The sequence below is a fragment of the Lutjanus erythropterus genome, chromosome 18 (genome assembly GCF_056507025.1).
Source record: "Lutjanus erythropterus isolate fLutEry1 chromosome 18, fLutEry1.hap2, whole genome shotgun sequence".
NCBI classification, from domain to species: Eukaryota; Metazoa; Chordata; class Actinopteri; order Lutjaniformes; family Lutjanidae; genus Lutjanus; species Lutjanus erythropterus.
Genome location: NC_139334.1, coordinates 14,420,481 through 14,663,809, shown reverse-complemented (window position 1 = coordinate 14,663,809; position 243,329 = coordinate 14,420,481). Strand labels below are relative to the sequence as shown.

At 39.4% G+C, this 243,329-nt stretch overlaps 4 protein-coding genes and 1 long non-coding RNA gene across 8 annotated transcripts; 4 read left to right on the top strand and 1 right to left on the bottom strand.

The window, feature by feature from the left end:
- Positions 1–7,071: 7,071 nt before the first annotated feature.
- Positions 7,072–37,504, top strand: impg1b (interphotoreceptor matrix proteoglycan 1b). The gene is made up of 18 exons (XM_084743059.1): positions 7,072–8,165; positions 14,638–14,856; positions 16,741–16,907; positions 17,034–17,062; positions 18,703–18,737; positions 18,868–18,914; positions 19,009–19,158; positions 20,976–21,034; positions 21,347–21,534; positions 21,638–22,057; positions 24,027–24,682; positions 25,097–25,186; positions 31,761–31,980; positions 32,459–32,669; positions 34,228–34,413; positions 34,514–34,697; positions 35,840–35,923; positions 36,868–37,504. Exons 1-18 carry the CDS (start codon positions 8,099–8,101, stop codon positions 36,949–36,951), a joined length of 3,096 nt encoding a protein of 1,031 aa, XP_084599185.1. The 5' UTR covers positions 7,072–8,098; the 3' UTR covers positions 36,952–37,504.
- A 2,396-nt stretch (positions 37,505–39,900) lies between these two features.
- Positions 39,901–95,934, bottom strand: myo6b (myosin VIb). Its single transcript, XM_084741907.1, has 33 exons — positions 95,725–95,934; positions 90,904–91,050; positions 87,471–87,540; positions 87,274–87,347; positions 86,363–86,492; positions 85,338–85,443; positions 84,522–84,577; positions 84,328–84,425; positions 84,062–84,226; positions 83,322–83,402; positions 80,162–80,342; positions 79,591–79,735; positions 77,976–78,133; positions 77,325–77,416; positions 75,671–75,743; positions 72,990–73,117; positions 72,075–72,170; positions 70,352–70,522; positions 67,826–67,864; positions 67,490–67,583; positions 65,990–66,120; positions 64,697–64,774; positions 64,446–64,575; positions 61,632–61,722; positions 59,820–59,970; positions 57,034–57,242; positions 56,835–56,913; positions 52,460–52,620; positions 52,306–52,353; positions 47,275–47,378; positions 45,340–45,474; positions 44,167–44,385; positions 39,901–41,906 (listed from the first exon to the last, which is right to left on the bottom strand). The coding sequence occupies exons 2-33, from the start codon at positions 91,018–91,020 to the stop codon at positions 41,707–41,709; spliced, it is 3,810 nt and encodes a 1,269-aa protein (XP_084598033.1). The 5' UTR covers positions 91,021–91,050; positions 95,725–95,934; the 3' UTR covers positions 39,901–41,706.
- Positions 95,935–98,746: 2,812 nt separating this feature from the next.
- Positions 98,747–103,223, top strand: colec11 (collectin sub-family member 11). Of its 2 annotated transcripts, none has more exons than XM_084742368.1 (7): positions 98,747–98,904; positions 99,532–99,690; positions 99,785–99,856; positions 100,363–100,434; positions 101,272–101,325; positions 101,455–101,550; positions 102,438–103,223. In XM_084742368.1, exons 2-7 carry the CDS (start codon positions 99,561–99,563, stop codon positions 102,827–102,829), a joined length of 816 nt encoding a protein of 271 aa, XP_084598494.1. In that variant the 5' UTR covers positions 98,747–98,904; positions 99,532–99,560; the 3' UTR covers positions 102,830–103,223. The 2 variants fall into 2 exon arrangements, with proteins under 2 accessions (XP_084598494.1, XP_084598493.1); XM_084742367.1 differs by having other exon boundaries at positions 102,420–103,223.
- Positions 103,224–106,255: 3,032 nt separating this feature from the next.
- dcdc2c (doublecortin domain containing 2C) lies at positions 106,256–165,336 on the top strand. 3 transcript variants are annotated; one of them, XR_014772312.1, is made up of 12 exons: positions 106,256–106,666; positions 109,041–109,089; positions 109,414–109,490; positions 109,610–109,741; positions 110,699–110,854; positions 110,953–111,001; positions 116,562–116,694; positions 117,661–117,720; positions 120,189–120,289; positions 121,392–121,520; positions 150,481–150,617; positions 164,193–165,336. XR_014772312.1 is itself a non-coding variant. In XM_084742952.1 (11 exons), exons 1-11 carry the CDS (start codon positions 106,383–106,385, stop codon positions 150,493–150,495), a joined length of 1,185 nt encoding a protein of 394 aa, XP_084599078.1. In that variant the 5' UTR covers positions 106,256–106,382; the 3' UTR covers positions 150,496–150,699. The 3 variants fall into 3 exon arrangements, 2 of the variants coding, with proteins under 2 accessions (XP_084599078.1, XP_084599079.1); XM_084742952.1 differs by lacking the exon at positions 164,193–165,336 and having other exon boundaries at positions 150,481–150,699; XM_084742953.1 differs by lacking the exons at positions 117,661–117,720; positions 164,193–165,336 and having other exon boundaries at positions 106,267–106,666; positions 150,481–150,699.
- Positions 126,138–130,389, top strand: LOC146310796 (uncharacterized). The gene is made up of 2 exons (XR_014772313.1): positions 126,138–129,143; positions 130,247–130,389. It is a non-coding gene; the product is annotated as an uncharacterized LOC146310796 (long non-coding RNA).
- Positions 165,337–243,329: the final 77,993 nt, after the last annotated feature.

Genomic DNA, 243,329 nt, shown 5'->3' with positions numbered 1-243,329 from the left:
TTTGCATAAAATATTTTTAGAGAAAAAAGAACAATAGTTATTCACATATGTTTTAAACTCTGGAAACAAATCTAATCTTTGAATAAACAATGACCTGTTAAAATAATATATGAACAAAACATCTTATTCCTGTTTTATGCTGTTTTCTTCTTTTTACGACCTCACCTTCTCATTCTTGCAGAAAACCGCTAACAGACCTGACAAAACTAGGCCTCAAAACAAAACTATATCTGTCAGTGATTATCCCTGTTTTACACCCTTATGTGTGCAATGTATCCTGCAGGTTACAGACATTCAGTGTCTGATTATCAAAGCTGTGAAAATATAATTCATTATTTTGAAACAGGAGCATATAAAATCATCCTTAAAAAACTATTTTCTCCAAAAACAAAAAAAAAGATAAACATCACAGTTACATCATGGCCACTGTCATGTACATTGCTATTTATATTTTGATACAATGATTGAATGATGATTATATTTTTGAATGTTTACATGAAGTCACATGACCTGTCCTCTCTTCACTTTTTCTCATGATATAAAGTGCAGCCACTTAATGCTCCTCCACCCACAGCCTGTCAAATTCCCCAGGATACAGAAACCATTTAAGGTGTGATAGCAACATGGACCTTTGTCACGTTATTCTCCCACTCTCTCTCTCCCCTTGCTGTCAGCTCTCTATCATAAACTCTCAAAGAAAGAAAAGTAATTCAGAATGCATTTCATATTGCACACACACACACTTATGTGTGCATCATTAACCACCAGATTTCCATAAGCGATCTACTGTATAGTGAGAAGAAAATACTGAAATAGGTTCCTGACATCTTCATCCTTTCAGTGTGAGCTCTCAGACTGCACATAATCCAGCCACAGAATATTTCTAAATTCATTTATTCAACAGAAATAATTGATTTCCACATTTTCCTTAAATATGTCCTTTATCGAGTGTTTAGATTAGAGAATGGGTCATGAGTTTTAGGTAAAAGTAGCTTGGGAAATAAGAGGTTTATTTCTGAATGAGTTATTTGTGTGTCTGCAGAGCTGGAACATACTTTTCCTCCTCACTGATTTCAAACAGTTGTGCTTTTGCCTCCAACAAGGACAGTTGAACACGCTGCCCTCTGTTGGTGTGTTTTGCAAAGTGAGACACACTGGTGCTGCAGTATCATGAATGGGGGTTAATTAAACCCTGAGTGATACAGTTTAATACTGGATATCTGTAGAGTATTACTGACTTTACTGACTCAGTGTCTTGGCGTGAGCGGGGCGGTGCAGGATTTTAGAATTACTGAGGTCATGAATCCCAATCACCCCAAGTCATCCTCACCCCTTAAGTCATTTTCAGTGTTAGGCAGGCTGTAGTGAGCTAAGTGATCAGTTACTTTACATTAAATGAAGCTTCATTACACTGAAGTTTCTCCTCAGCTTCCCTGTAGATGAGCACTTTTTTTTCTTACAACAAACCAACTTCATTTCAAGTTAAAGCTATCTCAGTGATCAATAAAACTATCAGTCATACAGATTGTGCAGATACAGATACGATTATGCACCACAACAATATCTGCACATATGTAGAGTGTACCACACTGCAGCATATTAACGTACAGTAACTAAACTGTGTGTCCTCATCCAATAGTATATTATAGTTATAGTTATGATTTGCAAGTCTCTATTATAGTTTTGGTTTTTATTCTTTGTATTGCAATATGCCAGCCATTCCCAAGCTTAAGAATGCTGCAGTTCAGTTTCAAATCTGAGAATCTGAGTCCGACCCAAATCTTTTATCATAACTCACAACAACACACAAGCCTAATTGTACTAATGACGAGAAGATGCATTGTGGTTTTAATGTGAAATGTCACCAAATACGGTGCAACAATTGTCAATTTGGTCCGAAAAACGAAGAATAACTTAAATAACTTAAAGAATGCTATGCTTTTGTTTTATTAGTTTTGATTACTTTTGAAAAAAATAACCATATGCCAGATATTATAGTAAATATGGTACTTGCAAACTGAAACTTAAAAATGTTTACCTATGTTTAATGACCTCTCATGGACACTTTGGAAATCACTGATCTATGTAGTTATTGTATAAAAACCGGCCAAATAATTCTGACGAGCCAGTTTTATTTTCGTTGTACCTTGTGCCAGTCAATGTGAAAAACTGCAAAAGTAATATTTCAAAGTAATCTAAACTTTTCCTTTCTTTTAAATCAGCCTATTAGTTACAAAAATAAAATAAAATAAATACAAATTACACAACTCTGAGAAAAGGCTGCCCATTGCAAAAGTGCAAGAGAGTGAGGCTAACACAGCTAACATTAGTCAGGCTGTACCTGCTGCTTGCTAGCAGCTACAGGTAAGCACAAACGAAAAGAGCTGAAACTATTCAATATAACGTAATATCTGAGCGTGGTTAGAGTTCACCCTGAAGAGCCAAAGAATGAAACCTCAAGACTGAGAATTGGACTGGGGACCTCTAGGGAACGGTCATGCAGCTGTATTAGTATATTACAGTGATATATGTAGGAAGAGGTCTCTGCTCCATGGCCTGAGAAATGTTAAAAAACCCTGACCTCATGGTTTGTTGTTGACAAGATGCTAGCTGAGGTTTGCAGACCTGAATATGCGCACATCTTTGAAGTTGAGAGCACATGTAAACTCAAGCTCATGGGTCCTTATTCCCCTGCAGCAGAGAGATTGTAAGCATCAGCTAAAGGACTGATATGTGATATCATGACACACACGTTTGTGTATGTTGGTGGTGTCCCTCGGCTGATATAAAACTTAGCAGTTTTATAGCAGCAGAGAGCTTAGCTGCTCTTGAGCTTCAGACATGTCTTGGAAAATGGAGCTAGTGTGATCCCTACAGTACTCAATCAATACAAGAGCCAAGCTACTGAAAAGCTGTTTGATTCAGTGATGCTACCACAACACAACTGAGAAATGTTAAGCAAGTAATGCTATTTGCAGTGATGCCACTGCTAGGGCTGGGCACTATATCAATTTTACATCATATCATGATATGAGACTAAATATGTTTTCCTGGTTTTAAAGACTGCATTAGAGAAAGTGATGTAATTTTCTGAAGCTACTATACTGTTCTAGCTGTTCCATTATTTGCCCACTTAATCAATATCATTATTATGATTCATTTTGTTAATATTTTGTGAAAGCAACAATAGTCATCCCTACAATATTGTCACAATATTGATAGAGGTATTTGGTCAAAAATATTGTGATATTTGAGTTTACCTATATCACCCAGTGATAACACAAGAAACTCATTTTTATCATCTTAGCTGCCTCCACCCTTTGGAGCACACGACATGTCATCAGTCACAACCCACAAGATCAATAATTATTGATACTGGCCCATATGACACCTCACTATTGTGATAGTTAGCTGAAAATTTACGACCCAATGTGAAGGTCTAACAGTTTGATATTTTTTTTTAACTGAAAAAAATGTGAAAAGATGTTTCCTGAAGTGTCATATAGGCACTGGTATCAATAACATCACCTGGTCCTGTATTCATTTAATTTTTGCTGGTGGAACAGTAGTCAAATTTAGGCATATTGAGTCTAAACACAGGCTTACTGGAATAATCCTGTTAAATGCTAAGTATTTAAATCTGAACTCTCCAAGGTCGCTAAAACCAAATTACTAGAAAAAATGAGGACGTGACCTGTGTTTCCTTCATGGCAACAACAGCCCTGAACACGAGGATGTCAATACAACACTAATTTGTCAACAAACCTCTGCCTTTGTTAAGTTTCCTTGAGCAATTCTATTCTTTAATTTCCAGTCTTTTGAGCCCTTGAATGTAGAAAAAAACAGTATAAAAAAATAATAGATTTTGCCAGAACTTTCGTTTAGCATTGACATGTCTGCACAGCTATCAATATGTGTCTACAGGACAGGTTAACGGGTTCAGAGGTGTCACAAGTTCAGTGGCATCTCAAGGTTACTACGAACAGGTCTTCATCACAGATTATAGGAGACTAAGAACATCCTCACATATGAACTCTGGTACCAGGTCATAGAGCTGATGTTGGCACAGGTACTCGGACTTCACACCGGCAACGGCACTTTCGCTGCTGCAGGTCTAGTGGAGTGGATCACACCGATAATCAGCCCAGAGTGGATTTTCCCAAAGAGGAGCGTTACGACAAACATGACTAATATTAGACTGTAGCCCTGAGGCTCAGCTCTCCAGAGGAAGGTTAAAAGCTGAGACCTCACTGGGAATGAATTACACAGGTTTTTATATGTTTTTGTATTGAGTCCACAAAGGCAACGAACAATTACATAAGCAGTAAAATTAAGAAAAAAATTCTTTAAGTTTAAGTTTCAGAACCTATATAGCTGCCACAGAACCTTCTATGTTCTCAGCTAAGAAATAAATAAGTAAATTTTGTTTTTATATTTGTTTAATGTTTGCTTAAACTAGCTGTAGCTGTGACTATGTCCCCAGGTAGGTTTGATATATCACTCCTGTTTTACTTGCCTGCCTCTCTTTGACAATTCCTTTCATGGAAATTATACATTTTAATGGCTCAGTACATTTTATGGCTAAACAATTGCAAAAATGTCAGAAAACAGTCTTGGTGCATTTTGGCTTTGCAAAACAGCTCAGACTGGTGGTGACAAATACTGCAGGTAGTAATCTGGTGGCCTTTTGGTGGCTCTTCTGTTGATTGAGCCAATTTGGCAAATGTTTGAAAAAGCAATGGCAGGCCTTCATGAAGTTTGTTTGGGTTGAATCACTAGCGTCAAAATGGACCATGATCTGTACAAAAGCATTCTGGATCAAAACATTACACAAAGCAGTGACATTTGAAATCACATCATGCACACATACATACTGTAATGGCTGCAGATGATGAATGTACCCACAGAGGTGTCTTTTGCTGTGCCAGACCCTGCCAGTCAGAGACACCCTGGCTCTGTCCCTAATGAAATAACCCCTTCCGACAGATGGCAAGTACCACTTTGCCTCTGTTGCATAATTTAAACTGACCCCCCTAATTGGACAATGATTCAAGTCATCAGCCAGTAGGAGAAGGTCAAGCTTGTCTGAATAAAATCCTGGTTGAGACTGACAAGGATTTGTTTATCCTGGGAAAAATAGCAAAGTGACTCATGAATATACAAACTAAAAAATACATAATTAATCTACAAGACTCCACTACAAGATTAGGCTGCTTTTATGCATAAATGATGCCAAAATTCAACAATATTGTTGCATTAGTGTCAACTTATTTGAGACTTAAACTTGATAATGGCACACAGGGGTGGCTGTCAAATGCATTCTTAATCCTCATCCTGAACCAAAAATCTTTGACTTAAAGCTTGACCGAAACCTGATCTGTAACCCTGATCCTAATCCTGAAGGATTTGGGTCAGGGTCACATACTGGAATGCAGGTTTGATTATACAACATGTGCAAAATGTCCAAGTGTGGACCCAGAAGTCTAAACTTTATTCATACATTTATATTTGACCTTTGACTCTGTTTATTTTTAAAGTCTTGCTTCAGGTCCAGACTGTTCACAACAACGTATACTGTGACAAAAGATTTAGATAGTAAAGCATGATTACCTCTCCATTTCAACTGAATGTCCAAATGAAATGTTTTCTCTTTTGTTTTTGCTGAGTCATTTTGCTTTATGAATGCAAAGTGAGAGGTATTGTGTGGAGCACTTAAACATATCATTTAACCTCCCACCAACTGCAAAGACAGAAGGTACCTTGACCCTGAACTCTGACCACAACCACTGCAGATAGGTAAGCTAAATTTACCCCTAACTAATCAACCCAGTATCATCAAGAAATACTGAATATGACTATGCAAAATGTAACCATATAATCGAATTCAGTGCTTGTATTGGCTGTCTGAATTTTCTTCTACTATTTTCTTTGCTACTTAAAGTGTGCAATGGATCAATTAATTTCCCTTCCTGTCCTGAATCAACAAACGTTAAAGTTCATTTCCAGCAAGTCGACACTTGATTCACTTTGTTTTCAACCAATCTGACAGAATCCAGTGAAGTTGTAGGTAACTTTTCAAACCAGCAAGGCTGGAAACTCACTGTTACCCCTTGTCTAGACCACAAATGCCACGTCAGCATCACACTCACATGACAAACATCTGCCCCGGTAGGTTCTGTATTATCTGCACATCTTGAAAAACATAGACTTAGTCTAAATAAATGCTGCAGGATGTGTTAATGCAGCTGGGAAGAGAGACACATGGAGCTTGTGCAGACAGCTGCATCATTTAAAATGAGACTGATTCTGTTGTGTGGGATGTGAGAATGAAAAACACATTTGCTTTGCTTGCAGTTGAGACAGGGGTTTGTGTTATGAATTATTTTGGGCTTGAAACTCAAAATTTAGGACTTGAGACTTGTTTGTTTTGACTCAGGAATTACCTTTCTTTACTTTGGACTTGAGTGCAAAGACTTAATGTTTACTTGTGACTTGCAAAACAATGACTTGCTTTCATCTCTGGTTTTGGTTCATGCTCACTGCTCTCATCAGCGTTGCTTCCCTTCTCAGTGCCAAACAGCAGGCAAACAAAGTGTCTAGCTGGTGAACGAGAGCCAGATATTTCCCACAAGATTTGGTGAAAACAGAACAAAGAGGATTGTAGATATTTGCCTGAAACACACCTCCAAACTAAAGGTAATGTTGCTTGATGTCTGCTGGACGTGTAATAGGCAATTGTTCTGCCCCCAAATGGGCAAAAAACTGCTTTGAAACTGTTTTGAGCTACAATCATTAGTTCAGAGTTCAGATTACTGTGTCAGAAAACTGCCTGGGTGGATTATGTTGCTCTTGAAGAGGCTTATTTACTGCAGCAAATTGTTAACAACCAACAAGGGCAGCTAATCCTCTTCACAGAAAGAGGTGAGGGTGGAGACTAACAACATGGAGCCTCCCCACCCAGATACACCATAACAAGAGGCACAGGCCATGCAGTATGCCTCCACTGTCTCTGCTCACGTCTTTTACAGTTTTGCAACCACAGCTGCAGAGAGAAGAGACGAAGACAGATCCTGATCCAGTTTTTTTTTTGTGAAGAAATCTGTCAAAGTGAAAATATATTCGGATGGGACAAGAGAAGAAAAGCCTTATTCATGATATGGAATAATATGGAATAAGTGAGCAAGAAAAAGACACTTGAGGAAGTGGAGTTCATTTGTCCTCCATCTCACAGGTAACAGTGTAGACCAACCAAAACACAGAAGAAAGGAAGGGGCAGGGCTGGATGTAGACTCTAGAGGAGAGGCCTGAACTTGCTGTGCAGCCAGAGTAAGAATGAGGCACATTGTTTAACTGGTAGCTGGGGGTACAGTACAGAACAAAACTGCAGTCCTGACCTCACTTGGCACCCAGAATTGCTGGCCTGACAGGCACGGATTTGCTCTGGGCACCCAGGAAGGACGAGTTTGGCAGTCGGACAATGACATGTCGAGGCAGACACACAAAGAGGCTGGGTGTCAGTGATCAAACTTGGTGCGACCGCGGGGAGTAGTTATCTGGTCTAGGCTGGCTGGTAGATCCCCAAGTTCTGTACAGCTGACAGATGAGGGTCCAGAAGGTGGCTAACAGGATGAGGCCAGGCGGCCACGTGGCCCAGCAGGGATTACAAGCAGCAAGAAGAAGGTAAAGAGATTAGACTCAAAACGGAGCCTGCTTTTTTAACCTCATCACTGTTGTGACACTGACAGTGCAGGAGGAAACTCCCCGAGCCAAAATTCCAGCCTCTCATTCCTCTACTTCTCCTCCTCCCTCCCTCGCTTGCTCCCTCTGCTCATCCATCCATGCAGCCACCTTTGTTGTCTACAGGGATCCAACAGCATCCAGGAACTAACTTGCTGCTGAGGAACTGAGCTGGAACACGCACAGGAGGTGACCGCACACCCTCCTAACAAGCTGAAGATTTTGTCAGCACCAATGAGGAGACTTTTGCACACTCTGCTAACGGACTCGAGATAAAGAGATTCTGGATTCAATTGTTGTTTGCAACAGTCTCTTTACAAATGACAACTTCAGGCTTGAAAACCACATAAATTAGCCCATCATGCTTTTGAAGTCAGGACTGTTCCTCACTTTGTGTCTATTTACCCTCCAAGCAAGTCGAATCAAAGGTAAGAATCCTGTTGGGAGGACGGGATTTCCTGCTAACGTACTTTGAGATTGTTCTCTTAGTTATTGCCTTTGTATTATGATTGGAGGAATGGATGCTGTTTGTTTGAGTAGTTGCTGTGTAAGTGCTGGAAACTCATTCTGAGGAGTAAAACTCTTGAAACATTTGTAATGTCGAACAGCTTTATTCTCAGACCAATGCATTTGGCTCCAAGCTCCATTTTTCTCACTGTGTTGCTGGAGTTTTTCCTTTTTGAGCCCTTTTCCATTTTCTCTGTGCGCCTTGGAAATCTGTGTTTTGCCAGAAACCCAAATTCTATTTCTGCACAAAGTTACAACAATCTAACTCTTTAACTCCTGAAAAGGAACCAAAAATTTGCCAAATAAAAGAAAGAGAGGGATGTGGAAGGAAGGCCCACATCACTTAAAGTGTAGTTGATGAAAAATTATCCTTTAGTATAAAGATCTTCCTGCAGGTTTTCTATCAATGAGGTTGGAGACTTTAAGATGTTGTGATCCACCTCAAGGACAACAGGGTTTTCCAGTCCATGGAAAAAGCACAAGTGCTATTTAAATAACTCTTTCTGCAGCACAAGCTCCAAAATGCTAGCACACCCTCAAACACATTCTTTGATTTTTTTTAGAAAAATGTCAAGCAGCCAACGAGCCACTCTGAAGGTCATGAATATTCACTGTGAATTAAACGGACAGACACATATAATGGATGTTCACTGAGAAAGATAGCATCATTTCACCAGTGATAACATTTGCGTCTGCACTGGTTGTCTTGTTCAGTGTGATGTGCCCGGGTGAGCTCATTATCCTGAAGGAAACAAAAGCCATTCTGTTCCCAGTGTCGCAGGACGCTAATCTTTTCTGGCTTGTAATTCTGCTGTGAGGCCTTTCCGCGGCTGCACCGGGCATTAAGGCCCACTCAAACGCTCCCTCCTCTTGCCCGTGCCCTCGTGTCTCTGCATGTGCAAGCTTACAGATTCCCAAAAACCCATTCAGGTGTTGTCTTGGTGGCATAACCGTGAATGAAAATACACATGATTTGGCTAAACCTCAGGCCAACTTCTGACATGGTGAAATGTTTGGAAGTGGAAGGTGTTGGGTGAATGGGTCTGCCTGACCGACATTATGCTGGGGGATATTTGCCCGTAAAGCTCCAGGCTACAGTGTGAATGGCTGCAGATTCTTTGCATGTTCTTGGTGTTGGGCCAAATTGGGATTTAAGGAACACAATATTGCTCATTGTAGAGGTTAATGTTTACGTGTAAGTGATTAACACAGGTTTTTCTTTTCCAGCTCTGACATTTACATCAAGCAAAACATGAATTAATGTTTGTTTTGAACCTTTTTAAAGCTTGAATAAATCAAGTCAGTTCCAGTTCCTAAATAATGACTCATAGCACAGCAGGTGAGCAAATCACTGTCTCAGGTACGCAGCATACAGGGTGGAAGTAACTTATTACATATACTCAAATTACTGTCATTAAGTAGTATTTTTGGATACTTGTACTTTTATGAGTAGATTTTCAAGTCTGTACTTTGTGCAGTAGTAGTAAGTATGCATAACAAAATGTAATCTACTTAGTTACTTTGTGGCTTCTCTGACCACATGGGCCAACAAAAACAATAGATTCATGGTATTTATATTATATTTTGTTTGACAGAGCTATTTGTTGAATAAGGAAAATTAAACTTGGACTTAAAATGAGGACAAAATGACCCCTCTGCCAAAAAAAAGAAAAAATTAAAAAGTATTCATGATTAATTGATTTGTTAGTGTTTTCAACTCTTGGTTAAGGAAAATAAACAAAATTCACATCCCTTGTTTGAAGAGGTGACAGTGACATAAACAGTTACAAGTAACTAATACTGTCAGTAGTTTTTGAGACAAATACTTTGTACTTTTACTTAAGTACATTTATAACACCACTACTGTTACTTGTAATTGAGTAATATTTTAGCAATGTAACAGTACTTACACTTTTCATTACTCTCTCCACCACTGAACATATGGGAGGTGGAGGCAATACCAACAACACATAATGCAATGCAACAACCACCACAGACTATGACCCATAATATTGTTATAGCATTGAATACACGTCTTAACAAACATCACATTATAAGCCTCACAAAGGTCGTTTTTGTGTTTGTTTATTAGCATCCACAGCTACTCCCTCCATCAATTCATTCTATAAGTCCACACAATAACATAGGTCATAGGTCACATATATTGTACTACCACATATATATAATAATACTATATAATACTATTACATTGTACAATGACATATAACTAAGGGTAGACTCTACAACATTGTAACTGCACCATTCAGAGTTCTTCTTTGTTGAGCTTCCTGGCTCAACAAAACATGGAACAAAACAGTGAAAAACTGTTTTCTGTTTCAAATCATTTTCATTCTAAAGCACAGATAAACAGGCCCATACCTCTGCACATCATCTGTATTTGTGTGAATACAGCTGAAGTGATCCTCTACTACGTCTGTGTCTGTCTATGTGTGTAAAACTCTTTCTGTAGCTCTCAGCAGAGGAAAAAGACAGATAATGCAGTGTAATCATTGGCCACTATAATTTGTAGAGTCCCGACCTGAAAACCAGCAGACTATTGGCTGGAGGTTACACAGTACTGCCGAACACGCCAAAGCTGAGAAGCCAAACGGTAAGAAAAGAAAATATATGTAGATATGCAGGATATCTGCAGATACAGACACCACCACACACTTGCAGTTGCTCTTAAGTAATGAATTTATATGTTGCTTTTTTAGGAAAAGGTGATTTTTGAACCAGAAATTGAAAATTCATAAGGTATTAGCAGTAACAAGTTGTGATGCTGTTTGTATTAGTTAAAGAACCTTTCCACTCAACAATGGTTTTTTTTTCTTGTTTAAAAATTTCCCCTCCAAACTGACAACCTTCCGGCCGCCAGCCAACTTACAGCCAGTTCCCAGGCAGTTTCCAGCCACTGGTGATTACCCCCCTCCTCTTGGGGGTGTGCCCAGATTCCACTGTAAAACACGCCCATTCAGTTGCATGGTGTCACCATGAGATGTAAATGTAGGTGAAAGATGCTAACTGCACTTAGCCATATGTCTGCTGGTCACTTCTTTCTTGTGCTCAACAGACCCCAACATGTATGTCTGAATCTCTCCAGTGTTTGCTCTAATCCTGTCTCGATGCACGCTGCTCTTTCACCACTCAACCTGACGCAAGCAGGAGTGGTGGACAGTGCAGTAGGTCAGATCCAAAATTTCTCAATGAGGGAGAAAGAGTAAATGCGCCTCTAGGAGCAGCAGTTCTTTTTCACTTTTTATGCAGGAAAAAACCCTGTTAAAGTTCTAATCATAACAGCTTTAAAATGTGTGTAGAGGGGAACTGACATGTTTTAGGGCTGATGTATCGCATTTACTATACAAATAAGTCTACATACACTTGCAGCTTGCAGGATGCTCTTGCATTATACTTTGGACTCCTCCTGTGTTGTTCTTCTTCTGCTTATGGTCCAGTGTTGATCCACCGTGCTTTACATGACTACGTTTAGTCAGCACCACTGAATATCTGTCATAGAGGTGCGGTATTAATGCATGAAAATTTTCCTCCTTTCTTGTATGTTTTTGCAAAAATCCAACACCTCCAGGTAAAAGCTCTGTGTCTGGTGCCAATGTAACGGTGATTACTTACACTTACTTGCTCTTTTTATTCTTCTGTAACCTTCATTCCGCTCTCTAATTCAGAGGAGGCACAGTTTGTTATTTGGGTCCGATGACCTCGAGTCTGTGTTTTGGGGCTCATAAATCCTGGCTTATTGTCTTAAAAAGTCCTCTGAGGTTTGCCACCTGGCATCACAATGAGTGCCTTTCTTCTAAAATAGCTTTGTTCAATGGGGTGACTGTGTTAGAGAGTGTTGACTGGCACGCTGGCTTATGGTAATGGTGTGGAATTACCTTCCTGTAATGCCTCACCAGGGTGGCTGAGCTTGTTTTCTTTACTAAGGTGATCAGAAAATTAGGGCAGTTCTCATAATGTGTGCAACATCTCAGTGATATAATTTATGGAAATATGCCTGTCTGTGTTACTGAATGTTTTTGTGTTTTTGCTAACCACTTAATTCAGAAATGTATCCACCTGTACCTCATTTTAATCCCCCTTTTTTTGCTGTGCACACATCCCTTTTCAGCTGTAATCCATGAGTGCATTTCTGCGCATTCACACCTGGACGATCCCCAGTACAAACATCATCCTCACGCTGTTGAGCAGCTTCAATGATGCAACATGGCTCATGATGCCCAAAGGCATCTCAGCAACCATTCCTTAGAGAGAGGAGAGTGTTACTCATTCACTCTCTATACACGTCTGTGCACTTTCCCAGCATTCAGTATGATATCCTTCCAGTCACAAATCGGCACCTCAAAGCTCCAGGCTCCACACATTTTTACACTACAGTGAACTTAAAGGTTGAAATAAATATTGCACTTTAAAGGGATACGGAGACCACCTTCCCCCACACCACCAACCAACACACACACACACACACACACACACACACACACACACACACACACACACACACACACAATATATTTTGTTACAGAGGTGGCTCAGTCTGGGGTTGTATATATAGAAATATATAGTAATCAGGGGCAGCTCTGAGGGAGGGGCCAGCAGAGTCTACAATAAATATAAAAGGATCACTTTCTTGCAATGATATGGAGCGGATACCACATTACTGAAACAAATACCAATCAGGGTATTTTATGTTGTTTTTGTGTGTGTGTTATACTGAGGTAATTTTTTTTTTTTTTTTTTTTTTACAGCTCCTGCATGTTACTTTTTTTTTTTTTTTTTTTATCTATCTCTTTTATCTTATGTCAAAAAACAACTGTCTCCAGCTGGGCACCCCAGTAAAATTAGTTTTTAACCACCACTAATGGGAATTCTACAGGCAGCCTATGATCCTCTTGCTATGCCTTGCTACTTGTCACTTTGATTATGAATAAATTGTCGCCAATATAAAGAGTGCATAGGCTACAATATAGTGCAGAACTGAATATTTACAGTATATAATCCAGAAAAATATTATAGATCCAAGATGAAACTGACAGAGGGGCAGGGAAAAGGTGCAAGTATAAATCCATCTACTACTTCAGCGCCACAGACAGTGCTATGGATTTATCGATACACTGCACAGGTGGGGTACTAGTATTTCAGATCCATGATCGGGGCCAATATTGTTTCTTCTAAACTGTCTCAAAATAGACTCTCAGTGATCCTCATGTATAATATGCTTTTCACTGTAAAACCAGATGCTGTTTACTGTATAGGCAGCAGCAGAGCAAGCAGCAGTTAAGTTACAGGGGCAAGGCTGAATAGATGCCATTACTGTAACTTCTTATATCTAAGTATCTGCCTAATTATATACTCCTTAATGGTAGTTGGTGTTGTACTTGTTTTACAGTGTGGGAAAGTAGCAAGAGACAGATTTAAAAATGATCAAAGTTGATGCAGATGAGACGGCATCAGTTTTACAGTGTTGACACTGGGTCACACACTGATGTCCTATAGTACTGTTTCTACGGATAGACCGACCTCTGATGCTCATGTCAAACTGTCTTTCAAACTCCTGACATCACTTTGACAACAAAGGGGTTGCTGGTATTTTCACAGGATGAACAGTGCTGCTTGTGATAATTAATCTGTGTTAAATTGTAAAATTGGTATAGGCTCCTTTAAAGCTCTGATGATGATGTGAAAATACAAACTTAAAGACTGTTTTGTTGCCAGCAAATACTATTTATAATTGTGATTTTGCTTTCATCCATAAGGGCAAAGGCAATGTGTATATCCTCAAGCTGGATTAGCAGGATTTTCACCAGCACCCACTGTATCATTTGCATAACAAGTAATTCAATAGACATTTTTCGTGGAAGCCGTATTGATGAAATAGTAACATAAACACAGGTGTTACCAATAGTATTGTCAAAGTCCTGTTCCATTTAGTGTAGCAGAGTCTTTCCAGTGAACCAACATGCACAATAGCAGCATCCTGACTCCGTTTGACCTGAACTGAATGGAACCTTAATCAGTATCATTGATAATTAAGCTGATTAATATAGCAACGACCAAAGAAACAAAATCTAATTTAGTACAACCCATTCAACTTACTAGTACAGTATGTCAGTAATTACAGAGTAATTACTACAAAGAGCTTTAGCTTCGTGTTGTCACTCATCAGTTGTTAATTAAAACAATCATCCACAGAAACACTTTGTACCGCTGAGTGAGAAATCTAACACTTACATGATAGTCAACAAAATTGCAGCTACTTATCATTAAGTGCTCTCTCCTTTTATATTAACTCAGATTTGGTGTGCTGAATACTGTAAAAATCAGGCCACATTATTATATTTCTTCCTAAACTTGTGACTTCACTGACTGCCCTTGCAGACCTTCATGACAACGGTTTCTCTGGACTCAGGGATGTGAAGTACCGACACTTTCTCGAAGCCTCCAGACCGATCAGACACACCACAAATGTCAGAGCAGAGCAAGACGGCCATCGGACGAAGAGGTCAGCGCCACTCTTCACCACGGGGGTCAAAGTGTGCCCCCAGGAGACGATGAAAGCAGTCATCGGCAGCCATCGAGCATATTACAAACTCAGAGGTAAAATCAAACGTCCACTGTTAGGACTCTGATGTGAACTTATACTTATACTTATACTGCATGATTTTCAACTTTATGCAAAATTATGACTTAACATCTTACAGTGAAAATAATAAGCCTTTCCTAAAACATTGACTGTGACTTAATCAAACAGAGATGTCTTAGCAGCACAAATATCTGTCTGCTTTGATGATTTGTTGCAGAGGGAACTTTTTCCAAAGAGGATAAAAAGGATATTATAATTCTCTAAATCTTACACATACATGCAGCTTAAAGCAATAGTTTGGATTATTTGAGTTGGGGTTGTATGAGGTACTTATCCATAGTCTGAAGCTTGGAGAAGCAGCAGGGGTCCCAGTGTGGGAAACTAAGAAATGTACTGCTGGGTGGGTGACAAAATGCATTATAGCCACCTTAAAAAAGGCCCAGCCCCCCAAAATCAATATCAGTGTAAGTGTACGCTTTATTTAGGATATTTCACCACTTTAACTTGCAATCAGTTAGCCTTTTCCAATTACACACACCAAATATTACTCTCTCCAAATCAACCAGTCTCTGTTGGTAAAATTAGTAATTAAACGTTGCAGATTTTATTCTGTGTTTTAAGATGTTGATTCGGGTTCACCAAAGTCACACAATAACACAAACAAACTGACCGATGAAGGCAGCAGCAGACCAGAAGCTCCCATGTTTTCTGAGGTGAAATTACCGATTACGTCAGTGGAGTCTGATTAACCAAGAGAGAGCGATGTGTGGTGTATACAATGGAGGTTTGCCGCCGGAAAAAGGCTGCCTGACAGCAAGGTAAAGCAGTGAAAACACACTAAATATTATATGTGACACTACTACACACTAATATATGTTTTGCCGCTGACCCTGCCCATTACTCAGCTTCCATGCTGGTAGCATCCTCTCTGCCTCTGTGTACCTTATACAACCCCACTTCAAATAATTAGATCTATCCCTTTAAGTGTTTTGAGCATGGTGAAGATTACATGGTGCCACTGAATTATGCACTGAAGCTGTTTTACTGACTTTAGGGATACACATAGCAAAGCACTTCTATAACATAATGAAGTTATATGCAAATATCCTTTGTCCAAGAGACATGGATCGTGGATGATTGAAGAGGCAAAGATTGCCACCTTGACTGATACAATAGCTTAGTAATTCAAATTTATCCACGAACAGCTGCTGTGGTGTATGATTTTAAAATGAGGCAGATTAATTTGGTGTATTGGAGGTAATCGCATGGCTCCAGAAATGAGTTTGTCAGAGGATAAATTTCCCACAGGCATCACGATATTGGACAATGTGGAGCTTGTTTCCCCCACAGAGGCGGATAAAACATACTGTAGCTTCAGGGAGTCTTTGTGCTCATGATTTTTTAATATTCACAAAAATGTCATGAACATGCAATGAACTAAATATGCAGTTTGACATTTACTGAGACAGGCATTACTACCTTTTTGTGCTGCCCCATCATATCATATTAAATATGTTTTGTAATTTATTGTAGTATGGTGGGATTGTACTGGAAATGTGTTGTAAAATTACATGGAAAGTTTCTCTGAGGGGAATAAGATGGTAATCTAATAATAGCTACATCACAGCAAATTCCCCACATGCAGAGATGTAAGTATTAACAAATCTTTTTATGCTCAGTTATTTGATTTCTCCATTCTGTAATTTCCATCCTGTCTGCCCTTGTTGCAAATATATGAAATGCCTTGTCAAGTCATCCTTCATATATATATTTTCCTAACATAAGAGCAAATGGTATCACACACTTGTGCCTATTTGTGAGTTTTATGTATTTTATTCAAATATTTTCTGAGACGAGTCAAAAGAAAATCTCCACAAAATTATACGATGTCACCTCAGTTTGCCAGGAAGCGATCTGGGAGGCGTTTCGGATCTTCTTGGACAGAGTCCCAAACTCAGAGGAGTACAGAGCCTGGGTTTACACCTGCCAGCATGAAAACCTCTGCATGGACGACCTGGCCCAGAACTTCAGCAGTTCTCAGGAGCATCTGGACCTGGTGGCCAGAGTGAGTCCAGCACCAACGTGCCTGAAATACTTTGACAAGTTCACTCTTTCTTTTGCTTTGACTTTTTTTTTTTGGTCACTCTTCATCATAATACTTTATAGTCGATATGTTGTTTCTTATTTGCAGAGAGTAGCAGAGCAAGGTGAAGGTGAAGGGTATGTTTGCACTTTCTTTTTAAACTTTGTGTTCAGTGTTTGTTTTCTGTATTGGTAATATGCTGTTGTTTCTTTTTAGGATACAATTTTAAAGCAGAGGTTAATAGGAAACATTTAGTCAGTTTTTAACAGTGAAAGTGCTAAATAATTGGCGAATAATTATCAGTGTTTTCATTTCCAGAGGCATGAAAGTGTCAGAGAAGCTACAGTAATAACACCTCTGCTTAAAGTGTTCAAACCAAGCACGCAATAAAAATGAATATTTGGGAAATTATGCAATTAGCAGCGGGTGAAGAAGTACACAGTTTCTTTAATTACAACAGAAATACCATGGTCCAAAAATACTCCATAACAAAGGTCTTGAATTCAAAATGTCATGCTTATTGTAATAAGTACAACATTTCCCTTTGAAATGTAGTGGAGTTGAAGTTTAAAGTACAAGTAAAGCAGCTAACTAGAACGATAAAGGGTTCTTCAGTTTGTCCCCATGGGAGAACCCTTTTTTGATCCTAATGGAACCTTTTATAAAGGTTCAACTTTGAGCCCTTTCAGTTTTACTTAGAACTCAACATAAAGGGTTATATCTGAAACCATCTGTGAAAGGTTTATCCCAGAACCTACAGAGAACCCTTCTAGGGGTAATGGTTCCACCCAGAACCCTCTCTGGGGGTTGTATCCAGAACCTTTCCATCTTGTAAGGGTGCTAACAAGAACCCATCCATGGGGCTCTACCAGGAACCTATTTCAAGGGTTTCATCTAGAACTGAGAGGCCTTTTGTGTTATGGTACAGAACCCTTGATGAACCCTTGATAAAAGAGTTTTTCAACTATTTCAACAATCACTGAAGAACTTCCAAAAAGGGCTCTTAATGGAACCTGAACGCCGCTTCCTAACTGGAAGCAAGCGAGCAAACTGGAGTGGATGGTTAAGTAAGTAAGTTAAGTGTCCAAGTTTTAAGTTTCTATATAATCTGAAGAGAGTTCACTTACTTTTAACTCCCACCAGCCTCCAGTTTTCCTTGAAAAACATGTCCATTTTGAGGATATTGCCATTAAAAAGCTACTGTGGATCATATAAGACGTGTCGCTTCTCAGCTTTAATTAGTCTCCTGTTCCTGTTGCCTGCTTTGATAAGTGGAAATGGGGATACAAGGATGTCAGCATTGATTTTGACCAGAAAAAAATAAGTTGGAGGTGAAGTAAATGCATGACACTTCACTAGAATAGCACCAGAGTGACACGTTGCTCAGACTGTTCACTGACGCGTGGAGCTGGCTGGGACATCCTCATTAGAAAAAACTGAAATGATCTGATGTTCACTCACTTGCTCGTTCACATTGCTTCCAGTTATAGTCTTATAAACTCTTGATGCACTCTTTCTTAAAAAAAAATAGGGCTCTTCAAAAGCAAATGGTTCTGGATAGAACCCTTTTGGAACCCTTATGTACAATAGAAATACTCAAGTAAAGTACGTATGTCAAAATTGTCAAAATTGTACTTAAGCACAATACTTGAGTTAACATACTTAATGTTATATTTCACTACTAATTTTAAATGTGAGGATTTTCACAAATGAAGTGCAGTAAATGTTTATTGTGGTGTAACTAAACTCTGCACATTTTTTTTTCTTTTGTTTCCAGATTTATTGCTGGAACCCCAGATCCAGACAGGGAATGTGAGTTTGACACTGACAACAACAATACTGTTCAGTGAAAACTGCTAAATTATTTTATGGCCTTAGCGGCTATCAATTCATTTTCATAATCACGTCATAAATTAACTTCTGAGTTGCTGTTTTGTCTCAGGCACCTGGACGCCACCGCTGATTCTGCTGCCAACTGACGATGACGTGGTGAGTCGACCCGCAAAGTTTCATAAGTTTCCGAACCATATTTGACTGTTTTGAACAACAATTTAAACCTTTGTTGCTGTCATTTCTTTGCCAGATCCAAGAAGACCCCAACATGATAAAGGAGAACTATGAGGAGTATATTGTTGAGTTCAGCGTGACCATTGTTGACCCGACATACAGCAGGCTGCTCAGTGACCCAGAGGGTCCACAGTACAATGACATCAGACAAGAGCTCACAGAGAAGGTGAGACCTGACTGTGAGTTTACAGACGTACAGCAAATGTTAGCAGTCCTCTGAGCTGTCTGCTTTTACCCTTCTGCAAACACACAAAGACTCTTGACAGAGGAGCTGTGCTTTACAAGCTTTTAAAGGACCAGTCTGTAAGATTTAGGAGGATCTATTGGTACAATATGGCAGAAACGGAATATAACCGCCATGTTTTAATACAGTAACCCAGAACGGACAAACCAAACACTGCCTCTGGATCGTCCTTTGCATTTTTTGAGTTTCACTGCTACTTTTGTTCCTCTATACACTTGGAAAGAGGCGGGAGTAAGTAAGTCTTGGTGATCTGCAAGGTCACTGCCAGATGCAGCTAAATATGTCCTTTAAAAATCTTACTGAAACCCTGAAATTGTACTGGAAAAGAAGCATTTTTTTTTTAATGTGGTCAAAATATTCCAAACAACAGCTGTTTGGTCACCTCAACATCTTCACCCACAAAATAACTTCCTCTGTCTCTGCCTATATTCTACACAAAACCGTTCTTTCGCAGCAGTGAAACGTGATTGCCAGCTTCTATGGCATTATTGTTCAGTGTAAAACTCACCCTGATTGATTTAACAGCTTTAAGGCTGCAACCAAGGGACTTTAGGTAAGACTCCTAAATGATCACAAGCCTGAAATAGTAAGATCTAATCATATAGATTATCCCTGACTAAGAAGGCATTGGCTCGGGCTCTAACCACAGCTCTCAAGGATCACTTGTACTGGTGTAAAACCATTAGTATCATTTCTTTTTTAAGGAACTGAATGGTGGTGTTAAGCGTTTAACACTGCAGCCATTAAGGCGAGTTCCTGCATCTGCATGTAGTTGTCATGGCTGCTACCAATTCTTAAGCTCACGTACATCGTCTTACCTGTTGTCAGTTTGACAGCCACTAATTCTTCCCGGCATTTCAGAGCCCGCTTTCCCCTCCTCTGGCTCTGCTGAGGTCCTCAGTGTCTCCACCTTTAGCACTCACCTGACTTCCACACCTACTTGCACACCTGTTCCCGATCCCTTAATCAGCTGTCTGACATATATCCAAGTCTCTTCTCGTTACTTGAGTCTTTTTCTTATTTCTTTTTACATGGTTGTTCTGCCTTTTTGGACTCTTGCCTGCCTGCATTTCCCCTTCTGCTTAGTTTTCCTGTTGGGATCAACCACATCTTGGCAAACACAGTAATCCTTTTAATATAACCTGTCTGCTTCTAAGTCATGTGTTTAGATCCATAAATGCAACACTGATCCTTTTACAGTCACACGTGCACTGCAGTTAACAACTATTGTCATCATAGAGTAATCTTATTTATTTCTTTGATTAATCCTTTTGTCTGTAATGTTAAAAAACAGTGAACCATACCGCACAATTTTCCACAGTCCAAGGTGATGTCTTAAAATCTCTTGACCAACCAATTTTTCCGAACCCAAAGATATTCACTTTCCCATCATGCATGACGAAGCAAAGTACAAAATTCTCACATTTTACATTCACATTTGATTAGTTGACTAACTGTTTGCTGTAACACAGCAAATGCAAATCAGCTATGCTGTCTTTATTGGCTATTTTGTCACTGTCCAATGAAGATGATCTCAAAGATGTTAACTTTTCTTTAAATAAGAAAGACGGTCCTGTATTACAGTTTGTGAAAGTGCACGTCTTGCCTTACTCAGTGAGTTTATAGAGTTTTATGGGCCTAAGATATCAGAATGTTGTTTTCTAAACCATCAAAAGAGCATTAGTCACTAAATATATTTCACAACTTCTTCATTCTGACTCTTGTTTTTCTTTGTATAGATGCTTCATGTGTTTGAAAAAGTCCCAGGATTCAAAGCAATTCGTGTTCTGGGATTTCGGTGAGTTGATTCAATTTTTTATTTTTGTTTTCTCAAAGGTTTGGCGCTTGAATTGTACTTTGCAATAATGACTGATTTTGACAAAACAACACAGTAAATACGAAAAAAGACCCCCCACATGTATTTCTTATGCTTTTCCCCCGAACTGGCTTTTATTGAAGCGTTTTATTGCTCAACTCTCAAGAGAAAGTATAACATCCCCCAAAATATCCTCTTCTGGGACATGACTCAGAAATTGCCTGAGCTGACATCCATTACCAGTAAGGGCTGTCTGTCATGAGGGTTTCTGACATGATTTGCTGTGTCACTCAGCTCAGAGGACGTGTCTGTGCGTTACGCCGTGGTCTTTAATGGCGAGACAGAGCTCAATGATGAACCTGAAGGTCTCGAGGAGGCAGGCGAGGATGTAAACGCTCCTAAACTGAAGCACATCATCAAAAAGGCCTTAAAACAGGAGCCGTCACTACCACTGGACATACAGACGCTCAGCTTTGAGGCTGGTATGCGTGATATCATAACCACGTTTAACTGAATAAAACATTAGGTCAGTGCTCGGAATATGATTTTTAAAGCTGTATGAATGTTTTAACTCTTCTTTTTCAGTCACCACAGTTTATCCAGTTGCGGAGCTCGGCATGAACCCTGTAGAGAGTGATATATCTGAGGACCACTCCACGCAGGCACCCACACAAAGTTTCTTCCCCACTGTGGCGGTGATAGAAAACTCCCTGGAAGCTTCTACAATCAAACCAGAAACACACACCTTTGTGCCTTTAATCCCAAACATTCTCCCAGAAGCCACGTCCGCTGTCACTGATGAAACACCTTTAATGGCCGCAGTGGAGGAGGAATCCACCGAGGGCACCGCTGAGGAGCCCACTGACATTATAACACCGACAGACACTGAACTGGAAACTGTCATAGAGCAGGAAGCAGAGGAGGCAGAGCCAGAGGTGGAGGAGATACCACCAACTGAGCCTGATGATGGAGGTGAGGCCGAACCTGAAGAGCAGGTGACAGAAGGTGAGATTGTTTTTAAAGCAGGATGTTGAAGTTCAATCAGGAGTTTAAGAACTCAAAGCTTTATTGATTAACCAAACATTAGATTGCGGTGTGGAGACGTTTAGTGCTGTTGACAGAAAACGGGAAGAACCTCAGGATCGAACCACAACTTAACCCACACTTTGCCATCATGGTCTGGTTTCCAAGTCTCGACTCTGCTGATGGTGGGAGGATGAGCTCATCGCTGTTATGGACGAAAGACACAAAATACACGAACGTCTGATTGGGGTATACAAAAGAACATATCCCTGATCTACAAAATTAAGAAGGAGAAGTAAACTTGCTTGAGACGATGATCCAAACAATACAACAGCATATTAGGGCCATTTTGTGTGAAAATAAATACATTATGGAGCCAGGGGCAAAGAGTAATATTGTAAGAAAGTAGAAGTCCATGACCAAAAAACCCCACTTTTTTTGGTTGTAAATTTGTGGCTTTAATATCAGAGAATTTACAAGTGTTTTCTTACAAATTTATGGCTCTACAATCTCATTCAATATTTTTTTTCTCATAAATTTGTGGGGGGTTTTTACGCATAAATGTACCACTTTAATCTCAGAGAATACCTTTTATTTTCTTATAGATTTACAACTTTAATCTTGGAAATTCTTGAGTTCTGGAGTTTTTTTTAAAACTTGCAATTTTACTCCCCCCACGGCTCTGAAACTTTCTTTTCAACTGAGGTTGTAAAACACTGAATATAGAAGAGTAATTGAAAAAAAGCAGGAAAAAAATCATGAGTGAGAAAATTTAGTTTAGTTTATTTGCACATTATATATACATACAAAAGACAATAAAATAAAGAAAAATTAAAACATTGTGCAGGAGATGTTGGAAGCCAAAAAGGCTTATGAAGATACTTCCCCTATATAACTAACAATGGACAACTTCAAGGTGTCAAGACTAAGTCATAATATAAAACTGATGTACAGGAATGAAAGTATACAAGGTGTGATGAATTAACAATGAGGTCCAAATAAATACAAAATGAAACAAAAAACTAATAACTAATTGAAATAGAGCATAGAATGAAACAGTAGAAGGAAAACAATTAAGTCTTACTGAGCTTAATTTTCTAATATTACCATTTAAAAGCACTTTATTTGATTAGACTAGTATTAATCCACACTTATTGAGTGGTAAAAAAGTCTGAGTGATAATCTATTTTCCCCATTTTAAAACCTACCTTGAGAGTAACTTTAACTGGGTAATAAATGTTTGTCAGCTTATTTTTCCACTATTGCGAGTGTCACAATAAACTTCACAGACTTTCCAGTGACACCCAAAAGTCACTTTGGGAGTGAGTATCTACACTGTACCATTCAAATAATAATACAGTAACCTTTTTTTTTTTCTTCTACCTACACATTTCGGCACAGAAGATGCTCCTCTCATAGGAAATGGAAATAATTAGACTTGGTGGTTTGGTTTTGCACATGGAGATGCTCCCTGCTGAGGCAATGCATCATATTAAAACCCATTAACAAGCAGGAGCCTGCTGGAGGTCGAGTCATTACAAACTCATGCTGTGCAGCCAAATTTTGTTCAAATCTGCAGAACTTCATTTTAAATTCAAGTGGAGTCTCCAAAGATACCAAATGTCTCAGGCTTGTCAAGCTGACTTTGGGGGAAAATGTGTATAAAATGATGCACATGACCTCCACAGTATTTTAATTTGATTAATTAGTGCTGCCATAAAGAAACATGTAGTCTTGGATGAATATGAATGTCATTAATGTCATTGCAAACATCTTACAGCCTTAAATGAAGAACTGGATGAGTGTAATATAGAGCAATTACATTGTTATGTAACACAGTTGAGTACTGTGCAATGAAAATTCACCTTTAATGTACTTCTATCTTTCTTTCATGCACAAAATAATGTTTACTAGTTATTAAATTTCTTTTCTGATATGTTTTATTTACAAGAACCAGAACCTGCTGATGGGGTTCCTGAGGAACATGCAGTGCAACAGGATGAGGACCTTCCCCTGTCAACTCCAGACTCCCAACCAGTGGAAGAAGTCACTGATACTCCTGCTGAGGTTTACCATGACCCGCCAGAGTCTACAGACCCCGCAGTTAATGAGATATCTGTCATAGAAGCAGCAGTGCCCGTCTCAACTCCATCTTCTCATGAGGATGCCGTCCAAGGCATTGAAGCAGACACAGATGTGGAGCCTTTGCCATCCCCTGCAGAGAGCGGCGACGCCACCGAGGACAGAGATGAGGCCAGTGGAGGGCACAGTGGAGCCACCCCAGGCCCAACAGACCAGCTTCCCGAGAACTCAAACCTTCAAGAGGATGTAGGGTCGAGTCAGAACGGGACGGAGGAAGAAGTGACCGAACCCCTGGAAGAAGACAGCGGTAGTGGATTCCCCTCGGAGTCTGATGAACGTCCATACGAATCCACGGCTGCACCGGCCATGAGACAAGCCAGCACCCCTCTGATGCACATAGTGAATAAGAACAAAGAGTTAGTGGTTTTCTTTAGCTTGAGGGTCACAAACATGATGTTTTCTGATGACCTGTTCAACAAGAGCTCCCCAGAGTATAAATCGCTGGAGAATACCTTTCTTGAGCTGGTAGGTACACAGGCTTTTGTGCTGGATATCATGTTTTTTCATGCTTCACTATCATATCTACTTGGGTAGCCTAAGCTGAAAAGTACAATGGTGCAATATATAAAGGATTTTAGATAATATTTTCGTAAGTTAGTTGTTTAGTTTGGGCTTAATCTAAATTTTATTGTCCTGCACAAGTGAGGATGCATTTTACAGTGAGCCTTATCCTCACTGCTGCTTGTTTAATCCTAAATTTAAGAGTAAATTATAATAATCCTATATATTTTTTTAATATTTTGAAAGTATTTATTTTAAAAAGTGTGATAAAGCTTTAAGCAATCGCCAAACTCTTGATCAAATCTGCAGTATGCTAATGCTTTAATTTCAGAGGCGCCATTGTGTCAGCAGTATAAAGAATTATTCTGTTTCACTCAGACACAGCACTCTGGGTCCAGAAACTCGCCAAACCCTGGAGCTTCCAGTAAATCTGGGCCTAGGAGACAGACAACTTTAGCCTCCATACCGGTATCTTTTTTTTTTTCCATATTGGAACTACATCTCCAATGCCTCAGAGAGAGCATGACCTTTCTATTTCTTAACTAACCTTTCTGAAATGCAGTATCTAACAATCTGAAAGCACCAAACATTTCTAACATTTCTGAGATACTTACTTTAGTTTTCAGCTTTGTGTTCGTTCTTACCTTAGACATTAGATCTTCCTGCTGCAGCTACTCATGTCTGTTGGTCCTGTCTGTGGGTCTGGTTCTAATATTGCTTGTTATTGTGATTTGCCTTAAATTTCTGAATTGTGCTCAAGTTTGGGGTTTTTCAGGAACTGTTTCGATTCTGTTTGACTCTGTTTGATATTTCAGCATGCCATTTTGAAAAAAAAAAAGTGTCTGCAAAGGATTTGTCCAATATCTGGGCTATAAAATGAAAACAGATTTCCGAGTGGAAATTTCTAGGTTTTAAGAACCAACAACAACTTTTTGGGAAATATCCTCATTGACTTTCTTGCGTTGAGTTAATGTGTCTGCAGATGGGAAGCCAAGTGAAAGTTGCCTCTTGTTATTCGTGCAAATGTGACTGGCTGGACCGTTTGTCCAGTAGCAACTGAAGTAAATCACAAACATTTTCAACTTGCATTAAAGTGTCTCCACCTCAGTTTGCACCACCTTGGGTGAATGTGTCTATAGTCAGGTTTCTACTGCAGGAACTTTTCCAAGGGACTAGGAACCTTTGGAGGAACACAATTATTTCCACCACATGGACCAGGGTCTCAATGAAGTTCCAGTGACTTTATCTTATCCCTCAAAATATCCCTGCTCGGGGATAGTACTTTCCATATGTAAAGGAACTTTGGAATTAGGTGGGGTCTAACACTTAGCATGTCTGACTGGTGGAGTACTCACAGCATTTTCTGTCAGCCATCATTTTAAAAAAATCTGCAGCCACAAACCAGTTTGTTTTTGGTTCATTGTGCTTCGACAAATCAACAAGGAGTTGAAAGCAGAAAAAAGCATACAACAGATGGACCTATGACAGATTGACTGACAATGTACATCCAACATTGTTTTTCTATAGTTGCATGCAAAAATGACAACTCTTGCTTTTTCATACGTCAGCAAACTAATTTACCTAATCTTTGCAGGTCTTTAGACAAAAAAGGAAAAAGGAACCTTTTAGTCCCTTTTAGAAAAATACTAAAGGTTCTGGGTACTTCAGGTGGAAACGTCTTATTTACGGGAACCAGCTAACGTGGTTCTGTCCACAGATAACAAAATCTTCTTACCAGCATCTCTAAAGTTCTTTGTGGTCTCTGATAGTATTGATGCTGGTTTCCAAGCAACCTCACAGTGACAACAAGACCCCAGGAAGTGCCAGGCCAAAAAATAGTCCAGCACATGACACCAATAAAATAACCAATGCCATTTTTACGCTTATATTTTTGTATGGATTAAACAAGTGAGAATAACTTGTTTTTTGTGAGCTTTAGAAGTACTGGTAGGTGGATTTTGTTACCTTGAACTGTTTCTCCCTGTCTCCAGTCCTTATGCTAAGCTAATCTAACATGCTATTAGAAGTGGACAGACATGAGTGGTATCAGTCGTCTTATCTAGCTCTTGGCAAGAAGGCAAATGCACATTGTTCCCAAAATGTCAAGCTATTCCTTTAAAGACCATCATTGTAAAAAAAAACAAACATCTGTTGTCATTTCTTTGTACAGACGAGCTCTTTGATGTGATAAACTATAGAAGTGCTGCTTGTTGAAGTTGCTTTATACCATGAAGTAGCATGCTGTTATTATAATTCTTTACTGTTGTGGGACTATAAGTTTGTGTTTAGGTATGCAGTGTACAACCTGATTAGACTAATGAGTTTCTCACCAACAAAACCCACAATTTATTTTTTAACATGGTGTTCATGTGTGTTACACTGTACAGTGCGTTTGTGCGTGTTGGAAGCCTTAAAGATAAACTTGCAGAGTGAATCAATGAATAAAATGAATTGGTGTGGCACAGAACAATGTAATTAGAGGCTTACTAAACCCGATAGGAAAGTCATGCAGCTTTATGCATTTTGTGTTGCTAAAACTGAAATGCTTTGTATGGTAGAGCGCGAGCTAGCCCAGGGTAGTCTGAATCATGAGACCTGGGTCTGTCTTAGTCATTGTAGGAGGTTTGTGGCTTGGTGTAAGAAGCTTTAAGTAATTCTGGTCAGTTCCAGCACCACACACATTGTGCTATTAATGGTTCCAATCTGCTTAGAGCGACATCAGTCAGGTTTGTGTGGACATCTGTATGCATGTTGCAGATCATAGACCTACTATGTGTATTTCCTACTTCAGGCAACAAGAAAATGAAACAAAATTGATCACAGATTGGTCGCTTTAGACCATTTTGTGTGTAAACCAATGCACATACTTGGAATCAATGCTGGGGTGTCTCCTTTTGTCACATTTATTTGTGGCAAGTAGGTCCCATCGCTCTGTTTCTCTCTAAATAGGGGGTTTAAATTTGCATTAGCTGCTGGCAAGGAGGTGAGAACTGTGCCTCTTTAAATCTGCACCTATTAGCGAACATCAAAGCAAGAGGCATCACTTGACATTCCTATTTAGTTTCAAGGCTTACCCCGAGGTTGACGGAGGGGACATATTTTTAGGCTCGCTCAGAGGTGCCCTGCGCTCTGTGTTACGTAAAGGCTTCAGCCTCAAACTGAGGAGGTGCATCGATACAAATTGGATTGTGTATTTGCTGCAATGCCCGAGAGCAGAGGGAATGTGAGCTACTGGGGCAGGATGTGGGCTTTCAGTTTTTGGATAGGGAGCAACAAGCCTTCCGGGTTGATTATGTGTTATATTTTGATAATTGACAATAAATTTAACTTATTTATTATAGTTGCATATTTTTTTATTCTAAAACAATTAAGGTTTAACCGATTGTCATGGCTGATATGAAAATAATTAATGTCTGCAATGGATCAGAGATGAGTATGAAGTAGTAGGGATACTTAAATGCAAAGTAATTGCACAGATACATATTATAGGTAAAAAAAAAACAAAGCTAAAATGAAAGTAACACTCCATCTCCAATCTTTAATGGTTGCCCAAACTGTGGTTTCTTCAGTTCTCCTCATTAATTGATATATTTAGCTTCCTGGCAAATCTAATGTGGTCAGACGTTTGAACTGGTGAGTATTTACCGTCTACTGTCTGTTCCATTAGGAATAGTCGACCTATCTTCCTTTAAATGGGCTATTTAGGTAGAGAAGGGAAAACATATTTGAAACTGGTCCAAGCTGGTTTATAAATCACTGGAAAAAAGCAATAAAGAAACATGAAATACATTCTGCAGCCCATTTAAATGGACATAATGTGTTCTGCTGGATATTGGACCCCATTTGTGAGACTGTACATTTACTGTCCCTCATATATATACATATATATATGAGCCATTAGACCCCAGTGGCTTGCAGTTCCCCCTGATTGCCTTTGCCTCACGCCCTCATTACTCCTGTACCTACTGGTTTGTGAAGCAACCAATAAAATTGGACATGGAGGTTGGAATGACTTTATTTTATTTAACATTTTCACGGCAGCATAATTTTCCTTGTGACTTTTTCTTTTTCTTTTTTTTTTTACATCAGAGAAGGGATGTTTCATCAGGTTTTCAAACTCAAGAACCAGTAGATACATGTGTAACCTCAGAGAAGCATGTGTGATTGTGTCAAAGACTGAAATTATGGTTGTGTTTCTGCCATGCTATTTGTATTTCTTTGCAAAAGTCTGGTGCATATAGGCAAGAATAAATCTACCGTATCTCCATTGTTCCTTAGTCCACAGTACAGACTGCACTGAGGTTTGTTGTGAAAGGACTCGGCTGTGACCTTGTGTGGAAAGCTGCAGATTGGTATCTAATCTACAGTGTACATGTAATACTTGACACTCTGCATTGAGACAAATGGATGACCGAACAGCAAGCTGTGTGTCCAGTTGTTCTGCAGGCTGTTGCCCATTTGTTCGGGGTGTTGGACCCTCTCTTTTCTCTGAGACTATTAGCTATAGGGAACTAGCCCTCAGTAAACTGTCTGCCAATGATAAGTGAAGTAACCCGATCAGAGCAGAGCTCCTTAAGGCCTCTTATCTCCCACTCAGCAGCCAGGCCAGCTAAAGCATCGTAATCTCTCCCTCTCACACTGTGGGCTGTTTGATGTTTGCCTCGTCTGTAGCGAACGTGAAGTGGCTGGAAGGAGAGCGGCTCAGATCGATGAACATTGATGCAGGTCCATTACTTGAGCTGGTTGACTTCCTCTCAGCCTAAATATCACCACCGTCATCAGTCCAAGCCCATAGTCTTAATAGACTGGTTTCTCGGTTATCTGAGCTGCAAGTCTGAGTCTGTGGAAATATTTCTTTAAAACAAAATGTGAAAATTTGTAATACATGAGTTTAACGTGGCTGCATAGATTTATTTTTAGTGCGCATATATTTTTCAAACCAGGTTTCTGTTGGTGCAAAAAAAAAATCAGAACAGGAGGAAAATTACACTTATTATTGACAGCCTTTACATAAAATCTACAAATGTCCATACTGCAGCTTTTTGTCTATTTGAATTACTGAGTTCTATGAATAAATGTATAATTGAATACATTTAATAGATTATTTAAATGTAGTGTTTATTTAACCACATCAAATCATACTGATTCCTCAAGAGAAAGAGGCTGCAGACAGTTGCTGCTGCTCTGCTAAGCTAGGCTAGTTAGCTTTTAGCAGGACTAAATAAACTTTAAAAAGGTGCATACTGCAGCATTCCTGTTCATTTAAATTTGTTGAATTAATAAATATATAATTTAATACATTTAATATCTGGCTTTAAGGGAGTTTCACCACATCAAATCATATAGTCAGAGTCTGCAGAGAAAGCAGAGGGCTAAAAACTTAAACTTTTCTTACTGCAGCTTTCTTGCCCATTTGAATTAATGTGTTTGATGAATAAATGCATAAATTAATACATTTAATATTTGATTTAAGTCTTTAGTGTTTGTTTAATCAAATTATATTAATTCCACTAGAAAAAGAGCCTTGCAGAGAAGCAGTTACTGTTGCTCTGGTAAGCTAGGCTTGTTCTTTTTCAGTAGGATGAGTTTATCTTAATTTGTTTTACTGCAAAATAATAAGGGTTTTTTTCTGTCTTATGTGTCAGTTTCTGTCAGTCACTAAGATGCTGGATCATCAAAATAGATTTTTCAGTTTCAAGAAGACGCAGAGGCAGAAAGTGTTTGCATGTGTAACAAACTCAGTTACTAAAATGTTGAATCATCAACATACGCTGATCGATGACAGGAAACTACATTACTTCTGTTCTTTTCTTCCAGATATTAAACATTTCTATGCCATAATAATTTAAGTATGATAAAACAGGTGGGCTAAAGTCAAAGATTTTGGTTAATTTTTACCAACTACTGTATGTAGTTACTCTGTTTCCACTATGTAGGGTCGTAACCTTAAGCATGACCACTTTATGTGGTGTTTATGACTCCATAATTATTAGATTTTCCCTCTGCCTTATTCATGTGTTATACCAAACTAAATTAGTATAGTGCTGAAGCATCAAAATAATTTTTTCAACGCAGATAAAGGGGAGGGAAAAGTGGCTAAATTAGCTTTTGCTACAGACTAACTCACCAGTTATCCTGAAGCCAGAGTCCAGTTTTGTTTTTACCTCTGGTATTTGTCCCTCAAACTGACACACTCTTTGGCATAATAATTTAAATTTGATAAAACGGTCATCAAGTCAAGGATGGTCTGAATTCAGGTTTAGCTGACTACTGTATTACTGTGTTTTGGCTAAGTAGGGCATTGTGCAGTCAGAGGGATGCAGAGATACTTGACCTAACAATATACTGTAGCATGCATTCACCAAACAGCATATATTATAGATTTCTCTTGGACTTGAGATAGCTTTCATGTCATAGAAGTCCTTTTTAAGTGTCTGATCTTTTCATCATGTGTTCTCTGGCTCTTCAGTAACTTGAATTAGTTCGTTCTGTGTTCTCATACTCATGCTTATAAACCTAACCCTAATTTTGTTCTGGATCTAATTACACAGTCAGTGCAGTAATGGCAGGATTTCATGCTTGCATCAAAATTTAATTATGAACTATTCATAGCATTCACACTGTAAAATGTGACCTGAATAATTCAGATTCAGCCGTGCTACGACAACCTCAGTCCTGTCAATGTGGAAGTAAAACCGCAGGTAGATGTGGTCTTCCTCTCTGGACGACGGCTCTTTACTGACACTTGACACTGACATCATTTCATTAACCTAAACATCCAAGTGGAAATCTTTGTCCTCATAAGATCATGAATGATTCCCTTTTCACCCTGTAAGATGAAATCAATTTTGTTTGAGTGTTGCTTTTCAAGAACAGTATAGTCCATCTTCCTGCAAGTAGTTTTTCTCACTGATCACTAACTGAACAGAAAACTAATCTTTTTAAATGAGAAAATTCAGCATATCTCCTGAACAAATTACGAGAATAGCTGAATAAACTAATTAAATATAAATTAATTTGCTTTCCTCTTCTTTGTCCACAGCTTCTGCCATATCTACAATCCAATCTGACTGGATTTAAGCAGCTGGAAATTCTCAACTTCAGGAACGGCAGCGTTGTGGTAAACAGCAGGATGAAACTGGACAAACCGGTACCTTATAACGTCACAGAAGCTGTTCACTGTGTGCTGGAGGACTTCTGCAGTGCAGCATCTAAACGGCTTGACATTGAGATTGACAGTCGCTCCTTGGAAGTAGAACCAGGTGAAATGTCCTTGCTTCTACAGTGTCTTGCTCTCTTGTTCTGTTTGTGTCGAAAAAAAAACTGCTAAAATTGTGCAAAAACAACAGTAAAACATACCATACTATAGGATTTCAGGATGCAGACAGCCCATGCATAAAAAAATCAATAAATGCCTCTTTCAGTGACATACTCATTCATGCTGCAAGGTCAGAGCGCCTGTCCACAACACACATCCTCACTCAGCTGTCTTTTACAGTCTGTAGGTGACATGCAGTATAAATCTGATGCACTTTTTTGCTTGGCAGAGTTCACGACTGCATGTGACCTCATTAAACACACCCTATTGAAAGCAGACACCTTCACTCACATCAATCAAAATGCCCTTTAATTCCTCCCTTGAATCTGTAGACAGGCGGACGTTGCATTAATGTTAATGAGCTCTTAACCCTCTTCATCGTCTGCTTCTCCTCCTCTCTCCTCCTCCTCTGTTGGTTTCAGCTGACCAAGCAGACCCCTGCAAGTTCCTGGCCTGCAATGAGTTTTCACGCTGCGTGGTTAACAGTTGGACCGATGAGGCCGAGTGTCTGTGTGATCCAGGATACAGCACCGTGGACGGCCTGCCGTGTCAGAGCACCTGCACCGTGCAGCCGGACTACTGCCTGAACGGAGGCCTGTGTGAAATAATCCCGGGGCATGGAGCCACCTGCAGGTACACAAACGCTGACAATGAAAGAAAACAACATGACCTCAGCTTGTTTTAAGATTTAAGCACTTTTTAACTGGAAAAGGTGTGTTTACCACATTACTTTGCATTCACAACTCTAACATATAAGGACTTCCAACTTTTTATTGTGTTACAGTATAGTTGCAAGCACAAGCAGAGACTGTATTAAGAAACTTTCCGTGGTGGTGCATTCAAGGATATTCAAGTTTTGAGAGCTGAATGCTGAAAAACAGTGAATTGTCACACAGAGAAAATTAACAATAGGCAAATAATAATGCAGTGGAATGTATTATGTGTAGTTATTATCGCTATCTAGCAGCCAACTCTTAAATCACGGATGTCTGACATTTCTTTAATACACCAATAAGAATTAAACAGTGAGATCAGTTTATAGCTGCAATGACTCAGCATGTAGCTCTTCTTGGTTTATAGTGCTGGTTCAGTGTTACGAGAGTTTTAAGTTTTGGTTTACAGTTCAACTTGAAGAAACCAATCAAAACTCTAGTGCTCTTGTACAGTGGTTTTCAAAATGGGGTCAAGGGACCAACAGGCCTTTGAGTGGTGTGTAGAGGGTCCCCAGCAAATTAAGGAATATAAGATGTTTAACTTTTATCACATTTTTGGGATGTTAGAACATCAAACTAAGAAAAGGGTTGGCTGTTTTGACTTATTGTAATTTATAGTGATCCTAGTTTGATTGATTTACTAATAAGAGTCTAAAAATAAAAAAAGGAGCAAAGTTTGGGAAACACTGCTCTTGTACTAATCTGCATTCATTGGAATAACTTGAAACTGCATTGTTTCTTTAAACTCCAGATGAAACAACATTTCAAGAGTATCTTGCTTGTCTGTCATGACATATTCTGACTAAAAAAGGACAGGTAGACAGGACCTAACATTGGGAAGAGCTACTTAGCTAGCTAACGAATGAATTTTGGGGCATGTTAATGGTGTGTATGGTTCCCAGGTTGAACAGCAACCTCAAAACTGTGTAAAATGGAATGCAGTTCAAAGCACCAACGTTTCCATTTAAATAAAAATGTTATTATTATGTTGGGGCTGAGTGTATATCAGCTCTGTGTCAACAAGGTTGTTTTTCTGGGCAAATATTGTTAAATAGGTGCACAATATGATTGGGGATGTGATCTAATTAAAAAGCTTTTTTTAAAAAAAGCATTTTTCACTTCATCCCGAATATAGAAAGTCACAATGAATAAACATCTTGAGATCATCTTGCTTCCCTACTTTGATATTCTTGTGTTCAAACAGGAGGTTGAGGGAACAGGTTCAGATATTTAATTAGAAAAGCAGTTTTACTTGAAAGTGTTTATTTTGGAAGCCTGGAATTGTGAAAATAAATCTTTAAAGATATACTTGGTTGTTCATTTCATATTTATGACATCATGAAGTATTTACACTATTTTCCAGAAAATAAAAGTAATAACTCTGACATTTCTTGGCATTTCTTCTGTGCCTGGCCATCACATTGGAAAAAAAACCTTTCTTCTTTCTGACTTAGATATATTTATCTCATGTTTTTCAGATGCCCTGTAGGTAAATACTGGCACTACCACGGAGAACGCTGCAACGAGCTGGTGTCGATGCCAGTGGACCCTTCACTACTCGTAACCTGCCTCGTGGGAAGTCTATGCCTTGTTTGTGCCATTATCGGCATTTTGATTTTCATTAACAAGAAATGTATAAAGACCAGAAAGGCTGTAACTTTGGTGTAAGTATGATGCATTTTACTGCCTGCATTTCGGACCATGTTTGTCACAGGGTGTGTTGTTTTTGCAGTGATTTGTGATGTTTTGTGTTGTGTTTTGTAGGCACACCCTTGCTCCCTATGCCTTTGAGAATACTTTGAGGGAGAACCCTGTATTTGAGAATGACGATGGTGTCTTAACTCAAGTGTCCACATTGCCATACCCTTCAAGTACCTCTTCCTCCCAATCCCAACAGTCTGAACAAGAACATTTTGCCTCAATTGAAAATATTCATCTAAGTATTGAGGTACACTGTGCTGCACAGCACAAAAGACTAAACCAACTAACCTCAAAACAATAATGATATAAACTAATACACTCTAATATATACTCTAATTTTCTTATTTTTCTCCCCTGTACGTTTTCCTTTTGTTTTTTGGTATATATCAACCCGAACGATATTTTGAATTTCCATAATTGTGTGTCTAAGTGAATAATGGAGATGACGATTTTCCATGTAAATCCCTCTGAGTAAGATAATCAGAAACAGCTACTATACTGGCCTGCTCTGCTCCAATCAGACTCCATTGACAAAATAAGTACTTTTACCTCTCTGGTGTACCACTGCTATGACTGACTAGTTTTTCCTTTGTTTTTTATGCTTATTTGTGTTAATGTGTGACCTTTGGTGTTGTAAAGGGTTAAACATGATTGAGGTAGCAGCAGAACAAAGGGGTAAAATGACTGTTTTTGTCAGTGGAGTTTGGTGGCTTTGAACAGAGTGATATCACTGCTGCTTCCCGTTAAACAAAAAGGATCTTACTCTTACTCTTTCCATAATGTTGTCAGACACTTGTGATAAGAATCTGAGCCAAGCAGTGGCAAAACAAGCACTTTTAGTGGACGTACTTTGACAGTGCACAGTTGCTTTGAGGGATTATTTTGCAGCCCAGTTTCACTTCTGCCAACTCCATTGCTGTCCCTCAACACTGGAACAATTTCTATAACTGTTGTCCACATTCATCACTTAGACACAAAACGTGGGAAAATAGGGTCCAGGTTGAAAAATACCAAACCTACCTTTGAAACAAGCGTCAAGGCGTGGCCTTAATGGTAATTAAATATGGATCAAGGTCCTTGGCTGCCTTCAGCCACTGAATCAAACACAGCTCAGAGCTTTTAAGGTACATTCGACCCACATCTTTGAAGAGGCTTTGTGCCAAATCCCAAAAAGTCCAATAGTTTTAACACTAAACTCTGCAGTAACAGCTGTAGGTGTAGTCTCCTGTAGTAGATCTCTCTCTATGGTATATCCTTGTGTGGTTTATTTTGCTTTGTTTTCAGTCACATTGCATCTGCTTATCTAGTTGAAGCGCCTCTGGTTCTATAATATATTAATGAAGCACACTGTAAACACTGAGGCCGTCTGTCTTCTCTCTGTCTCCACAGATCCCCAGACAACTCTACACAACCAGATCAGAAAAGTTAGTCTCAGAAATGGTGGACTTCCATCACTGTATACCGCACAATGAGGTGAGGACCAAAGAGGCATACACTCACCCCCAAATCCCAAAACATCCTACCAGATACCAGAAAAGTTGAGAGAGACAGAGAATAAATGAAGTGTGTGAGCACTGTTAGCAAAAATGTTATTTTAGTTACATTGTACAGTGTATTGACCTTCACACAAGGCCAGATTTTGTGTCAATACAGTTGAAGCAATGCTCAGTCTGCTCTGCCTGTGTGTGTAGATGTGTATATCTCTTTTTGCAGCTCTCACAAACAGAAAGCACATGGGGAAAAAAAATGAGACAGCAATGTAACCGTTGCTACATTTTGATAATAGTCTAGACCTCAAAACTGTTATTGACTGGGAGCTACACACCACAGCCAAACACGCTAAAGCCCAGAAACATCCTCAGTAGAGCAAAATATGAGAAATATATAAATAAATATAAGAAAGTACAGGCTTTAAGGAAAGGAAAATGCTGCATAGTATGCCTTTAAAAGAGAAAGAGACTTTCTGGTTGCTATAATGAAACACTTTAGTCTCCTATTTTAGTAGTAGTATACTTTAGGCATTCAATGTGCATTTTATCCTACTGTATGGTCTCTGTGTTGTTGATATTCAATAACCTACACATCAAATATTTTACAGCTCTATGATGCGTGCAAAGGTAAAACATCTGTGCATGTCACCCTTGCTGATTTCTCACTTACAAACCAAATCACTATTAACTTTTGAGCATTTGAACCATATCTTTAACCTAATCTAAAATACATTTTGGGAAATTTATCAAAATATTAACCTTGAAATGATCAGTGCTTTTGCAGAGAAAAATAGCCCCTTTCTTGATATGGATTGATTTATACAAAGCAAATATCTTGTAGACGTAGTTACAAGGGTATTCTGTCATGTTTTGTATAATTCCAGCTGAAATGAGCTATTTTTTATTCTCCCTCTCGTCTCTTTCCAGACGTGGCGACGACCAAATGAATACAGATCATGCTGTATTTTAAGGGCATCAGATAGCGAGTGTTTTGAGGTAACAGTTCTTTGATGACACCGCGTTCGTCTGAGGAGGAGCAAAGTCTGAAGATGTTGTTTAACTATACATGGGACGCATGGTGGTACAGTAGACCAGTGAAAATGGTGTTAAAAGTGTTGAGATTTATCGTTCATAGTGATTGTGTCTTGTTAGACAGAGAGCTATGGATATTAAGATGGACTTAGGTTGTCTTAAAGTGGAACCTAATATTTATTTTATATATTGAACGGTAGGAACATTTCCTGTATACCCTTGGCAAAGGTTGTTCTTTCCTCACAATGAGGTATTTATTATTTACAAACTGATACACATGGTGGTATCTTAAGTTTAGTCTTTAAAATGTTGTTTATTTTAATGCTATTCTTTAACTATTGTTGTGTCCCAAAAAGAGAATGAATGTATAAGCTGTTGACTTGGGTCATGACATTTTTGTTTATAGAAATATTGTCTGTCCTTCTCAAAACAACTCTTCCCACTAATCAACTGTCTTTTGAGATTTGGACTTTCTGTTTTTTACACATTTTGCATTTAAACGCAAAGAATAAAATGTTTCTTTTGCACTAAAGATGTGGTGTTTGTTTTTCACTGCTGAAATATTGCTTGATAATGATACATTTTTAAAAAATGGTAAATATTTTTGGTAACACTTTATATTAATCAGTTGCTCATTAGCATGTGTTAGAGACATCTCTTTATTAGTCACACTAAAAAAACATACAGGATTTCAATGGAATCAATTAATCATCTGTCATTAACTTAAAGATACCGTATAGGAACAATTAATGTTTGTCACAACACAGAAACTTGAATAATTTACAAAGTGTGACGTGTATAAAATTAGGTCTCAAAAGTATGTAAAATATGTGTGCACTTTTGCTTAGGGTGTGTCTGCTCTACTGTCTCAGTGTCAAACACCACTGTGACCTGAAAACGACTTGAAACCTTTTAGCAGCTTTATGGGACATGTCCAGGAGTGTTTGAGCCACCAGAGCCAGAGGATGGTGACAGGGTGGTAGAGTTTTTTTTATTTTGTTTAGGTCTGTTGGAGCTGAAGTGAGCTGAAGCAAACTGCCGGGCTGATTTGGACTGAGAGAGTCACAAAGGTAAGTTCGTAACTGACCGTTAAGGAGGGTGAGGCGGTGTCATTCGTGTGTCGGTTCATGGAGCTTATATAGGTCTGGGGGACCATGGTTCCGGCAGGTAACCGAGCCATTTTTCAGGTCCGCTCAAAGAATCCTGAGCACAGAAATCCTGAACAACAGTCTAACTTTAGAATTCATTACCACATAGTTCTCAGTGTTTCAGCATGTTTCCAGAAACTTTCTAACATGTATAATGTGTTAAGAGGAAAAGCTCGCTTTTTCCTTTACACAAACTTAGTTTCATTTTTTTTAGAACACTTCAGAGCTTATGAGTTCTTCTCGCTTGAAGTCGTCTGACTTGAAATGATGTGTTGAATGAATGCACTGTAGGGTTTAAACAACTCAATTAAATTAAGTTTCTAAAGAAGCATGTTCAGTATATTAGTATATTACATAGGATGCAAATAAATTAAGTATATGAAGCTGACAGGTGTAAATGCTGGCTAGTGAAGAAGACAAAGTAAACTAACTAAACAACACTAAAAAAATCATACAGGAATTTAGTGGAATCAACTATTTTTTTCTCATGTTAAGTTTTATTTGTTCAAGTTATTTCAATTTGAAATTTCTTGAATTTGTTTTCAGAACTTATAAACACAAGTACTTCTAACTTTTAGTCTTTTGACATGAAAGGATAAGATGAAAGATGAGTGGAGTTCAATCAACTTATTACATTAAGTTTCCAAAGAAATATGATCAGCATATTTGACTTCCAAACATGTATTATTAGAGAGTTAAAGCTCTCCTGAGACCCTTGGAACATTAAGTTTTTTAGTTTTATGTTAACTTTATAAAACTTCCTTTTAAGTTTATTTTTCTAGTGCATTATAAAGACCCTCTGCTTCAGTGATGGGTTAGACCTTGAAACAATGGAAGTCTATTGAGATGCACATGTTCTACTCCCATTCAGCAGGAAAACACATGTCAGCACAAGGAGAAATCTCTTTTATCAAAGAGTCACTTCAGAGGTTTTAAACAGTTTCTTCAAGGCTAAGAACAAATAAACTGCCTAAACTTGTGTAATTGTCAGCCAACAGAACTTTTTGAATAAAATCGTGTTATTAACTCAATAAGCTGACACTGACTCTTTATACAAGCATAACTTTTCTGGTCAGGAGATATTGGCTGGTGGTACAGTAAGTTTGAGAACTACTGGCCTAATGTAGAATATGATCATGCAGAATAAAGAATAAATAAGTGGCTCATAATGACTTATAAAAAGCCAAATTTGCAACTAGTATGCATGCAGCTATTTAATGCTGGCAAAATGTTACCAAAAATACTTATTTCTGTATTAAAGGCTGAAGTCAACCATCTTTGTGTGATGAAAGAACACATCACAGATGCATCAACTTACTATTTATTAGCGTTGGTTACTGATTATTACTGTAAATGCACTCAAATATCTTTATAAAAAAGGGTAGTATGATGCATATATGCGCTGAAGTGGCCCCTCAGTCCAAAGCGCGCTTTCAGTCAAAGCTAAATCAATTATCTGTCGCTGTTTGGTGGTGTTAATTTCCTTCAAAGGCCATCAAAAAGCTAAAATATCTCCACAGGGAACCTTGAGCCAGTTTTAATCTAGCTGGTCAGTTAATGGGAGTGAGCCTCAGCTCAGTGATGACATCAGCAGTACATTAGCCTTTGTTGTTTAATTAATCGACACTCTAATCTCGTTAGCCGCTGTTACCGTTAGCATGTCAGATCCATTTACAGAGCACTGACCACCAGAAGATATCTTACTAACCTTGTGAATTGACTCAACTGATGTCACTTGTCAATAATCTGCAGTAATTTAGCAACAGAAAGTGAAGAGGAGTATGGGGATGCACGTTTATTTTCTATAGTGCAAAGGCCAACATACAACCAGATCCAACATTTGAACATGAATCATTAGTTACAGTCAGCTGCTGATTTGAGCCTAAATAAAAGTATTGCGTGATTGTCCAATGAGATGACTGAAATGTTCCTGGCCTTACCAACTGAGGAGTCAAGTAATCAGCTTTAAAGGGAAAATTCTGCACTTTTCGCGTAGATGTCCAGTCAGTGTTGATGATTAAATGTAGCCAGTTGAAGAACTAAAATTCCTCAGTGCTGCTGTAATGACTGAGAAAGCTGAGTCGTCCTGCTGCAAAATCTGTTGTTTTTCTTGCATCCAGTGATGTCACAGTGATGTCACTGGTGTTAAGGAAGAACTACAGGTTACTGCAGCTTAGATTTCTAGTCTCCAGCCAGGGGGTGTGCTAGAGCAGTATTTTTTTTTTAATCACAGAACGCGATGTTTTGACCAACACAGTAACAGGTATAGGCTAGGGGGTAATATACAGCAACATGAGAGTGGGTTTCAAAAGCTTGTGTGCAATGCATCCTGGTACGTGTAGGCCTTGCAAGTAGGAGAACTCAGCTTTCTTGGTCAGTATAGAACACACTGAGGAATTTACTGCTTCATTTACCATCAACACTGACTAGACATCAACAGGAAAAGTGCCAAATTTCCCCTTTAATAAAATATAATATGAACAAACACACACAATGCACACACAAATTACATTATTGTCTGTAAAACAACCCCAAACCCACAAAACTGCAAACATGAAAACAAACTTCTACATTTCCCTCTTGCATAACAAATAAACAATACAAAAAAAGAAATTCCTTTTTTAAGGATTTTAACATTTAACAGTTGTATATATCGGCAGCAAGAAAATAATGAAATGGATAAAAAGACAAAACTATTACGATACTAACAAACCCAGCATTTCTTTTCATGAATTAGTCTTTGTTAGAAAGTGTGTTTGGAGCAAAAGAACATTCTGCCACTATATGAAGTTATTTTATGTGCAGTCATAAAAAAGTTATGACAATTTATTTGTCATGATATTTTTTTCGTCATGTGTCAAATTTGTAGTAGCTGGAGGACTGAAATATAACAGCTTTTATATTCAACTTAATATGACCTGCAGTACAATCTGACATAAATATGTATATAAATATTCTATTGTTATTATTATTAGAAGTATTACTATATTTCAAAATATAATATTTTATTCTGTTCTTGATTAAAGTCATATTTATTTTAGGTTGCATATATGTAAAAAGCCTTTTATTTTTATCATATCAGGTGTAGGTATGAACAGTGATTAGAGCTTTAATATCCAGAAGACCATAAATGATGACTTGAAAGACAAGACTGTTGCAGAAATATTAAAAGTTTCTTTACATAATTTTCTCTAACAGTCTAATTTATTGTCTGTATTGCAGACCATTAAGGTTTCAGGTTAATTGCTAAAGAGGCTACGCGCCTGTTAAGGCTTTCATGGTGTAGTGCAGTTACATTGCAATTTAAGGCCTCACAGCATTTTCTTTCCATTCAAACACAGACTGAGAAGAAAACTGAGCACAATATTTCACCAATAAGGTGTCACACAGCAAAATTAAGATATAAAAAGTGAAAATAAACAACATACAGGTATTTAAAAAGGAGATGATTCACTGAGTGCCTACAATGAGATTGTGGTTACTTCTTTTCATCCCACAAACCACAGGTACACCGTGCCGTTCTGTTTGTGAGTCTGTGTGTCGGCGTCATGTTTCAGGACCAAACTCTCATCTCGCCGCTCTGGTTTCACTTGAGGAGACTCTGCAGCATGGCGGTGGCGTGCGTGGGGCGGGCCTGCTTGTTCTCAATGGCTTTCTTGAGGTACTGAATCCCATCACATCGTTCCCAGATTTCTTCAAACTGCCGGGGCAGGATCTCTGCACCCCTCTTCCTGGTCAGACCCGTCTCCTCCAGACTCAGCTCGCACATCTCCATGTCGTCCTTCCCTGAGGGGTGGACGAGTAAGAACAGAGGTTTACTGAAAGGACTTGTACTTGTGTATCCAGAGCAGGGGTCTGCAACCTGTGGCTCCGGAGCCGCGTGCAGCTTTTTAGCAGCTCTCTACTGGCTCCCTGTGGCTTTGGAAAAAATTATATACAAGTCAATAACGGTTCTTTTTTTTTTTACATTTTAATTTTTGCATTCTACATTCAACTGTGTAGGCTGTACATCAGTTATGTCAACTAAACTGTGCGCCATAGGCAACATCTACAGCTCGGCGGATTTTCCTCCAAATTTGGCCGATGGCTATAGTCCTGATCTCCAGAGGCTAGCTATGGTTGACAAATCCAAAAAGAGAAAATCCAAGGAAAATAGAAAATGGTTGCAGCTCCAGACAGATTTTTTTTCTTGTATGGCAAAAAAAGGCTCTTCTGTTAGTAAAGGTTGCAGACCTCTGATCTAGAGTAATCCATTTACTGAACACTTACTCATCAAACAACTTTAAATAAAGCATGTAAAGTAGTGCTAAACTGACATGAACTTAAACGTAAGCATTTAGCTGTTTTCCTTTAATTTATATATCTTTATAAATTAACAGATATCTTTGTGTTTTGGACTGTTTATCAGACAAAACAAGTGATTGGAAGACTTCACCCGCAGGCATCATTCTCTCTTATGATTTTTTTATAGATTAAAAGGCAACACATAAATATTGACAAGATGACCAAAGAGATAAAAAGAAAAGACATTTCTGCTACACAAAAATGTGTTTTATGTAATATCACTCCCTCTGATTTTGGCATTTGTCTGGGAAAAAAACCCCACATACTTCAACAATCAAGGTATCAAAAAATTCTTAAAATCAGGTAGCTGCAGAGAGAAAAAAAAACTTTTCTACACAACAGAACAATCAATAACAGATTGAACATCATTATCAATCAGAGTTATCCAGTTCATTCACTCACCTCAAAACTGTACATAAAGAATAGATTACGATAGAGCTCAAACAATCAGCTGATTTTATGTTCATTTATCAACATCATGCAAAAATGCAGAACAATAATTTACTCCAATTTCTCAAATGCGCATGATTCTGTGTTGTAGACTGTAAGCTAGACAAAACAAGTGATGGGAAGACTTCAGCTTGGGTTCTGAAAAGTTGTCCGTGTACTGTGATAGTTTTCAAAAGTACTTTCAGGATGGGGTTTTTAGCACTGAGTGCATCTGTTTGTACAGTCCTTTCTATGTATCATTATTGTTAGATAGTTGGAGGCAAAAAAGATGTGTAATTTTAAGTGGGAACAAGCCAAGAAGGTTGGGAACCACAGGACTAAATTATTAATTGATAATGGACATTTTAATCAATAATAAAAATAATGGTAAGTTGCACGTGTAATATAAAGCCAGGCATAAAGATAAAGAAATGCCCTCTTTGTTATAATCCCCCATTCACAACTGGTATTTAAGTATTATTAATTTTAAAATATCTGGATATGTTAGTGGGATATTTTAATCAAATTATCCAATCGTCCCTTTGTGTTTACACATGGTATTTTTATCATTATCCTCACTGAGATCAGATCTCTGTCCTCTAAAGCAAAACCTGTGCCTGACTTGAGATGGAGGCAGACTTCTTTAAAAGAAGAGTTTTGTGAGATGTCGAGTCAGGGCAAACTTTAGAAACTTTGTGAAAACTTAAAACTTAAAGCTATCTATGACAAATTCTTAATTATTTGCTCCCTCTTGTAAATTCGGCAAGCCTGACACATTAAGTTATTCCTTTCTTTGTATAGAAATAGTGTGTTATTTTGTCTTGGTGTGTTGCAGTACCAGCATGACTAGATAAATTATACAGTGTTAACAGCAGATCAGCTTACTGTACACCGTTCATTTCCCACCTGTACTGCTCTCATTTTTCACACAGTTCTGTTGAATAACAGATCTTATGGCGCTTTCATGCCACAGAAAAGATGTATAATCAGTAATTAGAGGCGTGTCTCTTTCAGCCTTCTTATTTGCTTGCTTTCTAAATTTGAAAAACAACTTATTTTTTATGTTAGCTATGTTTTGTGCAGATGACAGCACGCTGACTGCGATACCACCTCACCAAGATCCAGACACAATGCGAACCAGACTTCCTTCAGATGTGGTCTGGCAGACCTGATCACATGCATTTTTCCAATCCGGTAACGTGTCTGGATACAGATCGCATTTTAATACCAGGTGTAAATGGGGACATAATGACAGCAAAAGCTGCTGACTCACCTGCAACCAACACAATGGGCCGTTTGTCTGGGTGAAGCTCCATCTGTCTGGCTATCCAGGGCCCGTCAAAGTGGGCGTACCACCAGCCCTTCTTTTTATTCTGGGGATCTTTGTACTGGTCGGCGGGCCGGATGAAAGGGATGCGGAAATATCGCTGCTGGCGGTTCATGGCCACTTCCTGATGCTGGGCTGTCATCGGAGGAGCTGGGTTCTGTTCGGCTGCAGTGTGATCATTATGAAAATAGATTTGTATTAAAAGCGGAGATGTTCATCTGCAGAGCAGCATTGTTAGGAGGATTATTCACAACAAAACATCTGTCATTTGGTTTCAAATAAATGTAACCTTATCATACTCATGTTTTTACATGTTTTGCCAAGAGCAGAGAACACACTGAGTGGGACAGAAAACAAAGAATAAAGCTTTCAAAACATACAAGATCAAAGAGGACGCAGGAAGTAAATATCACATGAAAACGCAGCCAGGTAAAGCAGCTTTTAGCCTCTTATGAAATGGCCTCGATAAGACCCCTGCTGCATCAGCATAGGCCAAGAACAGGATCCAAATATAAGACAAACAAAGCACAGCCAGTACGGCTTTCAGGAGCTATCATATCAAAAGAGAAAGGCGAGTAAATATAGTGAAAGTAGAATCCACAGTGAACCTAATGTTCCCTTTCCCCTTCAAATTTAATATTTGTTTTTAAGATGAAAAAGAGGGGAAACGCAGAGCACCGGTGAGCTTTCAAGCAGCTAAATAATATTTGTGTGTGTGTGTGTTTGTGGCAGCGACCATGCTTGGTTGAGTTGAGAATGAACTGAGCAAAGCAGCGAACTGTCATACCAGCAGCTACTGAACCTGACAAGGCATCGCTAGCAGTGATTTTCTAATTAGAACAAATATTTCTGACAGAGGCAGACAGAAGGGGTTGTATTTTTAGGTCCCAGCGTTTTGTTGGTTAATTGAATGTTTGGAAACACAGGGAAGATTATTTAAGTTCATTCCTGCAAATGATAGTGAGAGGCGAGAGTGGAGAAACTAAAGACTTGTTACCTGCAACCTAATGTGCCTGTTGTGATGTGTGCACGTCTGAAATGTTCAGTTTATGTATTTGTGCAGGTGAAGCATTGAATAAAAGTAATTTAGAGCAAGAGGATAATACAATGAATATTAACCATAGTCAGTGATAGATTTTGGAGCCCTCTGATCACTTCCGTCATCATTACGCTTCTTGTTCTTGGACTTCCATGCATGGTAGACCTTCAGACGACGGTGGAACTCCTCTCTGCAGGCTGCCAACAGCTCAATGTCTGTCAAACACAACATGACACCAGTGAGTACTCAATAAATGAAACAAGCAGAATCTGATGGCAGCACAGTGAGACAAACATGGAAAACAAAAGTATTACTTCCATCCTAGGTATTCACTGCCTGTGTTGACTTGTGTCCAGTCCAGTCCAGTTCTGGATGACTGAAATGTGATGTCATGAGCCTAAAATGAACAAGTCCATATGCATCCAAATAAGGTGTATTATATTACATATCTAAAAATGTGTAGTTTTATTAATTTAGGATTGAACTTTCATAAAATTCGGGGACTCATAGGAGACAAATGAAAAAAAGAATGGTCCAAGTCGAAGCATCAGAGGCTGTGATAAACTTTTATTCTAGAGAGAAAAGATATTTCCCAAAATATCTTTTTCACTTTCCTCTTATGAGAAGATTGACTCTCAGCTGGTTGCATGATAGGCTTGCATGCTTTTGATAAAATACCTAATAAATTGTGACCATTATGACTGATATTACAATTCTAATATTACAGGGAATTATATTTTTACATCACTATTCTCCTTTTCATTGAAAATCATTAAAATGATATATTTCTTGCAGGGATCAGTTACAAAACAGTCTAAATGGTATGACTTCAGTTAAGGTTAAGTGGATTATTCATGACACTGTTATGAAAGTATTTGACAGCATAATAACACTTAATGACACCTTCATGATACGACAGGTAATTGTCTTGATTAATTTCAAGTTGTCATGACAAAAACATCTCAAACAATGTCAACTTCGCATTAAAAATGACATAGCTGACATCCATAAAGACTCCTTCATGTTCATGACAGGTGTCATGTCACGGTTATGAAATTGTAATGACACCCCTTCAAATAAAGTGTTACCACAACCTTAAATACCACCCTGATAAAGAAATACATTAAATTGTTTTGTGAATAAAGCTAAATATATTTCAGAGAAGTTATACAACATGTTTAATGTTGAAGAACTTGTACTTCAACTTAAAATGTAAAACAGTATAATGAGGAATTTTGAGGTTCACACTGCATTTACTTGTCTACGATGAAATACAAAGGAAACATTCACAACAGACAGTGCTTTTTAGGGAACATACGGCTATAATCAGACTTCAAACACAGATTTTTTGGTATCACCACCGAAGCAAATGGGTTCCACAAATTAGCCAGATGTCCTTGGAATCCCACAGGGGATATCAGAGTCCCTAACACTGATCAGAGTACTGTATACAGTGGCAATTATAAAGGCATCGACAAGTGTGCCAGCAGAAAGGCATCTGCTTTTCATGCTGACAGAGGAGAGGGTTGGCTGGGAATGACTAGGAAGGGCATCGAGTCTGCCATCCTCCATAATGGTGATAATTTCCTCTCTCCGCCACTAAAACGCATGCTGATGAGCCGTAGCAGCTGTGGGAACATCCTCAGATCGGTCTTTTGACTTTTCAGGCAAGACATCTTGTGTCCACACACTCTACAGCTGCAGTCTCAGCTCTTTAACATTCACTTTGGCTACTCCAAAAATTACAGAGAGAGAAGAAATGACAAAGAGAGCAGAAGAAAAACTTGTATGGAAATGGTGCTGCACGTTTTTTGGGTACCAAACATGCCAACACATGAGCTACTGTTGAATTATTTAATGTGTGGGACTGAAAACTGTAAATACATTTTGCATGAAGGAGAGAAAAGAGCTCTACCGCCTTGATCTGTTTTGTAAAGGTTGGATCAGTGCACACACTCTGTTTAGTTGATAAAGGCTGTATGGTGTTGAACTTGGATGTGTTTGGGATTTCTCACCACAGGAAGTGTTGATGACATCTCGCAGCTCAGCGTACTTCCACTTGCTGAGGTCATACTTTTTCACACCGGCAGCAGCTTTGGTTGCCTGCACCTGAGGACCCCTAAAGTGTGGAACAGATGAACGTGGGTGAAAGAAAAAGAAGGTGAGTGTGCAGACAGGTGAGAGTGAGTGTAGCAAAGTGGAGAGAGTGGGAGTAGCACAGATTTAAGGGCGTGAGATTTCTTGTTTTTCAACACTGAATATGATTTCAAAATCAGGGAGGTGTTAATTTCTAAAAGGATTGCAGAAACAGCTCCTCAGATACAACACAAGGCTGGGTTGCACAAACAAATATTCATTTTTAAAACAAAAATTAAATCATGGTTTAACTTTAAATTATGTTTCAACTATTAAACTATCTCAAAATTAAGTAAGATTAACCCTACACCTAGATCAAACTCGATTCTGTTGCACAAAACTTCAAACTCCAATTTTGACTGTGATCCAGTATTAACTTTGAAATTATATTTGAGGAGGTTTAACTTTTAAAATGGCTGACTTTTTGAGATGGATGTGAGGTAGGTTTCTTGATGAAAGTTAAAGGACAAACTCAATCTATTGAGTTTTATAAGGCATCTCTTCTTTCTTCCACTTTAGTTGATCTGTTAAAATAATCTGCTGCTTGCTGCCAGATAGTCTCCTTTTTCTTTATTCTACTGTTTTTAATTTCCTATTTGACCATAATGCTCCATTCACTCATCAAAGAAGCCCTTCTCAAAGAAGAAATCAGTTTCTCTATAGAGCCATAATGAGTAGGCTAAGTAACTTTTTTAGCTTATTAGCAAACAATGTAGTGCTTTAAAATCTTCTCTTATTTGGCCATATTGCTCCATTAATTTGGCCCAAAAGATTTTCTCAAAGGAGAGAAACTTAGAACTTCTTTGCTGAGCCATCATGAGTAAGCTAACTAACCTTTTAGCTAGCTAGCAAACAGTGCAACATTTTATTTGCAATCCAGTCTAACTTGAACAAAGTCCAGAATGTACACAGTAAATAATTGACAATAAAGTAACATTTGTTGTGTTATTATACTCAATTTCATTATTTTCAACCATAGTGTAAAGTGGAATTTCAGTGGCAGACAAGATGCATAAATATCAAAAGGAAAACAGGATTTATTAAGTATACTGCCCTCAGTGAGAAATGGAAACAGATGCCTCACTTCTTTCAAGCCCTCCTCATTGTCTCAGCCGATTAAATTCACATTAGAGGCCGGTCAGCAGGGGAGCTGAAGAGCAGAGTTTGTCCACATCCTGTTTCAACTCCACTTAAACTGATGCAAAGCTCATCTAATGTTACAACGTGCCAGATGCCATCTTACATCTACTGGCAATTTGAGTGTTGTTATTCCCACACTTATTTTAACAGGAATAAGAGGTGAAGATGAAAAAAATAAGGTGAAATGATGCAGCACTTTAATTTCTGAATCAAACTGATGGCACAGAGTTTCAGCTACTTAAATGACTGCTGCAGCAAGTCTGAGCTCATGTGAGCCGTGTCTCCAGCTTCCCTGCCGAGTCGAGGCCGCTAATTCAATAATACGAAGGATTTAACTCCTCTATTTACAGTCGGCATAGCTGCTAATGTCTCAGAGTTGAGGATTACTGATCCACGAATCATTAGCCAGATTACCATTACCATTTATAATTCATACTGACTGGAAAGATGAAACTGATCATTCCGGCTGAGATGTGTGCCAGTGTGGGATGGTAATGAATCAGGGCAAGTGGAAGTGAAACGAAGGCCAGGGCTTTGCTGAACAGGAAATGGATGGTTGTTTAAAGAGGGAGGAGATCCTGAAGCTACTATGCCAGCAAATGCCAGCCAGTGTGTACACTTCTACTGTACGCATGCTTTCATGTGCTTAAGCTCTGTGGCGTGCACATGTGACACACAAGGCCTTTGGAGCTTCTTTCTTGGCAACAGATCAGCTTTTGGTTTCCAGGGGTCAGCTGACTCACAGGGATGGTACTGCAGGAGACATGGAACGTGGGCCCTGGGCGCAGGAGCCAACACTGACAAGATTACAGGCTATTGGATCAAATGTAATTTTGTGCTTGCTGGACCTGCAGATAAGGCACATGCAGACTGTGAGAGAACTTCTGGCTTTAAACACAGAGTGGGGTTATGGAAATTCAGTCCCACTCGCACAGTGGAGTTCACGTTAGGACAAAGTGGGCAGCTATGATACACTGTGTTTGGGTGAGAATTATCAGGCAGTCAAAAGTTTAAACACTGTTTTTAGTCAATGGGTGTGTCTGCAATCACAGCCTATTCACTACATAGTGCACTATATTTGTGTCTTAATGAATTAAAAACTGTCTATTACAAATGGATTAGTAAATGAATGAACAAGCCAGTTATTTTGAACATGGCTGGTGTACAAGGTACTTTCAGCTACAGGTAACCATGAGGACAGTGGTATGCTTTATCTTCCTGTACGTGACCTGTTAACCGTCCTTGATGAAAGTAGAATGGTTTCACTCAAAAAGTGGTTGAATAACACAAGGACTCTCAAGATATACATGTCTGAGGGGTCAACAGATGATTAAATGGCTAGAAAATATTTATATTAATGAAATGTCAATATTATCGTGTTTCTTTTGTGATTCATTTTTATGAAATACTTCACCTTTTCAGACCTGAAGTCATTTAAAGCAACATTATGGAGTTATATTATCTTAAAATAACAGTTTCAAAGTCATTTTGATGATGATATACTGACTTGTACTAGGGTGAATTGGGCCCCTGTCGTTCCGAGTCAGCACCCTGTACACATGTTCTAGCACTAAGTAACTTTTGTGGGCGGGCCGCAACAAGTGCTTCATGCTTTAAGGCACTAAGTCACAGTACCAACTATGTCACTGATTTTGGTGAAACTGGATCTGGCTAAATCTGATAAATCTGACTTACTGTGTTTTCTGATGGACAGTAATGTTACCACTAACTACTGCTAATGTAGCTAGTTAGTTGAGCCATGCTGCCTGGACTCTGAGCACCTGGTGAGGGTTGCTGTTTACATCACTAGCAAAGGAGCTTTGGACTGCTGGAAGGAGCAAGGCCTCATGACACGGGCGAGGGGGGGTGCTGGAGAAGAGCACTGGTGTTGTGCCACAGCTGCAGCTGGATGAGTGGGCAATGTAACTGGGTTCAGCCTCTAATGATATGGACATCATGGCAGAGGTGAAGAGACAGAAGAGGACATTCAGAGAGAAAGCTAGCAAGAGAAAAAAGACTGAGCGAGATGCTGCCGGACAAGAGTAAATGTTCTGGCTTTTTTCGTGGTGCTGCATTTGCTTGAAGTTGGGGTGTGTTAACAAAGTTGTTGACTTGCTATTATTTTATCATAAGTGATAAATGATGAAATCATAACAAATGCCTGTGCACAGCTCTTCATTACAACACAGGTGTGTAAATAAACTGCACTCTGAAACTGAGGGTGCCAAAAAGTAAAAAATATCAAATCTTATATAATGTTGCTTGAAATGAAACAAACTGAGAAGGAAAAATCATTCTTTGGCTGACAGTGAGGATGAGGGGTCACATGTGGGCATCACAAATCACAATTGTTGGAAACTACGTGGAAAAAGAACTGTTTAAAGTTTTGAACACCGCTCTTCTTTTTCCCTGTGGTAAGTGGTTGTGAACTATGAACCTAATATTGTAATACATTCTCAGGTGACATCATTTGCACACAGTAAAGTATGTCAATACGAGTGCTGAGCACATTATAAAGTCTAGTGAATAAATACAATACAGTTTTGTACCATTGTAAATATTGTAGATTGCATATTTTATCACCTTGGTAAGAAAAAAAATATTATTAGTTGTTGTAAGTGAATAAATATTTGCCAGTAGTTATCTTCCCTAACAGACTCCTGGTGATTAAAAGCAACTGATATTATGACTGAGCTTTAAGCAAGAGATACAGCAGAGTGGGTGAGTTAAGACCTTCAACATTTCTTTAGTAACTATCAGACAGCTAGCCTATAAACTATAGATGTATCCAGAGGACATGAAGTCCTAACAAATTTATAAAAACTGAATGAATTAGTCAGGGAAAGCACACAGATAGTGAAGGTCATGGGTTTGTGCTGTTCATCAACACTGCGAAGGATACAGACAAGCTTTAACAGACACATGCAAAGCCAATTAAGAGACAAAAAGATCACATAGTGCATATTCTGATCCATCTTTCTTATATTGATTCGACATGCCATCTTCATTTCTGAGTAACCAATAATCACACATAATCATCCTCTAAATGGCTAATCTAATGATTCATGCCACGCAGCATATATCTTGATTTGACTGGTGGTTTCTTAAAATTGAGGGATTTTTATGTTGGCTTTGCATTGCTGGTACAATCCTGCATCTATTTTAAGGCATTTAGGACTACGACAGAGATTAAAAGGATAGCTTGGATTTTTTGAATTGGGGTTGTGTAAGATACTTCTTGATAGTCAGTGCATTATCCACAGTAAATGGCGATCAACACGTCCCTAGTTTGTAGAAACAGCAAAATGTATTTTAGCCACTAAAAAAGGTCCACATAAAAAAATTAAAAAATCCATGATTTTCAGTGTATACTATTGACAGCCTTTTACGGTATGGAGCCCAGCAACTCCTGTATTCTGTTAGGGAAAATTACTGTTTTTGCCAATGGAGTTTGGTTAATTTGGAGATAGCAATATTTGGCTTATATAACAATGGGTTCCTATCTGAAAAGGCTGCCTGACAGCACAGTACAGTGGTGAAAATATTCAAACAATAACACTTAAACTGCTTGATTTTTCAAGTTGGCCTTTTTTTTTAGATGGTAGAAGTAAGGTTTGCTGCTGACACTGACTAAAGCAGTACACCGCATGGATAGGTAACTCACACAACCCCACTTTAAAATAATCCAAACTATCCCAGTGAGGGAGTGAGTGATACTGCTGGTGGTACACCTGGAGAGCAGGTAAGATAAACCTGTGCTGATGTCTTACATGGCTCTGGCTGAGGATGCAGAGATAGGAAGACCTGAAAACTCATCACTGAGAGAAAACACAGCAACATGAAAAATGCAGTTACACACGCATGCTGAGGTTAAAATGACCTTATGTTTTAACGTGGGGGTTATTATTCACACATGTACGCTACCTGCGCAGGCCTGCGTCCATCTGTCCCTCTTCATTGATGAGTTCTGCCTCACTCTGTGCAATTCTCATGGCTAACTCTCTGTCTCTCCTCTCCTGTTCCAGTATGGTGGTGCGCTGGGCCTGCTCCTCCCGCTCCAGAGCCAGCTGAATCTCCAACTCCGCCTGTAAACACACACAAACACTTCCTCTTTTAATGTGACTTTATAAAATCAACATAAACCGAGATCCTGTCTAAACACTAATGCTGCCCTGTGTGCCAGATCCTTCATAACAATTAGAGCTCTGCTGTGTGCCCAAGCCTGATTAGACCTGTTTATCTAGGGTGTAGGGCTGCTAATTACTGCTTTACTGGTCATTTGTCTAGACACAACAGGGATTACAACAGACAAACATTCAGTAAGAACATTTTTTAATGGTTTAACCCAGATTCAAACTCCAGGTTTTTCATTTTGCACTTTATAGAACTGAAATATGTGTTAACAGCACAAACTTCAGTATAACTAGCTGACAGGGGGTATATATAAAAAATAAATCAATAAATATACATATCTATCTGAATACATCAATCCCCTATCTTCATATGGAAAGCCACTAATGAAGTCCACAATGGATATTTTTCTCTGAGGAGCGTTAAATATGAATGCCTCTCCAGTTAAGAATATATTATTCATACTGGAGGATGGTCCAATCAGCAGCTGTGATATGTGGCCAGGGTGAAGCATGAGAACTAAAACTCAAAACTGTGATGGCTTCAGTATGAAAGTTGAGCTTCTTTATGCAGTAGCTAATGCAGACACCCGGGTATTATGCCCAAAATAGCTTTATTACACAGACTAACCAGTTCTGAAACAGGTATTTTATGCTAAAACCTAAAATCTTTCTTGGCACTCTCCCAGTGAATTTGAATACTGTATATGCTTACACCCGAATTAGAGGAAGAATGGTGCACATATATGTATCCTCTGTTTACAGTTACCATTTTGTTTTTAAGATTGTAAAATGTACACCTGATTATACAATACTAATGATAAAAATACTGAACAAGAAAAAAGTCAAATCATTAGCTAATAGCTACCTTAAACGCAGTTAAAATACCCCAAAATAACCCAAACTATATGGTTTAAAGTGTATTTGTATACCACCCTAAAAGATTCCAACACCGGGCAGGATGTGCAACAAACATTTAAAAAACAATTTTGTGTATAATTGGGAGACGACTGATGATTATGAGGATAGCGGCCTTTCCTCAGGTTAGTTAATATGATAATATTTCTGCATAGAAACTGCTGATGCTTGAAGCTGGAGTTTGTAGAAAGATTTTCTTTTCGTCCCACTTAACAAAAACAAATTTCTATACATTTTTAGTTAGCTGTGCATTGGACAGAAACACTGAGAACTGGTCTTTAATACTCCTGATGAAGATGGCTAGCTGAGCATTGTCGGTTTTGTCCACGCTTTCAGTAAGCACAGAATTGTGTTTTTATTTCAATTATATATGAGAACATAGTATAAATTGGTCCAAAAAAACAAGGAAAAATAATTAAATATGAAATTATTTTGTGAGCAGGATTTTATTATATTATTTCAGTCATCATATTGTGGGCTGAAGAAAGGGGGAACGGGCTGGAAATGTTTCACTAGCCTGGCCGTTTAGACCTCTACCTTAAACTGTTAAGTTTTACTGTTCACGTTCAAGTCTAAATTTGGATTAGCAATTAAAAAAGCCGTTCTTCAGTGAGGTCGATCGTCATTTTGTTTCTCTTTCTTTTTTTTTGGAAGTTTAACACCAGTATAGACAAAACACAAGTGACACTCAGCTATAGGCTTGATGCTGCTTCTGGCTAATGTGCTGCCAGGAAAATTAAACAGTATGGGACATGACCACATCTTTACAGAGACCTGTTCCACCACCACATCCTGGATCAAGCACTTCATGGGTGGAGGATGTTCTGAGCCGCCAGGATGCAAGACGGGTGGAAGAGGACCCTGTGTTTGCATCATGATGCTTCATGCAAAAATGCAGTCACAGTTGATAGACAATGTTTCCCAGATGTCAAATGTTATATCGGAAAATGCCGACCATATTATCCTCACTATCTTGTGTCTGCTGTTTACATTCAGCTACACACAAATTCAAATCCTATTCTATTCTTAATTGAATTTTCTGTATATGTGTTATATGTTTGTGTAGCATGAAAGGACTGCAACCTTGTTTTTATTGATAAATAAATTACCTTGTTGCACTGAGTCACTGCACCACTGTGAATGGTTTACACAGTGGATGTCTTCAATAGAGAGTTGAAGACTGGCTGGTGTGCCATAAATAAGGGTAGGAAAGACATCCTAATGCATAGGCTGAAGGGAGCAGTACCCAGTGCTAGACTAACCTTTGACACAGCAGAAAATAGCAAAGAACACATTAGATCGAAGTGAGAGCAGACCCTTAGAAAGTTTACTGCTGCAGCTTTCAGCTTTAGAGCTGTGGATAAACAAACTTTGCAAGGAGTCTCCTGAGACATGTGGCTTATGACAGCCTGGTGTCAACTGTCTCGCTGCTAGAAAGAAAAAAATGACAGCATGCAAATGTCCAACTGGCCTCGGGCGAATAAAAAGGACTTTAGATGTGCATAAGGTGTGATGCACGTGTAACAGATGGATGAATGAATGTTTAGGAGAGGTGAAACATGATGGCAAAATTAAGGAGGAACAGGTGCATGTAGAGATAAGGAAACATTAAGAACAGAAAAAGCAATGAAACAAAAAAGGTGACAAATTAAAAGTGAGGGAGTAAAACAGGCAGATAAAGGTGACAGTGTAGACGATAATAAAGCACAGGATAGCGCACAGAGGAATAAAGTAGTTTAGTTAGGAGAAACTTGGCAGGTAGTGGAATCATCAATCAAGACCCTGCAGCAACCCTCTGGGAATCTGACCAATGTCATGACCCAGCTGTTGCCGTGGGAGACCAAAGAGCTAACGAACATTTCACTCAGAGGGGAGAGCAGGCAGCTTCTGTCACTGAGAGGGAACATCAGAACCATAATGGTGGCTTTATATGTTTTTTTTCCTGCCCATGAACTATAAAAAACACATATATAGTGTGTCTTTGGAAGCTGCAGGGTGCATTTGCACTGACTGCACATTTATGGTAAGAAAATTGTTTAAAATTAACCTCAGGAGACACCAAGTTTGTTTTAAGTTAAGCTATTGGTATGTTGGTGCAAGCAGGGACCCTTTTGAATGGTCTTGGTGTGTTCAAAGGCTCATGGAAAATTTACAGTCTGTGTTCACTTACTGTTTGACTTCTAAGATTGATTGATTGTACTGTATAGATGTTTTTCTTGGCAGCCTTTTGGAGGGAGGGTAAACAGAGGTGTCTAGATTATACTAATTAGGGTTCTGTTCCATTCAGATCAAACAAAGTCCGGGTGCAGCTATTGTGCATGTTGGAAAGGCTCTGTTACATCAAATGGAGAAGAACTTAACTTGTATTATTGATACCTGTGTTTACCCTACTACTTCATATCAATATGACTGCTGTGAAAAAGGTCTACTGTAGCTCCCAAAAGCAATTCTTTTCGACAAATGATTCTTAAGTTTCAGATATTTAAAGCCCCACTCAAATATCTTTGTAACTAATGATAAAAATGTATTTTCACTCAGTGAAGATTAAGATTGAGTAAGATTATTTCTTCTTAACCAATTATCCTTTTGATCTATTAAAAGTCAGAAGTCAGTGAAAATGTACATGAATCCAAGGTGGCATCCTCCAAATGTTTTTTTCGACATAAAGTACTGGTCAAAACCTAAACAGATTCAGAGAAAGACTGGACGAATATATTGACTATTAGCAATTGGCTGTGTCCATTGCTGGTTGTTTTATGGCTGATTTTTGTCATTTTATTTTACTAATTTAATGGTTTGCCTGTGAAGAAAGAGAGAAAGCTGCTGCTCAGGGACAGACTCTCATTCAGGTAACCCAGGTGCACACAGAGGCCAGCAATCGCAGAGTGAGGCAGCAGAGAAACAGTGTGTAGAGCCAGAATATGTACAAGAATAAACTGATTGAACTTGATCGAGCTCAGTTTAGGATTAAGTATCACAAACCATCTTGTGTAAATGTGTGTCCAGTCATTTGTGGCAGGGGTGTAGGGGTCAGTTACTTCATTAAGGGGAAACACGAAGCTTAGAAGAGACTGCAGAGAGCCGTGAAAAGCTTAATAGGCATTTTAATGGGTAGACACAACTTCATATGAACTAATAATTAATAGTTGGTAGTTTTCATGGATTTTCCAGGCCATGCTGCTTCACAGCTTTTCAGCAGGAGAGAACAATAGTAAATGGTCAAAGAGGTAACATTTGAAGGTGGTCCAAACCTGTATCACTTTCTCTTCCTCCTCCCTCTTTTTTCTATCCTCCTCCTCCTGCTTCCTCTTCAGCTCCATCTCTGCTTTCCTGAAAAGTTTGAAGATAAGAAATCTTTACTTAGAATGACCGACACTTTATTGTTTCAAACCTCTAACACTGCATTTACTAACATTTCTACAACTGATCTTTCCATCCGCCATCACTTACATTCTTCTTTCCTCCTCCTCCTGTTTGCGCCGCAGCTCTTCCTTCTCCCTCCTCTTTCGCTCTTTCTCCATCTCCTCCTCAATGCGTTTCAGCCTCTCATGCTCTTCCTCCTCCTGTTTCTTCTTCTGCATTGAGGAGAGAAGCTGCTCCGAGCGCTTCACAAGCCCCTGGTACTCTGTGTCAATCTCTTTCCAGGTCATCATTGTGGTCTAGGAGATCAAGAGAAGGAATCAGAATGTCACATTTCTTTGTCCAAAGGTTCCAGAAACTCTAAGCCTCGAAGGGATAGTTCGACTGGATTATTTGAAGTGAAGCTGGATGAGGTACTTCTATAGTAAGTGTGTGGCACTCTGCACACCTCTGGTTTGGAAAAGCAAAAAAGGGCACCAGGATAAAAGCTAAGCAATTAACTTCTGTGGACAGGGTGAGCAGTAAAACATATTTTAGCCACCTAAAATAATGTCTATCTAAAGAAATATCTTTAGGTATCAGTTTAGGTGTACGCTATATTTAGAATATTTCACCACTTTACCTTGCTGTCAAACACCCTTTTCCAGTGGGAGACTGCCCTTGAATAAGCCATATATCCCTCTCTCTGATATAACCAGACTCCTTTGGCAAAAACAAAGTTCTTTAACTTCTAGAAGACAGGGGTTGCTGGTCTACTGCTGTCTTGATCAGCTATTAGTTTGTGTTATTGTGTGACTTTGGTGTTTTAAAAGGTTAGTTCAGGTTCACTGAAGCCACACAATAACGCAAACTAACTAGTCGAGGCAGTGGTAGCCGAGGAATCCCTGTGTTCTCTGAGGTAAAATTGCCAAAGGAGTGTGGCTGCTTTGGAGAGAGTTATATTTGGTTCATATACAGTGTTTCTGCACGATTCAACAGGATATACGTAAGACTTTTTAAGACCATTATGAATGCAATTCAAGATCTTTTTCATAGTCATACTCAAATTGCTAACTGATTTCTTGTTAAAAAATATAAATTCATCTCTTAGTGAACTCATACCTGAGGGTCATTAGTGGTTATTAGTTCAGTGTTTTGTTTTGTAGCTGTTTTGCCATGATAAAATACTTTTTTTCCCCCCACAAACACATTTAAAAGCAAGGCTGAAATTAATGCAACTTTGTAAAAGTAACATCAACTTAATAATCAAACCCATTTCAAAATGGCATTTAAAACATTTTAAGGCCTAATATTCAGATTATTTGATTTTAGACTTTTTAAGGACCCATGGAAACCCTGTATATAATGGTAGTTTCCTGTTAGAGAAGGCTGTCTGAGGGCAAGACAAAGCGTTCAACTTACTATAAACATAGCATGCACGTGAAATGATAATTATTTCTTTAGATGAGCCTTTTTAAGGGGGCTAAAACACATCTTCCCGACGACCCTGTCCAACACAGTTTGTTGCTTTACTTCTACACTGGGATGACTACTGCTTCTCTAAACTGGGGCGTACCGATCTCATTCCATCTATTGTAGGTAATACACTGACTATGAAAAAGTACCTCATACAACCCCACTTCAAAAAACCCAAAGTATCCCTTTAAGCCTCAGTGGCCTTCAAAGGTTTGAGCTGCTTTGAACAGCATCACCACAAGGTGTTTATTAATAATACAAACTGATGAGATTCCCTCAGGATAGATAACATGCTATTCTCAATTTGTTTTAATGAAATGTTGCACTGTGCCAACTTTCTGTCCGGTGAGAGAATGTTTTCAAGAAGTCACACTGAGTGCACTCATACCATGACTCGGCACAGACTCAGCTGTTACAATGGCACCACCATCCCATGTGGCAACAAGGGAACACACTGACTGACACTGCCACAATGCTCAATTCCCAACTATACTTGTCAGACAATCAGCGGGTGGAGAAGAGGTCACCGTATTGTGAGGATTCATTAGACTGAGTCTCGAACGGTGACACAGGGAGGGGAAGATGACAAGGTCTAGTCCCTGACGTATAGAGGTCTGAATGACAGCCATTGACATCTCATGCATTATTCACTCAGAGACGCTATGCCAGGAGCAATTTCTAAGCACTCAGGACGCCATGAGTGTCAACAGTGGGGCTGCTAATAGGCTAACAGACAAACAGGGGAGGCGGAGAGGCTGATGGGGTAGAGTGGAGAGAAAGGGTCAGGAGTAACAGGTGATTCCGTGCTAATCAGGACACCATAAGGGACCCATAAGCACTCTTATTATACCTGTTGATTAACGACAGATGACAACATTTCCAAAAAATCAACACTATCGGGGAAGTCAGTGTCTGGATATCATGTGGATGTGCTTGTGATGATTTGCAGTACCTACAGGGTCCAATAAGACGGGTGCTTATTGCACAGGGAGAGCTGGGATTTCACTAACCAAGTCTGATAATTTAGCGAAACAGCCTCACTAAATTATATTATCGGAGAGGAGAGGGTTTCTCCTTCACCTAGCCCTTCTTTTTATCCTGAGGTGATTGAAAATATTGATTCTGAGAGAAGGAATGAGAAAAGGGCACAGCGCACTTAGGAAAGGGCATAGTGAACAACAGTAAACTGGATGTGCTGGAGAGCTACAGGTGTGAATGCAGAGAACCATATAAATCTGAGGCAGTCATGCTTAAAGCCAGGTATTCTCTGGATAAAACGTGTAAAGAACAACTGCAAAGCGCCTCGTGTACACCCCATTCGCTCACACCGTATTATGATTAACTTAAATTAAACTGTTGACATGAACAGGAATAATCCTTGGGTTATATGAAAGAGATGAACAAAGTCTGGCCTGACTCACCTTTATCTTGGATAACAGAGCATCGATGGCGGCAGCCAGCTCCTTAACCTGTTTGGCCATCTCCTGCTTGCCCTCCTTCAGCCCGTTCACCACCTCGTTGAACCTTTCCATGTGTTTCTTCAGGTTTCGGACCTTCACTATACCATCAATGCTATGAGAGAAGTGATAAAATGCACATAAATAAAGGCCTGTGTGACATGTACTGTGATGACAGAAAAGCGACTAATATAATTTAATGTGTTGCATATCACACTCTTTGTATTCTTCATTATTATTTTTTTGGTTTAAAAATGTTCCGTGTTAGTTTGATTTTTATTTGTTTTTTACTATGTACAGATGCAGGCAGGAAATGTTTGGTTATTTCTTATATTATTAAGTTAAAATTGACTTTGGGCAGTTAGATTTCGGACCCATTTGCCCAACTGCGCGAAAATACATTGAACCATTTGAGATGCTCTTTGAATAGGGATATATGTATACTGAAAAATCACAAAAAACTCTGTGGCACTGTCTTTTGAAAGTCCCTGAAGAAGAACATGTTTAATGAGTATTTCTTTTAAGGTCCAACGTGACCATGGCGTAACAACACAGGCATTTTAACTCTTTTGAAAGAGAGTGCCTTTTTTGTGATTTTGGAGAAAAAAAGGGGAGTTCTAGTTCCCCAGCAGTTCCCCAGCAGTTCCCCAGCAGATTCAGAGTTTTCAGACAGGTGACCCAGGTGTTATGAAATTTTGCTGTTTGATTTTTGTCAGAGGATAATTTGTTCCATTGAGATATGTTCTGTCAACAAATTGAACCTCTGTGACATTGTTATTTTGTGTCTGCATTTCCAGTTGAGCAGTATTATCTGTTTTTTTGCAACAGTGAAGGTGATATTTTTGCAGTGGTCAATGGAATTGTGCTATTCGTGTTTGTGACTGAAAGGTATGAGGTTTCCTGAGAGAAAGAGGAACAGGGAAACTGGAATATTGTGACCCAAAATGCCAAAACCTGCCCATCTTATAAATTCACATGACTATTAACTTGTGGGTCACTGTAGTTAGCAGAGAAGTGTTTATATTTCCAAGAGAGTGTGGTTGCGTTCTAATTTATTAAATTTCCCCTTGATCATCCACCTCCTGAAGTATATATATAAAAATAGGTGGAGGCCGACAGTCCTTTACAGCTCTGTATTATTCTGTATTTGCAAGTCATGCCAACTGTTGAGGGATTTAAATCCCCCTGGCAACTGCATCTTGATCACATATTCTGTTTCATTCAGAAATACATTATACTACACTGCCCTTTCATTGTCACCTTAAAACAAAAAACTTTTAGCCTTGGATTTGATACATTTCAAAGACCCCTTATGTACCCTTTTCAACAAAATGAGATATATTACTGTTAGGCATTTTACTCTTCATATTGTGTATGTGCTGGTATAAAACTTTTCCTCATGCCTCCATACACACACTGCCACTCACAATCAAAATCTGATTCTGAAAAACCATCTGAAAAGCCATCATCTGGATGGCTGCTTTCACCAGAGCTATTTTTCCAAAGGCAACCCTATATGGTGAGACATGTGGTATTTCCCAAAGCAGTACAGTAAGACATCATTTCTCCACAGATGACTTTCGAGATTGATTTGAACTCCTAAATGCACACAGTATGGGAAAACCATCAAAACCCACCAAGCGTGAATCAGTTTAAATAAAAAGCACACCGAGACTACGGGGTAAAAGAAAAAAAATAAGAGAGCAAAGGGCACAGACAAACAGAAACTGTGTGTGAGTCTGTGTGTGTGTTGGGTACAAGAAGCAGGAGACTCACCGTGGTCTATACTTCCTCTTACACAACCACATGCGAACAGTCTTTTGAATCTTAATGCAGGCCAAAGCTCTGTAACTCATCTTGTTCCGAACTGTTGAAAAATGGGGAGAAGTGATTTCAAACAAAGATAAATAATAATACTTCTAGTGCTAGTTGAGGTGTCTGCAGACACATGAGAACAATGTTAGCGCTCCCCCTTGTGAGTTTTGGGAGGGTGGTGATAAAGTCTCATGGTGGTGAAAAAGTCTATTACTATTAAAGTCACTATTGGCTTTTCTAAATGTTATGATAAGATCACATCCTAAATGGCAGCAAATCTAATCGAAAACCTTTATATTATAAGTACCAGTCACATTCTGAAATCTAGCATAGCCCAGTGCATTTTTCTATTTCATTTATTAATAAAAAATCCAACTAAAAACAACATGTTTCTGGTTGAGATAACCATATATATACATATGAATTGTTTTGATATCTGCATTATATATCATCCTCCCATCATCCTTAGTTGGGGTGATGATCACTGTCAGACCCACATCTCTCTCTCCCCTCATTTCCTGTCATCTCTCCACTATGTCTCTAAAATTAAGTTATAAAAATACCACAAAAATACTTAGAAGCACACAGTTTTTTTAAGGTGTTATATTTCGTTTCCTCAGAATTTGGTAATTATGATATATGTTTCATTGCCTATTTGTGAAATATATATACATGAAAATTCAATAAAAATATTGCTTAGAAAAATGCACAAAAGTAAACATCAGTGGAGTCACAGCAGTTCTCAACCTTTATATCATTTACATACTTATTTGTTCTACAGTGCATGAATATGCTCATTTACAAAACCCAAGGGTATTCCATGGAAATAGTTAAACAATGGCCTCTTCAGATTCAAAAATATTATAAAACATTATAGTATAAACTTTATTTTAAAAGATAAATATCAGAAAGGCATGAGAAAAATCTACCTGAAAGGTTGAATAATACTATGAAAATAAAGCTATGTATAAGTTGCAATAATGGATATTATTGATCATGTGTGCACAAAAAAAAGTAGTGCAGAAAATTGTATTTACATTGCATGCTCTCTCTCCCTCTCTCTTCCTCTCTCTCTCACACACACACCCATACACACACACACACAAACTGTGATAATAAGGTAAAGTGTTGAAGGAAATAAATGACCAGGAGCGGGGACATACATTTCCTCAGGTCACTTACGCAGGAGATGCGTGGTCAAGCAGCAGCAGCATTCTGTTATGACTCTAATGTAATTTCATGTGATGCTTTTACACAAATAAGCAGAACTCTGTCTGCACTTTGTTATATGGTGCAAATCAATAAGTTGGCACAGAGTGTAATGGTTCAAGGAGCTGCTTTTAGAGTACTATTCCATACTGCTGGGGGCTGCCACTTTCAATATTCAGAATGAATGAAAAAGTGTGAAATATGATTTAGTGGAGCTTTCAGAGCAGTATAATAAATTGTGAGGCAATGACAAAGCATCTCATAGTCAGCCACTGGAAAGTGAAAAAGCTTAACTAACAAAAATATATTATGCTATTGGCTGTTCTCCAATTACTTTAGTTTTTGATTAATTTGCAGTTTTTGTGTAAGAATTCTCATGTTGGCTGATATTCAAATATGGGGGCATACTGAATACACCAATATGGGGATCGTTTTCAAATATGGTTTTATTATTATTATTTTGTTATTTCAGGACTTGTAAATGATCTGAATGTTAATGTTATTGTGTACTTGTTTTGTTGGGTGCTGTGTGTGATCACTGTCTTGTTATATAATGAAAAGCAATAAACATAATTTAAAGAAAAGGCTAATAAGGGGACAAAAACAAAGTGTAATAACTTGCACTGGGCAGTAATTATATTACAGTTACAGTTTCAAGTAACTCTGAATTACTGAGTTACTTTTTGAAGTAGGCTTATTTAGGATGACATGTACGTGTGGCAGGACACATCATCTGCAAAAGATGAGGGAGAGGGAGAGAGGCACACTTCCCACAGGTAGAAGTCTTGTCAGAAGTTTGTTTGGCTTCTCGAGGGAGAACTTGTAGTTACACAATCTAATTTGGAAGTCATACTTTAAATCCACTACAACTGGCATCTAGACAACTGACAACAAAAGCTTTCCAGGTGTTCACCGGATCAGCAGTTCAATTGTGTTCAACTAGGCTGCCAACAAGGTACTTTTTAGTGGTAATAAGTAAAAAGCATCTTTTTACAGTTCCCACGTAGATTGCCCAACACTGGTAATAACACACATTTAAACAGAGCAATGAGGCAAAACTATAGCAATATTATAGTAATATTTTGGTAACAATATGGTAACCTGCTAATAATAAAATTGTGCAAATCAGTGCAGCATTTGGGATAAAACTGGTAACATTATGACATTATTTGGATAATCTCCTGTTAATAATGAGGTAATATAGGTTGATGTTTTCACAATATTAAAGGCTACCATCAGTTTAACACCTTCAGAATCACAAAAAAATCCTGGAAGTCAAAATTGGTAATTACCATGTTATAATGTCGATATGTTTCCTCCCTCATTATCCAAACATTCTCTTTTGTTTCAAATTATAGATTATATTTGCAAATTATTTAATGCTATGACTTGTTACATGGAAATACTTGTGGGATTTTATATTAAAGGACCATGAATCGGGGCTGCAAAATAACTACATGTTAGAAAGGACAATCTAAATCATTGCTAATCCACACTACAGATACTTGTATTGTGACTTCTTGAGTTACTCATCACAACTTCTGTTGTTCAGTGCATTCAACCTACGTTTGATGACAGACAGGGCACACCACTGGACTTTCTTCCAGTGGCTGCACACCAACCAGGTGTTGACTTTCTTCAGCAGTTCTGCGAGGTGGTCTGGATCAGACTTCATGATCTGGTCAAACTCAGCAAACTGATGCACACACACAGACACAAAAACACAAATTAAGCTGTGATCCTTGTTGTCTATCTGTGTTCTATAGAGTTCTGCATAATAACCTACATTAATGCATTATGTATTCACTTTGCTGTACCTTTCCAGGGCGGAAGAACACTCTAGTTAATCCAAACTTGAAGTCATTGTCATTCAGTCCCAGAGCTTTGAACAGAGCCTACAGATGAATAAAATTCACATTCAGTGACACAGCAACATTGTATATGTGGTAAAAATATAAGGCACTAAATAGTTCTGTTTATAATCAACCACATAATCTGTTATAATCTGTTTAAGATAATAACCTTATGACTTGTGTAAAAAGCCAATCACCACACTGATCCATTTGGGAAATGACATTAACAAACATAAACAGTTAAAGGGATAGCTTGGATTATTTCAAGTGGGTTTGTATGTGGTACTTATCCAAAATCAGCGTGCTACCTACAGTAGGTGGCAGTTTGGAGAAGGAGAGAGGAGCACCAGCAAAGCAATATGCCACTGTGGACAGCTTTAAGCCACTTAAAACAGGCCCACCTAAAAAAAGGCAATATCAGTTGAAGTGCATGTTATTTAGAATATTTTCACCGCTTTACCTTGCTGTCAGACACTCTTTTCTGACAGGGAACTGCAGTGATATGAGCCAAATATTGCTCTCGTCCAAACCAACCACTGGCAAAATCAGTATTTTACCTCGCAGAATACAGGAGTTGCTGGTCTACTGCTGCCTTGATATGCTAGTTTGTTTGTGTTATTGTGTGACTTATGTGAATCCAAACTAACGCTGCAGAACACATAAGTCAAGTAATTGAACAAAGAAACCAACTGTTTAAGGCAGCATATCCCATGTTCTGCAAGGTAAAATTACTCATTCTATCAATAGAATCTCGTTGAGCAAGAAATTTGTTGTGATATTTAGCTAATATAGCCACAGTGTCCCATTGTAAAAAGCTGTCTGACAGCAAGGTTAGTGGTGAAAATATTCTAAATATACTATACAGTTACACTGATATTGATCGTTTTAGGCCTGTTTTAAGTGTCTGAAATACATTTTGTTACTGAGTTTGTCCACCATAGTTCAGTGCTTAACTTCTGTTCCAGTGCCCCTCTCTGCTTCACCAAAATGGGGATCAATCCGACCTGCATCTACAGAAGGTAGTGCACTGACTATGGATAAGTATCTCATACAACCTCATTTAAAATAATCTGAGCTATCTTTTTAATTATTTATCTGAGTTAAGTTTTTCCTAAATGGATCTGTGTGGTGATAGGCTTTTTTACACATGAAATTAAGCTTTATTTTAAACAGATTAGCTAATTATTTGAACCCAATAGTACACTTTGCATTTCTCCAGTGATGGAAAAACTACAGAATTTTCATATGTGATCCCACCTTACAGAAGAGTCGTGGATTGAGGCGTGTGAGCTTGTCAGGCATGTACTGTTTATACATGTTGTAGAGTTCATGGAAGGGGGCCCTGGAGGGGAAGCCCCCCTGCATCAGGTCCAACACCGACACCATTCCTGATTAAGACAAACACACATACAAACAAAAAATAGAAACAGGACACTATAAAATGCAAACTTACCGTCCAATTCATGAAACAGGCACACCCGCCAAGTTATTTTTACCATCATGTGTATGTTAATGATTCAGAATCATTCTAAACTGACAGAGTCATGCCCACTGACTGCAATTTTTATACTGTCACACCCCCATTTTTCTATATAAGGAAATACGTTTGCATAGAAAAGTGTCATGGAGAAAGCAGTAAAGTTGTTGTAACATCACAATCACACAGAATCACACACTGCTGCAGTGAGTGTGAATGTTTTGTTGTGTTTAGATCATAAGAGCTGTGAAACTATCAAGAAATAACCTTTAATTTCTCTAATTCACCAGCTTTCTACCAGCGCCAAGTGCTGTCTCTCCCCATTCAGTGTGTACCTCGGACATGTAGCTGTGCTGCCTGTGTCTGAGGAGGAAGACAGAAAAGGGACACTTTTGCGACTTGTAAAAATAATTCCTTGAGCTGCCACAACTGAACCAGTGCATGTTGAGTCCCTGGAGAAACAGACTGTCTCTCAAGTGAAAAAGAAATGGCTTGACATTAAAGCTGATTTGGAAAAAAACAAAAACAGACCAGAAGAAAAGAATAAATCAGGTGGAGAACAGGGAGCAACTGATCTGTCAGCCTAAGATAAGAGATTCATAATTATTGGAAATATCCATAAGTGGGATAAGAAATTAGAGTGACAGTGATGACATCCAGCCAAGACTTTCACCCACTACTATTACTACTACTACTACTACTGCTACTAGTAATAATAAAAAAAAAATAAAAAAAAATAAATAATAATAATAATAATAATAATAATAGTAACTGTGCCTGACAAACTGTGCCTGACAAACATCCCTACAAAAACCATGCAGACTTATCAGACTTTGTTTGTTACTTTGTATTTATGACAAATCTGACAGTGAGTCTGTATTAAGCCATCATTTTCAACCCTGTCGTATGGTTTCTCCAGGACCCAATGAATGTTCTTTTGCATCTCTACTTGCATGCTGTTTTAGGTTAGACCTCCATTTCACAAACCTGTGTGTGTCTGTGTCAGTACGCTCTACTCACATTTGGGATTCTGCTCACAAGGACAGACAGACGCAGACAGGGTAGAGCAAAGTCTCAGATAACAGAGCAGACATATATAGTAACGTCCCTCACAGAGCAATGTCTGGAAAATTATTTGAATGAAGCTTATTTGAATGAAGCTTGAATAAGCTTTTTTGAACACTGGCCCTATCAGGCATCTGATTGATTGTACTTATGCTGCAATTTTTTGTAGTTTTTTAAACTGGGAACACCTGTGAAAAAAGTGTTTTTGGTCCTACCTGAGCACTGCAGCTGTGACAGAATCAGAGCTCCTTCAAACTGGTGGCTCACCATCTTCAGGTTGGGTTTTACACAGCGGATGAAACTTGAGCCCTACACACAAAGATTAATCAGGAAAAACTCAGCTGTCTTGGCACAGTACTTCACACTCTGTGCCTGCCATCTTTATAACGGGTATCTGAATAACAACATGTATGTAATAGTAGTGCTGTGATAGGTTAACACATTCCAGTACCTATTCAGTAGAATAAAAGGTAATTTATATTATATTAATTCTGCACAGGCAAGCAAAAAAACATCTCTGGAAAATAGATAATGAAACTGATATTACTCACAGTACTGCGAAGCTTTTCCAGCAATAGGTTCAGCTGGGTCTGTGTGTGCAAGCAGACAAAAGGAAATGATTATGATAAATGTTTAATGGTATATTTTGTTTGTTGTGATGAAGGTAACCCAGACAGACATTTCAAATGAGGCACTAGTGACACGCAAACTCTTAACAGGTGAGAAAAGGGGGAAACCAGAGTTAACAGTCATGCAAAGACAAAGGCAGGGTAGATTTATTTGTATTGGACCATTCAACAACAAGGCAATTCAGAGTCCTTTACATAAGGTGTAAAAGCATTAAGACAAGACATAAAACAAACACAAGATATCATTAAAGACAACATTAAAAGACACACATTGATAGGATTTAAGCAGATTAAATAGAACAGATTAAATAGCAGAATAAAAATTACAGTCAAGATATGAAAATAGTCCCAAATTGAATTTATGCAGTGGCAAAGAGAAAAGCCCTGATTTAAAAGAACTGAGAGTTGGAGCAGACTTCAAATTTTCTGGGGGTTTGTTCTAGATATGTGGAGCATAAAAACTGAGCGCTGCTTCTCTATGTTTAGTTTTGACTCTGGGGACAGTAAGCAGACCCATCCCAGATGATCTGAGAGGTCTGGATGGTTCATAACAGAGCAGCAGATCAGAAATGTGTTTTGGCCCTAAAGCATTCAGTACTTCATAAACCAAAATAAGAATTTTAAAGCCAGTGTAAAGATCAGAGAACTGGAGTGATGTTGTCCAGTCTCCTGGTCTTATTGAGGACTGAATCAGCTGCAGCTCTCTTATTAACTTTTTAGAGAGACTTGTAAAGACAGCGTTCCAGTCGCTGAACATACTGAAGATAAAAGGCATGGACAAGTTTTTCTAAATTGTGCTGAAATCTATTAACTGTTGATATATTCTTATAGCAACAGTAGGCTGCTTTTGTAATTGTCGTCATTTAGATGTTAAAATTTGATTGCATGACTACACCAATTTTTTCTGGTCTGGTGTTTAGTGTTAGCAACTGAAGCTGAACAGCTGACTAGCTGACTTTTAATTGTTCTACTTTAGGTCCAAAGAAAATCAATTCAGTTTCAATTTTTGCACACCCAATTAGGATGGGCAATGCAGCCTTTAAATAATACCTTAATATTTTTAGGCTATGCCACAATGTATTTTCTCTAAAACAACATACCGTAAATTCTCAAGTACTGATGATTTTATAGAATGTGATGCACTGCTGTAGATTAAACAACTCAAATACATCACTTTACTATAATGCCTTTAAAAGCTAGGAAAAAACAACACTTAATGCATATCATGATATAACAGTATCCAAAATCTAAGATGTTATCTAGTCTCATATCACAAAAACAATATAATATCTTTATATTGGACAACAGTGTGTCCCAGAAGCAGCTCCACTTCAAATATGCGCTGAGTCTGTCTTTGATCTGCACAGAATAGATCAAGCAGGAATCAGGCAAGAAGTCAGATAGAAGCAGAAAGGATCCAATCAATTTTCAAAACACAAGACCCGTAAAAAAAAACTCATGACCGTGGCCCAGATGTGCCATGCCCAGTGGAATCAACAGGTAATATATACTGGAGATGACTGTGTTGAGTGCAGCACTGAGGTCTAATAATACTAACACTCAAGGCAGCGAGACGAAGACTTCAAATGTTGCACAATTTTCTCAAAGCATATATGGTTTATATGAGTGAATTGTGTCATGCTAGCTGAATTGCTTTTAAGTAGATGCAAGGACAATACAGAGCTTTTACGTGATATGAAAAAACACAGCTTGTCCAATTTTCTGAATTTTGTCAGTGAAGAATGAGGCAAATTCATTACATGACTTAGTGAATAAAGGACACAGAGGGTTTATCAGCTTTTGTAATTTAACAACTGGAATTAGACACCTCAGGTCAAAATAAGACTGGAATTGTATTTTTGTGTCCTTGTGGCTCACTCTATACACTTTTGTGAGTGCGCCATTCTTTCTGTCTCTTGTTTTTTTCCCCACTCCCCCTGTTTTCTGCTTCCTCTCTATTATACCTCAAGCTGACTTTATCCAGCTTTATCCATCAAGGTAGGGTTTCTCAGAGGGAAGAGTTGGGGGACTGGAGGAAATCTAAGAGAGGGGAACCTCGAATAAGGAGGAGAAAGAAGGATGAGAAGAAGAGTGGAAAGGTGAAAAGTTATAGAACAGGTCTAGAGATAAGAGTTACAAAAGTCTGAAAAGAAACTAAAATATAATGGAATATTACAAACTATTCAATAACATTATTAAATTTGTAAACTCAACATTTAATAAATAAAAGAATCCACAATAACACAAAGCACTCTAGCATCTAACTATTATTTCTGCGGATTAATTGTTAGTACAAAATAAAACAATTTTATTTTCTTATTTTTTGCAGCAGTGAAATTGAAAAGTGTTATTGTAAGCTAAACATGAGAATGTGTTTTGTTAGTTGTATTAATGTTCAGGGATTTTGTCTAACGACAAACAATGACAAACTCAAAAAGTCACTCTGACCTTGAACTTGTTGCCAACGCTGATGAAGCTGAGTTTGCCCGCCTTCTGTTTGGAGTCCTTGGTGGTGTTGGTGTTCTCAAACAGCTCTCGAATAAATTTGTCTTTCGATTCACACACTAAGCTCTCCAAAGACATGTGGAGGGCATCATTATTCTTCTCCACAAACCGAGTCTGCGGACACACGCACAAACACACAAACGCATGCATTTATGTTGCTGCAGACTTTTATACAGATGTAAAATGCCACAACAAATGAAAAATGTCTGAAAAATGCCTGCAGCACGTAACACACACTGACTCAACCGAAGAACAAGTGATGTATTTTTGTGACATTTGTACCAGGGCTAAAAACATGTCAGAGCTGCAATGACTGGTTGATTTATTGATTAGATGATTGACAGAAGATCAACAGGACAACTACTTTCATAATTAATTAATCATTTAAGGCATTTTGGACTGTATTATCTGACATTTTATGGATCAAGCAAACAATGAATTAACATCTTCCACTGTCCAATTTGCTACCATACACCCATTTTTGTCTTTTTTAAGAGAAGGGCAGATAATCTTATTGGGAGAAAGCATGTCAGCAGTTTATGTCACCATTAATTACAGAGATTTGTTGCACAATTTAACAATTTTTGAGCACTGATAAAAATGATAGACATCCCTCCAAAACACCCCATTAAGACCCCATGACCTTGAATAAGTCCACTTCATGCTTTAACCTGGTATCAGACATTTTAGAGATTTCTGCAGGAATTGCATTTTGAAAGACTGGATAGCAAGTACTTCTGTTTTGGGGATCACTTAGAGATCCCTTTATTGTCAGTATATATAGGAAAGCCTCATCCTCTGAATGCACAGGTCTGTAGTTTGTGGTTATAAAGGTTCATGAAGCTGTGATTATCCTAGATGTCACAATAGGTCATTTTATACAATAAGGTCAAGTTGCAAAAATGGTCTCACTATAATGACAAGCCTACCATGGGGACTAACATCATCATAAGTGAATTTCATTGAATTCACAAGAGTCCCAGCTTTCCAGTCATACCCAGTTTATGTAATTTTAATACTGTCTGGGGAACCCAGTATGCAGAAATATTCAAATAGGGGAAAATAACACATTTATACTGCATGCAAAAACGACATGACTTTGTCTAAAACTGCATGCGATTAGCATAATGTGGGCATTTTTTGCCTCGGGAGACTCTTAGTTACCCATAGAGCCCATTTTTTATCCAGATATCTTGAGGTCAGAGGTCAATAGACTCTTTTGAATATGGCCATGCCAGTTTTTCAAAACTTAACCTGACTGTGTAGCATTATTTAGCCAACTTCCCAACAAATTAGCATGACATGCTTGTTATTAACTATGATTCCTTGGGTCTTCTAGTTTCATCTTCACTCAAGCTTTAAAACTGAGCCCACTACAGCCTCAGCAAGAGCGTCAGCCAGGCAGCTGGATGTCCCCTCAGAGTTGAACAGGTTAATCAAAAATAATTAATCAGCAATGAAAATTATCTTAAAATGTGTTTAATATACTTTGCTTCATTGACTATTGAGCTTTAACTGCTGGTAACTTCACTGTCTTATGTAACTGTTAAGTGTGTGGGACACATTATAAATAGAGGTGTTTGGCGAAAAATATTCAAATACTGGACTTTGTGAATAACACCCAGCTCCAACAGCTCTGTATAATAACACCTATGTTAAGTATTACCGTTTCATAGCAGACTGCTCCAGCAAAGTGCCTGATGATGAAGCCCTCGTCATCCCGCAGATTCCTGTGAATGGCCAACTTCGACTTCCTGGGAACCTAAGTGGGAGAGGAAGAGCTCAAATCAAATTTAATGACAGTGCTAAACACATATATATTGATTTCCCTCAAATCCTACCCATCACCATCTCTACAGCAGAATCTTGTTTATCCACACCACTATTGAATGAGGAGTGCTGGTTTGGAGAATAAAACATTTGGATCAATGAAGTGCAGTGAAATCCAGAAAAAAAAGGCAGAAATTAGTTTTAAAGTTTTTTTAAGGACCCAAAAATCCATTATCAACATTATTCTTACATAAAATGGAGCGCGCAGCATTTTTAAGCCTCATTAGCTTCATCAGTGAGGAAATCCTCAATAAATTATGTTAAGTGTGAAAACTGTATCACCACCACCACATTCAACTTTAGATTAAGATTAATGTCTTTCACCCTATTAAATATATAGACTAGTCTTTCTCTGGGCAACAACTCTCCCTGCAGTAGAGTGTGGCTGCAGCCAAGCACCTCTAATCTTAAGCCTGAATTGGTGTCAAGGCTGCAGTTCTAAAAGGATTTCATGCTTGCAGAGATACAGGCAGAGTGACGAACAATAGCGACAATGACAAGAAACAGAGGGAGGGACCGGGACTGTGTGTCATTCACAAAACTGCTATTACAAACAAGTAGAGTAAAAAATGATCGCAATGGAAAAAAAAGCAGTGTGCAGTTACATTGCTGCCTGGTCTCACAAAAGAACCTAGTACACAAAGAAAGAGAATAATAGCAGAATACTGCAGAGAAAGCAGACGGAGAGAGAGAAGTGTGAAAGAAGAGAGAGGAGGGAGAAGGAGGGAGAGGACAGCTGAAGAGGTCTGACCGTCAGTCTGAAGTGGTCTTTATGCTTGCTGTGAACAGCCAGTGCAAAGTGTTGGTCGCTGGGCTGAGGAAGCCGGTTCTCCTCATCCAGAATGTCCAGGACTCCCACCAGCTTTGCTTCCACTAGGTCTGGAAACAACAATTACACATGTAACAGTTGAGCAACAGTATTATGATTCATGTTTTAGTCCAATGCCTAATTTTCATCTAGGCAAAAATGAATTGTATAAAATCACCTAAAGGATTTCCTTAAGATGTTGTAAAGGAAAAACCCTTTAATATCTAAGTCAGGCCACTTCAGTTGCTGCATAATCCAGCCCTTTAATAACCTCCTATCAACATATTGATCATTTATAAATATGAAATAATATATATATAATTGTGATTCTAACATTTTAAGTTTCTGGGTGTTTATATTAAAAGATCATTTTTTTATTAGTTGGCTAATAAGCCCATTTATTTGTTATGTCTGTTGCAAAGCACTTATCTTATTTACAGTCTTAACACAGACTGAATTTAGGAGTGACAAACCAAATGAAAACAAAAATGTTAAATGCAACAATGTGTTTAAAAAAACAACAACAAACTACATCTAATATAGCATTACATACTTGAATTGTTTTTTCCCTACTTTTGTACGTAATGTTTATCTCCCAATAGTGAAAACTAATAAGGCTGGAAAAAAAGGTACATTGTTTGACATATTTAAATTTCTAACTTTGCAGGTCAGGCAGAGAAAATGAAAACATCCAGCCCCTTGTCATCTAACTTTTTTCAATATAAAAAAGTAATTGAATAGGTCTGCCTTTGCTATTTGTGTGCTGCTAGAAGGTACTTAGTGACCATTTTCAACTGAAAATTTTAAGGGACCCATAACAGTCCCTTAAAACTGAAATACCTTGTGTAACACGAGACAATGGCTGATTACATGGTGACCAAAAAGGAGATGGAGACACCAAGATGCATTTTCCCACACAGAGAAAAACCACAGGACATTTATGAGTGACACAAGCAAGTTGTTAAAGGTATAGATCTGATGCTGGTACTATCAACTTTGTAGCCAGCTATAGGTAGGTTGAGGCATGAGGCGTGATTGATTAGGGTTAAGGTAAGCCAATCAGAAGCAGAGTAGAGCAGCACATGACTTAGCCATCCTAGGAAAAAACATACTGGCTGTCTAGTAACATTGAAACATGACTTGGGTGAAGCCTAACCAGTTTCTTCTTAATCTGTGCTCGGTTTCATTAAACCACCTTAAGTTTAAATCTTAAGTTTGTCCTTTGAGAAAAATATTTCCCTAAACCCAGGGTTTCACTTAGGAGCATCACATGAAGCCTCTTTAGTGGTCTCCTTGCCCAGTGTTTAGACTTAGGCTTTATCAGCAGTTGCTGTCATAATACAGCACGTGTCAGATGCCACGTGTTAGTTGACAAAACCTGAAATACTTCTTCTTAACATATATGACCTGACAATATTTCCAGTCCACAAGATTCGTCTGTTTATAGATACCTTAAGTACAACAAAACACACATATGCCTATTAAGGTGTTTCTGAAAATGTGATTATGCAGACGTGATGTGGGAATCCTTGAGGCCATTATGATGCAGAAGTTGTAAAATCACTAACCATTCAGTTTATGAATTTTAACATTTATTGGAAATTTCCACTGTTTACTGTTTCTAGATGTGAATATTCAAAGCACAAAACATGTTCATCAGGATGCTCATTTAGCCATATATCTGAATTATTCATATGCCATGCTGTGTTTGGAATATAATCTAATAGCCAAGGACCTTAGAAAAAATTTGCATGAACAAGCACCTGTGCATAAATCCTGGAGATTGATGAGTGAATTAATGGACAACCCAAACGGTCATTTGCAAGTCATAAATGTTATTCACGGCTGTCAGTTAACCTCGCACCTGAATAATCACAGCCTTTGAAATACAAATCAAACTGCTTCACCTTGATACACTGACTACTTCATCCCATTAATTCGAGGATTCGTTTCGAGGACAGAGACAACAAAAACAAGGGGGCATTATTTCTCCAGCTTCTCATTGCACCAAAGGAGGCCGTAAAACCCACAAATACTCATTATGCTCGCTCCCTTCAGACACACCGATATGCCAGTGTCTTGGATAATGAGAGGTCGGTATTTTTGTCCCTCTGACAGGTGTATTCTCGCTGCTCTGACGTATAGCCCAGAGCATGAGGAATGGCCCAAATGAATGCAATGTGGGTGAGCCGATGTTACACTTAAACCATCCTCAGTATGTTTGCAGTGTGTGGGTTCAACAGACAGCCACATCTCTGTCAGTCATTTTATGTTTGCAGCACAAACCCTCAAAGGCAACACTTCATCTTAATGATGTCCCTGAGTGTCAGTGGTCCTATTTTCACTTCCGAGGATCACCAGGGGTACAGATGCATGTAGATATCAACACACACACTCCTACACATGTACAACTTTGATTCTTAACATTTGAAACCAGCTCAAGCCCTGCATCATGTTTTTATGTTTATTTTGTTACACGCAATGCTGAGAAATTTTTGTTTCATTTTCAACAGTGACATTTTGCAGGGAAACAGTGAACCTTTGAGAAGGAACTGTGCACACGGTGAGGAAAGACGTTTGAGGATCAACAGTGAGCTAGGAGGGAAGCTGACTTGGACACTTACCTATGCAGTCCTGGTTGTCAACATAATGCACCTCATTCACTCCCAGTCCTTCCTTTTGATACAGCTCTTGCTCCTGCACAGACATGGTAAAATGTCAGAAATCAAAAGTTGAAGGGCAACATCTGTATTTTTCAACCTGGGCCGTATTTCCAAAAGCAGTAGTTTTCAAACTTGAAGGGTGAGCCAAAATCTCAAGGCACAACTACATTCATATCGATGCTAAATAGCCTCTCTAATCAACTTAACACACAGAGGTGGCAAGGAGCCTACTAGCCAATCAGAGGCATAGTTTCTGGGTGGCAGGTAGAAAAGAATAGGCATAAATCAATCAGGACCTTTGATGTGTCACATTTGAATAATTTCCACCCCCTAGCAACTTCACAAACTGTGAAAACTGGGTTTCTCTTTGACAGAAGTTTTTAAAAGGAGTTTTTCTTTAGGTTATGGAATTTGTATCTGTATTGGGAAATGAGTGAACAGAAAGTATTGACATAGTGCATTAAAAATTCACTCATACCTTTTTGTGTAGTTGTATGTAATAATAATGTATGGTTGTCACAAAATCCCATAGCACATCTGGACTTGGCTCACAGCAGTGTGCTTCGGCGTGCTCTGTGGAAAATACTGTTTTAGAGCCAGAATTGGTGGGCCGATTTTGTTCTAGCACAGCTATATTCATCAATAAAGTTGAAAGTTGAAGTTGAAGTTGGTATTGGTATTTATGCTGTATTGGTTTCATTTTTTTCTGACCTCCCTCTCGCTCCTCTCCCAAAATGTGCTAATCTAATGCACTGAACAAAGGGTTTATTTTGACAAAACCACAGTTGGTGATTGTTGGAGCAGTGGAAAGCCAAACCAAGATGATTTTGGTGAGTTTTATTTTGTTTCTGTCAAGCTTAAATGAAGAGGGTTTTAAAATGATAAAATTACTGTTTCTGTAAATGAAGACTGGTGGCTTTGGGGAGAGCAATAAATTGGCTGTTTCCGGTTAAACAAAAAGCATCTTACTCTTTAACAAAAAGGTTTATTTTTGTAGCAATCCTTCCCATAATGTTGTCAAGACACTTAGACTAATATTCTGAGCCTGTCAATGGAAAAATAAGCACTTTGGACATACTTAAGGATTACATGGCAACCTGTTTTCCTTCTGACAGCTGCAGTGGTCTCGCACAATACTGGACTAATTTTAAAAAGACACTTAGCCATAAACACATAAGAAAATAGGGCCCAGGTTGAAAAAATACATTAGTTAACCTTTAAAACAGCATTCTGAAAATTTCCTGATACAAAATCAGTTTACATTTTCCTGAGTGGCTTCAGAACATCATCCACCTCAAAAAACAAACAAAAACATCAACTACACAATTCAGATAATGAGAAAGAGGCCTAAACCAGAATTGTGGCGCCTTAATTGGAGACCTTGGAAGAGAATAACGTTAAGAGATCACAGGAGAGAAACAAGCTTCATCATGTCCCTTGAGAAATTAGCATTCTAATAAGAGAGCACAGGAGACACAGAGGAGGGAGAATGTAAGTGAGACAAACAGAAAAGAGAAAGACAGAGAAGTGTAATGTGCCAACCACTACCTCCTGGCTTGTATAAGAGTCACTAAGTTCAGGTTGTGAGCGGTTAATTCACACGCTGCCGACCCACCTCTTTGAGAATACGCTCATTGAAGAACTGCTGCAGCTTCTCATTGCAGTAGTTGATACAGAACTGCTCAAAGCTGTTATGTTCAAAATACTCTGAGTGGAGGGAGAAAAACAGGAGAAGCAGGAGGTATTTCAATTAATTTCTCAAAATGAACATTTCTGCAAAGCCTGTGTTAATTACGGCAGTCGGGGGAAATTAATTCTCAAGCATGAGCCCTGGTAATGAAGTGTGTGTATGCATTTGGGTACTTATATTAAGAAACAAGCTGCACAGACAAGTGTCTCTTTAGCAGGCTGAATTCTAAACAAACTAATGAAAAAATGTGACACCTACACACCAGCAAAATGCAGCCAGTCTGCAAAGATATTATAAGTGATGTAGAGTGAAATTATCAAACACAGATAACACCATATATGAAAAGGCCGTCCTCCTGAACATTTTTGAGACAAGTTTGGAGGAGGCTGTAGGAATTGCATTAGTAGGATGTCCAAAAGAGAATTAAAATATTTATCTGGAGCCTTACAGTGTACAGACTTTTCTCCTTTGTACTCTCCAGTGATATTTATTGCCTTGTTTGAATATTTTTGTCTGGATGTAGGAACACTAATTAAAACTTTCACATTTTATTGAACAGTAACTGCAGTTCATTACCAAACCCGGCGATGTCCAACACCCCGATGAAGTTGGAGGAAGTCTCGAAGGGGAAACACTGGTTCACTCGTTTGACCACATGATCGAAGAGGCGGCTGTACACTGCCTTGGCCAGGGCATCACGGGCATTGTTTGCTTGTTCCACCTTTAGAGGCACCCTGGAGGGAAAGACAAAGTGGGGCAGTGAGAGACAGTCCGAAACTGGGACATGCTAGTCTCTTATTAAACCTCTCTGTTTTATTTTTTTTCTAATCAACCCAATTTTCATGTGGCAGCAAAAGTTCAGCTGTGTTGATATGACACTTTTTGCCGCATAGTGCCGCTTCCTCTTCTGATCTGCAGCCAAGCTTGTTTAAAAATGAGGGTTTCTGAGTCTGAAACAAGGTATTAAAACTAAAACATGAACCTTGAACTCTACTCAACTCTCAAATGGCACTCTAACACAATTTATTTTTAAATTATTAAGAGGGGTTGACTGTGTGGACAAAGTGCAGTTCCACAGTGACCCAGAGTTCAACTCAGCTGTCCCAGCTGGGAGGAAGGTCAATTTAAAGTTAAAAAGGTCTTTCTTTTGCTATGATAGAGTTGCCCACTTTTTACTTTTGGTATTTCACCTATCTAGTCCGCATAAGAGAAAAGAAAAAACCTCATGTATTTCAAACAGGAGTAGTTCACCTATTCTATGGTTAAGGCAGCTCTTTCAGACAGAGAATAGTAGTAAATCTTAGAAAAACCACGATTTTGTTACAGTTTGTCTCAGTGACAGGCATTTTTATCCATTGCAATGTTTCATATGCACTCTAGTTAGAGACTCAGTCATCCCTGATATCCCCCCCCCCTGTAACCCTCAACCTCCCAGGGGTAGGGTGGATCTGTCTGGGGCTTAATGACAATGCCAGGCCCCCTTTGCTCCACCTGCTCCCCAGACACTGGGCCTTTACTGTACTGCAGCCATGCTCGCCTGCCTCTTCAGATACAGGCTGCATTATTTATGTGGAGAAAACACTTCCAGGCCAGGCCAGCATCTGGCCCTGCTGAAATATTAATCTACCAAACCTGGCCCCATCGCTCAAACACCACATCACCACCAAAGTACACAAGAGCAGTGCCAATACTGCACCACATGCAATCACAGAGAAATAGAGTTTACCTAAGCAAAATACCCCCAAAATCCCTTTATGTTTGGCCTACTGTGACCCTGTTTCACTGGAGTTTGGTGTGAGTGATTTAGCAGTGGTGTTTGAGACAAAGTCACAGAGCATTTGCTTGTAAGGAATACTAATATCTACTATTCTTTATAATAAGACCATAAAATAAAAGGCTTGATTCAGTGTCAGGATTTAATTTCATTGTCTTCTTCATCGTTGTTGTCATCACGCAATCCACTCCCCATGTTGATTAAATTCTACTGGGTTCATCTCTGTCTGAGATTATTGGCTATTTTTGGAACAACTGTGTCATGAACTTCCTGAGAGTTCAATTGTCAGTAAACAATGACAGTGACTTCTGAAGGAACTAAGAGGATCGGATCATTTTTTTTCCTCAACAAAAGGATTTTCAAAAGAAGCTGCCAAGGGGTCACAGATCTTTGGAACTGAGTTGCTGTTGTTCATACTTGATAACTGTTCCTTTGGCGCCCCCTGCTGTAGTGAGCATGACCCTGGTTGTGAGGCTGACACGCAAATCATCCCGGTCCAGACCAAGCAGATCAGCACAGTACTCCAGACTCTGGCCTGACTGATTCTTCAGGACACAACCACCTGCAACAGACACACAAGCCTTAAAAAAAAATCAACTTAATACAGTCAGAGAGAGGATCATTTATTGCGCTGTGTATCAGTGCATGAATTTAATCCAGAGACTTTGACTGCACAGAAAGGTTACCAGGGTAACAAAGGTAAAAAAAAAACATTGATAAAGAGGCTAACTCTTAATCAATGTTTAAGACTAAAGTGTGGTGACATCCAAGGACAGTTGATCTATCTATCTATAAATAAACCAGAAAATACTTAGATTTGAAAAGGTGAATTTTGACATTATTCCTCAAAAATGACCGAAAAAGCTTCATCAACTATCAAAATACTTGGTGATTAATTTAATAGTGGACAACTAACTGATTAATTGACTAATCATTGCTGCTGGACTGAAAATGTCACAAGTTTATGAAATTACAGCATCTGTCTAACCTGAGGAGCTTCCAGTTTCTTCAAAGTCAATGTTGCCCAGATGCAGAACTCCAGCGACTACCCTGAACAGATCCAGCTTCTCAGTGTCATCCAGGCCGATCTTCTTCATGGCCACACACATCCTGTTGAAGTCACCCTGGTCGTCAAGAAGAGGGTCCTTCAGAGCACCGACCTTTACATGCTGCAAAACAGATGAGCGAGTCAGAAAGAGACCAGATCAGGAAAGAAACATATTAAGTATGAGAATTCAATTCAAATCACAATTTACTCAAACAAGATGCCAATCTATTTTCTATATCTTTGCAATTTCATTCAAATGGCCTTGAATGTTGAGTAAATCTGATTCTATATTGAATTAGAGGGGACCCAACAAGCCAACAAACAAAAATATTTTACATTCATGTGTTAAAAGAGCCTCCACTAGCAGTACACAGCAAGCACACCATCCTATGAACTAAAGCTGCTCTGCTACAGTAACCTTGTCTCCAAATGTGTACTGTAGTAGTAGTAACCTAAGAAAAAACAAAGCCAATGTAATATCTAGGAACATCTCAGGAATGATGAAAGCAGAAAAACAGGCATGCAAAGTGAAAAGTCACTGGTACACAACACTTAAAGATTCCTTACATTAATCATACAGTGACAATTAACAAAGGCTGCACAATTATTAAAAAATATACAGTCCTGATTATACTATAAGACAAAATACACGTCACAGTTCTTGTATTTAGGGGAACAAAATACTTAAATTGCATATTTTTCGTGTTTTATTGTATCCAAAAACAGTGAGTCTGTTTTTTAACAAATATTGGTTGTGAACTATGGAAAACATACAATAATTGTGCAGCCCTGTATTGTATGAAAAAGCTGAATAAGCAAACACCCTTTGTATTTTTCTATTAAAGCAACACCCAGCCCCAACCTAACCAAATCTGGCAGACACATGCAGAGGAAGAGGAAGCATGCTCTCGTATTTCCTGTTTGCACTACAAACAGCAGTATGTAAAACCTGAGAGAGTGTTTACTTTAGGAAAAATACAGGATAAAGAGCAGGGAGCACAAAAGCCCTGATAAGAAAGGAAACATCACCTTATTGTCCTTTATAACAGACACGTGGAAGGACAGACAGATGTACAATGACTGAATTAGCAACATGTTAATAACACAATGTATTTACAACCACACAGCTTACAGTGTTCCCATCATTATGTTACTATTACTGATTTTGTAGGAACATAGTAAGCATGTTAAAAACACACCCTTTGAAAAATAATATTTAATTGACATCCATAACAAAGCCCTTCATTTCATTGAAATTAGTGGCTAAAATACTGTCTTTTACAAATGTAAAATGGGAAATAATCTGCACCTATGATTCAATATTTTAAGAGGAAAATACAAATAGCATGCGCTTTTAAAGGATAAATACAGAAAGCAGTTAAAAAGCGGGGGTGGTGGGGAGACAATGAAATCAAAGCACCATTAATGTAACACCAGCTGCCTCTGAATTTACTGAAACAAAACACCTGTATCATTTGATCAGTTAAATTACACTATTTCAGTGTAAAAGCATAAGTAAGAGTGAATTCAATGCAGAAATCAAAGAATACAGGTCATGATTGGCCTCTAAGGTAAGAAACAAGTTCAGATCATTGCACTTCTCTTTACAAACTAGGCTAAATAAACCCATTATGAAGATATAAAACAACTCCTTTGTTTACCGCTGTCTTACCTGATTTTCCTGTAACTTTGATTTACATAAAAGAAGATATTATTCTAACTCAGAAAACAAGAAGTGAAACGAACATGTATAATTAGTCCCTGAGAGAGCAACATGCCACACTTATCCTGCTAATTGTTTCATGATATTAATTACACATCTCCTACAGGCTTTGCAGCGCAACTCGACAAAGCGCTGGTTCTTTTTCATGTCATACATAATTCATCTCACACACACACATACACAGACCTGAACTAATTTCTTGGCATGAAATATTCTTATTGACCAGTTCCTGCATAGCGCTTAACATTTGCAGCCGATTTCCTGGAATGTGGTCTAGGATTTGCTTTCAGCCCAGTGCTTACTCATCGTGGTTGAGAAAAGAATACATCGGCTATATGCGAGCAAAGGTGTATTAAAGTTTTTGCCGATACTACTACTCCAACCTTCATCAATATTGTTTTTCATGGATACCTGAACACACATGGATTTTTTTTAAGCCTACTACTTAAAAAACTACTCGTTTTGTTTTAAATTAGAAGAAAACAGTTAAACAGTTTACAAGAGTAAACTTGTTTTTTCAGAACACTGGGCATATAAATGAATTTTCTTTTTTTCATTAATGTAAAACACTTTGGTGCTGGTTTGACATGAAAACATGAAAAATACAGGGATGATAGATCAAATGCACCGTAGCACTGTGTGTATATTTAGGAAGTAAAGATGCACATCTGCACTTTTATTGCCAGTGCGCAGAGGACACTTCCTTCAGACAACTGATGAACATCCAGTCCAGCTCTTTACTTACTTGAGTTAAAATTATTTAATGGTGCAGCTGGATTCCAAATGTTATTGGACTGAGTGGATCAAATCCTGACATTGAAACGAGTCATTTTACAAGGACTATGATGCTCAAAAAAATGTATCTGCTTCTTTCATAATGTTAACTTACAGGAGGAAATCTTTTTGGGCCGCACTGCATCACATGATATTGTCATTACATCGTTTGGCCAGCAGTAACTGAACAGTTTTGGAAAGGCAGCTAGGTTTCCTCCAGCATGGATTAAAAACCAACAGGTCTGTGCTGGGCACAAACACACTGGAACAATTTAGAATGTATTTATAAGAAAAATAACTGTTGTATTTAGATTGACCTAACATTATCAGATGTTTTTTCTTGCTGGAAATGCAATCGTGACAAGTTGTTTATGTGGGTTTTGGCAAGAGTACTGTACCATGCCGCCCTACTTTCACTCCTGACTGTATCTAAATGATTTGTTGCTCAGGAAAGAATTCAAAAATGTTAAATTACAATATATTCTTTGCCTTTGGATCTTGATATAAAATATGTTGCCATACGGGAAACATATGTTACACAAGTGTCCAAAGTAATCACGTATTGGATTAAAGTGATTAAGCCAGAACAGGACGTGACATTACCTCAGGACTCTTGCGGTTCAGCATGATTTGTTTATCAGAGTCCTTACTGGCAAAATATCTGGTGCATCCTCGGTTCAAGTACTGCAACAGAGAAAAAAAACAGCCTTAAAACATAATTAGCACTTTGATAAATTAAATTTAGACACAGTATAAATGTATTTCACTCGTGGTAGCAAAACTCCTGGGGATATTTGTATTGATTTTCATCATCTAAAAGATTTACTTTGCTGTCTTCCAATATTGCTCCACAGCTGACTAGTGGTGAATTGCATGAAGTAATTGCCTCTGTTGATGTGGGTGTCACCTTGGGGACCTGATATAATGACACTATGATAAACATCTAAAGGAACAGCTTGAGCTGCTTGTTGTTCGGTTAACTGTTGTTTTGTAGAGCATGTAGCAGAAAATAAAGGCTGGGATAAACACTTTTATGCTCTCTGATTTCACCCCTGCTGAGCTGATAAATGCATCCAAAACTGAAAGAACTCAATTGTGAAATATTTTGTTACTGAAGGGATTTTTAATTTCACTTGGGAGGACCCCCTGACAACACTAAATAAGATCATGTGACATCTAGTGGGCTTCCATTGAACTGTCAACCAATGTCTACTCAAAAATAATAAGAAAAAATACAGAAAAGTCAATTTAATTGCATAAAAAAAGAGCTCAAAATGTTGATTTCCTGTCTTTCAAAAGCACCCACAATTCAAATTATACATTGTTTGTCTGATCCTACTGACCCTGAAGCTGTCTGGAGAGTCCAGGTGTAGTTTCTTCTTTATGTCCTCGGAGGCCCCGGCACACAGCCTGTAGAAGATGTGGTAGTTCCTCTCGTCATTACTTTGCATGCAAATCCTCGACTTCTCCAGCAAGTAATGGGAGACGAATCCACCCACAACTGCATTCTGGTGACACGAAAGATGAGAGAGGTCTTAAAACCAGATTGCTCCACACACAGCAAATTACAGACCAACCTAAGAAACCAATCAGTGATTATATTTTTTACCTTCTCATTGAAGTGGATTTCCACAAACTTCCCAAAGCGACTACTGTTATTATTTCGGACTGTCTTTGCATTTCCAAAGGCCTCAAGAAGGGGATTCGCTGAGATTTGAAACAGGAAAAACAGAATCAGGATAATACGCCCCCATATAGTACACACAGTATGGACAGTTAGCTTGAGGTTTAGTATTTTATTACCTTCTACAATTCTCTCGTCAATATCTTGGCCACTTCCATATGTGGTGGTGAGATATCTGCAGGATGACGATGACATTCAGCAATGATGAATATGTAAATTAAATCACCAGAAGAGAAACAGTTTAAAAGACAAAAAGTCACTCACACTAAAACTCAATCCACAGTTTAAACAGTTTAAAGATTAGTACAATAGCTTGCTGCAGTAACAGTAATAAAGTACTTATGACCGATTCTGTTAGCAGTAGCCCTCTAAAAATAGAGCTATGTAACAGGTAGTTGAAAAGTAGCTCCACAAGATAATGGAACACTACTGGCAAACAGTGTGGAAGCTGACAACAAGCGTGTGCAAGGCCATCATTTCCAGCAGTGAAATTGGCAACTGAATCCAGTTTAATGTTGTACAGTGCCGTTTATCTATTAGGGTTGAGTGAGTACTTGGCTGAAATGAGTATTAGAGTAAAGATAATGGACTTTATATGAGTGCAAATAAAATGTGTCAAAATCTATACTTGATTGTTTAAGCATCATCCATTCTGGCTATGGATATGGATAAATAGAATTTAGTTGGTTAAACACATGCAAACACAGATAATGCTGAACCTGCTCATCTGTATTATCTTTTTTCATGAGATATTTGTAAGGTATGATCAGTAACTTTCAGTGCAGTGCAGTCAAAGCACAGTAGTGTCATATCTTGGTTTGGAAAGTGCTTTGATTTACAGCACTTTGTAGTCTGTAAGCACACAGTCAGATAGGAAAGGTGAGCGTGAAGGGAAAACAAAGGTGGGATGCCAAATGACACACGAAGGCTCATACCTGAGAACAAACTTGGTGTTTTCAGTCTTTCCAGCACCAGATTCACCAGAAACAATTATGGATTGGCTCATCTTGAGAACCTTCATGTCCCTGTAGGCTTTGTCAGCTAAAAAAAAAAAAAAAACACTTAACATTCTAGTCTAATAATCAAGAATCAAATTATGCAATCCAAGTGTAACTGTTAAGCTGTCTTAAAGAATAACTGTGAGAAGTGTTTGGAAGATTGTTTCTGAAAGACACTGAAAATTACTGTACTTTTAAGATAAACTGTGCAATGTCTTAATTGTGTTACTTGATATTGTCTTCCACACGTGGGCTCACAAAACATTAGAGTGACTTTACATATTTCTTCTTCGTGCTGTTTTATTTCCACCTCTTTTTCCTCTTTTGGATAATAATTAAAAAACTTGGAACGTCTGGCACGTATAATGTAAAGACACCTTTACTTGAAAAACTAGAAAAAAAATGTTTTGATTAATTCGGATAAAGATTAAAATAGCCCTCTTTAGAAAGTACCATTAGATTATCTCATCAGTTTTAGATGTGTTTCAGACACAAATCTATTTCTTTCTTTTTTGAGTAATATCATGTCAGCTTGTAGACACAGAGTGACCATTTTATTAGGTACACCTGTACAAGCTAATGCAGTCCAATACACCAGCTGTGCCATAACAGTGATCTTTACAAAGCTATTAATGTTCAGTTTTTAGTGTCAAAACCATTTACATCTAATTACATGTTTCCTGTATTACTGAAGTCATAGTTAAAGTGGGGGCACAAAAAACAGAAGCACCTCTGAATATAATACCGAAACTATGACCCCAATGGTAAAACATGATTAAATTACACCTCTATATCATCAACAAAAGCGTATCATTAGGAATCTAAAAGTGGACTATGGCAGAACAGTTGTATTGAACTATTGGTCAGATGCATTAGACTGTACACATGTAACTAATAAGGTGGACACTGAGTGTATATATAACGCCCTTACTTAACAGTGATTAGAAGATGTGAGCTCTCACCTATAGCATAGACGTGAGGTGGCAGAGTTCCCAGAGACTTTCCCCGGTACGACTTGATGGCGTCAGGGCCGTACAGTTTGGGGATGTCATAGTAAGGATTCACAGCTATCAAGATATTGGCCACATATGTCTGCAAGAGACATAAATACAAGTATTACTGGAGTCACTACATTTAAAAAAAATGAATAAATGGCAAAGATACGTATAAATTATTGAATAATGAGAGACAACAGAGGTGAAAATGAGCCCAGAGAAGGCTGCTGAGACACACCTTTACTTTTCTCCCTGTCCTGCTTTCCCCACCTACCAGCTGTCCCTCATTTCCTAAGTGAGTGACTGGGATAAGGATTGGGTTTGCCAGTCTGACTTCATGACCCTCTTCTAGCTTCACTTCCCTCTTTACCACCTGGTACTCCCCCCCCCCTTGGGAAGCAAGGACAGGGATCCCTTTCTCTCTCTGTTCCCCAACCCGTTACAGTATCCCCTTATGATGCAACTGGATAGTAATGACTTTAAAGGGACAGTTCACCCCAAAGTCAAAAATGCATATTTTTACTTTTATTTTTTCACTCTTACCTGCGGTGCTTTTTATTTGACTGTTTGGTGTGAGTTGCCAAGTTTTAGTAATATCAGCTGTAGAGACGTCAACCTTTTCTCGAATGTAATGGACATAGATGGCACTCGGGTTGTGGTGCTCAAAGCTTCAAAATCACTTTCGAAACCCCTGATATCTCCAAAACTCTGAAACTCACAACAAAACTATCTAGATGGATAAATAGCACTACAGGCTAGAGGAAAAAATATCTTTTTTTTTTATTATTTTGGGGCGATCTATCCCATTCCATAAGCACCATATAAAGGATTTATACTTGTGCTAATGCAGATTAGTACAGAAGGAGAAGAAAACATACGTAGATGTGGTCTTTGTTGTACCGCACTCTGACATTGTTGAGAAGAGTGGCTTCATTCAAGTACATAAGGGAACCTGAAAACAGAGGAAACAGCAAAAAAGAGAAATAAAATGACATTTTGGGGGGAAAACGGACCTTGTTAAGAAAAAAACATAACAAGACGAATTGAATTGACAGCCAAATATGTGTTGACTTACAGTTGTCATCTACATGTTTGTTGACATCATCCTCTGCTGGGAAGACTTGGCTCATCGGGGCAAGAAATGTCTGTGACACAACCAGTTTTAGTTATTGTTAGGGCTGTACTGAATGTCTTTTTCTTACATTCAAATGAAGCTTTGAATTAAGATTTGCTGTTGGATAGCTACAAGACCCCCTATTAATACATGTGAGTGCCTCTCATTATGTGCAGCAAGCAGAAGAGCAAACAGCTTTTTGACCCCAAAATGTTGTTTTTGTTGGACTATTTGCTGATTTAGAATTTGAATGCAAAAGTTATGAAGCTTTGACACTTCTGCACAGCTCTACTTATTGTAACTTTTAGGGATGTTAATTAATTATTAGTCACTGTTAAGAACTTAACTGATTGTTTGTATCTCATTAATACACAATTGCACAAAATTTGCAAATCTAGTAACTGTCACATGATGTAATTTCTGGTGGCACTGTCTTTTCTTATCCATGCCAACTTTATTTACAGGATTATTCATTGTTTATTTCTTGTTTGTTGACAAGCTTATGACACAAAACAGATATTTATTACCATCCACAAAAAGAAGAGACATATTAGACATCATAAAAAGCTAAGCAAGCATGCATAAACATGAATGATTCATCATGCTTAAAAGATCACAGTAATGATGTTTGGTGTGACATGTTCCCAGGCTAAATTAGTTACTGATATTCTCACTCTATTGTTTAAGAGTCTGAGTTAATGGAAATAAACTCAATGGAACAAGCCGGCTGTGAGAGAAACAAGGGGAGACATGGCAGGGTAATGAATAATTTGGTGGGAGAGCAACAGGATCTGAACACCTGAGTGAGTAAGTGAGTGTATGTGGTGTGTGTGTGTGTGTGGTGAAGAGATGATGGAGGTGCTCTGTGCTGATCATGGAAGAACCAATCAAGTCAATCAGACCATGTGACATTATTACAGCCTATAGTTTAAATCAATGTAATAAATACTCTTTTCCTCCCTTTTGCTACACTCCCTATATCAGTACCACTGCTTGTGTGTAGTCTGTGCTATGATGCATGCTTTATTACCACAAATGGGCGGTAAGCATAAACAGAATCTGCTTTGTGTGCCTGTTACAATGCCTTGGCTCAATCTGCATCCACAATAATAACCATGTGAGAAATGTCGAACCAATAAAATTGACAAAGAAGAAGAGGCAGCCATGCTGAGGGTTGTATACTGAGATGAGGCACTAATGAGCCCCACACTGCAGTAAAAAAAAGCCGCTCAAAGGGCCTTTCATTCCCTCGCTGAATGGGACAGAGTTTATGCTTCGCAATAAGTGATCATGAGCGTCCAAAGTTCAGAGCTTTTCCAAATGAGATTCAGACTCATTCAGATTTTCTCCAACTCAGTGTAGTGCAACTTACATTTATCTTCATGAGTCATTTAGTGTAGTGCAGAGTCTAAACATTATACAGTTATCTGTCAGTTGGGTAAGATAATTGCTTTAGTACAGTATCACTTTAAATAACTTCAAAATGTTGTACCTGTAGAAGTTTTTCATAATAATTCTCAAAATTGTTACCAGAGAAATATAAGTTATCACACTTAGTAATAACCTTTTTCATGGTAGCCATATTGATCGGAAATAGTGGGGTAAGCACAGGTGTTACCAATGACATTTAATTTACTGTCACAGAACCTTTCCAATGAGCCAACACGCACAATAGCAGCACCCTGACTGTGTTTGACATGAGTGGAACAGAACGTTAATTAGTATCATTAGTAACACCTGTGTTTACCCTACTACTACATGTCAAAATAGCATCTGTGAAAAAGGTCTATAGACCGTTCTTATGGTGGATATTCTGATTGCTCAAACACAGGTGTAACTCTTAACATGAATAAAGTTGCATTGCTTTAACCATTCCAGCACCAGGGTCCTGGTATTGTGCATGCTAGCTTATTGACATTGCTTCCTGAAACAATTAAATAGGCCTTTTTCATGGCAGCCATTTTGACATGAAGTAGAAATGTAAGGAACTCCCTAAAATGTATTATTTCACATGGATGGGTGTGGTTTGCAGCACACCTAGCAGTGCAAACTTCGGTGAGCTTCGTGAGTTTATTTCGTGCATGACAAGTATGAATGCATACAGAATATACTGTTCAAGTGTTCATGTAATTTACATATTTGGTCTCATATCTGTTAACATGAAAATTGATAGTCTGCCTTATAAGTATGTTTGGGCTGGAAGATACTAACTTACACTGATATCAGAAAACTATCTGGTGTTGGACATGATTTAGTGCACCTTAATGTTAATATATTTAAGCACTATTTAGTTGTACATGTTTCCAGTAAAACGTTATGATAATCAACTTGAGAATTTATCAGTCATGTAAAGGTCATTTGAAAATCTGTAGGGAAGGCTAGTCACAGTTGTGGCTGTGCCAGCAGCATAAGGAATACAAATCTAAGTATATCTACATAAATCAATGATCAAAAAAATGAAAAAAGAAAAAAAAAATCTCTGTTTGAAGTTACAATTCGGTGTGTATTTTTAACTTGTGATAAAGGCAACAATTAGGTTAATAAACAGCTTTTTTAGGTTACAGTTCAGGTTGCAGCTAGTTAATAAAAAAAAAATGATGAGACAACCCAAAGTGAGTGAACAAGAACACTTATCAGGCACACTACTGTGACGCAGAGCCTAAGGCACCAACCCAGGGTGAAATACCAAGTTGTTACAGACTCCCCATTAGTTTTACCCTACTACTTCATGTCAAAAAGTCTGCTGTGAAAAGGGTCTATTAGTAACACTGTGTTTTTGCTACTATAACAAGTCAAACTGTCTAATCTGACAAAGATCTATATGTTAGCTATGGCGGGAACACTTCAAACAAAACAGATGCAGAGGCGACTACTGTAGTCCATCTCTGTTGTAAACATCAGAGGGCTGCTTGCTGGGGACATGTGACGGCTCAGGTGTAACAGGTGGCCTTTACCTCCTAATGAGCAGCTCTCCCTCTAGGCAACACTATCAGCGCACCTGCTGCTGCTCTCTTTATTTATTCATGCCTCTGTACATGTGGTCTCTCATGTTTCTCACATTTTACACATTGTTGTGCCAACGCCTTTCCACCTGAAATCGCACTTTACTCAGACTGCTACAAGATAACAGAAAACAGACGTTTTTGTACACTAACTTATGAATTCATGCAGTTGTGTATGTTGTGAGCACACTCCTTGTGGAAAGAAACACCCAATGTGTACAACCCAATCAATAAAAGTGCCATTTTTTAGATCAACCTGAAGAGTCACATGAGAGGAAAACGAGCATCAGCCCCTCACCCATTTTCCCAGTCGGCCTCACTTTGCCTGTAAATGGAAAGTCATGCAGGGGGTGTGTGCGCGTTGCTGTGTGTGTTAGTGCGCGATGACCCACCTTGCCCTTCTGGTTCAGTGGTTCTATGGTGAGCGTGTCGGCTCCTATGTCAACGATCATGCCCAGCTGGAACCCGTCTGTGGGGTGGGGCGCCCATACTGGCTTCCCATCCTCCATGGCTTACCTCCAGTCAGCACGACCACACAACTGGGAGAGGGGAAGAGATGCAACATGAATACAGGAAAGCACATATGCCTTAAAATAGAAATGCAAATACAGTACGCAGTTTTGCATTTTTACTGAAGAATTTCAAACAAACTGAATTGGCTGCTACCCAGTGCTTGTATTTCTGTACACAATATGTATTTCACCTCTTCTTTATAGCTGACAAACACAAGTTTAGGGTGGCAAGTTAACAAGGGGGATGCATTTTGGTAATTTTGCTAACAAGGTGGATGGTATTCCCCCTCAAATTACTTATACCTGTGGAGGTAATTTTCTCAGTGTCACTGTTGTGTTTTTTTTCTACTGAGCACCTGATCCTGATTTGCATGAGAGAATTTTCCTGCATCCGTGTATGTTGTCACAGACTCTTGACTAAACCCTACAAGTCATGAAAATCCTTTTAACACAATAATATTTTGTTTGTCAAAATGATCTTTTTCTTGACATGCAGAGTAATATGAAAGTAGCTAGGTATAACTAATAAAACCTTGAGTGAAATCACCGAAAACTAAAGATGGAAATGATCTACATTGATTTGCACTCACTCACTTATGACCCATTAGTAAGGCTGCTTTGCTTTTCATTAGAGGTGCAACAATTAATCAAATAATCGATTAGTTGTCAACTATTTATTTAAACAACAATTGTTTTGATAATCAATCTTCAAGGAATCAATCAATCTTTGATAATTTATTTGAGTAATGTTTCAAGAAAAAAGCCAACATTTTCTGATTCTCTGACCTTTTTCTTACATTTTATGGCCCAAACAGCCAAATTATTAATCTAAAAAATGGTTGCTGATTAATTGACAATGCAAATCATTATTAGCTGCAGCCCCTACTTTCCATTAACCTGTTATTCCTACTCATCTTCTGAGAGAGGATTTTCTACTGGAATGTGAGTCGTGTCCTGAGGGATTCCTGCGATCTCCCTATTGAGGACAACACTACCACAAGTGACCTGACATAAACTGCCAAGCCAAACAATCCAGTCTGGAGCATCGCAAGTCCATGTACCTGTGCAGTGTCCAAGCTAAAGCTGCTAATCCTGAGACAATGTTATCAGACTATTAGATTTGGGGGTGCACTTGTTGAGTGTAGATTTTCTAACTCAAGCATCAACCATCTAATAATTTGGAGGTCTAACAAAGAAAAGAACATACTGCCAGCTGGCTCTCATAATCACTGTTGTTTTTGCCAAAATGAACAGCTTTTGCATTATACATTCAGCTGGATAAGAAAACAGGAAGACTATACTGAATTGACAGCAGCAGTTAGACCCTGACAGATGCAGAGTTCAACCAAGTGGATTATTTCTGCCTGAATCTTGTGTTGTCAATCTCAGACCATCTTCAGTGAAATATGAAAGCTGTGTTTTCACATGCGTGCCATTAATGGTTAATCCTACAACCACAGAGGTCTTCAAAGCAAAAGTGCTGACGTTGTTCTCAGGTATCCTATTAGCTTTAGGGATTGAGGTCAATTGTCAGTGGATAGGTGGTGGAAACTGCTGATGCAGCCTTCATCAAGTACTCAACGTTCAACAGGTACATAAACTCGGCATAATAGTGGAGCCACCATAGGGAGCGAGTGGAGATGGTAACCTATAGTGATCATCCCAGTTGGTTTTGAGTCATTCTTCTGGACACAGATGAGGCAGAACAATGATGGTCTTTCATTATTCAATATTTTTGTTAGATAATATATCTGATATTGTTCATGATATTGCTTATGCTGCTCATCTGACAAGAAACTGAAATATATTTTGATTCTTTTGTGTTACATAAAAACTTCTTTACAAAAGCAGTTAATCATTTCTTTCTCTGTAAACAAAAGATAGATCTTTGCATGTTAGTGCTCACAGTGATAAGAGGACAGCAGACAGACTTTTACTGCCTCTTTATCAAACCCATGTCATGCCTCATCAATAAACCTACATCTGGCTTTTTACAAATACAATACAGCAACTCTAGGCACTCTCTCACTGTAGGGATTAAGTGACACAAGGAACCAGGGTTGTGCAAGTTCCCAAGAGCTAACACAAATTGCAGTTCACACAGATTAAAATAAACTAGTTCACATTCGTAGTTCATAATTTTGATTTCTTTAACTAAAGTCAGAAAGATGAACTAGTTCATTTTCATTTTCAATTGAACATCCTACCCAGTCCCTAATCATTGCCACGGCCCACTTCCAAAACTACATGTATTACTGGAAACTATTATAGAATAACTTACAGTTAAAAGCCAAGACATGTAATGTAAAACACAATGCATGCACAAGACTGCAAGGCTCAGATGGTAATCTCTTTAAAATGGAAATAATTGGGATGATTTTAGTAACCCCCATGAATCATGTTAGTAAATGGTATCACTTCTTACAAGGAATGTGAACGAAAGATAAGACAACCTAGCATGCTGTTATCTCCAAGGTTTATTCTTATATAGCCCATTTGTTATTTGAGCAATAATCTTTGTTTACAATAGATATCTTTGACCAATGTGGGTCAACAGTCAAGCACAAGGATAATTGCATGCATAGAAGCACCAACCCACTAACTAGCACAAAAAACTCAAACAATACATTAACAGGCAAACGTCATTATCAAAGCTTCTTCAATCTTGGTTGTAGAAAGCAGAGCCAATGAATTGTATTCACACTGACAGGATGCTAACTAGAGAAAACAGGAAAATACACAATTCTGATTCTGCAACATTCACTAGAGCAGGCTGCAACAAGTGAACAGGCCCTATCTGTAAATTTCAAAATCTGTACATACACTGCATACAGTATATGTCATATGCAAATTTGCAGAGGTGATAATTTGATTATCAAACTGTAGCCTTGTTAAAGGACCAGTGTGTAGAATTTAGTGGCATCTAGCAACAAGCTGTCAGATTGCAAACATATGGTGACCACAAAACTCACTAAAAAATGCAAAAGGCCCCAGTGTTTGGTCCATTCTGGGACACTGTAGAAACATGGCAGCCTCCATGTAAAAAGACTCACTCCCTCTGTAGATTGAAAGGGCTCATTCAAAGGTAACAAAAATGCAACAGTTCTTATTATTCAGGTGATTAAATTGTATGAAAACATACTTTAAATATTACATTCCATTTCTGCCATATTCTGCCAGTAAATTCCCATAAATCTTACACAATGGGCCTTTGCCAGTGAATTGACACAACATAATCAGGAGTTTAAGAAATGCACCAGAAGGAAGGAGGATAAAATTACTTTCCCAGTGTGTTATCTTCAACTTTCAAGTGAGATCAAGGCTGGGGGGGTCTTCAGACTCTCTTTGTTAGATGACTGATAACCACAAAGTTTTTCCATAGTTCCCTACTTCAGTCCAAGTCCAAATAATAACAGTATGTTCACACAGGAAATACACTCAAAATGACAAACAAAATCCTATATGACTACACCGTCTTGCTATAAAGAACATATTCTATCTATTCTTTATCATCTGTCTTTGTAATATACAGCACTACTCAATGTACCAAGAGCTTTGGGATTCTTGTGCTACTTTCAAAGCAAACCTCTAAACAATCTGGTATATCACTTAGGCCTAAACGTCTGCATCACAAAGCAAAGGCATCACTGACAAACCACAAACTAGTCCCTCCCTCGTGAGTAACTTTGACTCTGCAGCCCTAAATCCTCTTAGTGTTTGACCCTAATCCAGACAGCGAGGTGAGACGCGTCAAGTAAGATGTAAGCCTAACAAATAAAAGTCAGTCGTCAGTTGCAAGATCATGCAAATCAGAAGGGTATTGCATGTCACATGAAACACAGAGACACATAGAGCACAAAGAAGGAAACATAAATATACAGACACACACATACACATGAAGGGACACAGAGTCCAAGCAGGACACACACACACGCCTCTTGTTTCCTGCCTCTTGTTTCCTGTTCTCTACCAGGCAAAAAGGGACATGGAAAATGCAACAGGCCAAGGGGTTGAAGAGAGATGAACAGACAGGTTATCTTTTAAAAACAGGGTCATACAAGGTAGATCTTTGGATTATGAGAAATGGCAGCATGTCAGAAACAGCAGAATTAGGCACAAACAAGTAAAGAATAAATAAGCCTTATGTAACCATGTTTATCAGGTTATCATAATCAGAAGCTTTATTGTTTATAAGTATGTGAACACACAGGAGTCACACACTTCAGTGTTTCATGTCTATAATATATGACAAAACTGAACAAGTAAAGATTATAATATCAGGGATACTATAAATAAAGCCAAACTATGTTTCTATTAAGACAAAAGACTTTTATGATGTCATGCAGGTGAAAAGAGGTAATAATATATAACTGTGCCATTATCAGATTGTTTTGTCAGTTCAAGACAACCTTATAATTACGTTAAATGACTTAAAAACATACCAACACCCTCTGTGCAAGAGACCAACAGTCTCAAGCCCGTTATAAATAAGCTAACACTATACTAATGGAAGTAAGACTTGTTATTATTACCGTTAAATAAAACTATAGCTACGTAGTTAGCATACAGTGTGGACCGAAGCAATGCCGTCACTCCGTTCATGATAAATTGAGGATAACGAAAGGCAGGTTTACCGGTTTCTAGCACTGGCTGCTAGCTAAAAAGTGTAAAAGTTTTTTAGGGAAAAGCGGGGACACTCACGACTCGAATCCTTCAGACAGTCAAATGCACGTTCAGGGCGACAGCAGTGAATTTAAGTCCCTCATACGGATGCCTCGTTGTAGTTGTAGCAGTAGTCCAACTTTGTCGGTGTTTCTGTCTTCCCGGGACAGGAGAGGACCACAGAGGAGACGGACGGAGCTGCAGTCTGTGTGGATGACAGGCTGGGTGCTCGCGCTCCGGACCGGTGAGCACGGTTGACGTCACGGACCGTGCACAGCTGAAGGTGCGTTGAAGTGCAGCTCGTAAGAACCTGTGTCAGGTAGTTTGTTTGTTTGTTTTTAAGTTACTGCCTGTGTTTTACTCTATAACTGTCCCGTCGCCCAGCAGAGGAGAAGATAAGCATTAAGAATGTAACTTTAGACTAACACCACAGACATAAAGTCAAATTTGCCTATTTTGCCCTCACAGACAGAGAACACAGTGATGGTACATTTCAAACTCTTATACAAGTATATTCACAACATTCAATATTTAAAAGGCATAGATTGCAAAATTATACTTGAAAATGTGTAGACTTACATAAAATTGTTCAGCATATGTCAATGTTAGGAATATTTACCTTTTACTTGTCAAAGTCATAGAAACTACAGTAATTTTGTTTAATCATAAGAGGATAAACTGAGGACACGCACAACTACTTCACTGACTGCAATGAAACGACAGCAAATGTTGCCTTGAGAGTCATGAATATTTGAGAGGCAGGTAACCTAAAACTTTTGGGGGGATTTTTGAAGGAGACACCCAATCCACCATTGAAAGGCACCATTGGGTTTGTAAATCTAATTAGGATACCTGACACTCCTGTACTGGACCATATCTGATTACTGACTGACTCTAGATGACAGCATGTAAACATTAGCATGACATTTTTTGTTCACAAGTTGAAAGTCAGCCTAAATCCTGAATAATGCACAATCAAAACAAGCACCACTTGACCATGTAAAATGGTGATATATTTTATTTTGTGATCCTATCGTACATCCTGGTCTCCAAAGAAGAGCTATTTTACAATCATAAGTGAGAATTATTCACCATCTATTTCATTTAATCATTTATTCCTTTTCATTCTGGTCAGGATGAATAAACACAGGAAAATATGACAATTTAAGTGTATTTAAAGCCTTAAAATGTTTTTTTTGTGTGTGTGTGATTTTCAAATTTTATGTTAGTGTGATAATTATGACTGATGTACTGCAACGAAAAGAGGGTGAGTAATTGTGCATATAAGATCCAGACCATTAATTTATGAGAAGGTTCACAACTGTATTTGCATGGACAATGGCTCCCTCAGGTGGCCACAAAGTGGACATGCAGATCTGTATTTATGAAGCCAAATCCAAAACCAGTTATCTTGCTTGCAGGGAGGCAGAGAAGAGAGGGGATGGATGGGTGAGTTGACCATCACCACGAACCAGCACACAGAAAATGACAGTGGCAAAAATGCTATATCAGTGAAGTACATTCATGTAGCATCCTAAATGATTGACCGGTTTCATAAAGACCTGAGTATAACTTGCAGTCATGTCTTGGGAAAATATGACGATGATAGATTCAACTCCTATGGCATTTTATAGAAAAACAGCAACAGTTTAGTTCTGTTTATTAGGATCCCCATTAGCTACAGCACTACAGCTGCTATTCTTCTTGGGATCCATAAAAACTTTACACTGAGACAGTGCACCAACAATTTATATCACAACTCATAACATTATAAAATAAACATGATTATAGAATAAACTAAAACACAAACATGGCACAGTGGCGCAGTGGTTAGCACTACATTTATAACATCTATATAATTAGGCCCTGGTATCATAAATCTTGTGCATTGTTTATTTACGCGTATCCATTTAGGCGAAATAAATGTTTAATTCAAAATAAATCACAAGACATGGTAAACATCGCAGGCACTTTACAAAATGTAGTGTATTTTAAAAGTAAAGTTAAGTAAGTTGTTTGTAATTATATTACACAGACCACAGAATACATTAGTGAACTGGTACTCTCAAATGATTTGCATCTATAGTGAAATGCATTAGCCACTGTCACACAACCCATGATAAATTGTTTTTTTAATGAAAGAATTCAGACAACACAAACAAACTGAAGAACAGGTGAATCAATACCCATCCCGACTGACCCTGGCTTAATGCTGTAAAATAACAGATATCTTAATGAGTGAGGGATGGGGTAAGTGTTTAAAAATGAGAAAACATATTTAGCAGTGCTGCCCTCAGCATGTCATATCAAAACTGCCTTCCTGAGTTCATTCTTTAAAAAAAAACATTTAACAATGCTGCTGTGTTAGAGAGCAGGAGATGTCTGTGCATGGAAATAATCTAAAAAATAAAGACCTGTATAGTCTTTTTTGTCTGGTTGAAAGATCTCCAGTTATCAGACAGCTTCATGATAATAAACAAAAGTCCTGTTAGAGCTCTAAGGAAGTATCAGGTGGAAAATATACACACACAGAAGGGCACAAAAATGTTGAATATCCATTCCTGTAGCCTGAAATCATGGTAGTTTATTGGACTCAATCTCGAAACTGAAGACATTTGGCTGTTTTTAACTACTTTGGATGTTTTTTAAAACTAATACCAAAAGATGTTACTGATAGAGAGTAAACAGAAAAAAAGATTTAAAAAAAAGCTACAATATATGTGGTCTGTTGTGAATGTAATGAATGTGGAGGCTAACAGAGACTGACATTAGATTCCTGGACTAAATTATTATCCTAATCAGCCCCAGACTACACAGGTAGTGAAGTTTAGGGTGGTTATGTGACTTCTTAATATGAATGCTAATAATAAATATTATACTGTTATTACAAATGTTAGAATGATTCTTTGAAATTAATTGAACTTTTTTGTAGATTAACTTGCTTTTCTAAATATCTGATAGAGTTTCAAGTTGAGTCAGTGTATCTATCGGGCCCCTCCGCTGTCAATCACTCCACTGCTTTCCCAGCCAATTATCTGTTGGGCCCCAGCTGCTTTGGACTTTATCTGCGAACTGTTTATGAAAGTCCTATCACACACACTCTGTGGTGCTGGTGCAGGAAAATGAAATGTTTCTGTAGGACCTCCACTGTTCAAAGCTCCTGCAAGTCTTTGCAAACTGGCAATACTTCTTGACTTCTGTCTGGAAACACCTCTACAGGTAGGACATCCAGATTTTGAAACTCAATACACTATTAAATCTAGTTTTTTTTCCCCTCAAGAGTTTTATTTATTTCTGATATAAGTGTTGCTGACTTTACAACAAAAATATGTACTTGGTTTAGGCAAATGTTGCTTCCATCCTTAGTTATATATATCAAGCATCAATTCATCTAGAGGATATGTGAAGTAGGTTTAACACAGTTATTTTATTTCTTAAACTTTTATCTATGGTTTCAAACTTGTGGTGCAGGTTGTTGCAACTACCAAAAACATTCTCAGGATATGGAAATCAAGTTTTGAGCAAAGTACTTTTGGGGTATATATATATATATATATATATATATGAAACAAATGCTACACATATCCTTTTTAAGACAGGACTTATCACAGTAGGGCGTGTTCTCTCAGGAATTTAGTTGCCTACAAACTGAATGTAGTGGATAATGATGTTATACTGACACATGGAATTAACCTGTGGCATTAGCTTACTGTTTCGCTGCTCAATCAAATGTTTAATTTTGACTCTGCTGGTTCAGTTGTGAAATTGTCCTGAAGATATCCGTAGTCACTCTTTAGTTATTTTGTAAAATGGTTTATATTTTTTAACTCTCTCTTGTTTCTCCAGTGTAGCTCACCAACCAGCCCATATAAAGGATGATAGGAGAGAAGCTGTTAATGTCCATGATAGTTATGTCTGTGCTGAGTTTACTGACACTACAGACGTATGGCGAGCACTTGGCAGAGGAGTCGTGCACTGTTCAGATCCTGGTCCCTGGACTCAAAGGCACGCATACTTTCTTACACACAGCACACACAGTAAACAAAGAATACAATTTGTCTTTATGTTTTCTTATTATCTTTTTCTTCTTGTGCAAAAGGAGAACCAGGAGAAAAAGGACAGAAAGGTGCACCAGGGAGACCAGGAAGAGTTGGCCCTCCTGGAGAGATGGGTATAGTTTTTTTGCACTTGCAACAAAGGGATATCATGACTACAGAGTATTTTTATTTTTCAGTGCATGGGAAAAATATGCTTCTCCTTACTGTCTAAACACTACCACTGAGCTGAAGTAAAGAAAAACAGCTGGGGTAAAGATCACATTGCTTGTGCTGATAATGTGCTGTTACATCACTGCCAGGCCGTCCAGAGATGGCCAAGTGTTTATATTTCGGTGAGAGGTTGGAGGAGAAATGATCTGAAGAATCCACTGCTGTGGACAAGTGTTTACTGAAGACCATAATGAGGAGGAGGGTGTTCACATAGTTTTAAAAGGAGATTACACAGACTCAGCATTTTAATTAATGTACCTTAGTGGACATAGTTGGAGGAATTAATTTATTAGTTTCATATTTTTACTTTAACTTTAATTTTTAGTACTTTAAGATGCAGAAATTTTGTCTAACAAGAGAGACAACAGTTTTTTAAATAGACTGCATTGTAACATTTTTTTCACTTCAGGTCAACCTGGACTTAAAGGTCAGAAAGGTGTAATGGGACGTTATGGAAAAGTGGGTCCAAGTGGAATGAAAGGTAATTATAAAATGTAGAAACCACTGATGAAAATGTCTGTCTAATCCAGTGTAAATTAATGACAAGAATATAGTAGAGAGAAATTTGACACCAGCTCCTCAGATAGATGTTCAAAATGTGGCACTCAGAGTGACTCCTTCGTACATGCCTTTTGGTACTGTGAGATAGTTAGAAAGACCAGGGAGAACGGAGAAAGAAGGATTTTAAAAGCGTGTAACTGTGAAGTTGCATTTCCACAAATGATTTGCCATTTGATTTGATGAATGATTTGTGTCCTAACTGGATGGAAAATTCTTTTTTTGTCATTCAATTACATGACATACATGTATTACATATAAACTCCAATTCCAAAAATTTGGGATGTTGTGTAAAGAAAATGCATTGATTTGCAAAAACGTTTTGACCTATATTCAACTTATTGTATAAATATATAGAATTATAGATGGGAAAATTCCTAAATTCCTTGCAGTTTTGTGTTGAGAAACACGAACCTGAACCTTTCAAGGACGCCACCTTTAATACCCAATCATGATACTGTCACCTGTTAGCAAACCTGTTGAACTTTTCCAGTTTTTTGTTGCACCTGTCCCAACTTATGTGCTGCAGGCATCAAATTCAGAATCAGTGTATTTACAAAAAAGTTAATCAGTTTGAACATTAAATATCTTTTCTGTCCTGTATTCAATACAACTCAAAAAGTATTTGGAAATCATACATTCTCTTTTTATTTATGTTTTATGCAACATCCCAACTTCTTTGGAATTGGGGTTTGTAGTTTTTTATAGCGTTTTTTTTTTTTTTTTTTACTGTTACGAATAATTACATTTCGTTTCTCAGGGGTAAAGGGAGACATGGGGGATCCAGGTCCAAGGGGCCCTAATGGAGATCCAGGTGAGATATTAATCCATGTTATCCAGTTTGTCAAACAGATTACTGCAGGATTAGTCAGACACATTTGATGAAATTTGAGAACTAATTAAGACAGCCTTGAGGTAATCCCCCACATTTTTGCCTTATCAGGTGTTCCGTGTGAGTGCACACCAATGAGGAAGATGATTGGAGAAATGGACATTCTTGTGGCGCAGCTCTCCTCTGAACTGAAATTCATTAAAAATGGTATGATCTCAGCATTCTTCATTTATTATTTCTGCTTGTGTGCTTTGAAAACATTGTTTGAAGTGGCGTGAAAAACACTGTTATTACACTGTTATAAAGATGTTATGACACCTATCACAAACCAAAGTCTTAATGAATGTTTATGACAGTTGTCATTAAGTGTCATTCAGTCAATGCCATTTTTAATGCAAAGCTAACACTGTTTGGGGTGTCTTTTTATGACAACCTCACATTAATCAAGACAACATAACCTGTCAACATCTTTGTTGTGACAACTTCACATTATAAGTGCATCATTAATATTCTCCTTGACCTCAAATAAAAGTGGTACCATTTGGACATAAAGATGTCATTAAATGTTATAAGGCCAGTTTGAGTACATTACCAAGGTAATTTAGCTTATAGAGTTAGCTGATGGACTGAAAGCAATTAGCTAGTTTACTTGTTCTTAAATTAGGTTCACTGCTGCCTGCTGTTACCAGTCTCGGGTGTTAGCTAGTTAGCTTGGTTAGCCATGGAGCTAACTGCCTAATTAGCTGACTTAGCAAGAAAATTACATCATTATGGTGTTATAACATTTAATGGCAGCTTTATGATAAGTCAAAGTGGGACCAATTTATTTGCAGGCAAGAAAAATATTCATGACACACACACATCGCTAGTTGTCAAGACCTGGTTATGACAATGTAATGAGAGTCTTATGCACACCCCTTCAAACAAAGTGTTATTACTCATTTTGACATTCAGTTTTCATCACCATCAGTTCTCATATCTATGCTATTGCTCCACTTGTCATAAATCCTCATGGAACTGCATATGCTGGGCACGTCAATGTGAAATTTATAGAAATACAAGTGCTCATTTTTCAGCACTGCCCTCCCCTGCAGCTGTTGCTGGCATAAAAGAGACAGACAGTAAGGTCTATCTGTTGGTGAAGGAGGAGAAGCGCTACTCCGATGCCGAGGCTTACTGCCAGACGAGGGGAGGGCACCTGACCATGCCCAAGGATGAGGGAGCCAACGCGGCCATCGCAGGGTACATAACCGAAGCAGGCCTGAACAGAGTCTACATCGGCATTCATGACCTACACCGGGAGGGTGTTTTCACCTACGTGGATCTCTCTCCCATGACCACTTTCAGCAAGTGGAGAAAAGGAGAGCCCAACAACGCCTACGATGATGAGGACTGTGTTGAGATGGTGGCCTCTGGAGAGTGGACGGACGTGGCGTGCCAACCAACCATGTATTTTGTCTGTGAATTTGACAAGGACAGTGTCTGAGTTCAGTCTATGCTAAAGAGACTTGTATAAATAATGGAACATGTGCTGTTTGTGCTATATCTCATACTGTATCTGTAAATAGGATGACAAAATGACATGCGAGTTGTGCAAACTAGTATATTTTCTACTTTCTCTTTTCCTTATAAGCTCATAGTTAGCCTATTTATTTTCTTAACTCACAAAACATCCAGTTTTTGTTCTTTTGTGAGAATTATTTTAGGTACACCCTTAACGTCATACTCTGTGATTCATTAGTTTAATAGCTTTTATGTTATGCAAACTATCCACTGAGCAATATTTGCAACAGTGCCATCAACAAGCAAGACAAACAAGCAAATGTAAACGGCTGTAGTTTGTGCATAAAAGATGAAATTAAAGCAAGATTTTGGTTCCAGTTGGGTGCTTTTAATCAGAGGAAAGGAAAACAATATTCATATTCATATAATAAGTTGTTGTAAAATAAATTTTCACTGATAATTTAAAAAACAGAGACAGAGCCTATGCATTATTTCCATTAATTCATTGTTTTCTGCCCCTGAGCTGATGTAGTGCAGCAACTGAACCAAATCCAGCAGAGTAAAACAGCCGCCACCCAGTGGATGAAAGTTACACTGCAGGTATTGTAACAATTTCTTCCAGTGGGATGTAAAGTTGGTGGCAGTGGCTGCTCATAAGGCCTTTTTCACTGGAGATATTTTGACTTGTCATAGATGGAGAAGCACAGTTAAAGCACTGATGATGGCTCTGCAATATTCAAGAGTCCCAATAAAGCATGACAGTGTGCCAGTGAGGCAGAATGCACAACGCCAACACCAATCAGCTAATTCACTCATTTTCTTATTTACATTTGTGTTTTCTTTCTGTAAATATATTCAACGAAACCAGCCTGCGCTTCTGTTTAAAAGCTGTCTACACATACTGTCAATATGTGGCTAAAATCCATCATATGAATGTGAGCGCAAAGCTTGGACTTATTTTAAGTTTAAGATTAAGTTTTTAAAACTGTTAGGTGGTATTAGATAGAGTGGGTTTTTTCTGCAAGAAGAGAAAAAAGAGAGAAAAACTGTATTCACAAGTGTTATGATGAGTAACACTGAATGTAAACATAAATCAAGAGCCTTATTGTTTTATTATTCTGTTTGTTTAAATTGTTGTTGCCTTATTATATAATATTTCAAAAACTAATGTGCCACAAGAATCCTTTAAATAAAACTTAAACTGGGAAAAAAAAAGATTATTAATGATTAATTGATTATTAAGATGTTCAACTGTCAGTTAAACCCAAATGTAAACTTATGTAAAACAATATAGACAGGTGATTTAATGCAACTTAACACAGCTTTCCCAAAACATGTGTAGCATTACGTGGAACAGTAGTATGTTGCACTAAAAGGTATGAAGGAATCAGGAAGTTGGTGGAACTGTAACTTTGTGTTGGTGAAAGCTCACAGTGTAGGCAGAAAACTTGGTTGCCACAGGGGCCACCTGTCTGGAATATTTGGTGGCCACAGCAGATTCAGTTACACTGTAAGAACATAATATTGAAAAAACAAACAAAATTCATCCACCATACAGATTTTTAAAGCTGCACAGCAGATTTAATTGATGATCTTTTAAAGGAAATTTATTTGACTTTATTGTTGGAGATTTATGGGGAAAATGTTGAACTCTATCTTAATCAGTGAATTAAATGTGCTGGTGTGGACTGAACCCACTGGTATAGTGCTTAGCTAAATTACCACTGACTGTGTGGCTGTGGCATAATTATTGTTTAAAACTAATTTATAGTCTAAACACAAGAGAATTTTAAATAATAATAAATTAATTATACTTTGTAACAATATGACAGCACAATGTTTCCTGAATGACAAAAACAAGACATTACATACTTTAGGTTAATATGACATTTTCATCTTCTGTAAATCCTTTATGGTTTAGTTGTGTGATTAATAGAAGTTGTCTTACAGGCCTGGCTGCTATTGTTTTTTAGGATGGGCATCCCAGCTGAGACGATACCCTATTGAGTCCCTCTAAGAAGAGGAATTTGAATATGCATGATGCACTTCTTCTAATAAAGCACAGCACCAGTCCCTTAAGAAATGAATAATTAATGCTGAGATGAATTATGCATTTAATTGACCAGGAGTTGTCTGGCATAAACCAATTAGGTGCCATTGTTGGTGCAATCTCTGGTTACCTTTGTGGTAAACAATTTGGACAGCTCTGTCTAACAGTGGACAGGAGGATAATCTGTGGTGGAAAAAATGTCCTGCAAATGAGAGATATGGCGACAATAAATGAAAATGAAAAAAAAACACACCCTGCATCTGATGTTATAGCCACTTCTACATCCACTATTCCACATATAATTTTCTTACTGATCTTTTAGCTTGTTATGTTTCATTTGTCCTCCACTAAACAAAAAAAAAGTAAAAAATTTGGAAAGGCAGGCTCAGTGTATTGTCAGTCTATAGGGGTATGCACCGATGACTCTCATCAACATCTACATATCAGCGACAGCCTCTGGTCAATAAAGCTTAAAGGACAGGATAAAAAGACCCATATATATAAATGTCTAAGGAGTTGCTGGACCAAATCCAAGCAATATTGAACACCGGTTTGATGATGGAAAAAAGACAATGGAGCGTATGGCATGTCAAGGCTTGTTACTGCAAATTTGTATTAGAGTGTTCCCAACTGGTCAAACATTATTATTATTATTATTATTCACTGCAATTTTAACAGATGGAGATGGGTATTAAGAACTGGTACTGACAGGGCAAAACACTCAAAAGTGTGAGCTCACTTTACTAAATTTGATGAAAAAGCAGCTGAATGCAATAATTTAGGAAACACATGACATGTCATGTCTATTTGTTGCACAAAATTAACCCTTGAACTGTAGACAGTCACTGTAGTCATTTTTTTTTATCCCCTTTGAATTGTGCCATGAATTGCACATATGTCTGTCAATTTAAAAGATAATTTTCCTCAAGCCCTGACATGTTGTTCATTTGTTTGGGAGATTCTGCAATGCTGTTTTCCTGTTGACTAAAACAACTAACCCCTTCAATCAGCATGAGGGTGAGTACATAGTGACTGAAATTTCATTTTTGGGTGAACTATCTTTTTAATGCAAGTTCTGTGGTCCTGTGGTTAAAATATATGAATAAATAAACTGATAAATCACATATTAAAATAATAAAATAATAATATATGTACAGAAGTTGGTTGTTATTATTATTTTAAATATACAACCCAGTTTAATTAAACAGATGTCAAATTAGTGTGTCCCAGTGTGATGACTAGTTAACCTACATACATAGGGAGGAAACTAGCAATCATCAACACAGAGGATACAGACGGTGGATAGGTTTCTTGATGCTTCACCTCTCATGTGGGAGAACTGGTTTCCATATCAGATGTTATCTCCAGTTACGCGTCCGCAGGCTCTTCAGTCATCACTGCTGCCACAGACTCATTTACTTTTGACACCAAGCAGCGCCATTATTGTTGTTTGAACTGTTTCCTCTTTTAGCTAGCTAACCTAAATATGCCGGGAACTGCATGGAGAAGTGATATGCCGCCGACTAAAACAATAATTGTCTACAGGAACGGAGACGCTTTCTTTCCCGGGAGAAAGATAGTTGTGAATTCACGGCAGGTGACAACTTTTGACAGTTTTTTGACCTTTCTGACCGGTGGGATTGAGGCCCCGTTTGGGGCCGTGAGGAGGCTGTACACCCCGAGAGAGGGCCACAGAGTTCAGCGTCTGGATGAGCTGAAACATGGGACTGTGTATGTTGCAGCCGGGAATGAGCAGTTCAAAAAGCTGAAGTAGGTACCATGTTGTAATGTAAGGTGTGTCTGTGCGTGTGTGTGTTGCAGCAGTGAGGTCAGGTCACTTTAACCTAGGACGAGCTCCACCCAGAGAGAGGGAGCATTCATTTCAACCAGTACTGCTTCTTTTATGTTTTTGACATAGGTTGGTTCCAGTTGTGGGAAAAATATTTAGATCCTGAAAAGTACTAATAGCACACTCTGAAAAAAGGTAAGGTAACAGTCAGCAAAATGTGGCAAACGCAGGGCTGCACAATTAATCACAATCGCAATAAAATTGCAACATGGCCAAGTGCAATATCCAACCAGAACCAGAACCAGAACCAAATCTCATTTTTCTTTTAAAACAAAAAACGTATGAGAAAACAGCATTGTAATGAAGTATGGTAGTGCTGCATTGATGACCTGACCTGAAAATCTTGTTCTCCAGATTGCCCCAATAAATATCACATCATCACGATTTTAATTAGGACTGAACAATTTTGAGGAAATATATAATTGCAGTTACTTTGACTGCTATTGCAATAGCGATATGATTTGCAATGATAGAGGAAGGGATCATTTTTACACCATAATTCTCATTTTCTTTGAAAAACATAAAAACGATTATGGTGCGTGTGTTTTTTCAGGGATCTGTACTAAACAAAGATGATTTCTGAAGTCTATAGATTGATGTATTGTTTAAAATGGCATTTTGAAACACATTTCACCCTTAACAAATATTGCACATCCTGCGATTTGAAAACTGCAGCAGACCATATTGAGACAATTTTGATTTGATTAGCTACAAAATGCCTGATTCTTTTTAAAATCAATAATGAAAGTAATTAGCAGGTATCAGCCCAACTATTCTATAAGATCATCATATGTTTGAAGTGGCACTGCCCTGTAAGAACCAAATATCTCTTTCACTGGACATGAAAGGTAATAAAAACAAAATCTGAAAAGTAATTACTAACTAAAGCTGACAGATAAGTGTTGTTGAGTAAAACACACAATAGGACTGTGTTCGTACCGAAAACCGATCTTTATTTTCGTTATGATATTAATTTTTCATATACTGCTATACCGGTGAATAGCCCAAACAACGTCCGGAACATGCGCGGTGGGAAAGTGTTTCAGTGGGGACTTATTTCACTGCTACACACAGGCGTGCTTGCTTGAGCGTGTGCACTAGGGATGATCCTGGCGACTAAATTCCCTGTCGTTTAAACGCAAAATTTAATTTAGACTAGTCTAACACTAAGAAAACACCGAAAAAGCCGTTAAGATTTAGCATAATTTATTAATCTATAGTCTTAAACACTGTCCGAAAAAAATAGTGTGTATTAAGAGCCATTTGAAGCCGTTAGTCACAGCCTACAATCGCCAAATCGTACTTTAAATGCCGCTGAGATGCTACCCCCGCTACTATACGCTGTGCATTGTGAGTCTTACACATTAATTCTCAAAACATAACAACAACTCACCAAAGGCTTCACCTTTTCAGACCGAAGAGGGTCGCAGTGTCTGCAGGTAAAGGACCCAGAGCTAACGTTAGCTGCCAGCCTGACACAGTGTGGCTAACGCTAGCAGTGCTAGCAGCAGCAGCTCCGCTTGCGGGTTTATGTCTGTGCATGCGCTTAATGTGGGCATGTTTCTCCAGTCCAGTGAATATATATCAGCTCATTCTGTCACAGTCTACATTCATCTGTCCGATGTAAACATCCGGTGTTACCAGGGCGATCGGTTCATACGCGCTGCTGGGCGAGAGGGGCTGCCGTCTGACAGAGCCGCAGCCCCGACTAGTGGCGTGCGGCTGCATAAAATCTTAGAGGCAACAGATAACTGGCATCATGCATGAATGAAAGATTGATAAATATTTAAAATATTTTATTTTTAAAAATTTTAAACTGCTAATTTTTCTGGTGTGTGTGTGGGGACGTTTAATCGTATAGTCGTCCGTGATGGCAACCATACTTTGAAGGTGCTGTGTCTAGACATGAAAAAAAAAAAACATGATACAGTCCTCATGACAGTAAAACAGGCTATTTAAAGCCAATCAACTGCAGTAATTCTTTTGTCATTAGAAGAAAATGTGGATAAGAACACTGTTGCATGAAAAAAAAAAATACAGTGAAACCGAAAAAATACTACACTACAGTAATTTAGTAAATGTACTTCATTCCACTACTGTGTCTAAAACACTTTTTATTTAAACCTTCAGCTGTAAAATTATTTTTTATAGAAAGGTTAAATGTCATTTTTTAATTTGGATTTGGAATAATCAGGTCTAGAGATGTCTTCCCTCTATTTTTGTTGACAGTAACCTTACAGGTTTCACCTGAAGCCTGTGTTTGAGTCATTTACATGATTTTTTATTGTCTTCCAGTTATTGTGAGATAACCGCAAAGAAGCCACAGAATAAGAAAAAAGAACAGGTAAGACCTCTCTTTGATCAGTTATACTGAAACTTACTAAACTAAGTCATCCAACCTTTATTTTCAGGTGCTGTATTATTGTATGCATAATGATACTGTATTATATGTAGCGCGTACTTCAGTGGGAGGTCACAGGTAGCTAAAGCCAAAACCCTGGTAGTGTGACGAAGTTGCCTGACCAGTTGTCTAAATGACAATAACCAGAACCAAATAGTGATAGTGAACACAAATGTCCCATTGTCACAAATAACATCAGAGTCAGGCACCTATGCCTTATCATTCATTTTCTAACCTAGTTTTTCAAGTTCAATTTTAATTTTTCAGATCCAACCTGTTGCTCACAGCAGAGTAGTAGTTTCTGCTCGCTGGTGGAAAACTACAGATGAATCTTGCACGATAAAGTGAGTGTTGATTTTAATCTGGAAACAAATTTATCTTGAATGTAAAAAAGGAGAATGTTTTTGCTGCAAATGTTGAATGATTATCTCTTTCTTTCTCTTTTTTTTGTGGTGTTTCATAGTGTCTTCACCAATGGAGAGGTCTTGGTTCCTCCAGCTCGAATACGAATCCCGAAGTACACTCTTAGAAGCTGGGAAAATGTTTTAGCCATGGTGACAGAGAAAGTGCATCTTCGCACTGGTGCTGTGTACAGGTAATGTCCAACATCAGTATATCATATATGCGGTAGTTTTAGATTAGTTATGTACCAATGAGGACAGGCAAAGGTGTAACTGGTAGTTTTTCTGTATTAACAAAAAAGGACCCAACTCTGAATGTTTTTGTTTCAAGTCATGACCCGGATAATGACTTTCATTGTGTTTTGCATTGCAATCAAAACAGTCATATTATTTTTTATTTCAAAACTGCTTGTTATACAAAAACTGCCTCAGTTGATTTTTTTTAAGATATGCTAACATGAAGTTTAACCACCCAAATAATGTTGGTTTAGGTAGCCAAATTTTATTACAGAAAGTTTGTGCTTACATCTCCTCCCAGACTACAACAGTTTGTTTTTCTGTCTCCCACATCCACTTTCTTGGGGTTTGTGTGAAGGGGTACGGGAGGGCTGACAGACAGTAAAAATACCAACATTTTCAAATTAGAAATGGGTCAAATTACTGGTTGCATTTTAAGCAGGACTTTTTACATCCAATAAAAATAATGATGTTAATAAATAAATAAGACAATGCACTGGTAATTTAGAGAAATCCCTTTAGTTGTGGTCGTGACTGGTCTTGAAATTAAATCCTAAGTTAAAGTAAAAATGTGGTTGATTCCAAGATGAGATTGACACCCTCATAAAGTGGTCTTGAGACCAAGACTGATCTTGAATATTACTGCACTAACTTACCAGACTGTTCAAGCTGTTCTATTATTTGCCTTCACCCACTTAGTCATCATATCCACATTAGTGATGATTATTTAAGATCTCATTGTATTAATATTTTTGGAAAACACCAGTAGTTGTCACTACAGTATTGTTATAATATCCTTATGGAGGTATATCGTCAAAAATACAGTGATACTTGATTTTGTACATATTACTCAGGCCTAGTTCAAACACAGAACATTGCTTCAATTTGTGATAGTTTTTCTTTTGGGTTTTCAGGCTTTGCAGATTAGATGGCCGTCCTGTCAGTGGTCCTACTGAACTGGAGAACAACCAGCACTATGTCGCAGTTGGCACAGAAAAGTTTAAAGCTCTCCCATATGACCAGTGTGTCTCCTGCAGGGATTTAATGAGGGAAAACAACATGTTGAAAGGGTACGAGACCTATGAGTTCTTTTTTATCATAATTTTTTGATGTGAAAAGGAGAAAATATTTGCTTTTCAGTTTTGCTTTTCCTTTTTTGTCTGTGCAGCCAAGACATCCTGCCTGCTGTTAAGAAGAAAAGACATGCGAAGGATGTGGTGAGTACTATCACTTCAGAGTTGGGTGCAGTTTACCATCTGGTCTCTCACTTTCTCGTGACATGCTAAATCCCCCTAGTTTATTGCTGTAGCACCTTGGTAGTATCACAGTTGAAAAGCGTATCTTTGCACACACAGCATTTCAATTAACATTTCCCATGTGCGGGACTTGTTGTGGGGGTGCAATTCGTTATGAAACAGCGCTATCATCAATCACTGTCTGCGGGAGGCATTGAGTTACCTTTGCTTTCCACTTTGATGGGTAATCCCCACAGAGATGGGCTGGCCCACTTGATCAAGTGCAGCGAGCCTCATAGACACATCATATGCACCAGGGGGACTTTCACCGACTGAAAAAAAAAAAAAAAAAAATCTCTTATTCAAACCAGAACCAGGACAATTTGTATTGTGATTAAGTAGACAGTGAAGTGCTTTGAATCCATATGAGGATTGCGCTGCTGAGGGCCCGAGATGAACACCAAATCACACAGTGAAGATGAGAACATGCCCAGTCAGCAGGTTGAGGAGGAGATGTGGGGGGGCCTCCAGTGAGAGATGTGTCTGACATCTGATTTTTCTAACCATGAAAGATGACAGCGCAGTGGCAGATGCCAATTTTTTCCAGATAGAGAAAAATGCCCCATGCTCTATCTCTAGCTCTATCTGTGGTTGACCACCATTATATTCACATATACAATGAATATTTATTAGTAATATATTAGAATCTAAGTGCTGTGACTTATTTGTCAGATTTTCTATCTTATTAAAAACTACCCAAGCATAAAACCACGCTGTTATCAAACTTTGCTTAGCTGAGGCACAGTCTTTAAGTAGGGAAATCTGAATCAACCCTGCTCAGACCACAGCATTTGCCATTTCACACAGTACAAAAGAACACACATTGACTTGATGAGATACTTGAATAGGAGTGGGACGAGTGAACCAAAAAGTTGCAAAAGACCTAACTGGAATCTTACCACATTTTGGTACTACACCTTCATCAGGTAAACAGATTGTGTCAATGAGCAACTATTTTAAATGAGGATTGTTGTTAGTCTGCAGCATTTCCCACATGCAATAAAAAGACAGCACTGTGTATAATAACAATCGTAACAAATACTAAATAACAAATGGTAAATCAAAATTCTTACATTGAATTGGTAAATATGTATTCTGTCCAAAAGAAAAATTACAAAAAATGTAAAAAATATTACATTCCCAAATACTGCATTTACATTTGTAAGTGAACATATAGGGATACATTTACATAGTAAGATAAGGACAGAATCAGTCAATGAATTAATAGAACCCTACATAATAAATACTACGAGGCAACAATTTATTAATACATACTTATGTTAAATAGCAATTATCAAATATACCACTAGCCTATACAGACTACATACATTAAATCAAGTAGGTTCCTGTGCATAAATCCTACGAACACCAAGAAGTGGTAGCAGTAAAAAATGCATGTTTCACGCAGCACCATGAGGTGGAGACAGAGACAGAGCTATGGCTGTGTTTTGCATCCACCAGCTCATTGTAGTATTAGTCATTCAGTGGACATGATGCTGCCGCATTTTACTCCCTTTGCCTCTACGTCTGATCCTCATGAATTTGTAAACATGATTTGACCAGTTAATAAGGGCCTTTCAGAAGGGAAAGATACATGTGACGAAAATTGCCCACTCCGTCTTGATCTGTCAGCTGTTTAGTTTACTGATTACACATACATTTATAGGGTCATGTCCGTCATTAATTTCAGTTTGACCTCACAAAACAACAGCAGTCTGGTTTGAAATGCCTGTAAAAAGATCCTTTAAACATGCCCACTCAGGCTGTGTAAAATGTAACCTTGGCTCTTGCAACCTCGTTGCATAGGGGAACGGTGTCTGTCCTGTCCTGTCTGCACCGGCAGCGGAGCGTTTCTGTGCTGGTGGATGGGACATCTGGTCTGGAGCAAGCACTGAAGTCTAAACTGACGGCTCTGCGGAGTGTAATATTGAAGCTCTCCAGCACTCCATGTTCCCACTGGAAGCGAGCATATATGCTGAGTTAGGTGTTTGCAGACATGATGAGGTAGAAATTTTTGAGGTAGACATGGCATAAAGAGAAGATTAATAGGGGGAGAGGAATGCAAAGAGACAAAGAGGAAAAAGAGAATAATGATGTGCATCAAAGCAAAGTACTTTCACATTAGAGTAATAATAATGAGTGGTACACTTCACACAAACATCCCAGAAAGGCTGACTAAACCTTTTATTACCTGCTCTACCTGACATCAGCAATGACTCGCCGCTGCTCCACATTTCTCTGCTGTGTCTGGATGATTTCATTGTTGGGGGGGAAGCAGCAATGCCCTGTGGAAAAGTATTGACAAACAAAAGCAGTAATTTTATCATGCAGTACTCGGGAGTTTCTGATCTTCTGCTGCCTCGATCAGTTTGTTTGTATGCGTTGTTGTGTGACTAACCCTTAAAAGCACAGAAGTCACACAGTAACACAAACAAACTAACCAATGAAATAGCTGCTTTTGCCAAAGGTGTCTTGTGGCTTTGGAGAGAGTGATGTGTCAGAAAAGGTTGTCTAATATCAAGGTGGTAAAAATATTTGAAATATAGTAGACATGTACCAATTTTCAGTTCCAATATACTTTTGGCATCTAAAGTAAGATATCTGCCGATACAATACTTCACAGATACCAAGGCCTTTTTTTGTTGTTGATCATTAAGTATTATTATTATTATTATTGTTATTATTATTATTATAAGTAGTATTAGTGGTTGTCAGTTTGGAAAGCTATGTAGTTTGTTTAATGTAACTGTATGATGGTGTCCCCTCGGCACCATGACAGCAGTCATATGCTGAATTTCCAAGAATGCATTTCTCAAAGTTTAAGTTTGCTATCTCATGTTCCAAAATGCAGATGTTACCTCTTTTTGTTAGCGTTTGCAATGTCTTTGTCATGTGTTTACAATGTGTTTGCTCAGAACATAGTGGTTTATGTTGGTAATTGTCATGTTTGTGCTGGTTTATTGTTATACCATGAGTGAGGGTTTATTTCTTTAGTCCAGCTGTTTAGTTATGCTGCAGTTTGGACTGTGTTTCATAAGAATTACATGTAAAGTCTTAGCAGGTGTGAAAAATGCCTCAAGCTGTCACTTTGTGTACTATTTACAAATAGAAAACACAATAAGTTGTTAAAATTTGGAATTTTGGAATTTAGATTGCAAAATGGATCAGAAATGTTAACACTGGGCCCTGATACTGATATTGGATTGGATCTGTCCCATCTCTAAAATATACCCTGCATTCCAAATGGCATTCTCTTTCTTTTTACTTTTAGTGCCTACTGCAGCTGCCCTTCTAAAATATGTACGGTTGCATGCAGTGTGCATACAATTGGGACATACTACTACTTCGTAATATTGCACCTTGAACTTTGACCTCTTGCTCATACATCTATCACAAAGGATTGTGGATCAGAATAGCCAGAAAATTTGCATTTGACATATTATGTATTGGGACATACTAAATCTTTCTCTGGAATACTAAATAGTATGGTAGTATGGGTGTCGTAATGCACAGATGGCGTACATTTATTTTTTGATACGCATGAAAGCAAATTACTTTTACATTATAGTGATAATAATGATCAGTATAGTTCGCACAAACAGCCCAGTAAGGCTGACTAAACCTTTTAATAGCTGCTCTCCCTGACATCAACAATGACTCGCTGCTGCTCCACATTTCTTTTTTGTTTCTGGATGATCTCATTGGCTAGGGGAAGTAGCAATGCCCCGTGGAAAACTATACCCCTCCTCGCTGTTGCCAGCGTGTCTGCTCACTGAGGACCCGGCCCTGGGAGTGGCTCCTGCTGATACCACATCCAGTGTGGCTGCAGGCTGGTTGGTCCAATTGGTTGGGACCCCCTTTTTTTTCCCCCTGGCTATCATATCGCGGTGTCCTCTTGTTGACTCCTGTTCTCTGCCACTTGAGAGGGCCACAGATTACTTGCCGCTTGGTCCCCCTGAGCCCCCTTCACACTAACTCTAGCCTCTGTTTCTCTCTCTGGGGCCTCCTGATACACACAGTTGTCTGCTCCCACAGGACACGGTACTGTAGATATGTAATGTAGAACGAGAGACGAGATGACCTCAGCTTTTCCACTGCCGGTGTTTCCAGTTGTACTGTACTCTCCTGGCTCTGAGGCGCCCCTCGTCCTCTGCTTTCTCCTCCCTGAGTGAGACTGTCTTGATTTAAGTTTGTTGATTTAAATAAGATCTATTTACATTTCAACACCAAGCTGTAAACACGCAAAACAAGCTGTTCAATTTTTGATTGCCCAGATGGATTCTGATTCTGAACTTTATCGCGAAGTCATTACACATCACTCACAGACGAATCAAGGTTATGAAACTGAATTAACAGCTCACTGCTGCGACAGTGCCACTGCTCCCTTCGTCTTTGATCTCACATGGGTATGTGGACACTACGGCGCTGGAGTGTGAACTCTGTTTCAACTCCCCTCTGCTGGATACGCCAGGCAAACTTCACTCCCCTCTTCTTGTTGTTTTATTTTTCTCCCTCGGCCCACCAACGGCTGCAGAAATTCAAAAGAATATCAACAGACTTTGCCTCAGCATTAAAGAAAGCAAACAAGTGAAGAAACAACGCCGCTATTCCCCGGAGTCCATGTTAGTGAGCTTGCAAACACCATTGCCAGAAGTGTATTCTGGTGGAAGCCTGAGATCACTACACTATCCCCCGAGCCAGCCCAGGGATCCAGCCAGGCAGCTGCAGTGAGAGTGTGGAGCGTTGTAGCTGAAAAGAAACATTAAGTCTGCTCTCTCCTGCTCCCTGTGTCTGCGTCTCTCATTCTTTGTAAGGGAGACATACCTCACCTTGCTACCTACAGAGGGGATGAGGAGCCTGCGAGGAGAAAATTGCCTTTTGTGGAAGCATTAATTCAGATGTGTACCCTGCTGTCTGAACATCACTCTGAACTCTCCCCACTGCTCCTCTCTCCCTTTTCCTCTCCCACCATGCAACTAAAGTCCCAAGCCTCCTCTTTTTTCCCTCCCCTCTCCATCAATAACCTTCTGCTGTCTACTGCTGAAGAATAAGTTATTCCCTGCGACTCCCTCCCTTTCCCTTTAAGCTTGTTTGGATTTTCATTGTTTGATCTGGCTTGATAAATAAGACAAATGCAGTTAGAAATTCATGGCTGCCCCGTTTCATCAATAAATGATTAGTTTGCCACGCTCCCCAGTGATTGATAGGTTGTGCACGGGATGTATTGGAACCAGATGAATTCAATACAGTAGGAGTCGCGGGGGAGCTACAAAGCATATCAGCTCATGAAAAATTGAGGTCAATGGAAAATGTAAAAAAAAAAGAAAAAAGTTTTGCCCCAATGTGTTTTGCCTTTTTTTTTTCTTCTTCCTCTTTACAAAACAACAGGCAAAAAAAGTCGATGATGAATCACAGAGAAATCTGAGGAAATATGCCTTAATCTGCGCGCCTGATTCCCCCTCTCTTTTGTCTCTTCATGTAGTTTGCTCGTACAGGCTTTAGAGAGGACCTTGAGCACACAGCCAGGGGCCAGATGAAGAAACATGCAGCCAAGCAGGAGAGAACCAAACAACAGAGGCAGGTGTCCAGAAACACAGTTGTCCTCTCGACAGGGGGTAAGCAGAGCAATTCTATAGAAAAATCTTTCTCTCTTCAGCTCCTCCGTCCTCAAAGTGTTTTTTTTCCCCCTCTAACACCTCCATCCTCACCATGACGATATGAAGAAACCTGTTGGCTCTTGAAGACAAATTTATATGCATATGCACGTGTGGTTTGTGTGTACATCTGTGGGGCTACATTTGGGCACACATGTAGGTGTGCCCACTATATTGGACATTCCCATTGGCTACTTTTAGATGCACACAGTATTACATTTCTGCCCGTATTCTGAAAAAGACATATTTCTACTAAGCTGTTTACACTGTAAAAAAGAAAAAAATTGAAAATACAAAATATAAAGGCACCTTACTTAAATAGATTTTTGAGTTTTGAACCCAGCTCAAAGTCTTAAAACTACTACTAGGAGTTTTTAACTAACCAAGTAATAATGTTTTGTTGAGATAATGTACTTTTCTTTTTTAGACAAAGTTGAATATTTTGAGTTTTAGAAACCCATAAAACATTTTCAAAAATTGTATTTCAAAAATTGCATTTTGAAAATTGTTGTGCAAACTCTCTGAAGTGACATGGAATAATCCTTGGTAATTAATATTTTCAATCACAACCATTGAATTTTCCTAAACCTAAATAATGATAAATCAGGTTCACAGCTCCCTGTGAACATTTTTTGAAATACAAATTTTGGGGAGTATCAAAATCTTAAAGATTCAACTTGATCTAAAGAAAAATGTCTCAACAAAAGATTGTAGATCATTTCAAACCTTATGATTTTGATTTAAAACTTAAAAATCTAGTGAAGGCAGTTGCCCTGAAATTGAGTTTCTCAGCATTTTCTTTTCCAGTATACATGGCTAGTGAAAATGAATATTCCTCTGATATTCCTGTTTACACGTAGCCTTACATATTCCACTGGTGGCAGACTACCATGTCTTTCTCATTCATTTTTTCTCCCTTTTGAAAAGGTCTGCTTTGTGATATTGGTGCATACCTGTTGATGTCCAAGTCTTTCAAAATGTTTAAAAGTAGGTGTGTTTCTCCCTCTAACCAGAAATGTGGGCTTTCCTTTGTGCGAACATCTCTACCCCTGTCTTGTGACCTTTGTTTACAACACAAGGAGCTGACAGTGAATAGAACCGAGACGCGTTTTCTAAATTTGCTGTACATGTTATATGTCCAAAGAATGCTCCTGAACCAGAATAATGCCAGCGCATCTCACGTCTCAACTGGAACATGCTACATTCAGAAAATCCAAACTGAATATGCTGTTTACATGACCTGTATAAAATTCTGAATTTTTCCATATTCTGAATAATATTGTAATGTTAGTGTGCACGTACACGTAGCCATTGTATGTGTATTTAAGGAGATATGAGGTTGGTGTGTGTTACATTTGTTTGGCAGGTGAGGGAGCTCTCTTTGGATTCTCAACCTGTTCTTTTAAGTCCAAACAGAACACGGCTCCCTGCTCTTTTGAAAGAAGCACCAGTTCTTTTCTGTGAATATTAAACAGAACAAGACTTCAAACACCGTCAAGGCGGCTTTAATCATAGATGAATTCAATCAGGCCATTTTGTTGAATATGTATCCACAAAGCCTTGTTAACTGTGTGGGGGGGAAACAAAATGTTCAAATTTTCTCCCGATTTTCTCCTGGATTAAGTTATTAATCACTAATAATGTTGACACAAAATCATAAAAGTGAGAAAAGACTCTAAATTGATCTGTTTGAACACAGCAGCAGTTACACTGTTTAAAAGTGATACTCTGCTAATGTTTAGAATTAATACACAGTAATTGTATGTTTGCTTCCTCTGTCCAGTTATTCAGTAGTTGCTGTTTCATGGGTGTTTGTTTTACCATCTGTGCACAGTAATAAAACTAAACTAGAAAGACTCATTCTGACATGATATGGTAGTAAAGATTGGCTAATTGCCACAGCTTGAAACTTGTCATCCTTCATAATGTTGAAACTAAGATAGCTGACATTAAGATTTATGGGGATCTATTGGCAGAATATGACAAAAAAATTAAGAATCATTGTTTTTTCATTACCTTAGAATGAGATGGAGCAGGTCTGTTTTTACAGAGGCTGCCATGTTGCGCACCCATTTTTAAACTATGGATGTTGCAATACCAGAAATTTAGTAGTCTATACTAATACCAGTGAAACTCCTTAATTCTTAATACCCAGGAAAAAACAAAGTCAAACAATAATTACATGTATATCAACATGGACTCCTTTATTAAAGACATTTGAGCATTACAGAAAAGAACAGCTGCATTCAATAATAAATAAAAAGAAACAACTATTAAATGCTGTGGAACATAGTTGGCTACACAGCAGTGCCAGCTGTCTCAAACAAAAATAGTGGTTACATGTATTTTAGGATAAGGATAGCAAGAAGAACACAGGATGTGTGTGGATGAACTAATCTAGATGTCTGTCTTTGAGGTGCTTTGACTCGCTTGGAAGAGGAAGGGGAAGTGAGGGGTTTGCACAATTTGTAAGCTTACAGCTAGATCCCACTAAATTCTACGCACTAGTCCTTTAAAAAGTACTGATCTTTGACATTCTCTTATTGGGCCTATGATGATGCTGTGGCCAGACTGTCAGTTCCCTGGTCACTTGATCATACCTATAGTTTGGTTTCCTCCCACAAAGCTCATTATTAAATGTCCAAGCGTTTAAAAAAAGAAATTCACGAGTCTTCTTTGTTACTAAATCACCTCTTTGAACCCTTCATAGAGGACATAGCTCTGAGTAATGTTCACAGGCATCATCTGGTACATGATCAGAGCTGTTGGCACCACATTCCCTCCATCAGTTTGCCTTTTTCTAACTGAAGTAGGTCTAGAAAGAGATCCAAAAGTAATGCTTGAATGAAAAAGCATAATGAAAGTCTGTCTGTTTTGTAGCTGTATAATTGCCTCTGTGAGCGAAACCTATTACCCGCATACATTTTTCTATACATTGTTCCTTTGTTTTATGACTAATTAATCTACCATGCTTTGTTATTTATTATTTAAATGAAATTACTTAAGGGTATTGAAGTAGATTCAGGCTCAATAGTGTGTTTAATTATTCACATTCCAGCCTGTATCCGATCCACAGACAAAAAGGAGTTTGTTTACAGGGAAAAAGAATGTGATGTTGCTGTATATTATAAGCAATTCCCCACATGCATCAAGAGCAACCTGTCACTGTCAGGAACTAACCCTGGACTGAAAGTTCATGCTGGCTGGCCATATTTGTGGCAGGGCAACTGTGGCTTTCTGTGGCCCTTTCGTCTGCAGGACCACTCCAAATAAATAAATGGCTTGACAGCAACATTGATCTCTTGTGAAGTTGAACAGGAAAAGCAAAGGGAGAGGACGGGAGGGCAGTGAGGGATGGAGGGGTCTACAGAGAGTGAGAGGGAGAATGAGTGTGCAGAAGAATGAGACGGCAACTGCCAGCAGATGAGGTAATTGTGATTAATCACTTTTCTCAGAGGGCAGCGTGTTCAATGCACAAAACAAAAGGAGTGAGATGGCAGGAGCAGAGGAGGTGCAGGAAGACCCGCAGCTGATGGTGGACCTGCCAATTGATCAGGTAAAGCACGACCCCGTACAGCACTGCAGGCCGATGAGGTCTTTAGCATACAGTCTTTGAACAGCTCGGGCCTGTTTATCTGACAGGAAGTAAGCATTGATTCCAGTCTGAAAACACTATTATCAACATCACTTTAGATAAACAGAGGCTGCCTGAGCAGGTGCTGATTCAGTTTAACTTAAATATATGCTACTAATCTAGTAGTAGAGGTGGTCCTAAATTTGGAGTTTTGAGCGACCCAATATGTATAATATATATAATATTATACGTATTATGTAACAGTGGGGTTCCAGCCTCATTGATTTACAAAGTTATAGTCGCTTGGCTAATGTTAGGTAAGTGTTAGCTCACAAACCATTTTAATATTAGCCTTGACTTACTGTTCGTTGTGTTACTTCAAATGTCAAATAAAATTGGAAGTTGATACATCTTCATGTATAATTTTTGACCTACACTTTTGCAAACTGTAATTTGATTTTTGTTTGCCACTGTATAATTCTTGTTTAGGCTATGGCTTTGATGCTATTTCTTCAAACCTGCCAACAATTAATTTATCTTCTCCGTTCTCAGTTGTCCTGAATTTTCGTCATGATGAGTCTGATAGTGGCACCAAATATTATATTCCTTTTGTCAAGTCAAGTCCACACCTCTGTCTAGTAGTTTTTATAACTTTAGAACACATTGGTTAAGACAAACAGAAGTATAAAAGATGATGAACATCACAACCAGCTGTTTATGTTTGATGTAAAATATGTGGTTTAGATGGAAAAAGTGTTTGCAGCTATGAGGTAAAGGTAAACTTTACTGTTATTATACTATCATCTAGATTAATTTTCATTTTCATATTAATTCAATCATACAGTCATACTATAGACCTTCTTCCTGTTTCCCCCCCATTAATCATTACATTTCTGTGAGTTTTAGTTTCAGAAAGAATCAAGAATATACTTCTAGTACAGTATAACATGATTTTCTGTTCAGAATAAGGCCCACAAATGCTCAGTAGAACAAGTTACATAAATATATAAATATTTAGCAAAATCAATACAGCAGTACAGTACAGTGTAAGCCAAGGGGGATCTTGTTTTCTCCCTCCCTGCAGGTTGAGGCCAAGATAGTTGACGAGGAGTGCGAGGATGGGAGTTGTTGTGCGAGTCCCTGCAAGGCCTCCCTCCATGATTCAGACGGCTCGTGTGTGCAGAGGTCTTTGTCTGCAGGTTCTGGGAAGGATGTAAGTACCCTTATTATGAGTTCCATGTAGTTACTATTTCACGTTTAGTTCATTTTTACTTTATTATTATATCCAATTTTATCATTTGCTTTTGGATTAGGTCACAAAAAAACGGTCTAACCAGCAATTATGGTAATCACTATTTCCATAATTGCAAGAGCGTCACGTAGATCTGCTTGCAGCAACTATACTTTTATCTAATATGTGTGTGTAACCTTGTTTTTATGTCTCCATGGCTCTCTCCATGTTTTGTGTGCTGTGTATTTACCAGCACAACTTTTCTTCAGGGGCAAGGAGAGTCAGTGAAAGGCTCAGGGCACAGTACTGGTACTGCAGACACAGGATTACAGACACCTGAGCCCCATTTACCACTCTGTGTAGCTTACAGAGCTTAGCTGCAGCCACAGATACTGTATGGATCACAGCACCAAGCTTAGAAAATACATAGACACTGGTTTTCAGTAAAAAACATTAATTAAATCTACTAATTAGATTTTAATTTTTGTTTTAAAAATGGTTTTAAAATAAGTAAATCCAGATTTAAAATTAAGCAGAACTCTGTTTCACAATTAAAAGCTAATCTCAGTTAATTTAGTTCAAATTTATGATGTAAACCAAAATGAAACAGAGTTTAATTAATATGGAGATGCTAGTTCATCCAAATTAAAATAAATAAATACACAGTCACTTACATAGTAAATATAAAAAGAGGGGGGCTAACCTGACTAAAACAATCAAAATAAATATGATATTGCTTGCTAACTAGCTAGCTAGCTAAAAAGTCGATTAGCCTAGTTAAGCTACTTTATTTGCATAGGGACAATGTACATTAAGCAACACTGAAACCAATATAAGTGCACCCTGGTTAGCAAAAGGCTAGTTTTCATTGGCAGTCTCTTTGCCAGATGTTTATAGAAACCCTAGAATACTGAAAAGAATATTTTAAATTACAGTTTAAAGTTTTTGTTGCAATGGAATTACATTTAATCTGGGTTTAGAGTAAAAACTAAGATGGGGTTTAAAGAGATGTTTAGATTTAATAGTTCTTAATTGTAAGGTAGTTTTAAAGTTTGGTACAATATAATTTGAAGTTAAACCATGATGTAGTCATGTTTAAAAATTAATCTTTGTTGGTGCGACCCAGCCAGAATGTATTTGTGATTAGAGTGGAGCCCCATAACAGTATGTGGTTGTATTTGATGTCAGTCCTTTACTCTTGTTATTGTGTATGTTCACAGTGATGAAGTGGAACTGAGATGTGTGTACAGATGTTTCTGCATGGATCTGTGGTTCCTAGAAATTACACTCATTTAAATACACTTATTTTGCTCTAATAATCCTCGAGGGACAGCAATATGAAGCAGTGTAACTGTGATGAATGCACACAATAGTTGGGTGATATTACTATTCCAAGCAATTTCATTCAGCTTTGAAATGAGAAGATATTGAGTCTTATTTAAGCAATCAATAACCTTGAACATTTTGTTTTAATGAAAACTATAATTTCAAGCAGTGGCAATTACACCATGGGGGAATGTTTTGGTGTGGTGATGATTTTGCTGCCGTTTGCACTTTTGCAATAAAGATATTCTTATCGGGGTAATTATTGACTTCTGGGGGCCAGTTATGACCCTGGCTAAAGACCTCATCAATAGTCTAATTCATTACTTATCGCTTTTAGTCATACATGGATGTTGCTGATTCAGATTGGCTATGGATTGCCAGGGAAGACCATTAGATAATGGAAAATAATAATAATAATCATCTCTCGGACAGACTCAGCTACTTTTTGTTAATAACCATCTCACCAGGCAGGTTTTGTTAGCCAATGATGTCTGACATGAGGAGATAGGATGTTTTTGCTTCAAGCTCTCTAGTTGAGAACATCATGCTAGAACCCATTTAAAGGTATATGTTTTTGAAGGGGGCTTGTATAAGGTGTCTTATCTATAGATGGCGGTCGGCACACCCCCAGTTTGGAGAAGTAGCACAATTACCGGTTTGGGAAGCAATGTACTGCAGTAGATGGCTTTTCTGACTGGAAAATGCCATTATATAGGCAATTATATCGCTGTCTCCAACCCGACCTCCTTTTGCAAAAGTAACAGTAATTTTACCTTGCAGAGCATGGGGGTTGCTGGCCTACAGCTGCCTTGATGGGTTTATTTGTGCAATTGTGTGCAAATGATTGAGGCAGCAGTAAATCAGTAACTTCTGTGTTCCGCAAGGTAAAAATGTTTTTGCGAAGGGAGTCTGGTTTGCAGAGTGTTTAACGGCAGATTCCCATCAGAAAAGGCAGTCTGACAGAAAATTAAAGCAGTGAAAATATTCTAAATATTGTGGACACTTAAACTGCTACAGATTTTTTTTAGGAGGACCTCTTCCTTGGTAACTAAAATGCATTTTGCTGATAACTTTGTCCACATTAGAAGGTGACACGGGACTGGATCGTCACTCCTGTCCCATCCTTCTCCCACAGAAATACTTCTCCTTGCCTTGGTGTCTTGTTGTAGTATGCAGGAGAGAATAAAAAAGAATTTAAAAAAGGCAACAGAACAACTAGCACTATGCTCAAAATAAAGAAAATAGTGAGTATATGTGTGTGTCTGTTTTTATGATTCCCCTGTCTACGTACTCTCCCGTTGACCTCTTTTTCTGTCCAGTCCCAGTCTGATACTAAAATTGACAGGAATCCTAAAAAAAATGTCAGCCTCTTGTCCACAGCAGTGCATTGCTTAGCCTCCTTCACCTCCTGCTGTTTCTCCAAACTGGGACCATGCCAACCGCCATCTACATTTAGTAATACACTGAAAATCTGAACTACCCCTTTACGCAGGACTTCAGTTTACACCAGAATTGTCCAAATTGTAACTTATATAGCAACATTTGGCTTCGCAGCAATTTTGTTGTCTGTTCATTCATTATCAGACGTTCTGGCATATATTTCTAAAAGCTGTCATCAGACTGGAGATAATGATGCTGCAGGTGAGACTTTCTTGACTTAAAGTCTAACCATCATTCATGCAGACTCTCCTCTTTTCCCTTTGAGGCCAAACAGACTGTCGCTGCCACGTCGTCAGCAACCTCATCATTTAGCAGGCTGTGAATAATAATGAGGGATAACTGCACTGCTATGACTCATACTTTGAGCTGAGTTCGGACAGATTTCCTCCCACTCCTATGCTCACATGTGCTTGTGAAATGCCCCATGTATAGTCCACATATACGCGCACGTATATAGTAGATATTGATGACCAAATTCAATTACATGATTACATTTTCAGCCGAAGCTTTAAATGATTTATTGCATTGAATTTAAATAGTGAATACATTTACAGACAGTGCACCGGTGTGGCAGTTGTGTGCGTGCGATATTGACCTGTGTGGTCCAGGCCAAATAAAGAATAACGAGATTCAGCATCTCTGCCAAGTGGAGATGTCCGCTGGGAGTGAAGGCAGGCTATCTCAGAGGAAGAGAGCAGGATGATGGCGGGCTCGAGCCTGATGCACATTTATCAAAGCTTTTCTTATAATCACTTGACTGACTTTTGTTGGGCTTTCTGAAGGTTGGGTTTTCCTTTAGAGTGCACTCTGTTAAGGAGTTGATTGATTTCATGAGGAGGAGGGGGGCTCGCTGTCTGTGTTGTAGATGTCATACACGCTGAGGAAACGTGGACAAGGGTAGATTTGTACTCACTGCTGTGGTATTGTGTTTACAACTATCATTTGTTTTGATTTAACAATATTGGCTGATTTATCAACCAGTCAGCTAAGCATTTTTTCTTAATTAATATTGTTAGAAATGCCAATACGACTAGGGATGTTTGATCAATTGTCTTCCTCTTTGTAAGAATTTTGTGATAAAAAATCGAATCCATATTGACTGCCGCATTGATCCATCCCTTTCCTTTTCCAATGCAAGTCCATTTCATTTGTCTTTCCAGTTGTTTTTCCTATTCCCCGAAGCTTAGGTTAGCCATTTCAAAGGCCTTATTCTCCCCATGCAAGGTCAACTATAATCAACTCTAGACAATGTCACCGCCTTGCATTTCCACAGAGCTAGGCAGAGGAAGATGACTCCTCTGGGCTTTTAAGGACCTACTGCATTATACCATTCAATTACTGTTCATTAGACAGTGTACAGCCATTAATCAGACGGAGATGTTCTGCTAGTCCTCAGCAGGGACAATGAACTGGGGGAAATTTATTCCTGCTTCCTGTCTGCTCCGCTGTTTAGTGGTAAGGAGTGAGATGACACTTTGGAATGCACTGAAGCTTTCAGTACAAGAGAAACTGAACTGCGATTCTGCTCTCTGTATCTGTTTTCAAGTGAAGTCCTCCTCTCCAACGCGGCTCCGTCTTTGAATTTTAAGAAACTTCGGCTTTGTCAGAGATTTACTGCATATGTGGGAGAGTATTACGAATCTGATATATCACTAAAAGGGTAGTGAGCTGACAGATTTACCGATTAGAGCTGCATATGCATTGGATATGACTAGATGATGATATGAGAAACTGATTTATGTTTTCCAGGAGGCTAAAAAGAAGGAGGTGTGTTCCAGGCTTCGCAGGATACGGTCACGGGTGTCCCGCTTTTTCAAGGGTAGGTTCATCAAAGCATAAAGCCTGGTAGTAGTAGCTCACCGGTGGCAGAAGCGGCGGCGGCGGCCCCCGCGTTCCCCTCCGCAGCACCTTAATGCACCCATAAAGAGACCACTAATACACTCTGCATTACCAGTTCCTCCCTCACATCACATGTCACCGGATCCGCAACCACCTCTCAACATCTGGGAGAGCTTTACGCCATGCTTTATGGAGACCATCTGGTTGAGTGGGTTTTTTTGCCTCCCCAATCTCAGATGACTTATTTTAGCATTAAAGGCACCTGCACATCAAGGTGTGCCATGCTGAGAGGCTGGGATTATTCACCGCTCTTTATATTTCCCATGTCGTTTGTAATTTGGAAGCACTCAGACAGAATGAGAGGGATATATACCTTGTTACTGTGATTTTTTTTTTCCTCCATGACTTCGTATTCTAAGTAGAATTGCATGGTCTGACTTTTATTTGATTGATCGAGGGAAGAACACATCTGAAAAAACATACAAAATAAATGCTATACACATTTGATTATGGGGATAAAAAAAAAGATAACATAGTGTTAAAAAACAAACCAAAGCAATGATGCAAACTTCTCCTTTGTGTTGGGGGGAATGTGCCTTTCAGCCGGTTCAGGCAATTTCATTCTAATTGCTTACAAAACATAGGCTTTGGCAGCGAGGCCCATTCAGTGGTTTTTCCCAGCATCTTCAATTGTTCCTTGTGAAAATTCCAGAGATGGCTAAATGGGAACGGGGTGTGAATCCCTGCACGTGGTTATCACCGTCTGCCCTTCAATCTGAGCTTCGCCTTGTCAGTGTGACACTGGGAAAATCGCTGCATCCTGCGCTAACAGCAGGCCCCCTGCCTCGCTCACGTGTCATCTGACCACGCTATCATACACAATTACACATACATGTGCACACACTTATGTACAGAGAGAATCGTAAGAGACACAGCAAATGTTTGTCTCTTGCATGTGTGCATGATTCGTCCGTATATACATGTATTCTCTTTCAATTATCCTTATATTGATAGTACTAGAGGTCGAGATGCAGTCTTGTACTCTCTGGCTCTGATTTCCCTGCAGAATATCAATGGACACTGCAGGAGGACATTTGAAATAAATCACAGCACATTATTGCTTGCAGACTCCAGGCCCACGTACTCATTTTTCTGTCCCTATCACATTATATTGTTGTTGCTGTTTATGACTGGTTCTGCATCATTCATGCCTCATATTGCCCGGCTGTCACAGTGGATCTGCAGATGACACAGACGCAAAGCTTAACAGGAGACTCAGAGCCATAGTGGATGGAAGTGGGATGTGAAAGGAAATACAAGTGATCTCGAACAGAATCAAACCCAACCCGCCACCTGCTTTGCATCAAAATGTCAATATCTGAGCCAGTTTTTATCCTTGAAAGGATCAGCTGAGGCCTTTTTCTAAAAAGCAAATCTACCATCAAAGTATTTGCCCTGCCTCGTTCATATACTATTCCATCTTGACTTCCATGTATAATGGCAAAGAGATACTCCTGGGTTCAGTTTGACTGAGATTCTCCTTCAAAAGTTATTGGCACCATGTACAATGGCCTCATAATTTATGAGAACTGTTAGGGCCTCTGACAGAAGTTGTAAAGCATCTTGACTGATTGGGTAGATGTGAGATGTGTGCAGTCATGGCATATTGTCGCCTGTATGTGTGCGCGACATGCAGAGAGAGTTGCATGGCGTGCTCTGTCACAGATAAATTACTCCGCACAGTCAAATTAAGTTGTTGTAAATCACCCCGCGGACCCGAGAGTAGTCCTGAGTGACGACCTTTACGCCTATTTGACTTTAAGTCTTATTTATGTTAATCACATCTGTATTATACCGACAGTAAAACTGTGTCGGATCCGAAAAGGTCATTGTTTGGCAGTGCAGCGCGTGACAGGGACAGAAAAACACACTGGTTGTTGTTTATTACAAAAGTGTAGAGAGGAAGGTTTGACGATTGAATGTTTATATTTTATAGGGATAGTTCGGATTATTTGAAGTGGGATTGTGTGAAGTATTTATCTACAGTCAGTGTATTAATTCCAGTAGGTGTTTGTCCAATTAGAAGAAGCAGAGATGGACAACAGCAGGGACACTAAGCAATGAACCGCTGTGGACGGGGTCAGCAACAAAAGGTATTTTAGCCCCAGAGCTCAATGTAAAAAAATATCAATATCAGTTTAAGTGTACATTATATTTAGAATATTTTTACCACTTTACTTTACCATCAGACAGCATCTGGGTTTCTGATGGACAACGGCCATCATATAAATAAGACACAAAATGGGTCCGATCCAACATCAGTATAGAGACTCAATAGTGATGTCAAGCATTCATCAGATATCAGACTCATGTCAGCTTGTGTCTAATCAGATTAACTTTGGTGCATCTCTTAGCCAAATATTGCTTTGTACATGCCACTCAACTCTATGGGCAAAATCAGTAATTTTACCTCGCAGAACACGGGAGATGTACATCTCCTGCTGTCTCAATCTGTTAGTTTGTTTATTTATTGCGTTACTAGGGTGTTGAAAGTTTGGATTTACCAAAGTCACACAATAACACAAGCAAACAAATCGAGGCAGCAGTACACCAGCCACTCCTATGATCTGTCAAGTAAAATAACTGATTAAGCATATGGAGTTTGGTTGGTTATGAGATACCATACACTTCAAATGATATTGATGTTTTAGGCAGACTTTTAAGTGGCTAAAATACCATCTGTTGCTGAACCCTACCACAGCTCTCTCCACGTTGCTTAGCTTCTGTGCTGGGACTCCTCTCTGCTTCTCCAAACTGGGGGCATCCCAACCACCATCTACTGTAGTTAATACAATGACTATTCGTATGTACTTCACATATCTCCATGTGAAACAATCCAAATTATCCCCTTAACAATTTTCTTTTTATCTTGTCTCTTTTTACAGAACATTTATAAAATTAAAATCCACTGCTCTGACCTGCATGGTATTCATTTTAAAGGTATGTGCCATATAAATAGAATTAAATGAATCTCATTGATTCAACTTGTTACCTCAAATACATAAAACATAATGCAGAGTGTAGTACAGCTCCATATAGAGTGCAACATGGTTGGTCAACCATATGGGGATACAGCATGTTCCACGTTATTGTAACAAATTATAACAACTTGAGAACATTACAGATGCTCGGTGTGGATATTAAATGCTTGTGAAATCCCTCCACAAAGAGCTGCATAGTTACGACACTAAAGTAATCAAATGTTCTGTGGATGTTAGTCCAGCACAATACATCTCATGATACAGAATATATATCGGAGCTTTTATTCAGGCAAAGTGCAAATGATATCCCTTGGGGATGGCTTGCACTGAGGGAGAATGAGAGCCTTTGTTAACTACAGTAAAGTTGGATGAAAATGTATGCTTTTCTTCTCATTCATCATATACATGTCGTGAAAGGCCTTCAAAAGGCGGCAGCTCCCAACAGCAATAAGTTTCTCCTTCTTTTTCTTTTTTCTTTTTTTTTTTTTTGCATTTACATGGTGAAAAATAATAAGTTCCAAAGACCGCTGCGTGTCGAAAATCAGCCATTGTGATGTGAGAGAGGCGTCAGCGTGTGATCTCCCCTGCACTCGAGACGACAGGCTCTGTGAAGTGCACCACTGCCCAGTTACACATTAGCTTTGATTGCCAGTTTGTTCTGCGCGTAGCCCGTAGCTTTGAACTGCGTCTCGAGATGAAAGCCAACCTTGTCCGCAGTGTGTCCACTGTAGACCGCTGCTGTTGCTTATTTGCTTCAGGCACCATCAAGGGCTTCAGGACTATTTTTTTTTTCTCTTCTTCTATAGTTCTGTACCATGCTGGATTGAGCATTATGTATAATTTATCATACAATACATCCCGAGACAGCACCCTGTCTCGACTCCATTTTAATTTAATGCCTCTCCTTTCTTTCTGCATCTTGTGTTGAGTGTCGTCAATGTATGATACTGCTAAGGTATGTCTTTGTTGTGTCCAGCAGATAGACTTTGATATTAGTGGTTCCCATGGTGAGAGCATCACCACTCAGTGCTTTTCTTTCTCCCCTTCTCTTTTTCCTCTAAGAGGCAGAACTGTAGAATACAGACTGCTAAGGACCAGACGTCCTCCTTCTCTTCTGTCTCCAGAAGCCAGCTGCTCATGTATAAGATGAAACAGTGTTATAAACCAAATAAAAATGTCTTGCCTCTTGACAGCACCACCGTGAATATATGGCCTCTTATTTCAGTGAATATATTGCATAATTATGTATGGTTATGAATATTACATGGAGCCTCACACTGAGTGCATGGTAAGATGCCTAATTGCGGAGTTTAATTATTAAGAAGCAAAGGTCCTGAGCGGGTTTTGTGAGAAGCACTTTTGATAAATTATTTTTTGCAGTTTTCTGATGAATTATTTTGGGGGGGGCTTGTGTCTAATCAGCAGGCGTAGTGGACGGCGTAACTGCTCTTGAGAGAGACTTATCTTCCCACGGAGAGGAATTACTATGCTGATTAAATCCACTGAAATCAACTAATAACTTAATGATATTGGAGTGGATCAAAAGAATGAATCACTGCCTCTCATAGTGGCGGCTGTGAAGAACACAAGGGCACAGTGATGGGTAGAATGAGGGCTGTTGCCGTTGACCTCGGGGCACAGCTTTATGTTTGAGGGAGAGAAACGCAGACCGAAGAGCGTGTGATGGTATGTACTAAAGCAAACCAAAGCACCTCATATTAAACACAGTGCAGTACTGCTTTACTTTATACTTCATATAAAGCACTTCAAGGAAAATGTCCAGAGAGGCCGACTAAACAAGGAATAATAAACTAGATCTCCCTCAAGTACTGCCAAATCCACTAGACACAGCTGCTTGTGTAACTACAGTACTATTGCTTCTCTTCCTCTCCAGCATGTATGATAACTGAGGCGCCCACACAAAAATATTCCTCCACAGTTATGTATTCAGTTCAAGTGCACTTAGTATGGAGGAAAAGTTTAAGGCTTGACCTCGGTTTTGCGCCGAAAAGAAATTTGCAAATGAATAAAACAGGCTTTTCTCTGCATGTTGCTTCAAATATAGAACTGGCACACATGATGTATTCTTCCATAAAAGCTAATGGCTGTAATGCAGACAATAAGAACCATTGACCCACTTAATCGCAGTTCTATGTCACGCTGTCACTGCGCGAAGTTAGCTCACCACAACTGCAGGATCAAACGCAGGGTAATAGCCAGGCTGCCTCCATTCCCCTGCTGCAAAATGCATGTCGGTCTGGCACTTATGAAACGCAGTCAAGCTGATTTTTTTGCGGGCCAGCACAAATATGTGAATAATTGATTGATATTGATGTGAGGATCACCTTGGTGGTATCCAGTAGTTGTTTGGCTTAGAAGTGTCCCGCGGAGGAAGCCAGGGGTCCGGCCATCTGTCAATAACACGTCAGTCAGTCTCACATGGCGGGCACTCTGACCAGCTCAGACGCTTCAGTAAGCAGCTAAACAATTGTTCTCAACGTAGTGTTAAATCAGCTGTTCAACTCTGAAAGGAAGCTTGAAGCTTAAAGTGTTGCAGGTCTGCTTCACAAAGTTGTCTGGAAAGAATGGGCAGAACACTGACTCTGTGCTCTTGCTGTGATATAATTGCAGTGATTATAAATGATGGATTATAGTGGGGAGTGCAGCTTACTCTGTGGCACTCAAAATGAAAGCTGATGCATAATATATACATACTGTAGTACACATTTCCTTTTTAACCTTTACCCAGATAAATTAACTACAAACACCTCTTTACAGCATACATATGGAAAAAGTGCTAGATGTATCACAAGCTATCAAGAGACAAAGTCTCTCCCTTTGGACCTTACTTCAGAAAAAAAAATGAACAGTGGTCAATGGCGAGAGTTAAATAATTTTTTGTTCCCAAAATCACGAATTAAACATATCATGTTTAATCAGTTTAAAAGACAATTTCACAAGACAAGAATGTTGCAATTTGTGGTGGGTTTGTCGTAGTTTAGTTTTGCATGAAACTGCTCAGAGAACTACAACTACTCAAGTCTCCCTCCAGTATACATCGCTGTCCCTTGTAATGTTATCTCACCTGAAGTGACTTACAAAATGTCTCCAGGAAGCAAGGGAACGCGTAAGACCCATTGCTTGTGCAACTACACGCATGCAAAAACACACAGATATCATATCCTCAGCAGCTAACATTAACTTTTGGAGGGAGAAAGTTATGACGTCACTTACAGGTCAGATCAGTGTGAATAGTCATATCTGAATGAATGTGACTTTTATGTCACTCATTTGCCTGAAGTGTGAAGAGCAGCTGACAGATGTAGTTAAAAGTAGTCCTTGATGTTGTGACACGTCAGATGAATGCAGCGGGCGTGCCCCCCAAACTTTTAACACAAAGTTGAACCGTTCAAAGAATTATTTCAAAATAAAATATGTAATTTAAATATATATTTAGTTGAAGCCAACACCAATTCTGAACACTTATTGAAGGTTTTGTTTATGTCACTTAAATCTATCCTAAAATAGAGACAGGAGTTCTATGTCACACCTTGTTCATGTGAGTCAGTTTAGTAGCATGACAAGTTCACACTGCATTCTGATATATGCCACATTTTTAAAATAATGTGAACAAACCAAAAAAAAAAAAAAAAAAAAATCAGATCTTAAAATAAATTCAAATCGAGCATTAAGGCTTGCAGTGTTAATGTAGCCTTGGTGGCTTAGCTTGTTATGGAGGTTTTATAGGAAGCTCCAGTCACAGGTTTAACAGGAGAAAAATATCCATGAACTTTTCTGTGTTGTGTAGGTGGGATGAAAATTGTTGAAGGTCATTTTATACAGAGGCTCCACATGCCTTGAGACCTGTATTGAGCCTCCACGCAGACAAGATGGACAGGTGGTGTTATAAAAAGACCTTTTTCACCGCTGACATCATCCAGAGCCACCAGGAGGCCACTTTTCCCCCTCTCTCTCCCTCTCCCTCTCCCTCTCCCTCTCCCTCTCTTTTGGTTCCAGCCTGGTAGCTATCCACTGTCTGAAGCTAATGGCTGGAAGCATGGCTAAAAGCTCTCAGTGTGATAAGGTAATGTGGAGTCACAGATAGAGAGGGAGAGAGAGGGGAGGGAAGAGTGCTATATCAGTGGGACCATATATACTGATTATACAGTGATGAGGAAATGGTCTAAAAATAAAAACAAATGGAGAATGCTAGATGATATCACTGCACACAGATTGCTGACTGCAGTGTTTGGAGTCATATCCAGATGGTTATGAAGCAGGGATGACAGTGGGAGCCGAGACTTGCTGCTGTCCTCTCAACTGACCTCCCTGATGTCATGCATGATAGAATAAAATAGAATAACAGTCTGTTTTACAAGCACATAATGACTTATGAACAAACATGTGAATGTTCAATTGAAAACATTAATCTCATAATGTTTCCACTGTGCTTTCATCCGTATTGTCAAAATGAGGCCTCAAAGGTAGAATATGAGGGATTTATCAGGTTCTGTTTGCAAACACACCATTCAAGACTGGCCCCTCCTCCCCAGCTGAGCAAACAAGATGATGAGAGAGAGAGCAGCAGTGGTCAAGAGAGCTAGAATATGAATCATATGAGCATCAGCAAGAACAAAATCATTGAAATAAAATGTTTTTTAATTGTTTCACAGTGGTTGCATTCTAAAAGTGTGTTCAGACAAATAGTGAAGCAAATTTTTCAAGGAAATAGATTATGTACAAAGTCAATGCAAACATGCAATAGTGTGAAATTCATGTCATTTGTACTGGACTACAAAAATATGTGAAATTCTTGTGGACTCTTGTGGACAGCTTACAGTTGTATCCTTTGGGGCAAATAAACACACTTGTGCAAGTAATGTGTATAACTACAAAGTTTCCCAAAATGATTCTGCAGACAAACTCACGTGAGCTACGTGAGGCTTTCTGTCTGCACACACTATAAAGCACAATTAAACTGGCTTTTGATTTTGTGTGAGTTCCTGTGTGTGTGTATGTATGTATCTCACAACCTGCGCACTGTTGTTGTTTGGGGACTACACACTAGTGCCCAAAGGCTGATGCCCAGAAATGTCCTGAACCAACTAAAATACAAAATGTATATAGATGTGTATTTGTAGTAACTAGGTTTAGGCACTGTTCACACCTGGAATTCTGTACCCTTTTTGGTACTTCACTCTCTCTGTAATAAAAAATATAAAATTTCTTTTAGAAAATCCCTCCCTCTTTCATTCATCTCATACCATCCCTATAACAGCCCACTTATCTCCAACAACAGCTTATCCAGCGAGCCAGTTAATGATGTCAGTGAGCCAATGAACACTTAAAGTTTTGCTGTCCATTAAGGGTTAAGTTACACTGTTTAGTCTCTGGCTGCAGGTGTGCCAATGTAAGCTGCAGCTGCTGACTTGGTGTATGTGTGTGGGGTGGGGTGGGGTGGGGTGGGGGTGGTTAAGTTATGTATTAGCTCTTTACTGACTACCTGCTGTTGTTTTGTTTATTGTCCACTGCAGGCTGTGTAAGGGTAAAAACATGCATATTGTTTTTGTGTGATTTGTTCAGCCTTCACTATTTGCAGATGGTGCCACCAGTCTAGATTACTGTTATACCAACCGCTCCCTTCTCTCTTGTCTTCACTCCTTCACAGCTTCCCTCCACCACCAACATTGTGCACACATGTACGTGTACAAATTTGTTTTACCGTTTCTTCCCTACTGCTGCCTTTTCTTACCTCCTCTTCTCGCCTCTCTTTCTCCCTTTACCCCCCTGCCTTGTTTTCCTTTATCTGTTCCCAGACTGGCTGTCCTTAGTAAGATGGATGTGTGCATTCCCAGGGCAGATGGCCCTGTTGTTACTCTGTGTACCCGGCTCACACTTTAACACCCGGCCTCCTTGTCTGGCCTGACGGGCCATTGCCTGGGGAAAGGACTCCACTTCTACACTGTGCAGCAAACGTGTGTGTTGTGCAGCTAACCGCATGGGTGCTCACACCTTTTTTGTGAGGGAGCAGACTCCAGCAGACTGTGTGCCAAAGACACAGATGGGATCTTTCTTAAAGGATCACAGATTTTTTTTATAGGAAAGCTTCGATATACATAAATTTACATAGTGAGTAATTTATTTTGTTTACATTTACTTATGGTTATGTTGAGATATGTAGAGATGATATATTTTATTTCCAAAGCACCATATATATATATTTGAAATAGATCTCTTGTTGGGCTGACTACCAGAGGAGTTGGCACTACAGCCAGTAAAAGGTGGAAAGACGTATTTCTGGACTGTATATTTAGTAAGTAGATTAAAATAGTGACACCTGCTGGATGTACAAAGGAGCAGCCTTTTTCATTCATTTCCTGTTGGATAATACAATAAGCTGAGTTGGTAGAATAACTGTGACTGTGTTCTCCCCCTATGTTCTCTACCCCCTTTCCTGTCTACACTTCAGCAGTCTCTCACAAAAAATGAAAGCATAAAAAAAAAAACTTTAAAAAGAAAAGAAAAAGAAAGTACAGTAAGTCCTCAAAGATGAGCAACTTGAGCCCAGACAACAGTATCTGATGATTGCCAAGTTCAGGGGCCTGATCCCGTAAAGTCCGTATTTTAAGACCACATTAATTAAAAGAAAATCAACAAGAAATGCAGCTTTCATTGTTTGAAAACACACAAGCATATCCCTTGTAGTCCTCAGTACCCCCAAATCAAACGTTTCATTCAGGGCCATCTTCATCAACTTCTAAAGTCAGGAAATACAACATGAATAGGTCATACTAAAAGCTTATTTACACTTTTCTATAGTCTTCGTGCAGTAGTAATTATATAACTATTGTTGCAGAGATAAAAGTTTAATTTACTAATAACCTGGTGAATTATTTGCCAGTCATCTGTGTCATGTCACAATGAAAAATCATGACACATAATGATGATCAATGAACTTGTGAGGTCAAAACTCAAGCAACACCTGCAGTATATAGAATATCAGGTTACGACCCTGGTGAGGCCACAAGCCAAAGCTTGTTGTTCTGGCAATAAACCGGTTCTACGTATGTCAAGTCTTGCTGGAGTTTTGAGCTCTTTAGCCCTTTTTTTTCCTTTTGCCATGCACCTTAGAAGTAGGTGAAGTTGTTCTAGAAACCCATATTGCAGATCAATGAACTTGTTTCCCACATTGATTTAACACATGCGCATTATACCTTGTGATGTGATCTAAAAAGTAAAAAGGGCATTTTCCATTTTGTTTCAACTTCATTTCCTAATTCCACCCAGCTTTTACTGCTAAACATGAAACAATCACACTTATAACCTTCCAGGTTAAGAAATAGTGCACTTAAAGTAGGAAATAATGTCCCACATAATTACCATGTAGTGTTCCTAATTCCAAAAACTTTCTGTTTGTGTTTTACTGTATATACATATTGTTTTACATGTGGACTCGTGGCTTCTCTCTGCTGTCGTTTACTCTGCTTTTTAGTGTGTTGGACAGTTGTGTGTGGACATCTTTTGATGCCAGTACATGTACATTATACTTAATTATCAGCACATCTGGGATGCTTCTTTGAACTGCACAAAACTTCATGTTTAACACTAGTTGGACAGCACTTGCCCATTTAGATTACAGTATCTAAGTTTTCTGATTGTTTTTTAACAAAGGCTGCTGTTGCTGCGTGTATGTTCTCCATGTGCTCACCTCCTGCCAGATAACTACCTCTGATTGGGCACCATTTTGCATGACGGCGACCTGTGCTTTTTTGATTGATTCGTTCCATTTCATTGCCATGATAAACTTTTATAACACCTATCATTTACTGGCAGCATGTGTGGACCTCTTTAGGAGATCTGTGCCTGATTTCTACTCGCTGATCTAAGGATGATAAATCACGGGGGCACACATAAATTATATCGGTGAAATCACATGCGCTATAAGCCTTCTGTGTGCACATATGTAAATCCAGCCAGGGATGTTCTGCTGTACGAAATTACAGTCTTTGTCTCCCCTCTAACCATACAATTTCTTTCATTTCAATCTCGGCACGCAATTGGAATATTGTCCCTTAGCTGCTCCTATCATATGTAATGAATGTGCTGCCCCAAAGGTGAGAGCTGTAATTGATTAAAAACCATAATGTTTTTCCATGCCTCGCCGTAGTCAGTGATAAGGATATCTGTGATGTGTGAGTATGGAGGTGTCTTGCGTGTGTGTGTGTGTGTGCATGTGTGCGTGTGTTTGTGTGTATATCTGGACAGGACGGGACATCAAAGTGTGCTGTGGCTCTATTTCATCCTGGCTAATGAAGAAGCTGCGAGTGCGCTTCTGGGTCACAGTGGGAACAAGCACAGCGAGGTCACTTCAAAGGCGGGATAATGACGGATTAAGTCTAAATCACGGCCGCGCTTTAGTCGCTGTCTCACATCGAGGCTGTCGCTTTGCATTTTATTAACAAATCATCGCAATATGATCTGGTAAAATGTGCCTGCCTTAATTTCCCTTGTCCATCTTACTCCGCTGTAAATCCTCTACATCCAGATTAGTGGATCGTGGTGGGCAGAGTGGTGGGCCTTTTATAAACCCTCGATGGTGATGAAATATTCTTTCATTAGCGTCCATATATCTCCCCATGTATTCATGTTTTAATGCACTACTCTCTCTGCAGTTCCTTATTGCTTTGTGTTGTGTCCGTGACAGTGATACAGCTTTTCATTTATGGTAGCCCTACAGCTTGTGAGCCAGATATTCTATCCTTGGCTGGTTTTGTTCTTGCATTTTAAAATTAACCCAACACACCCACAGGCTCTCTCTCACTTGATGAACAGGTAAAGCAGAAATTTCCATATCATAAAGCAAGCAGTCATAATGCTCCCACCCTTTGACCTACTAGAAATGGTTTAGAAGGGGGCGACACTCCAAGATTATTGAGCTCTTAGCACTCTTATGTGTAAGAGGATGGCACATGAATATACTGTTTCACTGCCATTCATCTTGTTCAGTGTATAACCCACCACGATCTTTGATCCCGGGCCTGTGGTGCCTGTGGAGTTACAGGTATGTAGGAAGCACTCAGGAAGGTCTAATTGCTACTGGAGTGATTTATCCTCCTGTAGACCCCCGGAGAGCACTTGAACACCCGGATACTCTCATCATCAACACATCCTGGCAGTTATAATCAAGGCTAGCCACCAAAATTCTTGTTTGCAATGAAGAGCTGCAATGTCAGGAAATATTTAATCAAGTTTAGCAAAAGTTCAGATGAAATGAGTCTGCTGTTGATCAAGGTTTGAGTGACAGACACTCCTCCTGATCAACAACTAACAGCTATTGTCATTATCATTTATAGGGCTGTTTAAACCTAGTTTGAAATCTTAAGTTGTTCTTGCTACCATGAAATATTCATGACTAGTTAGACAACAACCAAATTAAAAAAAATTTATATTATCAATTAAGAGGTAAGACTCAAAAACTTCATCAGGACTCTGTGCGTGTGGGTTAATCAGACAAAACTACCATCTGGAAATATAACAAAACAATTAGAATGAGATTTTGGTTAAAATATTGCTAAATCCTGTTTGGTGTACCAACAAAAGTAACTCTTTTCTGATTTATAGTGCATTCATGTGCTCCCCAGATGGTCTCATTTCCTGAGTTGGGAAATTGCTATTCCAACTTTGGTGAGTTCATGAGCGTTTAAGTTGTATGTGAATAAAAATTGGATGCTAAGGTCAGGAAGGGTGTGCTGAAACCAGCTGTTCAGCTGACTTGTTATTGCGGTTAATGGTAATGAATAACTGTTCTAACTGATCCAGATCATTCTGTGTGGACAGCAAGTAACAGTTAAAATGTTTTGGGTTTTTTTAAAAAAAACACATGAATGCAGGATTATTACTTTGTATTTGTGTGGAATCCCATCACTCAAACAAACAAGCTGATTGAGAAAATAGCTTTTCATCTATAGGCACGGGACTGGTGTCCTGGTTTCCGTTTGTAATTCTATTGACCAGTTATGACTGAGTGGGCTTTGGTTGTATGTTGTAAGTACACAACTCAAAAAATATATAACACATGTCTAGCGTTTTTAGACGTTTTAACATGGAAATGTTACACACTATAGCTTTAAATGTGAAGATTTATTGCTTTTATGTGTATTATAGAATTGGAAATAAAATATCTTTGTGTTCTGGTATGTTGGACAGACAGAACAAACAACGTGAAGTTGTCACAGTGGACTCTGAGAAATTACATTGGGCATTTTTCACTATTTTCTGACATTTTTATACAACATATGCTTAATTACTTAAGGAAGTAATCTTTACATTAATGGATAATGAAATCGTTAGCCCTAATACAGGCTGCCCTGGATGTTAATGTATACATTCCTCTTAAGTTAATTCACCCAATACTGACACATAATCCAGTACACTGTACATACATTAATAAGATACACTGTATGCATGCTGAAGTGAATACTTAGTGGAGGATTACTGGAGCTGAAACTGGGTTGTCCAGCCTCTGTCCAGAGACGGAATCAGCAGAGCCTCATTTGTTGGAGGCTCTGTGGCAGCTCCCATTTCACCTGGGTTCTCCCATGTTTAATTGGCCTCATTATGTGATTAACTTAGCAAATTTACCCCCTTACCCTCAAGGCACAGCTTTGAACGCTGGCAGACCACAAACCTTCCCAAAGTCACTCCATCACCAAAACCACAATGTCAGCATTTAGGCTGGCCATCACATTCCACTGGGAAGTTTTCATTTTCCAGCAGAGATGCCTGTTTGCCTGTATTAACCTCTACACCTTTGACTCAATACACCGCTTTTAAAAATGCAGTAATTCATTCCAGGATGATTAGCAATATATCATTGTTTCCTTAAAAATGCTCAGTATGCATATTATGTTGCTTATCACACTTTATATGCTTAGCATGATTTTTGCAAGCGCTGTAAATTGTTCTATTATGCATCGCCTGTGTTGTATCATTTCGGTTGATGTTTGCCTTCAGACCTGAGGCCCGCACTTGGAAAAAAGCGAGACATTTTATATATGAAATATAAATCTATTTAATTTCAGGGTGCAAAAAAAGTGCAGCAGTCTGTTCATCTTTAGGTGTTTGCCTCTCAAATCAAGCACAGCCATGGAGTTAGAGGAAAGAAACAGCAGATTGTCCAATCCAACACACAAAATCTAATATTTTTGAAAGCTCCACTTGTGTGTTTGCGGGTTCATAGATATTGGTTTCATTTTGTTGACGTCCATGGAGAATAGTATGGAAAATGAAAGGAAGATGAAAAACAAAGTCCGTGATGTTAATCTATCCTGTCATCACTGAAATCTCACAGGTCCTCTGTGGGCTTGCTGACAGTCGGATGAAATGGCCAGCAAAGTGCCAATTTTACCAGACCACTTGTTATTTGCCAGCAAAGTCATAGGTTTGCTTCCTTGTTTAATAACCAGTGGCGGAGAAGGTGATAAAAGGGGAGGTGGGGGGTGGCGTGTGTCCATGTGAGGAGGGGCAGCAGGGTAGAGGAGAAGTTTACAAATGGGATCCATCATTTTTCATGCACAGAGGTGACATCCCTCCGTCAGCCAATTTCGCTCCGATAGCCCAGTCCCTTGCTTCATTGATATCTGCATTAGGGACCTTTGTTAAAGGTCTCATCTAAATGCATTGAAAAACGCCTTGCTCCCTCTGTGTACCTCCTACTGTTAAAAGTGTGTGTGTCCATGCATGTTGCTTGTGCAAAGATTTGCCGACTTGGCTTTGTCTACATTAAGGTTAGTCTTTGTGGCACAGTGATGTGGTGTCACTGAACCTGGAGAGGGGAAAAAAAAAGCAGCCAGTGAGAAAACCGTCAACAAAGCCACAACAAAAGCCAGCTGGTCCGAGTGCTACGAGTGTTTTCTCACTCTGTTGTCACTGAGTAACTCTTTGCTGTCTGCTCATGTAATAACTTTAATGAATCCATCCAAATTAACAGCGAAGAACGAAGCGTGACCTGTGAACTTGTTTCAAGAATAGGCCAGAAGGCATTGTCAAGGAGCTCGCTTCAAATTGGTGTAAATACGACAGTGCCTTCTGGATGAAGTTGGTTGGAGTAGGCCCATTAACCAAAACACTTCACGGCCACTTCATTTTATTCCACTAAAAACACCACCCTTCACGTTCTGCAGTTCAAACCAACCTGACTCCACATCCCTTGCTACTATTAAGAAGATTTAATTTGCTATTCCTGTCCATCTATTTTACAGAGCCACAGTGCGATACAGCAGAGGTGCTGAGGGGCTAATGTCGCTGTCAATCCGCCATCCCCTCAGCTACCATCTCATGGCTTAATTTCCACACAGATCCAAGTACCCTCGAGCCTCAAGAGGTCTCATTCACACACTCGAATCAAAATTGCCCCCAAACTCTCTCGTCCAGTAATTTCACAACACTTTGGTTATAAGCAACGTTGCACTTTGAACAATTTTTGCAGGTGCGGCTTCATTTTGGTTCCTGAACTTTCGAGTGAAAGGCGAGCTTACGTATGCAGCCAATCTGGTATTTCATTAATATATTTAATGTGGATGTATGTCGAGCATTTCATTTGCAGCTTTTAGGTAGTTAGGCTATATCTCCTGGCACTCTCATAAGATATATTAAGAATAGTAATTAATAAACTTAATAATAATCTGAAATTGACTAATAATTCGGTGCTGGAGGACATCCCCGCTGAATGGTCCCATAGGGATCCCATTAAAAGTCCTCCTGACTATAATCTATAGTTGTGCAGTTGTACTATATGATTCAACCATGCTGCCCTTGCAACAGTATTGAAACCCACTTTCAAATGACTTTGAAATGAATAATTTACATTAAGTTCATAGACCTTGTGGTGTGTCACAATAACATGAACGTGTCCCAGTATGTTTACAAAGAGAATTGCACTGGGAGCATCTGTCACTGCCTGTCACTAGTTTTGAAGAGACAGTGTGAGTGTTTGACACATGCTATTACTGTTTTGTTGTTGTCCCATTTTCAGATATGATCCAGGAGAGGACACGTGCATGTTAATAATCTTTAGTCAGAGAGCTGTTTGGTTTTCTTAAGATAAAGTAAAGGGATTGTTCAGATTCATTTAAGCGTGGTTGTATGAGGAATTTACATGGTCAGTGTATTACCTACATTAGATGGTGGTTGGCACGTCCCCAGTTTTGAGAAGCAGAAGCAGTACTGGTGTAGAAAAAAAATCAAGATCAGTTTAAGTGTAGACTATATTTAGGATATTTTACCTACTTAACCTTGCTGTCAGACAGCCTTTTCTGACAGGAAACAGCAGTTATGTAAGCTAAATATTGCTCTACCCAAAGCAACCACCTCACAGAACACAGTAGTTGCTGGTCTAACGCTGCCTCAACAGCCTCAATTTGTTTGTGTTATTGTGTGACTTCAGTGAATCTCAACTGACCTTTCAAAACACTGACGTCACAGAATAACAAACTAACTAACCGATCGAGGTAGCCTTAGACTAGCAACTGGACTAACTAAAGTTACTTATTTTGCCAGTGGAGTTTGGTTGATTTGGAAAGAGCGATATTTGGCTTTTAAAATGGCTGTTTCCTGATAGAAAAGGCTGTCTGATGGCAAGGCAAAATGGTGAAAATATTCTAAATATAGAGGGTATGCACGTGATGTCACAACAGACACAAAACACAAAAAATGAGAGAGATTTGTTATGTGATTGACTGTACAAACAGATTCAACAAGATATCAGAATGATCTTTTTACAAACTGCCAAAAAGTGAAAGAAAAGAAATCAAATGGATTGCTGGTATTCACAGAAAGAGGTATCCAAGTACTACCATTACCATTTTGTGTCAGGTTTGATGAATTTTGGTGTAAAATCATACTTTTATGTTATATATTTTATTGACTCAACACTGCTGCATACAAACTTGTCTCTTCAGCAATGTGTCTTTGGTACGTTGGAAAGATCGCTGTCGAGTCCAGCTGCCTTTAATGTATGCATGTAATCAATTGTTTTCAGAGTTTTCCCTACTGTCCACCATGTTGCACAGTGTTTTGTTTAGTCTGACCGAAGGGGTGTGTCCTGTTTTTTTTTTGTTTTTTGTATTGACCACAGCAGTTCACTGCTTCACGTCCATGCTGGTACTCTTCTTCTTCAAACTGGGGGCATGCTGGCTGACAACTACTGTAGGGAATTACTGACTATCAAAGTACCTCTACAACCCCACTTCATATAATCTGAACTATCCCTTTAAGATGAATTAATGTTCAAGGCCTTGACCCTCACTTGAATAATACTCTGTGAATCAAAGGCAGTGGCACCCATCCTTAGTGCTCATGGTGCTCTCCTTTAAATAAACTTATTGCCGCCACACGCTTTTATCATGCGAGGCGGAAATGTCAGCGTCAACTCAAACAGGCTCCGCCAAACCTCCCAAACATGGTGAGATTGGATGTGAAATCAGTGCAAGGGTCACTGACAAAAGAAATTGGGTTTTATGCAGAGCGTGCCTCAATACACAACACTCCCAAACCAAAGGTAAAAGCAAAGCCCTCACCAGCTATTTTCGACCCATCATTATTTCTCATAAATCCCAAACTAGCCAGGACCACTGCCTTTGACAGCATGACTGATGAGTTTGCCGTCGTGAATGTCAAGAGAAATGGTCTCCTGCACCTTATCTCCCCTATTTCTCATTGTGAGTGAGACTTGGGGTTTTTATGGAGAAAAGCCACGGCCGTTGTGATGAGCATTACCCGGTGATAATGAAGGGCACGCTGCTGTACTGTCAGTCTCTACAGACAGACAGGCAGGCAGGCAGGCAGGGACCTGCTGGCTGCTGAGAGACGTTGTCCATTCATGCGTTCATGTGCCCTTATGTCTTTATCTGGAGACCGGGATAAATAAGCATATTTATATATTTACACTATGTCAGCTCAGTGATTGCCTTATCTACTGCTGCCTTCTTTCATGGAGAGAAATGTCAAGAGGTAATCAAGTCAAATGTGCCTTTTGTCAATGCTATTCATGGATCTCAAATTGTAGATTGAAAATATTCGGGTGATGGGTCTGTGAGGTTCTCCTTTCTGACATATTTGATTTAACTGGAGATGTTTCCATACTGTTTGATTATTCATATGATCCACCTTTAACCATATATAGTTCCATATATCCTGGAAAAAAAAAATAGAAACCATACATAGTTAATGTTTGGGTTTCACTCTGAAAGTCTTACCGCTCATTGAACAATTATGGCTTGTTTGAGTGCATTTGCACAGTGCAAGTTTAACCAAACCTCACAAGTCAAGTACATATATACATATGCAACCTTTTGATTTGATGAGCCTGCTGTCTAGTCCCAGAAGCAAGCCACATTTCCCAGTGCAGCAAATGTTAAGGGGCTTTTAGTGATCCTGCCTGTAACTTGGCATGCAAACCTGCCACTGCAGACGGACGATAATGAGCTCGGACCCAGGTCTGAGCAGTGGCTCTGTTCCTGAGGCAGGAAGCTGCATATTTATGACGGCTTAAAGAAGCATTTATTGCCTAGTTTCCATCAGAACACTGTCTGCAGAGACCTGACAGCTTTCTATAGAGATTAGTCTCAGATACCCCCTGTTAGGTGGCAGTCTGGCCAGATCGCTCTCCCTCTCTTCCCCTGTTTTTCTTTCCCCTGCTCTTATCTCTCTTATCTCTTATTCTTCTTCTCTCTATTTTCTTTCTCCGCCTCCCTTTCTCTTCAACTCTCTCTTAGAAGTTTTCCACACTTTGTGTCACTACGTGTCCTCTGGTTCCACTGATACAAATCAGGGTTAAAACATTTGTTTACTGTGAAGAAGGGAGGGAGGGAGAAACAGTGCGGTGCTAAATGTCAAGGATGATGAGGTGGGTCAGGCTGGCAGTGCTGTTGCGATTACGGCTGTCTTCGCACGGCATCATCACAAACTCTGACAACCGCGCATCGGCTGCACAATTTATGCTCGGGAGGGCTAAGTCTTCCAGTTCCGCTGTTTCACCAAGAAATTAAATTCACATGTTATCTTTGAGAACATCCCTCCTCTTTTCCTTCCAATACCAGTGTCAGGAGTAAAGGAATGTGCAGTGTCAAACTGCGCTGTTCAAACCAAAGAATAATGGATTCTGGCGTACGAATTCATTTCTGTCTTTCTCTGCAAACCCACATCCACAAAAGCGCACTCACCTGCTTCCTCAGATGTATAGGTACTAATAGGCTTTCAAAATACATAAGAAAAGTTTGAAGTATTTTTTTATGACTTTTAAACCACAGAAAACTAAGCAGGTTGTCAGCTGATTGGCCTGCGATATGACAAGCTTGAGTGTGCTCCCACCTACACTCCACGCCTGTATGTTTGCCGAGCGCCTTGTGTACGAGCTATATGATTCTTTCATGAGCTGTGTGGTGGCTGGCCTTTCATAGGCGTGCTCTCATTGAGCACTTAATCAATACCTGTCATCTTGAACTCATCCTCTAAAGTGGGCCCCTGTTCTTTGTCTGCCCCGTAATCCATCTCCATACAGCTATTTGAATTTGTATTACACACTAAGAGGACCTTCTTCACTATCAGAAGACTTAACAGATTGTTTAAGGACCCTCAGTACGTATTTTCATAAGCACAAGACCTGGTTTATAAAAATCTATACAAGGGCCTGAGGACCCGGGGCACCGTGGCAAGCAGGGTAAGCCGGGAACGTGTGGAGAATCGTAGATTCGGAGGAAGGCAATTTCAGTGTCTTGGTTTTTCTGATTGTTTTGTTAAAGCTGGTTTTATTGCTGTTGCTCAGCTCTTCTGTCTGTCTATTTGCTTTGGGTTTAAGGAGTCGCCAAAGGTAATTTATAGTATTTCCCCCCCTAGGAGAGTATTTGATAAGGCACTTCTAAAGCTGCCCAGCTACATGCTCGAAAGGGGAGAAACTCGCTTTGGATTCGGCATGAGTGCGGTTTCTAAATCACTGCCAGCTTCTTGTGATTGTACTTTTGTGAGTCTATCTGTTGTAAAGAGTGATACTACTCTGGGTGCAACGCTAGAGCGATTGTAGTTTGTGAGTTTATCTGAAGCAAACATTGATAGTATTGGAAGCACAGAGACACTATGCATTTAAGTGTTTGCTTTTTTTCTCCCCCTTTTCTCAACTTCTGTGTTCCAGTCCTGCAGCTCAGCCTTCTCAGAAACAAATGTGCAGCGATCCATGCTCTTAACACAGTTAAGAAAATAGTTTTCGAAAATTGGACCTTGAAGAATTCAGAGTGGGTGAGTAATTGGAGGTCAATGGAAAGCAATGCTCCACGACAGAGCTGAACCCGCAGAGAGAGTGTGAGCGAGCTAGAGAGACAGAGAGGAGGAGGAGAGAGAGAGAGGAGCCAGCAGAGTGTCAATCAGTCTGCGTTTTGCCCGCATTGCCCCTTAATTTAATCACTGTTTAATTACTGCTGTCCCCTGAGGGGTGCTCTGTTAGGTTCAGTTACTGAGCTTTTTCCCTTCCTCTGCCTGCGTCTCTGGGTGCGTATTTAGCCCTTGGACAGTCTCTCTAAAGCGGGCCACTCTCTCAGAAGCCTCAGCAGTATTTCAACCTTACCTCGGGGCCCCCTTGCACAAATCTGCTGATGATAATGTCAAGGGCAAGCACATATGCATATGTGTGATGAAGGCTGCCTGAAGGAGGAGAGACAGCGCAAACACACAACTTTATCCAGTAGAGCAAGGGCAGGAAGAGATGGGGATGTCTTGAAGAACCAACCACCCACCCACTGCCCAGTCCCCTCCGGACCGCCCCCTTCCCAGTGAAAGTCTCTGTGGATGTAATGTGAAATCCAAGATCTTTAAAAATCACCGCTGGAAGGGGTTGGTCAGGTTTACATAAATGCTCCCTGGCACTGCATAATGTGTACTGTCATATCTATAACCAAACACAGCACACACATGTTGTGGTTTCTCTGGATTACCAGCAGCCCACCACCGCAGATCCTACACGGCGACCGTGCCAAGGGAATAACTCACATTTAGCTCTTAAGCTACAGCAATCAATATAAATTTAGCATGGTAATGATCAGGTGTAGGGGGTGTAAGTCTCCTGTGCCTCCCTCTCTCTCTTTTCCTGGTACATGCCACGGTGCTGCGGCTCCCAGAGGCCTGTAGGTAACACGGCTAAGGCTTGGTGCCGCACGTCAAGCCTCAACTGAGGATTACAGCGGGGGAAACAAACAAACAAGGCTGTCTCAGAGTCTTAGCGGCAGGCATAGACAAGTAATGAAGCTACTGACGGCACACACTTTATGCACAGACACACACACACACCTGAGCAACCCTCAACCCTCCACAGTTCCCTTCCTGGAGCAGCAGAGGTATTTTAGACCGTGTTAAGGATATAATGGGACAAATAGAGATGATGTGATGAGGGGGCTGTGTGTGTGTGTGAATGTGTGTGCGACTGATTGATAGATGAGATGCTGTCTCTCAGGAGAGTGTCCGTGATGATGACTATCGCCAGGGGAGGAGAGTTGAGACAGTTGTGACTCCTGGGTATTCAGATTGGAGTGTTGACAGGTTTATTATTGAAGTTTGTTTTTTGTTTTTTTTCTTCCCCCCTCACTCTTTCTTTCGCTGGACGGGTGGTGTCAGGGTGTGATAGTCACTGTCTTCTTCTGTAGTTTCTTTCTTGACAGACAACAAGTCTGCTGTTTCTACACCAGCTGGTCTCTTGCCACTCTGGCAGCCATTTCACGACACGGATAGAAGACTCATTGAGACAACAACAGTGTGGATTAATTAATGTTTTGCAGCCTATTTTTACTCTCAAAGTTGTAAACTATTTTTCACTGTGAGATTCAGCATTAACGCCAAAACCAGAATCGAAAATTGGCTGGAGGAGTGTGCCAAATGCAATCCCTTCAAGCTGGCTTGCCGGCCTCGTTTGTGTCAAGCAAGGATGCCTAGCTGGAGTACCAAGGCCTGTAATGCAATTGACGACCTGCTGCCTCTGACATTAATAAAGATGGAACATGTACAGGAAATTAAACTCTCACTTTCCTATTGTAATGAGATCTTATCCATCATGATACTGTTTACCTCACAATCAGATAAAATGATCAAATTGAAGCTCAATCAAGGGCCTCACGCAATGCCATCCCTGTAACCTGCTGGCATTACTCTTCTAAATGGATGGAAAAGTGAATGGGATTTAAATAAAGAGTCTATATGTTAATGGGCAGGGGTTTTAGTCCCCTGGTGATGCAGGCTCTGCAGTGGCAGAGGGGGTAAAAAGGTGGGGGAGGGTGCTGAAGATGAATGTCAGCATGTTGTTGTGTTATACACATTTCTAATCTCCCTGTTCTTGCTTTAAAAAATGCAGGAAGGAGTAAAGTGAACATGTTGACCTCAGTAAGTGTCTCAGGCATCTCTGTGTCCTGGTTGGCCACAAGAGGGGAGTAGCAGGCTACAGAGACAACAGGCAGGCCACAGGTTTATAATCGCACTGGGAATATGTGAGATATGTTAACTAAAACATATTATCATCTGCTCTACTTTTATATATCACCTGATTTTTCTTTTTGGTCATTACATGAGCTTGTGATCTTTGATATAGAAGAGGGGAGAGCACTATGCACAAGGAGATCAGGCGATGCAAAATGTAATGGCATTGGCTTTTATAGGTAATGAGAGGGCACTGATCAAAGGTTCACAATACTCAAAAGCAGCTAGGTTGCACTCAGGAGGGGGACCAAGTGCTCTCCAGCCAGATCAGCTAATCAGAATTCAACTGGAAGATGTAAGTTAGTGGAGACTAATTGAAGACAGATTTAAGGGGCATCCATCTGGATACGGCAACCCTCTCCTGCTCTCCTTAGTAATTTCTGGTGAATATTAATAATGTTTTTTATATTATAGTGTATGTGTGGAGTGGGGGAGGGGGGAAGGGTTCTCCAAATGAAGCCCCTAAAAAGCCTCAAACGTACAGGGTGAAATTACTCAGAGGATATCTCGAGTAGACTATCCATTTACTTGCCCTCTTCGCTTCTCCAGAGCACGGGGAGGGCAGCGGTGGAGGAGCCACACACTTATGAAAAACAGTGCATGTGGGATGTTATCAGCACCTGCTCAACATGGTTATATGAGCCAATTAAACAAGTATGGGTGTATGTTGTCCTCCTCTACATGATTGGAATCACAATCCCCGGCTGTGCGGTCCTGCTTGACCTGGCTGACGTTGAGATTGAATATTTCCTGGAAAAAAGGTTCAGTTAATGAAGAGTATTGAGCCACATCCTGATCAAGAAGTAGGCCGGGATGAATGCAACCGCAGATTAATGAAGTCACAGAAGATAAGAGTGGCTTCAATTTGCATAAGACACAAGAATTTATAGCATTACATATGTAATATAGGCAGTGTGAATGCTGCAGAATGAATGGAGGTCTTACCTGTAGACTGTATGCAGTGAGATGCACGACAGCAACCCTCAATTGCTCAAACAGAATGTAAAAAATGCAATGTACACTTTTTGACAGCTGTTGATTGCTTATATTGTATGGCCTGACTCACATTAAAGTAAAACAAAAATTAGAGAGTCTCTTTTTTCAGTGATGTGGCGTATTTCTAAGTGATACTGAAAATGTGTGCAGGGTGTGGTTATGTGACAAATTGAAATCAACAGGTGCAGACAACTATGCTAATGGACGCAATTGGGTAGAACTACAGCCAATGAGTCACAAGAAAATATGTGACGAAACACTGAGCAACATGTGGGTGGGTGTGGGCTTACACTAAAATATGTTTCTGAAAACATTTGATGTGAGAAACAGGCAATTCACTCTCAGTTATCTTGATTCATATTTGATCAGCACTGCCCGGTTTGACGGTTTAGTTTTGTGAGCCTGGGGCATTGTGCGGGAAAGGTGTAACTTTTTAAATCTGGACCAGTAATATCCCGGTGCTAATTATGGTATCAAACCTGCTCCATGTCAAATAAACGGTTGTGATTGGCCTGAATAAAATGTAGAGAATCAAAAAGGGTGGAAATCTGTCTGAATGGAAGGGTGGCCAGACGTATTTGCCAGAGGAAGTGAAGCGTGAGCGTGGAGATTCGTTTGGTTCCCAGGCTAATATTTAGCATGTAGACTCATCAATAAAGATACAGGACTAGAACTTGAAAGTTGTGCTGTTTAAACCATAAAACTGTTTTTCTTTACACGATCCAGGTTTGCCGTTTCCATGGATTCAATTCTCTGACCCTATGACATAATTTTTTCCTTGTGCCTTTCAGTGGATCCTGATCTAACAGCCAAGAACATCGTCAATATGGCATTCACAACTGCTGTTATTTCCCCCAGGACCTGGAATCACACATTTGAAACAATCCTCCGGGGATACATTTAGACAACAGACTGATCCAAACTGCTGGTAACTCACACCTCACTGTCACACTGCTGCTTTTAACAGACTTTAAAAAGGGGAAAAGAGACAAATAAAGGGAAAGAGAAATAGGTAGATAGATGTGTAGACCCTATCAGTTGCCATGGTGTGTGATTTTATTTGGATTTTTTGTGCTATAAATGTAAAAAAAACCAAAAAAAAACAAAAACAGCTGCAAGAACAATAAACTTAATAAAAATTGCAGTATTGTATATGTATGTTAAAAACCTTGAGGTCAACGGAAAGGTCCTAAATCTGTTTTTAAGAGATGTATATTCCTTTTTCACTCTTTCACAGATGTGATGTGTACCTGATAGAAAATGACTGAAAGGTACTGAGAACTGAGTGATATACTGCAGTCTTATTTAGAGAAAATGATAAATCCACAAAGCTGTCATCATGGTGGTGTTTCCATTTAAGCTATGATTACTGTCCCAGATGTCAGTGATGATGGAGGCAACAAGGAAGACTGTTATATTAGTCCCCAACGCCTGACAACCATAATACCTTCCCTATTTTACAGCCTAACTTTCTCTTACTCCACAAGGAGACATTTTCACTCTGCTGCTTTGATATGCCTGGCTGCTTGGTAGCTGTTGTAGAAAGAGAAAAAAAGAAAAAAAAGCTCCCACGGCACCGACAGGTGTCTGATTTCTATTCCCACGGCAAACACACGCCACAGCTAGATGCAGATTGCCTGTGGAGATCACCGTTTGTGCGAAATAATAGTGTATGTGGAAATTCTGGCCCTGGGACAGTCTACAGGCCTTCAGATGAAATGTATGTTTGAGAGGAAATGATACAACAGTGAGGGAGTGATTGTCGTAATGATAGATCCCTAACCAGACATTTTTCATAAATGGAAAGGCCTGAAAAGAATCAAGAATGGGTATGTCAAAGTGTGAGACAAATTTAGAGAAAATGTTTTCAGACTAAATTGCTGCATCATGGATGCTCGGGATGTTTGAAGGTAATAGAGTTCACGTCTGGGTAGAATCAGTCGATCCACGAAAGTTTGGAAAGACTCTTGTTGACAGACGAGAAGAAGTTTGATCAAGAATTTCATCTTAAATGATTTTTTTGATTGATGGGTTTGTATTTGACATAATGCACTGTTGAAGCAAGAGTAAATGGAATAATTTTTACATATATTTAACACTTACGGTGTATCAAGGCTCTCTTTCAATACCATTTTCTTCTGGTATGCAAAATGGAAGGTCTAACCTGAGGGTATGACGATATGATTAGAATGGGAAGTCATTCGCCCTCCATCCTCACGGCCACTGTGATAAAAATATAAGAAAGTGATTAGGGGGGTAGAAAAAGCTTTGGTTCATTTATATTTCATACCATTTGAAAAAGTAATATGACCTATAGACACTGTGGCTTAAACTGGATATGGAGGCAAAGAAGCCGACATCTGTGTAAGACTGCTTAATTTCAATGGAATTACTGCATTATTTACGTCATTAAAAACCAAGACTACTATATAACCCATATTCAGTGGACAAATGCATTAATACAAGGCTGGAGATGAAAATAAGGTGACAGCATGGGCACTTTGCAGAGAGATATCTTAAATCAGCCTGATCAGTCGAGCATAATGTGATGGTTATTACATTGAGGGTGTATATATGGATATCTGTCAGGGAATATGGCATGCTGTTAGTGTGAGATCACATCAGATATAGCTTGAGAGTTTGACATCAGGAAGACATTGGTTGAACTCCATGCATTATTAGTGCCGGGATGTGTCAGTTTCAATTTTCACTGCACTGCCCTTGTAGTTAATTAGATGTTTTGAAAACATTTTCAGCTATGAGAGTCAATATCTTCACATTTACCATGTCATCAGATATTACACAACTTGATATTTTATTTTTTAACCATGCATTAAATGATTTTTTTGGCCACTTGGAGGCAGCACAAACAAGCTGTAAAAACTAATGCTGACATTTTGGACACCAGCTCTCCAAACCCCAAAGGGTCTTCGTTTACCATCATAAATGACAAAGAGCTGCAGCAAATCCTCACATGTAAGAAGCTGGAACCAACAAATGTTTGGCCTTTTTGCTTGGAAAATGGCTAAAATGACTGATTGATTGATTATAAAAAATTAGGGGTGAGAGTTATACTGTATTGATTGTCGAAAACACTGTATTGTGGTACCACCATACATGCAAAAATTTGTGGAAGTGGTTCAAATCCAGAGAAATCCATAATTTATTCAAGGTAACACTGAGTTTCTTTTGGCTGCCTGTCACTTGTTCGTCATATCCTTTTTAAGCTCTCTAGCTGCTATAACGTCTGTGGAAACATGGGAAACCCCAAATGATATGTCAGAGGGTGTAGGAAGTTGGCAAACGTGACTAAACGTAACATGAATAAAGCATTAATACATTACGTCTTCTGTGAACATGATTTCTCCCTCGTCTGACGGATTTTCATCAGCAATGAAGACAGTTCCCATGATCCCATGTTACATCGCGACTTCATTAAAGCCTGTCTTTTGTTACTATTTTGATTGAAGGACCTCAAAGTGGCAGAAATTACACACTGCACGTTCAAGTTGGTATTGTGAATTTGTTAGCAAGTGTAGTTTGATTCACTCTCCTTTTAGCTCTGTTTTTGGTCTCCACCAACTAACATCAGCTGAAACTGACACAGATGAGAGCAAAGTAGCAGGATGTAAATCCAAAACAATAAACGCTCCTTAGAGCTGAGAGGACCTGCAGACTCTGGAGAGTAGAGTACTTGCTCTGCTGCAAGCTCTGGATGAAAGAAAGGCTGAAGTCGGTAAAAGAGAGGACAGACCCGCCAGTCTATGTAGATTCATTTGGCCTCAGTGGCCAGATGTGCAGTGCTCAGTGTAGAATAGATGCTCAGTGCCTTATCATGCTGCTTGTGTTTGTAGCTCTTTGCATGTATGTGACACATCCAGTGCAAATGAAGAGACTCCTTTCATATATGAGTTGTCATGTGATACATTATTAATGTAAAAATCTTCATTATGGCTGCTTATAGAGCATTTATACTTACATGTGTATTTTCTACCGTAGCATATACATATGCAATTTCTAGCAAATATGTCAGTTCTTACTGCAAATGACTACTGTAACACACAGTATGGTGTTGGTTTTATACAACATGCTATTACAGTGTTCAGTATTCACTTTTAGTGTTGCTACCCCCATACACATCCTGCTCTGCATCACCAAACCAAGGTGAAGCAGGATACTGACATGCATTAACTCTGACCCTGCCCAAACATTTACATACACAAAACACAAACCACGTCTGTTGATGCCCCCATAAACATGACACATATGTGATGTGCCTGTCACGCACAGGCCATGTCACTGTGACCGTGTGACATTATGACAGAGCTTGTGTGCCTATGTGCAGTTTTGTATACAGGAGCGAGGTGAGAACGTGGGGCGGGGGGGCTGCATTTTCGGGTTTTTGATGAGTGTGATTGTGTAGGCGCGTTTATGCTGCCTCACTTTGACAGCGCTGGTCCAGCTCCTTCCTGCAGGTCAGCTGGGGTTTAATTGTCAACCTTAAATATTCATGGGCACATTGAGTAGATAAATGAAGGTATAAGCACACTGTAAAATTTTCAATAGGTCAGGTGTCACTGACTTCACCGGATACAATTTACTGTATGATCTGACATTCGCTGCAACGCCAATTAATATGTTAAGAGCATGAAAAGAAACCCTAATGGCATTTTCCATTTATGCATTATGAAGTAATGTACAATGAGATGGATACCTTTAAGACTAAAGGTGCAGCGCAATAAAAAGAAGCACTTTATGAGGGTGTTTTATATAGGTATGAATCTATATAATTCTAACATAGACTCAAACCTTTGATGGCTCCAGTCATTACTTTTTACCTGAACATGTGTACCCTCTTGATAACCTGAGCACAGTGGTCAAATTATTTTACAGTTTATCATTATACACTCAGACAAAAGTGATCAAAGCATCTAAAGTGCAGGATCATCAAGAACCAATTGCTCTTTGTTGGTTCAGACTTAGCCTGGATGTTACATGAGTGATTTTTGTTTTGCGCTTCAATAACAGTTGCGCAAGCTTGGTACTCAGTGGAACCCTGGTCAGCTTTCTCCTTTCCTATTTCCTTCTGAAGATGTTTAGAAGTTGTTGATGGGAGACCTGTAAAAATGACATACGACTTGGGTAGGGTCAACTGCCAAGTGTATCTTTAATAAACTACAGGTTACCGAAGTAACTGACCTGTTTAGATACTTGGCACTAAATTACATTTCACAAAATTTATCTGATTCATCCACCAAATCCTCCTCTCCACAGACTTAGTCGCTTTTTATAGCTAAACTAGTGGGCCAGGTAGCCCAATAGCTGCCTGTGTGACTATTGTCAACTGGGTGCAAATAGACACTCCCTTTATTAAAAAATTGCTAGCTTGAAACTAACTTATGGTTATTGAGAATGTATGAAGAACTTAAATTAGCTTAAAATTGGCAGTGGATTCAAGAATACCTGGAGCAACTTAATGCAGGTGTTTTTACTTGTTTATTGTTTCACAGCCAGTCTCACTTATCAGCTAGTCCACTAATATAATGAAAGATATTGTACACGTGAACTTTGAGTGCTATTCTTCTGTTCTTTATCACATAAGTGGTACAATATATTTTGAGAATTATTCTTACAAATTTCCAGATATTAGATTTTTAAGTTAGAATCAGTACCTTGGCAACACAGTCAAAGCCAACTTAACCTTACTCAGCCGACCCAGCTGTCCCCCTCTTGCCAAGGTTAGCATCCCCTCATCCTCTGCGCTTCCATCTTTCTCCTTAATGGCTTATTTGACGATAATTAACCCTGAATCCTACAGAGACAGGCCAGTGAGAGATTGATGGCCTCGTCGGCCTGCTACACCTGTTCTGCTGCAAGGCTCGCAGTTACCAAACCATGGCCAAATATGACTGCCCTGGAGCCCCGCATGTTGATGTCAAAGACAAACACGGGTCCTCCCCAGTGGCCTGGGTGTTCTGTATAGGGCAACACTGTGACCACAACCTCTGATTACACTCATTATTCCATTCAAGGCTGGCTGCTGTAAGGGGCCATCCTGCGGTCCCTTTTGTCCCAATTAGCTACACCGTCCCTTAAAACGTCTATTCATCTGCAGCGACACATCTTCTTGCATACAGATGCTCTGACTTGCTGGAAAGCATATTTCATCAGGCCAGTCCTTTCTTCTGTGAATCTGTTTATGAGAGGAAACAAGTGCACATTTGGGACATTTTGCAGCACATGGGGACTTTATAATTGACAGTTGAAATGAAATATTGGCAGAGGTTCTTTCATTTTATCTGTTGTTGCTGTTTTGCAGACATCTCCATTGATTCAATACTGAGTTAAAGGAGAAACCTGCAATATATTTACTGTAATAAATCATGAAATGACCATGATATGTCATCAGAGATTAAAGAAAGATGCAAAGTTCAAATACTCGCTTCCCTGACAATGAAATTTCTATTCTGGCCCATAACTTGCCTGTTTCACATTAATTAGAGTTCAAATTAATGTCGAACCTTTGCCAAATGAGTAAGTGTCTGTTTATGAGTCATAAGAAATCATTAATAATCTTGTAGAGGGAGTAGATGTTTATAACAGATAAACTGAGCAATATATGGGTTTTGTTTTTTTCAGGATAATGGCGTGACCTTTACTTTAAGTATTAGATGTTACTAGCTAGCCAACAACTGATATAAATTAAGTAGTTAGCTTAACTAACATTTTACTGACATTTGGTAACTTGTGATAGAGATTTTTTTCTCAAAAACTTTGCCAATTAATTGATTATCTAAATAGTTGTTGTTTTTTTAATAATCGATTATCGCTCTAATTGTGTACATGTATGTATATATATGTGTGTGTGTGTGTGTGTGTGTGTGTGTGGCTTTTACAGGTCCCACAGTAACATCTTTTAATTATCTCCAAAATTTTTTGTTCTTTCTTTTAAACATAGACTACCACATAGCATATATCTTAAGAACCAGTTGCCAGAAAGGAGAAAGTTGACAGAGGTTTCACCGGGTACCAGGCTTGCTCAACTGTTTCTGGTGGATTCCACCAAGTACGGCACGTCTGCACCACTGTTCTGATCCATCCTCTGCATGGCTGCAATCTCTACCAGCAGTGTTTCAGAAGCATTTCGGCAGTGGATAGTTTTGCCTGCCTGATTATGTTTACTTACTCAGATTTTGTTGATTAGGTCCTCTTTCCTTGCTCGTTGTGCTTCTACCACGGATAAGCAGGCTATGTGGTTAAATGGTTTCTTTTCTGTCTGTCTTTATGATTGTGAGTCGGCACAGGGTCTTTTACTTTGAAAATCAACAGGATTCTCCCTCCCTTCTCTTCTCTGACTTCCTGCCTGTTTGATCTGCTCTGTGCTAACTGATGCGGCCACTTCTGGGACGAGCCAAGGTGCTGCTGGTGGAATCAGAAGCATTGTGCAGAATGGCTGCGATCAGCTCCAGCTGACGTGGAGCCGCCGTAATGTGATGCCTGGTGGAATTTAGCCATTACTGCAGTACAAAGAGAAAAGGGGTGGGACTTAGGAAGGGTCAATTGACAGTTCTGAACAGCTAATCAGTTTACACTGTAGGATGCCTGTTATTGTCAGTTTATAATATTGCACTCATCTTGCCCTCCTGCAGTGTTTCTGCTGCCTGTCTGAGATTTCTTTCTGGGGAGGAGGGAGCAGAACAACTCGCTTCAACCATAGATTGTATATTCAAAAGAAATTTGACCTATTTAATATAATGTCTTTGGCTCCAGCTCACTATCTGGATTGCAGTACTACTTTTTGGACGTGCAATTGTTACATATTGTTCCATTAATATAAACATTCTTTTGCTCTTTTTCTGTTCTGCTTTCAAACATGCATGTGAAACCACAGCTCAGAGAAATACACCAACACATGTAGCACACTTGATTTTGTTGTCAGTGTTTATCAAACTGTTCTTTGCTGTGGTAGATTACTGCTGTGAAAGCAAATCATCATGCCAGTGCTGAATGGCATTTCCAGGCTTTACACATGTGCTTGCTATTACCATGAACAGATGTTAATTACCTCTTTTTATTTTTTTTTTGCACTCTACTTGAGATGTTCCTCACTCCCGTAGATGGAGGCCCTGGTCTTCTTCTCAGCATGTTAGGGTGAAGCACGGGCCTCTGTCATGTTTGCTGCAGAGGGGCTTTCGGGAGTTGGGGAATAATCGAATGCAGGAAAGTGTTTAATTTTTCATAAACAGAGGAACCACCGAATGCACACAACTAACAATGTACCCCAAAGCAGATGTAGAGCGTTTTTAATTTATGGAGAACTGAGCGAAATGGGCAGATGGAGCAAGAGGAGGTGGAGGCATGCTGAGGGACTCCACTTTTCTCTCTTCTCACCTCACAAACAAGAGAAGCCTGTGAGCGTGTGCCACAACACACACAAACACACTCCCACACACACCGCTCAAAGACACGAGCACATGCACAAACGCAGACATATACCACCCCCACTATTTACACACACTCACTTCACCGCCGCCATCACTTCCACCACACAAACACACACTTATCCCCCCTTTTTTCAACACAATCCCACTCTCCCCTGCAACCCACAACAAAACACACATGCATACACCCCCCTCCCACGCACACACACACATGCACATGCAACCAAAAATTATCCCATCAGCCCCTCAAAGACACACACACACAGGCAAATCCTCAGGGTTTGACTGGACCCGATTGAGAACGCTCAGTAATGAACTGCCTCATGCACTCTACAGAGTCTGCAGCAAGTAGACAGGCTTCATTCTGGCGGGCCATATGTAGGTATGAATATGCATGGGAATCTGTCATACAGGCAACAAGCACTACATATATATGATGCCAAAGGTCACCAGTGTGAGGAGCGAAATTAGCTCTCTGTTGGGCATTTGGAGACATGTAAGACTGTGTTTGGAGGGCGTGGGTGGACTGTGAATCATGCAAATGTGTGAATGTAGTCCTTGGCTCACTTTTAGAGGACAACATTGATTGAGAAGTTTGGCCACTTAGTGTTACCTTTTTTTTATTTGAATTAGAGGAAAACTGTTCAAGTCAATTGGTGCATTTTGCAAACCACTAGAAACACGATGGTCCAGTAATCTGTATGTATTTTGTGTCTCCTTGGCACATTTGTTGGTACAGCCTTATGTGCTTGTTGAAATGCCAAGGTGATGCTGCATGCAGAATCTTTATGTTGGTTTTAAATAAGTGCTTAAATTGGAAAATTCTCTTTTACATGAAAACCACAGTACAGACAGAGTGTAACATTAAGCTGAAAAAAAAAACACAATTCCCAAAGTCAGACATAGATTTGTAATAACTGTCTGGGAGACTGATTAAATGCAAGAACAGAAACATAATGAAGTATAGGGAAAAACGATTATTTAAATTGCACATCAGAAAGAAATTCACCTGTGGGGTATATACTGACATTCCTGTGATATTTGGTACCTGTCTGGTCATTAGCATAGTGGATAATGTCTGTATGTATGTGTTGTAGTACAGTATTAACAGCCTTATTTTTGAAACAAGATAGTATAAATGCCAATCTGCTTGAGGTCATTTAAAACATAGTTTGTCCACTGAAGAGCACTGTCAGGTGTACTGGATTTTTCTACTGTAATACAAGCAGCCTGGAACAGGCTTTGGGCTTTGCCACGGTGGACACGGACAATGTTGATCTTATGACGACAGATGGCCCAAAAACTTTTTCCTTTAGGCAATCATTACATAAACAACTGTAAAATTATAAATACGGTTCTCTAAGCGTCACAAACACTCAGAAATTACTTAGTGTTATCACACTTTGTGCCATTATGTCTATAAAATTAAAAGAGCTGTATTGTTTGTAGCCATTCATGTGTGTCAGGATTTAGCAGGAAATTGGGCTGCTTAGGATTCTGATGCACATGCTCTGTGGGGCCAAAAATTAAACCAGAAACTCTTTTGGCTTATGCATAATGCTGGAGCACGGTATTTAGTTCTCTTAATACAGCCGTGCTGCAGCGTGCCAAGATGCGTTGAGGGGTCATTATCAGAAATGTTTATGTTATATACTGTTATATACTGTATGTGTTCATGTTAAAAGCAAATTGTGGTCCTTATACCCTTATCTGATGTTTTTTTTTACGCAAAGTATCGGTAACAGACCAAGAAATCCAGCTGTGCTCCACTGTAAAGTTATGTAATGCTTTCTGCAAAGGATGATTGAAGGTACACGGTCACTGATCTCACTCTTTCCTCTTAGATGCTTGACAAATATAAAACTACAAAACTTTTATAGCTTTTCTTTTTAAACAAACGTGCACTGAGTACAATATCTGCTCTGTATCGACGTGATGCCAGTCATGCTGAAGGAGCTGGAGTAGTTTTGCTTTATCTCAGCATCTTTTTTGGTTTCCTTTTATTGGCATTTGATTGAACAACCTCTCTCGCGGGCCCTGCTACTTGACATGGTTTTGTTAGAGTAAAGATTTGGCCCTATTGTAGATGTGTTTCATCTCTCCCAAATGACTTGTCACTCCGTTTCTAAACCCAAATTCTTCTAGTGAAGAAATAAATAAAGAAAGAAGATATTTTTGTGAGCCAGGCTGCAGTTCCAACAAGCGCAACTATCTCCAGCTTGTTAACTATTTATTTGCAGTGACATTAGACCAGCATTATGCTTCACCAAAACACGTGTCCCCAGGCATGGCCCAGACGGCCTCACTGTCCCGCAGTCTTTCTGCTGTAAATTCCCCACTTAAAATTTCATGATCTCCGCTCGGCAGGATACCACTTCCATCATGAAAGAGTTCTCAAACCTAATAACCGTTACTACTCTGGCGGAGCCATCAAAAACCTATTTGTTTCAACAAAAGCCCTCTCCCCCATGCAATGCTGCTGGGTAATAATGCCAGATAGGTTTTAAGGGCAATGAATTGTGGAATTACCATTTTCTCCTCTCTCTGTCTCTGTCTCCCTCTTTCTGTCTTTCTTTTCTCTCCCTCTCTCTCAAGATCATTATATTAAACACTTAATTATTCATTGGTAATGCCTGTCATGGTGAAATATTGTCCTCTGCCAATCTGAATGCATCATACTGCCGAGGCCTGCCTCTCTTCCCGAGGTTAATGGCACAGCCCTCACTTGCATTAGCTTGGCTAAATGCAGTGCACCTCATAAGTCAAAGTTCCCTAAGTGAGTGGAGAAGTCATCACCTCGAGCGCTCTCTTTTTCTTTCTCCTTCAGCACGTGGGTCAGTGAGATCATCCTCACACAGGAACCTGCTCTCAACACACACACACACACTCATACACATACACTGTAAAAGAGAAGGGTTCTTCCTGAAACACTGAGGTTCTACCTAGAACCAAGTGGATTGTTGTTAATGGTATCTGTACCATGATATAAAAGGGTTTTTCCGTAGAACCACCTGGATGGGTTCTTTATAAAACCCTTATAATATAAAAAAAAGTTCTTGATAGAACCCCCTGAGTGTGCACTACATAAACACTTTGAACACAAAAAACTTCTCAATAGAACCTCCTTCATGGGTTTATAAAAAGAAACCCTGGAATATAAAAGGGTTCTCAGTTAATTCCCCTTGGTAGGGTCTTGTTAGCACCCTTAGAAGATGGAAAGGTTCTGCATAGGCCCTCCAGAGAGGGTTATGGGTGGAACTATTACATCATAGATGGCGTCTCTGTCAAACCTCTCATAGGGGGATCTGGGTGGAACCTCTCCCAGATGGTTCTAGGTGTCATCCTTTATGTTGGGTTCTAGGTAGGTCTCTGACAGTGTCCCATGGTTTTACCAGGAACCAAAAAAGGTTCTCCTTTGGGGTCCAGCCACAGAACCCTTTATGGTTCTAGTTAGCACCTTTCTTGCTCAGAGTGCAATTGTTCAGTGTGGATCTTTATTCCTTTATCTGAAGGATGGTTTGGTCTTGACAGAGCGCTCGCAGCTGAATGGGGCTCGCCATCAGGGCTTTTAAAGGTGAGGGGTGAATGGATCACTATTCATGCAGTGCACTCATGGACTGAGCATCCATACATGGCGTCTATAGGGTACAGATAGCGTTATGACTAAATTATGAGACTGACATTAGTCATTCTATACCACATGTTCAATTTGGACGGACATAAACAGTATTAAACAGATTACGGCAGATAGTGGTGACAAGGATCTCTCAGGTCTGATGCGGAGATGCATGGCATCCTCCCTTGTGTTAATACACTCTGGCGTGCAATATTTCTTCAGCAAATATGCAGTGCTAACAAAAATGATAGTTTTGTGCACTTAAGCAAATTGCATGTTGATTACATCTCCCTGATATGGCTAAAATGAAATTCATTTTATCACTGGTTAACAGGGTATTACACCTAATAAGAAGTCCTTCCGGAATATAAGAAAAAATAATAATGCAAACATTTAGTTATGTGCCAATAATGGGAAATGCTGACATATGGGTAAACATTTCACCAGCATTGCAGCTTTTCTCTGTGGCAAATAAAATGAATACCAAAAACAATTAATTTTATTTGAAGGGAGGTCAATCTGTTTTAACCCTCGCTGAATGAAGTGGCATGAGAAAAGGGGCAAAAGGATGCTGGAGATTAATTCCTTGTCTTAAAAGCCAATATGGATCATTATTTTACAGCCTTATATTACCTGGTTAAACATGTATGACTTGATGTCAGCACATTATTAAAGGTGCCTCCTTTGCTGCCCTGATGCTTACCTCACCACTGGGCCATCAAGGAAAGATCGCAGCTACAAAAAACAAACAAGTTATTGGAAAAAGTGTCTTTCACAGCAGATTGTGTTCCCGCCATAATGAATGTAATGTGCTTACATTTCTGATTGGATCTGAATCTGCAGAAATATATATATGCATTACTTGTGCATCGCTAATTTCCAGTTACTGTTTTAAAGGGATAGTTATGATTATTTGAAGTGGGGTTTGTTGGGTTTTGTTGATAGTCAGTGTCTTCACTCCAGAAGATTGCAGTCACCATGCCCCCCAGTTTGGACAAGCAGAGAGGGACACCAGCTCAGAAGCTTAGCAATGTCCTGCTAGGTACAGGGTCACTAACTAATGGTGTTTTAAGCACTTAAAAAGGTCCACCCAAAAAATCAAAAGCAGTTTAAGTGTACATTATATTTACAGTATTTTCACTCCTTTACTTTGCCATCAGATGGCCTTTTCCAATTGGAAACTGATGTTGTGTAAGCCAAGCAGTACATTGCTTAGCTGTCATGTCAACCTGTTCTCATTCCCACTCCGTACAGGGCGACAATTTGTCACCATCCCTTGGTGTCTCATACTGAAGTACCCTTTAGCACAGGGATACTCAACTTGTTTTGCCCTGGGGCCACTTTCGTAAAATGACACGATGCCTGTGGCCATTTAACAAACAAACATTAATAATATTATTTATCAGATAAAATGATGAATGCATTTTTCTTGCGGTGCTTTTGGGATTTGCATTCGGGAACGCTTCACTGAGCTACCATGTTTTGACTCTTGATGGCGCCTGATATTAGCCTTGCATACACAATTGTCATTTAGCTAATTAAGCACAGGTGGTTAGGATGGATATGAGGTATCAATCAAGACAAATTCATCTGTCCATTTTTTAGTCCTGCTTTAAACGTCTCCACGTTTGCCGTCCTCACTCATCTTTGCCAAATGGAAAATCAGAAGGCAGCAACTCCATGCAAGTTGAAAGTTACGGTGGGCAGCAGTTGTGGGATTTTCATTTTGAATTAGAAAATTGTTGGAGGGACGCATTGCATCCAATCAGGAGCCAGATTTGGCCCGTGAGCTGCCGTTCGAGTGCTTTAGCGGCTGTATCAGACATGGCCAGAAAGCCTTTAGAACACGTTCTCAGTGCTCTGAAAGGCTCACAGTTTGGGTTGGTTTAGGCACCAAAACGACTTGAGTAGGTTTAGGTTTGTGATTACTGTAACTACATTACATACATCATGTGACATCGCTGATGCAACTTGAAATAATCTAAACTATCCCTTGAACATCTTTACACTCATAATTTCAATATAATTTTAAGTACATTCGTGTTTTCCTATAGAAAAGCATTTGACATTTAAAATTAGACTGGACGAAAAATATCAACTCCATTCATGAAGTGCAGCCACTCAAGTGTTTTGCTTTGACTTTCATACTTCAGATGCTCATTAAAACAGAGAGAGAGGAGAGAGGAAGTCTCTAGGGGCCAACAGAAATACCATCGCCAGTTCCTTTAAATCATTTGTTTGTTATTAGTTAATGACTCCTGAAATCCAACAGCACATTTGGGTGATGAAATTTCTGACCTTCACTTCACAGTTGACTCTCCTCACTGTAGAGCTCATTAGTGAGCCATCTAATCTCATTAGACGATGCTGGGGTAAGGTGGCACGGCGACAAAGTAACCACCCTCTCTCTTTCTCTCTCTCTGTCTCTGTGTTTGGTTTGGACCAGGAGCAGAAACAGGTGTGGGAGCGGGCGTGCGAGTCTGGGACAGGCGGAGTCCTCGCTAACCCTTCTCCTCTAATTGCCGCGGATGCCAGTATGCTCGCTCTCTACGCTGCCTTTCATAACAGTTGGTGTTTGGCAAGAGGCTTTTATGTTTGTTTTAGCTGATGATTTGCTACTTATTGTGTCTCTGTCAAAGGGAATACTTTTGCATCCTTAGCTGAACAGAAATATGTGTGTGTCCCTCGTGGATGTGGATGCCAACTGCTCCGAGACACACTGCAGTGAAACAGCCACTTCTGAAACTTCCAGCAACAATCTGATGTTGGTTTAGCATTTTTCTGTAACTATTTACAAGAAACTTCTGCACATAGAGATAGAGACGGAGGCGCTGCAGCACAGCTGTGGGGATTAAACAATGTATGAGCAGCCCTACTGGTTGCACCAACTCCTTAGGCCTTAGGCATATAGGGCTAGTTATTTCCATGTTGACAACAAGGATAATCAAATTTTGGCTTGCTGTAACACGTTAAAGTCTTAAATCACTCATATCATTTTCTGTTATATTATTATACTTGAGCTCTGTTTCGGAGTCTAATCTCCGTATAACAATGAGCTGCTTTTCTGATACACCTTATTGATATTTTTCACTCTCAGCATCAGATAACCTCAGCTTCAAACTTAGAATTTACTCTTCCGTCTGCCTGCACGGTTTCTCCGCAAGGCTCATATTCCAGATCATGTGGAGCCGTATTTATTGTCAGAGCTTATTTAAATAATCACCGGCATGTCAACGCACATTATGGCCCTCTGTCAAGGTAATAACACATTGTCATTGCTGTTGGGAAGCAAATATTAAACCATAGATCAATGTTTAACAATGCATAATGGACTGGATCTGCATGTTGCCGTTTCCATTTCAGTTGGCCTTTGGCTATATTAGAATAATTTAATGCTCCAAATAATATGAAAAAAGGCTGTTGTTATTATTGCTTTTTTGATAAATAGTTAAGGGAATCAGTGTTACATGTATTATAGAATATGAGGTTGTTTGCATGTGACAGTTGCTCGACTGTGATGTTAGTGAGCCCGTGCCTTTGTAGAGACAGCATAGTAACAAAAGCTGTGTAAAGCAAAGCAAATACACTATATAAACTACATGAATCATTCTCTTTGAGTCATATATGTCGCTGTGTACAGTGCTGCATATTTAAAATGAAACAAAAATGTTTTATACTGTTTGTCCTATAGAGAATGTAGGATTTGTTTTGCAGTAGTGTCATATTCTGGGCACGTTATGATTCCATATGAAACATTTGCCCACATACAGTGTAAAAGATTTAAAATGGCTATATCTGAATGTCTGAGCTTTTCAGTCACTTAGGAACAAGGTGTAAACACAACACTGAAGTCACCATTTAAACTATGATATTTAACATTTCCACAAACCACTACCTATATATGTTGTTGAGTTGTGCACTTCCATCATCCCAAATGTTTCTAACAATGGTCAAATCCAGAGAAATCCATAAATTATTCAAGGTAACATGTATTTCTTAAAAGCTGCTAGTTGCTACAACTTCTGATAAAACACATATTACTTCAGATATCCCAGAGAGTGAGGAGGGAAGTTGGCAAACGTGACAAAACACAACATGAATAAACTTTAGTGCTTTACCTCGAGTCACGTCACATAGATTTTCATAGTGGTTATTTAACAATCTCACGATCCAAACCTACCTCACAAAATCATCAAACCATGTCTTTAGTGTTTGTTTTAATGTGAGCGAGACCTACTGAAGCAGAACTTACTGTGAATATTGTACATTTAAATGCACAGTATGCACAAAAACAACAAAAATGACTTTGATGACAAGTGTAAGAATGTATTAAAGTTTGCTTCATCTTTTTTAGCTACGTTTAGTTACGTTTGCTCACGTCCCTCCTCACTGTTTGATGACATCATTGGGTGAGTGCTGTGTTTCCCTGGAATTTCTAACAATTAGAGGAATAGATGCCATTGACAGGTGACCAAATGAAACCCACTGAATTGCGTGGCAGTGCCACCTGGTGACAGCTACCCGCTGCTTCGAAAAACAATGCTATTAGAGCTTTTAGAGTGAAACAAAATATGACATTGCCAAACCAAAAAAACAAAACAAGAAGCGGAAACTCATTAAAGCTTTCACACACGAGTAGTCATGATTTTCCTTATATAAAATGTTGAACATAGCTCCTTTACGTTAGCCAGTTACACAGAGAAAGTCTGGGACATGGATAAAAAAAAAAAAATTAATTAGTGTAGTAGCCTAATTACAGTTTATGGGTGTTTGACTAATTAGTGCATGATGATTTAAATTTAAAACAATTAAACAAGAATAATTTACGTAGTGCATTGATTTAGATGGAATTGTAAGGAATATTTACAGTATTTACAGGTTGATGTATTTACAGTTTAGTAAAGCAATAATTGTTTAAAATAAGTAGATAATTTAAAATGAATGAAATCTCAATTATATTATATTTGTAATAATTAGGAGCAGGTAAGTGCTGTTGCTTCAGAGAAACTGCACACTAATTTCCTTTTGATACTCATAAACTGATGATTCTCACCAAGATTTTAATGCAATAATTTTATAACTTTTGAAGATGACAGTTGTTCTGTTGTAGTTTTTGGGAATGGTTAGTGCCAAGAAGATACAAATTAGGATTATATCAAAACTGGCTTTTTTCTTTTTTCTGCACAGATTTGGTGGGCAATATATTTATTTTGTACATAAAAATCTATCTCCTATATATAACCTGTATATAACCTATGTTACAAAAAGATGTCTACTATAGATGTTGTATTTTTGCTGACTGACATGCAGCAAGATCCCATGTGAATTGGACCAAACTAACAAACTGACTTTAGCAGAGACATTCATTCCAGGTGCACATGCACACACACACACTCCACACACACTGCACACATCCCTATCATGGCAAGGTAGTGATTCTGCTCGAGGTTCAATGAACCATCAGTTGGAAAATCTCCCCGGCTCATCCTGAGTCAGTGTGTGTTGGGTGCCAGGCCTGCGGCGGCCGCCCCAGGGATTCCTCCTTGGATCAGCTGTTGCTAGCTGAGCCAGCAGCTAACAGAGCCCCGGGGAGCTCCAGGTGGGTCTGATTAGCTCTCCACGGAAGAGAAGGGGTCAAGGGAAGGCGGCTCGGGTTACCTACGCAGAGCAGGGAAGGAAGAGGGGAGGGGGGAAGAGGAAAGCAGTGTGTGGCGGCCAGGCAAATGAGTGCTTGGCGGGGCAGGGAGGGGGGGGAATTAGACACATGTCGGCCCGAGGTCTCAATTTTCCCGCAATCAGCACGACACCTGGCCTCGTCTTAATTGGTCAGGATACCTCACCTAATCCATCGCCTGTCCTCCTCAGTGTCTGGAGCCCTTTAAGCTCCATTCGGTGCTGAGTCGAATGGACAAAAGCCAGGGATGAAAAAGGGGCCTCCCTTTGAGGCCTAATCCAATTAGATAACTGTTAGAAAACCATGAGTAGAGTTTCACGTCCCTTAAAGGTAGACACGAACTCTAGCAACCTCTGTGACCTCGGAGAATGCCATCTTGTTAAGAGTCGCAGCAGGGACCCCGATCCCCCGCTCTTGATCTCTCTGACCAGAGGGTGTGTGTTTTTGTGTGTGTGTGTGTGTCTGTGTGCTTGAGAAAGAGACACAGAGGGATAAATGGTCCTGACTCATATACCATCTCATCCATGTCTAAAAAAAAATCAGTATCTGAAAGGTCTCTCCTGATACTTCTGGTAATGGAGCTTCTGTTTGCTTTTAGTTTAAACTTAATTAACTCTTTAATACTCTTATGTAAACACATACAAACAAAATAAAACAAAACAACACAAGAGCCACATTTGGATATAAAAGTACAGGAAGTGCACTACAGGGACCGATCTGATTTATTCATATTTACAGAATCACGATCGCCTTAGGTGAAATCTTTGCCAGTAAATATATGAATATGTATCGCAGCTGCTGTTTGAGACATGCTATGACTTACACATTTCCCACTCTACTCCCATTTTTATTCATGCAGAAACAGATGACTGCATTAAGGGGATAATTGGGATTATTTGAAGTGGGGTTGTATGAGGTACCTATCCATTGTCAGTGTATTACCTGCAGTAGATGGTGGCTGACATGCCCCAGTTTGGAGAAGCAGAGAGGGGCACTGGCATGGAAGCTAATCATTAAACTTCTGTGGACAGGGTGAGCAACACAGTGTATTTCAGCCACTTAAAAAAGCTTGACCTAAAACAATTAATATCATTTTAAGTGTACACTCCATTTAGAATATTTTCCTCATTTTACTTTGCCATCTGACAACTTTTTCTGACAGAAAACTGCTGATATGTAAGCCAAATATCACTCCCTTCAAACCGACCAAACTCCATAAGTGAACCACTGCCACAGTCTATTTGTTTGTGTTATTATGTGACTTAGTGTGTTCTAAAGGACAGTTCATTGTTCACTGATTCATACAATAACAGACAAACCAACACATCTATGTGGGGGTAAAACAACTTCTGTGTTCTGCGAGGTAAAATGACTGATTTTGCCTATGGAGTTTGGTTGGTTTGGAGAGATTGGGCTTATATAAAAGCTCTTTCCTGTTGGAAAAAGCTGTCTGATGGCAAAGTAAAGCACTGAAAATATTTTAAATATAGTCTACACTTAAAGTGATATTGATTTTTTTTTAGGTGGACCTTTTTTAAGTGGCTAACACACCCTTAGCTGCTGAGCCTCTCTGTTTCTCCTCACGGTGGGCATATATATACTGACTATGAATAAGTACCTCACGCAAGACCACATCAAATAATCAGAACTATCTCTTTAAAACTCCAGCGTCCTCCATTTCTGAAACACATCTAAGTATCGTAAACTTGTGATGTGCCCTGCCAAAGTGGCGTGGCCTCACAGACTGCCCCTAAATGTTTGCTAAAGGGAGGCAGCGGCTGGCCCTCGTAATACCCCATAATGTCCCTGCATAGTGATCAAACAATGAAATTTAATCAGTGGCCTCCAGTCTACTTCCCATAAAAATGTGTTCTCTAATATAAAGTTCATTTCTATGAATATTAAATCAGCATATCATCTGTTGAATATTTCATTTGATCTCCACCTTTAATAATGCAAAATGAGGAACAGAACATTCGCCCCTTTTCCTATAGATGAAGACATTGTCCACTATTGTATAGTATATCATATACTGCATTACAAGCACTGGTACCTTTAATATAGGTGTAGCTAAAAATGGCACCTTCTACATTGGGTATTATGCCACTGCTTAGGGCGTTTTGGTTGTCATTGAAATGCAGTGAATCAGAATGATGAAGGTTTAAGTAAATGTCTAAAGTGAAGCATTGCTTGACACCTGCTCACTTTGAATGTTAAAGGGAGAGTTCGGATTATTTGATGTGGGGTTATATGAGGCAGTTATCAGTGTATTACCTACAGTAGATGGTGGTCCTTATGCCCCCCTGTTTGGAGAAGTAGCAGGTGTAAGAAGCTAAGCAATAAACTGCTGTGGACAGGGTCAGCAGCAAAATGTACTTTAGCCACCTACAAAAGGGTCAACCCCAAAAAATTCGTATCAGTTTAAGTGTACATAATATGAAGAATATTTTCACCAGTTTACCTTGCCGTCAGGAAGCCCTTTCAGACGGGAAACTCCTGTTATATAAGCCAAACATTGGTCTCTTCAAACCAACCAGACCATAGTACCTTTTTTTTAACACACGCAAAAAAAGTTGAATCATATACACCAGTGGTGCCCAACCCTGGTCCTCAGGATCCCCTGTCCTGCATGTTTTAGATGTTTCCCTGCTCCAACACACCTGATTCAAATGATCAGCTCGTCATCAAGCCTCTGCAGAAGCCTGATAACAGCCTGATCATTTGAATCAGGTGTGTTGGAGCAGGGAAACAACAGGGGATCCTGAGGACCAGGGTTGGACACCACTGATATACACTATGATTTCATACACTAGAGAATGTATATTGAGTCATGTTTCTGACAACAAGTCACAACACATTGAATTTTATTTGAGCAGCAACATTTCTATACTGCATAGGAAAGTGTAAAAGCCTAAATAAAATACTTATTGAACTAAACTGCACAATTTGGCTGTCCCTGTTAATCAAGTGGTGAACAATAATTAAAACTGAAAATATGAATAAACATAATAATGTATATGTGCTGCTCTCTCTCGGCATGCAGTGTGAGACATGATGGTGGTGGCAGATTGAGTTAGAAATATGAATTCAGCAGCTATTAGTTTGTTTCCACAGAATATGGAAAAAATATATGTCCTGATCACACATATTGGCTGTCTGACAGCAAGATAAGTATTCTAAATATAGCTTAAACTTATACTGATTTTTTTTAAGTGTACCTTTTTGAGTAGCTAAAACACCTTTTTTGCTGACTCTGTCCACTGCAGTACATTGCTTAACTTCCGTGCTGGTACTCCTCTCAGTTCTCCAAACTGGTGGCCTACTACTTCTACTGCAAGTTATACTGTACATTGTGTCATACAACTCTGCATCACATAAGCCAAACTTTTCTTTAACTTTGAATTAGCGAGGTGGCTGGAGACAGGGGGAGGATATTGAAGTAAGAAATAAAGATACTGAAATAGTTATGTAAGGACTGTAGGAGCTCTCTGTGCAGCTTTGGATGCTTATCCAGTATAATTGTGCGACATTATAAGGATGCAAATGAAGTGTGTAGACATGGCAACCCTGTTGGAAAAAGCCTTGAGGCTGTCTCCCCTTTGTTTCCCTCCCCTCTCAGCCATGTTCTAATTGTATTATCCTCGTCATTTTAGTTATTTGCTTCTCTCTCGTTTTCCGTCTCCCCTCCTCTGAATGTCTTTGTATGGCACAGTCATCAAGGTGATAATTGCATTGCCAGTCCCCCAGTAAGAGACATTCTTAATTATTTCAGCATTAGGCGGTAGTTATACAGGCTATTAATGCTTGACTTCGCAATTATATACTTTGTTTGATTGCCTTTTATCAGCAGGATACAATGGGCTTATTTGCGGCTGACAAGAGGAGCACCACAGTTTTATACAAAAGATAAGTGATGTGACATTCCCTGTATGGCTTCTATTCACATGCAAACATCGCATGTTGCGTTGAAGTGCTTTTAATCTCACAAACACCCCACACATGCAAATAGTTTCGTGGAATTGTGTGGACCCTGAATGAGCTGTCAAAGCCGTGAAAAGCGGTTTGGGTCAGTCTGTGCTTTTGAAGACTTGATGCCCGCCTCGCCAGTCTCCTCCTTTTAAAATCTCCAAAGTCATTATCCAGTTGAGTTTGCTCTGAATTGTTGACACCTTCTTCGGGAACACGTGTTTCTTGCTCATATGGACCGCTCAAGTGCCATGTTTCTTTTTTTTTTTTTTTATGTGCAGAGGAGTTGTTTGACCCTTTGTACTTTATTGCCTGCTGATGTGGTTTCTCTGTATCATTCCTCGAGTATCTGCAGTCTTAGTAACAGTAACACACTTAAAATATGCTGCTAATAAGTGACATTATATTTTATATGGTGCTTTATAATTCGATTCAGCCCTAATTACACTCTGGTATACACCTGGCACTTGCCCCCACTACCACATTCCTCTGTCTTTAAAGTCTTGGCCCCGGCATCAAAGCCGCCTGGATTTGATGATATTTTGGCACTGGCCTGTGTTGGCTGCAACTTAAATGGGATTAGGGTGTTGCACGTTAAAAAAGGCCGCTGCTCTTCATCTCAGCAGAACAGGATATTATAAGTACTTTTCAATGTCAGAACTTATAGGAGAAATTACAGGAAACTGCAGAGCAGAAAAGGCTCTAAATATACATTCACAAGTATGTCATGAATCTCTTCATCCTCAGCTATTCTGCTCCATCGATATTATAGACTTATGCAAAAGACTAGATTTAACAGAGCAGTCCAGGAACTGTCCAGTCAAGTGCATGTCTTTGGACAGCACCAAAACTGAGTGCTGTTTGCCTGCCAACATTATTACGAGCTAAATTGGGTTCAGATATTGCTAGTCAGCACACCAGATGTTGAATTCAATATGAACACTTTTCATGACACCTGATGGTATGGGCAGAACAGATAAAAGTGAAGAGTCGAAGCCAGTGTTCAAATTAAAGCGAATTCAGTACACGCTGTTCACAGATGTGCATTCACATTGTTTGCTAACTGCCAATTCATTGCTTATTCTGTCTTTAATTATTGCCTGTAACTGCCAAGCTGGGCTAGTTTTTGGCTGTCATGTCAATCCATGATGAGGCTGGAACAGCTCTACTGAGGCAGCATGAGCAGCTCTAGCTACCTTAATTACTAAAAAAAATGTTTTTTAAAGCTGCATTTGGTCATTTATGACCACTAGAGGGTAGCAAGACCCCAGAACAAGAGCTCGAACAAAGCTTAATGTAACATGACATCATTATCTCGTCATATGCTTGACAGCTTCTCATGACTGATGATTGATACATGATAAGGCTGCAACAACATGAGCTATTTTATCTTTCTTTAGGGATACCAGACAAAAAACAAAAAACTTGGGTTAATTCTCAGCTGAGTTGGTGTCATTTTTGAATAAAAATAGCAAAATTATATCAGAACATCTGTTTATAAACTCTCTCAAAAACAATTCAATACAAACCAAGCCTCATTTATCTAGTCATGCACTCAATACTTGGTAATGAAATAATTTCTGGTGGAGAGCCCTGAAGGCAAACCAGATCTACTGCTCACTGTACAGAGCAACAACTGCATGTGTCTTCATGGTCTCTGTCTTCACACTAAGTTGCTAACTAGTTTGTTTTGCTGGAAACTGAATAAACATCACCACATCATTTTAAATTTAAAATACTCTAATATAACCCAGTTCCTGGTAACTGACTTTTTGCTCTGTTTGCCATGTTAACAAAGTAGTTAGTCGGCTAGTTTGTCAGTAGCAGAAGTATGAAGCCTTGTTTTGACCTGCTCACGTTTGCCCTGTTTCAGTTTCTGCATTATGTTGGTAAGATGGGGTCCGTTGATATGACTTATGTAATCTCTCTCTGATCTCTCTTAATGACCAGAAAATTATTTTTAAAACTGCAATTGGTGATTTTTGAACCACCAGAGGCCTTAAAGACAGGGTCAGATTACATGTCATAAGACATGAGAGCAGCATGAGCCTCCTATTGAAGAAGCATTTCTAGTCTCCTAATAAATGTCCAAAATTCACTTTTCCTTTAGTTCTGGTCCACTAACTCCTGAAGAAAATATCTGTGTCTATAGCTGCCATATGCTCTATGATAACACCATTATCAGTGGTAATTCTAATGTTACCCTATTACAATTGCTGTTTTGTTTATAAATAAATAATATAATATATAATTTGTTTGTTTTGTTATGTTCAACATCTGTCTTGAACAATTTGTTATAATGAATAAATAAAAAAAATACATAACATTTAACAGTAATGATCCTATAACTGCACAAATGCTTCAAGAAACGAAAGCTTGACTCAAATGTCTCTTATTTAATTTATTAGAAAACATTTTCAGAGGTTTTTTTTTTTTTTTTTTTACACAAAAGTTTCCTGTTGTTGCTTTTTATTTACAATCATCACTGAGTCTGTCAACAAATTCCTTCTCAGAGCTGCAGTGATAATGAGTGAGAGTGCAAATAGGCCAATCAGCAGTGGAGCGATTTCATCGCAATGAATATGCAACCCATAGTTTATGTATGCAACAATTAATGTGATTCATTATTGATAACAAAGATCAACTAGCTCCCTGCTGTTTTTGAGATGTTCTGTTTTAAAGCCAGAGTGGATAAATGGTTGTGCTACAAACATTTCTGATCTTTCTGATATAATTACCATGGAGTGCAAAGTGATTCTACTAATCTGTAAACATGCCATTCTAAGTGCATTATTGCTGAATTTGTTATAAATTCAGTACTTTTGTCCGTGTCAGGCTTGTCTAGAACCGTGAATTCATTTTTCCAGAGAGGAGCTGATTAGTTGGTGGATATAATCTGAACTTGGTTAACTGAATTAAGCAAATGTCCCAAAATAACACACGGAAAGGTCAGAGAAGGGAGGAGGTTGGGGGTGGATGGATGGGTCAACAAAACATCAAACTTTAGGCTGCTGTTTGTTTGGTATTCTTAGCCAACAGTCAACTTTTCTTTTCAAAACACGACCATGATTGGATCATAACCTTAAAAGTGTGATATAGTTTATGTAAGGGCACTCTGAGCCCCTTTCTCCACACCAGCCTGATGAGGAGGTTTCTGACACTACACACGGAAATAAATGCTGACACAAAGAGGAAGACGTCATCGCTTGTGGCGTCCTTACAGTCAGTAGCTTTCTTTTTTGGAATCTGATGCTGTGCTCTCCTCCGATACCATTAATTGTAATTAATGGGCCTATTATTAATATTTACTCATTCTGGACAGGAGGGGCACTTTAGTCAAACAGGTCAGTGACTGGAGCCACAATAGCCTTATAATCTGCACCTCCCTGCCTGACATCCACCCATACACACTGGCATCCACCCACACACACACATGCTACTGTGACAAACACATGCACAGCAGTCATTGCCCATGCAGCAGGACATACATCAAGACCACCGTGTGGACATCAAAGATCAAATTACACCTCTCAGTATGAGACACATTGATAACCCCGATGTCAGTAGGAATCCAATCAAAATCTAAATTGTGCCCCACTAAAACGGCCCCCTTGATTAGTTCTCCAATAAAATCCATTTCCTGCCCTCGTGCCTATTTTAGGCAGTTTATTTCCCCTGTGGTATCAAGCAATAGGCCCTGCCCAGGACTCCCATCTCAGAAGGCCTGGCGTGATGTGTGTCTGTCTGGAGTGCTTTACAGGAGCTTGATGCCTCTGTCTGCCCCCCGACCATTCGCAATGATTATACAAGCCCAACCGTTAGCTTTTCCAATATTCACCGCTGGCTCAACCTTTTGTGTCCACCCCGAGCAGAACTAAATGGGCAGTGCTTTCAGAAAATTGTGGCACCTTTTTGTACCCCTTTTTTTAATCTCACAGTTCTGAATTGTAGCGCTATCTTGCAGAGAAATGGCACAGATGTAATACATATCCATCTCGTCTCTCTATCACAGGGATGGTGCCATGATTCATTCACCTACAAAAAGTCTTATCGCCTGATACGTACACTTATATTTCAAAAAAGTGCGCAGAAGTTATGTCTGGGGCTGTATTACCATTATTACATGCTGCAAGTTTTATGTAAATTCAACTGTAGCACTTCAAGTAATATTTCTCTTTGGTGCCTTTTCATATTTATTACACTCACTCTACCTCTTTGTTAGTCCTCCGGTGCCTACATTATGTGTTCCCTGGAGTGTGTGTTTGCCATTGATGCTTCTCTTCATTCCTGACTCTATGAATTGCTGTTAAGCACAAATTATGTCTTGAAAATGACCCCAGAGCACAGGATTGATGGTTCAATCATCCTTCTTTTTCTGGAAGTAAAAAAAGGAGACTTTAGTAGTGCTTGAAAAGAAAAAAACTGATTGCTGATTACAGAGACATGGTTGAGCGTTATTCATAGTGTATGCGGTAGGTACAGTACAGCAGTACAGCATGGAAAATACAGTATACTGTAAGTTCTCAGCACTATAAGTTACATAGTACTAATCATACTTTCTGTTCGATTAGGCTCAATTTACCTGTCAGTTGAAGGCTACTTAATGAAAAACATTGTATTGTGTATTTTGAGGCTCTGAGGGAACTTTAGGAAGTAGAAAAAAACATGCCATGGGGGTTATTTTGTTTTGTTTTGAGACTTAAAATATTAAACAAAGAGAATGCATCAGAAACTGGAGGTGTGGAGCTTGAAAAGAGTGCGCATTTAGCAGGTTAATAAAAAAAATAATATTGAGTTGCATAATTGAAATTTAAAGATCCTGTCTGGTTGGAGCTCGACTGACAATAGAAATTAAAAATCAGGATTTCTCGGCCTTCAATTTTGACCACTCATCTTTTGCAAGTTGAGAGGCCAAGAGAGCCAAGAGGGAGGTTGGGCATCAGTCAGTGCCTACCTCCAGAGGTCTGGGTGGAGGTTACAGAGAGGTCAGCTCCCAGTTGGCAAACCTGGTAAGAAAACCTCTGTTGTTGGACTGACGGAAGGCTTACTGTCACCCCTAGGGGTGCAAAGTGGTATTTCAAGAAAGGACAGGCCAAGGTTATCTGGTTAGCATGCTCACTTCAGTAGATAACTCCTGTCCTTGACATGACATCAAAACTGTCCCTTTTTTCACATTTCATTGATAATTTCTGTTATTTTTTAATGTTTAGAACGAACAAAAATTCTTAGATATTGTTCCTTTAAAATCCAAAACATTTACCAATATCCCAAATTATGTCTGTGGACCTGATCAAAAAATACTTAAATCCACTTTAATAGTTCAAAAATATAAAAAGCAAAAACAAAAACACATTTGTTCTTTTTTTTAAAGTCCTAGAGACCACACCTGTAAATCACATTTAACTAAACAAAAACGAAAAACACAGTATTTGTTCATGTGTAATCCTTATGACATATAAAGCATAAAATATCTAAATGTAATCAATGTCAACAAAACATAGGGGTTAAAAAAATGCTCATTAAATAAAATTGTTTGAAACAAATTAACACCTAAAAAAAACTAAATAAAAATTGATTAAAAGCCTCTAATTCTTTACCTTCACTGAGTTCATTTGACCAAAGAACTCGAGCAACACCAAATATAGTCTCTTATTGACCCTTATCTCTTTAGAGGCACGTCAGTAAAGGGTTAAATGCCATTAATCCTCAATCTTGAAGAGACGAGTGATTTATCATTGGACTTGACAAAAGGTGATTTGTTTACTCATAGATCCGCCCCTTTAGTTATACGTCCTGCCGCCTGGTCCAGATTCAATCGCTCTCTGTCTGGTGAAAGTATGTGACAGCTTGACATGTTGACGCGTAGACGTAATTGTGTGTCACGCATATAAAGTTTACTAAAATGGAAATTGACCATCCGGGGATGTTTTACAGCAGAATTACCTAATTTACTGTATTGACATTATTGACCCCTTTACAGGCTGCAGAAGGGATTCTGGTGACCTCAGCCAGTAAACACATTGGGGGAGATCAATACGACAAAGTCAGAGTTCACTCGGCTCCCCCGGCCAGGTTGATTGCAGAATGAACTCCATTAAAAGTTTTCAAGGCCCGAAAGTCAAACATCATTTGGCTCAGACGTCAGAAAGCGTCCACAGGAAAACCAAAAGACACGCTGGCGGTAATGGAGTTTGTTTTGGAGGCTTTAATTGCAGGTGCACTCGTGCCAATAACTCAAAGGGTTCTGCACAGGGAGAATTTGTTAAAGGGAGCAACTGTGTCTGAGATTAAAGTCAAAGGAGTAAACTTCACTAAGCCCTGTCCAAACCGCAGATTTCTGGCCCCGTGACATCTGCGTCTCCATTGACAGCTGTCCTCTTAGATCTCTGACTGTGTCGCCGCAGCACAGCACAGAGCTCTGAGCCCGTCGCTTCACTCTTAGAAACAATGGTTCTAAAGTGTTTTTTCCTGACAGGCTGGGGTTCTACTAAGAACCATTTTCTTCTGATGAACCTTTTTTTTTTTTGAAGAAAAAAGGGTCCTTTGTAACACTGAGTGTTTCATTAAGAGCCCTTTTCATCCAAAGAACACTTCTTGGTAGAAATAGTTCTTCTTCTTTTAATGTAGATGTATCTGGAATCCCATTAATTGATTAATTTTATGACTTGTGTTCTTGTGTTTTTACCTTTTCTGTAGACTGTAATTTGACTCTTTGTAGAACCTTCATAAAACAGGTATTTTGATCCCCCTTGTTGGATTCTAGATAAAACCCTCCAAATATAATAGGGTTCTCGGTAGAGCATTTTGGGTAGGTTCTAGATGAAGCCCTTGGCATATTAAAGGGTTCTTTGTAGAACCCCCTGGGTGGGTTTTAGATGAAACCTATGGAACATAAAATGGTTCTCAGTAGAAGTCCCTTTGTGGGTTCTAGATTAGCCACTTGAAATATAACATGGTTCTTTGCAGATCCCCAAGGGTGAAACCCTTAGCAAATGAAAGGATCCCTGGTAGAACCCCCTCGGTGGTTTTAATTGAAACTCTTGGATATGAAGGGGTTTTGGTAGAATCCCCTGGAGGTTTCTTGGTGGCACCCTTAGAGGGTGGATAGAACCCCCAGAGAATGTTCTAGGTGGGACCCTGACACCATACAATGGATCTCTGCAGAACTTCTCATAGGGAGTTCAGGGAGTAATCTTCCCCAGATGGTTGTAGGTATAACCCTCAACGGTCAGTTCTGAAAGGATTGCAGGTGGAACATTTATGACAGGGTTCTCTCATGGGGGCAAGCTGAGGAACCCTATTAGGCTTCATCCACCAACATGGAACTGGCCCAGTTCTGATTCAAGAACCTAATTTTGAACCGTTCTGAGCATTTCTACCAAAAATAAAGTGGTTTGGAACCCAGAACTTGCTTTCCAGCTGGAACCAAATATAGCCTCTTCCTCGGGAACCAAAAAGGGCATGTCATGTTCTACCGGTTGTTGTGCACTGTGCAGCGCCCTCTGCTGATGACATCCTTGCTTACAGTGGTTTCACTCAAAACTGGTGGTACGGGCTGGTTCACTAGATAGAACAGAGGAGAACCAGACTTTATTTAGTGGAAAGGGGCCCTGCATTGTTCTAGTTAGCACCTTAATTTCTAAGAGTGTTCTCTGGACCTCAGTGTTCTACTTGTCATCGTGTCACACTTACAGGGAAGTTTTTTGGGTGACACCTCTTCATGTGGGGACACCTGCCACAGACATTACTCTAATTGTGCGTTTTGTCTGGTGAATGAAGGGCATACAGAATGAAATTAGGCACTCGAGTCACCACCACAGTGTTGATTCGATTCAGTAGTCAGACTTGGGAGGTCTACAGTAATTGCATTCACAAATTGAGCACCCCCCCCCTTACCTTCCTCACCCACCCCACCCACACCCTGCCATCGCCTCCTGATGAAGGCGGCATTTCTGGAGCCATTCCCCCCTCTCTGCTGCCACTCTGCGTATTCTTCCCCTTTTTCTCCACCAGCCACAGTTCCACACTCTCCTCATCAGTCACCTCGCCCCACTTCCTCCCCTTCCCTCCGACTCCTCCGTCATCCTCTTCATCCCTCCGTCTGCAGCCAAAGACTCACTTTCCCCTCTATTTACGAAGATAAAGCCGTAATGGCTCTCTTTGTGCTACTGACGGCCACTCAGCCGTGGCAGCCCAGTCAACAGATAAATATTTCTTTTCTCCGTCTTCCTTTATCACGAGCTAGCTTCAATTAGCGCAAGTTACAGTCATTTAATGAATTCCCTCTGTGACCTTTGCTCCGCTTGCCTCCTTTTCAGGGATTTGACTAATTTAACTTTCTGTCTGAAAGGTTTGGATGTGTGTGTGTGGCAGGAGCTGGTGGGATTCAGGATGGGGGGGCATGACATGTTTTGTTTGCTGACTGATAAATGGGTGTATAATGCTCGTAGATAAAGGTTTGCGAAGGGGATGGGGCTGAGGTTGGGATGGGAAGAGGCAACGAGAACATTTATACCCCCCTACCATCACCGCCACCACCTCCACCACTGAGCTGTCCAAAGCTGTGACATGTGGGCCGACACTCTGTCCCTCTCTTTGCCCCCCCCCCCCTCCGTCTCCCCCCTTTCCCTCCCCCTATTTCTGTAGATAGATATTTTTATTCCTTGGCACCTCAGTATAGATAGGCCATTGGGCTGCTGTCTGCCGGGGCAGCTGGCTGGGGGTTGGAAAGGGATGAAGGATAAGTAGATTCAATCGGGCGTTGCAAATCAACTTTTCCACCAGCATCCTGGGAAGACCTGATAATACAGGTTTCTAATATCTGACCTGTCTGGCAGAAAGAGAGAGACGGAGAGGAAGGCAGCGGAAGGGAGGGCCGGGCGGAGAGCAGTGCAGGCAGGAGAGAGCAATGAACACATTGATTTGATGCGGCTAATAGTTCTGCAGTTGATAAGCACGCTGGCGCCAGTCACAAAAATGAAAGGCTAGCAACAGAGTGAAATAAATTGGGTCTAGCTTTTTTGTCTCAGTCCCGTCAGAGTTTGGACACGTATCAGAAGGGGTTTGGCAGACAGGGCATCAGCAAGGTTTCCTGTTTGTGTCTCTCCACCTGTCAGCCTTCATCCACTCCCCGATCGGAATACTGTTATCACCGCCGTTTCAAAACCTCAAACACATTCAGGGGGCTGCTTATGCGAGTCAAACTCAGATCTGTGAGGGAGGGAAACAAGACAGCCTGAGACGTGTAGCGTGAGCCGCTGTTGACAATATGGCAACACTGTTTGTATGTGAGGGACACTCCTTCAAACAGTGGCTTAATTAACATGCATTTGCCATATTACATCCCTGATTCTGACAAGTACAACACAACAATTGTACGGTCTCACTCAAATAAGAGTCAGTGAGATACTGGGCTTGTGAAGTGATGTTCAAATGTAATTTCAAATGGTTTTATATTACCTGTTGTAAACCTGTGAAAAAAAAAACAGCATGAGAAAGTTTGTGAATGTATAGAAAATATTTGTAGTTATAAAAATGTCTAAATAGTGACGTGACACAAATATATTGAGGGACAGAAATGCTTTTGTCGGGAGTCGAGTACAGATTCAAAGCAGAAAACTATGAACCATCAGATCACATCCTGAAACTGATTTATTTTTCAGTAGTGATTTGTAACAGTTGTGGAAATGATCTGTCGAAATGAAATGAACTGGGAATGAAATGTCGTCCTACTGATAGAGGCGTCAGATCAGAAAATGCTTATACGTGTCGTTCTGGAGGGGATGGACAAGCAGTGTATTAAGTCGTATAATTTGGAGGACCTGTCAAGAGTTTTTGGCTTTGAATCTGCACTCACGCTGCGTTCCAGTCAAAGTCGGAGGTCTGAATTTCCCAGTTGAAATGTCCAATTTCCGACCTGAAAGCATTCCAGGTGCACAAAGCCAAAAGTAAACCAAAAACATGGCTGACCGTGACAAATTGATGAGTTCCTTTGGCAACACATTTGAGCCCTCGGCAGTGCAGCCTCCTTGCATATATAAATGACTCAGAGGAGGAAAAATGACACATGAGGTAAAAGACACCTTTATACATTTGATTTTACAGCACTTAATAACATCTGTGAAATATTTGGACATCAATTTACATGCAGAACAGGTTTTACTATAAATACTATTTTAGACTTCCATGGGTGCTGTTATTGTCATCTGACGTCAGACAACAGCTTCTTCATGAAGTAGATAGATTTGCCTCAGGTTCACAAGAAAAAACTCTGACATTTTGACTTCCAAGTTGTCTGAATTGCAACTTCAGATTCTCACGAGTTACTTTTTGTGTAACCCAGCTTTTCTTCTTTCTGAGGCCATGAATTTGTCCTGTTTGTTAAACATGTTATATATTTTTACATTCTATTACAACACAGTCTCATGTCCGTTTGTGAAATAGTCACAAAATCTAATCTATTAGTTTTGTGTACATACATGGACATAAACCCCTTTCCCTCTTTTTTGTGAAACTCACAAACGATTTCCACACAAATGTATTATTATGCAGTGATGGGAGGTCCTGACCCCCAGGTTGGGAACAAGTGCTCTAGGTTATGATGGAGTGATTTTTTTTTCTATCCCTCTATCCATTTTAATATATTTTTAATCAGGTAAAAGATTCTAGTAATTGAAATGGAAAAGCAAAGACTAATAGAACATCTGCTGTTGTATACCGTACTTGAAAGTCTATTAAAAAGGTTCCTGCATTTCTCATCTTTTAATAAGCCATCAGTTAGCTAAAGGACAAAGCAAGGCATGGTAGACACAGATATACACCTGCCTATGACTCACTATTCATTAAAAAAGCAATTTCTCATGAATTAAACCCTTTATGGATATATAAGTTGGATAGGTTTAGGCACTAAAACTACTTTGTTAGGTTTGGGAAAAGATTGAGTTAAAATGCATTAAAATATCTACTGTATGAAAGTACTTTGAAAGCCGTTCTGCTTGTCACAAAAAATCTTGACAATTCGTGTCAATCTACACAAATCCATAGATTATATTTTGTGACTATTTCATGAATTACTCGCTTGTATATTATGTTTACAGCGAACAAATTGTATCCAAACCGCTCCTCTCTGAGGTGTTTGTGTAAAAAGGATCCGGCCTGCTCAGACAGACGGGGCAGAGCCCGCTGTGTCTGTCCAGCCTGCGCTCAGTGTGACAGAGCAGACACTGCCACTCTGACCTTTCCTGATGCTACCAGCTACGACCCAGCCAATACCAGCGCTAACGAGACACTGACATGGCTTGACAGCCGGGGGTGGCACGCAATTATTCCACCGAAGAAAACTGCATGTCGGTGTGTGTGTGCGTGTGTGTGTGTAGGTGAAGTGTCTGTATGTGTGGGTGTCTGTGAAGCCAGGGAGAAGAAGTGCATGCATGTGTCACCATCTCCTGTAAAGTCAACAAAGCTGCGTTCTTCTTATTAATGATTGATGTGTCCAAATCTCGGTAGAACTGCCCTGTCAGATCCCAACACAGGTGAGTTTCATCAGCATGAACTCAGTCACCTAGAATGCCTTGTGTTCGGTTTGCAGTTCTGATCTCAGAATACCATGGCCTTGTCTGCTCCCAGTACTGCTTGATATGACCCATTTATTGACTTTGTTGTCAGCTGCGCCGTTTGAAGTCAGGGTTTTGGCCATAAGCAATTTATTTTTTTTCTACACTATTGAAAAAGCCCCAACCTTGACTAGAATGATATGTGGGCTCACTGTATCCCTGTCCTGGTGATGCTTAGATCCAGCAGGATGTGAGTGGGAGGTCTGGTTGTAACCATCACATGCCAATATTTCTTTATACAGAGTTCCTGCACCTTTTCCAGGGTCAAAAATTTCAAGCATTTTCAAGCTTTTCCTCCATCTTAAATGGTAAATGACATATTTACGTCTACTTTATGTGCTCAAAATAATTAGGCATTATTTCATTTCTTCATCACATTAAATCAGACGTTTTTCTATAAATAACCAAAACTATGATGAAGTGTGAAGTATGAAGTGTGACAACCCTGTCAAGACTGACATCAGATAATCACTAGAAAATTATAAACTTTTTGAAATTTAAATGTTTATTGGACCTTTTTACAAAAAATATCTACATCATTTACATATAGTATGATATTTTGTATGTATTGTGTTTGATCTGGTGATTTTATTGTTCATTTCTTTTGGACATTTTGGCACATTGCTATTGGTTTGCTTCTTTTTTGTTTGAAATGAGCTTTTTTATTTCACCTTATCATAGGAAAAAACAGCTTAGTGAATATAATCTTAGCTGGTCAGTATAACATACAAATTCTGATAAAGAATAAGAGAGGAAATGATAGTTTTAGGGAAAATCAATCAAAAAGACAAGCCAGTGCTCACTTGCTTGTTTGCAACATTCAAATGATTGTAATGACAGCAGGCTGCATATATAAAAACACATATAAATATAAAGTAAAGAGGGTGTGTTTTCAGAGCAATGGGCTTTTGTTTTCAGGATAACAGACTGAACTTAACATTGCAGACAACTGGCCATTATGAACAGCTGATCAACTTACAGTGGAGGACTTGTCGTCACTTGTTATTGTCAGAAATCAATATTGCACTCCGCTTGTGCTCATGCAATATTCTTACAGCCTGCCTGAGCTTCCTTACATCTAGGGAGAAGGGGGTGAGGGGAGACAGCTCGCTTCAATTTAAAATTAAAATTTAGACTGCTTCACAAGGAGTTAAACACTCCTTTTAGCACCTTTAAAATTTTATGTTCAAGGATTTCCAGCACCTGTATATAGACAATATATCAACCATTACGTTTCTGTCAGAGGATTATTTCATAAATAGATGATTAGATTAATCTCCATCTGATTAACAATAGCTAATTAGCTGGATAAGCTACTCGGCCGCGGCACACTGGTGCTGTTGTTCTTCTGGAACATTTCAGATGAGGTGACTTTGAGAATAGTGTCAGTAAATCAATTAAGTCCTCAGTCAATAAATTAAACTGGCAGAAGATAATAAGAGGGACTGTATATACAGTAGTGCCACCACCTACTCCTGAATTTGACTTTGACAAATTGATTGAATGGTTAAATCCATACCTTTAAACAGATGACAGTATGCAAGGCCGTTACGTTTATTTGTATTGTTTATTTCTAAGTTGCTCCTCACTCAATATATTCAAGGTTATTAATCGCAGCAGTGGATCATTTGTGGTATTTACAACTACTCAAATCAATGTGAAAGTGCAGTTTAACTAGTAGTGACTTTGAGCAATAAAATAATCCGTAAATTTGATAAGAGTAAAGAAGAAGAAAACAAAAAGCCTCGTATTTCCACAAATCCCTATAAAGAATGGATGCTTGTTTGACAGATCCAAAACACGGATACATTTGACACAAGCTGTCTGTTGCGCTTTCTCATCTGTCAGGTCATTGCTCCATCAAATTCCACACCGACTACAAGTTGCACATAGTTATTACATCAAAGCAAGTGCATAGAGTATTACAATAATCCAGGAGAGGGGGAGGCGGGCATCAAACGTGGAGGAAACTGCAATAGGGAAGTGGGGTCAGGACCTTACGCTGCTGCCTGGATAATAAAAGAAGGATTTGTGCTCAGAACAAAGGAGGAGAGGTGGAGGACTTGGGAGTGACAACGTCTGAACAACATCCAGCAGGCAGTCAGCCGCAGATGACTAAAATACAATACAGAACAATAAATGATTTTAAGGAGACAGCGGATTTAAATTGCTTGTTATTGACGCTACATCAGGCAGCACAATGTGGAGCCTCATAAACATGGCTGTGAGGGATACTTCAAATGTATTCCCATACAATAATTACCTGTTAAAAATACAATCAGCAAATGAATACAAGTATCATAATCTTAAAGTAATGTGACTTGATTACTTTCCATTATGTTTGGATAACCTCATTTCCAAATATGGTGGAATAATAAAGCCTAAATAATGTTTTGTGTTAGGTTAAGTAATTGTTTGAATGGATATTTCTTCTTTTTTTAAGCACAATGTTGTTTAGATTAATAGTGGTAATGATGTTCCATAATATTTTTCAGCAGTAGTAGTTAGAGGAGGAGTGGTAGTATTGACAAGTTAGCTAGCTAACTGGATTTCTGTGCAGCTAATGTTAGCAGCTATTCTGTTCATCTAATGTTAGCAGTTAGCAGTCTTCATTTTGGTCCATGGTAATGACTTGGCAACTGTAAGATTAGCTCTGGTTTTATGAGACTCATGAAATGTTGTAATATGTGCACATTGCCCATGGTAGTATAGCCAGTTGATCTTTATTTTAAAACATATTTTAATTGTATTCCTGCTAATAGTTATATATATATAATAGACATTTTTACTAAATGGATCTATAATCTGATTACATTTTTACTGTTCTCCAAAAACATAAACATGCTGACTGTCCATCACCGCCCTGCTCAGCATTGGATTTTAGTTTTATCAGTTTAAAAGAATTAAAATCAAATGCAAAGTAATCTATTCACTGAAGCCCGTCTCATATACTTTGATCTATAACTCTTTGCGAATTAAGGATAACAATTTTGCTTAACATCAAGCACTTCAGTCAGACAGTTAGACACTCTTTGGTGGGAATATGTGCCAACTTCCAAGGGCATAAATCAAAGGAATAAGAGGGAGTTGCTATTCCTTTGTTGCAAAGGCCACTTGGCTCAGATACATCAGTGGCTGAGCTTACTGCAATGCCTTAGAGGACTCAGTGCTAGGCGTTGTTATTGATCTGTCTGTGTAAAGTTTCTGCAGAGTGATTCTGTGTATAAAGCAGCTATGCATTTTTAAAGGCATGCTGGAGTCCAGACTGGACACATAACATTTATCTATACCCCAAACCCTAATTATAGCAATTCCACACTTGACAAATTGCCATTTTCTGAGCTTATCGGTGTTCTCAGATGTCCAGCTCTTGATGCTCTTAATTTGCAGTCATGTGTTTGTGATTGATGGAAATTTCAGCTTGCAGAATGGGAAAGTGTTACAGGACTGATGGGCAGCAGAGGTCACTCTGTGAATTGTTATTTCAAATGTAGCACGCCATGCTCTTAACATTCCTCCCTCTCCCTTCTCTTCTCTATAAGTGCAGTATATTCTTAACAGTGATCCATTGTGGTGCCTATGACAAGAAAATAATGTATTTCTACCCGAGTCTATCAGAGAAATGACTTTGGAGGTAGAGGGAAGAGGAGCTAGATCAATATGTTTCAGGCAGCTGTGAGTGTTTTTGAAACTGAATTTCCACCTTCCTTTGAGTTGTTTTGACCTTGATCTCCAAGAAGATATGTCTCTGCTGCTCCCCGGCTTTCACCACTCTGTGATTATCCTGTACACTATGAAAGATAACCTGCGTGGTGAGCTCCACTTTTCCTGGCCCCCCTCGTGGCAGACCTCGCCATTATCTTGCCAATCCGAAAAAAAGCGAACAAAAGATGTCACCGCGCGGCCATTGCACACCTTCATCCTGCGCACACCCCTCATTATTATTATTCCCTTGCTGTCTAACTGTTCTTGGTGATAATTGAATTTAAATGAAGAAAAGGCAAAGGAGAATGTTCTTTTTGTGCAGCGTTAACATGCTGCCATTAAAAGCGCCGGTTGTTTTAATGGGCCAGGTCTTAAACTATCAAGACTGCAGAAGAAGTGGAGAGAGAGGTGGAAAATAGCAACGAGAACTGGAGAGAGATTAGAAAATTGGATTATAATTAGTTTACTGCAAATTGCTCAGGTTCCGTAGCACTTTAAAGCTGTGGGGATCTTCAAATCGTCTTGTTTGTGCGAGGCTTATAGGTCTCTGTGTGTGCATATTCTATTTTCAGTCTAGTTTATGATGACATGCAGGGCTGCGACTCGGACCAAAGGAAATGGGCATGAATGCGTGATGGGATTTCTGCCAAAATAAACATCCAGCGTTGTCCCCAGATGATTGCTCAAAGAGAGGTGCTTGTTGAGGCGTCGGCACACAGAAACACATGTTGTGACAGTTCACATGGAGTGATTCGATGCATGCAAAAATCAAATGATATGCCACAGCCGGGGAGCCCTCCCAATGAAAACAAAATCAGGGCATTAGCATGTCTCAGCTGCGCCTCAATCAAGGTTGTCTGTGGTCTCTGGTTTTCATGTCCCTCAGTAGGATTGGAGACAGACAGAGCAAGAAAGCAACATCCATGTGGATATTAGATGGTTTTTAGAAAGAATTCTCTCCCCGCCACTGTGCGCTCCTTTCAACCTGACTGGTTAGCCAAGCAAAAGGAAACGTCTACAGTTCCATATGGTCATGCTGTGCCAAGATGCAGGAAAGAGCATTAGTCTGACATGGGCTTTGATAGATGCATACCACATATTGGCCTCAAGGTTGATAGACATTTGGAATCTAGACGGTGCACCTACTGTATGTGTAGATTTTCAATTTCAGGCTAAAAATCAGAACAGCCATGATGTACTCTTATAAAATCAAACCAATGCAATAGAAATGTGCACTCTAAGATTGAGCCAAGAAGCTCACAAATAGGTTGAATTGAATATTTTTTTAAAAAAAGAGAAACCTGGAGAGTAAGTTCATACATACCGAATGTTGAAATTTCTCTTTTGTATGTGCATCATTTCTAGCAACAAATTGGGCAAGTTATACGAGTAATATCAACAGAATCAGTTGTGTGTAGTGCGGTAGTGATGGCAGCTGGAGCCCAAAATGCATTACATTTTCATTATGACCAGAGCAATGCGGCACATAGTAAGGTGCACTCTTGGTGCACCCCATTTATTCTGAATGAAGAGGTGGCTGCTGCAGTTCAATGACCTCTTATCTGATGGTGTGCCGCTGTCATTGAAGCCATCAGAGTGAAAGGATTAAGCCTGGCTTATATCGATATAAGTCCTGAATGGAGCTAAACACACACACACACATACACATACAGTGCACACAAACACACACAAACTCACACATATGCAATATAGCATGTCCTTCTGAAAAACATTAGAAAGGCATATTAGGTCAGAGCTTCTGGGTAGGAAGATATGTTTTCATCTTGCGAGCAGATGAGGAAAAAAGGAAAGTCAATAGAATTCTCTCAGCTAGATATTAAACAAATCAGCCTCGGCCGCCGGTCCATCCCTGGATGTCAATAGTACAATGACATCACATTAAATGTGCACCACAGAGCATTTACATCATATGTTGGGAAAGAATTGAACCGGCGCCTGCTTTGCTGCACTGATGGAGAGGTTAGAGGACGCCTAGTATGCATTGATCACTATTTGCAAGGATGCAAATAACTTATCTCTCTACAGGTGTGGACACTCAAGTACATACACGTACTGTATAGTACACTCTTAGAAATTACATTTCCAAAATGGTTCTTCCTAAAGGGCTGGGGTTCTACCTAGAGCTGTTTGCTTCTGAAGAACCCCTTTTTTGAAGAAAGAGTTCATCATGTGTTCTATGCAAGACTAAGGGTTCCATTAAGAACCTTTTTCATCCAAAGAGCTGTTTTTGGAAGAAAGAGTTCCTCGCTTGTTCATGTTTCACATTGTATTTTTAAATGTAGATGCATCTGGAATCCCCATAATCAATTCATTGTACTTATGTTCTGTAAAATATGTAAATAATGTTTCTATTGTAGAACCCTCAGAAAATGTGATGGTGAAACCCTCATAAAAAAGATTAGGGTTTAGATATAACTGAGTGGGTTCTAGATGCCACCCTTGGAATATAAAAAAAGGCTCTTGATAGAACCCCCTGGGTGGGTTCAGGATGAATCCCTTGGGATATAAGTGGGTTCTCAGAAGAACCCCCTTGTAAGTTCTAGATGAAACCATTGCCATGTAAAGGTATTCTTCGTCGAACCCCCTGGGTGGGTTCTTGTTGGCACCCTTGGAAGGTGGAGAGGTTCTGTATAGAACCACCAGAGAGGGTTTTGGGTGGAGCCATTAGACCATAGAAGGGTTCTCTGTAGAAGCTCTCATTGGTAGTTTTGGGGTGGAACCTTTCCCAGATGGTTCTAGGTATAACCCTTTATGCTGGGTTCTATGTAGAACCCCTAAAAGGATTCCAGTTGGAACCTTTATAGATGTTCTATTGGGAATCAAAAAGGGTTCTACAAAGAATCCTATATGGTTCTAGTTAGAACCTTTATTTCTAAGAGTGTAGATGCACTGTGTGTTAAAGCAGACACATCTTCACACTTTGTTTAAGAGAGAAAGTGACTGTTCTGTCAATATATATGTTGCAATTTTATTGGCTTTTTTACTACTTGACCTAAATGCCCTCCTTTTTGCTCTGTTTTCAGTAAACATGAAAATGTGCTGACAACACACTCTGCTATTTTCTTATATCAGGCTTCCGACGGGGAACCTTGTGGGGATTTGTTGCTGCAATCAAGACTCGGTCCATCTGACAATTAGATCTGATGACCTTCAGACTGCGTGCTTCTCAAGCACAATGTAGCCCACATGCATCACTCCAGCAGCATATCAAACATTTATGTGCCCTGAAATCCTGAAACCCTTTGAAAGCTGTTACTCAAATGATGAGATGGGCGGATTTTAATATTCAGTTCAAAACCTGCTTTAATGTTTCACCATTGTCACCTCAAGGCCTAATAACACAAACAGTCCGATGATTAAAACCACACACTGTAATGCCGTGTGAAGTAACAGCCAGGGAGCTCGTGCCTCCTTGTTGATCTTTCCTGTTTCAGCATGCGTGGTCATAGTTGCGTGAAGACCTGCCTTTGAACCTACCTGCTTTAATGTTCACTAATGCAGGATTTCATCAGATAGGACCAAATTACTTCTCTAACATGCATAATGTATTGTTATGTCTTTACACATCTAGCTCAAGATCAAGAAAATGTACTTATGTAAAGGAAAAAGGGTCAGCCCTTCCTGCTGATTTCCCATCGGCTGTGACCTATTGTGTTCCCATCCGTAATGCAGTGATGTTTGAGATTGTAAAGTGATTTCAAATATTACAATTGGATGTAATCATGCAGTATTTTGATGCGGCTACTGTGTATTGTTAGTGCATTGTGACTTACATGCATGACTGCTGCACTTCAGCACTGCAACTATATGTAAACAGACAATTTTAAGGTTTGTGTTGTTGTTCAAAATAACTTTATCAATATTATTGACAGGGTAACCCTCTTTACATTCCTATAAAATTAGCCTAAAACACCTATCCTAGTCATACCCAAAGTAAACTGAAAAGCTGTTCTTGAACCATTTGGAGTACATGCGTGGTTTTGATCTGTAGATCTTTTGATCTGTAGCACTTACAGTCAAAATCACTCGAAGTGCCACTGGCATTGAGGAATAGAAGTAGAAGGAGTATTTTTTTCCTCAAAATATACCTACAGATGGGGTATAAGTGTGGCTTATTAGCTGTAAACATAATGGGTCCACAGCATTTAGCTTTATCCTGTCCCAAGTTCAAACTGATAACAATACAACAGAAAATGAATATTTACACATGTTTTCTCAGTGGTATGTCTTGGCAATTCAATTTAAAAAAGCCATTTGGAGACTCCCGAGAAAATCCTGCCTCAGAGCAACTGGAGCTTACATTACAGTACACTATAAAAGCATCAAAACAAGTGCTTTTCATATAAAAAGCAACTCACAGCAAACTATCTAAATTTATACCATTTCTCTGTTCTTGTTTCATATCACAAATAAAAATGGCATATTGTCATTTCTGAGATTTCATTGGTTATACAAAGCGCTAGTCATCAGCACACTCTGTTCCAGTTGCCTCTGTCCTTACACAAGAGAAGAGAGACAGGCACTTCCTTTGAACTAATATTCTCTTTAGCTATTGGGAGCTGTGGACAGGATATGGGAGCTCCTACTGGCTAAAGTATGTTGTCAATCAAAAGGCCACACTGCAGGGGCCATCTTGAAACCAAAATAACACTTCTATCTGCATGCAAACGTCATATAGGGATGGATATAACTCAAGGATTACAGTTTCTGCTGACTCTTTCGTGCAGTTTGTCGGTATTTATTGATGGAAACTGTGCCTTTTGGACTAAAGATGCCACTGAAGGAATCAACTGAATCAAAAACAACGCCTCTCACTGTTGTCACACATTAAACCACACTCTTAGCTGCCAATACTCCCTCCTAGGATGCTGATTGGCTGCACCACTTTTGGTGTCTATACAAATGGATAACTTAAAGCCTGGAAGGATGGATTCTTGCATGATTTTGTGAATCCACCTGCCTTGTAAGGTAAAACACAAGAATCTCAGCTTTGTAACTGTATGTTACATGTTTGCGTAGTAGTTGTATATTTTGAATCCCTACTCTCCTTTACAAAGCCCAAGGGTGTTTTTTTGGTCCAGATTTGAGTTAATCAGGTAATACTATTGGCCTTCAAGCCCGCTATCTCAGGTTTGATTTAAAATTAAATTTTATAAACACATAATTAAAGCATACAGTTTGTGCACATTGTCCTATGACACAAATTAATGTTTAGGTGCTTAAATCGAAACCTAAGGCTAAATTAATTTAACACCTTTTTTTAATAGTTCAAAAATATTGAACACTTTTTTTTTTTCTCTTTTGAACAGAGACTTCTTAGCTCTGGGCTGTAAGAGGCACCATGTTTGTTCTGTCAGATGAGTCCCACAGAGAGAGTTATTGGGCACCGGGCCTTATGGCAAAAAGGAAGGTAATTTTTCAAAAGAACTTCCATGGTGTGAGGAAGCCTGAAGTCCACCCGTATGTCTCTGCTGTGTGCAATCTTACACATTGAACTGCCTCTCATATGACCTTCCTTATGGCAAATGAAACCGCAGTGGTCTTAGTTAACCGTAAATCCTATCATAATGAATTTTTCTCTTTTGCTTTGCTGTGAAATCAGCCTGTTAAATCAATTTAAAAAGCTGACAACAGACATCGGTTCCACTGGGTTTTCACTGTGCTCATGCCAAGCTTGGTGATTCCTCTTTTATTGTATCGCACTGTGAATCATGCTGCCTGTAGATTAGCTGTAAAGTTGTGTTCCTCAAATCAGGATTGCTCATCAGCTTGCCAGTTCAACATCACCCACTTAAATTATCCCAATCTCAAAGGGAGACATATTGACTAAGACAGAACCGTATGGTGTCATAACTAATAACTCAGCGTCTTGATTTACCATCCATAATTCACTCCAGCAAGGCACTTACTGTCTTGGAATAAATTGGAATATTTAAGCAAACAGATATATGCCTTGTGGCATTTAAATAAGTAATACATCTCCGTCCCAAGTGTTCTCAATTCTGAAAAAGAGTGCAATCCAGTATACAAGTTTGATGCACCGCTCACCAGAATGAGTGTTTTATTTTTCATGCTTTTGCCATCCATTAGCTGTGTTTTTGAACCAGGTTGACACACTTTGAAATACGGCTATTCAAAACGTTGGAATCAAATTGAACACTCATTTGCCATGCTGAGATACGGTACGCAACGATGCATATGGATGCAGTGCATCATGGGCCCTGCATTTGCTCTCTGCAGAGCAAACGAGTTCGTGGTTAGATGCTGAAAGTGTGCAGTTGTGACAACTACTTGGAAAAGCATATGGTAGCATCATGTACGTCTGAAAAGCTGCACTGTATCTCCGAGGACGTCATTTATGATCAGCAGTTATATCAACAGAAATTGTAGCCATCAGTTCAGTTTCCCTGTTTTTTTCCCCTCTGCACCCTGAGAAAAGAAGGTGCTGACTGCAACCAAAACGGGATCTTCAGCTTGTCTCTATAGGATAATCCTTTTTCTATATGGGACCCTTTCAGAGAGTTCCACCAAGAACCCCCCCCCCCCCCCCTATGAGAGATTGTACGGGAACCCTAGTCTCTCTTCGGGGGTTCAATTTAGAAGTGTTCCACTTTCTAAGGGTGCTAACAAGAACCCACCCATGAGGTTCTTCTAAGAAATTTCATCTAGGAACCACCCAGAGGTTTTATCTAGACCCACCTGGGAGGTTCTACTGTGAACCCTTTTATATTGCAAGGGTGTTGTTTAGAACCAACCTTGGGGAGTTCTCCAGAGAAACCCTTTATATTCCATGGTATTCTACCAAGAAACCATTAATATTCCAAGGGTTTTATATAGAATTCACTCGGGGGTTCTAACAAGATCCCTTTTGTATCGCAAGGCTTTTATTTAGAACCCACCTAGCAGAGTTCCACTAAGAACACTTTAATATGGTTTTATCTAGAACCTACTCAGGGGGTTGTGACAAGAAGGGATTTCACAACCCTTCTAGAGCTTTCTCTTCCAAAAAGGTTCTCAATGGAGCCGTTAGTCTCACAAAGAACTACTGACGAACCTTCTCTCCAACAAAATGTTCTTTAAAAGCAAATGGTTGTGGGTAGAACCTCAGCCAGTTAGGAAAAACCTTTTTAAAACTGTTATTTCTAAGAGTGCGATGTTTGCATAATCATCTGTGATCTTAAACAGAGATAATGTAGATACAACTTCACAACATGTTCCATTCAGCAGACCTCTGCATGAAAGGTGCTTAAGGCATGGGACTGGGTGGGTGTTAGTGGTGGTGGTGGTGAGGGGGGGCTTCCACCTCCTCCAAGCTCTTAAGTCACTCTCCTGCTCCGACCCATGAGTTACTCACTGAGCTGGCTCCTGCCTCGCTTTTTCAAATGCTAATGACGAGCAGTGCTGAAAGCCTCAAATTGGGCCATGCAATTCAGCCTGTGGTGTTTGGTGAGGCCCTGCTCATGTTGGAGACCGTGGTCTTTCCCCCTGCTCTCCCCCCCTCCTCCTGGTCTTTTGTGTGCTGCGGTAATAGGCACAGATGTTCCTCTTGCCTCACACAGGGCCACTTTCCCCTAATCGCCACCTTGTATGCGGACGGCTTTCACCTGCCCCAGCAGCTCTCTCCTCCTCCCATCTCCCCCCACCTCCCTTTTCTCACTCTTTTTCAGTGTTTTCTTCTTTCCTATCACTCCCCCGACACACTGCAAGAAGGCCTTCCCTGATGCCCCCCAAATTTCAGACGCTACTCAGACGTGTCTGATTGTTTGAATTGTGGTGAAGGAGAAAGGGAAGGCAAGAACGGGATGGATGGAGGGGTGTAAAAAGAAGCCGGGGTGATTTTTTTGTGATTTGGGAATGGGTTAAAAAAAAAAAAAAGGAGATGGGCGAGCCTCTCCTCACTCCAGCTGGAGAGAATTTGGAACATAATACCCTTGTAGCAGCTCAGCCAAACCTCAATGCTGATGGTGCATTTAGGCTGCCTCCCTCTATTGGGCCAGTGGATTGAGGAGCAAGAGGGGAGAGTGGAGGGGGGGTTCGAGCCACGCTTAAAAATTGGACCGAAGTGCAGTTTGCTTCACGGCCCCTGTGGTGTAGTGTGATTTATCGTTGTGCTTTCAAACTGAGTGTGGAAATGTGTCAAAATTTGGTCTCTGCGGGGACCACGGGGAGAAAAAAAAAATCTCACCCTCTCGCCGATGTTTTTCCAGCAAAAATACATTTGATAAGTATCTTAATCACCTTGAAATGAGACCATGGCAGGTGCCGGTGAAGTGCAATGGCACATTTGCTGTGACTTATGTTAGAATTTCAAAGTAGGAAAAAGACACCTTCTGTGGTAACATTTAATAAATAGCAGCAAAAGAAACCTTCTGAAGGTCGTATTACATATCATTTTCTTTTCACTTTGTGTCTTTCTTATTCTCACTCTATGTGACAAGAAGGGCTGCAAACATTTAGATATACTTTCGAATGTGTGAGCTTATTTCCACAGCTTAAAGGGATAGTTCTAATTTTTTGAAGTGGGATTGCATGAGTTACTCATTCATAGTCAGTGTATTACCTGCAGTAGATGCCAGTCAGCAGGCCTGCAGTTTGGAGAAACGGAGAGGAGTAACAGCTCAGAAGATAAGCAATGGACTGCTGTGGACAGGGTCACCCCCTAGAAAAAGGTCTACCTAATAAAATCAATATCAGTTTAGGTGTATGTTATATGTAGAATATATTTACCACTTTCCTTTGCCATCTGACAGCCTTTTCAGACGGGGAACTGCAATCCAAATTGTTGCCTGCCTACCACTGCCTCAATTTGTTAGTTTGTCTGTTTTATTATGTGACTTTGGTGATTTAAACACATGGTTTGGAGTCATAAAAGTCACATAATAACACAAACAAGCTAACAGTCCAATGTTCTGCAAGGTAAAATGACTAATTTTGAGACAGAGAGAATTTGGCATGTATAACAGCAGTTTTCCATCGGAAAAGGCTGTCCGATGGCAAGGTAAAGCAGTGGAAATATTCTAAATATAGCAAACACTTAAACTGATATTGAATCTTTACATTTACATATCCACATACATTGCTTAGCTTGCGTCAGTAGTCTGGCTGCTTCTGAAAACTGGAGGCATGTCGACCGGCATCTTCTGTAGGTAGCATACTGACTATGGACCTAATAGTACCTTATATAACCCCACTTAAAAAAACTGAACTATCCCTTTAATAGCACTGCCTATATTTATATAACGATATGTGTGCTACAGTGAAAATCAGTTGTTATCCTCAGTCTCCAAAAAGAACCGACTTTCCCCCAGTTAGGTAGATGATTGGAGCGTTATTGCACAGATAAAGAAGAGCTGCAGTTGAACAGCTGAGGATTAAATCAATGGATTCTCTTTGGTGGCTTTGTACAGTGAGTGCACTGTATTGCTGTTGGGGGAAAGAAGAGGCTTCTAAGAAATGCCAGTCGGAGGCCAAATAATTGATCATTACTGTGCATGGCATGATAGCAGGACCGGGGGATTTTAAAATCAATGTAGTTTTTCTGTCCTCCAACACATATTCATTTAATGCAATATTCAGCCTGAGTCAAGTTGAGGATGTGACGATTGCCCAGAGAGGAGAGTGGTAGAAAGAGTGAGAGTCTTATTTTTGTTGTGATGCTGTGCATGGTGCTTCTGACACTTTTGTGATGTATCTTGACAGTTTTATGGTTCAGCAGAGACCTCTTTATTGCGTGTCTTCGCTGAGTGCATCATACTGTAATCATAACTTAACCACGACCTTGGCCCAGCCTGGGTGGGAAAAGGAGGCTGTAACATTGCTTATGATGCAACATGAGACGAGATAACAGCTCACGGAGGTCATTGATTTAGTTTTTCACGCAGATGCACAGTGTCTTTGCTTTCCTCTCACGTAAATCCCAAAACAAACATGAACTGAAGGAAAACTTTAACTTGCTCGATTACATCAGAGCACATGGATCTTTGTTTATCAACAATTTAATTTATCCATGGCAGCAGTTTAACCCATAAGATTCCAGCATTATTACATTATTATTACATATATTCCACTTAAAGGAGAAATATGTAACAATTTCATGCCCAAAAATGTGTACTGCAGTCCAAATAGAGAGCTGGAGCCAAAGAGTGTATAATAAATAGCAGTCCCTCCAGGAAGTTGGGATGTTTTGATTGCAACAATTAACTCAAATTCAACCAATTCCCACTCAATGGTTTATTATTTACTTTTTTGTTTTTATTATTCTTATTATTTTTTAATTTTGTCATGGACACTGAAAAGCCAATGGTTTGTCATTGTTACTGGAATTTATCAGTCAGTGCTGTTTTGAGTTTGAGCTCCAAAAAGATCTTTTTTCTTTGTGGAATATATTTTGTTAAAATATTTGTAATCTGCAGCCTTTTTGGTAAGGTTAGTTAGAACACTTAAAATAGAGTGCAGTTTTATTCTCTTGGGAACTAGTTTCCTTTGATGTTTAATTAATTATACTTTACTACTAAGTTGCAACTTGTTTTGTTGCAATTCTCATGTACTCCCACAATTTTATTGCAAAAACGGCCATTAACGGTACAACATGCATCACAACATTTTAGAAAAGCTGCTGTGAAATCAGGAATTTTAGGCCACAACAATAAAAAAATAGCCTGTGAAATCCTGGGTGATTTGTAATAGGCTGAAATGTTTGTTAATATACAGTCTATAGTAAAAAATTTGTTGTTTCCTCCCACCTCCTCCTCATCAGACTAAAGGAAGCTCAGGCAGGCTACAGGGACAAACAAATAAATAAATGTAAATTTACAATAACAAGCGACTTATACTGTAAGTCAGTCAAATGTTTATAACTTTGTCAGTGTTTGTCTGTCAATCTAACGCTAAGTCTATTCTGGAAATAAAAGCCCACTGCTCTGAAAATACACACTCTGGAGTTGGAGTTCAATGACTGCCTGCCAGACTCCATAAAAATATTGCTTATTTTAACCTTTATAAACATCTACACCTTCCAAAAGATTCTTAATGATTTCTCACTACTCATAAACAGACAGTTAGAACATTTGGCATTACTTTGAACTCCAATTAATGTGAAATGGGCAAAGAGTAACACAAGTCATTGGCTGGAATTGAAAGTTTAATGGAAGACACCACAGAGTTGTTGCCAGAAGAGCAAATATTTCAGTTTAGCATGTTTTCTTAATCTCTGATGACACATTGTGCTTATTGTATGATTCAAAAGGTTTCAGATTTCTCTGTTAAAAGGCATCTGACTGGGCTTGACTGGAGTTGATGCAGTCACTGTACAGTATTCAGTAGCTCCCACACAAACACATACACACATGTGCTATGCCCAGCACATTGAGTGCAGTGTGATTATTCAGCCTTTCGTCAGCTGTTTGAGTGCTTCTCTCAAAGGGCAAAGCCCTGCAGTAGCTTGCATGCAGGATAATTAGTGTTGTGATTGTACTCAATAACCACGGGTGCCTGTCTGCAAGCACCCATAGGCCACTTTGGTCAGTTTGACTTGATGCACACCAAAGGAACTCGCACTCATTGAGCCAATCAAGCGAATTATTGCAGGTTACAAGGGTTTTGATGATATATTTATGCAGCATATGTATGACAAGACTGCTGATTCTGTAACAGCAACAACAGCCGCACCTTCCATCTGCTGAATAGTCTGATTCATATTCTGTGGAGGCCTGAAACTTCCAAGGTTGTAATACAAAACATTGTCATCTGATCACTTTTCAAATACTCAGTTAATTAGATTTACCTCTTTCATGCAGCGTTTTGTGTTTAATTGCAGCTCATTATTTGGGATTGAATTTCATAAACTGGATTGTGCAACGATTAACTAAAGATGCAGTTTGTAAGCTTTTCAGAAAACATTGCCTCTCATATGCATTTAAGCAATCCTGTCTCTGTCTGTAGCCACTTTGGGTGCCTACTGACCAAACAGCCTCGCAACACACGAGATGTGTGTCAATATTTGACCATGTTCCTCCAGAAGGAAAAAAACATTTGTTTGGTGGTAGACAAGAGATTTTGAAATGGCTGGAAAATGCTGTTTAAAAACAGCTTTGCCAGTGTACAAGATTCGCAAAGATTTATTAAAAGAATATGACAGAAATGGAGTGTAATATTCATAAGTATGTTTTCATTTGCATATATAACCACCTGAAAACAAGAATCATTGTGTCTTTGTTACTGTATGATGGTTTTATTCAGTAAAACTTTCATGCAACTTAATTTGGTTGAAACATAGGTGAAACTAAGTTCCAGTTGAGGTGAGTGGTGTGAACCGAAACTTGTATGAAGTTGTGAAACTTAACTTTATCACCCCAGTTTTACCCAACAGCCAATCAAAACGCTGATGCCTCGGATGATGACATCAGACTATGATGCAGAACACAATAATTAAACAGTGGATGGTCTCTGGGGTGATTCAGAAGACTTCATGTAGGGTTGGAATTGCTTTCAACAGTTAGCCAATGTTTGTGTAAATTGCAGTTAACAGCTAGCTAGTTAGCTATGCTTTAATCTAAAGTTTTAATGAGAATCAGCTGTTAAAATGCAATTATATATGAAGCTACATTTTCATACTAATGACACAAGGTGGCAAGGTGGTAAATCAAAGCGCAAATACACTCACCGGAGGCTCATTGGGTCTTGAGTGCGAAATGATCCATTGGTCTGTCTTTTATGTAACCAGTGGTGTTTTTTCCACATATCAAGAAACATTAATGAACTGATAGCTCTCTTCCTACCAAACAAAATTGCCCCCAGTGCCAAAGGAAGAAGTGATATAACACGTCCAAACGGATAATGTCCAGCTAGAAAATGATGCAAAATAACATACAAAGATGCAAATGTCGTTAGAGTGACACTTAGCACTTGATATGATTTAACGAGAAAATGAAGTGAAAAATTACTAATCTAGTTCTCTAACTTTGGTGAAATAAACTATTAAATTGTGTTGCATGTGACTGCTAACTATTTGAATTGCTTGTGTAATGGGTCATCCATACCCAGAACAATAAATATAACTATATATAAAGTAAGCTATATAAAGTTGCAGTTCAGACTCCACCCTCGAATGAGTTAGAACGAGTTTTAAAATTATGTTTAGTAGTTATAATTATTGTTCTTGGTGCAGCAAACACTGGCTCTACATACAGCCTCTCATACTTTGCGTGAGTTTTGTTGCCATTGTAGGTTTGCCTACACGCTTCGCCAAGGTGTTTGCAGCCTGCAAGCTCAGTGCTACATGCCACTAAATGCTACATACTGGTCCTTTAATGGTGATTTTTCCTGGTGGGATGTTGAATCATGAATCATTTCAGTGATATTTCAAAGCACCTCTTCTTCAATGGATATTTTTTTTTTATCAATATTCAGGGCATTTTAAAAAGTCTTCAGTAGAAAAGGTAGAGGACACAGAGGGACAGATCAAGGATCTGAAGCATAATTTAACATGTGTTCTTTTTAAAGTTTATATATTCTTTTTAAACACCACAAAAGAGTGAAAAAACAGTGCGTCGTGTCCACTTTGCTTCACAGGGACGAATTTGCATTGCGTGATTAGGTGATCGACATATTTCTCTGACATCCTTGTGTCAGACAGCACATTTGCAAAGTCTTTGCAGGCCTTAATGAATATTGAGTGGTCTATCTCTTTTGCCTCCCAATTAATGAATAGATGTTGGTAATTATTTGACCAATGCCTCTCTCTCATGACATGTCCCATATCCATCACTAAGTTAAAAATAAATTAAAATCAATACAGCCAGCAGACTCTTAGGACAGTGTCAGTGCTTCCTATGGAGGGACCCATGCAGGTCTGAATAACAACTATTGATCCTCCTTGAGGAATATTCTCTTTTATCACCTCCCCTTCTTTACATGCACACACATGCACACACACAAGATAAGTGTTTCTTTTTCCTCTTTTCTCATAGTTACATACATTGGCAGGCGCTGACAAAACCCCACCTTGTTTTTTCTTATCGCCCCCATCCCGCGATAAAGAATGCAAAAAGATCGGAAAGTCGAAAACAAAAAAAAAGGCAGCGCTGTTGCCGATAAAAGCTGGCACCGGTTGTGATTTATATTTCAGACGACTCCCTCTCAGCTCCTGTCCCCGTGTCTCCGTCCCCTGTGTGGTAGGTGGCCATTGTGTAAACAGCTCCTTGAAAAACAAATGGCTCCCTAAATCGTTGTAAAGAGCTGTGGCAGCTCGATCCGACCGGAGGCCCGCGGAGAGAGGGGACGGGGAGATAACGTGTGTCAGCAAACATTGACTGGGCTTTATCACAATGAGGTTTCTGTGTTGGAGGAGCTAAGAGGCTGGACGGCTAATCGTCCTCCACAGAGAGCACACATTCCTACAGGTCAGGGCTCAGGGTTATATGTGTGTGTGTGTGTACACTGAGAAATAAATGTACTAACTAGAACCATAAAGGGTTCTTAGGGTTGTCCCCATCAGAGAACCCCTTTTGTTTCCTTGTAGAACCTTTTATAAAAGTTCCATTTGAAACACTTTCAGAGAGTTCTGGACGCCAAAATAAAGGGTTATACCTAAAACTATTTGTGAAAGGTTCCAAACATAACCCCCTAGGAGAGGTTCTACTTCTATGGCATAATGGTTCTACAAAGAACGCTCTCTAGGAGTTCTATCCAGAACCTTTCCACCTTTTAAGGGTGCTAAAAAGAACCAACCTAGGGGGTTCTATTAGAATCCTTATTATATTCCAAGGGTTTTTATCAAGAATCTAGTCAGACGAGTTCTACTGAGAGCGGCTTCATCTAGTATTCACCCAGGGGGGGTTCACTGAGAACGCTTCAATATTACAAGGATTTTTTCTAGAACCCACCCAGGAGGTCCTACTGAGAACCCTCTTATATTATGGTACAAAGAATTCTTGACGAAATAGTTCCTCAAGGATTGCTGAAATCCTTGAGGAACTGTTTCTTCTAAAAAGGGTTCTTCAGATGAAAAGGGCTCTTAAAGGAAACATTAGTCTTACATAGAACTATTGACAAACCTCATCTCTAACAAAGGTTCTTAAGAAGCAAATAGTTCTGGGTAGAACCTCAGTCCTTCATGAAACCCTCTTTTCTATGAGTGTAGAAGGACTTTTGGTATGTTTATGCTCAGACGAAGGAAAAAATGCAATTTTGTCAGTTTTTTTCTTAGTGCACCCCCCTCCTGCCTCCACACTAACTTTGCACGAAGTGACCTGCGATAAGCCCGACGGAAAAGCGGTGTTTGCAGTTATAACTGTGATGACTATTTGTTTACCCTTATCTAAACTGTGCGATAAATCACAGATGAAAAGTAACATCTGGCATGGTCGGAGTCAGAGCGGAGAGGAGAGGAGGGCTGTGTGTGTGTTTTGTGTTTTTTTTTTTTTTTTAAATGGAAGGGTCACACTCTCAGCTGCCGGAGGAGAGGGTGAGAGTTTACTGCTCAAGGACAGACGAGGGAATTAAGTTTCACACAAGCATGAAGGGGTTTACTCTCTTAACAAACGACATCCGAGGAGAAAGACACACTAAAAGCACTCAGGGTGATTCCGCTTCAGCTGTGAGGTTAGCCTGGAGGCATCTTTTCATCTCGGTTCATGACTCGGGAGTTTTGCCCCTAGTGTCTCTTTAAGTGTTTTCTGCTCTGTTCTTCTAGGGCACCCGTACCTCAGTGCAATAACACCCCGTCTGTCTCCCTCTGGTTGTCCACTCGGCTGCAGTTACAGACCCCAGCCAACAGATGTCAGCCTTTCCAGTTGATTTCCCTCTCAAATACACTGGTTTGAAAAAAAAAAAGCAGTGCTTGTCAGTGCATTCAAATCCACAGCCCCAAACACTACACTGAGACTTTAGAGAATTAGCAATGCAGAAGACACGCTGGTCCGAGATTTACTTTGATATACATCATGTATGTTAATGTAATTCTTTATTGATCCCCCCAGGGGAAAGTCTCTTTTTTGCTGCGTCCCAATGGGGGAGGTCAGAGAGCGGGGTCAGATGCAGCGTAACCCCCCTACCTCCCCCCGGAGCTGGTAGGGACCAAGTGTCTTGTTCGATGACACTTCAGCAGGATGAATGCGTCCTGACATGGGGGTTTGAACCCTGGTCATGTGACTGAAAATAGCCTATGGACAATGCCACCTTTCCATCACAGTCATACAAGCAAATGAAAAACAATCAGTGGTGCTGAATGTTAGCGCACACCGGGGTCACATTTGAAAAAAGTAAAGTGCCAAAGCACCAGACATTTTTTAGTTTAGTTTAGTTTCTTTAGAAAAGCATTAAACAACATACAAAAACAAATGAAGAAGAAGTGACCACCAGAGTAATATATTTAAGAAGAGCATGACTAAAACACAATACACAACAGGAACACACAATTTCTACATAAAATACAGACCTGGTGCGTACAGTTAACTAAGCCAATCTAAACAGGAAAAGAAACATGTTCAGCAGAACAGGAAAAAACACACTGCACCTTTGTAATCCTAGATTAGAAATAGCATATTGTTTTAATAAACAATGTTGCATGTGACATCTTTTTTCATGCAGTTTGAGTCTCCTTAATTCCCTCTGCTTAAACAGTCTGAGTTCAAACTTTTTAAATGCTAAGCGTCTCTGTACTTGACAACAGACATAGCCAATATCTGTGTTAATTGTAAGTAACATTTTGGTATGGAATTTCAGATGCAGTCAGTGATATACTTTATAATAATAATTACACAGCTTTGTTAAATATTCAGTTCTGATTGGTCAGTTATGTATGTTATTTATGAATAGCAGACCATTGATATAGCTGCAGCTCTGATCACATTTTTTTAAAGTAAGTAGCCATGTAATGAGCAGCATAATGTTCAGTGAGTAGTTCATTTTTGTGAGGTAAACTTATAACTTATAACTTATTTTGACAGTATACAATGACCCTCTCATTGTATATTTTCCTTTACTAGGGCCGTATTGGCATTGTGAATAGGCCAAATTTGGCCCACGGACCGCCAGTTGAATAGGACTGGTACACACTGTGTTGCCTTAGTGGGGGTCATCACTGTCCTAACCTTAAAAATATTGCTATTCACTCTTTGCATTGCATAAAGCCGAGCGTTTAATCCTGTTTAGCCGTCAGGCCTGTGATACCTTCTGGGGAATCGCTGCTATCCTTATCATATTTATCCAGTGATGACAGATTAGTGGGCGTTAAATGCACTTCACATACAGTAGACGCCCCGGATTGGTACAGCGAGTTTCAGGGAGGGAGGGCTCAGACACCAGAGCATCTTTTTTGTTGTCAAAAAAGATGAATGAAAACCCACTCACTGAGTCGGCTGCATACTGGAACAAGATAATTCTTGGCAATAAGTCTCAAAGTGAACACTGTAATAATTCAGCGACAGCGCTCACACAGATAGATGTTCTTGGGGACTGCAGCATCTGAAACTACTGCTAAGAAAAAAAAAATTATACATTTTGCAGTATTAGCCTTTTGATGGAGAAATATCCTATAGCGCATTGGGAGTTTGCATGGCAGCTGTTGGTTTTGCATGCTGTGAAGGTTTAAAAGGTTCCAGCATCGAGTTGTGTGCTTATGCTGTTCAATTACTATATGAAAAAAAAGCTGTTGGGATAATGCTCATGAGCTCACACACACACACACACACACACACACACTCACATACACATTAAGTAGCTGAGTGTGCAGGGTGAGTCTGTTCCTTCCAGGCAAGGGCTTGTCTGAGAATCTAAGAGGCAGGCAGGAAGGCACAAGGTGGAGACCTCTTCAGATCTGGCTGCTATTAACAGTCTTGTGATCTGCTCATGTTTACCTACTCTCACAACACTGGTACTTGGGGCTGTGTGGAGCATGGGACGCGGGGCCCGGCCTCTTTGAAGTGAAGTTGATCCCTCAGACTACGCTCTTGGTAATTGCACCTTCTCTCCCTCACTCTCTTTTCTTTGACCCCCCCCTCCTTTACCTTCTCTCGCCTTCCCTTTTTTCCTCCTATTTTCTTTCTCACTGAGATGAGATTTGGAGGATGCAGATGGGGAGCTTTTAATGTGATTGTATGCCTCTTCACGTCTCCGCTCTGATCTGAACTAAATAAAGTAGCAAAAAGTAAAATACATACATAAGGCTGGGTTGCACCAACAAGGATGAATTTTTAAACCTGATTTAATCGTGGTTTAACTTAATGTTGCTCCAAATTTTAAAACTAGCTAAAAATCAAGAAAAACAATATATGTAAACCTCTCTTTATTGTAGTTTTTACAGTAGTTTCACAGTGTAGTTTTTTTACACCTAGATTTGATTTCTGTTGCACTAAATCTTTCAAGTCCAATTTAAAATGTGATTCAGTAACTTCAACTGTACACTTGGGGAGGTATAGTATTTAAAATAGCTGCCTTTTTGGGATAGATTGAGCAAAATGATCAGATCCATCAAGGAAAGTTAAGGCACAAACCATGCCAATTGTGTTTTTCCATACTGGACTGTAGTCTGTTTTTTAATCCTCTATTATTTGGTTATATTGCTCGATTATATTGGCTAACAGTTTTTTCTCAAAGGATGAGAAATGAGAGCTTCTCTGCTTAGCCCTCATTAGCAGGCTAACTAAGCTAACTTTTAACTAGCTATCAAACAATATAATGTTTTATTGACTTTTAAGCTAGCTATCCTAGCAAACAATGTAATGTTTTAACATTTTAATTAGCTAGTGAACAATTAAACATTTTCTTAACGTTTTAGCCACATTGCAAACAGCTGAATCTTTTGTAAACTTTTCAGTTAGCAAAATTTTTTGTTAAGGAATACTGAGCAGCTAAATTTTTTATACTTACTAGGGCCTGAAAGCACTCAAATATATTTTTTGTTTATTTTTTTATTTTTATTTAATTTCCGTGCTTGTTAAACTCCATTTGATTTTGGTTTATATCAGTAAACCTAGGCAGAGATTAGTTTCTACTTGTGCAACTGAGCTATCCTAATCTTTGATTAAATTAATCTTTGTTGGTGCGACCTAGTCCAAGTGCTCAGGTGTTTTGGACATTTTAGAGGAAAAAACATCTTAGTTATAAATGCAGTAGTTGAGGGATTTCCATGTGAGCGAGCTTATTGGCATTGCTGATACTGTAACTCCCTCTCTTTTTTCTCTGCTGTAGAGCTTAAAAAATCATGTCTCTCCTCTATAATTCACTCTACCAGATTTAGATTATCATAATTGAAAAGTGGAAGCAAAGCAACGTGAACAGACGGAGCATAAAATGTCCATGTTAAGCAGCAGCAGATGACAAAAAATGCCATTTGTTTGTGCACTTACTGTCTGTCGATAAAGTAGCCATAATGACACTTGATTTGAATTTGTTTCTGGTGTTTTTTTGTTGTTTTTTTTCAGAGATGTTTACTCCATCCACTGGTACTGACGTGTGCTGTGTTCAGTGGCGTGCAGCGTGGAACACCTGTGTGTTGTTGTAATTACTTTGATTATACCTACTATGGGGTATTACAGCAGTCTGGAGAGAGAGGGTCCAATTTAACCTGCAGTGAATTTCAATTCTAACTGAAAACAAGAGAAAAAATTGCTTTCTGGAATATTTAATCAGTGGAGAGATATTCATATGCTCGCACGCTGGGAGCTCCTGTGTGTGTTTGTCTGTGTGTGAATATAATAAGCAACAGGGATGCATATTGGACTGTGAAGTTCAAGGGTTGTACTTTTCCTTTTGCTTTTGATCAGTTTGCCGTGATGGGTATTGGTCTGCATCCAGACATATGACAGTCCAGGGGGCCTCATTGGTGAAGCCTGCTCTCCCAAAAGATGCCAGGTGCCTGATTCGGAACAAATGCTCACAAACAGAAACACAAACACACCAGAGGGACCCCGTGTGTGCGTTTGGGTGTGTATATTCCTCTCTTTGACTAGTCAAAGGGTAAGGATGGCAGGTATCGAACTGCGTTGAGGTAGAACGAGCAGCCATGGGCATCTCCCGGTTCATGACGCTAGTCAGAAAACTGACAAACCAAAGCTGCTTTTTATTCTGCGGCTACAATGTAAATGGAGCTCCCTCCTGTCCCTCATGCAATCACCCCAGACCCACTAACTGTACAGACAGCGGCTTGGATTCCCTCTCTTTCTCCCCTCACTTTCTCTTTTCCTGTCTGTCTCCAGCAGTCTTTATATATCTCCGTGTCTCTGCTCCCCCTTGTCTAGTTAGAGGGCAGATATACCTTTCTTGCCAGACAGGAGAAACCTATACTTTATCACTGCCACATATGGGGAAAGGTATTTTCTCCCAAAGGGAAAACTGGCATGCAATTATAATGTTCTAGCTGCCCCAAACATCCTTCACAAAATATATAGCATCCTGTTTTTGACTTACATGAGTTTATGATCTCTTACATGGCACCACAGTGTTGCACGTCTGCTGCGGGTTTGGTGTTTCCCTTTACATCTCCTTATGGTTGATTTACTCAACTGTGCAAAGGCTATTTAAACTGACCTCGAGCTGTGAAAAGTTTGTCATTTTAAAGACAGGAAAGGAAATTTGGCTTGAAGTAGTAAAAATATATACCCATATATGATATAAAAGTTTAGGAGTGTCTCATTTAAGCTATAATATGTAATGTTTCTGCATTAAAACGTCTAAAAACACTAGACTTATGTTATATATCTTGTTGCGTTGTGGAATTACATTATCCCAGTGGTCAAACTCAGAGAAATCCATAATTTATTCAAGGTAATGGTGTGTTTCCTACAAACTGCTAGGTGCTATAGCCTTTGGGAAAACACAGGATGTGTCTTAAACTACTCATTGTTTAACAATTGAATGAAGAAAACAACTCCCATGATCCCACGCTATTTCACAATATCATCTCCCTTAGTGGTAGAAATTACCTGTCATGCATTTAAGCATTTTTAAAAATATGAGTGTAAATAAACTTTCATAAGGATTAGAAAACCAGACTGTGTAGGTGTGGCTGATCAAGTTTGGATTTACATCCAGCATGGAAGCTGGAGAACTCAGATGACCGTTGCTTTTACAGAGTCACTGTGATTGGCTAGTTACGTGCTAGCTAACCCTGATTGGCTATCTGATTAAGACCAGGTCCAGTTAAAAAAAAAAAATAAATAAATAAATACAAAGGCACAGGTGTTCATAGTAACACATTTTTTAAAGGAACCCTTCAATTAAATATTGTTAGTGACATGCAATTTTCAAAATTATAATGACATAGAGAGAGAGAATTTGTTGCACTCATTTGAGTGATGTGACTGAATTTTTGTGATTGGTTAATTAAATGTCCCAGTTCAAACCCAATATCAGGAAACTGTAGGCTACAAAAACTTAAATAAAAATCTTTAGCATTCTGTTTTCAACTAATTTCTGTTACTTTTTAGATGCTTACTATTATGTGCACAAGACTCTAAACTACATAGTTCAAAGGCTATTGTGGATTTGGATTTCCAGTGGCTTTAAGCCAAAAAAACAGCGCCTCACAATGATGGTCAGAATAAGTGCTTGTCCAAGGCACGATGGATTGAAAACAGCTTTTGTAATTAAAAATGTTCCAAACAACATTGCTGTTAGTTTCGTGTGTGTTTTATCTATATAAATATTCTCACAGGGATAGCGCAAACACACCTGTGATTAGTTGTGGTAAATTGCAGACAAATAAATTGAACGCGTAAATGCACAAAATTACAGATGACAGCACTTTGAGATGTCTGGAAGCAGTTTCTGCTGCAGCATGCCCATCATAGAAGCCAGCTCTCTCCCATCAGAGTGGTAAAGTGGGACAGATGTTGAGGGTTAGAGAGGCCCCGGTGGGATATTGAGAATGATGGTTTGGCAGGGAGTGCGGGACAATAAAGGGAGGAGACAGGAGGAGGCCAGGGTTCTCCTTTCACTACACCTGACCTGCCCTGGAACCTGTTCAGCTTCATCTGAAATGAAAGAAAAGTGCCCTTTGTCGTGCCCAACACTAATTTGCATTTACATTTGGAACAGGGATTCCCAAAATGCTTCGTGAGAACGAAAGGAGAAGAGACGAGGCTTCGAAATGCTGGTGAAACCGAGGAGGAGTGTGGGTTTCAAACATTTAAGAGGCGCTTGTGTAGAATAACATCCCCCTAGAAAGACGGGGAGTGGGAGAGCTTCAAAGTGAGAAGACATAAAAGTGCATTCTGAAGTGTCCAGTTATCAATTCCTGATTCATTGAGGGATTGGATCAATAACTGTCCTCCTGAATTTCAGGACAAGCCTTTGAAGTGTGCAGTGGGCTTACAGTAGGAGCATAACACTGTATATTTTGTTTTCCTAGAATTGATGCTCCACAGAGTTTATAAACCGAATATCAAACTTCACAGGTTTTTATATTCCCAACAGAACACCAAACATATCTAATAAATGCAACATCAGTTACTTTAGTTTGGATGTCTCAGTTTGAGCTTCAAATTTCAATAAAATCGTAATAGATATGGATTCTCTAACTGTGTAACTTTTCTTTTTGTGAATAAAAAAGCATCCTGCTTCTTTGGAGGACAGGCACTGTTTTGTCGGATTGGTATTCAAGTTCTCGCTGGATGCTGCATAATTTTAGGCTGCAGCTGCCAGAGCACGGCAGACCTTCCACTGGTTTTACATTTTATGAGAGTTTACATACGCTATGTTTCTTCAAGTGGAAAATTGTTTTCTGCATGATGCCAACAGGTGGACTCATTAGAGAGTCAACATAATCATGGCAATCATTCCTCTCTGCAATTAGAAATATTGATCATTTACATATTATCCAGAGCCACGGTGGACTTTATTGTTTTACTCGCTAATGTTTCTGAAGCCAAACATCTGTAGTAAACAGCAGTCAGGACTGGTGTTGTAGACCTGCACTGTGGGAAGTCTTACAACCAACATTTGAATATAAAAATGTGTTTTAGAAGTTTTCTCTCAGAGAAACAGTCCAAACTAAAACTGTCCACAGGCAGCTTATTTTTTCATGACATTTTCAGTCGTTTCCACTCACCTTAATTATTTTTTTTTTGCTAAACTACATTTTATAAGCTGTTATAAGCCCGCCACCGCCTCCCCTTTAACTTGGGATATTGAAAAGTCAGAACCCGAAAAGAATGTTATATAAATCAGTGGATTCTGCATTGGAAAAAACTCTACAGTAAAGATACACAAGTATATAAAGACATATGTCAGCTGAAGGGAATAATTTTGGTGCATAAAATCATCCACTGATTAAGGGGTATGCCGTCATTTTTTTTTAACTATACTGAGGTAATAATGAATTTATCTGAATAATAATGATTTCAGATAGAAGAAGTATCATTTCACATCGCATGATTTGTGCTTTCCCAAAGAATGCATTTGGGTGCATCCCTAGGTGAACATCACTTGAGCAGTTTTACAGAATAATATATGGTGTTATGGCCTGTCATAACTGGAACAAAATAGCTGATTTTCTACCACAGCATTCATAAAAGCATCAACAGTTATTAGTGGTAGTAGCAGCCCTAATTACATCAGGTCTCCCGCAGAGTGTCTAGATCAGATATGTTTTTGTAGTTAACAGTCATGGTGACTGGCTGTATATAAGGTAATTGCACTACACTTACATCAGGGGGGATTTTTTTTATGAAGGAACTAGTTTTATACCATCAGATGTCTGTATGAAGTGTAATAAATCACATATAAATAAGATCAGTCCAGTTTTCCATTACATGATGTTACAAGTTTACCATTCTAATTTCTAATATTTAGGACAGGGATTGAGACCAGATCTAGAATTTTTCAATAAGTGTTAAAGAGTAGATATGCTACTTGCTCTGTTATCGTTTAAGCTTTTATGTGGAAAAACCATGTTAAACAAAATATTAATCATAGAGTATTTTTGCATATTTAAACATATCTGGAGGGGAACTGAATAACATGTATTATGAGTCTAAAACGCGATGCATCAGTGCTCGTGGAAGTTTTCATGTCAGAAACATCAGTCTTCTGCTACAAACACAAAGAAAGATAGTTCGAGATGAAGCTGTAGGTGACTTTGCTCCCACGATTGCCGTTTTAATCTGATATCTGCAGCAGAAGTGGTGGTGTCAGGCCATATGACCTCCTCACAGAGGTGAACGAGTGTTCCCAAAGTTTAAGAAATTTGGACTGGACTATATGAACCAATCAGAACTTAAACTTTTGATATCCGTGTTTACTGGCAGTAGTGACCTAAAGGTCAGTGAAAAAATCAAATGAAAAAATGGAAAAATGGCTGGGCCACACAAGGTCAGTAGATACAGGGAACATTTAAGATTTAAGACGTCCACAGTAATGGTAAAATCTCTTTGAATCCTCTCTACACATCCAATAAGAACGACAACTGCCAGTGTGAACCTTTTCCCCTGTGCACACTCTTTTAATGGTTTACTGTGGCCCTCATAATTGAAAGACATGCTAAGAAAATACATGAATGCAGTCACACATGCTTTTTGGACACTTGTACACAGGTAAGTGAGATGTAGTGGCACTTATGCACAACATAGTTCAGTGTAAGGTAACCATGTCTAACATGAACTGTTGTGGTCTGGACAGCTTGAAGGCTTGAAGTCCATTTCCACCATTTCCATCTTCCAACCCCAGCGGCTTGCAGATGTTGACCACGGCTAAAAGGTTGGCTCGGGGCACTTTAGTTCGCTGCACTTTGTTGTCTACCTCTCACTCCGTGAACCAAACCTCTCTGGCCCGGCCTCCCAGGTCAACCACAACATTGACTCGCTCCCAGCTTGTCAACGTGTCAGGGTGCATGCAGGCGTGCTGGAGAGGATGGAAAGAGGGGCTGAGGCGGCGGCGAGACAGACACATGAAAGGCTCTTGCGTGTTGTGAAGATGGTGGTTGAAGATGGCCCTCTGAAACATTGTCCGCATTATGCTCTGCCTAAAGAAAAAAGGCAGTCCAGTGGAAATGAAATGACCCCCCTGGACCTGCTGTCATGTGACATCTTTGTTTTCCAAGCCTGTGATCCCACCAACTCAAACCTACTCTCTTAGAAATAAAGGTCCTAACTTAAAGCATAAAGAGTTCTTTGGCTTGTTCCATTAGGAGAACCTTTTTGGGTTCCTGGTAGAACCTTTCATAAAGGTTCCACATGGAACCCTTTCAGAGAGTTCTACCTTGAACCCAACATAAAGGGTTATACCTAGAACCATCTGTGAAAGGTTTCACCCACATCCCGCTGTAATAAGTTCTACAGGGAACCCTTCTATGAGGTAGTGTTGCACCCAAAACCCTCGCTGGGGTTCTACCTTTCCACCAAGGGTGCTAATAAGAACCCACCCAGGGGTTCTACCAAGAAACTTTTTCAATTTCAAAGGTTTTATCTTGAACACACCCAGAGGGTTCTATCGAGATTGTTTTTATATATCAAGGGTTTCATCGAGAAACACAGGATATTCTACCAAGAATGTTTTTATGTTCCAAGGGTTTTATGGAGACAAATTTGGGGGTTCTACTGAGAACTTTTTTTTTTAAATGTCAAGGGTTTTATTGAGAAACTTCAGGTGGTTCTACAGAGAACCTTTTTATATTCCAAGGGTTTACAAACCCACCCAGGAGGTTCTACCAAGAAAACTTATATTCCATGGATTTTATTGGAAACCTAGTCAGTGGGTTCTTCTGAGAACCCTTGTAAATTATGGTACAAAGAACTCTTGACAAACCCTTGTTAAAGGAGTTCTTCAAGGATTTAAACAACTCTTTCTTCCAAAAAGGGTTCTTAGGATGAAAAAGGTTAAGGAACTATTAGTCTTAAAAAGAACCCTAGACAAACCCTTTGTTCAAAAAAGGGTTGTTCAGAAGCAAATGGTTCTAGGTAGAACCTCAGCCTTTATGAGGAAGCCTTTTAGAACAGTTATTTCTAAGAGTGTACTCCAGCAGTGTGAATCATATTTCTTCTCCTAATCTATTTCTGGTTGTCACTGTGGCTTGAAAATTAATTAATTACAGCACTTGACAGCTATGGATCATCGTGTAAACGTTCCCACAGCAGCTACGCCAACCTTGCATTTTACTGCAACCCAAGAATAATCTCTACATGTGTTAGCAGACACATTAGAACTGTTCTCCCAACACATCCTGTCATTCTGCCTCAACCGAAAACATTTTCAGCGTCACATCACATTAGATCACTGAGCAAAAGAGACACCGCACTTTAAAAACACTCCTTTTTTTAAACACTTCCCTTCTTGGGGATTTGAACTGCGGAACATTTAAAGAGGATTTTCACCACAGGGAAACAAATCCGTCTTTTTTGAATAGGTCTGTTTAAACTTGTGCTATAATAAGTCCTGGCCTCTCATTTACACCACAGTCACAGCACAAACAGATGTTGTCCTGGTCAGTAGGGACAGATGTACTGGTGGACTGGTTACCACTATGTCCCCTCTCTCTTTATACAGTTTAAGTCACTGTCCAAACAGGATTAGTGGCAACTTCAAAGTGTCAAAGCAATTACAACAATGACATCAGCGTGGTTTTGGGGGGGGGGGGGGGGGTTACGGCTGATGGAGATGAACGCCTACCAGCTCTCAGTTGTCACCGCCCACTCTCCATTTCCATCTGCTCCTTTTATTGATGCATCAGATTGGGCATTTTTTGACAAAAGATGCACCGGTCCATCAGAGTCACGGGAGCTGCTGGGTTAATTTAAGATGGCCGTTAGTCATCAGCAACCCCTTTTCAGAGCTTTATTTCCAGACTAGCAAATGTATTTTTATCGTATGAACAGTTTTCTCTTATCTGATTCAGGAGACGAATGAACAGTTGCATTAAACACATGATGCCTGATGCAACCAAGCCTTTTTATATTTATGGTATAGCCTAAATTGCCATAACATCTATGTTTATAAATTCAGTTCTATTCAATTTTATTTGTGTAGCACCAGATTATAACGTATCTCAGGGCACTTATATTGTAGAGCAGGTCTTGACCATACTCTTTGTAAATCCAACAGTTCCCATTAAGAGCAGTGATGTCTGTGGGGCGGAAAAACTTCCTTTTAACAGATAGAAACCACTAAACTAATAGAACACAACAAACCATGAATTTAAAATGTACACGAGATGTATTTATTTCACTATAAAAGTACATCACAGCAACAATTAAATTTGCTGAATGTAATGTTAAGTTTCTCACCACCTCGCAAAAAAAAACTTGCATTGTCTACTGAAACATTAGAGGGCTTTTAATTTGAAAAGGACACATGAAGTCTTGAGTTTATATTAACAGGTTAATGCAGTAACTTTAACAATGCAAACAGGAGCGGATCAAAATGAGGCCATCATGCATGGACTGAGTAGCGTGTTAAGATAAGTTTCCACCCCCCTCTTACACGGAAAGGCATGGAAATCACGAAAATGGCAGGCATTATGGGTCAGATAGAGGTGATCATGGAGGAGCTGGTAATACTGGTATCTGATTGCCTGGAGTTGTACAAAATGGGACAACATTTCCACCAAACTATTATACATGTTTTGGACTTGGTTATGGTCGTGGGTTGGACCAATGCTATGAAGTTCACCAAAGCACCTGCCTGTCCTCGCAGGCCTGGACTGCAGCGGTAGCAACAGTTTTTTGGGAGAACGCTCTTGCAGGTAGACAGTTGGTTCCTGCACAGCAGTGTTAATGGGCTTTAATGGTCATATTTGTACTGGTTATAGTTTTAACCATTACTGAGGTGGCTGTTACATTTCTTGATCCCAGCCGTATTTCTTTACTGTATTTTAAAGGGACTATTCAACCCAAAATCAAAAATATGTATTTTTCCTCTGGTCTGTAGTGCTATTTATCCATCTAAGTTGTTTTGGTGTGAGATGTAGAGTTTTGAAATATCAGCTGTAGAGATGCCTCCCATCTCTTGACTATTATGAGACTAAAATAAGACTCAATTTGTGCTGATCAAAGTTCCAAAAAAGTAAATCTAAAAAACTCAACAGTAATTTCTTTTTCCAGAAATTATGACCCAGTGACTCAAGTTAACCCACAGACCATGTCGTGAGCAGTTTCATGAAGGAACTACTTTCTTTCTCTGCTAGAATCTACTTTTCCACTAGAGAGAAAGTAATTATAACATGAACCTGGTTAAAATAAGGTCTGTGTTACCTTGAATAAGGGGGCGGCTGATATCTTCAAAACTTGGCCACTCACACCAAAACTGTGTAGATGTAATGGTTGTTGAAAGTCATTTAAGGGTTGATGTCAGTGAGAACTGCTTTCTCACTGTCATTTCATGCTTCCTCTCACTATGAGGTATGCTATTTATGGTGACCCAATAAAAATACTTCTAATTTGGGAAATCCTGCTTTATATGGATCTAACAATATATAATGCTATCAAAAACTGCAGAATATGCCTTTTTCTCTCCATGCTAATCTAACACACTTGATCATTGGTGTGGTGTAGTAGAGAATTGAAGTGTTCCTTGATCTATTCTGCAGGGGAAGCAAGTTCATCACTTGATGAAAAATGAATTGATGAAAAAATTTACCTTGGATGTCCTGGACAAATACATCCATAAGCCACTTACGTAGATAAGCTAAGTGGCAAACCTTACTCACTCCTTTTAATATGCCTCACTGCCGCTCAGACAAAGAGGGAAAGCAGTACAGATATGACGTACCCTCTTGCTCCCCCTCATTAATCTTAATAAAACAATTGACCCCTGAATAGCTTATTCCTGCCCTGCACCATTAGGCTGCATGACCGAGGCTTTAAATATTAAGCAGGCTTTGTAAAATTTGATAAAATGTTTAGTAAATGGCATAAGGCAGGGTACACTCATGGGCTTTTTCTCTTACCCTTGTGCTGTAAATGATAGATATGTTTTTATTAGGCAGAATGCTGTTTTAAGCAGCATTGTTGTATTGATATTTGCCTTCAGCGTGCATGATTTAAGATGGCAGATACATGCAAGCCCATCAGGCTTTTACCTCCCCTACCTTTCACAGCTAACCACTCTGACACAATCTAGCAGTGGATTTTCATGATTTAAAAAGACAGTGACCACGAGAGCGTCACTCACCGCCTGCAAGGATATAACGCCATTTCTCGTTCGTGTAATGCTCGCACTATTTTTGCCCCTTTGCCCCCTCAGACCACAGTGATGGAGCACAGTACATCACACAATATACAGTAATTTGTCTCTGATTAAAATTTCTGCTGAGCTTTGAAGCCCATACTGGTGTTCTGTGCTGAAGTGGTCTTCCTCGTCTGGTAAAAATTGAAAGCCTTTTCATCTCAGAGGGCTTAAGGGGTCAAAGGAACACCAAATAACCCTCCCTGTTGTGTTTCTTTTTTTTTCTCCTCTGAAGCTTGTAACAAACTGCACCTTTGTCGGACGCGGCCCCTGTCAGGCCGGGGCTGGGGGGGACTGCCCTCGGGTTCAGGCTTTGGAGACCCTGTCAGCTTCAAAATGGGGTCTGCTTTATTTCACCCTCTGACCTTAGGCCCAAAAAGAGCCACGCAGGAAAAACAGAGAGATATATGATACATCGAGGCCCAGTGAAACTCCACGGCTGGGAAATGAGGAAGCTGCAAACTGCAGAGTGGGCAGAAAATGAAGGAGCTTATTGTAGGGGGATTTTTAACACCACAATTCCTATTCGGGGGTGAATCAAGGTTGTTGTGAGATTGAAGGGAAGAAGTTTTGCCTTTTGGTAGATATTGTAAAGTAATGTAGTGTTCCAATATATCTACTGATATGAAAGCGAGGTTGTCTGTCTCAAGCTTTGCATATAATTGGCACCTTCCTTACTTTCAATCATTTACAAATAAATAAACAGACAACACGGAAACAAAAATGAGGTAAATTCATTTCACAGATGTCCAATTTTCTTTAAGTGTAAATTTACAGATAATGAAGTACAACATTTGATAAGAGCTACAAAACATGAACGTGCTCATTTGCATTGACAAAAACATTACAGGTAAAATATTTTCTACACCATAAAAAAAAGGTGAGGAAACTGCCTACGCTAGATTTTCGAGTTTTGAATGAAAGTCAGACTCATCAAAGTTTTGAAATAAACTAAAAAGTTTTTCTGATTTATAATGTTTTGTCAGTCTGTCCTCACCAGAAAAGCGTGCGTATCGGTCACATTTGCAGGCAGCCTTTCCGTCCTTTCTGTCCTCTTATTGTTTGGCAGCGCCCTCTTGTGGAAGTAGTAAATGTGACAGAAGCGTCTACCATATCACTTTTTTTGTTTCAAAAACTGTTCCAGTTTTTGTCACTGCATCCACCAAAGCATTGACTAGCTAACAATGGCAAAACAGTCATTGACATTATGCTTTTTAATTTGACATTCGAATGGTTGAGCACATTTGGATCTAATAATTTTCTTTGTAAATTACCTGCTCCGGGGGCCACTACATGGTGCTCTGAGCCCCACCAGTGGGCCACGGCCCCATGGTTATGAATGGCTGAAATGGAGGCATCAGCGATAAAATATTACAGTATAACTAATTTAATAAATTTGCTCAACAAGTTTTGAATTTCAAATTTTGGGGGTTTCCAAAATTTTTACAGTGTATTTTCTGAATAGGAATTGATATCCATGGATAAATTCTAAAGTTTGGCTCATCTGCATTGAATGAATGAAATTGATTGACTTGGAGATGTTGCTGCATAGCCAATCAATCCAAAGAGGGACAACCCAGGGGGTGTCCATGGGGATGCAGAGAGGAAAGGCCTCCTATTGTTTTGGGGCCCGATGTCAGCCAGTCCTTGACCTTGGGGGGTGGGGGGTAGAGGGGGGGCTCCAGGCCTCTACACTCAGGCCTGGGTGAGAATGGTGGGGACGAGGGGCTTGGGATGCTCAATATGGGAGAGCCGGGCTTTCAAGCTCAGGGTCACGGGGTCAGCATCAATGCTCAGGAGTATTAATGAGTGACCTTCGGAAAATGGTGGAGGAGGACAGAAGGATGGAGGGATGTGGGGGTGAAAAAAATGAAGGAAAGGGGTGGGCGGGGTGAGTGGCAGAGAGAAAACTGTAAAGCCCTGAGAGAATGGAGGCTGAGACCTGTTTCTCCAAGATAACAGAGATTGGCCTATGAAAATGCATCCATCACAAGGCCACTAAGCCGGAGCCTTCTTTTGTGTGTCCATGTCGGCTGAGAGCGAGGGCTGGGGGGTTGGGGGGGCGGACGGGATAGGGAGGGTAGGTGGTGATGGTGGTGGTGTGGGGGGGGGGTCAATCTGTGGAGATGGAAACAGGGGTTAGGCGAGGGGGTGATGGGGGGAGAAAGGGTAAGGGAGAGAAGGGTTGCTCAGGCCAGCCTGGCGTGGACAAGTGAAGTGGGAACGCTCCATTGCTTATTCAACAGGGAGCAGATCTCTAAGAAGATAGAGGCCCACCAATCTTTTGAATTGGGGGGGGTGGGAGGCGGCGCAGGAGATTTCTAATTTCGTCAGTGAGCTCTTGGCCGAGGCGTTTGTGACGGAGCGGTTTGGGTGATGAGCAGAGGATGGAGCGAGGTGGAGAGGAAGAGCTATCGCTGTAATGCTCTTAGAGGTGAAAGGCTCGGGTACTTCTCTCTCAATAAGGCTTTCAGTCTGTTCAGAGAGAAAATATTAGCATCGAGTGCTTATAACAATTAACCTGCTTCTTTCCTTGCCATTCAGTAGATTTAAATAAACGGTAACTCACAAGTTAAGCAAAATATTTCTTGTTATCTATAGCTAACTTCCCCTAAATGGACAACAAAGAGAAAACTAAAAGTAAAAGAGCATGAGAATATTGTTCTTCTATATAATATATAAAGTAAATTCAACAAGCCACAAACAGATGTGGTAGGATGTAACTGACAAAATTTAACTGTGAAGTGAACTGTAGATGAAGTAATGGAGAAATATGAAAATATTACTGAGTCAGCAAGAAAGGAGACAGCCAAACATCAACAGGAGTCAACAAAAACTGGTGAGTTTCAAATAAATGTTATTGCTAACATTAATGAGACAGAGTTATGTTAACATTTGGTGAGCTAGCTACATAATTGCTAGTGATAACATGAAATCTATACTCTCTAACAAGTTGTACATTGCTCATAGCTTCCAATGGGTTTCTGATCTTGTTATCTCCTCCTCCTCTTCAACCTTGATAAATTCAGCCATTGTCTTATGTTCCACAGCTTAATTAAAACTGGAATGGTTCTCTTCAAATTTTCTTAGGAAAATAGTAGCTCAGGACCTAATACCTAAGGGGGTACTTTAGTAGCAAAGGGCAAACAAACAAAGATTAATTGCTTTTTCCTTAAAACATCCTTAGGAAATCCTTAATGTGATTTTATACAACTCATTTATATATATTAGGGGTGTCACATTTTCAATATTAACTCAAAAAAACAATCAAAATGAGCTCTCAATTTCAATAAGCAAAATCAAAGGCACTATCAGGACTATACTTTCCACCCCCAATTTCCAAAGAAAGCACACTGTAGCTTGTCAGCTATTACATCACTTCATTTTATTTTTTCCACTCTTGTATTCAGAAAAAGGTCAGAAATACATAACATTGTTCAAAATCACTACACAAATCCATTTGCACATCTCATGAACAAAAAGGAGCAGGGACACACACACACTTGATATCAGGCATAAAACCAATGATCTGTTGATCTTTATACTTCATGACTTGATAGTCTAACAGTACCGTAGCCGTCAGTGCTAATTTGGAGAATTGTGACATTGCTATGTTTTGCTATGTTTCACTGGCATCATTGTGTGACTATATGATGATTTCGGTGACTACAGCATGGGTATTTCAAGATGGCATCTCTGTATGTACAAGTAAGTGTGAAGAAGAGCAATAAATTGCCAATAAATTGCACTTGGATGTGCTTGGATACTATGCATTGTTCAGTTTGAATTTATTTCAAATACTTTATTTGTCAAACTTTCAACCACACACTTCCTTCTGGTTTTTTTTATTTTTTGTGTTCAAACTGCGCTGCTGGAGTCCTTTTTAACACTTTTCCTTTACAATAGCGAGCTTGTCATCCAAAGTGCAGTGCATCTCCATCTTCTTTTACATCGTAGATCAATGCTATCTGCAGGAGTGCAGGAACAGGATTGTCTGCTTTATACTGACTTGTGTTTTCCTCCCATCAACCGCTGCGCTCTCCAGAATTTCCAAGAAAACATTCTCCCTCCCCTCCATGTCGCTGCGTGTTCAGTTCCTGACGTGAAGAGCAGGTTGACACAGATGAGCAACAGACGAGAGATAGATTGTGTAGAGGGGGTGGGGTGGGGTGGGGGTGGTGAGTTCGTGTGCTCGTGCTGATGACTTCTATTTTGCATTGGAAGTGGCACACTGACGCATTCAAATTAATGTGACTGCCTTCAACTTTTCGCTTTTTCTATCTCTCTCCTCTTTTACCCTCAGGCTTTTTAATTTTCGCTGGTCCTTCTTCTCTGTGGCTTCCGTCCATCCTGGAGACAGATGCACCATGGGCGCTTTAAAGCTCCGTAATGTATACATTATTCATATCACTCCACAAAAGGTGCTCATTAAACTTTACATGGCCAATGGAGTAGGCAGCCATAGATTGAAAGTGTTGCCCATATCACAAATGTCACCGTGGATTGACAGAGAAAGGAGAGAGCGTTGCTGGGGGTTTGATTTGAAGATGGCTTTGATTTAACTCCAGGGTTATTTGCATCCAGCTTTACCCATCCTCCCTTTGCAATTCACTGCCTATTGTATTTGTTATTACAGTACAATGCAGAAGTCAGGGATACTAAAATACAAATACAAATTTTATACACACAGCACAATATTTACAATGAATTGTTAAATATAAAGTTACATATTTTGCTAAGCATGATGCACATGTTACGCCCCTGAATAAGGTGTGAAATAATCATAGGAGTGATAATAGTGGTGTTTCCTCAACAAGAACTTTATTCAAATTATTTTTCACAAAAATCCAAACACATTCATGTTACATTAATATTCACAGTGTTTACCTCAGATAAATTTCACTTTTTTATTATTTATTATAATAAAATATTATTATGTATTTACTTTCAAGCAAAAAAGTTAATCTCAAACTAAAGTTAAAGTTAAAGTTAAAGCTCAGTAACCTCTCACAAAGTTTGCCAAACCAAACTGAAGTGCATTAAACATGTTACATGAATAATGGTGCAAAATATATTACAACATGTGCACATGTGAATTCACAGTAAGCACAAGATTGAAGGTGCACTCAAAATTCACAACTTCACTGACAACCTTTACTTGAAGGAGGAAGTCACCACAAAAACAATCGATCTCAGAGTATTAGATTAAGACCACTCTGTCAGTCACAGTTTAACACTATTAAAGCTTGAAATATACATTCAAGAAATAAACAATATGAAACAAACACTCCTTTTTCTCTTCTCTGATGAATTTAGCTGCCCACGTATGAATGTTTCCTGTTTCTTTTTACTCTTATGTGACAGTAAAGTGAATATCTTTGTGTTGTGGACAAAACAAGACATTTGAGGACATCTGGGCTTTGGGAAATACTGATTGACATTTTTCACCATTTCCTGACATTTTATGGACCAAACGATTAATTGAGAAAATAACTGACAGATTAATTGATAATGAAAATAATCATTAGTTGCAGCTGTACTCATGAATGTTGCTTATGAACATATTTATATAACTGTTTTTAACATTACAATAGATCATGAATTCACTATAATAACTGCTTATCAGACTATTAATGTATTATTCATTTTTTAGCTTGTCATACCACAAGATATTGGAGAACAGTGCAATGCAGGCTTTATGTATGCATAAACCTCACATACAGTAATTCAACATCAAATGCATCTTTAAATGTGCCTAAACCCCAGCAGTGTTTCTCACAGAACAAACAAGCTGCCATGGAAGGCCCTTTGGGTGAGACCTACATGCTTTCCTTTTCCTTGGCCGGGGTCTCAGCAGAGAATTCATCCCTTAATAATACAACACTTAACCCTCCTGTATTGTCCATAAAAGGCTGGGCTGGCAGGTACAGTAAACTGATGGGACTAACAAAAGCTTGGCGCCGAGCTGAGAAAAACATCCACACAGGGAAATGAGCTGTCATTACAGTAGCAAGGCAGCACTCAGCCAGTTCTCTGTATGTGCTCATCTCTTCTGCTTGCTACCCCCAAGGTCCTCTTGCACTCATAAATACATAATTACGCCCACCGCCCGCCATGATGATTTCTGTTTTCATCAGCTGTCAGAAATGACCTGAATTACCCATCACTGTTTGACCCAAATGCAGCCGTCAGATATGTTAATCACAGCTTACATAACCACTCAGCCCTCTTTCCACCGACTTCAACTGGTGTACGCGTGTGCCTGGAACCCCTGTAAACAGCACCTGTCACCAACAGAACAAAATAAAGAAGAAAAAAAGAATAAAAGAAATTTAAAACTCCAGATGAGGTATTTTGCATCCATAAATTAACCTTGACGTTGACGTCTCTCGGCAGGAGGCGTGCTCAGCTGTACCTTTTTAATGTTTAACATGACAGAGAAGACAGAAAAACAGCAAAGGCTGATGGTCCCTGAAAGCTATGACCTGAACTTATCCAGCACGCTGAATGAGGAGGAGGAAAGCAAGATAAATGTTATGTTGACTTCAAGAAATATTTTGACAGTGGCAATTAAATATGTATTTATGTAGATGTTGCGAAGTTAGTATTAAAAGGGATGTAAACAACTCTGTTTTCTTACTTTCAACAATGAATATAGCACTTAAAGTCCATATGAAACAGAAATCAGAGTGCTATTTGGCATGTTTCTTGTAAACAGGCAGTTAGAGAGGAACTTGTCCCAGTAGCCAATAGCGCTGAGAGAGCGTTAGTGCTGCACCCCATGAACCATGCAGTTACAGCACTACCAGAGCTCTCAGTGAACACAGCAGGACTGGGACCAAACATTGCCTCTGAGACCACTGGAGGTGTGACGACAGGGAACACAGTACAAAGGTGGTTTGCTTGCAGGGTTTTGGCTGCCTGCACCCCAGAGGTAAGTCAGCTTACTTAGTTGCACTGCTAACGAAGCTAATGGCTGTTACTGGTTCTTAAAGCTATCAGGATGCTCAGCATGGCCAGCTAATGGTAGCTGAGTTAGCATGAATCTAAGTTGCCTGAAGACATCAGAGGGAAAAACAGAAAGTTAATGAAGTCATTATGTTATATTTTTGTACAATTTAGAAAGTTTTTGTACAGCTTTTATACAGTCTGTTAATCACTGAGGCCCAGCCCCCAGCTCATTGTATGTTCCATGTAGCTAATGTTAGCTAATTGCTGAAGCAGTCCACGGTAAAATGCCTTGTGCCATCTGCTGTCACAGATACCATTTTACCCAAAGTAAATAAATTGTAGCCAGCAGGTCCATAACAACAGAACAAAGTTTGTAGTTGTGAACATCTTGGAAGACACACCAACATAACATTCCCTTAGTGTTGCTAGCTAGCTAACTAATTAATCTTACCCTGCATTCCAAATCACATACTTTTTATTTTTATTCTTAGTACGCACTGCAGCTGCCCTTTCAAAGTATGTACTATTGCATGCAGCGTGCATGCACTTGGGAAATACTACATCATAACATGGTGTCTTGAACTTTGACCCTCTTGCTCATGCATCCATCACAAATGATTGTGGGTCAGAATGGCCAGAAAAACATGAAGGCTTGCATACTGAAAATGTGACAGGATGCAGTTACTTTAGGCATACTGCATTTAATATACTATGTATTGGGCCCTACTAAATGTTTTTCTGGCATACTAAATAGTATGGTTGTTTGGCTACCGGAATGACTGAGACTGACTGACAGGTGGATGTCATAATGTCATTGCCACAAATTGGTTGGTTCTAGCTCATGTAGCATTTATCATATTTTTTTACAGGAAGAAAAAACAAAACAAAACATATATTGTCAGATAGGTGCACAATGTCACTGGGGGTGTGATCTAAAAGGGTTAATTATTTTTATTATTAATTAATTATTGTTTTGTCAATTTAGTCCATGCATGTCTATGGCAAACAAAACTGCCAGTACAGTATGCAGTGAACTGGGAAGATCCCTCTGGACATCTTAAGCTTCATGATAAGGACCCAGGAGGGCAGCCCCATTCATTTTCTATGGGATGTGAGTGAATCCCCAACATAACCTTACTCGAGCATTTTAAAGTCAAGTGTGTTTGACATTTTAGTGTTTGAACTCATGTAACTGGGTAAAAGAGGACTGTTCTCCTCAGACAAAGCAGGGCCGAGGTCACAGTGGGATTTGTAGGTACAATACGGCTACAGACTGATGGCATTAATATTTCCTTGTAACACATTTACAGCACTGATCTTAACTCTAGCCATTAGAATTTACATCAATATATTATGGCAAAATTATGTGCCTTTTCAAGTCCACATAAATTCATAGCCGGCAGTTATTTGCATTATGTGTAAGATGTTTGCACAGTGTAACTAACTGATCATTTTGTTAAAGTACCAGTTGTTCAAGTACATTACATTATCTCACTCTTATATCTGGTGTATGTGGTTGTAATTAGAGGCAGATTTTATCAGCTCATCAAGAGTAACATACAAGTAAGATTTTTTGCTGTCAGCATAAAAGCATCACAGCAACAAGTTGCCGAAAAGGCTTTTTGCAATGTTATCTCATTAGTGGTAATTATAACAGATATCATCTTGTATTATTGTGTGAACCAACATATCCCAAAGCTAAAGTCCTTCCCCCAGCCCAACAACGCCTGTTTCCACATAACACCGGGTAGATTTCGCTCTGCCGTCTTTTTCTTTGCATAAACAGTGCCTGCAGTCAGAGTCTGCTCTGATCAAAGGGACAAATCTATCCAGGAGCAATCAGGTTGCAGTGCTAGGCCGGGCTGCTGACAACTCCAGGCTCTTTGATCAGAAATACATCATCTTCAGCAGGGCTGCCTGCCTGGATGCCTTTGTCTGGGGCCAGGAAATAGGGGAAGTGATAGCTCCCTCTTGGTGCTCTTCTTCGCTGCTACGCCTTTTGGCAGGCAAGATGAAAGCTACCCCAATTATAAGTGAAAATACCCCCAATGAACTGAGCTGAGCTGCTGGGGTGCAGCTCGAGCCACCACCGCCCCCTCCTATATCATCGCTAAATCTCTATACGCTGTCTATGCATGATGGTACAAAAGATATTGTCAATTTCTCTTTTCTCTACCCCAGTCTGTCTTGGTGAAATGAGACTTTGGTGCAGATAGTGTGCCAGTGCAATTGAGGTCACATCCAAAAGCATCGGTCTCCCTCCTCCCAATTTAGTAACCGCAGTTCTAATAACATGGTCTTCTCGGTGAGGAAAAAGAAAAGTGAATGTCTGGGTCTCTAAGCACACCTCCTTCGCTCCCCTCCCCTGCTTTCAACCCCTTGACTGTGAGCTAAAACGATTTTTTTTTTCTTTTCCACCCAGCTTCAAGAGGTGGAACAGGAGATGTTGAATGATGGACAGGTGTGCAGGCATTGTGCTGTTCTGCTCTGCACTGAAGGAGATCATTGATTTGCATTACAGTCCCACACATAAAACACACAGACACACACACGCCCCCATCCACATCTTACTGTTCCACCCCTATGACTGCACCACCTCCCACATGGCAAGCCCCACACACCCCGGCTCCTAATCAAGGAGCCAATGTTTATCTCACTTCCTGTCTTTTATAGGGGTGGAGTGTTATCTCCGGCTTCTGGTACCACCTCACCTGGACTGACCTGGGAAGGAAAGCTATCACACCTCGACACAGGCTTTTACAAGTCCACTCGGATGATGTCAAAACCATACATTACCTCACAGAGACTATACATCTGGATGCATTAAATGAGGGTTATTGTAGAAAACCTAACCTTTCTCACTGTCAGTCTTGGCTCATGTCTTGGCTCAAACAAATCAAACAAATTTCATTTTGAATAAATGATTGCACTTTATTTTACAGTGCACTAATAAGACGTAACAAGCCATAATTTGTATTAAATTAGACAGAAAATAGAAATAATATGATCTTTATTAGATATTATTTGACTATTCATTAGACTTTTATGATATGCTAATAGAGGGTAATTAGGGAAACATTACAACAGAACTGTACTGTAAACTAAAGTGAAATCATACATCTGCTACTTCCCCATTTAAAAACAATATGTGAACCAGTTCTACCAAGTGAAGGCCAAAATTATAGAGGTAGAGGAATATTTTATTATGGGACCAGCCAAAGAAGGTGAGTCTCAACTTGCAGATATGTAATTTTGCTTTAGTTTACAGTATAGTTCTTCTATAATATGTCCAGAATTACCCTCTCTAATAAGCCTAATAAGGGTCTAATGGAAGGTCCAATACTGTCTGATAAAGAACATATTACTTCTAGTTTTTGTCTAATTTGATACAAAGTACGGCTGGTTACATCTCATCAGTGTACTATAAAATAAAGCGCAAACCAAATAAATTATCCACACAGATTTTTCTTCTGTCTTGAGGCATGCAAGAGGAAAAAAAAGCAAAGCAACAACACCCAGGGAAGCCGGTGCTGCTTAAAGGTGTAATCCTCCTGCGTCAACAGCCTCAGAAGCATATCAGGTGTCTTTAAGCTCATCCACCTGTCAGTGAGCTCTTCCAGCAATTACACATCTGTCAAGTGTCACCTATCTCAGCTCTCACTGACAAGGGTTATGTCAAGCAGTCAGCCATTACGGCGGCCCAAATGGAGTCTGCATTGTTTAGAGCCAGCAGGAAGTGGCTGTGGCATGGAAGAGTGAGCAGGGTCTCCATAGTGTGACTGGGAAGCCAAGCTAACGGTTAGTTTTGGAGATGGAGGGGAGGGTGGTAGGGTAGGGGTGTCTTCTGTCCAGATCTCTTTTCTTGCGTCTCCTCATATTTCTCAGAGCTGGAATGGCAGCAAGAGTGTTTTTTGTTCGCTACACCGAGCCTTGGGACTCATCCTGGCTGGTTAAATCTTTGCCCAGGGCAACGGCTTTTATATGCATGAGCTTGATTTGACCTGTCTTCAGGCTGTGAAGAGGGTTATGCAAAAGAGAAAATCGGCCAGAATATTAAATATGATATCAGGTTTAGCCTTTCCACAGGCTTTAATAGTGTTTAACAGACTTATTAAATATATACTGTGTGTTTTTATAGTTTTCATTTCACTCTGTAGTTTATTTAGCCCTGTAGAGGAGGAAAGACACCTTAAAAGACCAGTGCATAAGACATGAAATGGTAAGCTTGTAGATCTTAACCAGCTGAATACTGCACGCCTCACCCTCCCCCTCCAACTGTGAAACTACAGTGGCCACAAAACTCAGGAAAAATGTGAAAAGCCCTATCTAGAGTCAGTGTCTGGTTTGTCCATTCTGGGCTACCATAGAAATACAGCGATGCAACATAGTGGTCTTCATGGAGGACCTGCATCCTCTGTAGATATAAAGAGCACATTCTCTGCAGCAAATTCTCTGATTTCATTTCCTCAAATGTGAAAGTTTACTGGTTTCTCATATTGTCTTAGAGTGTGGTTATCATCATATCATGATATGACATACATGTTGCCTTTTCTTGGTTTTAACGATTGCATTACAATGAGGTGATGTAATTTTCTGAACTTGACAGACTGTTTTAGCCGTTCTTACATTTGTCTTAACCCACATTATATCCACATTAGGTTATTTATTTTGTTAAAGGTTTATGAAAGCACCAATAGTCATTCTATTTTTACAATACTGATATCAAGGTATTTGGTCAAAAATATTGTAATATTTAATTTTGTCCTGTCACCCAGCCCCAATAACAACACATACGCTGGCAATAGATTATCCCTAAATCTTACACACTGGACCTTTAATATCACTGATTGTACAAAAATCCTAAAGCATTGTTGAGGTAACTTGAACTAGATGACCATTGCATGCTGTTTGGTAATATTGTACATAAGGTTGTCACACATTTTTAAGGTCTTCAATAACTACTTCTGAACACTTCTCGGCCCTTTTGAATATTTCAGTGCATATTACAGTCTGAGAGGATCATCAGATCGTGTCTCCTCTGTGTGGCCTGTTGTAATGGCTGTTAACACCCCATCTTTGTTGCTCTCTCAACTGAATTTTGTATCACAGGTGCTATACTCAGTGTTAAAAGCTTGCAAGTAAAAGAAAGAAAGATTGAATCTGGGTCACTTTAATGCTCTCGTCCGTCACACCACTACATCTCCTCAGGCCTGAGACGCAAGGCACATTGTCAAGTATTAATGAAGAAAACGTCCCTGTAGGGCTGGTGTTTGTCAAACCAAATTACATACATTCAGTTGGAAAGGTGAGGATTAATCTTTCAAATCCCTTCTGGATGTGTAGGATGCACCATACAATCCCACACTGAAAATAACCCCCCTGACGCTGACGCGAGTTGGCTGAGCAGAAGCATTGTGCTGTTATGGTATACATACTGCAGGACGCGATGCCAGTAAACTAGCGAATGTGCTGACAGCAATACAGTACCTTCTATACAGTAGCTGCAGCAGCTGGTAAATATGCACACATTTAAACAAAAACTGGGACAGAATGCATTCCAGCGGTGCCAGCGACTGTTATTGTGTTTTCCATTTTTGGCTTTTCATCGAAATGAATAATTCTGAAAACATAACAATACAAAGTGTGAGGGAGGCTTTAAAATAATATGAAAAAAGAAAGAACCTGCATGACAATAATGTCTTGCTCAGGTCACCATACGGCAGCAGTCCTTTGTGGAAGCTTAAAACACATGCAAATGTATCTTTCATATGTATTATAATCACAAGAACAAAGAAAAATACATAGTCAAACCTGCTCATGTAAAACAACCAGGCACACAAACAAGAAAATAAACAAATTCTCCGTTCCAGCAGCTGTATGTCAATAGCAGTGTTTATTTTCTGGCAATAATGCCATCCCCCCCACCCACAAATGATGGTTGAAGCTTTTGTCCCATGTGGTGGTTTTATTTGGATGTGGAGAGAAAAAAAAATATAATTCTCAGTCAATTAAATGCCATTGATAATACAGAGACAGGCTGCTGTGAGAACGGCAAAGCAATCCACATCCTCGCTCATTTATGGCAGGGATTTGGTCTACCATGGGAAAGAAGCACTGGAGGTGGATCTGCGGCGTTTCCCCCCTCCATCTCTCCTGCTAGTGTCTTGCTGAGATTTAAATAAGCCTAAAGATTACTTGAGGGCCTTTAAATGCAAATTTTGGTGAGTGTGCAAAGCCCCTCCTGTAAACCTCAGCCTTATCATTTGCCTCCCAGATTAGGGCCTGTCTGAGATGGGAAGCTGGCTCCAGGCCCCCCAATAAGCTGCAGGCCAGGGGCCACTCCAGTGAGAGAGAGATGGATGGAGAGGATGGAGAGCTTGCTGTGGCTATATGTGTGTGCCAAGGTCAGTGGTGGCTACACTCACAATAATCAGCGAGTGTCAAGAGACTTACATCTGGGGGTTTGCTTATCTTACTGTGTGTGTCTGTGTGCATGAGCGGTTGTGTGTTTTAGCTACTTCAACCCCAGTGCGCTCAGTCACAAGGGCTCTGAGCCAGGATCTTTGACAGATTAGGCAATAATCAATTAACAAATTAAGAAAAAGTAAGCATAACTGCCTTGTATCCCATGCATTATGAAACACTTTAGTGTACAGCTACAGCGATTGGCCCAGTGTCCTGCACTCTTTTTTTAGGGGGGATAACAGATGTTGGAAATGGCTTTGATAGGTATATTGGCTCGGAGCAAAATCCAAGAGTATTTATGGTTTGAAACATGAAAGGATCCTGGCTTGTGGATGCATTTATATTTGAATGGCACCCACTTCATTACTTAATGATTTGAAAAGGCTGTTAGAGAGCTGAGCCTGAGCCAGCGAACCCATGACCCTGCTGAGTCAATGTGCTAAACAGACACAGGCTCTGCTGCAGGCAGCTACACTTCTCACACCACGGAAATTTGACATATGGAACGAAGGAGAATACATTAGATTAAAATACACCAGCTTTTGCAAGAATGAAATCTAACCAGTATTGGGGGGTAGCTGGGTTAGGCAATTTTATAGAAAAAGATAGTTGACTGAGTCTCATTCCCAGGTCGTCAAATACTGACATTTTGGGAATGAGACTCAGCAGGCAGCTATTCTACTGACCTGAGATTGGCCAAAGTCTCCCGTTACAGGCTTGATTGCTAACACCTGAAAACAGAGCCAAGAGGAGGAGTAGAAATCTAGTTTTCTCTCAGACCACTTGAATTATATTGTGCTTAAAGAATATTACTGGACTTTTCCCCAGTGATGCCAAAAATAAACTGCCTACCTCAGCTTTAACCATATGTAGTTCAATTACTGGTTTAACTACAATACAAGTGCAAGTCCCGCCCCTTTTCACTCCAGATTGTATTAATTTCCTGTCAGCTTTTCAGAGCTTTGTATCATCTCTCAGCTCATTGTTTTGGTTTTCCAGCCTGGAAAGGCACCCAACAAACAATAGAAGAGGAGGAGAAAATAGCTTTTGAGACCCTAATGTATTGGTTTTATATTTCCAATGAGCTTTCCCCTTTATGTCAATATAAACTAATACAGTTTCAGTCTTCCAGTACCTACCAGCCATTACTGGAACTGTAGCTTAAGGCGATTCTGCATCGGCTTCAGTGAAGAACAGTAATGGTTACTGCTTGCTGCTAAGCGGTATGACTCAAGCAGTTCTGTTGCTCAAGGGCACTACCATAGTGGCTATTTGGGAGTGTGCATTTACTTTCCCTGCTCTGATGTTTGTAGCTCAGCTTTTCATGCCTCTACTTCTCAAACCACTGGCCTCTAGTCTCGAGTCTGCGGAGCTATCCATTTCACCACATATCAGACAATCTGAGGCACTGAGGTCAGTGAATGCACCACCATTCTTCAGTGTACAGTATAGTATTATGTCACTCCACCCTTTGATTTTTCAACCTCACAGTAGCCTACTTTCTGTGCATCTGGCACAGTGTGTCGGCGCAGCTGGTGTCAACAAGGACCTGTGCTGTCAAAAAGCACCAAACTCAGGTCAAGGTCACAAAGAGAAAAGTTAGTGATGGCGGGAGGAAGGGTGGTGGCAGTCTTGACTGATGTTGTGGTTGACTGCTCTCTGTCTACAACGCCACAACCACCCACCTCCCCCCTAACAAACACACACATACACACACACACAGACCCCTTTCATCCCCTTTTTCTTTGCTACGTCCCCTTGTCATACAGCCTCCCTCCTCCTCCCTCCCAGGTGCTCAGAAACGATGTGGATGAGGTCGAGGACATGAGGAGCCCACCGGAGAGAGAACAGATGTCACATGCCTCTTGCACCACGCTCTGGGATGTGTGTGTGTGTGTGTGTGTGTGTGTGTGTTCTGTGTGGTGACAGGTAGCGTGTTGTGGTTGAAAGGTAAAGCCGGGCCCTACTCCCAGAAGGAAATGGAATGAAATGGGGGCCAATGGCAGGGGGAAGGGGCACCAGGATAAAAAGAAATGTATGAAAATAGGTCCAGGATGTAGACACCTTGTTGTCTGGTGTTCAGTGTGAACTTTACGAAAGGCTGTCAGTACAAACTTCAACTGTAAGATGTAAAAAAAAAAGGGACAACTTTTTTAAATAATAAAAGGAGATGTGTATGCCATTTTTTGTTGATATGAAATTCATTTTTTCTTTTAACGTTTTTCTGCTCTCCGTCTTTAAGAAAATAAAATAAAAATTGCCAGCCATGACCTAAGCATGTGCAAAAAATTGGCTTGAATTGTTTTTGGCAATGAATGTTTGTGTTTAGGGCTGCAACTAACTATTATTATCGGTCAATTATTTTCTCAGTAAATTGATTAGGTGTTTGATCTATTAAATGTCAGGAAATCAAGAAAATAAAATCTCTTTTAGCTTTGTTTCCCAAAGCTCAAGATGACATCCTTAAATGTCTCATTTTGCCTACAATCCACAGATATTCAGTTTACAGTAAATAAATAAAAATTAAATAAAACAGAAAATATTCAGATTCAAGAAGCTGCAATCAGTTTGGAATCAATTTGGACTTTTTTTTCTTAGAAAATTACATAAATTGATGAATCAATTATCAGAATAGTTAGCCATTAAGTTAATAATCTATTAATAATTGATTAGTTGATTAATTGTTGTAGTTCTGTTTGAATTATGTATAAAGAACTGAAAAACAAAATTCAGTACCCAGTCCTTTTATAAAATAAAACAAAAATATTACAATAAAATAATTAACTATATCATGGTATATATTAGGGATGCACCTAAATAGGTTATTCAGGAAAGCACAAATAATGTGATGGAAACTGATATTTATTCTGAAGTTGGTCATTATTATTTGGAAAAAGTCCATTACCTTGACAAAGTTTTAAAAAAGGTTCACGTCTAAATGAATCAATTGCTGATTTAATGTGCTAAGGCTAATAGAAATTAGTTTAGCTAAAAATACAGAAAGAGGTAGGACTTTCTACATAAACCATGTCCACTTTTGGTATTCTATACGAATACAGAAACAGAGACCTGATCTTTTGGTCGGTTGAACACATACAGAAAATGATGTCTGTGCACCTCTAGTATCCACTGTCACAGTCGGGTACAGTCTTGAGACATTTTTATTGCAGTATTACAGTATTCAACACATTGTTACATCCCTAAAATAGGACATTTTCAGACTGAGCTCATAAAAGAAATCCCCAATAATCAATAAATGAACAGTCAAATGTGCATTTCATTTAAATCTCTGCCCTAGAAAGAACTGACGTAAATCACTGGGACAACTATCTCTGAGTAGAAAGTCATTTAGACAAGATGAGGTCTTTTGTCATGGCAGCATGCATGCTTTCATTTATCATTCATGGGTCATATTGTTCTAGATTGGTGATTAGACAGTTGGCAGCTTCAGAGCTACATTAATGGCCCGGACATATGCACCTACACAAGCACACACTTTAGAGGTTACCTTTAAAAAAAAAACAAAAAAAAAAAAACCTATGCTGGGTTGCACCAACAAGGATTAATATTACAACCTGATTAAATGATGGTTTAACTTAAAATTATATTGCACCAAACTTTTAAACTATCTCAAAATTCTGATAGATTACATTAAAATCTGTCTTTAAACCTTAGTTAAATGCTGCCTTTAAACCAAGATTAAATTTTATCCCAAAACATAACATTAAACTCCAGTCTAAAAATGTGATCCAGTATTAACTTAACACTTACACTTCAGAGGCTTTAATTTTTAACATGGCTGCCATGGCTTGAACGAAACAATCAAGTGAGTTTTATGATGTGTCTCTTCTTTATTTCACTCCAGTCGATCTGTTAAAACAGTCTGCCAGTTGCTGCCATACAGTTTCTGTGTCCATGTCTATTGTGTATTTGGACATATTGCTCCTTTAATTCAGTCAAGTTTTTTCTTAAAAGAGGAGAATTTAGAGCTTCTCTTCCAAGCCACCATGACTCTTAACCATTTTTTTTCTTTTTTTTTTAGCTAGCTAGCAAATTATATTTTGTTTGACTACCTTTTTAGCTAAATAGCAAACAATACATTATTTTGTTGTCTTTTTAAGGAGCTAGCAGGCTAGCAAATATCATTTTGTTGAGGAAAAGTTAATGGTTGTTAAGTTAATGTTAAGTCAGTGGTCCCTTCCCTTTTATACTTAGCCTACTTGTGATTGAAATATATTTATATTTTGCTTTATATCAATAAAGCCTGAATTTACTAAACAAACCTCACTTTTTAATTGTGCAACAGAGCTTAGTTTGACATCTGGATTTACTTTTTAAACTAAGTTTTGCCAAACTCTGATTAGAACTCTTCTTCTTGAATTATATAAATCTTTGTTGATGCAACACAGTCTTAATGTATGAGACCTGCACTTGTTAGCTTGCTGCATTTGAAAGCATTAATGCTGGTACATTCAAAAGTACAGTATGTTCTTGACCACAGTGGCTTCATCTATGTCATAATTACACACACACACACACACACACACACACACACACACACACACACGTGGCCCGCTTAATGTACACTCACCTGTGAATTAACTCATTAGAAATCACGCTGATAACGGGCACGTCATGTCCACCTACCACATCGAGAGTGATCCAGTGCGTCCCCTGTGATACCTCCCTCTGTGATAATGTACATATTCATTATTCAACACGGCCTGTCAGATTAACAGAATATTCGGCAGATTAGCTGGTTAGCTGTCTGGTGGTCTTGTCTTTTATCCACCGACTAGAGTGCCCTGACTAAGCACATCATAATGGCAGCAATCCCAAGTGGTGTGTAGTGCAGGAGGAGACCCACTTCTGGCACTTCTGATCTGCACCGACTCTCTGAAAGGTTTGGATGGATTATGCTGTCTCTACATCTTTGCATTGACTGATCATGACTACGTTCATGTATGTGTATGAATATTTACATGCCATGTTTGGCCACAAGGGGAAAAGGATTTATCCTTCAGTTGGAGTTAGAGGTATCTGTGAGCCAACATCTCCTATACCTTCCAGGTACTGAAGCCTGTGAATATCCGGTAGAGCTTAAGTGTTCAAAGCCACCTTCAAGCTGTGGCCGCTGAGTCCTGCATGATAAGCAGCATCTCTTTCCTGCAGCTCAGGTCTCTGTTGGATGATCAAGAAATCAGAACTGAATTGAACTGCTTCCTAGAAGTGCAGGCTGGGGTAAATGCATTGTGTATTTGTGTATGTGTATGTGTTTATTCAAGTGTGTTTGTGTGTGCTAACCAAGCTGTTTAATCTGAGCCAGTCATTGACTTTAGTATGGTTTTAGCAGCTTTTTTGTCTTTCGTTTGAAGGTGACATCAGTCTGAGGATTCTCCATTGGAGTGTGCATGCAACGTGTGTGTGTGTGTGTGTGTGTGTGTGTGTGTGTACCTTATGTGAGTGAAGCTACAGAATGTGTGCATATTGCACATATGTTGACAATTATGCGTCAGTTTCCACAGGGAAACCAGTGGGCAGGATGGAAAGTGTATTTGAACCTACATTACATAAGTCTACAATCAGTGGGTATGGTAGTGATCAAACTATGGTAAACATGTTGGCAAGAACTAATCAGGGAGATCTTTCATCTTCTAGTGTTGCACTTTATTCATCATTCTGCCATAGTACTGTACAGGGGAGACTGGGGATGGCTGTTACACTCTGCATTTCTCTCAGTTATTCAGACTTGACTCAGACCAATGGAAACTTTATATATTAAACATATACATCTGTATGCTAATTACTCATGCCATTTAAAGATGATTACAGATAACAGGTCATTCACAATATCTCTTTGAATGGAAGAAGCTAAATGATGCAACTGACCTCGACCCAAGAGATGTTTGCAAGATGTTTTTTTTTTTCAGTAAATGCAGCAGCAGATGTTGATTGTGGCATCTGTCCTGGTGATGGGGGCAAAGTCTAACTGAGCATGCGCAGTATGAGTGTCATCACTATGGCATTTTGCTGATGAGAAATAAGACTTGTTGCAACCATCCCCTGTTGCAACCATCCCTAGGCTGCCCTAAACTTTGTGTGTGCGTGTGTGTGTGTGTGTGTGTAAGAGGGAGGGAGACTGAAAGAGTCTTAAGGTGCACAAACGTGTCTATTCCCATAAATAATTAACATCACCCATTTTACAGCCGCATTACAGTCGACAGCTTTTTTTTTTTTCTCCACAGCGGATGAGGCAAGATCCTCATCAAACCGCGTATTCCAACAAACACTAAGGTTAAAATCATTAATTGGTGGAGCGGATTTTATTGGACAGCCCTTTATTAATGTTTTACAAGACGATTGCCTCATTCTCAAGTTACCATCCGGGCTGGATGTATTGCTGATTTGGCCTTTGGTCTGCATGGGACCAGTGCAACACTCCTCTCCTCTCAGTTCCATTTGTCGGGCCCCCTGAGTGTTTACAATTGCCTTCCGTTGTAAAAATCAGACTGGTCTGACTCTCCCTGCGGTTGACTTTTGTTAACTATGAGGTGCCACGTCCCTGTTCTGTATAAAGGGGAGAAGCAGCCCAAAAAGCACCGCAGGGGCATCGTAAAAGAGCCTCACAGGATATTGAAATAATGACCGTTGTTTGCAAAAGCAGGATAGCCCAACTCAAATCATTTCCTCATGTATTTGTCCTGCGCGATCATAAAATCTTCCGAGAACGCTCAAAGTTGTCTGCGGTCTGCTAATCCAATATGGAACGGGGCACATAGGGAAGAAACATGGTCTCTAACTACCTAGTTATCTGGCCGACTCTGCCAAGCTGCCTGAATCTGTGCTGATTTTTGGCCTATCAGTCTGGAGAGTGAGGGCACAGGCAGTGAATTAATGGTCAGGAGATTTATTTGTTTGGTGTAATAAGGACTGTAAAACAGTAAGAGCTCTGTGCAGGCCCCCTGCCCCGTGGGTACAATCAAATGTTGCCAGTAAATCAATAGAGCTGGAAGAGGTTTTTATAACCCGAGTTTAACACCAGGCTCTAAGTGCTCCAGGTGGCAGGTCATTTGTTCATTATCCCAACTTATCACAATAAACAATGGCAACTCTGATTGGACTACTCTGCTACCACAAGAGGAAAAATTGGAGGGGAAGAAGACAAAAATCTCAGGTGGGCAAAGGGAGGGCTAATAAGGAAGGCAGAGTGGGCAGGAGACAGGGGAGGAGCAGAAGATTAACCACTGTAATTATGTCCAGGAGCACAGAGGAGGACTGGGACAGTACGAGTAACAGATAGCGTGAGAGCGCTACAAGCTGTCAGCCTGTACAGATGACTCCTCTGATGCCATGGTCATAATCATGCCTCTCGCTATCAGTGGCACCAACAGGTTTGGGCTGTTAATATTGTAAATACAAACAGTGCAGCCTGGTTGTTCTGTTTGGAAGCAAGGTTGCAAATGTTTATCTCACTAAGAAAAGAAAAAAAAAATCGGGGTGGTGGGTTGGGTTGTGTAAGGAACAAGATGAATTGTTTCAATAATTTTGTGGCCTCTTTAAACATGCCTCGAGCTGGTCCTAAGTTATATTGCAAAACTGAATGAGAAGAATCTAATGGTAACATATGACAGCAGAACATTAAACCAGTAGTGTTTAAAGGGACAATGTGCAAGATTTACGGGGGAGTTTTTGGCAGAATATGGCAGAAATGGAATATGATATTGATAAGCATGTTTTCATTACTGTATAATCACCTGAAAACAAGATTTGTTGCAGGGTTTTTTTTTGCCTAAAATAAGCCTTTTATATCTGCAGGCAGTGCAGGTCTTCTTTAGTGGAGGTCGCCATGTTGGACGGCTTCACGTTTAGCACAGAACGAACTGTGGCTCTACATACGCACCAAACCTTCTGTGTCCATTTTTCTCCCATGTGACAACAGCAGCTCCTGCATGAACTGTAGCCTACTGACATTGACAGTATTGTGTCACATAGTCTGTACATAAGCACGTGGGATCTATTATATTGTATCCACCACCTGGCCGGCTACTCTTATTATCAGTGCAACCCTGGTAAACAAATCAGAAATAGCATTGAATTTTATTGAAAAATTGGATTAAATTATGTCTCTGCAGTTTTAACACTTTGCAAAGTCATCCAGTGGGCCCGATCAGACCTGGTTGTGGCACATAGCTTGTATGTTTGGCACCCCTGGTCTAGGATGGATAAATAGTACTACAGGTAAGTAAGGCAAAACATGTGTTTTTGATTTTGAGGTGAACTAACCCTTTAAATCACTACAGAGATACAGTTTAGTTACAGGCATCAGTTGTGCTCAAATGCTATTGAAGAAGGAGATGTACACACACCATGCTCGTGCAGTAGGTAACACAGTAAAATAGGCCTACATGCTGTTTGCAGATGGCTTTACCCAAAGAACCTTACAGTAATGTGAGAGCATTTTTGTGACCCCACTGGGAATTGAACTCCTAACCCATGACAACCACATGTTTTATCAACTAAACTACGCTGGACCACATGCTTCTGCACCTTGTAAAGGTGAGCACTGTTTTTGCAAAAGACACCCTGGCATATAAAAACCACATGGACTATCAGTGCCAGACGGTATACAGTGCAAAACTGCACCAATCTCAGTTATTCAGATTTTGTGTGCTTAATTTATGACTCCTGTACAGGAGCGTGGCAGCTGGAGTTTGTAATTATACAACACACTCCACTCTTTCTACTCTGCTGCCGACACACTACTGCATAATTTACATGTCTATTAGCTCATCAATTACAGTGTAATTACTTAGATGCACAACTAGCTTTTTACCATATTATAAAGCGAGTCATCAAATGAATAAGTGAACAAACAAACAAACAAGCAAACAAGGCGATAAAGATGGAGCAAACAAAGAGATGTAAATTGAACGACTGGATTTTTAGTATGTGACAAGAAATCATTTCAGTTCTTCCAACATTGTTTTCTGTCTCTTTCTCTCTGTCTCCCCTTTTAGTCTGAGGGGCCTTATCCTTGGCTTATCATCTGCGTTTGTTTACCACTGATTCCACTGTTCTGCAAACCGTCTCATGATTCATTACTGTGATTAATAAGCCTATCATGTGAAACAAAAATACTGTAGCCTTGCATCTCAACACTCATTGTTTCTCCCATAAGCCGCATAATCTAGCAGCATGAATCTGCTCCTGCTTCCCTTTATTTTTCACTTTTTGATGAATTAATGACAGAGTGATTTTAGAAATGCATTATGCATGATAAGAATTGGTCTGTAATGGAAACAAACAGAGACAGTGGTGCAGGTCGGGGTGGCAAATCTATTGACCATCAGCTTCGCCTCATCCAGTATGCATTACTTATAGAGGTTAGATTTGTTTTTGTGCTGTGAATACTAAAACTTGAGCCAACGCGAGTCACTAAAAGTGCTGATGAGCCCTCTGCAATTTGGCAAAATGGTTTGAATTCTTGTCAGCTCAATAACCTGAGAGGGATGTGACTGAAACACAAGGCACCAAACTGAAATGGGCTATGTTTGGGGTTAAGCTGGGAACACATATTCTTTCCATGTTGATTCCTTTAGAGTTTGAATTAATAAAGTACTTATCAATAGTCGATGCATTACCTCTGGAAGATGGCGATTGACACGTCCCCAGTTTGAAGAAGCAGAGAGGACTACCAGCATGGTGATGATGGCGATTGATGGGAAGCCACGGTTATACTGTTACACCATTAACTTATATACTATTTTTTTGCATTATTGTGTGAGTTCAGTGAATTCAAACTAAGCTAAGTCATACATTAATGCAAATAAACTAACCACAACAGTATATTACGTAGTGTAGACTGGAAATCTTGCTGCTTAACCAAACTGGGAGTGTCGTGACTACACCTACTGTAGGTAGTACACACTGAGTATGGATTAGTGCCTCATATAACCCCACACAAGTTAGGAACATCTTGTCTTTCTACTTTTGATTGGTATGAGTTTCAAACAGCGTGGCTCTTAAATGTAGATGGAAACAGATGAACCAGCAATGACTTGGAATAACCATGGATGAAGTTAAAAGAAAGAAATGGCAGCCATCCCATCATCCACCCACTTGGCGTACAGTCTCAAAAGACATCTTTGCTGCAGCTCTCCAATCTTGCACAGTCATTCTTTCTCAAAATGTCTGCATCATCCACAGACAACACTGTCTAGACTCAGGCAGTTTACACGGAGGGTATCCTTGAAATATACCTTTAATAAACAAAGGCCTCATTTCTCTGCAGCTTTATGCTTTCATTGAGCCCATAGACTGTCAGAACAGCCCATTCAGCATTCAGCGCGTTCACACCGCTGTTGTTTTGGCTGCTGCAGGTCATAGCGGTGATAAATCTGGGAAAGTTAGCCTTGGTAATGGACTCCAGAAGGGGTCTGGGAGTTAAACAGTGATGAGCAATGGAAACTGTGGTCAGCAAGAGAGCAGCTGTAACCCTCTAACAGGCGTGGACAAGATGGGAGGAAGGAAACAGCCAAATGTTCAGAGGCCCAGCGATGGGTCTATTTTAGGAGAAGGCTGGAGGGAGAGGAGGGGGAACCCAGCAGTTGAGCGGCACATATGGGGATCTGCTGCAGGCCGACTGTTGAAGGAGCAGCGAGAGCTCAGCAGGAGAACAAGAGGGGCTGGAGATGAATAGCTTGTACGGAGCCACTGTTAACTCCAAAAACTAGTTTTTAATGCTGGGTGTGCCTTGAGAGTTTGTGTAAAGGGTAAGTGGAGCTACACAAGTATAGCTCTGGAAAAAGATATGTGGCAAGCCACTGTTGCATAATCCCCCAGAGACATGGTTAGAAACTACCAAAGAAGCTGTAAAGAAGAAGAGGAGAAGAGAGAGCCTGCTGCTATTTTGTCATAAGTGCTGCCTCAGGTTTCTGTCCTCTCCTTTTCACCTTTGACCCCAGAATGATCCTAGATAAATGCCGTTTGTTGAACACAACAGATTCTTTGTGAACATACAAAAAGAAATGGCCCAGGTATTGATATGTATATTAGCCCCCATGGGCTCCGTCTTCTCTGCAGCTGAACGATTCTTATTGATGTGTATTTGCTGCCACTGCAAATTATTCTCCAAATAATTGATCTAATTGATCAGACTCAATGGGAAACAACAAAATGACTGGTTTAACGCGAGAAGATGTTTCTTGGGAATCAATACTGATTATTACTCCAAAGGGCCCGATAGTTATTGCGAGGTCATCTGCTAGATGGCCTTAGCTGTTTACATTTTAATTTCTCTTTTATTTGTGTTTTGAGTTCCACAGATTCCTGCCATAAGGCCGGAACCCCCTCGTCTGGCTTATGTCTCGACAAAGTAAATAAATGATTCGGTACCCTCGCCAGTCGGGTTGGAATGTCAAAGGTTACGGGGTCAGAGCTGCAAGCAGCCAAATTAGGTTTGAGGACACCATACGCTCAGTTCTCCTCTATTTGATTACTGCCTACCCATGTGTCCTAGAACATGGACAAAACAACCCAAGCATAGCTCACTGCTGTGTTTAATGTTGGAAATTTGAAGGTGAACATATAACCATAGTACAACTCAGATTCCAAACAGACAGAAAGCTGAGTAAAATGTGTGTGTTGAGAAAGGTTTATTATTATACAAAGGTCTATTTGCCAATGTAGTTTTCCACAAAATGGTGAACCTTGCTGCATCCATATGTGTAAACGACTGAGCCTGTCAAGGATGCCCTTTTCATACTAAATGATACCATCAGCTGTTTCCAAATAACCTGTTTACCTTTTGAACGCTCCAAACAGGTGTTTTTAGAGGATTTTACACCTTTCCCAGTCTTTTCTTTACCTTATTCCAACATTTTGGGAACAGGCTGCATGTCATGGTTTTGGATTTTGGACACTTCCTGTTTTATTTTGTAGTCTTTGTTCTCCCTTGTGTCTTTGTTTTTACTTCCTGTCTTTGTCTGTTTTCCCGCCCTTTGTGATCACTAATTATTTTCACCTGTCTCTGACTGCCCTCACCTGTGTCTTATTTTCCTTCCCCTTCCTAGTGTATTTAATCCTGTGTCTTGTCCTCCTTAGTTTGTTGGTTCATTCTCCCATCTTGTCTCTGTGCTGGTCAGTGTTTCCTTGTGTTTTTGATTCATGGATTTTTGTTTTTTTCTCCCTACCTTGATTTTGGATTTCCCTGCAGTGTTCATGTAAGCTTTTGTTGGTGTTTATTTAATTAAATATCTTTTGAACTCCCCCCTCTGCCTCCTGTTTTCTGCATTTGGGTCCACCTCCAAGTTAAACTGTAACACTGCAGGCATCAAATTCAGAATGAGTGAATATTTACCAAAGAAAAAACCCAACAAAGTTTATCCATTTGAATGTCAAATATCTTGTCTTTGTACTGTATTTAAGTGAATACAAGTACTGTTTTTATATATGGTTTATACATCATCAAAACTTTTTTAGAATCATAGTTGTAATCAGTCACCTTCAACATCGAAAACTCAACTTTTCAGCGGAACAGTTTTGATTGAGACCTTATGGGTTAAAAGAAACACTGCGCTTGAAGAAAAGCAACCATGTTGAGATGGTGAGGTAAAGTACTTGGCAGTGCGCTGCGTCTCGATGGGAAGAAAAGAGTACTATGTGTCTGTTATTGTTGAAAAGTTAGGACTTCTCCTGTGCAATCTGTCATTTGTTTTCAGGGCAGCCGACAACCCACAGGGAGTGGATCTCATTTCAAACATTAAAGAGGCCTCCAAGGCACTTGAAGTAAACAAATTAGACTTGGTGGTTCAGATGGCTCAAATGACAATATTTCTCAATAATTGGAAATGATAAAGAACGTCTTTGATATGTTGCAGGCTTCACCGTGTCTAGAAAGCAGTACGAAGGGAAGCCTGTGGTTTCACTTCACAATCTCAGTCTCATTATAAATCTTCACAGCGATACACTTTATAATGCTGCGTTTGGCTGAATAAACAGTTATGATTTGGCACAAAACAGATGCTGTGGACGCCTGATTCCAGCGAGCTGCCAGCCTCTCTGTGTACACGACGGAAAGCAGGGAGCCAAGGAGCCTCTCCAGTGGAAATTATGAATATAAAGTCATGCATTATAGATTTGCGAGTGAATTTATTTATTCTCCTGCAAAAGTCGGAAATGTAAGCCAGCCAAATCAATGTGGGAGAGTTCATCTCTGTCCACCTAATCATTTGCTAATGGCTACTATCAATTGTCTGCCCATGGCTTCTGCATCCAACATTGTTGCAATTAAAGTCAGCAAACACATACTGTACAGTCGACTAAAGGTGCTTTAGCATGGGATTCCAGGTTAATGTATTGATTATCTTCTGCATGGTAAATTGGATTTATTCCACATCATCAGTCTTGTTTATTTATTTATAATCACACTGTAATTTATCAAAAATGAAAGATTTCCTATCTTGCTGATGGGTAAGAGCGTTAGCTGTCAAGGTAATCAAATGTATTGTTTTATTTTTAAGTATACAGTAACACACTCCATTCTTTTGATTTATGTGCCAAATGCTCTTAAATAATAAAGTAAATCAGAGGAAACACACAGACTTTATAAAAAAAAAAAAAAAAAAGACAAAGCGAGTCCTAAGAGAAAGAATAACAGACCTAAATGTGCAGTGCTGTGGTACAGTAATGCAACACTGGACAGCGCTTGTATGTCGCACAGACTTAACAACAGCACTTTTTGAACATGTTCCTTATTTATTTATTTATTTGTTTGCGAGCCGGCCCCGCACCCTCATCCTTGTGCTTCTGCCAGCATCGACATATACATCACAGTACAAAGGAGTGCTTGCTTTTGGAGTATTATTATTTATTCATGATGCCCCAGAGTCTTCCTGTCCATTCCAGACATTGTTTTAGTGTTTCTGTCACTGTTTTTGTAAAGACAGTGACACTGGTCTAACTACATCTGCAGATCACAAAAGGGAGGTAGTGGTGGTTGTGTATCGTGTGTGGTGTGCTTGCACCTACTGTATGT

Coding starts and splice junctions, on each gene's coding strand:
- impg1b (XM_084743059.1), top strand. CDS start 8,099: ATGCTTTTGAAGTCAGGACTGTTCCTCACTTTGTGTCTATTTACCCTC. Junction 17,063..18,702: donor GAGCAAGGTGAAGGTGAAGG/GTATGTTTGCAC, acceptor TTTTGTTTCCAG/ATTTATTGCTGGAACCCCAG. Junction 25,187..31,760: donor CAACTTTAGCCTCCATACCG/GTATCTTTTTTT, acceptor CTTTGTCCACAG/CTTCTGCCATATCTACAATC.
- dcdc2c (XM_084742952.1), top strand. CDS start 106,383: ATGCCGGGAACTGCATGGAGAAGTGATATGCCGCCGACTAAAACAATA. Junction 109,742..110,698: donor CGCACTGGTGCTGTGTACAG/GTAATGTCCAAC, acceptor TTGGGTTTTCAG/GCTTTGCAGATTAGATGGCC. Junction 117,721..120,188: donor GTCTTTCAAAATGTTTAAAA/GTAGGTGTGTTT, acceptor CACTTTTCTCAG/AGGGCAGCGTGTTCAATGCA.
- colec11 (XM_084742367.1), top strand. CDS start 99,561: ATGATAGGAGAGAAGCTGTTAATGTCCATGATAGTTATGTCTGTGCTG. Junction 101,326..101,454: donor GGGCCCTAATGGAGATCCAG/GTGAGATATTAA, acceptor TTGCCTTATCAG/GTGTTCCGTGTGAGTGCACA. Junction 101,551..102,419: donor ACTGAAATTCATTAAAAATG/GTATGATCTCAG, acceptor CTCATTTTTCAG/CACTGCCCTCCCCTGCAGCT.
- myo6b (XM_084741907.1), bottom strand. CDS start 91,020: ATGGAGGATGGGAAGCCAGTATGGGCGCCCCACCCCACAGACGGGTTC. Junction 83,403..84,061: donor ACTCTCCAGACAGCTTCAGG/GTCAGTAGGATC, acceptor TCTCTGTTGCAG/TACTTGAACCGAGGATGCAC. Junction 73,118..75,670: donor TGACAACCAGGACTGCATAG/GTAAGTGTCCAA, acceptor TGTTGTTTCCAG/ACCTAGTGGAAGCAAAGCTG.